At 45.6% G+C, this 265,791-nt stretch overlaps 24 protein-coding genes and 1 pseudogene across 43 annotated transcripts; 8 read left to right on the top strand and 17 right to left on the bottom strand.

The window, feature by feature from the left end:
• Window positions 1-15,642: 15,642 nt before the first annotated feature.
• Window positions 15,643-17,427, top strand: LOC133911311 (anthocyanidin 3-O-glucosyltransferase 2-like). Its single transcript, XM_062353510.1, has one exon. The coding sequence runs from the start codon at window positions 15,876-15,878 to the stop codon at window positions 17,340-17,342; it is 1,467 nt and encodes a 488-aa protein (XP_062209494.1). The 5' UTR covers window positions 15,643-15,875; the 3' UTR covers window positions 17,343-17,427.
• A 1,806-nt stretch (window positions 17,428-19,233) lies between these two features.
• Window positions 19,234-22,712, bottom strand: LOC133913828 (PGR5-like protein 1A, chloroplastic). 2 transcript variants are annotated; one of them, XM_062357094.1, is made up of 11 exons: window positions 22,400-22,709; window positions 22,169-22,293; window positions 21,944-22,040; window positions 21,760-21,860; window positions 21,539-21,595; window positions 20,914-20,990; window positions 20,717-20,765; window positions 20,069-20,179; window positions 19,890-19,987; window positions 19,730-19,806; window positions 19,234-19,543 (listed from the first exon to the last, which is right to left on the bottom strand). In XM_062357094.1, exons 1-10 carry the CDS (start codon window positions 22,593-22,595, stop codon window positions 19,737-19,739), a joined length of 981 nt encoding a protein of 326 aa, XP_062213078.1. In that variant the 5' UTR covers window positions 22,596-22,709; the 3' UTR covers window positions 19,234-19,543; window positions 19,730-19,736. The 2 variants fall into 2 exon arrangements, with proteins under 2 accessions (XP_062213078.1, XP_062213079.1); XM_062357095.1 differs by lacking the exon at window positions 19,234-19,543 and having other exon boundaries at window positions 19,729-19,806; window positions 22,400-22,712.
• A 3,844-nt stretch (window positions 22,713-26,556) lies between these two features.
• LOC133913829 (probable carbohydrate esterase At4g34215) lies at window positions 26,557-29,556 on the bottom strand. Of its 2 annotated transcripts, XM_062357098.1 has the most exons (3): window positions 28,909-29,556; window positions 28,019-28,205; window positions 26,557-26,926 (listed from the first exon to the last, which is right to left on the bottom strand). In XM_062357098.1, exons 1-3 carry the CDS (start codon window positions 29,485-29,487, stop codon window positions 26,853-26,855), a joined length of 840 nt encoding a protein of 279 aa, XP_062213082.1. In that variant the 5' UTR covers window positions 29,488-29,556; the 3' UTR covers window positions 26,557-26,852. The 2 variants fall into 2 exon arrangements, with proteins under 2 accessions (XP_062213082.1, XP_062213083.1); XM_062357099.1 differs by lacking the exon at window positions 26,557-26,926 and having other exon boundaries at window positions 27,787-28,205.
• A 5,856-nt stretch (window positions 29,557-35,412) lies between these two features.
• LOC133910844 (uncharacterized) lies at window positions 35,413-35,847 on the bottom strand (annotated as a pseudogene).
• A 5,302-nt stretch (window positions 35,848-41,149) lies between these two features.
• LOC133913830 (probable cytokinin riboside 5'-monophosphate phosphoribohydrolase LOGL5) lies at window positions 41,150-43,337 on the top strand. Of its 2 annotated transcripts, none has more exons than XM_062357101.1 (6): window positions 41,150-41,624; window positions 41,824-41,921; window positions 42,006-42,136; window positions 42,450-42,560; window positions 42,686-42,829; window positions 42,983-43,337. In XM_062357101.1, exons 1-6 carry the CDS (start codon window positions 41,490-41,492, stop codon window positions 43,000-43,002), a joined length of 639 nt encoding a protein of 212 aa, XP_062213085.1. In that variant the 5' UTR covers window positions 41,150-41,489; the 3' UTR covers window positions 43,003-43,337. The 2 variants fall into 2 exon arrangements, with proteins under 2 accessions (XP_062213085.1, XP_062213084.1); XM_062357100.1 differs by having other exon boundaries at window positions 41,155-41,624; window positions 42,490-42,560.
• A 4,867-nt stretch (window positions 43,338-48,204) lies between these two features.
• Window positions 48,205-59,081, bottom strand: LOC133913831 (protein EXPORTIN 1A-like). The gene is made up of 32 exons (XM_062357102.1): window positions 58,801-59,081; window positions 58,205-58,321; window positions 57,014-57,106; window positions 56,826-56,897; window positions 56,563-56,670; window positions 56,384-56,466; window positions 56,143-56,281; window positions 55,981-56,049; window positions 55,689-55,766; window positions 55,527-55,586; window positions 55,401-55,445; window positions 55,030-55,137; window positions 54,863-54,958; window positions 54,411-54,614; window positions 54,235-54,294; window positions 53,807-53,917; window positions 53,569-53,666; window positions 53,387-53,495; window positions 53,045-53,110; window positions 52,707-52,805; window positions 52,549-52,629; window positions 52,360-52,449; window positions 51,348-51,433; window positions 50,866-50,946; window positions 50,404-50,586; window positions 50,098-50,164; window positions 49,895-50,005; window positions 49,679-49,786; window positions 49,464-49,601; window positions 49,253-49,384; window positions 49,061-49,165; window positions 48,205-48,817 (listed from the first exon to the last, which is right to left on the bottom strand). The coding sequence occupies exons 1-32, from the start codon at window positions 58,894-58,896 to the stop codon at window positions 48,695-48,697; spliced, it is 3,216 nt and encodes a 1,071-aa protein (XP_062213086.1). The 5' UTR covers window positions 58,897-59,081; the 3' UTR covers window positions 48,205-48,694.
• Window positions 59,082-63,870: 4,789 nt separating this feature from the next.
• On the top strand, window positions 63,871-74,236 carry LOC133913833 (pseudouridine-5'-phosphate glycosidase-like). Of its 3 annotated transcripts, none has more exons than XM_062357104.1 (12): window positions 63,880-64,069; window positions 64,191-64,301; window positions 64,642-64,724; window positions 65,017-65,076; window positions 65,223-65,283; window positions 65,672-65,796; window positions 66,324-66,401; window positions 72,442-72,487; window positions 72,972-73,092; window positions 73,166-73,251; window positions 73,513-73,596; window positions 73,801-74,236. In XM_062357104.1, exons 1-12 carry the CDS (start codon window positions 63,976-63,978, stop codon window positions 73,821-73,823), a joined length of 972 nt encoding a protein of 323 aa, XP_062213088.1. In that variant the 5' UTR covers window positions 63,880-63,975; the 3' UTR covers window positions 73,824-74,236. The 3 variants fall into 3 exon arrangements, with proteins under 3 accessions (XP_062213090.1, XP_062213088.1, XP_062213089.1); XM_062357105.1 differs by having other exon boundaries at window positions 63,883-64,069; window positions 65,690-65,796; XM_062357106.1 differs by lacking the exons at window positions 72,442-72,487; window positions 72,972-73,092; window positions 73,166-73,251; window positions 73,513-73,596; window positions 73,801-74,236 and adding an exon at window positions 69,334-69,780 and having other exon boundaries at window positions 63,871-64,069.
• A 1,396-nt stretch (window positions 74,237-75,632) lies between these two features.
• Window positions 75,633-80,721, top strand: LOC133913832 (uncharacterized). The gene is made up of 10 exons (XM_062357103.1): window positions 75,633-76,133; window positions 76,554-76,659; window positions 76,915-76,975; window positions 77,062-77,357; window positions 77,794-77,933; window positions 78,228-78,302; window positions 78,399-78,489; window positions 78,910-79,113; window positions 79,782-79,826; window positions 80,248-80,721. The coding sequence occupies exons 1-10, from the start codon at window positions 75,906-75,908 to the stop codon at window positions 80,331-80,333; spliced, it is 1,332 nt and encodes a 443-aa protein (XP_062213087.1). The 5' UTR covers window positions 75,633-75,905; the 3' UTR covers window positions 80,334-80,721.
• A 13,516-nt stretch (window positions 80,722-94,237) lies between these two features.
• On the bottom strand, window positions 94,238-99,033 carry LOC133913835 (uncharacterized). The gene has a single exon (XM_062357107.1). It carries the CDS (start codon window positions 95,992-95,994, stop codon window positions 94,471-94,473), a length of 1,524 nt encoding a protein of 507 aa, XP_062213091.1. The 5' UTR covers window positions 95,995-99,033; the 3' UTR covers window positions 94,238-94,470.
• A 595-nt stretch (window positions 99,034-99,628) lies between these two features.
• LOC133913836 (uncharacterized) lies at window positions 99,629-102,662 on the bottom strand. The gene is made up of 8 exons (XM_062357108.1): window positions 102,421-102,662; window positions 102,266-102,322; window positions 101,794-101,919; window positions 100,604-100,679; window positions 100,376-100,468; window positions 100,171-100,284; window positions 99,977-100,076; window positions 99,629-99,894 (listed from the first exon to the last, which is right to left on the bottom strand). Exons 1-7 carry the CDS (start codon window positions 102,558-102,560, stop codon window positions 100,023-100,025), a joined length of 660 nt encoding a protein of 219 aa, XP_062213092.1. The 5' UTR covers window positions 102,561-102,662; the 3' UTR covers window positions 99,629-99,894; window positions 99,977-100,022.
• Window positions 102,663-103,285: 623 nt separating this feature from the next.
• On the bottom strand, window positions 103,286-105,142 carry LOC133911312 (protein DETOXIFICATION 56-like). Its single transcript, XM_062353511.1, has one exon. It carries the CDS (start codon window positions 104,975-104,977, stop codon window positions 103,490-103,492), a length of 1,488 nt encoding a protein of 495 aa, XP_062209495.1. The 5' UTR covers window positions 104,978-105,142; the 3' UTR covers window positions 103,286-103,489.
• A 16,139-nt stretch (window positions 105,143-121,281) lies between these two features.
• Window positions 121,282-126,784, bottom strand: LOC133913837 (la-related protein 1B-like). Of its 2 annotated transcripts, XR_009909095.1 has the most exons (7): window positions 126,446-126,784; window positions 125,894-126,347; window positions 125,564-125,777; window positions 125,381-125,471; window positions 122,737-122,808; window positions 121,933-122,296; window positions 121,282-121,828 (listed from the first exon to the last, which is right to left on the bottom strand). XR_009909095.1 is itself a non-coding variant. In XM_062357109.1 (6 exons), the coding sequence occupies exons 1-6, from the start codon at window positions 126,656-126,658 to the stop codon at window positions 122,036-122,038; spliced, it is 1,305 nt and encodes a 434-aa protein (XP_062213093.1). In that variant the 5' UTR covers window positions 126,659-126,784; the 3' UTR covers window positions 121,282-122,035. The 2 variants fall into 2 exon arrangements, 1 of the variants encoding a protein (XP_062213093.1); XM_062357109.1 differs by having other exon boundaries at window positions 121,282-122,296.
• A 316-nt stretch (window positions 126,785-127,100) lies between these two features.
• On the top strand, window positions 127,101-128,814 carry LOC133913838 (heavy metal-associated isoprenylated plant protein 3-like). The gene is made up of 5 exons (XM_062357111.1): window positions 127,101-127,243; window positions 127,330-127,531; window positions 127,632-127,864; window positions 127,987-128,074; window positions 128,272-128,814. The coding sequence occupies exons 1-5, from the start codon at window positions 127,235-127,237 to the stop codon at window positions 128,745-128,747; spliced, it is 1,008 nt and encodes a 335-aa protein (XP_062213095.1). The 5' UTR covers window positions 127,101-127,234; the 3' UTR covers window positions 128,748-128,814.
• A 5,846-nt stretch (window positions 128,815-134,660) lies between these two features.
• On the bottom strand, window positions 134,661-137,853 carry LOC133913840 (RNA polymerase sigma factor sigF, chloroplastic-like). Of its 3 annotated transcripts, none has more exons than XM_062357114.1 (9): window positions 137,550-137,853; window positions 137,243-137,388; window positions 136,945-137,093; window positions 136,711-136,878; window positions 136,345-136,624; window positions 136,038-136,268; window positions 135,821-135,961; window positions 135,489-135,686; window positions 134,661-135,208 (listed from the first exon to the last, which is right to left on the bottom strand). In XM_062357114.1, exons 1-9 carry the CDS (start codon window positions 137,659-137,661, stop codon window positions 134,921-134,923), a joined length of 1,713 nt encoding a protein of 570 aa, XP_062213098.1. In that variant the 5' UTR covers window positions 137,662-137,853; the 3' UTR covers window positions 134,661-134,920. The 3 variants fall into 3 exon arrangements, with proteins under 3 accessions (XP_062213098.1, XP_062213097.1, XP_062213099.1); XM_062357113.1 differs by having other exon boundaries at window positions 137,544-137,852; XM_062357115.1 differs by having other exon boundaries at window positions 136,978-137,093; window positions 137,544-137,851.
• A 632-nt stretch (window positions 137,854-138,485) lies between these two features.
• Window positions 138,486-145,315, bottom strand: LOC133913839 (ruBisCO large subunit-binding protein subunit alpha-like). Its single transcript, XM_062357112.1, has 9 exons — window positions 145,281-145,315; window positions 142,750-143,011; window positions 142,468-142,648; window positions 140,968-141,089; window positions 140,659-140,866; window positions 140,408-140,553; window positions 139,975-140,281; window positions 139,158-139,609; window positions 138,486-138,910 (listed from the first exon to the last, which is right to left on the bottom strand). Exons 1-9 carry the CDS (start codon window positions 145,298-145,300, stop codon window positions 138,641-138,643), a joined length of 1,968 nt encoding a protein of 655 aa, XP_062213096.1. The 5' UTR covers window positions 145,301-145,315; the 3' UTR covers window positions 138,486-138,640.
• A 5,317-nt stretch (window positions 145,316-150,632) lies between these two features.
• LOC133913841 (uncharacterized) lies at window positions 150,633-154,233 on the top strand. 2 transcript variants are annotated; one of them, XM_062357116.1, is made up of 10 exons: window positions 150,633-150,925; window positions 151,456-151,518; window positions 151,650-151,772; window positions 151,880-152,302; window positions 152,407-152,843; window positions 152,987-153,086; window positions 153,181-153,240; window positions 153,320-153,403; window positions 153,498-153,617; window positions 153,784-154,233. In XM_062357116.1, exons 1-10 carry the CDS (start codon window positions 150,818-150,820, stop codon window positions 154,096-154,098), a joined length of 1,833 nt encoding a protein of 610 aa, XP_062213100.1. In that variant the 5' UTR covers window positions 150,633-150,817; the 3' UTR covers window positions 154,099-154,233. The 2 variants fall into 2 exon arrangements, with proteins under 2 accessions (XP_062213100.1, XP_062213101.1); XM_062357117.1 differs by having other exon boundaries at window positions 150,635-150,929.
• A 4,274-nt stretch (window positions 154,234-158,507) lies between these two features.
• On the bottom strand, window positions 158,508-161,521 carry LOC133913843 (probable inorganic phosphate transporter 1-8). Its single transcript, XM_062357118.1, has 2 exons — window positions 161,325-161,521; window positions 158,508-160,381 (listed from the first exon to the last, which is right to left on the bottom strand). The coding sequence occupies exon 2, from the start codon at window positions 160,332-160,334 to the stop codon at window positions 158,736-158,738; it is 1,599 nt and encodes a 532-aa protein (XP_062213102.1). The 5' UTR covers window positions 160,335-160,381; window positions 161,325-161,521; the 3' UTR covers window positions 158,508-158,735.
• A 10,053-nt stretch (window positions 161,522-171,574) lies between these two features.
• Window positions 171,575-173,696, bottom strand: LOC133913844 (serine/threonine-protein phosphatase PP1 isozyme 3-like). 5 transcript variants are annotated; one of them, XM_062357123.1, is made up of 4 exons: window positions 173,567-173,696; window positions 173,247-173,382; window positions 172,878-173,147; window positions 171,575-172,583 (listed from the first exon to the last, which is right to left on the bottom strand). In XM_062357123.1, exons 3-4 carry the CDS (start codon window positions 173,068-173,070, stop codon window positions 171,763-171,765), a joined length of 1,014 nt encoding a protein of 337 aa, XP_062213107.1. In that variant the 5' UTR covers window positions 173,071-173,147; window positions 173,247-173,382; window positions 173,567-173,696; the 3' UTR covers window positions 171,575-171,762. The 5 variants fall into 5 exon arrangements, with proteins under 5 accessions (XP_062213107.1, XP_062213105.1, XP_062213103.1 ...); XM_062357121.1 differs by lacking the exon at window positions 173,567-173,696 and having other exon boundaries at window positions 172,878-173,143; window positions 173,247-173,560; XM_062357119.1 differs by lacking the exon at window positions 173,567-173,696 and having other exon boundaries at window positions 173,247-173,560.
• A 5,254-nt stretch (window positions 173,697-178,950) lies between these two features.
• On the bottom strand, window positions 178,951-180,092 carry LOC133910845 (ethylene-response factor C3-like). Its single transcript, XM_062353086.1, has one exon. The coding sequence runs from the start codon at window positions 180,090-180,092 to the stop codon at window positions 179,229-179,231; it is 864 nt and encodes a 287-aa protein (XP_062209070.1). The 3' UTR covers window positions 178,951-179,228.
• A 22,237-nt stretch (window positions 180,093-202,329) lies between these two features.
• Window positions 202,330-204,077, bottom strand: LOC133913845 (malonyl-CoA:anthocyanidin 5-O-glucoside-6''-O-malonyltransferase-like). Its single transcript, XM_062357125.1, has one exon. It carries the CDS (start codon window positions 204,009-204,011, stop codon window positions 202,632-202,634), a length of 1,380 nt encoding a protein of 459 aa, XP_062213109.1. The 5' UTR covers window positions 204,012-204,077; the 3' UTR covers window positions 202,330-202,631.
• Window positions 204,078-205,426: 1,349 nt separating this feature from the next.
• Window positions 205,427-215,481, bottom strand: LOC133913846 (DIBOA-glucoside dioxygenase BX6-like). Of its 3 annotated transcripts, none has more exons than XM_062357126.1 (3): window positions 215,339-215,481; window positions 214,644-215,261; window positions 205,427-206,170 (listed from the first exon to the last, which is right to left on the bottom strand). In XM_062357126.1, exons 2-3 carry the CDS (start codon window positions 215,186-215,188, stop codon window positions 205,573-205,575), a joined length of 1,143 nt encoding a protein of 380 aa, XP_062213110.1. In that variant the 5' UTR covers window positions 215,189-215,261; window positions 215,339-215,481; the 3' UTR covers window positions 205,427-205,572. The 3 variants fall into 3 exon arrangements, with proteins under 3 accessions (XP_062213110.1, XP_062213111.1, XP_062213112.1); XM_062357127.1 differs by having other exon boundaries at window positions 214,644-215,256; window positions 215,339-215,433; XM_062357128.1 differs by lacking the exon at window positions 215,339-215,481 and having other exon boundaries at window positions 205,427-205,947; window positions 206,041-206,170; window positions 214,644-215,298.
• Window positions 215,482-215,596: 115 nt separating this feature from the next.
• Window positions 215,597-216,937, top strand: LOC133913847 (1-aminocyclopropane-1-carboxylate oxidase homolog 1-like). Its single transcript, XM_062357129.1, has one exon. It carries the CDS (start codon window positions 215,597-215,599, stop codon window positions 216,686-216,688), a length of 1,092 nt encoding a protein of 363 aa, XP_062213113.1. The 3' UTR covers window positions 216,689-216,937.
• Window positions 216,938-220,816: 3,879 nt separating this feature from the next.
• On the bottom strand, window positions 220,817-238,469 carry LOC133913848 (myosin-6-like). Its single transcript, XM_062357130.1, has 39 exons — window positions 238,018-238,469; window positions 237,686-237,823; window positions 236,577-236,720; window positions 235,897-236,042; window positions 235,653-235,809; window positions 235,339-235,397; window positions 235,072-235,231; window positions 234,439-234,588; window positions 234,208-234,344; window positions 233,972-234,118; window positions 233,763-233,864; window positions 232,691-232,748; window positions 232,470-232,571; window positions 231,851-231,888; window positions 231,640-231,766; window positions 230,605-230,772; window positions 230,395-230,526; window positions 229,552-229,661; window positions 229,420-229,480; window positions 229,043-229,220; window positions 228,732-228,937; window positions 228,170-228,289; window positions 227,857-227,955; window positions 227,399-227,608; window positions 226,028-226,167; window positions 225,830-225,938; window positions 225,681-225,716; window positions 225,544-225,600; window positions 225,278-225,448; window positions 224,979-225,128; window positions 224,005-224,178; window positions 223,590-223,694; window positions 223,441-223,511; window positions 223,263-223,362; window positions 222,712-222,768; window positions 222,359-222,415; window positions 222,130-222,210; window positions 221,620-221,705; window positions 220,817-221,540 (listed from the first exon to the last, which is right to left on the bottom strand). Exons 1-39 carry the CDS (start codon window positions 238,018-238,020, stop codon window positions 221,426-221,428), a joined length of 4,461 nt encoding a protein of 1,486 aa, XP_062213114.1. The 5' UTR covers window positions 238,021-238,469; the 3' UTR covers window positions 220,817-221,425.
• A 2,353-nt stretch (window positions 238,470-240,822) lies between these two features.
• LOC133913851 (uncharacterized) lies at window positions 240,823-245,430 on the top strand. 5 transcript variants are annotated; one of them, XR_009909097.1, is made up of 3 exons: window positions 240,823-241,218; window positions 241,286-243,775; window positions 244,267-244,553. XR_009909097.1 is itself a non-coding variant. In XM_062357132.1 (3 exons), exons 1-3 carry the CDS (start codon window positions 241,095-241,097, stop codon window positions 244,410-244,412), a joined length of 330 nt encoding a protein of 109 aa, XP_062213116.1. In that variant the 5' UTR covers window positions 240,877-241,094; the 3' UTR covers window positions 244,413-244,553. The 5 variants fall into 5 exon arrangements, 1 of the variants encoding a protein (XP_062213116.1); XR_009909098.1 differs by having other exon boundaries at window positions 241,472-243,775; XR_009909096.1 differs by adding an exon at window positions 245,402-245,430 and having other exon boundaries at window positions 240,838-243,775; window positions 244,267-245,299.
• LOC133913850 (probable indole-3-pyruvate monooxygenase YUCCA5) lies at window positions 245,108-247,182 on the bottom strand. Its single transcript, XM_062357131.1, has 3 exons — window positions 246,448-247,182; window positions 245,904-246,275; window positions 245,108-245,329 (listed from the first exon to the last, which is right to left on the bottom strand). The coding sequence occupies exons 1-3, from the start codon at window positions 247,090-247,092 to the stop codon at window positions 245,108-245,110; spliced, it is 1,239 nt and encodes a 412-aa protein (XP_062213115.1). The 5' UTR covers window positions 247,093-247,182.
• Between the last annotated feature and the right edge of the window lie 18,609 nt (window positions 247,183-265,791).

A 265,791-nucleotide genomic window follows, 5' to 3' on the forward strand; every position in this document is an offset into this window, starting at 1 on the left:
CTTGAGAAGAAACTAAAGCAATCCTCTTTACATTTCCTCGGTTTTCCAATGCTCCCTTTTAACTATTTCCTTCCTTTTGTCTTCTCTGTCTGTCTATTCCTCCCCAATTTTCTTTTGCTATTGTTGTTCTTTGGATTATTCCTTTAATTTGGCTTTAGAAGGAATTGACATTAAAGCGGGTAGGAGTACTTGGATTGTACTAGCAGCTAGCTAGCTGCAGTCTTTTGTTGATTATATATTAAGCATGCATGATCATTGCACAACCACTAGCTACATAGGAGACCATGCATCATGCATGCATCAACCAATTTATCCTTTATATTTTGAAACGCTGATCAATGATGGATGGACCAGCGCGCTAAGCTAGTTTAAGACCCAATTGGAGGCTGGCTCTTCCGACAGACTACTGCAATTAAACAAACTAATCTGCACAAAGGTTGCTACATTTAGTAGCAGCACACACACAATTGCCGGTCCATATATATACAAACCACACATTAGCACACCTAATTAACTTTAACAACAACCCTAATTTGTTCCTCAACATACAGGTTGTCCATCTGGACATAACACATATGTAATAGCACCTAATTGTCACATCATCTCGACCTCCACTTGCTGATCAATACGATGCACACTAGCTACTAGCTAATCGATCCCCTCATCACCAATTGCATGCATGATGTGTCTATGCATGGCTCTTTCTTGAGAAACTACTCTGCCACTCTAGTATGCATGGAGAGCAAGACGACAATGCATAAGGCAAGGAGGGATACTCGACCGAAAGATCTGGTACTAGCTAGTTGTTTAGCATTGCATTTGCATATATGAGGCCTAGCTAGCTACAACTAATCAAGTTGAATTATTTGATGCATGCATAGAGTTCCGATCGATCCATCTCATCTTCTACTGGACTCTATTGGATAGATCTTCCCGGCCCTGCAAATAATTGCAAGGTGAGGAAGAATGTGACAAACAACAGATGCATTGGGATGATCTAATGTTTGGAGCACATGATGTGTGTGTTGCACATTTTGTTTTGTTCCTTCTCCACCATGTGCTTACCTGGCATATCTGGTGTGAATTAAACATCGCACTGCACATTAGGCAGTGATGGGGACTTGCAATTGCATTGGGGGCTCCCTTACGTGTTGCCTCCATGAGAGCTAGCATGGCCGGGCTTCCAATGAAATGAAAGAGAGTTCTGAAAACTAATCCCAAAAGAGGTAGATGATTTCCAAGGCAGCACTGAATTTGAGAATGCCAACAAATTTTTTTTTTTTTACTCGAGATTTTCAAACTCGGTGATGAAATGAATATCTATTTTCCCTTCAAAATTAACAGATCCATGTCAATCCCTCTGAAGATACAGGACCGAGAACGGCGATTAGATGAGATGTCTCAACAATTTCTTTTAAAATAAATGATTTTCTCCTATTTTATCACCTAACGTACCTAAAAAATGGATCACAACACAGTACAACGCAAGACACAAAAACCACAGCGGGAGAAGAATCTAGAAGCTCCGAGTTGAATCCGGAAGTTCTAACCTATTGAAAATTCCGAGCTGAACCGGAAGTTTTGAGCTGAACAAAACTGCAATTCAAAAATTCAAAATCCAAAAATGAAAATCCAATCAATGGTGGGTCTCATAATTGGAATCGAGCACTAGGTTCCACAATATATCAAGTCATGATTCATCCCAACACAAAGCTTGGATCTTGAGAAGAAACACCCAAATATAAAAAGGATGAACACCAGGTGAAGATAGTCTCCAAGTTGATAGATAAGACGCAAGAGAATTCAATATCCAATTATGTATATTTGTACATGAATTTTATGCCTCTAGCAACGAGAAAAACCACTCGAACAAGGTGAGATATTCCAGCTTAAGCACAAAAAAGAAAATCGCAACCGAAGAATGAAAAACTTGCAAGTTCGCAAGGGAACCAATAGAGAGAAACTAGAAGGAGGTGAATTCAAGCAGAAGAGTAAACATAAATTTCATTGCTTGCAGAGATCAGCCATGTTTTAGGTGAATTACAAAAAAAATTCCCTTACAAAACTCTAACCTAATACATAGGTTAAACACTACTCTTCCTCTCCTCTAAAACCATAACACAAAATTCTCATGTGAGTGGCTCAAGAGGCTCAAGTGGTTGGTTCAAAAGGCTCAACTAGAACTTCCCCTCTATTTATAGCCTAGTTTCATTGACCCTAAGTTTTCTAACTTGTTTTCAAAATACTCATCTCTTGTAGTACACTCATACCTACCACCGAAGTCATTTTGATCTATTTTCTTCTCCATCCATCGGACTACTACTACAAAAATAGGCTTATATACCGGTCCATCACTACCAGTTCCTTACGAGCTGGCAGTGATGGAGTCTCACAGCTAGTTCGTATTAAGGACCGACACTAAAAAGACATTCAAAACTGGCAGTGAAACTTGGTTATCACTACTGGCTCTAGCCACGAACCGACAATAATACTATCACTGCCGGTTAGTAATACGAATCGGCAGTGATAGTATCACTACTAGTTCATAACACGAATCGGCAGTGATAGTATCACTGCCGTTTCGGGACTAGAGCCGGCAATGATAATAGATGACAATATATTTTAAAAAATTCATAGCTTTTTCATACAAAGTTGGATAGCGATAAATTTTATATCAAAATTGTAGCCCTCGACGAGATCTATAACTTTGTAGTTCAAAACTTTTTTATTTGATCATTTAGATATACAAATAATCATTTGAAGTTTCAGACAGAAGATGTCAAAAGGATTGCATATGCTAATATTATCACTAGTACTTCTGTGGTGAGATGGTAAGGATGTATCGAGCGAGCTAAGAGGTTCCAGTTTCGAGTGCCACAAACCCCATGCACGCGTATTTCGCACGAAAAATAGTGTGACTTGTGACTTGCGACGGCGCTGGCGTGGGGGTTCCTCGGGTGCAAACAAATATTTTTTATTCAATTTTCCTAGCCCTAGAAACATCTATTCGTCGCCTTCAGCTGGCAGTGATAGTTGAGTATCACTACCGGTTGAAGCCTTTAGCCGGCAGTGATAACAGCTTCACTACCAGTTCCCGGGCCGACAGTGATAGTTGAGACAACTATCACTGCCCGTGGCCCACTGTTGGCTCCAAAACTGGCAGTAAATGTGGCTTTAGAGCTGATAGTGAAGCCATTTTTCTGTAGTAAGCTTCGCGATAATGCCATGTGCATTTTCATCCTTCCCACAGTTTTGAGATCAAACCGTGAAACCCCTTGCACACTTCTTAAAGTGTGACTCATCACCACTTGCTTGACCTCAAGAAAGTATTCTAATATCGACACGTATACTCCGTCTTGCGATCTTAACCGCCAGTAAGCCTCTCCCGCTCCCGATCGCACGAACTGCCTTGTCACTTGCACCGGCATTCCCTTCGCTTAACTTTGTTAACACATCGTCTTCACCCATATTTTCACGCTTCACTTGATTTTTCACATGTACAAATAGGATCATCTTTGACTTTGTACGACTCCCTCGATCGTTCAGCACCAAGCTCCCCGCTTAGCCCGATCTTCCCACCGTTGACCGTCAAGTTGTATCCATTACCTATATATTATGAGACAAGCAAATATGCATCTCAACAAAATATAACTTAACTTGTAGTTAGTCCAAATCGAGATCCTTAGATCAAAGCACATCTCAGAAAAATCGTGAACGCCGAATGATCCGGCACACATTCCTTCTGAGCGTTGGATCATCTGGCTTATGCAACTCAGCAGAACTCTCCGTCTGGAATCCTCTCTGCAAGAAATAGTCTGGCATGCATTCACATCCATCGTCAGACCATCTGGCGTGTTTAAATCCGCCAAAGCCAGTTTGCAACATCTATGCAAGAAATGCTCCAGCGTTCACTTCACCAAACGCCGGACCATCCGACGTGTACTTCAAATTTTGCCTCTGTCTTGAAATGCTCCGGTGTATACTCCGTCCGAACACTTGATCATCCGGCGTGTTCAACTTTCATAGCGTATTTTTTTTTTACTCAGAGACAAACACGTCAACTCAATTTTCTCTATAATTTTGGTTAGTTATGTAATAACATTACATATACATGCTTTTACAACCCCTTAAATCAACAAACTAAATTCATAACCTTATCAATCACTCATCATAAATAAACCAATACATATTTTAACTTGTTTTTCAATCAGTTGCCGATAATTTTCTACTGGTGCTGATAACTACCGATGGAAGAGTTATCAACCACTTGACGATGAGAGGTGCGACGTGCAGTTCAACACGATCTTGAACGTGTCAACCTATCGTATTTCTTGTGAGCTGTGAAGATTGGTAACCGGCCGGTTACCATCCATGGAAGAACCATCTAGTTACCGCGTCAAAAAACCGAACAAACAAGAAGCAATGCATGCAGCAAGGAGAAATAAATCGTGAAGGATCGGACAACAGATGGAATTCATGCAGTAACTACAAGCATAATTAATATAGCTTGCAAATTTTCAGCTGGTATCATTCAAAGCTCATGTGTAGTATGTTCCTACCTACCTAAGATCTGCATATCACAACCACCTGCAAATGCCAAGGGTCCCGGCTGTACACTATAGTACTATAGGGTAGCCTGAATTTCCTGCAAGAAGGATACCAAGGCAATCTGCAAATGCGTGATCTATCCGACGTCTGAATTCTGATGGTAACCACGTCTGAATGCAGCTGTACTATTGATCTGGTAGGAGGTATGAATATATCTGGTTAGAACCGGATTGATCTACGTGCATGCATCGTTGATGCTTGAATTCTATGCATCTGAAAATTGGCACGAGCAGTTTCTTGAAAATTGGCAGTTTCAGAGATAGAAAAGTCGAATCACAATAGCCAGCTAGCTACATGGCATGTGTGCAGAGCAAATTAAAACACTCAGCGTGTGTTTTCCTTAAGGTTAAATCCAACTATATGTATTGGAAATGACATTACTTACTTTCCGAAGAAACTAGTATGACATTACCTATACCTACCAGGCTATCGGAGTAGAGAGGAATTTCAGATGGTCCCAGCAACAAGTATTATGTAGATACACTCTACATCGATATGAATATATGATCTCTCATATATATATAATATCAACTTGGTGGTAGTTGGTAATGCACATATCTACACGAGTTACAGCAGTCGTACGTACTAGACACTCATCGCAAGTCACAAGTTTCTCCGCACACTAACTGTTTGGTTTGAAGCACATGCATGGATGCCAAAGTTTGCCTGCCCCTACCAAAACTTGGCAAAGCTTTGAAATTTGTTGCCGAGAATTGCCCAATATTTAGGCAACCGAATTTTGGTCCAGAGGAGCATGCAAATTTAATCACCAGCCAATGTGTAACGAAATTGCTTCGCCGACCGGTATTAATTGTGCTTCTTTTTCTCTGCAGCTAGGTTGTCCATCTGTTGTAGGTACACAACTTGCCAGTCTTTTTTTTATTCCTGTTGATATATACCTGGGCAGCTAGGTCCATCGATCAGGATGGAATAACAATATGATTCAGGAATTGACTTAACAATAACGAGGTTACATGTATGCAGGCAAGATTAGGTTCAATCTGATGCTGATGGATCGATCTCAATTGGCAAGATTCTACTCAAGAGGAACATGGACTGAAACTAGAGAGGATGAATGATGACGGATAAAGCTAGCAAGAGATCAAAGAGAATAAGAGATGCTCCAAAAAGAGAGTAAGTACTGTACAGGAAGTTGTGCCAGTTGCACTCGTTCACGAATTAAAGCAAAAGCAGACATAAACTCAGCTTAGCCTATTCTAGCTCGGTAGATGTAGATTCTGCATCCGCTCATACAAACGTTACCACTTGTCAGTATCACAAACTTATCTTTATATAAGTAATTTATCATAAACTCAACTCTTGTATCCGCTCATACAATCTCAGATTCAGTCAACCAAATAAAAACTCAGTTTAGCCTACTCAGATATATACCACCAACAAAATACTCTTGTTTTGAACAAATATAATTCTGTTTAAAGTGCTTCCCTTTAATATGCTTATACTATACAACTCTATGAAATCGCGTTCAGAAAACCAAACACATACATCTTAAACTGGTTGCATTGGTTTGAAGCACATGGATGTCAAAGTTTGTCTATCCCTACCAAAACTTGGCAAAGCATTTAAATTTCTTGACGAAAATTTCCCAATATTTAAGCAACAAAATTTTGGTCCGGTAGAGCGTGAAAATCAAATTCGGTCAGCAACCAATGTGTAACGAAATTGGGCAACTAGGTCCATCGATCAGGATGGAATAACAATATGCATGATTGAGGAACTTACTTAAGAATAACGAGGTTACATGTATGCATACAATATTAGGTTCAATCTGATGCTGATGGATCGATCTCAATTGGCAAGAGAGAGGATGTACGATGGAGGATAAAGAGATCAAAGAGATGCTCCAAAAGAGAGTAAGGACAGGAAGTTGTGCTAGCTATTGACAGAATTAGACATTTATGTATACTATTGTGGATTATTATGTATGCAGTACATTCATCTGAATCGACTAGGCTGACTAGCAGGAGCTGTCCTTACTTTGTCTTTGCCGTCATCCTTGTAATGTAAAAAAAAAGCATTTGCCGACCCAAATTGCAAATTCAGATTCCCAACGGAAGTGCGGTGTTTGATGTCGTGGTTGACTGGTCATAAAAAATCTCACCACTTAAAAAGCACGTAGTACTTTCTTTTTAATCTGCCTCTATATCATATAAACTGTTATTAAATTTCGTAAAAATTACTCATTTCATATCACTCGATAAATATTCGATTTCCTGCTCTGCTAGGTGAATCCCACAACCTCCCGTGTTTTCTATGCTGAGTCCCACGCGCTCCTGCAGCTCCATACGCCCTCTCATGTAGGTCTCGTACGCTCCCGCGCCTAACATGCAAAATGTGTGCAACCTACTAGTAGTAATACTACTACTAGAATATCATGGTAGACGATCAAGTACATGGGCCGAAATTAGTTGTGTTGGGAGGAATGAGAGGCCTGGTGTGAAGTGAAACGAGCCCAGCCAAGGCCCGCATGTGCTCCGCTCCGCTCCGTCCTTTCCCACCCGACACCCCTCCTCTCTTCTCCTGGGCTCCATCCATTCCCACCGGGCTGCTCCTTGAAAAGTGCAGGTCGAGTCCATTCAGCCCTAGGCGAAGAACCGACCAGCTCAACGGGTATAGACAACCTTGGGTTCAGGACCCAACAATAAATTAAATTAAACTGGCTTTCTGCAGTATCAAGTGTAATGGAAGCCCAGGCCCCGATGGCTTCGGGCTAGGTTTCAGTCCTCAAGCTTTTTGACAGTTTTTATAATCACCATGATGATATTCACCGAATCAACAGAGCTCATGTCGTCCTGCTGCCAAAAAGTTCCGACCCAACATCTACTGATACTATCCCCTGGAAAACATGTACATCTACTGATACTGACTGAGCATGAAAGATTTGGAGATGCAAAACATGTAGTTGCTAATGAAATTCGTTGACAAAATTCATCAACCGATACTGCCCCGCCCCCCTGGAATGAGGACCTTAATACCTATCGATCGTTGACTTCTGTTATCATCAAAGATGATGCCTCTATTTCCTTTTGGTTCGACCGTTGGATCCTCCTATCCTGCCCTTTTCTCTCATTGCATAAAAACCAATTTCTCGGTGAAGAAGTTTTTCCAAAATGATATGGAACTGCATTTGCGCCCCCGACTAACCGCGGTCGCCACCGCTGAATTGACTACCTTGCGTGAGCTTCTTTTGCAGGTAACACTCACTGAAGGCCAATCAATGCTACACGAATTTGGGCCTCACGAGTGCCCATCAAGGTGCAGATTTTTGCATGGCTATACTGCTACCATCGGTTAACCACAAGGTGCAATCTCCTACGTAAGACGATTGTTAGGGTACGCAGCAGTGTAACTCATCGGGCTATATTCATGAGGCAGCGCACTCCAGCCAAAATATCAGTAGGCCTACTATACGTATAGATATAATCAGAGTCACCACTAAGATTCTGATCTAACTCAATCTAAAAGATGAGTCTGATAGGTGAAAAACCATTCACCTTTTATATGATATTTCTTCATCATCAATTTTTAATATAGGACTAAATCCAATACTCTTTCCTATCATATTTCGGGTCCTAACAATCTTCCATGTGACTCTGCAAATATTTTGAGCTCACTTGCAATCGTACGACTTTAGAGATACTTCGGATTTACCAACTTAGACTCTGATACCAATTGTTAGAGTTTTAACGGAAGCGACAAGCTAAACACAAAATCAACACACGAGACACGATGTTCTTTAACGAGGTTTAGCTATCTTGTCTACATCCTCGGGGCATAACTACGGACACTCCCTCCATATTATGTTTCTGTAGATCTACAGTTACAACGGTGGTGACTTCTATTTAAATGCCAAAAAATAGAAATCCGATTACAACTCTATTCCTAGTCTCACTCAATTATAACTTAAGTCTGTATGTAACGACTATGTACACATATTCCAATAAACTCTACTTTAAACAAATATGCACGTCACCTTAAAGTTGTCATGTGCAAGTCTCCATGTACCTAGACTTGAGTTGTCCAGCTCCACTGCTCATGATGAACAGGCTAGGACGCCTCACCGCCATAAAAGAATTCTGCAAAATTTGCAGCTCTCACCTTTATGACTTCACCTTTCAGGTTGTACTAATGAGCTCTTGTATTCTCACCAATCATCACAGTTTTATCATCATGCATCATCTTCAAGGCCTTCTTATCTAGCACCATTTGATACAGTCAACCTTCTTCATGTAGAATTCTAAATGAGATCAAATTCATCCTAAGCCCCGACACATGCTGCACATCTTCTTATCCATCATAAATTCATTACCTTCATGTAGTACTTCTTGTCTATCATAAATCCATGTCATCTCCCAAGTAAGCAATACTAATATCATCCTCAGTGTATGAAGAGAACCACTTTTTGTTGATGTTACATAATATGAACTTATCGAATCTAACGACAATATTTCACCACAAGACTTTTCACTCAATAGTATGAGAATAAGATCACGATCTCTCTTCAAGTCATCTTGCTTGGAAATCATAACATTTGACATGCTCTTCTTCAGTTCTGAAATCTCTCTTCATATATCCCCATCCTTGCATTTATAGTATTGTGGCTCTTTCTTCTTCTTCTTTTGTCAATCTCCCTCCCTCAATTACCCCTTACCATCAAAGTGTCTCTAGATAAACTCTCACCAGCATTGTTCTTTTTTTTATGAGCAAACAATGCCAAAAGATAACATCCATTTTGATTGCATCTTTGTCATAGGTCAATGTAGTGATGACCAAGTGCTCATAAGACCTCGATAAGGAACGCAGAAGAATAATCATCTTGTCTTTATGATCAATTTTCACATCCATCTTCATAAGGTCAGCTACAACTTGATCAAAGATATTTATGTGCTCAGCAAGATCCAACCCCTCCTACATCTTCAGTCCGTATAGTTTCTGCTTCAAATACAGCTTCTGATTCAATACCTTGGACATAAACTGATCAACCAATTAACCTCAAAAAAAATTTAGATGATGATTCATCAATTTAATGTTACAAATTTGATCGGAGAAACACAACCTGATTGTCACTGCCGCTTGTGCTTGCATCTCCTTCCACTTGTCATCATCTGTCATGGCTAGCTTCGTCACCTACAGAGCCATCATGATATCTTGATGTGCCAACAGATTCATAATCATCGTCTACCAAAGCCCAAAGTTGCCAATCTCGATAAGTCTCGTCACCTCAAATTTGAACACCATCTGCCTATTGCCGCAGACCGCCAAATACCTTCGCTCACACATACCTCATGTGTGATGAACACACCTCCGCACGCTTGTCCCCACACCCCGCCTGGATGCATCGCCACACACATGCTGAATTGCACGCACCACATGCACACTATATGCCGCTCTCAAACCCTATCGACAACAACTCTGTACACACAACGAAGTCGACTGGCTCGATCACAAACAACGGTTCAAGAACCACACGATTACAATTTGTGCAATCCGGTGGACTTCTCCTTCGGTTGCTCCTCTTTTCGCGTTCTTCTCTGTTGCGTTTGCTCGGCCCCCACACCTCCTATTTATACGCCTGGCGTCACATAGTATGGTCTCCCAGCCGAACACGTCGGTCGAGTCCAAAATGGTCACGAAACGACCGACCTCAGCCGAGCACCAACCCAGCCTATTCCTGATCCAATCGAACACATTGCCAAAACTAACAAACCCAGACGAACACGACTCCAAAACTGCCGATCCACCTGACAGACCCAACCGACGCCTACACGTCTCCTGCCGCAGAATATAAAAAAATGGTGTCCAGATTCTTTCACCAGACGAAACGAATCCGCCAAACAAGCAGCTGCCTTTTTATTCTATAATCACATGCATGCACGTCACTTCACAGTAGCCGCACATCATCTAAACAACCATTTAAATAGTATTCTAATTAATTATTAAATTAATTATTTTTATAATCATAACTACCATGATTAATCATAATATTATTTTAATAGTTTCGATATGTATTTTATGTCTAAGATCACAACGCATACCTTCCTAACATAAGTTATCATAAGAAAGTTTAAGAAAGAGTGAGTAATTAAAATATATCATATTTCATTAGATCATTATATTGCCATAAATATTCATAAGACATTACGCAGCGAAAAATAAAATTTATTGACAATAAAAGGTGGTGAAACTATTGCCCTGAGGCACCACCCAAAAACTCGTCACTTGAGTAGTTTGCACTACTCATCCCTACCATCTACATCGGCCGGCATGAATTAGCCAAACACTAGCTCTTCCTTACTTGTAGAACCTGAAAAAATAGTATGAGTATTAAGATACTTACAAGACTTAATCTATAATACGTACATATAAATAACCCGACTCCAAAAATTATGTATTTGGATGATTAGCAAGGAACAACCACAATGTTAGATAGATTCACATGCGAAAGTAATTTTTGACATAAATGTGTAACAATCACTGCATATACCATTCTATTATGTAATTAGCGACATAAACAGATGTGTAACTGGAACCATCGTAAATATATCTGAGAATAGAATCATCTCAACTATATCCCAATATACCATATCATATCATCTCACATCCGTGACTCTATGATCGATGCGTATGTACAGAAGCATACTCATGATCGAGAGCGCGGTAATTTAAATTGTTTTTACACCCTGTCGAGATACATCTTTAACCACACAACTCGATGATCATTCAGCTTGCGCGACCATACAGGCCCACACAAGGGATACTCGTGTCAACCTTTCTCATACCTAGAACTACCCACTTGCATATGCCACTATGACACTAGGGTTATCGAGAGCGTGTCCTAGAATAAGAAATCAAGTGGAGAAGTGCCTTGGTTTGCATGTGATGAGGCATTGACAATAGTTGATGTGTCTTACAATAGTTGATGTGTCTTGAACTTGGTTAGCATGTGTTTGTAGATGTTTGTTCTTGTTCATACCTAACTTGAGTTGGCGGTGTTTGAAATTAGAGAATTCTTCTTTGCATGCAGAAAGATTACACACACCGGAAGTTTCGGTGTGCGCAGTATATACTCTTCGGACTATTTCTTGCAAAGAATAATTTTTTAGGTAAAATTAGAGATCAATGCATTGGAAGGTCCGGTGAGTGTGGTGACTGCACCGGAGGGTATCACCAGAGCATTTTCAGTGCTAAAGCAGAAATAAAAGCAAACACCGGATGGTTCAGTGATAGACTTTGAGAGCGTCGGAGTATTTTCTGCATATAGGAGATTTTTGGCATCAAGTTTGATTATGTATGTCGGATAGTCCGGTGTTGAGATTGTGAACACCGGAGAATGCACCGAACCTTTTATTGCAGAGAGGTTGTAGAAGGGTGGTTTGGTGGATTAGCACATACCAGATTATCTAGTGATGGATATGAGACCACAGGAAGTTTTTACTGGACCTTTTCTTGCAGAGAGCAAAATATTCTAGAACGGATAGTATTACACTCACTGGATGATCCGGTGTTCAGGAGCAGAATACACCAGAACATCCGGTGTTCATGTTTTCTGCAGGATGTGCTCTGAGTTAAAAAATTTTATTATGTGCTAACCTGAAGATGCTTTGGAGTATGGAGAAATGTGTTTGCTTGTTTCAAGGTGTGCAGGTGACGGATGCAATTTGGCAGTCGATGGCGGGTGATCGGGGCTGAGTGGGTGCTTGGTGCCAGACAATCAAGGAGTGCTGCACGGAGTCAAGGGTGATCCTGGCTGTACACATGAAGGTCAAGCAAAGCATAAAATGAAGAATAAAGATGGCGTATTGATAAAGTCAAGCGAAGAGGATGCCGGTATAAGTGACATGGCAGTCCGAGGGATCGGGAGTGAGAGAAACTTGCCGGCGGTCAAGATTACAAGGCGGAGGACACGCGTCATCATCGGAGCGCTTGCTTCAGGTGAAAACAAGTGGCGGCTAGTCACGCTTTGAAAAGCATGCTTGGTTTCACGGTTTGGCCTCAAAACCACGGGAGGACTGGAGGAGTACGTGGCACCATCGCAAAGCTTGCATCGAGATGAAGCTAATTTGTAAAGGCGTCATGGTCGTCCAATGAATAGAGAAGAAAATAGACTAATGTACACTCAGTGATAGGTAGAAGCGTACTAAAAGATTGGGGTATTTTAAAAAAAAGCTAGGAAACTTATGGGTCAAATTTTCTAAGCCTATAAATAGAGGGCTAGCTATGGGAGAGACTAAACCAGTCATTTGAGCCTCTTGTAACACCCATATGAGAGCATTGTGCTAGGGTTTAGTGGAGAGAATGATGCGTACTTAGCCTATGTAATAGGTAAAAGTTTTGAGAGAAAATTCTTGTAATCCATCTAAAATATAGCTGACATCTTTGAGTAATAAAGCTTATTTTATTTCATATGCTTGAATTCTGCTCCTTCTAGTTTTCCTCTAAAAGCTCTATTGCTTTGTGTGCAAGTTTTTCCTTTCCAGTTTTGACTTTCGTTTTTGTTTTTGGGCTGAGATTTTAGCACCTTATGAGGTCATTCTTCTGGTTGCTAGAGACATAAAATTTGTATACACACGCTTATGTGATAGGGTCTTAAATTCTATTGCCTCCAGAAAATAAACTTCTAGAGTTTCATTGCTCGGTGTTTATCTTTTCTTGTTTCTTTGCTAGTTGTAATCTTTTGAGTGCTAAGACACATGAATTGATCTTAAATGGAATATATGATTCATATACCATTCGTGGAGTCATGTTACATCGATTTTCTCTTGTTAAAACTTTTCTCGATTTTTGCTTCTGCTTGAGTTTTGAGGTGCGCTGGGTGACCCAAATAGGAGAACACCATCGATTTCGCAAGAAATCTGTTAAGGCGCCTATTCACCCCTCTTTAATCGTCAATCTCGTTCCTATAATTGGTATCAGAGCCAGTTCGATTACTTCTTGACCTGAACTGGCTTTGTGATCCGTAGGCAACATAGAGAGAAGTGGGAAGATCCCGCTATTTGATTATCATAATTTTTCGTACCAGAAGGTGCGAATGGAAGCTTATCTTCTAAGTCAAGGAAGTACAATATGGAAAGTAGTTAATTATAACTATGAGATCATTGTTGCTCGCACGACTCAGATTCAAATTGAACAGTGTGAGGCCAACAACAAGACCAGAAATATTTTGTTCACTAGCCTGAGTCAGAATGAGTTTGACAGAGTTCAGCACCTCTGTACTGCCGAGGAGATCTAGAATACCTTGGGTATCTTTCATGAAAACACTAATCAGATTAAGGTCAGACGTCAAAGCACATACAACCAAGAATATCAAATATTTGTGTAAGGACCCGGAGAGTCTTTGGATGCGATGTTTGCTCACTTTGATGGGATTGTTAGCAATCTTTGATCAACTAGTGTTCTACCCTATTCTGACCATAAGAGAGCGATCAAGTTTCTCTATACTCTTGACCATAGCATATGAGAAGTTTGTCATGCTGAATCAAAGGTTCTTGGAATCCGTTTGAGAGTTTCTGTTAAAAAAAATCGATTTAGTCGATTTTTTTTCTAATTTGACTTGAAAATTTTCTGAATTGAATGTTTTTTCCCTGGAATCCAAAGTTTTAGAACTATAATTCAATGCCTTTTTTATTGACTTGAAACTTTTTTAAAAATTATCACCTTGCACATCAGGTTGCTCTGCTGCAGCGCTCCCGCACTTGATGCATGGTTGGGAGGTAGATGATGAACAAGTATGTGCCACGTGGCACGCGAGGGAGATGACCACACGGTCTAGCCACGGAGGCCGACCTCACGATCAACAAAAGAAAGCCTCTTCCTTAGTTCTAAAGGCTTAGAAATTACCATGTTAATAAGAAAAAACTAAATATAAAGTGTCCCTATATATATTTATAGATTATCCACTACTGTCGTTGCGAAAAAAAATAAACCCAAAGTACCCTTATGCTTTCTTCTATAATACCCACATATGTTGTTACGAAAAAATAACCCAAAATACCCCTATACATACTTCTATATTACCACCACCTACGCCATTATTAAAAAATTAAGCCAAGTGTCGGTAAAAAATAGAATATTATAATTTTATTGATGCTAAGTTTGTTGTACCATGTATACTTTAAGAGTTCGAAGTTACAATTCAAATGATCTTTTTAGTGTAAAATATAATAGAAAAATAACTAAAATTTAGAAACATAGCTCAATACTAGAGTTGTAAAAAGAAAAGAAAGAGATATGACCTAATACCGAGGATGACCAGTCTATTCAAATCTTGGAAGAAATAATCTCAAACAAAAAAATTTAACATATTCACTCTTACTCCTAGACGGCATAGACATGCTAATGATTCGATTGGTCGATGTTGTTGTCCGCTCTGCAGTAGTGGAAGGAGATGAACACAGTGTCGGGCGAGAAGATTTTGACGCTAAGGGTGTCACAAGTATTGTGGTGTTAAAGTGGGAGACGAGCTCGGACCGCATATACAATGCCGAATGACCTAAGCATATAAAACGAAAAAGAGAAACCCAACGATCTATATGGCCACAGACATCAATAGAGACCAGGATTGATAGAGGAAGATGCATACGCTTCTGCATCGGGTTTGTACCCGTAGCTCAAGGTCGCAGAATCAACCAGGTAACAGAGCAAGACGTAGTCTGCATAACGTTGATGGTGGAACCGCAACGTCTAACAACGACAAGGAACGCACGAGATAGAGTGAATCGGTATAAGGGGATACGAGTTTTCTTGCACTAGGTTTTAACCGTATAGCTCAAGGTCACGACGTTAGGAAGACCACAAGGAAATAGGTAGTATGCAGATATTCTATTAAATACTGTGATTTCTAAACACGTCATGGTTCCGTGAGAACTGCAACAACAACAAAACTGTAGTATTCCTAAATTGTGATATTTCAAATATGCGTATCCAAAACTATATATGGTTTCAAAATACTGGGTTTTGTAAAGCTAAAGCAGTCAATTAACAACAGGAGTGTTTTGCTTCCCGATCTCTCAGTCGAAAGGACTATTGGAGGAATATGGACGTCGTCGTCGTCGTCTCGATCTTCGCAGGTGGAGTGGACGCTGCGGTCTTCAAGATGCGGCAGAGGCAAGTGAACAGACAGTGGATCGTCGGACGCGCGATCTTGTGTCGCGCTTGCCACATATGGACCGACTCAATTACTCGATTACTCTCTGCTCTTCTCCGGCCTGTGACCAGCTGACCAGAGAGACAGCAAGATCGCAGCGCTCATGGCGGCGCCAGCCATCATTCCTACGACGCCCACGCACGTCGTCCTCCTGCCGGACCCCAGCTCCGGTCACCTCATGCCCCTCATCCAGGCCGGCATCCGTATCCTCCGCCACGCCGAAGCAAACGCCACCGTCACCGTCCTCCTCGTCCGCCCTACCACGCCGGACTCCGCCGCCAAGGTTGCCGCCCAGGTCCAGCGCATCGCCGCCTCCGGCTCAGGCGCCGCCATTCGCTTCCACCATCTCCCGGCCATCGAGCCCCCAGCGCCCTTCCCGCCAGGCCAGGTCCCAGCCTTCAAGTCCCGCTACATGCAGCTCTACGCGCCCCACGTCAAGGCCGCCATCGCCGCGCTCCGCCCCGCACCCTCCGCGCTCCTCCTCGACTTCTTCGCCACCGCCGCGCTCGACGACTTCGACGTCCCGGCGTACGTCTACTTCACTTCCACCGCCACCATGCTCGCGCTCATGCTGCGCCTCCCGGCGCTGCAGGAGGAGCTCCCCTTCGACTTCGCCGACATGGACGGGACGGTGGACATCCCCGGCATGTCACCAGTCCCGGCGGCGTGCATGCCCGAGATCCTGGCCCGCAAGAATAGCCTCAACTACAGCTGGTTCGTGTCCCACGGCCGCCGCTTCATGGAAGCCGACGGCATCGTCGCCAACACCGTGTCCGAGCTCGAGCCGGGGATCCTTGGCGCCATCGCAGCCGGCCGGTGCGTGCCGGGGCACGCGGCCCCGCCGGTGTATCCCATCGGCCCGGTGATCGACCTGGACGGCAGATTGACGTCGGAACACAGGTGCGTGGCGTGGCTTGACGCGCAGCCGGCGGGGTCGGTGGTGTACCTGTGCTTCGGGAGCGTGGGCTGGTTTGAGGCGGCGCAGGCGCGGGAGCTCGCGGCAGGGCTGGAGCGCAGCGGGCACCGGTTCCTGTGGGTTCTGCGGGGCCCTCCAGCGGCGGGGTCGGGATCGCACCACCCGACGGACGGCGACGCGGCGACGTTGCTCCCGGAGGGGTTCCTGGAGAGGACGGAGGCGCGGGGTCTGGTGTGGCCGGCGTGGGCGCCACAGCAGGAGATCCTGGCGCACGCGGCGATGGGCGCGTTCGTGACGCACGGCGGGTGGAACTCGTGCCTGGAGAGCCTCTGGTCCGGGGTGCCCATGGTACCGTGGCCGCTGTACGCGGAGCAGCACCTGAACGCGTTCCAGATGGTGGCGGAGATGGGCGTTGCGGTGCCGCTCGAGGGCGCCGGTGGGAAGGAACGGATGCTAGTGGAGGCGGCTGCGGTGGAGCGGGCGGTGAGGAGCGTGATGGGGGAGACACAGGATGGGAGGAGGGCGCGCGAGAATGCCATGCGGATGAAGCTGCTGTGCCGCAAGGCCGTGGACGCAGGCGGCTCTTCTCACGCCGCGCTGCAGCGCCTCTGCGACGACATCCGCCGCCGCACCGGCACTACCGCTGCTGTCTAGCCTCGTTTGGTAGAGAAATGTGTTGGTCATGGCCATGTATGAGTGAACACCGCTGTTGCTTGGGATTAAAACAATAAATGGAGAATTTTTGCTTGTGAACGATACGATCTCTAGAGAACAAATGACCACTAGCCACAGTCGACCATGCAGGGATGTGATGTGACTCTCATGCTCGCAAACACAGAAACTTATCTGCCTGTATGCATAGCAGAATTTTGCAAGTATAGTTTGTTCTATTGCCTCACTCCCGAATACATAACAACACCAGGCGTCACTGCTAGGGCGACTCCGGCAGCTCCTTAAACCGTCGCGCACCGCCACCCTCCTCTCCACCTCGTCGCCGCCTAAGCATGTTACCGAAAGCCCACACAGCTGCAAAGACGGTGGCGGCGAGGCTATATCCTAGCCGTAATCCGTGTGTGGAGGCCCTGCGACCGGACCTCATCGAGAGGTGGCCACTGACACGATAGCACTAGATTTGCACAAGGTGCATGCGGATCTACGAGGTGTGTTGCTGGATTTGCTATGTGACGCTAGCCTGGAGCTGTACATTGTGCAACCCAGCAAGAGGGGCTCTAGGCAGTGGTCCAAGAAGAGGGCGACTCCATGCGGCCGGGATGGCGCCCCATTGCGCTCGCGGTCTCGGAGGTCAGCCCGTGCTGGTGGAGTTTGATGTTGTCCCATAGGCAACTACAGCTAGGACCTACGCACGATGGCGTAGATTTGGGTGGCGACGATCGCTTGGGGACGATCGGATCCAAGCGATGGCGACCGAGTCGGGCTACGGCGGCCGCCCGTGGCCATCAAACTGGCGCAGGTAGTGGCTGTGCACGCCAAACAGCACCAGAGGAGACGGCTGCACACAGTGGCCAGACGGTGCGAAGGAGGCGGATGGGCGGCGGCAACAGCCTAGATCCGCGCGTTGAGGTCTAGAGCATCCCAGAGTGAGCTGCTGGTGATGCCAATGTCTTGCGTGCATACAACACGTGTGATAGGCAGGTGCAGGGGCTTCAGGCGATGATGATGCCCTTAGGCGTCGTTTCCCTCGTTTGAGGCGTTGTCGAGGTGCCCCTGCTTGGCCCACCCTTCTGGAGGGTTTTGTGGGTGAAAACCTATATCTTGCTTGCTGGATTAGGTGGTGGCGACATCTTCGATGTCTTGTCCTCTTTGGATGCATTGCTTTGGAGTTCATATCCAATGTTGGATATCTACCAGCATTGGTGCAGATTGGTGGCAACGATAGCACCTTCTGATGAAGTTGGAGCTTCCATTTGGCTGTGATGCCATATCGGTGCCTTGGCGTATGTGGGCCTTGCAGCGGGAGAGGTGGTCCGTTCGGATCACATGGCGATGTTTTTGTCTCCTAGGTGCGCGTGAGGTGAAGCGATATCGAGGCGAAGGCTGAGGCCCGCTGTGGTGAAGTTTGAGTTATTTTGTCGTATAGCGACAAGCCTAGCAATGATAACACGCGATGAGCTTTGTCAATAATAGGGTAGTGTTATGGTGCTTAATTCAGTTTAGTGGTCCCAATGAGCCTCCTTATCTATGGTGTTGTACTTTATTTTTGCTTCCTATCGACTCTTCCCTATTTTGTTTCTTCTAATGGTAAATGAATGAGCAGCTTCTGCTCTTTGGTCAAAAAATAGAATACATGACAACACAGGCAACTAGTACTTAAAAGTTGAGATGAGCACATACGCGTAGTACGTTGACGGTTAATAGTCACTGATGCTTAGTTTAGTTTTGATGGTCCCGGCGAGCCTCTTGTCTGTGATGTTGTACTTTATTTTTCTTCCTATCGGCTCTTCCCGGTTTTATTTCTTCTAATGGTAATGAACGAACAGCTTCCTGCTCTTTGGTCAAAAAAAGAATACATGACAACACAGGCAACTAGTGCTTAAAAGTTGAGATGAGCACATACGCGTAGTACGTTGACTGTTAATAGTCACTGACTGTACAACAGCAGCTATACCTAGTAGGTTCTTCTATACACTCTCTACAATTCATCCATAACATGATACTCCGGTACAAAGGGGTTCCCCATTGTCCATTGACCCTGCTCTGGATAATCTAATCCCCCTTTGACAAACTCTTAGTTGCAGAAAACGTCTAGTCTTTGACACTAGCTGCAGGCTTCGCAGTTTATTGAGCTTACACCCACCTTATTCCACATAATTCACCAACTCTGAAGCTCCTTGTTCCTAGCAGCAAAAAGTGGCATGTCTCATATCGTTAGCACTGCCATTGTTGGCGAAAGCCGCACAGAATATATTTCATACGCGCTCAACCAAAATTTTATATCGTTACATCTTTCATCTGATATGGTGATTTATTTTTTCTTATGCTAAATTTCGTATGCTAGTGCAGTCTGGTACGCCATCTCATACCTTCGCCTTATGAGTTTGATGGTTCTGGAAGTGTGATCAGCCGAGATTTTGAGTCATATACCAACTCGGTACTGCAACTGGAAAACAGAATATTGCAACAATAATTCTTAGAGATAAGCATCTGAAGAGTCTTACATGAACAATGATAAAAGGGGCATACTTTGCACATTTCACATTGTTTCTATCACCGCCACTAGAGACCGACAGTATAGTCCCAAAGAAGGAAAGATTTTCAGTTCCACAATTCGGACATGGCCCCTAGATGCCCGGAAAATTCATCAGTTCGCTCTACACTTGAATATACCATAAAGAATGATAGATAGGGAGAAGGGAAAATACCTTCAAGATTGAAAAGTCCTTGACTACGGCATTAGTTAATGACTGTGCTAAGAACAATATGAAGGGCAAAGCAGCAAACCACGTGAAAATGAAACCGAAAGGCTCTGGCAGCTGCATCGTTCAGGAAGAATGCGAAGTTAACAAACAAATGTCAGAAAGTATATTTGAGAAATGAGAAGGACCTCGAGCAATGTTCAACCTGTAAGCATGAATATTAACTAGCACAACGTGGAATTCTCACCACTAAACTATAGCCACCGATATCTAAGCATGAATATTAACTCTGTTCTGTTGACCTCGATGGAATGGAAATGAGTTCAGGTGGGCTCCTTGCCCCCTGTTGCGTCCGAAAAAAGGTATTAACTAGCAAATTTTTGTCATTCTTCTGAATGATTTTGTCAGTGAGCATCAATATCTAAGCTTGGCAAAAGCACAGAATCTATAACAGTAAACCAAATGCAGAAATAAAGCAACTTCCTTCATTTCATTATTTAGCAGACTGTACTATAGGACCAGGGGAATATAAATTTTATGAATTTTTTTTAAAAAACAATTAACTAAGTGTTGCTGCTTTAGTTAAAAAAACTACCACAGAAATTATATGTTTCCTGGACTGAGTGAGGGATCGGATAAGAAGTAATGTCTAACCTGGAACACATTGATCTCAAAGCCAGTCAACTCATCAATGAAGAAGAACCTAAATGTTAACAAAAATGAAAGGGAGTTAACAAACATGGCTAACTCTGCTTAAAGAAATAAAAGAAGACCCAATTTGAACAGTCAGAAGTATAGTAACAGTAACATCTTTAAGTATAGTAAGGATCCAAGAAGATGGATGAACTCACAGTCCTAGAGCTACAACAGTGGCTGGAACATTTAGCAGGAACATCTTTAGGTAGTCAGTGGTCAAGTCACTATACACCTGCACCATATAGCATGCATGGTCAGAATACTTCCGCATAATTGTATTTGACAACTTGTTAAATGAAAGGTGGCTTTGCTTGTTATTTTGTCCAAGAGAGTTCATCCTGTCGGCTTGATTCAAAATTATTCTGCCTCCGGCATGCGAGTTAGAGTTTACAAAAATAATTGCAAATTGCATGCACTGACTCAACCAGTAAGACACCAATGAGGCACATCTCATCTCACCATTCTTAGTGCTGTTAGTTTAATATGAGATAGGAGGGAAGTATCTAAGTCGAATGTAAAATTCAAGTCAGTCCTTAAAGAGCAGAGAAAAAACATCATGCACTAATCATTCTATGGTACGATCCCTTGCTTTTCATTTATCTTCCTCCGGAAACAAAAATGCTTTCGTCGATTACTAGAGGTATATTGACTGTTAAAAGATAGAACGATAGACAAAAAAAAGTTAATGAACATATAAATTGCAGATGTCAATGAGTTGCAGTAGCCATCATAATAAAGAACTCGGTATTCGAATAAACAGACGCTATCGTCATTGTTTACCTTACGACTCCTCAGACTGCACCTGGGACCTTCCGTCACAATGTCACTCCCGTCTTTCTAGCAAAGGTAATCAGCGAGCAAAGAAAACTCGATTAGAAATGGCTATCAGGAAGTGTGTTTCACTTAGAGCATCATATGCTCACAGCAAAGGAAACTTTCAACTGCATTATGCGTTGCATGTGTTTTGTTTTATTCAGAACAGGATTGAAGCAGAGATGAACCTTCAATCTGAGTTTCAACTCGTCAAATTCAGCATCGGACATGATGGGATTGCCAGCCGCATAGGCCATTGAAGCTTCTAAAAGCCTTTGCTCATCAGGGCCTGGAAACAGTACAGACGGATATGTGTCAAACAATGGTTAGCAGAGACCTGGGCACGGCTGGTTGATACTGGATCAAACGTACTTAGCATGACAACACTGCTTCCCTCCCACATGAGCTCCTCCTTGAGGTTATCAAACTCCTCGTTGGACATGATGGCCTTCTGATCATAGTAGAAGGACTGGTCCACGAAGCGAATAATCAAGCAGTAGCTCGTAAGTGAGTGAGCAAAGAAAGGTGTAGTAAAGCGTGTACGGCAACAGTAACGGTAACAGGAAGCAGGAAGTAGCTACTAGCTAGACGATATACCTGGAGGGCTTGGAGGAACTCCTGCTCCATCTCTCCGAGCGTCTTCTTCCTCTTCTTGTCTATGCTGCAGTAGGGGAGGACGTTGGTGTCGACCACGTCGTCCTGATCTTGCTCTTGAACCTGGCCTGCGTGGAACCAGAGGCAGCAAGCAAACCAGTGATGCCAAGCATCGACACAAACACAAGCAAGCGCTCAACCGAACAAGTAGCGTGCATGCATCCGGGTGCGGACCTTGCTGTTCGGTGGCGCGAAGGCGCCGACGGAGGAGCACCCTGCGGCGGGGCGCGGGGAGGGCGCGGGCGCGAGGAGTGCTGGAGGAGGGAGAGATCAGGAAGGAGGCGGGCTTGGACTTGGAGGGGAAGCGGGGCGGCGGGTTGGCGATGGAGGGGAGGCGAGACGTCGGCGAGAGCCACAACTCGGACGCCATGCTGCGCTGAGTTGCGTTGCGAGGGTGCAGGGCAGTGAGGAGAAGTGGTTCGATGCAAGGGGAGGGGAGATATGGCAGCAGCTTTGGATGTGTGGAGGAGGGAAGAAGAAATCCATTCCTGTTTCGCAAAAAAGAAATCCATTCCTCAGATTTCTCGACGTCTGGCTGTCTTAATTGTGGTGCTAGGGGACTGACACTTGATATGGATGGATACATAGATGTTGGAATGTTCCTTTCGGTTTTTCTTATTGGCTCTCCACCTCGCGCAAAATTTTCCATATGTTTTTCCCTTTTTTCGTGGTGGCGAATTTGACAGGTTTGTTTCTCTCAAGAAATTTCATAGGGTGTTTCGGGTGTTGGAATTTCAACGAATTGGCGATCTTTGAATTCGAATAATTCATCAACAACGAGAAGAAGATCCTGAATAGTGTTAGGCATGAACTCCACTTCCAAATGGGCCTCATCCAAGCCCGTGTTAGGCATTGATTTCGGCCCTCGAAATACGACTACATTCAAGTTGCTCCAAGTTTGTCACAACCCTTGCCACCGACGGTGATCATCCGGATGTGAGCAGAGTACATATTTGGGCACTTTAATAACTTTAAATTAAAAAGTTATAAACTATAAAGTTGTATATCTCGCTAAGAGCTACAATTTTTATATAATGTTTGTCTTCATATGAAAAAATTATAAATTTTTGAAGATAAGGTGTTCTCTATTATCACTATCGGTACATTATTATTGACGGTTCATAACATAAACCGACAGTAAAAAAATCATTTTCATTGCCAGTTCGTATCAAGAACCGACAGTAATATTATTATTGTTGGTTCTTAACACTAATCAGCAATGATAATTGATTTAACTGTTAGTTCTTTTCGAATTACCTTTTAGTGCCAATTCTGGACAATAATCAGCGGTGTCAGTTCTAGCCGAACCCGGTAGTGATAGAGGAGGTAAGGAAGGATGTTTCTATAGTAGTGAGGTGTGAGGAACAAGACTGGTATAAGAGTCTTCTGTATTTTATTTCTGATTCAGTTCGACATACACGACTTGGTTATAAACCCCAAAGCCAAGACACTGTCCTTAGGACCCCACACACTCACATTAGCGAATAAACACGTGACAGCTGTCACTAAACCCTGAGTTCAAAAGGCTATGCCACCTGTGTTCGCACCCATGTAACATACTCCACTAATACGCTGTCGGTGTATTAGGAACCAGGGGTCCCTGAGTCCCAAGACCGGACCGGCCGTCCGCCACATATCACCATCCCGCGGGGTCCACCCTGCAGGAGAAGAAGAAACTAAGTCCCGGGGGAAGGTGCTCGGGGCCGTAGCCTCTAGGTTCCCGAGCACCCCGGTTCCCCAATGATCCGCAGAGTCCAAATACCGGGAAGGAAGTGCTCGGGAGAGAGTGCTCGGGGCTGCACGTGGCAGCCCCCGAGGACTCGGTTCCCCAAAGGTCTCATCCAAGTGCTCGGGAGAGAATGCTCGGGGCTGCACGTGGCAGCCCCCGAGGACTCGGTTCCCCGAAGGTCTCATCCAAGTGCTCGGGAGAGAGTGCTCGGGGCTGCACGTGGCAGCCCCCGAGGACTCGGTTCCCCGAAGGTCTCATCCAAGTGCTCAGGAGAGAGTGCTCGGGGCTGCACGTGGCAGCCCCCGAGGACTCAGTTCCCCGAAGATCTCACCCAAGTACTCGGGAGAGAGTGCTTGGGGCTGCACGTGGCAGCCGCCGAGGACTCGGTTCCCCGAAGGTTCGCGCAAGATCGTCCGACGACTCGAAGGGTCCCATCGTCGGGGTGTCAGCCAGTCAAAGGCCCAATGCCGCATTTAATAGGCACGCGCGGCCTGACATCCTGACATCCTGACATTCTCAGCTGCCCACGCCCCAGTGTCAGACCCTGCCATGCACTGGCAGGGGGGCGTGGGTCCATTAAATGCACGGGTCCCGTCCCGTTTCATTTGGATGCATCGGGATAACGTTGCCAGAATCGAAGCGCTCCGCCTGCCACCCTGCCCTGGCAGAAGAACAAGACAGGGTGGGCGCACCGGGCACCTCTGAGGCTGCCCGGTGGGCCCCCTTAATGGCGCCGGAGGGCATCCACAGTGGTGGGTGGTCGGATGCGCGCCGTATTTTTCCACCGCCCCTGTCACTTCGCCCAGACGGAATGATGACACCTTTCTCCGTGGCACCTTGGTATTTGCGCCCCCTCTTTCCCATTCTGGATAAGTCAAGGTCGGCGCGCCTATAAAAGGAAAGGATAGAGAGCCCTCAAAAAAGGGACGGAAAAACAAGGAGAACAAAGCAAGGAAGCCCGGATAAAAAGGCGAAGAACATCACAAAAAAGCAAAAGCCAAGCTAAACACGAGAGCCTCAAGCTCTCTGTAGGTAGCTCACCCCTGTAACAGATACATTCTTGAAGAATTCCCTTCAAGAAGAGATATAACACACACACAGGAGTAGGGTGTTACGCCTCCGTGCCTCCGTGCGGCCCGAACCTGTCTAAACCCCGGTGCACCCATCTTTCTCGCACTAGAGCGATCATCTCCCACCAGCCACTGCATTTATTTCCGTTCCCGCTTATTTCCCAAACAAACTTATCCAGGATCATCCCCCGGCCGAATCTCTAAAAAGGGGTCTTTCGGGATCCCTGCGACAGGAGTTCATCCTCCGACATACGCCTTCTCCCAAGTTTTTCCTCCATCTATCCGCCATCGCTAGAGCATATTTCGTGATATTTAGATGCGCATACATATAATTTGTAGTCAATAAAGAGTACAACCTAAAATAAGGAAAACATGTTCTAACGGCCAAGTCGCACTGGGTGCTTGAACGGTCTCGAAACACCCAAAACCATGTGTTATAAGTCACGGGGATGAGCCAAAATGAGGAAAAAACGCTTAGACAACCGAAACGTCCATGGTGTCCAAGCGGCTCCAGAACGTCCAAAAACGTGTGCTATAGCTCACAGGAACATACCAAAATGACGAAACATGATCGAATGGCCAGGTCATACTTTTGGCTATAGCTCACGTACACAAGCTGGAACGGCAAAAACACGCTCGAATGACCAATACAAACGGGATGCCCGGACGACCCTAGAACGACGGGAACTGTGTGCTGAATGACCCAAAATAAAGAACATGTGCTCTGACGACCAAGTTGCCCCACATGCCTTGGCAGCGTCCAGAAAACATGTGCTAGCTCACATGAAGAGCCAAAACGAGGAAAACACGCTGGAATGCCTAAAAACATGTACTATCACTCAAGCGAATGACCCAAAATGAGAAAAGCATGTTCAAACGAGGGATCACCCCTGTTGCCCTGGCAGCCCCGGTATGTGCCCCAATAGCCCGGCAATGCCAAAAAATGTATGCTATAGCTCCCAGAGGAACGAGCCAAAACGGGAAAAGCACTCTCGAATAGCCAAAACGTCTGGTGTGTCCAGGCGGCACCGGAACACTGAAAAATGTGTAGCTCACGGAATCAAAAGTTGAACAGGCGAAACCCGCTCGAACAGCCAATACGCACAGTGTGCAACGGCAGCCCTGAATGTGCAGAAATGACCCAAAATGCTGAAAATCATGTTCTTATAGCTCACCGAGGAATGAGCCAAAACGAGAAAACGCGCTCGGACAGGCGAAAAGCCCATGGTATCTAGACGGCCCTGGAATGCTATGATATATCTGAACCGGGTCAGGCACTCTTAATCGCAGGATATATCTGAACCGAGTCGCCACACAAGGGAAGTGTTTCAGTTATAATGCCTACAGTTCAACTGATTTTGATTCGCGGCGCAACATTGATCTTACCTTTGCAGAAACAAAAGGAAAGATCAGATGCCCACCGTATGTCAATGGAAGAGCTACGCGCATGCTGCAGCCAGTTTCTACTCACGTCTCACAGCATGAGCTTTCAAGTCCCAAGTTGGGCACTCAAACAATTTAATAATGTCTTTTAAACAGCAATTTAACAATGTTTAAGACTGTCGAGTACTCTCTGTTCCTTTACAGGCTATAATTAGTCAGATCCATGGGCGCAGAAAAAAAAAATCGTGTATAACGAATCTTCTGTATATCACCTCTTTGGGAAACAATTTGAATGTATTGCTGTGATCTTGATACAATGAGTCTTCCAGCGGCATCACATGCCTGTGTTGGTATAAGATTATGTGCAGAAAGTCATTTGGCTTTCTTCTTCACCTCACCTGTATGACACAAGAACAGGGTACATGTACTGATGTACATTCCCAATTCAAATAAAAATGAAGCAACAGACCAACATGACTTGCAGCCACCATGGTTTAGGGGTTCGAGAATGCGCATGTCCTAGCACCCCAGAAAAGAAAAGGAGAAATAAATATGATGCTAAATTTGAATGATTGATCATACAATAAATTGTAACATGTTCACTACGGGTTTCTTTAAGGAAGAGATGCTTCAATCAGAACGTGGCTAACTCTCATCAAGTAACTTTTCTAATGAAAAAAAAAAACTAAAGACCGCATCTTGTGTGCATGCACTTCTCAGTAGATTATAGACATGGACCCCATTGTCCAAACAAAGCAAGAAAGGCTACTACTAAGATCCGAAACTTCACTGCAACAAGAAGATAGGGCAGAACTTCCTCCGGCCTTGCCATCACATCTCAAGAAATGTTTCCATTACAGTGAAAACAGAATACTCAGTTCCTTATATAGTTGGTGCCCCATCTCAACATTGGACAGCTATTGAGAACTCTGGATTTATTAATCGATTTTAGTAGTGTTCCTTTATGACTTTCAAAATAAAAATGAACTATGTTTTCCACCGAACCAAGATAACTAGAAACCCAAGTTCATACAAAGATTTTTCACTTTTCTGCACCCAAGCATTCAACACAGGCCATGATATAAAAAATGGTCACTACAGAATCAAATTATCACAGATTCTTATCAGTAGTTCATTAAAAAATGAGGATTACACCTCACGACAAAATTCCACCATCATTCAAATTTCTAACCATTTAATTGTCTTCATAGTCATGGTTCACATCATTTTACCAGGCAGTGATGCCACCAATGCCTTCTTAACTTGAATGACACATTTCCCGATTCAAATCCATGAACTAGATTACTTTCCTTCGCACACCTCCTGGCTTTCCAGTGCACAATAATTATCATGATATCATTACCATTTACCAAGCACTAAAGGGGAAAAAACACTTTTCATTATGAGAAATGGAAGACAACGATGGTACTGAGTTTTGATGATGAAGAAATAGTAATGAGCTAACTTGGTGAGTTTATAGCAATCTAATACAACAATTATAAGAATGGGTACTCGATGAAGAGTTCAAACAGGAAACTGAATAAAATTGGAAACAAAAAAATTGGAGTTTCTTGGTTATTTCATTAAGAATGAACTAAAGTTGGGATGTACCATAATTCAAATAGGATTGAGCCAACATATGTCCAAGCTGGACTTGAGCTTGGGTGCTAAGATGCAGATGGCCATCTTGCAATGGCAACCCCTTTGCATCGACGAATCTCACGTTCCGAAGTTTTATCCCTTGCTGAGCTTCTCTTACAACTTCAGTATACTGTCCTAGGCCTGATGCTAATCCGACCTGAATCGTGGGAAGGCAAAGAGGAAACAGAAATTAATTAGTCTTGCGCCACTGATAGTGCCGTTTGCAAGCATCAAGGGCATGGTTCATGGATTCTAGCGAAGTAGTAGCTCCATCAGCGTTACTTCGCCTAGCTAGGCTATCTTGATGATGTTTCTCTAGACATACTACTGCCTAGACGCCCGTGCTTCTCTAGAAATACGGTCAACATTATTTCAGACTTTTATGACAAATGTAATGTAATGCAAGATCTTGGAAGGCTGCATTTGTAGGCATGCAAACAATCTATAGTAGTACTTGCAATAGCACTCCGGCAATTTTAAGCAAGACCATTAACAACGCCTGAACCAGATTGGCCTGTCATTTGACAAACCTGTCTGTCCTGTAGAGTACCCATCGCGTGTTAGTATACGCTAGGACCAGATGGGATTATCTTGAAGTGTTGTTTACCCCAATCTTAAGTCATCCGCGCGCTCCAACCAACTCTCTTGCGTACGCGCACTTCAAAAAAGACGGCTCCTTGATTTGTTCCTTCCTCAGAAAGAGAACGGGAATGACCGGAGCAACAAGCAAAGCTAATCACTCCCTCCACTAAGTAGTAATCAGAGGAACGAATTGTTCCAATCTCCAAGCAAGTGGTAGTAATTAGCAGGGCAGGTAAGCAAATAATCCACCAACCGGCCGACAAGAGCGTGAGGAAGACCTGGATGACGAGGAGGTGGGGGACGCCTAGATCGGCGCGGAGGTCGCGGACCAGCATTCCCATCCGGCGTCCGTACTCGGTGGCGTCGGACCACCTGACGGTGTCGCTCTCCCCCTGGTACCAGAGCACGGCCCCGATCCGTCCGCCCGTCTCAACGGCGACCCGCGCCCGGCGCACCATGTCGGCGTACAGCTGGGTGCCCTTGCCCCACTCCGCCATCCGCGTGCCACCCACGGCGCAGGGCACGAGGCCGATAACTGGAGAGCCCGCGCGGCCGGAGCGGAGGAGCGCGTTGGCGAAGGCTATCCCAGGGCCGATCCCGACGGCGTGGTTGGCGGCGTCGATGCCGGCGTGGAGAGGCTCGCGGGCCTGTTCCCAGCGGAGGTCCGGGGTGAGGCGGAGTACGGCGGGCGAGGGCGCGCAGTCGGCTGGCACGATGCCGTCCCAGCGGTTGGCGGCGACGCCGCCGCGGCCGGCCATGTTGGACTGGCCGGCGAGGATGAAGACCACCTTGTTGGACGGCGGCACAGCGGCGTGCAGGGCGGAGGCGAGGAGGAGGAGGAGCAGCAGCAGCAGCATTTTGTTTGGTTTGAGAGGGGAGAAGAGAAGAGAAGGATTTGCATTCGGGTGGGTTCGGTTTTGGAGAGAAGGAAGAGAAGGAAGTGGTAGTAATGGTAATGGCAATGGCGAACGCGCAATGCGGTCTGGTTGGTCGGCTCGGTTTTCGAGGCAGGCTGAGCATGCCTCCCAGACATTCATTCGCTCGCACACAGACAGATGCGTGCACACACTCCTACAGTACGTTATTCAATTCATCCGGCTCCCCCCATCGAGATCTACTGTACTTGCTTCTTCAGTGTCAGATCCCTGTAGCTCCAGCTTGCGTCTTACATTCATGTAGTCCGTAGGTTGTGTTTGGTTCCCTCCATCCAGGAGTCTCGCCAAGTAAAAGTAGACTTCCCCTCTAGCGCATGGTGCTTAAAAAATTGTCCTTAAATTTTTTTTACCTGATCTCTTGAGGTCATCAGTGTAAGCTATCTGCTAATCTGAAGTTGATCCTACAAGCTGGTAAAAAACGAAGATGGTTTTTTCTCTGCCTATACACTGAGAAATCTATAGAATACTCTCAATCGTCTTGAGCCAATCATCGACGTTCATTGGCTCGACTGCCTGTGCAAACATAGGTGGCTTGGTGCTCAGGAAGTCCTTTAGCTTGTTCTGCGGTTGCATTTGCGGTGGCGGTGGTGGTGCCTGATAAGCTGGGGGTGCATGTTGAATTCTTGCCACGACCTGTGCCAGTCCATGCAGAATCTGAGTATGCGCGGCCATCATCTGTATTAGGTCCACTGGGTTCCGGTTGGTCTGCCTGTTCCATGAGAGAAACATGTCCTAGTTGTCGTCCTAGAAGTGAGCATTGGGGTTTCCGTCTTCAGCGTTGTTCCTGTTGGTGCTAGCATTGTTCGCATTCCTCGTGTTCACCATCTGACGGTTGCCAAGACATGAGATTAGGAAACGAGAACAGGGCAAGGACAGATGAAGCATAATGAAGAACTCGTAAGCTAATATATATATATATATATATATATATATATATATATATATAGAGAGAGAGAGAGAGAGAGAGAGAGAGAGATCGAAGATGAATACAGTTGTGAAAGATAAACTTTCACATCACATCGGCACACACAAAGCAAACCTAACACACAAGTTCACAGCATCGAAAGCAAACATGTCCATGATATCATAAAACAAACTACTCTAAACAATGTTAAACTGATACTAGGGGGGAAACTGCTAGCTCAGGAACTGTTGCCACCCTCAAAAAGGTCCTACGGTGTTGTGCAACACGCAGAGCAGCGTCGAGGCAGAGCTTCTAGTGGGAGTTAGAGCGGGGCAACTCTAGCTCGGGCATCTACTCTGGTTCCTCCTCTGAGTCATCAGTCATCATAGCTTGAAGGGTGCGAATCCTCTCCTCTTCTTCAGCAAGCCTCAGGTGCACGTCGTCTAACTCGTCAAGGGCTCTGTTTAGCTCCTGAGTCAAGGTGTCAGTGAGGTGAACCTGCTCCACCAATCTGGTGTCACACTCCCTGTTGGTGGCGGCAAAGGTGACCTCCAAGCTGCCACTCCTACGTTGCGGGCAGAAGCTGTACTGCGTAGTCTGAATAGTGCCATGGTACTCTGCGCAGATGACTGAAAGTGCCTCGCGAACTGCGTCGCAGATCCCAGCTGCAAAGGTCTCTCTCGGCGCGAGGGCTGAATGGATCCTGCGCACCATGTGGCCATCGTCATCTGGGCACTTCTCAAAGATGATCACCTCCACCATCCGAGCGTAGCCATGGCCGATGAGCAGGATCCTGATTCCCTTGTAGATCGAGGTCTCCTGATAGCCTAGACCCTCGAGGATCGTCCAAAGAATGTGAGGGAACTCCCCTGCCTGAAATCCAGAATAGTGAAACTCCACGGGCGGCTGAAACGCCAAAGTAGTCTATGAGGGAGCTCTAGCAAGAACGAAGCCTCCAACCTGCTTGCGGGGCGTCTGCTTCATGCGGACCATCTAAAATTTTGAAAGAGAGAGGAGTCGGTAACTATTTTACAAATATTTTATAAACAACAGCAATATAAATGAGAACATAAATGAAACTGTTAGAGTAAAACATTTTCAGAAACTAGTTTTTTACACAGATATGTCCTTAATAACGATCATTTCTAGTTAGGCTTGCGTCCTATGGTCAACACGGCTCTGATACCACCTCTGTCACACCCAATTTTAAAAGAACAAACCAGATGCATTCCGTATGTATGCCAAGATCAAATTTCATACATACGATGACTTCATAAGTGATAACATAACAATATCATTAAATAAAGATAAGATTTATTACAAAAGGACCCGTAGGTCTTAAAGAAAACACTAAGATGATTTCCAGCGGTAGCAGGTTTTTCATCCATCCATAGGTGTTGTTCGGGGGAGTGCCAGCTTAGAACATGGTCTTCAAGTCAAAAACTTCCTTCGCCTAGAACTCAGCTCCATCGGCTAGGATGTTCTCGAAGTTCTCATCTTCTGAGCAGCATCAAGAGGTTGGGAGAATTCAAACGTGAGTGCATGGAGTACTCAGCAAGTGTGCGAAAACATGACATGAATGCTTCAGGCAAGAAAGGCTTGACTCGGATTTTCTGTATCTATGTCATTCTAATCTAGGACTCAAAAATGATTTAGCAATCTTATTTACCATGTGTGACGACACCACTATTAAAGGAATAGCTCATCGGATTCCATCCAACTACCAGACTCACCAGATACCCATATCCGGCTACCAATTCATCGGGGTACCACCACCCAACTACCCAAAACCAACCATCCAAGACCCCGACTAATCATGAAAAGTTCAAACCCGCTCTTAACCGTGAGTACGGTCGATTGATCAATTTTATACTCTACAGAGTCTGCACACTTTACCCACGAGTCGAGATAACTCTTTTGCCGATACTCGTCGGTACCTTACACACTTCCGAGATGTGCGCCGAGAGATCACTACAAGGTCTTTACAAGGTGTCTCCAAATCCGTAAACATCCACTAAGGTTTCACCATTAACAGGGGTTCCATCCACTGCAGAGGTCCCCTTTTGTGCCACTTAACCGTCCACTGGTGCGTACAGAATAAGGAGGACATACAATTAATCGGCCAGGTTGTACTATATAAGCCTCGTGGTTGCGCTATTATACCGGGTTACATGTTCATGAACCGGTCCTTAGGATCTAAAGCAGGTACTTACACATCGTTTAATGCGCACACAACAGCCATACCAACTAAACCAACCTGACTAGATCCCTATGTTCCATATTGCTACAAAAGATTACCCAAACCTGTTCATGGTGCATACACCATTAATCAAATTAACATTTATCCTACCCAACTTGACAGTACAACTAAGCGTTTCTACCCTTTACACCTAACTACAACACCGACGATAAGGATAATCATGAAAAGTACTAATAAACCCTAAACACGGGATTCATATTGACAAAAGCATGCAAATAGAAAGTAAAAGACACACTTTCCTATAATAGGATCAATGTGATCAAGGACACTTGCCTTCACCAGCGGGTTGCTCAAACTCTTCAAAGATCTGGTCCTGCAAGCCCACGTACTGCTCGTCTCCTATTGCAACCACGCACACCGAAAACATACAAGCATAAACATCTAAGAATAGTACACTAAACAAAAACAAGACGTTATGAAAGTCTAATAAAGGATAGTACTTACTGCTACGATCATGTGAGCGCAAGAATCGCCTAAAATAGAGCTATAACGGAAAAGTTATAAGGTTTAAAGCTATAGGGGCTTTTCTGAAAAAGAATAAGGGCTAATTTGTATAAACAGAAAGTTACATGGCTTATTTGTAAAAATTCAGGGACCTATATGCAATTAAATAAAACTATAGGGGCTACATGTAAAATTTCAAGTGCTAAAAAGGGTCTGTTTGTGAAGATAGAAAAGTTTAGGGGGGCTAAATGTAAAATTACATAATTTTAGAGAATAAATTATATTATTTTTGAATTGAAAATCCTAAATGTTACGTCAGCAAGCTGACTAGGCTCGGGTGGGTGACGTGGTCGACATGTGGAAGGCACGTGGCGCTAACGTGAACCATAAGTGCTGACATGGATTATGTGACACGTGGTGCGATCTTACTGGTTTGCAAAGGGGTATGGGCTAGTTTAATCGTGGCCACTCATCTACGATCGGACGACCGAGAATGAAAGGGTGGGGGGTTGGAGGATCACCGATGACGCTCGATCTATCGCTACGGGCTACCAAACATGACGAGAGGCGCAATCGAACGAGAGGACGATGAGGATTCTCACTGAGGGATTCATGGCGGCCGAAGATGACTCAGTGGTGGTTGGCAACGGAGAGAAGCAACGGCAGGGATCAGAGCTCGACGGGAACTTAGCTACGGCGATGGAGAAGCAGAATTGACAGTCGGCGAAGCTTCCTCTGGGTTCTGCGATGCCGGAGGGTCAGTCAGTGGGCCACGGGATGCGACGGAGGAAGCCAGCGACGGTGAGATAGCAGTGAGGCTTACCGGAGCTCGGCGAGATGGTGTTTCCGGCAGCGGAGAGGGAGAGCCGAGGGGTGGGGACGCACTCCTCGAAGTCCCACGGTGCTGATGGCGGCCTCGGACGCACCAAGAAAGGCTCAGACGTGATGGTCGGTGACGGCGGAGCTCCTCGCTGGCAATGGCGCTCGACAAAAGTGAGGGGCGGCGGTGCTGAGTGAGAACGGGAGAGCCGGGGGGGTTGCGAGCGGCTAAATAGGCGTGAGAGGCCGGCAGTTGCGAGGTCTTGGGCGTGGGTGCGGGTGGTGGTTGCGCGCGGCGTGGGCGTGGAGCAGGAGAAGCGAAGGGAAGGGGATGACAAGCGGGCCCAGGCTATCGGCAAGAGGGAGGAAGGAGTGGGTTAGACCGGGCTACGCTGTGCAAGGAGAAAGGTCGGGCTGTAGAGAAAAAAACGATGTCACACCATGTTCTTTTTTTTTAACGGTGAAACCTATTTTCACTGTTTTTATGGAAGGTAAGGTCTTACGAGGCTAGAAGTGCGACATCACAGGCTGTCTCCGTGTGTGGACGTCTCGGAGATGTAGCTCTATCATATGATATCTACAGGGTTTCACCACGCTGGCTCCCTAACCATTCATGGGGTTGTCTGGAACAGTTGGCAAACCATCTTATGCCCGTGGTGAATGATTCACACCATTCATGGAGCTGTCTGGAGCAAGTGGGAAAACATCCGCCCTCAGGCATAAAGCCACCTCCGGGTCGCCTTTCCTCATCATCGCCACGAACTCCGTGTAAACAAATAGTACGCCCCTACTCAACTGGCTAGATTTTTCCCTAGGACTTTGCCACCGACAATGAGCCCGTTCGCCCCCGCCATGTCCTTTGCCCACGCCGCCCTGCCTCTGGGCTCCGTCGTCGGCCTCACCCCCTGCTGTACGAGCGCATGCTGTACGTGGTTCAGAAGAACATATCTCCAACCACTGACTCCATCTAGGACAAGTCAGACCACTCTTCAACAGTGCTACAAGCTTGGTTTCCATTGTGGATGAAACAATTGGGCTTTTCTAATGAACACAACTCCAAAGACTACAAACTAACAAGTACGTACTACCTGAAAATAGCTAGGGAAGTTACCTGAGGCAATGGACGTGGTACCCTAGCTACTGTCAATGCCAACAAGGTTATCCATATCAAGATAGCCGCCTTTGCACTACCTGAAAGAGGCTCTCTCTTTTGGACAACACCATGTGAGCTCATAGCAAGACAGCTCTTTTTTACATAGCTGAACATTTCCTGACCGGCTAGTAACCATGCATTCAGCTGATACATAAAATTATTTCAGAAATCATCAGGAAACAAAGTGGATCAGTGACGCATGCAACACATGAAGCAGAGTGTATATGTTTGTGGACATGGCAATCATTCAACTGCTGATGCACAACATCAGGATGGTGCTTGATGAGCTCATTATGCATTATTTCATTCCTTTCCTTGGCATAGTGGCACACTAAAAGCATCAGCTAACACTTGACTAGACTCGGACGACACATGCCCATGTAGAAAGAAGGCAACGGTAGATGAGAGATAACCGACAGAAGAGGGCAGATAGTGATGGATGGATCCGGTAGTCTAGTTGGTGGCGTCGTCGTAGGAGAGGTGGAAGCCGGTGGTGCATCCGGGCCGGGGGCGCCGCAGCAGTCGTAGAACTTGGCGGCGTAGGGCGGCTCGCCGTCGCGGAGCTCGTAGTACCTCTTCTATCTGGTCGTCGTGTCGGCGGCAGACGAAGAAGGAAGGGTGGAACCTGCAGGAGAGAGGCGTGTTGGGCGACGGGTAGTAGCTAGCTCCCCTTGCAACGCCGGCACACCATCTCCGGCGGAGTTATGTCTTCCCCCGCCACGCCTCTTCTCTTCTCTTCTCTTGTCTTCATGGTGGTGGTGGGCCGCCCTCCAGCCCGTCATATTATGTGGGCTACAATACAAATCCGCGGCCGGGTCCATTTCCACTCCTCCATTTCTTTAGATGTTAGCAGCAAGCAGCAGCGATCTTCATCTTCAGGAGCTGATCTTGCAAATGTCTAAGTCACCTAAATTTTAATTGGATTTCACACGTTAAACAATTAAGCACGTGTACAAGGTAAGTATGTAGTAAAAGCATGCGTTACTAGTTTTTGCGTTCTCGTACCTAGAGAAAAATCTATCGGCGAGCTATGACAAATACTACTATAGAAATAATTTAATAGAACGATTATATACAGATAGTTCTATAGAGTCGTCCGTGCAAAGATTATTATAAATGATTCTAAAGAAGAATCGTCTGTGATAATAATGAGACGCTCCCCTAGGAGTGGTGGGACGTTTTTAGTATAGATGGCTCGTATTTATAGCCGTCTGTAATAAAATGAATATCACAAACAGCTCATATTTAGAGTTGTCTCTGATATTTATTTTATCACAGATGCTTTCAAACACGAGTCATCCATACAATTGATATAGATGGCTCTAAAGAAATGGCCGGGGAGGTGGGACACTTTAGTATAGATGGCTCCGTATTTGAAGCCGTTTGTAATATTACAGCAGCACATCATCTCCTACCTCCAGATCGAAACATAACCATGCCGGTCGAAACAGTGAAGAACAATGGGAGCTTTTGGAGGAAGCGGCCAACGATTTTTCAAAAAAAATGTTATATTTTGCTGAAAACTTAAAGATACATTGCCATTTGTTACTCCAAGGTAATTATTATATTCTAATTTGGTTTAGATGGTCTAGATTTGGTTTGGAGAGTTAGCTATATCTAGATCTAGATTATTTTCATAATGACGTAGTTTGTTCTATTTATTAGATGATGTAGATTTGTGTTCTAATTTAGTTTTGAAATGTCAAATATATCTACATCTAGACTTAGATTTTTTTTTCATGATGATCTAGAATATTTTAGTTGCTCTAGATATATATATGAAGCTCAAAGTATAGATCAAGATTTAATTATGTGTTACTATAAATGACTAGCTTTAATATAGTGTTTTAGATAAATTTTGTGTTTTTAGTATACAAACATAATTTTATCAATAACTATATAGTATTTAATGATATAAGTTTTGAATTAATGTTTACCCTTATTTTTAGGTATTCACGTATATAATATAATGGTAACGTTAATTTTTTGGATTAATTATCATTTGTATGGTTCATTCATGCATGCATGTTAACTCTATTTTTTCGACAAAAAGCTTGGTTGTATCTATACACATAATCAACACTGCATATATTTTAGCTCATATACTACGACCTAGAGAGGTATTCAGATCTTACAGACTTATTGACAAGGGTGTTCGCGAAGTATGTTTCTATAGGCAGGATTGTATGGAGAGATAAACCCTCGACGACCCACCAACATCAATTTTCAGTAATAATTCCTCTGTCGCACATCAATTTATCGTTATAATATGCATTCCATATAACTAAATGTACTAAGTACAAATTTCTGCAATGTCATAGGCAGCCGCAAGGCACCAAATCTATGGGTTCTATGTTGCCCAGTATATGTTGCAAATCGTTGGCTCTAGTCCACCAGTATATCTACCAGTTAGTGTAATTAAAGTATATTAAAATATATTTTTCATCGTTATATCTAACTATTTTAATTCTTCTACAGACATATAAATTTTCTATAAATAATATCGCGAATGACAGTATCATGTATATTAAAAAAAACGACTCATCCATTTCATACACGCGGAGATCATAAAGGAGAGTGATGAATTTTATGGTCCTGACAACTTTAAAAGCCAAGGTTTGTAATCTCAACAGAAGCTGGATAGTTCAATATGTTAAAAATACTTGCATCTTGCAATTTATTGATGCATTATAACTTTATGACTAATGATATAGAAAATAAAGTAAAATGAACTTATTACTTCCTGTTAATCTAGTGTGCTGAAGCTAATTTGTTGGTTTATATATTGTCAGGCACGGGGTTAACTTAAGAATGAAGAATGAAGGATGCTTCACAAATGTTGTGAGGCTTTATAATATTGACATTTTACTTCTGTTTATGTATATGACTTTGAATGATATGTGTGACATTGTGATATTGAATGAATCTCTACTGTGTGCATGAAGTTTGAGTGCAAATTATAAATTTGTTATTGTTTGAATGATATGTGTATGACATTTTACTATTATGTGTATGATCTATCAGTTACATTCAGTAATATCCTATAGCACAAATGTCTCAAATAACAAGCCATTTAAACTGTTATTATATCACAGATGATTCAAAACTCCAAATCATCTGTAATATTCTACAACAACTACGACTCATCTATATTACTACTATATTACAATCGAATCGAAGATTCAAACTGTAGTGATATTTTATAGTACACACGATTTATGATTGAAGCCAACTGAGGGAGTCAGAGCTGAGCTGAGAGGTTGGGTTCCTATCTCAACTACTTTGGACTGTCGACATGATGGATCATGAGACGTGCAGATTACTACTACTACTAGGTTTATTGTGCTAGATAAACAAACCAAGACGTGCTATGGATTGTGACTGATTGATTAGGAATAGAGAGAAGAGAAACCGCGTCGATCGGTGGGAGTCAGAGCTGAGGGAGGGATGCCCGCAGGCAGTGACGACATCACCGGCTCCCGTCCTCTCCTCATTGGGCAGACAGCAGACTGGCAGATGGATGGGACGGATGGAGTCACCAGTGACATGACACATCCATCGGTGGATGTTTGGATGAAGGTCAAATTTCGATCTCTATACCAATCATGAGTGCCTCTCCAACTGTTTATCTATATAAATATTATTTTTATTTATTTATCACTAATTTTTACTATAGTAATTTTGACCTTTCGTTTTTTTAAAAACTTATAAATACTTAAAGTTATATAGTACTAATAATGTATATTTTACAACGAATCTAGTAATATGAAAGTTTTAGATATCTATAAATGTTTTGTAGAAAAAACGTAAGATCAAAATTGCTACAACAAAAAGCTAGTGATAAGTAAAAAAACAGAGGTAGTGATACTAAAAATTATCAAAATAGAAGTTTTTTATTGCTTCAGCAGCCCACCATATAAATACTAATAATACCTTTAAAAAATTAGGAGCTCACCCTACAATCCCCAAGGTTAACCTTGATATAGAGTGAACACCAAGCTCACCCTATCCTCCTCCAAATATGGCACGCGGACATTTCAGGTTACAGCTGCCGCCGCCTGCGCCGCTCGACCATCGCCCCCGTGCCGCCAGTCGTCTCCCTCGACCACCTGTCGTCGCCCCCATAACTCATCCCGCCCTCAACATTGCCATTTCCCCGCTGAAATCGAGCCAGAGCAGCGCCTCAGCCACTCGACGCTTCTCGCCTTCGAGCCCAGCGCCATGTCCCGCTTCCACTGCCACCCATCCGGCGCCTAAAGGACCGCCGTAGCCCTCCAGAAGATCCTCGTCCCCACGACAAGCTCCTCGAGCTCCATCATGTCATCTCCTCGTGCAACTCCTGCTTTTGAGGAGCTCAACCGGCATGAGCTCCCGTGCCCCTGACACACCCTCCGCCACCCACGCAGTCGTCCCCGGCCAAAGTTGAGGTGGATGCCCGCAAGGTGTTCGTCCAAATTCCCGCAAGGTAAAAAAATCTTGGAAATTCTGATGTGCGGTGTAGTTGAATAGAATTGTGAATGGATTTTGTGCATATGAGTTCACTTGTGCAATATTTTTTTGATGACTCATCGTCGGATGATGATGACGACTTCGAGATGGTGGTTGCTGTGCTTGTTGACATTGAGTCATACAAGCATCTGAAACATGGTGGTTTTGTGTCCGGGCGTGTTTGGATTCATCGGAACAGGCAGCTAGGCCATGCCCGGCTTGTGGAGGATTAATTTGCGGGGGTCCCAGTGTACGATGATGCAATCTTCAAGCGACGATTCAGAATGTCCAAGGAGTTGTTCTTGTGTATTGCAAATACTGTGGAAGCCCATGATCCGTATTTTAAGCAGAAAGGAATGCAAATGGGGAACTTGGCACAGTGCTTTGCAGAAGATTACGGTGGCAATGCGTATGATCACATATGGTGCCCCACTTGATTATGTTGATGACTAGCTTCGGATTAGGGAGAGCACAACTATATTGAGTTTGAGAATAATGGTGAAAGCTATGATTGAGGTCTTTGTAGAGGAGTACTTGAGTGCACCAACTGCAAAGGACACTGCAAGTCTTATGGCAATTGGTACTTCAAGAGGGTTCCCGGGGATGCTTGGATGCATCGATTGCATGTATTAGAGGTGGAAGATTTGCCCTGCGGTATGGCACGGGCAATTCACTGGGCATGTCCATGATCCAATCATTATTCTTGAAGCTATTGTATCCTAGGATTTATGGATTTGGCATTCATACTTTGGGTTACCTGGATCTCACAATGACATCAATGTGCTGCAACCATATCCATTCTTTGCAAGGCTAGCTGTTGGGGGAGCTCTACCGATGAACTTTGAAGTCAATGGTCACCAATACATATATCCCGCATGTTCCACATTTGTGAAGACAATTTCAAACTATAAAGGTAACAAGAGAATTCACTTTTCCAAGGCTCAAGAAGCTACGAGGAAGGATGTTGAGCGAGCATTTGGGGTGTTGCAATCTCACTCTGCAACTGTTCGTGGACCTGCTAGATTCTGAGACCAAAAGACGTTGTGACGGATCATGACAGTATGTGTGATCATGCACAATATGATAATTGAAAATGAGCGAAGACAAGAGGAAAACTTCGAGTATGAGAATATGGGAACAAATGTGAGGACCGATAGGAATGAAGATCGATTGCAGGCGTTTCTTAAAGTGCATCGACCGATCAAAGATTGCAAGACGCATGAAAAACTACGAGATGATCTTGTGGAGCATATAGATAAGCTGCTAAAGATGCTCTCAGAAGAATATATCCAATAGCTCAACCTCCTATTCCAAATAGGCTGAGAGCCCGAGCCCCTTTCAATTTTTAGACAGAGAAAGAAGAGGATGACTAGCCCCACTACTTAGTGATCCTGATCCGTCACTAGCCACGAGCAAAACAAGCCGAGACAAAGACGGCCCCATTAAAAACGAGACAATGACGGCACCAACAAAGACGAGACGGGGGGGGGGGGGGGCAGCAGCAGCCGAATGGGGGCCATGCCATCCCCCATTCCCATCCCACGCCGTCGCCGTGGAAGGATGGATCCCACTGGTACTGTGGCTAGATAGAAACGATCCTGTACTAGGTAGAAAACCACACCTGCGCTGCGCCTCTGCTGCTCTGCACGTGTGTGTATAATACTACACCGCTACCGCCTCGAGCGAGCGCATACCTTGGCAGCCATAGCTTCCTTTGCTTGCTTCAATTCGTTGCTGCGCTCCTCCTCCTCAGCTTGTTGCAGTGCGGTGGTCCATCATCATCAATATACTGTAATAATCTTGCGAGGAGGAGGAAAAGACTCGCACCTGCGTCTGCGTCTGCCGGGCCGGCACAGATGGAGGGCAAGGCGGCGAAGAAGACCATTCCAAAGTCGGCATCACGGTTCCGGTCGGTGTGCGTGTTCTGCGGCAGCAGCCCCGGGAAGAAGGCGGCCTACCAGGTCGCCGCTATCCAGCTCGGCCACCTACTGGTACGTGCCTAATCCATCCATTCATCCATCCATCCGCGTGTTAATAATTTGTTGCTTCTTTGGCTTAGCAGCCATAGCTTCCTTTTCCCCTTCCCTTTATCTTCTTCTGATGACCCATCCGGATATCTGCCTTTGGAATCGATTAATCAGCGCAGCGCGGCGCGGCTTCCCTGTATGTATGTGTGTATGATCTCTGCAGGTGGAGCGCGGGATCGACCTGGTGTACGGCGGCGGCAGCGTGGGGCTGATGGGCCTCATCTCCCGCGCCGTCCACAATGGCGGCGGACACGTCCTCGGGTAACAAACACTCTTCTTCTGCACTTGTTCTCCATCCCCTGATCGATCTGCTAACACCTACCACCAATAATGTAATGGCTGCAGTGTGGTGCCCAAGGCGGTGCTGCCGCGGGAGGTCATCGGGGAGACGCTGGGAGAGGTGAAGGCGGTGTCGGGGATGCACCAGCGCAAGGCCGAGATGGCACGTCACTCCGACGCATTCATCGCCCTCCCAGGTACGGTCCGAGATGGCTCATTCCTGCTCCACTAGAAGAGGAGTAGAGATCCAGATCCTTCCCTTTGCGTGCTGGTGCTGGTGCTGGTGCTGGTGCTGGTGCTGGTGCTGGTCCCTGCCCAACCGCCAGTACAGAGCAGCCACTTGAGCGTCTGCCTTTGAGCCCATGCCGTGAGTGACTCACCCATGACAGCGACGACCACCCGACGGAGTCTACAGGGGCTCAGCTCAGCTCAGCAAAGCCCTGCCGTTGCCATCTCTCTCTACTCTGATGGATTATATTGTTTCTACCATGTCATCGATCGATCGTACAGTGTACTCCTCCCTCCTTGCACTCCTTACGCATGCATGTAGGTGGGTACGGGACACTGGAGGAGCTCCTCGAGGTCATCACCTGGGCCCAGCTCGGCATCCACAGCAAGCCGGTACGTAGGCAGCACCCGCAGCCTCATGGAGTACTTACTCTTCTCTCTTCCCTGCGACCACTACGCGCGTATATATCTTGTCTTGTGCTAGCTGCTGATGGAATGAATCCCCAAACGCCTTGCAGGTGGGGTTGTTGAACGTGGATGGCTACTACGACTCGTTGCTCTCCTTCATCGACAAGGCCGTCGACGAAGGCTTCATCACCCCCGCCGCGCGCCACATCATCGTCTCCGCCCACACCGCCCACGAACTGCTCGCCAAGCTCGAGGTCTTTTGCCTTTTCTTTTCTTCTCTTCTCTTCTGTTAATACTAGTATATTTCGCTTTTCAATCTGTATATGTACTAACTGTTAATAACATCGATCTAGACGCTGTGGATCGACGAACTCAATGCGTGGGTGGATTATATTTACTTATTGCAGGAGTACGTGCCGGTGCATGACGGATCGTCGGTGAAGCTGAGCTGGGAGATGGAGCAGATCGGAGGGATTTACTACTCCCCCAAGTCCGACATCTCAAGGTAGCGAGCAAATTAAACCGCCATGCCATATATATATGCCTCGACGGACTGACATGATCACAATCGCTCGCTGGCTGGGGACAGATAGATGCAGCTGCAGATTATTATATATGTCCCTCCTCCGTTGACCACCTTCGATTTCCATCGCTTCTTCTCTGTAAATACATACCTTATTATTATTCGATTTCGGCCTCCCTCTCTCATCTGTATTAATTAATTAATGGCTTGTACTAATAAGATGCACGCATGTTAACGTCCTTGTTTGCAAGCAAAGTGTAGTACTTACAGCATGCGTGTGTCGTATTAGACTGTAGTAGTATGGTTGATCCGATATGAATAGTCTCGTTCATTCGTTCAGAGCTACAGTAGGAGTAGGAGTATCTCTGTGTGTCACTCACCCGCTGGCCTGCGCTGTTTGAGTGTGACATGACATGAAAGTGTGAGCACTTGACACACGTGGAGACAGACAGACAGACAGACAGCCAGCCGCGGCGCTGCCCTGCCCTGAAAGGAAAAACAGGTCGTGGACCACATCTGTACCGACTGAATGTGTGGGCCTTCAGTGCTACAACGCACACGAAAGGTCTCGTGTATACGTGTGATGTGAGTACGAGGTGTATACATGTAATGTATATTTTTCGTACCCTCTCAAAAAAAGTCACCATGCATGCTAAAAAAAAAGAGTCACCATGCATGCGAGAGGTGATAATTAAGCTGAGATGAATCAAATATTTCAAGACCCCAAGCAGGCTTTGTATTGAAATGGACGTGCAAGGAAAGAAGAAATCGACAGAGCTTAACTGATCTTTCCGGTGCCGTGGGAAGGCTGCCTACTATGGACAACCATCTACATGTGCATCATATATACTCCAATTACTAGAGGTAGGAGTATTAGTATATATTTGTTTCCTGATATGCAGTGCATTTCGTCAATGATTCGATTCCTACACGAGGGCGCATTCACATTCCGAATCAATTGTCCTTATGTAGATCACTGTCCATAGACAATCTCCTCCCGTGGAGCTATATCATATTACTAGCATATGCATCTTCAGAATCTCCTCGACGGATCTTCCTTCCGGCGGCGGCAATTGTAATGCCTTGTTGTCAATCCCGACGTTGACGCATGCCAAGGAAATTTCCGGCCAATTCCGCTATGAGAGAGAAGTCGCATGGAAGTGTCTCCAGCAAATAAGAGGATGGGGAAGGGCTTGGGGAAGCCTTTAGGGAACTCGGGGAAGTCCTCTCCATTGTTCTCCGATTATCGAGGTGATCGAGGTGATCATCTCTCTCTCACGGTTTGGTTAAGGGGAGTGAGTGAGTGATAATGAGAGAGAGTTGATTTATGGCTTTAAGTGGAACCTTTGTACTATGACGGTCAAACCGCGGGGATTCTCGATCAGACCACAAGAAGGGCCCACATGATGAAAGCATTTGTTCTTTTCCTCATTTCTTTATTTTCTTTTTCTCATCCTCAAAGGACCTTAGGGTCTTCCTAACTATTTCTAAACATTTTTCACTCATAATGCATGTACAATGGGAACACGTATTGACCGATTACGCAACCATTTCAGAACGTGTTTAAGTACTTTAAATCAAAATCAACAACATGAAGCATGATGTGTATGCATGCTTAATGACCGAATTAGGGTTTTAGGGTGTGACAAAGGGGGAGAAATATGGGCACAAATAATGATTCTTAAGCTACCGCATAAGCAAATAAAGATATCTTCTAAATCAGTAAATGATGTTCAACCTCTTGTTGAAAGACGCGTAATGGATGCTCTACATTCAGTACCCAACACAAATTGTGCGCACAAACTTATATGATGGGACATCACTCCATTGTTGTGATAAATCACGCGGAGTTAGAAAGGTTAACTAAATATCCACAAACTATATTGATTTTCTTGAATCATACAATAGAAATACTACAATTTGTTGACATTATATTTCTCCTCGAAAATTGCCAAAGACCTTCAATTAGATCTAGACCAAAGTCCATGAACATGGTAGAGTGCCTCTAGTACTCGAATTGGATCAAATAGAAGGAAATAATTAAGGTAGAATTGCACTCATTTAACAAAAGATATGCATTTATCTCTGTAATACCAACTCTTCATTAAGGCTTCCCACTAGAAGAAAAATGGTTCTATTCATTCGAAAAAAATAAGATGGTGAGATACAAAATGAGGCATGTAGCACAAGGGTTCATGCATAGACCCGATATTGATTTTTGATGCTAACATACTCTCTAGTTGTGTAGAATTAAGTTTTGATATCTAATATTTTAGCAGCATAAATGGATTTATCCATACAATTGATGTGGTGACCGTATACTCTTACGGATCACTAGATTCGGATACCTATATGCCTCTGAATGGCTTAAAATTCTGAATCCAAAAGCAAATAGTAATATGTATTGTGTAAAACTAAAAAGTCACTTTATGACTTAAACCAGTCAGACAAGATATGGTACAACTGACCAAAATGAGCTCCTTCTACTAAAGGGTTATTCAAATCATGATTGTCTATGTGTGTTCATTATGGATTTTGTATCATCTCACTACACAAGATATAGAAGAGGGAAAAATAATTTAAAGACATAGTTTGAGATGAAACACTTGGGTAAAGCCAAATTTTTACTCAAGTCTATAACTTAAGCATATTCCATAAGGAATACAATCTAAAGCACCTATGGTCATTCAATTGTTTGGTGTGGATAAACATTCATTCAGACCTAAAGGTGATGATGAGGTAATATCAGAACCTAAAGTTCCATATCCTGGTATGATTCGAGTACTCGGATATCTTGCAAATTGCCTCAGACCTAACTTTGCATTTGTTACCGGGTTATTAGTTAGACACAGCATAGCTCCAACAAAAAGACATATGATTGGCTTATGTAATACCCTCATATATCTCCAATGTACAAAGGATCTTGATTTATTCTATCAAAATATCAAGACATATCATGGTAGGATATATCGATGTTGGCTTATTGTCCAACCGATTCTATTTTTCTACATAGTAGTATAGCCTTATGATGGAAGTCATCAAAAGCATACATGTCCAAATGGGCCTGTCGGGTCGGACCGGCTAAGGCACGACCCGATAGGCCCAATAAGGTTGACATGTGGTGCCATGCCAGCCCGTGTGCTGGAGGCGCGTTCCACAGCACGACCTGTGAGCGACCGTGCTGTGTCGAGCTTGCCCAGGCACGGCCAGCCCGATGGCATAGCGGGCATGACGCGGCGGCGTAGGGGTGGGACGGGGTAGTGGCATGGGGGCAGGGCAGGACGGGACGACGACGCGGGGAGGGGCGGGGCGATAGTGGGGCATAGCCGGGCCAGGCCGGGTCAACACAATGTGCTACAGCCTCAGCCCAGGCATAGCCCGGCACCTTGTGTCGTGCCTACAATAGCGGGCCTTGGGCCAACCCAATAGGTATGACCTAGTTGGCTAGCACTAATTAAAAGAAAACTCCAGTTGCTACTTCCACCAATTACTCTAAAATAATTACATTATATGAAGCAACACGCGAGAGTATATTGCTTTGCGGAATGATTAATCATATTCTAAGATTATGTGATATAAATTTGCACCTTTATGTGGCCAGCACTAATCATATTTATCACAATATCCTATAATTATCTATCAAGATAATACTACTTGTATTGCTTAAATGCATACATGTTATATAAAGTACAATATCACATAGCATATTACCATAAAATATCACGGATCAATCCTATATATATATATATATATATATATATATATATATATATATATATATATATATATATATATATATATATATATATTGCACTCTTTTTTAGTTTTATGAGTTTTACTCTCTAATTTCCTCATATAAGATTTTTAACGAGGCAATATCAATATAAACATATATACCATATTATTTTGTCCTAAGATTTTTCCTTATTAGATTTTTAAAAAGTTTTTCAATGGCACATTATCAATCTTTTTCTCCTCGTATTTTTCTCACGTGATTTTTAGAGAAATTCTTCATTGATCAATATAAAGATGATGAATCAAACCACTATTGACGGTTGCCGCTCTACCTGAATAGATGTCGACTCCGTTTGCACTGTAAAAATACAAATAAAATGAATGGGAATATACAAGATTTCAATCTATTCTCTGAGCTCAATCTATTGATTTCTTTCCAATTCAACAAATTTCCCAATGTGTGTCCACGTAAACAAAAGGCAGCTTTCTGTCTGGATCGCGTAAACACTGACCAATGAACACCACTTGTTGGTCCTCCGATGTGTGTCCACGCATAGAATCACGGATATTTCCTGATAAAGGATCGGCCTAATTTCCAAGGTAGGCTGGGTGGCTTTCAGTTTTGCTGTGCATGTGGGGGTTAACCTTCCTTGGGATGGGATATTTGTTGTGAGACAGTGACCGCCCACCCGACCCGACCCATCCCATCCCAACCTCATCCTAAGTTACCCTAGCTGCAGAGAATGGAGATCAGGAGATGCAACTGCACGGCATGAGTTGTATTCAACTGATCGCTGTATCAGAATCATTCGCATCCAGCGAAAAGCAGAAACAACCATCGAATCCCTCCCAGATCAACAAAATCTTAAAACACAACAGTATTTCTTCAAATCTATTTTGTTTCAGAGTCAATAACAAGATAATAAATAGTAAATGAGACGTCATTTCAGTGACAATACATTATTCCCTAACTCCACATCTGCTACACAAGATAGTGTCAATATAGAGTGAATAGCCGAATAGGACCTTCGACTGGAACTAAAGATAGAATCAGGGAGAGAAACGCCGTTAATTCAGTTTAACCTCCGCCAGCAATGAGCAAACATCCCACGTGTCTGAGAACCAAATTGTGAGTACCACTACGATTAACACTTGTGCTGTTAAATGCAATAATCCATGCGCTTAAAACATTCCATCAGAGATGTTTCCTTAAAAGAAGAGGTCAAAGCTGATCGCAGCCAATTCAGCAACCGCCACTGAGATAAAACATCAGAGGCTAAACTTGAAAGAATATAATTTCTGACTACACACAGGGCTGCCTGACCGACCTTTGGTACACCAGATGACAAAGGTCTAATCATACACACGGAATGCGCAAAAGATAAAATGGGTATGGCATTTCACAGAATAGTACACTACGAATATGGTAAAAGTTCCTATCAGCCTGAATAATTTCATGATACACAATGCGATCCACCTATAAACTACTAAACTAAAATAAGCATACAATGTCGAACCATGATCATACTATATGATGGACAAAGCACAAGCTCCAATGTTAGCAAAATACACCGAGCAAGAGCTGCCACTAACACATCAACCAGAAAACGCAACTACTGCAAACCAGTAGCAGTTCAAAACAGCTCTCACGGCAAAATTGAGTTGTCCTTTGCCGGTCTACTACCAGAAATCCTGGAATCAGCATCAAGTCGAGGTAACCAAAAAATAAAATTACAGCAGGCACCTTCTTTCACCACCCTGGAAGAAAACTTGGGGACTTGGAAGTCGAGGGCTCCAGAGGTATTTGCAGGCCGGAGCAAGAAACATGAAACTAGATTAGAAAAGCTGAATCAACAAAGCACTATGAATCTACCATCTCATCTTGCAATTCACTAGGGGCAATGAGCCCCGGGATGGCAAGCATCCGTTGGCGTTCCCTTTCTCTTTGGACAGCAGCCTCTTCGGCATATAGATCCTTGTTATCCTGAAAGCACAAAAGAAGCCACAGAAAATTATTTATGAGAAGAGACCTGTCACAAAGTTACTTCAAAACAAAGCAGCAACAGGCTCACTAATATCCTGAAATTGAGGGCCCATTCGATCCAGGGTTCATCAACCATATATGATAAGCAAGAAACACATCCACAATCCCAGGACCCTATTTGGTTTGCCTCAAACATATGATAATCAGGGTAATGTTGGTGGCAATGGAAACAGAGGAAGTTACCTGAGCTGAGAACTCCTTTGACTGCACCAGGAAGTCTCTTATATGGTTCTTGAAGCTTGGAAGATCATGTTTTGAACTAAGAAGGCCATCAACAAACTTGGTCACCTGTGCAAGGAAACTTGTTAGATTTGTGATGACCAACGACCCATGATCCAACTCAAACACAGTGTAGCTACATCAAGAGATACATACCTCAGTTGGCATCATGTTTGGAAATGATGTCCCCAAAAGTTTTATAGTGTAATCTCGAACAAACATTGCATTATCAGAATATTGAAATGGGGCCGACGAGGAATCCCAGAGAGGCTCAGTTAGACCATCAACCTAACATATTAGCAAATCTAATATTAGATGCACACATACAAACAATAGAGTACAAGGGAAAAAATGAAAATAAACATACCACACAAAACAAGTGTTGTAGCACCAAAACATGAAGCTTGAAACCAGGCTTGTGAAATGTGTCTGTGAGAACAGCAAAAATCTCTTGCTCAATTGTTACAAAGTAGGTTTTATAGAATTGATTTTGGAATCCTGAAGCCTGCAATGAAATCATACCAGATAGTAAGCTTCCAAGTAGCTATATGCTGACAACATAGGATGAAACATATTTCCTACCTGAAAGTTCTTCAAAATTTCCAATAATAGACTAAGGCCAGTCTCGGCAATATTTCTCTCTGTATGTCTAAATGCCCAATTAATCGAATCGATCACAAGCTTCAATTGCTGAAACAGATTCTCCAATAATCAGTGAGAACAGAAGAATCTCAAGCTGTCATCTTCCAGATCAACAGTTCAACATGAACAGGGTAAACAAAAGAGGTTACTCCTAACCTGACTTGAAAGCTGGATTAATGCTTGGAAGCAATGGGTGCCGATTGCACAAAGCAAAGAAAAAAATTTGAGGCGGTGCTCAGGATAGTCTTCAAAGTTTTTAGTAATCATCTGATAAGGGGAAAAACAAACAGTTAAATGCATTTTTGATATCCAATAGAACAAAATCAGTAAGAAAAGCAAATCAGTAACAGTACTCCTACCTCAAGAGTGCACTGAAAAACAGCCTCAAATATACGAGGCACATCCTCAAGCATTTCACCTTTGTACCTGCAGGAAAATTTGCAACCATTAGAAACGATGCAAATATACAAACAGAATATTAATGAGAAATAGCCGAATAAAGATAAAAGTACATAAACTATAATGGTATTTCTAGATATCCACAGTAACTAATCAAGTAATCATTTCTGAAAAAAGAGAATTCCTGGCAATCACAGGAACAGAATCGTTTTAATTTGCCAGGTGCAACTACATGACACAGAATGGATAACAAAGTGCAGCCATACTTGTTTATAATTGTTGCAAATAGCGATAGAACTTCAGATTCCCTGGCGTCAGGTACATTTCTAGCATAATCACCAAGGACAGGATCCATCATTGGAGGAACAAATTGCTTCCCCATATGTGGTAAATCTTCTGCCTTGTCCACAAAAGTCTCGATCAATTTCAGGGTTTCCCTCTTGACAGATCTGTCACAGATATAATAGAATTTAGTAAAACAACAAAATAAGATCTTCAAGTTCATGGTTAGGTTTTGGGGCCATTTGCTGCACACAGTGGTTTCAGGAAAAGATGATGACAGAACAGAAAGTTGTTTTAAGTTCACAAACTGAAGCATATTTTCAATGTCTTGTAAGACGTTTGTCCAGCAGACTAATCATTATGTACTTATGTTTTGGCTTTCCATAAAGTTGGGAGAATACCTTCTCCAAACAAAAAAAATAAGTATAGAAATCGGTAATTCATACCTCAATAGTTTTACAAATGATGTCCTTGAGGCAAAGGGTCCCCCTTCAGCAATAGTGCTTGATACCAGTTCACTGTACATTCTGATATGACAAGAATAAGAGAAACGGAAGGGTGTGTTAGCTAGTGACCCACTAAATTTGAAGAAACAGGGATATGAGTTATCAGAGCAAGAATGGGTAGGAACAATGAGTAAATGCATGGTAAAGTAGTAAGTTCTTGCCAACCTAAGACTGGACCGAAAAAGAAAGAAGTTTAGAGCCAGATTGAAGCGGGTAGAACCAGCCTCATAATCATTGGCGGCTTGACCAGTGCAGAACTATCACGTAAATACGTAATGTCATCCTAGCCTCTCAAGTGTATATATAGGGCTTGCTTAGACAAGGTAGCATCATTCCAAAGAAGGGCTCTTTTGAGACCACTCATTAACATTAGGAGATGCCAACTAATAAATAATGATGAACAATGCTAAATATATAGATACCTGTAGACCGTGAGCATGTCCAGAAAAATTAGCGAAATTTGTGGGAAAAAATGTGGTCCAAGGGAGCTCGCAACACTTGTGTTTGTCTGCAAGCACAATTGACAGCATAATGTCAGTACCCCAGGAGTAATATAAGCAACTGGTGGAAGGAAACAGAAAATTTAAACAACAGTAGCACAAATTAAGAACATGCAGCAATGGTAAAAAAATAACGGAAAAGCTATGCGTACGACTGGGTCTTACGACCCAGCACCCGGCCAGGAAAACCGCGTGGCTACAGTACCTGCGGGTACTGTAGCGATAACTGGTCGGACGGCTGGCGTGTAGCAGCACCTAAAAAATAATGGATAGCGATTGTTGATGGTGTCCAAAATGGCATTCGGTGAAAATGCCATATTAAACTCTATGGTATGCTTAGAAAACACTCCTGACTGATGAATTATGTGTTCAGGTCTCAAGCTACAACTAATTAACCAATCAAAGTCAAAATCGAACAGCAGTGAGTTTGTGGTGCATGTTGGCAAGTTCAATCCAGCACTTGGCGATCTACTCAAGGTATGGTCATACCAAATTACTTGAAGAGAAAATTCCCGATACTAGCAAAGCGAACCAGCAGAGCAGATAGTTGTTAGTCAACCATATCCGAAAACAGACAGAATTCTGCACTTTGCAGCAAGGATCAGCTGTGACGACAATGCATCCACATTCTTACACGAAACATTGTGGGGAAGCTAACTATGCGCAGATCCCAAACCCTGATAGCTTTTTACATTAAAAGATGTAGGGTTAACAACACAGAAAAGCACAATGGGATCAGATACATTTGCTGGCCTAACACCAATCTGGAAATTGCTTATTGGCCTTGGCTAGCAACACTTCATAAGCAGTTCATTGGACGACCATTGTAGGACATGAAATGCAACTTAAAGCAACATGTGCCTAGCATTATCACAGTACACAGGATAAGTAAAGCAACAGTAAAATGGAATTTCTTCGGAGTTCGTCTTATTACCTGTAAGATGTTGAGAACAGATCTGATAACATCTTGGTTCTTCAGGATATCAATACTTTGTCTAGCCTGTCCAATTATTTCAGCCCATTTCTGCAAAATCATAAAATCAAATTGTAACCAAGTCAAATTATACTCAAGAACAAGCCACACATAAAGACAAAGTGCATGCTAGAATACAAAATATGGAACCTGATTAGGAAGGCTCATCAACCTCTTGAGGTATTCATCCCTCTTAGCATTATCAGATTCAGCTTGAATCATCTGGCCAACCTAAGAAATCACCACAGAAAGTGTTAAAAATGGATATATTAAATGGACCCAAATTTCCTCATTTTGGCCTAACATACCGATTCGTAAAACGTATGAATCTGATGTGGCTCAAGGTCAGCAATTGTTGTAGCAAGGTTGGACAGAAGCTCAGAGACAAATGGTTCATTCTCGCCAACCTAAAGAAAATGCACAAACATGACAAATCAGCACATGGCTAAGAGCTATGTAGGAGATTGAACAGCAGATGCATGAATTTAGGATTTGACAAACCAACATGTAGTAATAACAAACAGTTATAGTTTTTTGCTGAGTAAATTGAATTAGCCCCATAAGCATACAGATAATAAATAGCTAGAGATCAAACAACAAGTAACTTCTAGCATATAGAATCTTAGGAAAAAATTCTTGAATTTACCTGTTGCGTCACAAACTTGCGCTTGCATTTTTGAACAATTTTCAGGAAAGTATCACATGCCATATCCTGCAACCAGCCGCGCATAACATGCATTACATATAGTGCTCATAGAAGATGTACAATCGAAAGAGGCACTGTAAATTATGTGCATATGAAAATGGGGACCAAAATGTAAAAGACCAAGAGAGAAGCATCGACCGCCAATTATGCTGAAGATACAACAAAAACACGAGAAATGACTAGTTTAGCCACATGCCAAAAGAAGGGAAGTTGACCACAAACTACATGGACAATAAAACGATGCCTTTTTACCAATCCAGACAAAGAAAAGGCACCACTGACCTGAACTCCAGGATGCATCTCATGCATGAACTCAAATAATTTGTTGACCACAGTCTTCAAAAACTTCCAATGAGCCCTGAGAAATCTTGGATACTGACCAACAACGTACCTAACAATGAAACCATAAATCAGCCAAGCCATAAATTGTCGTTACATACATAGAGGAATATTAAAATGCTTACATGATGTTACTTGCAATGACAGCTTTATTATCTTTTCCCTTTGTGATTTCACAGAGGTTTAGCAAATCACGAATAACCATAACCAAGAATCTATTCTCCTGCAAGAGGTCCAGGTAACAATTCAGAATTCTAGCAAATCACATGCAAAGGTGGCAGTTATGATAGCCTTAGTGAACGTTGATTCTTCCAAAAGCATCTAGCAAAGGCCAAGAAAGGAACAGAAGGACAGCACACAAACCTGTTCTTCTACCATAGAACCAGATATTGATCCAATAGCCCAGCAGAGGGTATTGAGGTTATTCCAGCTCCAGTCTTCTCCATTTAATTGCTTACTCAGTTTTGTTAACATCTGGAATTCAAGAAAAAGGTCGTAAATGTTGTTTCAATTCACGAAAGGCAAATATAGAAAGAGAACCGATATTTGCAATGGCCTCTACGGCTACACAGAATCGGGCCTTCTCATTATCAAAATCAATAAACATCATAAACTGCTTCAAAATTAAAAACAAACATATTTGTTATCAGCTTCATTCATGTTTCAGCCTTTAGATTATGCCATCTCAACACGTAACGAGTGCACAAGGTATCATATACCATGAACAAGCTTAGCATACTGTTATAAGTATTATGTGTTTTCTTAAATAAGTGTATGTGAGTATGGCATACCTGTTGCTCTGTATCCTCGTGGTCAAGATGAGACAAGTAGATCAGGGTTTCCCTCATTATCTGGTATTATTAAAGTATGTATGTCTCATGTCAGTTGGAAGCTTACATAGCTGATAAAGCACAGAGCTTGTGAATTGCATGGGAGGTAGGAGGCATTGGGAGATCCTGTTACTAACCTTATACTGAACAAGAACATCATTATCTTTCATTGTTTCCCGTACAATATTGCCGTTTTCATCTTCAACAATCAATACTTCCTCAGGTTTTGCCATCCGACATATCATCAGCATTCGTAGCTTTGAGAGTGGACCAGAGTAAAGCTGCCTCCTCTGCTGAACAGCAGAGCCAGTCCCATCTACTACTCCAGGAACCATCTGAGTCTGTAGTTGTATGCGATGCAGGATTTAGAAACAAAAGGATACAAATTAGGAGAGCATCAGAGCAAGAAACAACAACAGAACATTGGGCACCGAGAAAGGCAATCTACATGCCAGTGAAACTAAAAAAATTAATACCATAAGCAAAAAAATATACTGGAGGAAACGCATATGTCAGAACTGATATTAAAGCCACAGAAAATTATTATTTGGATAATGTTTCCAAAGATAACCATTTAGAAAAAAAGTACCTGAAGTCCCATCATGCTTACAGCTGCTGCAGGTTCCATCTGATTGTGTGCTTCAAATAGCTCTAAGACAAACACATTCCAGTAATCCAAGCAGACCTGTAAATTGACCAATGTTAGGTGCCTTACTTGCACCAGTTGTTATGGTGAATATAGTTCTGCATTCCTACCTTAAAAACCTCTGTGTCATCAACATATGAAATTCCAATAAGGTACTCAAGACCCAGAAGTAAAGCAGCTCTATTTTCTGGAGTTATTTCCAGAATTCGCATGTGATTCTGCATTTATCACAAAAGGGAAGGGTCAGAACAATTGGAGAAATATTTTTTATATAGCATTTTATTACACATTATCATTTCTCTATTTGCTTCTTTTTCAGTGCTTAAAATGACAAGCAAATGAAAGGTGATAAAATGTAATAGGAAACATGGCATGTTAGTTGCAGCATCTCAGAGAATAATCTGTGAATCAAAATGAAAATAAATTACCCCAAAAATCATATTGTACTGAAAGTGGTGTATAGCATGCCACGGGACCATACCTTAAAGAAGGATGTGAAAAAGAGCGCAAGATTTTGTATAAATGCCTGCACCAAGCACATAAAGAGTGTATATTAATCACCAACACCCAGAATACCACTACACTAGCTAATATATTATGAGTGCACCTGCTCTTCGCTGGAACCATTGGCATAGGCATCTGGAATTGTTTCAGGAGGAAGAATAGCCTATATACACAAGGGAAGAAACCTTCAATATGTAAAATCTTTGGACAAATGTATTATCTACATAGAAGAAAAGTGTATAATTCTTTGAAATCCATCGTGTACCTGTAATTGCATCATGAAAATCGTATACATCTTCACATATTGCATGTTATAAAAATCACCGAACTGAAGAGCAGCAACCTGCAAGATAGCTCAACATATCAGAAAAGGAAACAAAACTAGCACTGATCCAGCAAAGAAACAGATTTCTTCAACGACAAAGTGACAGATTAGTGGTACATATTATGATATTAAGCACCAAAAATAGTGGATAAAAATCTTATCTTCACCTTGCTCCATTGAAGTTATGAAATATTGCTATAGTAGACAGAGAAAGCAATTTGTTTCCTTTTACCTCTGTTAAGCACTGAAGTGTAAGATTCCGATAAGCAGCCACAGGGAAGAACTTCAGCAGTGTCTCCAGCTAAATTAAAAAAAAAAAAAGGTAAGGTCCAGAATTTTCATAAATGCAGTTGGGATAAGATCTTGTAGAAAAGTTCAGCAATCATCCACAGACCAACGGTGACTCAAAAATGAATCCAACAGGGATCCATGATAAGAAAGCATGAAGTGTCGCCAATGTAGCACAGATGAGCTCAGGTCTTTGTGTTGCAGATAGGACATATAAACATAACTCATGAACGAGCCGAAACTCACTGCCCAATAACAAAAAAAATTATGTGACAACATTAAAATAAAAGCATTCTTGTGTACAGTAAATGAATATCTATCAAGCGGAAGCTCCAAGGAAGCTAAACCTGTTAAGTGAAGACTTCAGTTCTTTAATCTTTTGCTGTGTCATTTCACCTCTTGAGAAGTCAAAAATTTCTTCACTTAGAAGCTGCATGTTGTCGCGTAGTCAATAACAGTTCCGATATGTAAATTTAACGAGAGAGAGAGAGAGAGAGAGAGAGAGAGAGAGAGAGAGAGAACTTGCCTTCAATATGGCCATGCAATTTTCACATATTGTTTCACTACTCTTTGCAGCTGCAACAAGATCAGGAATGAAAGATGACCATCTGGCAGGCCACTCATGTTTCAGGACCTATTACATTGCAAGGATGTGCCATGAAAAAAAAAGATATCAGAACACAAAGCATCATGGTTGGAAAATAGAACATTAATATTCAAAACATGAGTCAGATGACCTTGCAAACTACAAATACAGAAAATAAAAAAGGGGCTAAACGTACAGCTTACCTGCACCAATATAATATTGAGTTTATTGACATAAAGCCTCTCTTGTCGAAAGGAGATTTCATTGCTGGAAAGCTGTTAAGAGTACAAAAAGAGCAGTTAAAAGAAGGAATTATATATGGACCAGATCTATTAATAGGAAAAAAAACAGCATAATAATTATCATAGAGAACACAGATATTAATCCTTGCCTGCACAATAACATCAGATATGTAATTCTTTATGCCATCACGTTGTTCAACAGGCAATGCATTCCACCTGTACTTGATAACACTTTCAAGTACCTGCATAAATGTTTGTAACAAAATCAGCACATGCCCCGGATTAAACACGCCAGCTACAAGTGCATGTGCAGTATGCATGTCCGCGTGCATACTGTGTAGGCATGTCCTACTCAAAATATGTTGTTTAAGGTTCAAAAAAGCAGCCGCTGCAGTCACATATGTGCCCCCCAATGTTTTAAAGGCATCCTGCCCACTTTCCCACTTTGCATGTAGAGGCTGCTAACACAGATATAACTAAAGGTGGGATATCAACTAGCTAACCGTTTACTTTTGGCTCATTCTCCTACATTGGAAGGTAGAATCTTACAGAGCTCTGTATGCGACAATGGCTTAGTTTCGTTACTTACTTCACATGGCCAATCATCACCGCACATTACCTGTGTTCCCAGACAAAATAACACACAAAAGCAAGCAAGAGCTGAAAGTCGGACTAATTTGTCGTGGCTTGAAATATGCTTACCAAAAAAAAAAAAATCCCTGTACAGGAACTATAATTTTTTTGGTGTACGAAGATGAGATAGATATCCTTCTTAGATAAGATACTTGATTAAGACAAAATGCGAACCATGTTGTGACCAATGTTCTTATACTCATGTAAAGCAAAACCAATAGATTGCCTATTCAAAGGGTGAAATACTGAAATGTCTGACAAGTGATAACAAATGCTGATATCTCATATTGATACACAAAGCGTCCTAGTTTCATTTTAATCTGGACACAGTTGTAACTCCGTTATGAGATTAATGAAAACCAGGGGTGTCCGTTGTGGAAAAAAAAAGGTAGTTTCTTTTGTATCCATCACGCTAAAGAATAACCTTATCAGCTAGTGTAACCCTTAGTATATGTTCACATCATCAAATGTCAAACCTTGATACTGTTTGACCTTATAATCATTTAAAGTTGGCTATGAGTTCCAATAGAAAATGCCAAATGAGTTTCTCGTAATATGACAATACAAGCAAGTACTTAATGACTAAACTGAAATGCATGTGATGCTGGGAATCACCAATACGGACATAAACATGGCATCAGCCTTCCTTCAATCACAAGCTACACTCTTGCGTGTATAAAGACAGTCACTGGAGTGCACAAACTTACCTGCAGGGCAAAGAACTTGGTGTTCAAGTTCTGAGAATTCTGCAGAATGTGGACCACTTGCAACCACATGTCTGGATTATTTTGTAGTTCTCGCAGTATCTGATCAGCAGCATTCCTCTGAAACAAGAAGTAGCGGACATAGTTACTAACAGACGTGACATCTAGAAACAAATACGATAACCATGTTAGTGCCTTTGTGATGATAGATGGCACATAAAAACAGAAGAAAAATCACAAGTATTTCCGTTTACACTAAGGTTTCGTTGTTTTGAACACCTAGATTATCGTACACTTGCAATGAAGGATTTGCACACAAGCGGCGCCGTAGCCTCGCAACACTCAATGTGAAGGGAGCAACCAAAGCCTAGTTCACGCATAGCATAATAAACCTTATCACTGCTGTTAGTCGCCACCAGAAACCCTAACCACCCAAACCATCCTACTTCAGCAAAAACAGTAACATCAGCATTCAGCAAGCCGAACTCAGGTAGACTCTGGAGCACAGAAGCTTCAGCGAATCAAGTAAACCCTAAGTCTCGGGCGACGGCGGCCAAGCAAGCGCGGGGAATCCGCGAGTGGGCGGCAAAAGATATTACCTCGTCCTTAGATCCGGTGCCATAGAAGGCGGCGACGGTGGCGTCGAGCAGCGGCACGTCTATGGGCTGGCTCAGATCCCTCAGCTTCTCCGCCATGGCGGCGGCGGCGGGTGCAGTGAGCAGGGGCGGGAGGTTCTGGATGCGGCGGGGATCGAGGAGACTGGGGAGAGGTCCCGGAAGGTACGAGACGCCGGAACCCTAGAGGCAGCGAGGGGAGGAGGAGAGAACCGGAGAAAAGGGAGAATTTTTATTTTCGTTTTTGGGGCGGGGGGTTTAAGAGGAGAGGGAGGGAGGGAGGGTTGCTGCCAAACTACGCTATGCTTCCTTGCTGCTGTTTGGGCGCCAAATGCACACAAGTCCTTCCACAGTTTTCCTTATTACGTCTAGGTCCCCATTGTCCATTTTGAATGCTATATATAATGTTCAAAAGTGACAGCATCAGCTTTCAAATTCCATGAAGGATGTATGCGTTGCCTTCTAAGATTCCTTTACATTTTCTCTCCCACGCAAAACAATTAGCCATAAAAGGTAGATTATTTGTCCTCAAAGTTGACTAGTCTAATTACCGTAATGATTCATGTTTAAAAAAACTGCTCCCCACCCCACGCACACTCTACTCTTGTTCTCTCAAAGTATCGTTTTTGGTGCTAGTGAGGCACCATCATCAACCTCCTACCACTACCACTACAACCATATCGTCCTCCCCCATGCCACCCTTGCTCCCTTGCGCCTTTTTCATCCTCTTTGACAAGATATTATAGTATCATCCTTATCTCTTGTCTTCGAGACTGCAAGGCATATGGTCAACAAATCCGTCATGACCTCCTATCTGTTAGTTTTTATCTTTGCCACCGCCTCCAAACCCCCCATCATCCTCTGACAAATGGATAGCTTTGGTAGTGTCATTGTCATTGTTTTATGATAATAGGAAAAAAGGCATCCTTGGATCACCCAATCAGATATATTCACTACTGTAGAATGAGTCATATAAATCTCTTTTTTTACTGTCAGTTCAAAAAATAACTGACAGTGATAAAGTATCGCTGCTAGTCCACAAGCTCCAACGGTCGATCAATCAGTGAGTCGTTACGAACCGGATGTGATACACACTATCACTGTCGGTTGGTGTTATGAACCGGTAGTGATACTTCTTTTATCATTCCCGGTTTGTGTCTATAACCGATAGTGATTTGTCATTGTATACAATGTTTAAAAATTAGAAAGAGTATCACTACCAGTGATGTGGGAATGGATTTAGATAGTCCAAAGTCCAACTGGACTTTGTCTCATTGGATTCCATTGGGTTGGACTTGTTTTGGATGTGGATATCCATGTACTTAGGGTCCAAACTAAAAATAAATATTTGATGGCACATGAGCCAAGTTTTGGACTGTTCATTGGGCTTTTAACACATTCTAACAGTCTATGGTGGTGGTGGGGTCTTGTCCATCAGAATCGATGGTCCTAGGAGATAGTTGTGCTCCCGATATCAAGTTGATGGTCTTTAGAAGAAGCGGGCATCAAGCTATTCGAATGTCATGTACAAGTCTCCCGCGTGAGTGGATCACGATAAACTGCAAAGGCTGCAACGACGGGATTAGTCTTCGTCAAGTTCTACGGTGGCAGCATTGGACCAAGTTGAGCTCTACACTGATCACGCTGGGCATAGATATCTACAACAACGACATTCATGCTCTTTGGAGCAGCATGGGCCTCAGTAGCCTACTTGCTTGGATTTATCTAATGAGATAATCCTTTGCATCTTCCTCGCCTAGAGTGTATGACGTCGGCCATATCTTGGTGCTACTTACTATCTACTGCTATATGTTGTCAGGCTACCTTCCCGGTGCTTGATGACGTTGTGCGAGGTAGGAACTGACCGCGCGGGTGCCAATGAGGTCGATCTCACTGCCTCGCCTCATGCCGCATCGGCGCTCGACATCATCGTGTGTCCTAGGACCCCCCACCTTCCCTTCTCTTCCCTCTCGATTGCCTGCAGACGACAACAATGTGAGCCATTGAACAACATAATGTAGGAAGACGATAACAAAGGAATGAAGAGGGTGAAACAGAGAGATAGGATATTTGGATGGACTTTGGACTTTTCATTATTGGATTGGATTCAGATTGAACATTTGCTGTATAATTTGGATTGGACGGACAATGGCTTGATAATATTTGGATTTACTATGGATTGTATTATTTTGGATTTGGATTTCTGTCCATTCCCACCTCTAATTGCTGGTTGTAGTATAGCACCGACAACCGACAATGATATGAGGCTACAACCGGTAGTGATATCGCTGAATATAAATTCAAATGCCCCACTCGCCCTAACGCTGAGCTATATTATCATCCCGACGCCCACCATCGCCCCGCTGTCTAGACGCCCTGGCGCCGCCCCTACACCCCCGACGTCAACCCGATGGTTGTTTATGTCACGAATTTGTACTGGTGACGAAGACCAAGAAGAAGACCATCATGTCGCCACTCTCCCCAGCCGTTCATCCTTCCCTCGAACTTCCATCTCAAATCCCTATATTGAAGAGTTTCTGGTAGAGCAATTTTGCAACATATGATATATTGATCCTAATTCATGTGGATATATTTATATCAAGATGAAATGATAGCAGTTAAGTATAAGTGAACTGGAGAGGAGGCATTATGGAAGGATCGATGCCTCCCTGCTTTGGGGAAGAGACTCGAAGATAGGAAGGATCATAGTGGAAGTTGGCGATGGAGAATATATACAAGTCAATCTATCATCATGCCAATTTTGTAGATATATTTCACGTCACTACTATAGAATAACCCTTCACTGCCGGGTTCAAATTGGCTTTCACTGTCGGTTTGGGAACCAGCAATACGTAACGGGCAGTGATAGTCGGATTGTTATCACAGTCAAATATTGTCCACCGGTAGTATTGGTATTTTCAAGAAACAAATGAAAAAAATAAATGAGTTGGCTCGAAATCGAGAATGCTCGGCTGCTGCCACCACTTGCCAGCATGCTCCGCCGCCGCTACCGCGCTAGCTCAGCCTTACTCTACCTTGTATAAGAAATACGGTGACACGAAGACCGTCACCATAGAACACAACGATGAGGTCGTGCTTGCCCATTGGGGTCCAAACCGACATGGCGAAGTTGCGCTCGACCTGCTTGGTCTTCCAGTGTGCGCGGTTGGTCCTTCGTCACCATCAGCCGTCGCACCACCGGTGCCCTCATGCCGCACTCCTCCATGACACCCACCTCGCTCCCGAGGTCGTTGCGCTTGCTATGACCATACTACATCCTCGACCTTGCTCCACCCTACATAAGAAAACGAGACGGCACGAAGGCCGCCGTCACATCACACATGAAAGATCTTCGCCCCCATCGAGCGCACCACCTTAAATCCGCCCAAATTTGTCTCCTCTGGCCACATAGAGTGCGTCGTCCCCTCCTCCTCCTCCATCGCTTCCCTGCCACGGCTTGCCTGCTCCCCTATAGCCCCTCATGCCCGCCCTCCTCCACGCTGCCCTCCATCGGGTCTGCTTCGACCCTGACGGTGAGCAACTGCAACTCCTTGATGCACGTGAGAGCGGACAGCGTAGCGGTGGACGGGGACAAGACGATGACCAAGATTCACCGCTTAGCGTGGAAGGATGCGAATGGGGCCTAGGGAGGAGGAAGACCGTGGTGGCCGAGGCAAGCGTGAGGAGGAGGAGGAACAGAAGCTCGGAGGAGTGGTCAGATGAGGAAGAGAGAAGAGGGGAAGAGATAAGGTACGTGTGTACATTCCCTCGGCCGTGATGAAGAGCTCCTTCTAGTGCTTGTAGCGGAAGGGGTGGCAGAAGGTGATGCAGGCGAGTGGCTTGCCGCGGCCGAGGTCGTGCATGATGTCGGTAATGACGTCCTTGAGGTAGCCGTTGCGCTCGCTAAAGTTGAGTGCGCGGAAGCAGGCAAGACCCTTATGGTGGTGCGTGTGAGACTTGAACACCGACCCCGCCGCACCCTTGCGTTGTGCACTGATCACGCGACCCATCTCTTCATTCTTCGGCTCTCTTCTCGGCGGGGTGGCGACGACGGTTTCTTCTTCTTTCGACAGGGAGACGAAAGGGGCCAGGGTCTCCAAAGGATTTTAATTTGGGTTTGTCTATTTATCTGATGTAATATTTTCTCTTTGAAAATCATTTGAATTTTAGGTCGTACGATCTCAATCCAATGCTTTAGATCGGTCTCAGTTCACATAGAACCTCCAACCCTAAACTCACTCCCCACTCCACCCCACCCCATCCTGCCCGACTCCTGCCACCACCTCTTGACTCCGCCCACCTCTGCCACCCCTCCCTCCTCTGCCGCTGCCACTCTCATTCTTCCTCCGAGCCGGTTGTCGTTCGCCCCCGCCTCCACTATTGCCCCACCTGGCTCCAGCGACGTTACCATCGTTAGAGTCGCTAATCCCACGACCGCTCCCTCGTTAAACCCGTCGGCTATGCTCGCCCCCGCCACCATCGTAGCCCAACTTGCGATCCACCACCACCCGCGGCGGGTGGTGCCCCTACTGTCCCGCCGCCACCACCGGCTACCAACCTCCCCAGGCCTCCCTCCACCGTCGGCAACCACAAATCCATCCCCCAAAAACCCGAACCCTAAACCCAACCCCTAACCCTAGCCCTCGCCGGAGAACTGCTTTGTTGCTAGCTTTTCATTTAGTGGCGGAAAGCAATGTTCCTTCTTAGTTCACATTTTACTGATTGATTTGGTGCACTTGTCGCACCAAAACAAGATCAATTGAGCTCACCGGAGAAGTCACCAGGGAAGAAGGTCATGCGAATCTTGACGTGGATCCTAGTTAAGAAATTCAACAGATTTCTTTTTTTGGTTGACAGATAAATAACGTTTCTCTTTTGATTTATAGGCCACGCCAGGCAGTTGTTGCGGCCAGCGTGTTGGTTGACCTGGCGCTGACGGCCTAGATTGTTGCGCGGGTGGACTTCAGCTGTGGGTCGTCCGATCTGGCAAGAGATTACGCCTTCGGAGGCTAAGCACGCGAACCAACAGCGGAAACGTACTCCGGTCCGCCTTCGGTGTGGTGGCAACCTATGCCGCTTCCTTTCCATCTCCTCCGGTGTGGTCCCAACTACCAACATCCTGTTCCGGTTGCAGAGTGAACCTTGACACGGTAGCCGTAGATGTCGACGGGCGTCGCGGTGGCGCCAGAGGTCGCAGCCGCCCTCGCGCGCGGCGGCGCGGTCGTCGCCCTCGAGTCCACCATCATAAGCCACGGTAAGCCCGCTTCTACCTTGCCGTTCCCCCTTTTGCCCCTTTGGCGCGGTGCACAAGAGTCGATGCTGCGCATACAGCGTGTACAGGAGGCAGTACAGGTGCTTGACGTCGTTTCATTCAGGTATGCCCTACCCGAAGAATCTTCAGACCGCTATGGAGGTGGAGGCCATCGTAAGGGAGAATGGAGCTGTTCCTGCCACCATAGCCATCCTAGATGGAGTTCCACATGTTGGTCAGTTCTGTCTTCTGTGGTTCTTCAGTTACTTCTGGTTGTCTTATCCAATTTTGCTTATATCCGTTTAGTTACTCCCGGACTGTTGAACACGATAAGTTGCTTTTCGTTGCATTACATTAGATTAGACACCAAACATCATAATCATGATCCATAGGTAGATGTTAGTCATCTAATCATTTAATCACATATGTCGACGTTGCAGTTTGAGAGCTCTTCAATTAGAGTCATATATGTGGTTGACAACATACCCGTCTGCTATCCAAATTTCTAGCTCAAAGCCCTCCTAATGTTGTGATTAGTTTTACATTTATCCTTGACATTGTTTGCGTTATCATAGGCCTTAGCAGTGAACAATTGAGGAGATTGGCTATAAGTGGAAGACAATTTCAGAAGACAGCTAGGAGGGATATTGCACATGTGGTCAGTACCTTGCAAACTGGAAATCATTCATTCTCAGGTCACACTGTTTGTCCTTGAGTTATAATCACACTAAAGGGCACTGCAATAACTCAGATGTCTTGCGCCTCAATAATCTTCCTCCTTGTTGCCATAACAGCAATTGAGATCCTTAACGCAAAGACATCTGAGTTACAGCAGCCAAATCTGGATGACCTCATGTTGAGCATTGCACGCCTTCTGTGTTTAAGCATCTTTTAATCGGATATTCATATGTCTATCTTTGTTTCTCTCCTTTTCTCTCTCTAATTGACAGGTTGCATCTGGTGGCAACGGCGCAACAACAGTTTCTGCCACTATGTTTTTTGCTCACAAGGTCTGCTAAAAAAAACTTTTGCAAAATCATCACACTCTTCTTGTTTATCCTTGCTTGATCTGATAGCATTTTTCATGTTCATGCCTCTTATCTTTAGTCGTACCAACAATTTGTCTCTATATAAATTAAGCTGTTTCCAAATTCAGGTTGGCATACCAATTTTTGTAACCGGGGGAATCGGGGGCGTGCATAGACAGGGTGAACAAAGTAAGCATCTTCCAGTTGTGTAAGGAGTCACACTAGTGATGAAGTGTATCATTGCACCTTGACTATTTATGATCTAGTTCTTTCAATCTCATGTAGGGATGCAACTTTTACTTTTTTTGGTTCATTGGGTCGACCCAAAACTCACTTAGTTGAACTAAAGATGCACTTCCACTAACTTAAGCTAAGAAAGTAAATGAACTTAAAGTAGTAACCCAGATCTACCCACTGGGCACCCACTTGCATCTCTAGTCTCATGTCTTGCACAGTTTTCATCTGATTTGTAAAGCATCTTACCAAGAGTGCACTGTTAAATGTTAACTTCATTATCATTTTGACTCGCCCAAGTATGTTCATTTCATATTGATAGCCATGAAAAAGCTACAAACAGGTGTTCATTATTATGCAGCCATGGACATCTCCTCGGACTTAACTGAACTTGGAAATACTCCTGTTGCTGTTATTTCAGCGGGTGTGAAGTCCATTTTGGACATACCGAGGACACTTGAATACCTGGTAATCTAGTATACTTATTATTTGGGCTCTTCCATGAAATAGCTGATTGATCTATGTAAAGAAGGAACTTTCATGTGGATTGTTTTTCTCTTTAGCTGTTAAGGTTTTTAGATACTGGACAGGCTGCACATAAGGATTATTTTTAGGTTTTGTCACTTCTCTTTGCAAACTAGAGTGAAATCTAAAATGATAAGAAAACAAGATCTGAAAATGAGTTGATGCAAGAATCGGCCTTTGTCCCCCTCATCTTAATTTAGGCAAAGTTAAACAACATGAATCTTGACTTATTGGCGTTCCATATTTCCAAAGTTTCTTTTGTTCATGCTTCTACTGAATATTCTGATATCACATTTTCTAATCAAAGTCCACACAGATATGATCTTTTATTGCTTGGTACCCAAGTCATTATGCGATGAGTAACATGTGAGTTACATTAGAAAATTGGTGTGTCTTGGCAATACACTGTGCTAGGTACAATGCCATTTTGGTGTTCAGTCATGTGATCTTCCTAACTGATTGCATGGCAGGAAACTCAAGGGGTAACTGTTGCTGCTTATAAAACCAATGAATTTCCTGCTTTCTTCACAGAAAATAGTGGATCTCAGGTAAAAAAAATTCTTCTGTTACATATTCTTTTAGTTGGTATGAAATTGTTGCTCGTAGGTTTACATGACAGTTGAAAGAGCCAAATGCTTTCATCTGAATCAGCGATAGTTTAGTACGATTTATGGCACACAAAGCAATTAACTCTAGATTTCTGCACCCAAAATTGCAATTCTGGATTGTTCATCATGGCAACAAGGTTGTGGTTTTAACATGGAGTGTAGTGAGCTTTGAAAGAGCAGATTGGCAAGCTGCTTTACATTTTTTCCCCCTGTTCGACACAGTTTCGTGAGAGCACAGCCATTTAAAATAGCTAGCTTGAAGCTTTCAAGCCATAACTCATTAAGCCTTTCTCATATGTGTCTTTTCTCGTACAACTGCATTAGTAAATGCAACCCATATCATATATTCTATCAGCTAATGTCTAGGCAAGTCTGGATTCTCTTATATATTTCATCATTAGATTAATCTCAAGGACATTTTCCTCATCTCACGCCTTTTCATAGCTATGCAACATGACCTCTTGCAAACAATCCATTTAGCTTTAACACTTACAATTACCCCAAATCCTGTACCATCAAATTTCAGCAGAGTAATATCTTGTCGGCCCTGCTGTAATTTGCCACCATCCTCTGGTGACCCCCTCCCCCCCCCACCCCCCGAATACGCAAGAGAAATACGCATCTTTGTATTAACTAGAAAAGTTTGGTCGACCAACTGTTACAGCGTGATTGTGTACAAATGCCTCAACACCCCTGTACTGAAATCGATTTTACAAGAATTACTACAACCAGGATTTGAGAGAGACATCCTATGGTGAACTATTCTAATGACACAGAATGCCTGCATACACACTTAGTCCTTGTTCGGAAAGTGGGGAAATTTCCCTGATTACTGTGGTAGTTGAATTGTTCTTGTGAAATTCCTGCATTCCAAGCAGGCCTTAATGAGTTACTCCTGTTTTGACTATATATCTACGCCCATATATAATCCAGGCCCATATTGGCCCATCTCATGGCTATAGATACACACCCACCCAAATGACGTGATCACGCTCTCTAATCCCCAAGGTTAGTCACATGGTATCACAACCATGGATTAGGGTTAGGGTTAAAGCCTATTTTTTTTCCTACTCGTCGATCCACCGCCACCGTTCGCGGCCTCCTCGTCACCAGCTTGCTCGTCGTCGTGGGTCCATCTTCTTCGCCGTTGTTGCGGCTCAATCTCCTTCAAACCGCGCTGCACATCGCAGCGCTCAGCTCTCCTTGCACAGGCCCGCCGTTGTCCGCCCGCTATCATGGCTGTGGATTCGCCTCACGCAGGCCCGTCGTCCGCCTTGCGCAGGCCCGCCGCTGTCCGCCGTCGTGGATGTGGATCTGCCCCGCGCCGGCATCAGGCTGTCGCCATGGCCCGTTGCGCCTCTGCTCAACATCACAGCTCCGCCCACCGTTGTGCGCGTCCGCCGCTGCCGGCCATTGTCGATCCGTCGCGGTTCCGTACGCCGTCGTCCCAGATTCACGCGCCATCGACCCGGATTCGCGCGCTGTCGTCTCAGATTCACGCGCCATCGACCCGGATCCGTGCGCCGCTCCTCCAGGCATCGCGCACTGCCGTCGCCGGCGGTCTATCTACCGTCGCCGGTGGTCTCCTATCAGCCGGCGACTCTGGTTTGACTGTGGTCGCCCGACTCCTTGGTATTCATCTATTGGTGCTGCTAGGGAAGGTATTCATTTGCTACTATGCTGCTGTTGTACATCTATTGGTGCTTTGTCTCCAATATGTCACAATCAAGTGCAATTGCTATTCCTATTAAGCTTGATGGTCATAATTACCGTTTAGTGGGCTTTTTCCGTGAAAACTGTGTTGAGAGGTTATGCTCTGGCGTCTCACTTGACTGATGTTCCATCTGTTGATAAATCGAAAGATGGCTCTAGTGCCGCTGAAGTCAAGAATTGGCAGGATGATGATGGAAGGGTTATGAGCGCCATTGTCACTGGTATGAAGGAGTCTTTGATCATGAGTCTTGAGCATCACAAGACAACCAAGGAGATGTGGGATTATTTGCAGTGCCGATATGTTCAAAATAGCAGTGCCCTCTTGCATACTCTCATGATAGGACTTCATGGCCTTTAGTAGAATGATCTCTCCATAGATGAGTACTACACTGCATTTGATCATTTGATGTGACCGTTGCTTTCCATGGTCCCTCAGTGTACTAGAGGGTGTTCAGACTATTGTGATCAAAATAACAAGTTCATTGAGAAGTTCCTTATGTATCAGTTCTGTCATGGCCTCCGATCAGACTTTGAGTCTATTCGTATGCAGCTGTTCAACAACCATATCACTCCATCCATTGCTGATGTATTGTCTGCCTTGATTGCTGAAGAGACTCGTCTTCGTTCGCTTGCGTCTGCTCTAGTGTCAGTACCTCATAGTGTACTTGTAGCTTCTCAAAGGACCAACACAACTAGAGGCAGTTCTTCCGAGGATATTCCTTGTGAGCATTGCAAAAAGACTGGCAATCGTTCAGAAAATTGCTTTACTCGGCATCCAGAGAAATTGGCTGAGTATCGTGCATGTCATGCTCGTGGGCGTGGTACATCTTCCACTTCTAGAGGCTCCGTGTCTGTTCCTGCTGCCTCACCCGTCGGTGCTCCTCAATCGTCTTGAGTTCTTGATTCAGGGGCTTCTTTTCATGTGACATCTGATCAGTCCCAGTTGGTTGCTTGCAAGCCTGTCACTGATGGTGCTTCTGTTCAGACAACTGATGGTACATCTTGTCATATCACTCATCAGAGCTCACTTTGCAATTCTCAATTTTCTATACCCGATGTTTCTTTTGTACCTCAGTTGTTCATAAATCTTCTTTCAGTAGGTCAAGTTACTGACCATAACTGTTTTGTTGGATTTGATGACTTATCTTGTTTCATTCAGGATCGTCGAAGCGGGACTATGATTGGGACTGGCCATTGCCGTAACCTCTATGTTTTGGATACCTTGCGCCTTCCTTCCGCTGCTTCTACCGCTCATGTGTCATCTCCTGCATCGTCATTCACTTCTTCCTTTGCCACGTGGCATCATCGCCTTGGTCATCTATGTGGGCCTCGCTTGTCTATATTATAAATAAAGGTTATTTAGGTCATACATCTATCGAGTCTAGCTTTCATTGTAAGGGTTGTAAGCTTGGCAAACAAATACAACTTTCATACTCCTCTAGTACTTTTCATTCTGCTAGACCTTTTGATCTTATTCATTCAAATGTACGAGGCCCTGCACCTTTTGCTACAAAGGGCGGTCATAAGTATTATGTCATTTTTATTGATGATCATTCTCGGCCTACTTGGATTTATTTCATAAAACATCGTTCCCAGTTGCGTTCTATTTACCATTCTTTTACTCGCATGGTTCACACTCAGTTTTCTACTCCTATTAAAGTTTTTCGTTCTCACTCTGGTGGTGAGTAGTTATTTGATATTTTTCGCTAGTTCTTGATCTTTGAGGGCACTTTTGCTCAGCTCTCATGTCCTGGTGGTCATGCTCAGAATGATGTTGCTGAGCGCAAACATCGTCATCTCATAGAGACTGCTCGAACACTTCTGATTGCCTCTTTTGTTCCTTCTCATTTTTGGGACGAAGCTATTTCCACTGTTGTTTATCTCATCAACCGACAACCATCATCCAAACTTTCTGGCAAGTGCCCCGGTGAAATACTTTTTGGTACTCCTCCTAGCTATGATCATCTTCGGGTGTTTGGGTGTACGTGCTATGTTTTGCTTGCATCTAGTGAGCGAACTAAGTTGACAGCTCAATCGGTTGAGTGTGTTTTTCTGGGGTATAGTCCTGAGCATAAGGGTTATCATTGTTATGATCCTTCCTCACGTCGCATACGTATCTCTCGTGATGTGATCTTTATTGAGGACCACCCTTTCTTTTATAACCCTTCTACTTAGCCATCCTATTCTCCCACAGAGTACACATCGTTTCTATGTCTCCCTCCTATTTCCTCCAGTGATGAGCATCCACCAACCACTTCTGCTCCATCTCCACAGTCTAAACCACCCATCATACATGTACACACTCGCGGTCCCATAGATCCCACAAAGCTTTCACCCCTATCCGTTCCACTCATTTCTAATGAGCCTCCTCCACCCACTTTTGCTCCACCCCCACAATCTAAACCACCTATAATACATGTATACACTCGTCGTCCCACAGATCCCATGGAGCTTCCGCCTAGTCCTACCTCCTCGGTTAGTCCTGATGTTCCTATTTTTGATGAATCTGATAATTTTTACGAGTCACATACTATTTCTGATGAGTCATAGGTTGGTCCAAGATATAGTCTACGGGATCATACTACTATTGAGCCTCCTGACAGGTTGGATTTTCCACGTGTGAGTACTATTATTGATGAGTAATCCACTTATCAGGAAGCTTCTAGTATTTCGGAATGACAGCTTGCCATGTCTGAGGAGCTTGCTGCACTTGATCGTACATGCACTTGGGATATTGTTCCATTACCGTCACATGCAGTACCTATAGTTCTATTGAGAGGTATAAAGCTCGTCTTGTTGCTAGAGGTTTTCAGCAGACTCAGGGGTGAGATTATGATGAGACATTTGCTTCTATTGCTTACATGACTACTGTCCGTACTCTGATTGCCGTAGCTGCTACTTGTTCTTGGACTATCTCTCAGATGGATATCAAGAATGTTTTTTTTTTCATGGTGATTTGCACGAGAAAGTCTATATGCAGCCACCCCCAGGTGTTGATGCTCCTTCAGGACATGTTTGTCGTCTTCGTCGTGCTTTATATGGTCTTAAAAACAGGCTCTTCGTGCTTGGTTTGAGCATTTTGTCTCTGTGATACGAGCTACTGGTTTCTCATCTAGTGATCATGATCCTGCTTTATTTATTCATCTCTCTTCACGTGGACATATTTTACTTCTTCTGTATGTTGATGATATGTTGATCACGGGTGATGATGTGGAACATATTTCTCATGTGAAGCAACTTAGTGAGCAATTTTTGATGTCTGATTTGGATCCTCTCAGTTATTTCTTAGGGGTTGAGGTTTTACATTCCGCCAAGGGTTATTATCTTTCTCAGTCCAAATACATTCAAGATCTTATTCTCGTTCTGGCATTACTGATAACAGGACAACCGCAACACCTATGGATCTTCACTTGCAACTTCGTCCTACTGATGGTACACATCTTGAGGATCCCTTTCGATATAGGCATATTGTGGGCAGTCTTGTTTATCTTACTGTTAGCAGACCTGACATAGCTCATGCTGTCCATATTTTGAATCAGTTTGTGAGTGCTTCTACTTCGGTTCATTTTGGACATTTACTTCGTATGCTGAGATACTTAAGGGGGACATTATCTCAGTGTTTGTTTTATGCCCATGATAGTCCGTTTCAGCTTCTTGCTTACTCGGCCTCCATTTGAGCAAGTGATCTAACAGATTGTCGTTCTGTCACTGGTTATTGCATTCTTCTTGGTTCTTCGCCTCTTGCATGGAAGTCCAAGAAACAGGCAGCGGTATCTCGGTCCAGTACAGAGGCAGAACTTTGAGCACTTGCTACCACCACTTCTGAGATTGTATGGTTTTGATGGTTGTTGGCTGATTTTGGTATTTCTTGTGATGATCCCATACATCTTCTTTGTGATAATACTGGAGCCATACAGATTTTCAATAATCATGTGAAGCATGAACTTGCAAAGGATATTGGTGTTGATGCCTCCTTTACTCGGTCTCATTGTCATCAGAAAACAATTACTCTTCAGTATGTGCTATTCGAACTGCAAGTTACAAATTTCTTCACTAAAGCACAGACTCGAGAGCAACATCGACTTCATTTGCTCAAACTCAAAGCTTTAGATCCGCCTTGAGTTTGAGGGGGGGGGGGGAGGGTGTTAATAAGGCCCATATTGGCCTATCTCATGGCTATATATACACATCCACCCTAATGACGTGATCAAGCTCTCTAATCCCAAGGTTAGTCACAATCTATACATATACTTGTTACTTAATGCAGGTGCCATGTCGTGTTGATTCTCCGGAAGAATGTGCCAAAATAATACGTGAGTACCAAATTACGACATTTTTTTATATTCATTCTTGCACTTTTCATGGGCATTATTGGTCTCACACTAACTGTCGGAAATGACTAGATCCACCATGTCTGCCTATTCCCTGAGTTATCTTGATTTCTTGATCTCACAGAGATAGTGCCTGGCATTAACATAGACTCAATTTAAAGTTCAGTACCCATTTGGAAATCTACAGTCAGGGCCATAAATAGCTCCAAATTATACGCTCAATAAAATCTAAAACCAAAAGGCAGATAGAATGTTTGTGATTCTTCTAATGTGCAGAACATGGTTACATTACCTAATTCCAATAGGTGATCCACACATTTAACTGTTTAAACTTTTGTTTTTGTGCAATTCAATGTGTTTGTCGCACTGATCAGAATCTTGGTTATCAGTGGGTCTAGAGTTTTCTGCAGACTAATTGTTTATGATGATTTCTGATTTGAGTCTACTTTGGTATTCTCATGTGCAGATGCAAACAAGAATCTACATCTAGGATCTGGTATTCTCATTGCAGTGCCAATTCCCAAACAGCATGCAGCTTCAGGGAACGTTATAGAGTCTGCAATACAGAAAGCTCTAAAGGAAGCAGAGTAAAGTCATCATCTGTTCTTCTGTCGATGATATAAAAATGGTACCTAATGATTTCCACTCTCTGTTTCTCAGTGATAAAAGAATAATAGGGAATGCGATCACTCCCTTCATGCTTGAGAGAGTAAAAGAACTAACTGGAGGATCTTCCCTGGAAGCCAGTATCCTATAATTTTACGTGAATAACAGTTTTGGTCCATGCTATATCTTTTCAGGATAATCCCATAGCATCATCCATGTGTACCTAGAATTTTGAGTTTGGGGTAGTTATTCACAGATTTTAAATGTGCTGCAATTCAGCACTTGCACCGTTTCAAATTCTGATTACAAAACATCTTATCGGAGTTCTCAAATTTCATCTGAACTTTGTGCATTTTATAATTCCCTTGATCCGAAGAGAGTTTTTCCTTAGTGATGTTGAGATATTGCACTTGTTAAGAACAATGCTGTTCTTGGTGCGAAAATTGCCGTTGCTCTTTCTAATCTTGAGCAGAGAAAGACAAACAGTAAGCTACCATCACCTTTGTTACCAAAATTACTTTGTGTGCCACCATTTGTGGAATTAAATGCACCCTCTATGATTAAACCATATAAAGTGCATGCGTTGCTATTTTTGCATAATCACATATTGAGCCAATTCATTTAGGAGGCATCCTCTGTTTGGGGTATTTGTCTGAGGAAATCTGAGTGTCTTCAACCTGCTATAACAGGGCTTGGGAGGAGTGCACTATAGAGCTTCACTTCGCTTGCAGATATGGAAGCTGTGGTAAACGGACACATGACTAAGTGGTGATTCAGTGCAAACATCCACCAGAATTTGGCATCCCGTCCGACACGGCATGAGACATGATGTTTTTGCGACTAGTGATCTCCTGTTGGAGTGTTGGTTCTCCCTCAGATGCATATCCTGTTGCGTCGGGATGTTGATAACTCGAAGTTATGGCACAGAACAATAATAATAGTATTCGTCTTGCTATGGCTCTATCTGTGTGTATGGACCATGGACGAGCTGAGGTGGCAGTGTGGAGTTGAGACAATTCTTCTTCTCTGTTGGGTATCTTTGTTTCCATCTGGATTTGGTGGTTTAATAATGGGGTGGATTTGTCGTTCTCTACTATATAAAACACAAATTTGGTTTTCACGCTATATCTTCTTCTACTTTTTTGCCATCTAATAAAAATCCTTAAAATTTGAATAATTTATCCACTTTTGTAATTCACACTCGTCCCTGTTTTAATAATACAAATAAATAAAGAAATTAGGAGATAAATTAACGGATAACGTTATCTTTTTTTTATCCCATCTAAAATCAAACAATAGTATCACTTTCGACATATTCGTTCGTTTAACAATATTTTTATAGTATATCTATGTTTTTATACTTGAGTTTGTGCTTAGTTTTATTATGGCTAATGTTTATGGGCTCGTTGTAGGGCACTGCAAGTGAGTTGAGGATTGCTCGTGGTTCTTTTCCCCGACACATTTTAGCATTGGGGAGCAACCAAGGTTTATGTTACCGAGCTCCGGCGGTAACCGAAAAATCGTGATTACTGCGGTAACCGTTCAAATTTTTAAAAAATTTCGGACAAAATTTATTTGAATAAATTTGAAATTTGTGGAAAAATCGCGATTTTAGCCGCTCGGTAACCGGTCGAATTGGACCAGTTACCGAGCGGTTTTTGCGATTTATTGACTGTTTTTCTCGAATTTTTCGTATTGTCGGTAACCACTCGATTTTGTCAGTAACCGCTCAGTTTTCTCGATTTATCAAGCGGTTTTATCAATTTTTAGTGAAGTTCAACAAAAAAAATCTAAAAATTATCTCAATCTTGTAAAATCAATAACTAATTCATCTGAGCTTCAAATCAAATGAAACAAATTTTTTTCCCTTGTAACATAATCTACATGATAAAAGTATTTATACTCATAAAAAAGTTCAAAATTTCCTATGAGAAAATGTATTTGTTAAATCAAGTTAAATGCATAGTTTACTCTTTGCTAATCCGAAAAATCATGAAACTAATTTTGTTAGTCTTCTTACATGATCCTATATCTTTTAAAAATACATTTAACTCATGAATTAGTTATTGTAACATGCAAGATTGTGTAAATATGTTGCGACTAGATTAATTCATAACTGACCCATCACACCTAAAAAATTAGTGAAACCACTTCTATTAGTTTATTTATACTATGATTTACATAGGAAAAATAATAATAGACATGAAAAAGTTAATTACAATGCTGTTTCTTAACATATTCACTTTATGCTTGTGAAATTTGTAAAAATTATAGAGAAATTAATAAAACTCTAAATAAAGTGAAATCAATTTTAAAGATCCTCTTAAGATACGTTCTATACAAGAAAAATATGTGTTTGTATGTTAAACTTTTCCTAACATGAGTTAATAACTGAGCCGCACGTTTCAATTTTTTTATTTTTTTCATACTTCCTCCCTATAAAATATGATGCAAACGATATTATTTTGAAATTTTTTTTCATAGAAGGTCTTAGAATTAAATCTATTTTTTTTTAATTTTTTTTAAAATTTTTAATTTAAATTCGGTTACCGTTCGATTTCTGAAACTGAGCCGGACAGAGATAGCCGGTTATCGCGATTTTTCTCGGTAACTGTCGAATTTTCGAACCCGGAGCAACTAAGGCCATTAGGCCTATTCTATTACTGTGTTGGGCTGGGCCGGGCCGGGCTGGGCTGGGCCACAGGGCCCGAGCGGGACTACAAGCAAGGCAGGGCGGAAGACGAGGCGAGGGAAGCAGCCGCAGCGACCCGATCTACACCAGCAACAGAAGAAGATGGCGGCGGCCTCACTTGTGTCATCGCTCACCGTGCCCCTCGTCTCCGCCGCCCTCGGCGCCGCCATCGCCCTCGTCTTCCTCGCCGGCTACCTCCGCCGCAAGCGCGGCGCCATCGCCCACATCCCTCCCACCGCCGCCCCCGACCAGCCCAAGCACGTACGCCCCTCCAGCCAGGCCCAGCACAAGAAGGGACACCTCCGCCCGCACCACCACACCGCCGATAAGGTGATCTCCCCCCTTTCCCCCTGTCTCGCAGTACGTGCCTTGCAGTTATACTCGCTCGGTCGCTCAAATCGCCGCATCCATGAGGTCATTTTGGACCGGTGTAACTGTAAACTATCAATTACCCGAGTGTAATGCTCATCCCTAACAGACTATTTAGCGAATACAAGAATCTGCCCCTAAAATTATCTGTGCTCATCAATGACCGAAACAAAATGAAATACTGCTTTGCTTATGGGGTTACAATTATCATGGGATTGAGTACTCATGACTCATAATTGCATATTTCAAACGGTTATTCGTTCTGTTTGCTGCACAACATTCAGATGCATAACATCGTCTTATTAGCTGTATAATTATCTAAGTTATTCCTAGTTCCACGAAGATGAATATATGATTCATCTCAATAAGCTTTTCTTCTAGGATGCTGCGAAGAAGCACCACCATCTTGATGTCAACACCTTGAGGGGGCATACTGACTCAGTCACTGCACTTCACTTCTCCGATGATGGCCATGACCTAGTCACCGGTGAGCTTATTCCAGTTCTCTGGTCCCCATGTTAGCAAGAGCTTTCGTGTTTCATGTGCTGCCTTTTTCACTGTGTACTTTGAAAGCCACATGTTTTGTGTGTAATTTTATTTGACTTGCTTGTATAGCATTACTGATATCTTAGGATTTCTGCCATGGCATCATAGTTCCAGTTTACGAATTTGCCACCTGATCAATCAAGTGTAACTGTTACACCAAATTTGAATACTTACATCTTCGCTGCTTCTTTCGCAGTATGTGCGGATGGAGCTGCGAGAGTATTCAGGATTGATGATACTTCAAGCAAGAGCTTTAAGTAAGATATCTCATTCCATAAAAGTTATATTCTTATTAATAATATTTTAGTGCTGCAAATTTATGGCCCTGTGGGGATGTTTGCAGGATTCTTAGGATAAACTTGCCTGCTGGGGCTCATCCTACCGCTGTTGCTTTCTCAGAGGGTTCATCATCTGTTGTTGTGGCAGCACAGGCTCTTCTGGGCTCATCTCTCTATATGTATGCGGACGTCAGTGCTCCTCCAACTGCAGAAAAGAAGCAGCAGGGCAAGCTTTCTCCGCCTGAAATCAAGTGGAAACACCACAAGATTCATGGCAAGGAGTCAGTTCTGAACCTTGCAGCGGCCCGTGCAACTTATGGGTCCGGTGATGGGAGTACTATACTTATTTCGTGCTCAGAAGGTCTGGTTTGTTCTATTGCTCTTTAGAATGCTTAATAGCTAATAAGATTGTACACTTGCCAGATGTGTTATTCCATAATTGAATTTAGAACGGTCTGCCAGCATAAGCAGCTAAATATGTCATTAAGTATGTGTTTAAACTCTTATTTATACATTCAGAGAGCATATAATTAATTTGACGAAACACACATTTCTTCATCAGTCAGCATGTGGGCACTAGCCACTAGGTCAAGCCCCCCTTGAGTTTTTGTCCCTATTGTATATGCTATTTTCCTTTTTTTCATTTGAATGCAGCCACTGCCATTTCACAAAAGAAAAGTAATGTAATAACGTTGTGGGATTCATTCCAGCTCATAAGGTTTCTTACTTCCCCCCTTTTTGGGAAGTCACGAGGTTCTTAATTCATATTAAGGTTAATTATCCTAAACTATCTGCAGCAACTGATATCAAAGTTTGGCATGGGAAGAGTGGAAAGGAGTTAGGAACAGTTGACACCAATCAGTTAAAAAATAATATGGTTGACATATCCCCAAATGGCCGCTTCATAGCTGCTGCAGCGTTTACTGCTGATGTCAAGGTTAGTTGTGTTGCTAGTCTTTCTTTCCCCTTCTATTTTGGAGAATCAACCTTTTGGATTGAAGACCCTTTGATGATTATATTTTTTAGTTAATTTTCTTCTTTCTTTGAGTTGTCAATGCACTGAAATTGCTCTCCTTTGGAAGACCATTCTTAGCTTTTCTTGTGATATTAGTTGCAAAGTTTGTTGAGATGCAAATTAGATGAACTCCAGTAACTTTTGTACTGCAGAGACTTGTCATTTTGCTCACTTATTGCTTCTTCAGTTATGGTGATATATTTACTTGTTTTTCAGGTGTGGGAGATAGTTTATTGGAAGGATAGCTCTGTGAAGGAGGTTAACAGAGTCATGCAACTCAAGGGTCATAAGGTGATAGTGCCTTCCTGTGTACCTTTTTCTTAGGGGGATGAGTTCCGTTTCCATGGACTGAATCTTACGAGAAACTTATGAGTTCCTTTTATTCAGAGTGCTGTTACCTGCTTGTGCTTTGCTCCGAATTCTGAGCAGATTATTACTGCATCCAAAGATGGTTCCATTCGAGTGTGGAACATTAATGGTATGCTATATCTACTTACCTCCACATCCTTGATGCATTGAAGGCATGTGTTTGTTTTTGGGCTCGTTGCGTCTAATATAATTTTTCTTCAACTTGGCAAATGCTTCACACCAAAGGATAATACATGCATTATTTTTGTTGTGCTTTTGTTCACAAAGATTGAAAGGTCCTTCCGTCCTTTCAGAAGAAACCTAATGATTAGTCAGATATTCCAGTACAAAACGTCCAATTATGGGCTATTCATACCTACTGGCCAAAGTTGTGATTTCCCTGGTTTCTATTTTGTCTTATCTGAAGTTCAGGCTACTCTAGACATTGCCGTTGTACAAGTTGATATGCCCGTCTTATAGTTTTGTAGAACATAATGCTCATCTACTCTTTGCTTATGATCTAATATACATATTCCCCTTCCTTTTTTAGTAAGGTATCACCTTGACGAGGATCCAAAAACCTTGAAAGTTTTCTCAATTCCACTGCATGACTCGAAAGGTTCTGTTTGCCTCTATGATCACATGAGCATCTCTCCTGATGGTAAAGTTCTGGCTGTAACTAGTGGATCAACATTGCAATGGTTATGTGCGGAAACTGTTGCTGTTTTAGATACAGCTGAGAAGGCACACGAAGGTTTGTAATATCCCTATTTGCTAGGCTGAACCCTCAGTTTTTCTATTATTCTTTTTAATTGATACTACTAAGAGTCAGAGGTCCTTTTCCCGACCTGTGATGTATTGCTTGTTCTGTTAAAATATTTAGAGACACTTTTTGGTTAGCCTTGGCACTATGTTCGTCGCACAAAATAAATTATCAGTGAGGTGTCAGGGTGGCAGCAGTTAAGCCAGATGGTGAGTGTTAAGTCTTGGATACTTGAAAGACCTAAATTAGCTCACAGTATCCATGGAATTGTGGGATCTTTTGTCTTTGAGTAGCGACTTATTCTTTCGGCAAAGATACTTATTGTTGGGGATTAACCTGTGAATGAATTCAACACATCGTACTGTAATGGGTCAAAGTCTACATATTATATTCTGACCATCAGGTCCTCCAGCCTAATTGCAGTCTTGTAAAACATGACTATGAAATTCGAGGATTATAACCAAAACTAGCAGAATATGTCTAGGCTTCAGAAGATTGATCATATTTCCTTAGCGAAATTTTAACCTGTTTACTATTGATACAGTTGTTCAATGTAGATATATTGTGCAATAGCTTGCACCTTGTGTTGATTATGATTTGAATTGCCATGTGCAAATCTGTAGCTTGGAATGACATGTTTATTTTTACCATGTACTCAGGTGATATAACTGGCATTGCTTGGGCTCCGCAGACAGTTCCCAATGGTAAGGAGAACTCTCTAAAGTCTAAACTCTTACAATTGTTGCTTAGGAATTACAAATGGTGTGAGTCTTTGTTTGTTTTTTTATTTATAAAATGCTGTATGCTGTATACTGGATGGCTGGATCTGCAGAGTATGCCAATCCTAGTCATGGTAGTGTGCAGTGCAGTTGTGGTCTGATAAACAAACATTTTGCGTCTCTTCATCATTGGCTGTTCTTGGAAGCCATGTTGCGAATGCAATTTCTGTTTCGAGCTAATGCACATGCATTTCACGTAGTGTGTTGTCTGATTCTTGTCACCTTCTATACCTCAAAGTTCTATTTCATCTATCCTTTAGCTTCAAGAATTCCTATCTTGAAAATACCATCCTTCTGAGGAAACATGTGTCTGATTTCTAAATTCCATTACTGCTGATTTCTTCAGGAGGCGTGCCTGGGTTTATTTTAGCGACTGCTGGTGTGGACAAAAAGGTGAAACTTTGGTTAGCTCCAGAGGTTCGTTCAACATGAGTGATATGTTGAATTCTGGCCATTATCTGTAAGACAGCTTACCCAAGGGCACAGAAAGAAAGAAAGAAGAAGGGGAAAGATTCAGGCTTAGCTTAAAACATGGGAAGCTTTTACTTGATATGCACTGAAGCATAGTTCTGTTGCTTTCAGCTTGTGAGGGATAGTTTTTGAGGCCTGACTGATGACAGTCGTGGAACATGGAGAGAGTGTCTGTGCGCACGTGCAGACGATCATCCATCATGGTACTGTAGTTTCTCTATAGATTCTGCTAACCTTTTGAAATAAGCTGAATGTTGTATGTGCTTTTTTATTTAACTGGGATTTGTTGTGTAATCGTACCAATTTGCGTGGTTGCTGCTGCTTCGAATGCTCGAGCCCCATCATGTTTTTTTGGGTGCCACAATGGTCTTGCTATTATGCCAACTTGTTTAAACAATTTTACGGGACAAGGCTGGTGAACTGCCCGTGCAGGCAAGATGACTGTCAGGAGTTGCCGGCGGTCGCTATTCTTCCCACAATACCATGGGATTGCCCGTTGCGAGGAAGAATCTGGCAGCCAAAACTGCATGCGTCTCCGAATGGAATCGGATGGTGAACAAACAAACAAACAAGCCACACCCACATTGTTTGATAGTATTGAACAGAGATTACATCATAAACTAAGCAAAATATTAGTTTATGGGCCCCAAAGCATCATATGGCACATACATTGAGCCGCCATTGAGCGAACAATGCACGGTAAACAACGCGCTTGGAGATCGGATGTTTGAGAATGTCGAATAAAGGGCACACCAAGCCTTGAGACGTACGTTTTCCACCATATATGCCACTATAGATTATTAGTATGAAGTGCGCATACACGGGCATAATTCTTTATCTTGCGTATCTACGAAATGAACTAAACTATCAGCCGATACTATGTCCTCTACGTATAACTTTTCCTGACAAAAAAAAAAAAAACTTGCCACTTATAGTTTTGAAAAATCATTACAGTAGAAAGAGGATGGCTACAATCATTTTATCACTAATATGAATTCTGAGTAAGGAAGGCAATGTAGTAGTACCGATAAGCTCTCTGAAGTAGCTAGTGATTTTCTCTTTCAGCAAAACCTATCCGATCCTAACTTTGCGGTCAGTTTACCACCTGGATAGGAACATATGGAATCCACATTCTTGTGGAGTATGGTCATGTTCCTACCATGAACTAGTTATCAGTCTCCTCCAAATCCTGATAACTTATATTAAATATAGCTTTTTTAAGGGATTATATAAGATATAGTGGATACCCTGCTTGCAAATAATGTTGCTTGCCATCAGCACAGCCATGGAGCTATAGATGCATATCCATGCATTCATCTCCTCTGGATAGCTTTGTTGGCATCTTTACTTTCAGGGATGGCCTAGCTCTTAAGTAGAATGTAGAGCACTGTTCTAGACTTTATCTTCCTTTGCTTCCCATTTTCACAGAAAAAGAAAACACTCCAGGATCCAAATCTTTTCTAAAAACAAAAGATCCAGATCTAATCTATGCTTCTCTTTTGAGAAAGAAAATCTGCTAGCTCGCTTTTGGAATTTGGAGGTCCCTCCAATGTTCTCGAGCTCATCTCGCAAGTTGAATGTTTTTTTGTTTTGTTTTAAGAACCGGTCCCCTTCCTGAAGCCTTCACAGAGGCTATTTGATGGGACTTGTGCGGAACGGGGGCTCGAGCCCCATCGGACCGGCTCCTCCCACGGAGCTCTACCATGGCGCTACGCGCACGTCTGCCAAGTTGAACGTTTTCAAGCCAAAGGTTCCGCTGACCAATCATGAATGATTATATTTTGTTTGTAATCTATTGCTACTTGTGCCTTCTCTTTATTTTAGTTAGAACAACACTTGTATACGGCTATAGAGGAAGATAGTTTGGTACTGATTGAGATAACGAAAAAGCAGAAGCAATATTAGTTACCTATTAGCCCACAGTTTTTTTTCCCGAGCAATTCGAGGGGAGAGGATCCCCACCTACCTTAATATTATTGATCGAAAGAGTTCAGCACAAGCCCACAGTTTTGCAGTCTCTAATTTCTGGCACCTGCTTCTGCAGTATTTTGCGCTATATATTCCGAATAAGAACATGCGTGAAGTTTAGAGCAACAATGGATGTACATTGAAGCAACCAAGACTGGGAATTAAATAATTTTGGTTGATCTTTGTTCTCATATAATATCCACAATGTTTTGTTTCAATATAGCTTATTTCTTTTATAACACACAGTCATACTAGCATGCTGTATGTTGTAAGATCGCTTCATGTAGGAAGATGCATGATATTCAAGGTGCATGAATGAGAATCGAACGATAGCTCAGTTGTTAGAGCCTCTAATTGAAAGGCCATCCACTCGGGTTTAAACCTCCTCAAAGGTTATGTGAGTACTTTACTAAAGTGTTCGGTACTCCATTCTCTTAAAACAAAGACATGTGACGTCGAGTTTTTTTTTCTTTCAAAGTGCATGGATTAGCAAGTCTCTACACTTGTATTCTAAAACTGGAGAAGTGACTACTGTTAGCAATATTGTGGTTGAGGTAACCACGGCTGCCACTATGCTTGTGTGCCGCTTATTATGATACTCTATGATTAAAGTAGCTTCGTTTTCTAAAGCTAGACCCATATGGTTTCTTTTCTTTTTTCTTTATTTTTTTTCTAAAGAGGTGAGCTTTCTCTCTTATGTGTGCTTGGATGCACTTTTCAGCAAGTTAAGATAGTGTTTTCAATCACTTAAACAATGACATGGCGTTAAAAGGGAAAGGTTCCTGTTGAGCTCTTAAAGTCACAAACTGCTTCAGAGACACAACACATGTGATAATTTTCAGTAGCTTTTTAGTCGCCCCTGGCCTCTATCAGGGACACAATGTTTCTCACCTCACCTGACACTCCTAGAAGGAAAGAGAAAGATGGGAACGGGATTATTGGTAGCAGTTTGAGAATAATTTTTTTTTTCTCGAACGCATAGAAGAACTGCTCATCATTATATTAAGAAGAAAAAATATTCCAAAACGAACGAGAGAAAAAAAACAAAACAAAAGCAAAGCAAAAACACAACGCCCCTGAAGGCCTGAAGACGCTAACCTAAAACTTATCTGGACAGGCTAGATTCTGAAACCAAGTCCCGATGATGACTGGCAGATAGTTGTTGTAAGAACCAGCTATAGGTTTGGCTGGTACTGATCCAAGAATGAAATTAAAGGATTGATCTTTGTAATACAAATGAACAGAGGGAGGGCAGGGTTGTTTGTTTATATAATATATATACTGTCGTCGGCTGCATATGGTTGGGTTGTTAAGATGCATCAAGTTTAATTGAAACAGTGATCTCACATCGATGGAGAGAAGAGCAAAGTCATTCATTCAGGGGAGGAGGAGGAGCATGTGATGAATGGAATCCTGATGATTGAGTCAACCAACCCTCCCCATGTGTCCCTCCCTTGTGGTTGACCAGACCACTCGCCAATTCGATATGCTTCCTGCCTTCTACTGCACAGATTAGACAAGTGCCCAAGTTGTTCAGGAGATGGAAAGGGTGAATGCTTGAGTGCATGAGCATCAAGCAACAAATCTACAGCACGATTTACAGTTGCCTCCCCCGGAGTGAACAGATCCATATGCTTTCTACCATCGCTTACGGATGCAGATGGTGTTCCTTCATCATTATCGCGACCGGGTGGGATGGATGGACAATTGGACATGCAGAAAGGCATTGGGAGATGCAGATGCAAACACTCTCCATCATCTTGCTCACAACTCATGGGATGCACGCAGGCAGCTTCTCTGCAGCTGCCGCTTTCTGCTGTCGTATGTGACACTCAAGTTTACTTCCAAAAGATCCAAAAATATGAGAGCCAGGTGCATGGACAATCTTCAAAATCTTTTTTAAATAATATTGGCGATTAAACAAGGTGAATAGATATCTTAACAAATATTTTACGAAATCGATGATTTTCTTCTATTTAAATCACCTAACGTACCTCAAAACTCAAGTGAAAGCAAGAATTAAAAGATATTTTAACAAGAGAAAATCGAGGCAACACGACTCCACGGATAGTTTATGATCCATATGTTATATTTAAGATCAAACCATGTGTCTTAATACTCTAAAGATCACAACTAGTAAAGACGAAAAAAGATAAACACCGAGCAATAAAACTCTCTAAATTGATTGTCTAGAGGCAAGAGAATTTAAGATCCTATCATATAAACGTGTGTATATGAATTTTATATCTCTAACAACAAGAAGAATGATCTCAGAAGGTGCTAAAATTTTAGCTCAAAACAAAAATAAAAATCAAAACTAGAAAAAAAACTTACACACAAAGTAAGAGAACCAAGAGAGTGAAACTAGAAGTAGGGGAATTCAAGCATATAAAACAAAATAAACTTTATTATTCAAAGAGTTCAACTCTATTTTAGACGGATTACAAAGATTTTTCTCTTAAAATTCTCACCTATTATACATGCTAAGCATTCATCATCATCTCCACTAAAACCTTAGCATAATGCTCTTATATAGGTGTTACAAGAGGCTCACTGGTTTATCCTCTCTTATAGCCCTACACCTCTATCTATAGGTCTAGAAAATTTGATCTCTAAGTTTCTTAATTTTTTCCCAAAATACCCCTATCTTATAATACACTTCTACCTACCACCAAGCACATTTTAGTCCATTTTCTTCTCCATTCATCGAACAACTATGACGCCTTTACTACTTAGCTTCGTCTCAATACAAGCTTCGCTATGGTGCCACATACTACTCCAGTCCTCCCATAGTTTTGATGCCAAACCACAAAACTCTAACACGCTTCTTAAAGCATAACTAGTCGCCACTTATTTTCACTTGAAGCAAGCGCTCCGATGATGATGCGTGTCTTCCATCTTGCGATCTTGATCGCCGACAAGTTTCTCCCACTCCTGATCCCTCGGACCGCCTTGTCACTTGCACCGACATCCCCTTCGCTTGACTTCATCAACACGCCATCTTCATCCTCTATTTTATATTTTGCTTGACCTTCATGTGTACATCTAAGATTACTCTTGACTCCACTTAGCCCTCCTTGATCGTCCAGCACTAAACACCCACTTAGCCTCGATTATCTGCTATCTACTGCAAAGTTGCATCCATCACTTACACACTATGAAACAAGCAAGCACAATTTTCACACTTCAAAACATCTCCAGGTTAGCACAAAATCAAAAACTTCAAATCAGATTACATTTTGCAGAAAACGTGAACACCGAATGTTCCGGTGTGTTCTGCTCCTGAACACCGGACCATCCGGTGAGTGTAACATTATCTGTTTTAGATTTTTTTGCTCTATGCAAGAAAAGGTCCGGTGAAAGTTTCCGGTGACCTCATATCCATCACCGGATAATTTGGTGTGTGCCAATCCACCGAACCACCCTCCTGTGCTCTCTCTGTAACAAAAGGTCTGGTGCTTTCTTCAGTGTTACAACACCAGACTATCCGGCATACATAATCAGACTTGGTGCATTGATCTCTAATTTCACCCGAAAAATTACTCTTTACAAGAAATAGTCCGGCGAGTATACACTGCCCACACCGGAACTTCCGATGTGTGTAATTTTTCTACGTATAGAGAATAATTTGCCAATTTCAAATGCCGCCAACTCGAGTTAGACATGAATAAGAATAAGCATCCACAAGCTAACCAAGTTCAAGATGCATCAACTGTTGTCAATACCTCATATATGAAAACTAAGACACTTCTCCACTTGGTTTCACAATCTCTCTCTTGATGAGTGCATTAATAACCCTCAAAGCACAAAGATTTAGGATAGAAGAAGTGAACATCCAAGTGACAAAAAAACTTGAGAAAGAGTAAACACAAATTACTTAGCATAAGACAGATTGCAAAACGCCGAAGAAAGGCAAAGATAAGCCAAAACCACAAAAGATAAAGAAAAGCTCAAAAACTTAAAAACAAATGCTTCCCCTCGATGAATGCACATTTTTCATTTTTCTTGGAGATTTTTTTGCAAATTTTTCTCATTTATCCTCCTTTGTAGCATATTCTCTTCTTTATATGCTCTCTCCCTTTGGCAATGCAAACATCAAAGATAAAATATTATACAATGCATGAATATGCAAACCTAATGAGTTTTCACAAGTATACAACAAAGTATTGGCAAAAGCTAGAAACATCAAAGAGCTCTGGAAAGTAGAAATTAGAGCTCACAATCGCATAGAGGCTAAAAAAGGGACAGTGACACAAGAACATGAAGCTTTATAAGCTAAACCCAAAGAATTGGTTGGCACATTGAAGTTCACATAGCCAAATCATGTTAAAAATGACTACCACATAAGCATCCACTCGTGCCGAGGCAATACAAAGCATTAAGAACTAGCTAACTTCAATCTTAAACTGGGCAAACAAGCATTCATGACAATAAGCTTTGCAAACACACACATATGAAATCAAGACTTAGATTGATCAAGTGATTAAAAAAATTAAACAATTAGGTATATTTCTTTGAATTTCATTTTATCCTCAAATTGCCTCTTATCCAAGTAAAATATCGCGCGACTGGGTACAACAAACACCTTGAGACTTCAAGACAACCATATTGGATCATATTTTAGCACAAGAGACTTGATTTTTAGTCTTAACACAAGCATTGACTAAACCTAAGTAATTACGAACATGATGACCAAGAATGTAACATTTTATAGCCTACATGATTCATAAAATTGCTAAATTTCATCTTAAGGAAAGCAAGCTTGCTTGAAATGTATCATGCCAAAGCATCAAAAAGATGCCTAAGATTAAAATATTGCTGTGCATAACTGCTCAACTTAGTTCAAATTCAAGTCTAGCAATCAAAAATACTAAACACATACAAGTCAAAGCTCAACAACTATAATTATATTACATAATGAAATATAATGCAAATACAACAAAAATAAGATAGAGTATATATAAAGGACAACTTTCCCTCACACAATGTCACATGGATGGCACCTACCAAGCTCTCCTCTCAAATAGGCAAATTTTATAGCATCTAGAGGCTTGGTGAATATATTGGGTAGCTGGTGTTGGGTATCTGTGTAGATCAACTCAATATCTCTCTTCTCATTGTGGTATCTTAGAAAGTGAAATCTCACATCTATGTGTTTAGTTCTAAAATGTTGAACTGGGTTATTGACTAAGCTTATGGCACTGGTGTTATCACTCAAAAGTGATACACTCCTGAAATTCAACCCAAAATCTCTGAAAGTAGAAACCATCCATAAAATCTATGAGCAACAGATATATATTTAGCTTTAGTAGTAGACTGCGCAACGTTAGACTATTTGCGAGAAGACCAACACATAAGAAAAGTACCTAAGAAGTGACAAGTACCAAAGGTACTTTTCCTGTTAATTTTACAACCAGCAAAATCCGCATCCAAAAAACCTCGAAGAGAAAGTGAAGATGAAGCAGAAAACCAAAGCTCATACTCGAGAGTGTGCTTGAGGTAACTCAGAATGTGTTTCACCGCTTGACGGTGAGACATCCTCAGTGAAGCCTAGAAGCGAGCACACAAGCAAACTACGAAGTGGATGTTAGGTCTTATCGCTATCAAGTACAGGAGAGAGCCAATCATGCTCTTGTACTTCTGCTGGTCGACCTACTCGTCATCTTCATCTGGATCAAGCACGGTCGAGGTAGCCATCGATGTTTCTAAGAGCTTCGCATCACTCATGTCGAACTTCTTTAGCAAATCCTTAGTGTATTTTGTCTGGTGGACGAATGTGCCTTGCTTTCATTGCTTGATTTGCAGCCCAAGAAAGAAGTTGAGATTGTCCATCATCGATATCTCGAACTCCCTACTTATAGTTTCTGCAAACTTAGCCACAAGTGCATGATAAGAGCTACTAAAAATGATATCATCCATATATATCTGAACAAATAAGAAATTATTGCCATGCCTGAGAGTGAATAAAGTTTTATCAACTGACCCCATCACATATCCATGCTCTAGCAAGAAAGACCTAAGCCTATCATATCGAGCTCTAGGTGCCTGCTTAAACCCATACAAAATATTTCTAAGCTTGTAAACTCTATGTAGGTATTTGGGGTGCTCAAAGCTTAGGTGTTGCCTAACATAGACCTCTTCCTAAACGAAACTATTTAGAAAAGTACTTTTGATATACATTTGATATAACTTGAAATCCTTAGATGCCGCGAATGCAAGAAAGATTCTAATTGCTTCTAGCCTAGCTACGAGTGCAAAGGTCTTTCCAAAGTCTATCCCCTTAACCTGAGTGAAACCCTGAGCCACTAGTCTAGCCTTCTTTCTCACTACAGACCTATCCTCCCTTATTTATTTTTGAAAACCTATTTATGCATATAATGTGAACATTAGGGGTGGCTCTACAAGGATCTAAGCTTGATTTCTCTCAAAATTTCAAGCTCTTCATGTATGTCATTGACCCAACTTGAATCAGATAAAGCATATCCAACATCATGGGGCTAAAAAGAAGTGACGAATGTAGAATCGGTAAAATGAGCATGAGAAGCAGTCTTGGACCCCATTACCCTCTCATCAAGATCTCCGATCATCATGTGTGGAGGGTGTCACTGCTAAATGTGTTGAGGAGCCTCACACCTAGAGGTGGACTCCCCCTCAACCTGTGCTAGTGCAGGCTCAAGATCAGCTAAAGTGGAAGTAGATGCTGCAGGACCCTTTGGTGAAGTAGAAGAAGCAAGAGCCAGCTCTAGAGTAAGTGTGGTAGAGGAAAGTAGTGGATCATCCTCGTCAACACTAAGAGCTAGAAGGTCGCTATCTACAAAGATGCTCTCGCTCATCTCTTGATTATCTGCACACTCAAAAATTGAACTAGCATAGGGGGTTGACTCATCAAAAGTCACATCACAAGATTCTACGATAGTGTTAGTGTCAAGATTGTAAAACATGTAAGAATGACTATGAAGAGAATACCCTAAGAAAATGCCATCGGAAGATCGCGACTCGAACTTGTCAAGATCGCCACACTTTAGGATGAAGCACGGACACCAAAAAACTCTCAAATGTGAAATCTTCAGGTTCCTCCCAAAGCACAACTCATAACAAGTCAAATTCAAGATCGAGCGCAAGAAAATCCGATTTGAGATGTAGCACATTGTGCTAATAACCTTAGCCCAAAACTTTCTAGAGTCCTATGTTCGTCGAACATCGCCCTAGCCATCTCAACCAAAGTCTTGTTCTTTCTCTCAACCATGCCATTCTACTAAGAAACGTGTGGGGCAGAAACTAATGCTCAATGCCATTCTCAAGATAGAAAGCATCAAATAGATAGTTCTTGAACTCGGTGCCATTATCACTGCGAATTGCTTTCAATGTACCAAGGAGTTCCTTAAACAATCTCAAAGCTAAGCTCTAAAAGTGTGAGAATACTTCATCCTTTCTCACAAGAAAGAAGATTCAAGAATAGCGAGAGAAATCATCAACAATGACAAGAACATACCGCTTTTCTCCCGCTGAACGAACTCGAGAAGGACCAACAGTGTCCATATGGAGAAGTTCTCCCAGTCGTTCAGTCATCCCCAGATTGACTAGTGGGCGTGAGGCAACAACTATATTTCCATACCGACAAGGAGCACAAACAAAATTCTTCTCAAACTTGAGCTTGAGCAATCCTCAGATCAAGCCTATGGCACTCAAACGAGTAAGCAAATTAAAGCTCATGCACCCTAGTCTCCTATGCCACATCCAAAGCTCAGAAGAAAGTTGATCAATCAAGCAACGAGAAGAACCAAAAGACTCAGAAAAAATCAACTCTAAAAACTCTCCTAACTTGAGAAATCTTGCAAATCAAAGCGCCAGAAGAATTGAGAACACTCTAGAAGTATCGCGTTTGAAACGTACTTCCAAGTCCTCATTCAACAACTGAGATAAAGATAGAAGGTTGTATCCCAGATGCTCCACCAAAGCTACATCCTTGAGAGTGAAAGTCTCATTCACTTTTATCATATCTTTGGCTTTCACCCTTCCTTTCTGATCATCCCCGAATGTGATATACTCGTGTGGCTTCACGGAGTGAGGCTGGAGAACCATGATGAATCTCCGGTCATGTGGCATGAACAACCGAAATCAATGAGCCACTTGTTCTCATGGCCTCTGCCTGCCACATCGGAAGGATCCAGCTTGGGGTCGTTGTCGTCATTTTTGTCATCTGCTATGAAACAGAGTCCAGTGAAGTCCTTGGCCTTTTTCTTGTTTTTTTGCTTGCGGTTCATCCTCCTTTGAGCTCTCCTCATCGTTGGAAGAAGTGTCGATGTCGCTAAGAGCCGCCACGAACACCCAAGAAGCCGTCTTGGCCGCCTTCTTGGCCATCTTGTCATGATTCTTCTTGAAGAAGTGCTTCTTATTCTTATTCTTATTCTTATGCTTGTTGTAGTCGTGGTCGTCGTCCTCCCTCTTTTTGAACTTAGGGTAGTCCTCCTTGAAGTGTGTAGTGTCACCGCACTCAAAGCATGCACGAGAACCAACCATCTCTGATCTCGACGATTGTTGTAGAAGCGGGTGAACTTCTTCACGATCAGCGTAAGGTCCTCACCATTCAGCGTGTTCACCTGCTCCTCTGTGACAAAAACCAAGGAAGACAAAACAAATCCACTCGATGAAGTGTTAGCACAAGAAAAGCCAGCTGCAGACTGATTGCCACCACCAAGTCTGGAAACCAACGCCATGTTCTGAGACAGAGAATTTCCGAAACCGATCCAAGCCACCCTGACTATCTCGATGGATTTGAGCTTGCTGAAGAGCTCATCACAAGTCAACGTGTTATAACTTAAAGATTCTTCAATACTTAAGATCTTCACTTCCCATATGCTACGGTCAAGAGCATAGAGAAGCTTGATCGCTCTCTTGTAGTCAGAATAGGGCAAAACACCAGTTGATTGAAGATTGCTAATAATTTCATCAAAGCAAGCAAACATTGCATCCAAGGACTCTCCGGGGCCTTGCACAAATACTTGGTATTCTTGGTTGTATGTGCTTTGACGTCTGGCCTTAATCTAATTAGTGCCTTCATGAAAGACACTCAGAGTATTCTAGATCTTCTAGGCAGTACAGAGGTGTTGGACCCTGTCAAACTCATTCCGACTCAGGCTAGTTAACAAAATATTTCTGGCCTTATTGTTAGCCTCATACTGTCCGATTTGAATCTGAGTCGTGCAAGCATTAGGGATCTTGTAGTTGGAATCAACTACTTCCGCATATTATATTTCCTTGGCTTAGAAGATAAGCCTTCATGCACACCTTCCAGTACGAAAATTATGACCATCAAACAGCGGAATCTTTCCACTTCTCTCCATATCGCCTACGGATCACAAAGCCAGTTAAGGTCAATAAGTGATCAAACCGTCTCTGATACCAATTGTAGAAATGAGATTGGCGACAGAGGGGGTGTTGAATAGGCGTCTTAACAAATTTCTTACGAAATTGATGACCTTCTCCTATTTGGATCACCCAACGTATCTCAAAACTCAAGCGGAAGTAAAAATCAAGAGAATTTTTAACAATAGAAAATCGAGCCAACATGACTCCACAGATGATATATAAATCATAAGTTTCATTTAAGATCAAACTATGTGTCTTAGCACTCGAAAGATCACAACTAGCAAAGAAACAAGGAAAGATGAACACCGAGCAATGAAACTCTCCAAACTGATTGTCTAGAGTCAAGGAAATTCAAGATCCCATCACATAAGTGTGTGTATATGAATTTTATGTTTCTAGCAACAAGAAAAATGATCTCATAAGGTGCTGAAATTTTAGTCCAAAAACAAAAACGAAAATCAAAACCGGAAAAGAAAAACTTGCACACAAGGCAAGTGAACCAAGAGAGTGAAACTAGAAGGAGAAGAATTCAAGCACATAAAACAAAATAAACTTCATTACTCGAAGAAGTCAGCTCTATTTTAAGTGGATTATAAAGATTTTTCTCTTAAAACTCTCACATATTACATATGCTAAGCATTCATCTTCCTCTCCACTAAAACCCTAGCATAATGCTCTCATATAAGTAGCACAAGGGGTTCAAATGGCTGGTGCCCCCACCCCTCTATTTATAGGCATAGGAAAGTTGATCCCTAAATTTTCTAGTTTTTTCTCAAAATACACATCTTTTGTATTACACTTCTACATACCACTGAGGACATTTTAGTCCATTTTTTCTCCATTCATCGAACTGCTGCGGCACCTTTATAACTTAGCTTCATCTCGGCGCAAGCTTCGCGATAGTACCACGTATTCCTCTAGTCCTCCTATGGCTTTGAGGCCAAACCGTGAAACCCTAACACGTTTCTCAAAGCGTGACTAGCCACCACTTGCTTCCACCTGAAACAAGCGCTCTGATGATAATACGTGTCATCCATCTTGCAATCTTGATCGTCAGCAAGTCTCTCCCGCTCCTGATCCCTCGGACCGTCTTGTCACTTGCACCGACATCCCCTTCGATTGACTTTGTCAACATGCCATCTTCATCCTCTGTTTCATATTTTGCTTGACCTTCATGTGTACAACTAAGATCACCCTTGACTCCGCCTAGCCCTCCTTAATCGTCTGGCACCAAGCACCTGCTTAGTCTCGATCACCTGCCGTCGACCGCCAAATTGTATCTATCACCTACACACTATGAAACAAGCTAACACATTTCTCCACACTCCAAAACATCTTCAGGTTAGTACAGAATAAAAAAACTTCAACTCAGAGCACATTTTGCAGAAAACGTGAACACCGAATGTTCTGGTGTGTTTTGCTTCTGAACACCGGATCTCATGTCCATCACCAGAAAAGGTCCGGTGAAAGCTACCAGTGATCTCATGTCCATCACCAGATAATCCGGTGTGTACCAATCCACCAAACCACCCTCCTGCACCCTCTCTGTAACAAAAAGTCCGATGCTTTCTTTGGTGTTCATACTTACAGCACCAGACTATCCGGCGTACATAATCAGATTTGATGCTAAAAATCTCCCCCCTGTAGAAAATACTCTGGCACCCTCAAAATCTATCACCGGATCATTCAGTGTTTGCTTTCATTTCTATTTTAGCACTAAAAATGGTCCGGTGATATCCTCCGGTATAGCCACCACACTCACCGGACCTTCCGGTGCATTGATTTCCAATTTCGTCCGAAAAAATTGCTCTCTATAAAAAATAGTCCGGCGAGTATACACTGCTCACACCGGAACATACGATGTTCACACCGAGACTTTTGGTGTGTGTAATTTTTCTACATACAAAGAAGAATTCACCAATTTCAAACACCGTCAACTCGAGTTAGACATGAACAAGAACAAGTATACACAAGCTAACCAAGTTCAAGATATATCAATTATTGTCAATACCTCATTATATAAAAATCAAAACACTTCTCCACTTGATTTCTCACTTTTCTACTTCCCTTCTTTTATAGCGTTAGTCGCATGTTTGTGTACTGACTTATGAAGAATTTTATGATCCATGAGTAAGGATCTGTCTGTCTGTTTGGCTTTCAGCTTCAGATTCTTCTAGGGATAAAAGGCACAGGCATCCTTTTGTTACAAAGGATCGATCGCGAGAATTCAGAGCATCCTGAGATCTCAATGGTAGAGCCCACAGTCGACTTGTGACACCACCAAATATGGATGATCCTTGCCCATACCATTTCAGTTGCCATTTCCTACAAGTAAAGTTGCAAATTGCCCATCAAAGTTTGAGAACGGGGACAGCACTTGGTATACGGTTGCTCTCAGATCAGATGCCTGCCGACAGCAGAAGCCGGCAAGGAGCTGAGACACAAACGTTGCTTTCGGCTGCCACACACCCCCAAGCAACATCCATCATGGACAAGAATAAAGCAGGCACTACATATTTGCAAGAGAATTCTAGGACTAGGAGTCATCTGTTTCTTACTACTGGAGTTGATCACTACCAGGAGTCATCTTTCTTTAATTTGTACATCAAGATTCCATCCCTCCCCAATTAATTACCACAAAATACATGGAGATCAACTAGCAAAAAGAAACAAATAAAAAACTTGAAACAGCGCAGCCCAAATCTGTCGCTCTATCGATCAACATCTTGCCCTCGTCGTAGTTGATTTCTGATCGGACGGTCTACGCGCATGAGCTTACTGTTCCATTGCCATTGCCTTGGCAGCTGCCGTCGGCCGCGCCGGCGGTGTCCTCCACGCCGTTCAAGTTGCCCTCCATCAGCTGCCGGTGGACGGCGAAGAGCGCGCGGCAGCTCATCTCCTTCTCGAAACGCCACACGTAGTTCAGCCCCACGAGGAGCTCGACGACCGCAGCATCCACCTTGTCACGGTCGGCCAAGTGCAGCGTCTGCAGCAGCAGCACGTTGCCCCCGCCGCCGCACCTCGCCGTCACGTCCGCCGACTTATTCCTCTGCTCGAAGCTGCGCTCCGCCTGCCACCGCATCGTCGCGTGCGCCATCGGGGCCAACCACTCCAGGATCCCCGCCAGCGCAGCGCGCCACTGCCCGGCCAGCCCCGGGTCGGCGGCGGGCACCGTGCCGCGCAGACGCGCGCGAAGCTGCGCGCGCACGCTCGCTGTGAGCATGCCGTACAGCTCGTCCCGCTCGTCGGGTCCCACTAGCCGCGGCGACCGTGCCATCCGCTCGATCGAGATCACCAGCCCGGCGTATCGCGGCGCCAGCGCGGCCGCGCCCAGCGTCCCCGGCGGGGGCGATAGCGCCGCCGCGCTGTTCTCGAAGAAACCGTCCCGTTTCGAAGCGAGGCTCTGGTCGAACAGCAGCCCCTCCATTGACATGGACTTCCGCGCCAGCGGCAGCGGGGACTGCGCGTCGGCGGACGGGTGTACAGCCGAGGAGAGTGTCAGGCTGCGGTACAGCGGTGGGTGGCGCTGTTCGTGGCCGGCGCCGAAGACGAGCTTGATGCGCGCGAGGGTGGTGAATGCCGAACGCGCCAGCGATGCGACGACGGCGTCGAAGGTGCAGCCCCAGAGGGATGTCTGCTTGAGGTGCTTCACCTCCTGCTTCTTGGAGAATATCAGCTGCTGCTGCTCGGCCGCCACAGAGATCTTACTCGCCGACAGGCTGCTGCGATGGCATCCGCCGCCGTTGCCGCTATGGAGGAGCTTGCGGAGGCCGTGCTCGGCCTCGGCCAGCTCCTCCATGGTTCTGCGGAGCGCGGAAGTGCTGGCCACCTGCTTGTCCATCTTGTGCGCCCTCGTCTCCATCTCCTTCCAGCTGGCCGCCGCCCACCGTTGCCGGTCGCGGCCGGTGTCGGCGAACTCCAAAAATGCGCTCCTGAACTCGCGGAGGCTGGGGTCGGCGCAGCGCGCGGCGAGCGCGGCGACGGAGTCGGACGCAGCGCGGAGCGCGTCGACGAGCTCGGCGCAGGCGAGACCGAGGAGGAAGTCATCGTCGTCGGAGACGACCTTGCGAACGCCGTCTAAGTTGATGGTCTCGTGGCGGAGGCGCGCGAGCGCGGCGTCCCCGATGGCGCGCCACATGTGGAGGAGCTTGGACATGAGGCTGGCGACCTCGAAGGCGAGGATGCCGACGCTGCTCTTCTTGGGGCCCGGCAGCGCTGCCGAGGACTTTGCAGAGGACATGGCTGAGCGGACCTTGGTGAGCCATGACTCCAGAGCCATGGGCATCCCCTCTCGCTGTCTCTGCTGCTATGGATATGATATCAATGGAAGCGAGAACCAGCTAGCACCACCACCAAGATGAAGAAGAGGAGGAGGAGGAAGAAGAAAGCAAGAGGCAACTACTTGCAATGATTTATGCTGCAAGTGCTAATAAGCTCCGAGCTCGCAGTTGCTAGGAAGAAAGTAGACGCTCAGAATGGAAGGTGTTTGAGGTAAATAGTTGGACAGAAATGGGCCTTGCTAAGTCAAATGTGATATAGTTCCTAGTTCCTACTAAAACAGTAACTAGATATATAGTGGGCATGAAAAGAAAAGGAGACAATGAAGACCATATATCAGAGTAGTCTTGAAAGTAAACAAATGGTTTAAACTAGCTTAGAATTTTTTGACACTCTATAAATGTTGTTGAGATGAAGATCTGGACTCGTAGAAGAAGGTGACGTGCTAGAGTGGGGAATGGGACCATGTTTTTTTTGTCATGTGGAGCTTCAGTACGTTTCCAAGCGAGTTGAATTTATAAACTCAACCTTTTCTCGAGAGGAATCAAACTCAACATTTATAAGCAAGGCGCCCTATACGGACGTAATTCAGTTGCATTATATGGTTGAGTGGCTATTTGAGAGTGAAAGAAACGGGTGATGATATCCGCCTGAAAAATGAGGGGGTTTTCAGTTGACGAAGGACAACCGTTGGATTTGGATCGTGTGCTCCTCCTCTCTTTTGTTTCCTCGTGTTTGTTTCTTCTCCTTGTGCGCTGATGTGAAGAGCTCCCTTGCATGCCCGCCTGCTGTGTCTTCAGCACCTCTCTCACCACCGGATCCGCTCTCGCCGCCCACCACCATCCTAACCAATCCATTTTTACATGCTCATGTGGCTAAATGTTCACCACGTGCCAATTGTCTTTCACCATCCGTGCCGCCCTGGTCACCTCACCACTCCGCTCGCCGCACACCTCCTCTACTGTGCCTACCAGGACCATCTTTCTAAGCTCGACAACCAATCGGTGAAAACGCCCAGAAGCAAACCCTGCCGCTAACCCTAACCAGTCGACGGTGAAGATGACCGGCGACCGAGAGAGTTCCCATTTGCGGGCGTCTGAATATTAAGAAGCATGGAAAGAAAAAGAGGGGTTTGCAAGGTGTGGTCATGAATGCATACTGATCGAGGTGAGGTTAACAGCTGGTGGCTGGGCTGATTACGAAGCATTTTGGAGTATAATTGAAGGTGGTGACGGTGCATCCATCTATGTTTGTCCGTCGATCCATCCATCTGCATCATCTTTCGATTTGACCTCAGCTGGTCTCATCACCTATCTATCAACATGCGCACCTGAAAAGGCCACGCCACACCACACCACACCACACATGGTTGCTGCCTGCCCAGCTCCACCTGCGATCTGGCTATATATCTGCGTCAGTGCGTGTTATTGTTCCTCCGATTTTAAAAGACATCTGAATCCATCCGAGATTTTCTTTCAGTCACCAACAGGGATTAAATGTACGGTGACAGTGAGAGACGGATCGGTTAGCGAATCGGTTTGTATCTATAAAGATGCACGAAACTCAGGTCAACCATGCATACATCCAGAAACAAGAAAATGAATGAAACTAGACTAGATGGAGTAGAGCACTAGAGCCTCATTCATTTGTCAATTAGATGGTCTAGCCACGGTTCCGTTCCGTATTGTATCGTATGATACCATCACAAGGACCGATCGATCGTTGCCATGTAAAGAAGATGGGAATTATTAAGGTCTCTTCAATTTGTCAACCATAGCATGGTATACTATGATGCAATCCACTTACTAGTTGTAGTCGTGCTGCTTTCTTGGCTTGCACTCCTTGATATATATGCTACCCGGCCTTTTGACCCCATTCTTTCTTCTTCCCTGGTGCGCCAACAGCAAGGCCATGATGATGACGATAGCTAGCAAGCACAGAGGACGACAGACAATATACTGTTGCCAACATCCAAGCTGGTTAGGAAATTCTTGGTTTTGCGAGCGATATCAAGCTCATATAATATAGCACAAAATAAATAGGATATTGTTGCCAGTGTATTACAATCTTACTCATCCAATATATCTTTTCGGCCGTAACTAATTGGCCCAAAATTGATAGCATGGAACGGATTGCTTCCTTGCCTTATCAACATCACTCTAACACAACAACCGGATGAATTTCACTGGAATTTGAATAAAGATGGAAAGTTCTCAGTGAATTCACTCTATCGAGTGATGCACCTAACATGAACAAAACTATGAAAATTAAAAGTACCTGTAAAAATTAAAGTGTTTCTATGGTACCTACGAAAGTGCGTACTACTAACAAAAGATAATCTAATCAAAAGATAATATCAAGATAGTCAAAAGTATTACTTTGTTATAAAAATGAGACAATTAAGCATATTTTTTATTGTTGATGTCAAGATAGTCAAAAGTGTTACTTCTGTTACAAAAATAAGAAAATAAGCATATTTTTTATTGTTGATTTGCAAGATCTGTATGTTTTATCATTCAAGTGGCATCGACCCTTTTCCCACCGTGTAGTATTTCAATTATCTTTAGAAATTGGCTTGGTGATCTTAGTAAACACTTAGAAAGTTATTATAATGGTAGCGACGACAACTTTGTGTTGATCGTTATGGCTATACAGAAATAATATTGTCTTTAATAAGAGAAAAAATAGCTCTACTATATAGGTTATTTATACATTTATACACTGACTTCGTACATAGGTTGTGCTGCAGCAGCAAGAGCATCGTCATATCATTGCATTGGCATGTAATACATTGGAGCCGGCGGGCAGTCAAGAACTTCTTTATCCAATTTTATTTATACATTTATACGCTGGCTCCATACATAGGTTGTGCTGCAGCAGCAAGAGCATTGGCATGCAATACACTGGAGCCGGCGGGCAGTCAAGAACTTCTTTATGCAATTTGGATGACAATCTAGGCTTTAGATTGATGCTACTCAGGCTGCAAGCTGGGTATGGTCTTATGTTATTGCTACTTTTGTTGTTTCTTTTTCTTTCTTTGACTATGTGTTGCATTGGCATGCTTCTTTATTGAGTTTGTATTATCTTAATATGACGATAAGAATCAATAAAGCTTCAAACAGAGGATAACAGACGGCTGCAATGCAATAGCAATGGAGGTGGCCAATGAATCGACAAATAATGAAGTGGAAAAAAAGTTATTTTCGTTGACATTTTGATTTAGTTGTTGTATGCATGCATAACGTAGCTCTCATGCCCTGCGTTTTGCTTTGACAACCTGGTGGTGAGCTACGTAGCTCTCATCACCATTCACCGCTGCATGTGTTGTGCTCAGCTCGTCCACCACTCTACTCTACTGTTGCGAAATAAGGCACCCCGCACAAGCGCTGACCGAAGGAGAATCAGAAGATGCTTCTTCCATTTCTTTCTTACCGCAGCAGCAGCAGCTCCCACTTTGCGTGGCCAGCACCCAAAGTTGCAAGAAGAATGGGCCAGAGGCAGGCAGACAGCTTCAGATCGATGACAGGCACCTCCAATGGATGTGCAGTGCATACCTCACAAGTCTGTCTTGTGGTACACCACCATCACCCTGCTATGCTGCTGCTGCTACTACTAATAAAGCTAAGTATTGTATGCGTGCATTGATCTTTTCATGCAAACCCAACTCGGCTATATATGTTGTGTGATTGTGTCCTTGTGCCATGCCAACATTTTTTATTGAGGACATGCTTGCAGTAACACATAATAGCATCGCACCCTGCATGTTGTTTCATCTCATCTCACGTCGCACGTTCAAAACAAGACAAGTCAAGGCTTGGGAGATCATTAGATTAGGCCACACACTGCTATTCCAATCTATCTCATTCTCAATGTGCTAGTTGCTTCCTCTCATGATCCTCCTTTTTGCCTGACCACAAAAAACCAGCATGCCGACATGACCCAAACTTCACAAGATGACTGTGTTTGGTGAAAGAGGGAGAGTACCATACCAAGCAATATCATCCAGTTAATTTGTAGCGACGCTACTTCCGTCCTTCAGAAGTTGCTTTCGGAAGCCCAACCCTTCTTCTCCAATGCTAATCTCAGCTCCTGACATGGAACATGGATGAGAGGCATCGTCTCATGAACTAGGGGTATTTCATCCAGAAAAGCTAAACGACAGAAATGATAGGCACAAGCTTACCTTTACTCTCTTCTTATTGGCATTAAAATCAATGAATCCTGATCGAGATGCCGATCGATACTGAACGATCGGTTTGTTGCCAGGAGGGAACCAGAACTCAACATCATCAACAAACTGCAAGGTACAAACATTAATTAATAAGTGGCCATGCAACTTACACAAACGCAAGCACTTAGATTAGCTTACAAGGGAAAGAAGGTGATACCCCGAATACAGGACTCTCATATTCAACTTGAATATAATCGTCTGTTTTCTCTACTATGCGAGGAGTGAAGTTGTCTGGCTTTGTTTTCGTGACCTGCCAATCAATCAACATCATCTAACTTCTAAAAAATCCAACCAAACACAAGATGCTGCAGAAATTATCAAATGCCAACAGCAGAAAGAAGATCATCATTTTTCCTTTTTTGTGTGTGCCATCATATTTACTTACCACTTCAATGAGCTCTTTCATCGCCTCATCTTTGCTTATGGGTTTTCCCCTGCCGCCGTCTTTGGGATTGTAGTTCCTGAACCAAAATCATGTTAATGTACCCTACCCCCAACACTATGAATGCATCTCTGACAGTTGGTACCAGGACTACATAAAACTCTTTGTTGGAGTGCTTTCTGGCAAATGGATATATATTAGGCGCAGCAGAAATCATAAGAAGATCCCAGAGTAAATATTCCCTTGGCAATGAAAGAGTGCAATGTTATGATCCTAGGATCAAAAGAGGGATAAACATCCGCCGGGAGGATAGCCGGACGGCGTCGGCTGCTAGGGACGAGAGATTAGACTATAGATGAGGGAGATTTAGAATATCGGAAGAGACTTAGATTAATTCTTCTCTTACTTGGTTACAATGATGCATGGCTGTCCCTTTATATAGAAAAGAGAAATTACAATCCTAAATCAATTCCAACTCCTAATTTATCTCCTCCCAAACTTATCCCTAAACAAATCACTTCAAATCCTGATATACCAAACTTATCTCCTAATTAAATCCAACTCTTACTAAACTTATCTCCTCGCTTGATCTCCTGCCGTGGTGCTCCTTGGGCCTGTACGAGCGGCCGGCTGACTGCCATGACATGCAAACGGGAGACACAATTGGGAAAGACCACACACGGCAGGGATACTGCGGTGTTCCATATATATTGGCTCATGAGAGCAATCAAAGAGATTACAACAATATCCGCATCACTAACACGCAAGAAGAAAGATATTTGCTCGCATGTTACACTATGAGGTGTTGTTGCTGGAAGTTTGACACATGCATTTCAGCGTTGCCAGGCCAGGTTTGCTTTTAGAAAGGTGCTTCAGTTATATCAACAAGAATGTAGAACTAAAAAAACCTGTAAATGCAGAGCCAATTCGAATGAATTGGCACAGTGCACACACCAACTCGTTGACCAGTAATCATTCTGGTTCATGGAGAATTTTTATGATATTCGAGTCAAACTTCAATCTACCAACTGCTGCACAAAGAGGTAACTTTCGATGTACTACTACCGAACTAAAAGTTCACAATAAACTTATTGCTTGATTCTGTTCCAGATTTGTCAAATTCTTCCATAACTGTATGTCACTGATTAATGCCACAAGCAGCAGTATAGAAAGTTGCGAAATAAAATGCTTACCACGGGGGAGCATAGTGGTTTGAATCGCTTATCTCCTCCGATGTCGACACACAATTGTTGGTTGCTGGGCACAACGCAAGGGATGGAGGATTATTCTGCACACCGAGATAGCTTGGTTTGGTTCCACTGGAGCAAGGGGATGAAGAGGCAGAGATGCAATTGTGAGATAATAACAAACATGTCATCATTTGCAATCCTATGATTAGTATTGTTTTGATCAATTAAGAAGACATGAATGCCGGTACACAGACAGAACTATTTTGAAGCCCCATGTTTCTTACATGAAATTAAGGGTTGATTATTCTGTTATCTTAATAATGTGGCGGTAGTCAACTGCATCCAGGTGTGAGTAAGCTTCAGCAATGGGGTCAGATCGAAATCGGTCATTTCCGAATTAGGTAAGGTCGTCGCCGCTGTTGAGGAAACGAGCCATGAATCAAGAGAAAGAAGGCAGGGGCAGCGGTTAGTTTACCTGAAGTGGAAGATAGCCGCGAGCGTGGCGAACTCACTGCTTCTGAGCACAAAGTCTCTTCCCTCCGGGGAACCAACCGAGAGGGAACAGTTAGTCACAATAAATCGACACAGGGTAGCAACGCCAAGAGGCAGAAAGTGGAGAATGGGAGATACCTTCGGCCGATTCTTGGGTGGCCCTTGTTCGTGGCAGTGGCCAAGTTGGGCGGCGAGGAAGAGGAGGTGGCGGCGGCCTTGGCGCGAGAGGAGGAGGCTCCGGGGAGGCAGCAGCAGGCCACCACATAGGTACTGGCCATCTGGAGGGGGGCAATGACCGAGCAAGCGAGCGCCGAGCAGTGAGAGACCGAGAGGAGGGGGGAAGAAGACGAATCGCACTCGCACTCACACTATCGTATCGTATCGTATCGTATCGTATCCAAGGACGTGGGATCAGTTGGCTAGCGGGTGGACTGTGCTATTTCGAATTTTTTTTAAATTTTTTTCCAAAAAAGCTATGTTTTGAGACAAATTATCAATCTAAGTTTTTTGGATAAATTTTGAAAAAATTAACGAGAAAAGTTGCTCAGTAAAGTTACGTTCAGATATTGCGGTTGAAAACAAGTAGAAGGATTCGTGAATATAACCAAATCTCGGCCGGCCCAGCCCATTATAGCCTTTCCTGAACAATTTTGGGCCGGCTGAATTTGTGGAGTTGGGCCCAAGAATCCATGACTCCCAACATGGTTCCTTTCTGTCATCATCTCGTTTCACCTCAAGAATAACAAACCGAACTCACAAGCGTGAGGCTGCCTGCCACTATAACACTACCCTGTAGGGGGTAGGGTTTGTCTTTCAAAAGTGTATTATTTTCTAGACACTAGATGTCTCCTGCTTATACTTGAGGCATTTAAAACTAGCTCCGACGAAATAGAGACTGCTAAGCAAAGCAAATTCATGCCCATATTTGTGTACCACCAAATGAACAAACTCATTTCCACAAGCACAAATTGATCACACGGCCTGTCCTGTCCTGTCCCATATGGAATACGTACGGACGATTCATTCATAGAATGATTTTTTCAGCATGCAAAGAGAACATTCTACAGTCCAATCAGATTCTGATCGAGAAGAAGAGAATATACAGTGCGTCTTCTGTAAACTACTAATCAAGACTCACTGGTCGTCTCTTGTGGGACCCAAGTCAAGTCAAAGCGCGCCGCGCCAAAATCCTAACGACGCAATGCCATCAGCAAGCCTCCGCGGCCACCTCCTTGGCGGGCTCATCATCGGCGCCGCCGGCCCGCCTCCGCGCCTTGTCTGCCTCGGCCGTCCAGTCCATGCACACGATCACCGTCACGAGCACCGCCAGGCTCGCCGCCGCGCCAACCAGGAACCCAACCAGGAGACCCTCCAGCCCCAGCCGTGCCTTGAACCCCAGCGCCACGCCCACCGGCAGCGCCACAACGTAGAACCCGCCCACCACCGCGTACATGCCCACCAACGGCCGCGCCGTGCCCCGCACGATGCCGCCGCACACGTTCAGCGGGAAGTTCACCACCTCCAGCAGCGCCATCACCCTCATCGCCCTGCCCACGCCGTCCCGCACCTCCGCGCTGCGTGTATACATGCGAGCCCAAGGTCGCCGCGACGCCAGCATCAGAAGGCCGCCCGCGACGCCGGCCAGCGCGCCGCCCACGATAGACACCCTGGCGGCCCGGCGCGCCAGGGACGCATCCCCTGCGCCGAGCTCGTTTGACACGCGAACGGACGCGCTCACAGACAGCGACAGCATGCCCGCGAAGAGGAGGTAGTCGAAGTTGAGCGTCACAGCGATCACGGCCACCATGCGCCGCGCGTTGGGGAGGCGGCCGGTGAGGAGGACTAGGATCTCGTAGCACCACCACTCCAGGCACGTGTTCAGGCAGCACGGGAACGCCAGACGTAGGAGCTCCAGCCAGTCGCCCGGCGTTTGTTTCAGCCAGACGCACGTCTTTGCCGGGTCGTTTGCGCTGCTGGCCGCCTTCCGCCGGCGTTCGTACGCGAGTACGTAGGCGGCAAGCATGATCGCCACGGCCAGGTCGCTCAGCCAGAGGGCCGCGGCCACGCCCTGTATGCCCATCCTTGCGGAGAGCGACATGGTGAGCGGGATGTGGAGGGCGAGCGCTACGGCAGTGGTAAAGAGCGTGGGGAGCGCCACCTCCTGCGAGCTCAGGTAGGCCTTGAGCGGGTTCAGGAGGGAGGTGACGGCGAGGTCTGGGAGGAGGCACACGACGTACTTCCTGGCGGTGGAGGCGATGTCGGGCTGCTGGCCGAAGCGCAGGAGGACGGCGTCGACGCGCAGCCAGAGGAGGGCGATGGGGATGGAGGCGGCGAGGAGCAGGATGGAGGCCATGACCAGCGTCCTGCGCAGGAGGCTGACGTTCTTGGCGCCGTGCGCCTGGCCGCAGATGGGTTCCATGGCGCCGCAGAGGCCGGTGAGGACGGCGAAGCCTGTGACATTGGCGAAGCTGAAGCCGAGCGTGCCGGCGGCAAGCTCCAGCTCGCCGAGGCGGCTGAGGAAGGCCGTCGTGACGGCCGTTTTGGCGAACCATGTGAGGTTCATGCCGATGAGAGGGAGCGCGATGCCGCGCTGCGCGCGCACCTCGGCGGCCACCGCGCGCGCCGCTGGCTCTGCCCACGCGGGGAGCGCGCGCCGCCCATGCTGCTGCTGCTGCTGCTGTGGTGGTGGCATCATGGCAAACTCGGCTGCCTACGCCTGATTTGGAATGAAATGTGCGCGTGAATGCGTGATGTGTCTGTGTCTCTGAATGAGTGTGCAGAGTGTGGTGGTGGTGGTGGTCGGGCAGATCGATGATGTGGTGCTTGTGGAACACTAGGGAGATGGTAGAGCAGAGGTAATGGCCTGGGGTGTCTTGCACGCATGCATTGGACATTCATTTGATCCCTGCCTGCCTGCTGACACCGTGGCGTCGCATGCAACCTCTCTCGACGTGGAATAGCTAGGACCCAACACACCACAGTTTGTTTACAAATTTTGTTTTGCCTCATTTCAACAGCAAGAAAAAAAAAACTGCAACATATGGAAAAGCTCTGCTCTTTGGTATTTGTCTGATGTGGATGACAAAAAGGCTGATAAAGATTTGGCGTCAACTTAATATACTGGGGACTCGAAACCACTATCTGAAAAACTAATGGAGGACAGGATACACGCTAAACTTGATCTGCAAATGAACTAGTGGATTCTTACTTGATGATTCGTATATCAGGTGGAGGACCGGATGAAGATTACCCCGATTTGCATGACGATCCTAGTGAGCTAGCTACTACCATCAACCTAGCTACAATCGTAAAAGGAGGTTAATTTCTTTTCTGCGTCGTCATTAAACAAAGAGAGGTAGGAACTAGGATGCGAATGGTACGATAATTGGAGGGATTTTTGGAATGTACTAGCAGTAACACTTTGGGAGCTCCAATTTATTCGGTAGGGTCTCCCAGTCCAATCGGTCCTATCCTAGACAAGGCTATGCATGCATAGCATTATGCATATTTGATAGTGTGGCATCAGATTCACACGATCATATTGTACCTCGGCAGTTACAATGGTGAGTGGTGACATATCTTTCAGTCTCCCTCGGAGTATGCTATGCTGTCTGACTGGCTGATACTATCTGTCAGATATTGCAATAATCAACACAAGCATATATATAAATATCATGATCTGTGGAATGAATTCATGGGACTTCCATGCAAGCCACTCAATCAGGTGCAAAGAAAAGGGTAGTGGATCCATCAACTGATACACACATATTATACATATAGTAGGCAGTCGTTACTGCAACTGCACGAGCAGACATGCGGAGTTATCTGAGCGCATCTCCAACAACGATGTGATGAGCCACGAGAAATTCAGCATCTCCAATTGGGAGTAACGACACAACTCTGGATTCAGTTCAGTCACCTTCGTTCTTTTTTGTGTGCGTGACGAGCAGAAATAGTCTGATCGATCAGGGGCCGGAAAAGCAGGGTGTGTGATTCAGAGCCAGCGAAGCGAGCTTGATTGGTGCGGCAGCCATGGCCAGATGTCGAGTGGAATGGCCCTCCCCGCTGACACTGAGAGAGAGAGGCCGAGCGAAATAATTGGGAAAAGCAAAGTACGTAACCTCCCCTCCTCCTCTTTTGACAAATTTATTGATTTTAGGTGCACTAGAATAAATATACATCGTCTATTTTGTTTATCTAACGATTTAGTTTTATAATATGATATTGTTTTTCTCGCTAGCATCATTAGTATTATTTAAGAGTAACATTAGTAGCATAGAATTGGAAAATAAAAAAAGACATATTAGTAATCAATTGTATCTCTTATACCCAAGTTATACACTCTAACCTTTTTTTTTTCTGATTTTTTGATCCACTCCGCCAGGGTTCGTTTTCTTCTACCTTCGATTTGTTACCATCATTTGCGAGCCCCACCATCTCGTGTACCTGACCCGTGGCGCCGGCCTCATCTCTCTAACATGTGCTGCTGGGCTGTTCTTCCGCCTCATCCTGGTGGGACGCGCTTCCTGCCCTCTCTCATCGGTCGATATGGGTGGAGCGAGTCGGTGGCCTCCTCTCCCCGATCGATCCGGATGAAGCTCGATGCTAGCCTCTTGCCCTGACGCAGGGTGGTAGCCTCCTATCCCCGTCCGATCCGTGTGAAGCGTGGCATCGGTCGACCTCCTCTCCCCGTCGGATGAGACCGCCTCCCTCTCCCCGTCCCTCTCCCAGCGGCCAAAGCGTGTGGTAGGGTGGATCGAGGTGGGCAATTCCACCACCTCGACATTGTCAAGCTCTGTCCCGGTGGCATGGTTGTGGTGTGCACGAGGTCCTTCCCTTCGTTCGTGCGCGGGAAAGGCTGCTATGTCATCGATGCACCATTCTCGCGCGTTGAAATTCATGGTCGGAATGTCACCATAGCCATCTTGCCGGTGGAGACGAGGGTGCACGGTGGATTGAGGCGAGGACGTGGAGTGACAGGCTCCCTCTCCTCTTCCCGCTCCCCGCACGATGGAGGACCTTGCAAAGGCACTGCATGGAGGTCGGTTGGAATGAACACCGGCACGGATGCTGGCCGCCGTCCTCGCTCAGGCTGGTCATGCAGCATTGAGAAAACCAAGTTAGAGATCGTCATCATCGTTATGTCCATTGCCAACGTGTGATGACGTCCACAGCAGCAGAGCGATGCAGAGTGAATGGGCATCGTGCGGAGGTGGCAGTGGCAGTGATCGTGTTCGAGTCTCCGGTATCTGCAGGATACATCGCTAATGTCACTAACTAGCAGTTTTTGTATCACTAATGTCACCAAACGAACAAAATAAACTAGCAGTTTTTGCATTGCTCCTAAATTGTACTCTACAACTGTAAAGTATGATCACATAGCCAAATTGCTAAACTGAACATAAATATTTTTTTTACACTAAACAAGTTCTCAAGTAATTGTACATGCTTCTACACTTGATCGACAAAATTGGACTAAATACACTAACCGGCATTTCATCGAATAGCTTTAGTGCACCACACTAACTACCATTTTTTCCTCAATATCTTCCACAAATGGATGCAAATCCTAAGAACAAATGATCCTAATTGGTGATCATGACCATAATGATGCGAGTTGTACCTGCATAAATGCATGCAAATCCTAACAACAAGACGTCGCTTGGCCTTAGCTTCCACCCGTCGTGGCCAACAACACTTGGCACTCGTCTCGGCCAGCGATTTCGTGACTCCATGAGCCTTCAAATGACCCTAATGCCTCACGCAACCATTCGTTGTCACCGCACGATGGCCTGGCGATGTAAGGGCTGGGACTCCAGTCGTGCATATAACGACGATGCCATTCCAGGACTTGGTCTTCTCTGTGATGCGTGCGACAGAGAACTTAGGCACGGACTTATCGATGAAGAAGGAAACCTCAGTGCTAGCCTTGTTCAGCTACACGTGGCATCACATCTGGGTCGCAATCAGGTCGATCGCGTGGATAGACATCCTCACGATGACCTGGAAGGGAGGGGTTGGAGGTGGCTGGAGAGTGGTGATGCACTGTGGGCTTGGCAGGCTGGCACGGAGGGGGTGGAGGAGCCTGGACACCGGCGACACGTGGGGCCGGTAGCGGCGGCGGCAGATCACACGAATGCTTTCACACGTGAGACAAACATGGCACACACATGATGAAATGTTAATAATGAAAGATGTAATTACCCTCAGGGTACATGTGGCTTATTTCCACTATTACAGAAATGATTTAGTGGGACATCCTTATACAAACGTCTATTTGGAGCCGTCTGTACAAATGATATCACAGATGGTTCCAAACTAGAATTGTCTGAAAAAATAATAACAGTAGTTTCTGCGAGTGGAATGCTTTAGTACAGATGATTCTAATTTGAAAACTGTCTGTACTAATAATACTGACGGTTCTCAAATAAGATAGTATGTACTAAAACGTTCAGTACAGATGGTTCCAATTAACTGGAGCGTCCGTTACCACTGAAATGGATCCGAAGCTTTGTTTTACTTAACTTTTTAGCTCACATACATGTCAGCTCGGCTGATATTTTGGAGTTGATCTGCTCCACCTCTCTCATCCACTTATCCTTATCTGCTCCACCTCCTCTCTCTCGATATGCTCTCAAGTCTCTCTCGATCATCTCTCGATCTGCTCTTGTGCCACTAGATCCTCCTCTCCACCTCCTCTGCGTGGCACACCGTGCAGCAAGGCGGCTATGCAACCAGTCGGTAGGAGGGCGACGCGCCATGCAGCAAGGTGGCCATCCATCGCCTCCACTTTGCCAGCTCTGATGCCTACTGGAACCGGGGCTCTCCGCTCGAAGCTGTCGGCATCGTCGTCGTCCTCCTTCTCCCGCCGCCTCCTGCAACGATGTCAGGTGGAGATCCATTCGGACTCGTCGGTAAGATTTCCCTACCTTGCTTGGGTCGTTCGAGACCAAAACCAAATCTCTAATCTCTCTCTCTCTCTCTCTCTCTCTAGTCTTCTATCCTCGCGCTTAGCCCTAGGTGGATTTGTTTGCTAATCTTGCGGAGTACCCACCCAATCCTTGAGTGGTTCGATTCGATTCGGTTCTGTTCTTTTATTCTCTAGATCAAGATCGCACTCAGTGGATCCTGTTACCCTAAACTAGTAGGAGCACTAGAAATATCAGCCAGTTTATTTTACAAATTCTTCTTGGTTTTATTAGCCCGCAGGTGAACGACGGCTTGATTTGAGATGCTCAAGTATATTGGTTAGTCAATGCCTTGCATTTGTAATGTTGCTAAAGATGCTCTTGTCTCATACCCGCAGGTGATCCAGAAGGGGGTGGCAACCATGCCCAAGGTCAAGAATCCCCATGTTTTCTTAGACATATCGATTGGCGGACAAAGCATCGAGAGGATCACGTTTGAGGTTGTAAAGCTTGCGGCAGCATGCTTGGTCTTACATTCTTTACCATTTGATGAATAATGGTTGTTTCTTCCCTTAAGGACATGAGTGACATGCACCTGATTAATGTTTGGCTTTGGTTTGTAGCTCTTCGCTAATGTAGTCTCGAAGACTGCGGAAAACTTCTAAGCTCTTTGTACTAGTAATTCTGATTCCTTGCTGTGAGATAGAGTGCGTGATGTTGGAGTTGTTGCTACAACATATATTTGCAATATGCGAGCTCTCAATCTTAGTAAGGGATAGTCTGTGATGTCAAAGAGTTGGATTATTTTTACCATGTTGTTCTTGTCATGGTAGATTAGATCATTGGTATTGCTTAATTAGCCCAAGCTTCTTCTTTCAACTGACTTCTTGATGTAGTGTACTTTATAAACTCAACGTTGCATGCTATTAATGACTACTATTACGCTTTTGCTAAAGTTTTATTGAAGTTTTATCAAACTATTGCAGCACTATTATGTCACACCCGGTTTTAAAGGAAACAACCAGATGTATTCCACATGTATGCCAGGATCAAGTTTACATACATGCAGCGACGTCATTAGTGATAACATAAACGGTGTCTTAAATAACGTAAACAATCCTTACAAAAGGACCCGTAGGTCTGAAAGAAAATACTAATAAATCTTCAATTGGCAGCGGAACACCCATCCATCCACAGGCGTTGTCCGGGGGAAACACCAGCCTAGGACATGGTCTTCAATCAACGCCTTCTTCCTTCTAGAAATCAGCGTCCTCGCCCGGGACTTCCTCGAAGACTTCACCTTCTGAGCAGCATCCGAGGGTAGGGAAAAAGGCAAGCGTGAGTACATAAAGTACCCAGCAAGTGGAGGAAAAATATGACATGCAGGCTATTGACAAGGAAAGTTCAACTTGGGAATTTACTGCGACTATGCTCAGCTAAAACAGACTCAAACAACCTAGCAATCCTATTTACTAGATTTTATTCCAACAATATAAGAACATAACTCATCGGATTCCATCCGACTACCAGACTCACCAGATATCCCATATCCGGCTACCGACTCATCGGGAGTACCACCACCCGACTACCCAAACCAACCCTTAAAGTTCCCATCTAATCCTGAAGAAGTCCAAGCCGCTCTTGACCGTGAGCACGGCTGATCGATCAGTTATTTACTCTGCAGAGTTTGCACACTTTACCCACGAGTCGTGATTCCCTTTTTGCCTTACACTTCCGGGGTGTATGGCCGGGGTCTCACTACAAGGCTGTTACAAAGTATCTTCACATCTATAAGCACCCACTAAGGTTTCACCGCTAACAGGGATCCCATCCACTGCAGAGGCCCCCTCTTGTGCCACCGAACCAACCATTGGTGCGTACAGAATGCGAAAAACACTAATTACTTAGCCAGGCCGTACCCATATAGGCCCCATGGTTGTGCTGTTTTGCCAGGTTACAGGCTCCAAGAACCGGTCCTTAGGATCCCACACAAGAACATACACAAACCCTGCTGTATAGCTCCACCACATACTAGCCATCCAGTTGGGATCCCTAAATTCAAGTTACTACAAGATTATCAATTCTCCCAAGTACTTGTTCCATAGTTATTAATCAAAGTTCATAATGATTCTAATCCATGACTGCACTAGCATGACTACCCTTTTACAGGACCCAAAACCCCAAAAAGGCTACAAGGAATGGCCATACAAATTCTAGTAAACCCTATTCATGGGATTCAAAATTAGACAAGCATGCAACTAAGGAAAAGTAAACTATAATGATCTATGGTTAAATCAAGGTGATCAAGGACACTTGCCTTCGTAAGCTGGCTGCTCAGAATCTTCGAAAACTTGGTCTTGGATGCTGGCACTCTGCTCTCCTCCTAAGCCGAAGAACACACCGGAAAGAAATAACCAAAACAGCTAAGTACAACACACTAAACAGGAGAAACTAACTCTAAAAAGGCTAAGAACGGAAAGTACACGCTGCTACGATCTCGGGGGTGCGAAAATCACCTAAATCGGAGGTCGTATGGAAAAGTTACACTAATTCTACTCTACAGGGGCTTTTCTGAAAGTTTGCAGGGACTGAATTGTAAAACAGATAGTTCTAGGGGCTTAAGTGCAAAGTTCAGGGACCTAAACATAATTACCCTAAAATCCAGGGGCCTAATTGCAATTATCCTATAGTCCAGGGGCCAAATTGCAATTATCCAGAACTATCTAAGGGCCTATATGCAGAAACAGTGAAGCCTAGGGGTTTCCTTGCAAATCTCCCTATTTTCCGAGAATAGGTGGAATTATTTTCATACTGAAAATCCTAATTAATGCGCAATGCTGACGTCACAGGCTGACTGGGCTGCTGACTGGGCATCCACTGCTGACTGGGCTTTGCCACGTAGGACAGGGGCATCCACGTGGCGCACTGACGTGTCTCTGCTGCTGACTGGGTTTAAGAGGGACACGTGGCGCAATCTGGACGGCTAGCGAAGGGGTATCTTGCGATCTAATCAGGAACGTTCAAAGGGGATCCGACGGCTGAGATTGATTGGGGGAAAAACAGACCGGCGGCGATCGGAACACGGCGGCGCCGCCTCGGATCTCGCCGGAGGATCGCCGGAGACACGCTAAACTACGCTACGGGCTACCAAACTCTACGGGGAAAGGCGCAAACGAACGGGGAGCGCACGGGGAAGCTCACCGGGGGCTTGTCGACGGCCGGGGAGGTCTTGACGGCGACGGGCGATGACAATGGCGGGCGGCGGCGCTCGGAAGTCAACGGGGATCCGGCTGCGACGGCGGAGAGGCGAATCCGACGGGCGGGGAAGCTTCCTGGGGGGCATGCAGTGCCGGAGGGGGGGTTAGCTGACCGCGGGGACCATCGGGCGATGCTAGCGACGATGAAGGGCGGCGGCGCTTACCGGCGAGCGGAGAGAACTCGGTTCCGACGGCGGAGAGACTTCGGCGAGCAGCAAAACGAGTTCCTCCCGCTACTGCGAAGCTGGCGGCGAGCTCGGACGCGGCGGGGAGGACTTGGCGCGGCGGATGGCTCGGCGACGGCGGCTATGGCGCTCGGCTTCCTCGGGTTTTTGCGCGTGTGCAGGGAGAAAAGGCGGCGCTGCTGGGTTATATAGGCGAGGCAGGCGCGGGTTGTTGCGGGGCGCAGCGCGTAGGGCGGACGGCGCGACGAAATCGGACTCGGCGCGCGGCAGCTGCGGGTTCGGTTCGGATACGGCGCGCGGGGCTGCGGGGCGCGGCGGAGACGATAGAGCTGACGGGCGGGTCCCACTGGGCAGCGGCGCGCGGACGGGGTGGGCTGGGCTGGAAGCGGGCGACTGCTGGGCTGGGCCGCGACAAGGAAAACGGGCGTCACATATTAGCAACTGAGACTGAGACATTCTCTTTGAAGATGCAAATCCTCTCCCTGGTTGTCGGTGTATCAGGAACCGGGGATCCCTGAGTCCCGAGGCCCAGTCAGCCATCCGCCACATGGCGCCATTCCACGAGGTCCCTCCTAAAGGATGAGAAAAGCTCAAGTCCCGGGAGAAGGTGCTCGGGGTCATAGTCAGTGGTTCCCGAGCACCCCAGTTCCCCGATGATCCACAGAGTCTAAGTACCGGGAAGAAAGTGCTCAGAGAGGTGCCCGGTCACCCCCAAGCACCCTAGTCCCCTGAGGATCAGAAGAGCTAAGTTCCGGGAGAGAGTGCTCGGGACTGCGTGCGGCAGCTCCCGAGCGCTCGATTCCCCGAGGATCCGTGTAAGAGTGCTCGGGGCTACACGTGGCAGCCCCCGAGCACTCGGTTCCCCGAAGGATCGTGCAAGAGTGCTCGGGAGAGAGTGCTCGGGGAGGTGAACAGTACCCCCGAGCACCCGGTACCCCGAGGACAAGGATAGGCATTCTCGGGAGAGAGTGCTCGGGGAGGTGAACAGTACCCCCGAGCACTCGGTGCCCCGACGACCCAGAAAGGCCCCCGAGGGGCCCGCCGATGAGGTGCCCACCGGTCAGAGGTCCGAGGCCACATTTAATGAGCGTGCGTGGCCTGACACATCCAACTGCTCCCGCCGCAGCGTCAGTTCCTGCCATGTTTTGGCAGAGAGGCGTGGGATCATTAATTGCACGGGTCCTGTCCCGCGTCATCCGGCTTGTCTCGGGATAACATCGCGAGGATCAAGGCGTTCCATCTGCCGCCCTGCTGTGGCAGAGGAACGAGACAGGGCGGGCACGCCGGGTTGCTCTGCGGCTGCCCGGTGGGCCCTCTCCACGGCGCCCGTTGCCAGGGCGTTTATGGTGACAGGTGACCGGGCGTGCGACGCATTTTCCACCCCCGGTCACTTCACCTAGAAGAAATGATGACGCCTTTCACAGTCATGGCGTCTTGGAACTTGTGCCCCCCTCCTTCCCGTTCGGGACATGTCGCAGCCGGCGAGTATTTAAAAGAGCCGGCGGCACAAAGGAGAAGAGGAATCGAAGATATAGATCCAGAGCCAGAGAACACAGAACAAAAAACCAACACAGGCAATAGGCAACGGACTCACACACATACGAACTCGAGCTCTCTCGAAGAAGACCAAGCACAGCCCCAACTGAAGAACAAGGAGCCTTAAGCTCTTAGTTAGGCCAATATTCTTGTAACCATCAACATCCTTGAGGGACTTCCTCAGGACAGTTATTGCATCCATACATGAGTAGGGTATTACGCCCCCGTGCGGCCCGAACCCGTCTAAATTCCAGTGCATTTACTTCTTTCTGCACTAGGTCATCACCCCCCCCCCCCACCGGCCGTTGTATTCATTCCATTTATTTCTCCGACGAACTTATTCAGGATCATTCCCCCGGCCGAATCTCTAAAAAGGGGTCTCTCGGGATCCCTGCGACAGGAGTTAATCCTCCGATACTGGTGGTGATGCAAACGGAGAAGGAAGAAGACCCACATGAGTTGATTGTAATTTTACTTTTATTTGAGGATTTTTTTTTTTTTTGTAAAAGTGGTTGTACCAATTTCTATAAATATCAGTTAATGAACTGCGAGTTCTTGCCCCTTCCAGGGCGTTCTGCCTTTAAAAAATATGGATCATAATTTTATTTTTGATATTTTTTTTAGTACAGACGATTTTAAGCTAGAACTGTCTATACTAATTATTTGTATAAACGGTTAGTACAGATAGTTCAAAAACCGTACATAAAAGTCTAATTTGTACAGACTTTTTTTCACAGACGGTTCGAAAAAGCGTTCCAGATAAGGTTTTTGAACCGTCTGTATAAATGATTTCTCTAGTAAAATTCACAATTATCAAGATAATTATGCAGCAAATGGATGGTTAGAGAAAATCTACGATACCTCCTATCAACTGATATCATAGTGCACCATAAAAACCCATAATTTATTTTGGCACATTGCTTTCAGTCACTACTAGGAGCTTCCTTTCCTTTAGTTTCCTTTCTCTTTCTGTTTGCATCGATCGAGCTACTAGCCTATTATACGCATTTTAATTTGGTGAGTGGTGAGTCCCCGTCAATAACCATACCGGCAAGTCTAACGTTCACCTTCACAATCCATATGATACAGTACTCATCTTTTTCAGGCTGTGACATGCAGTCAAGGCGTCTCTGTGGTGAACTGACAAGCGATCATCCCCTGATTGCATGGCTCCATCACTGCACATGGTTTACTACAATTAAAGAGCTAAGCAGGATGGTTTAGCCTTTGAGTTGAGGTGATATATATGATCACCAGGATGGCTGACTCTGACTGGATAAGCAGCTAAGTCATCGTTAGTGGCTGCCAACTTTGATTAGCGAAAAAGGGTGAAGTAGTGCTAATAATTATCTATCTATCTATCTGTTGTTGTGACATCCAACATAAACAGCACTCCCAACTAAAAGCTAGCTATTTCTTTCTTTCTATCTGTCTTTCTTTCTTTTAAAAAGCAGAGATCGATCAGTTGTTATTGCACGGCTGGACTCTATGATCCGGCCTGGAATTCGCATGATGCATGCTTACAGCCACTGAGAGGTGGACCCATGCATGCAGCAGTCATGTCATCGTCCCGTACGGTTCCGGGGTACCTGGCTTTCTGTTATCTAAATCATTTGCACTACCAGATAAGATGGAATCGAATCGAATATATACGGTACACGCCACTGGTGCCGAAAGGTGCAAGTTAACCCTAGGATTATTGCTGCATCCTCTTGTGTTGGTGCTAAGCTAGTTTATCATAGAAGATTAACCCTAGGATTATTAGAGCATGTGTGATGGCTACATGGTAGATAGCAAAAACTTGTGTAATAAGTTTCGGCTAAGTACATCGTATGATGTGAAGGTCAGGCTATTTTCATATCTCAATGAAATAACTCTCTTTATCTCTATTACTTTCAAAAATGCATAGTTGTTCTCGCACCTTCCTATGTCTTGTCTCCACGTCATGCCCTCTCCCATATTCTGCCCCCATAGTTAGATATTATTTATCTGTAAATGCCACCAACTTACCTCCTCCACCCATTCGTCCCTCTCCCGAGCCGCCCTTCAGTCGTTCCTCCCCGCGCATCGCCCCTCACTACATCGCCCACACCTCGAACCTCTCCTTCTCCCCTCTGCCCACCTCCTCATCCTTGTCGGCGTCCTTCCTCCTCCGATCATCGTCCCCATCCAGCCCCAGAGGTAGGCTCCCCCCGCCCCCGCCCCCGCCCCCGCCTCTGCGCTCATATGGCGGCGATGACAGATCTAGTGACACCACAGAGTCTTCCGTGACGTCGTCGCAGTCTCCTCCATCCGTCGCACGCGTCATCCTGGTGCTACCCAGGACTCGAGGCTTAGAGATCCCGAGTTGCCCACGACGTCGTACCACCAATCGGCTTCCGCCTAGGTCCTCGTTCCTCTACGCTGGAGTCACGGGCGCGGATGAGACGAGATCGCTAGTGGCCTAGGCAACATGGACGATGCTAACGAGGAACTCTTCCATGGGGATGCCGTCATGCTGCCATCGCACGAGATGGTAGTGCGTGCGTTCGAGGGCGGCTGCCACGACACACTTTGAATGTCGTCCTCGATGTTGAAGGGCGTCGGCCGCAACATGTGGCGTGTGCGTGATATCGTGCTTCAGCATACCATCTTTCTTGACTGAATTCGTTGAAAAGTTGGTAACTATCCTTTTGCCCTTGAGCTCAATAGTGCTGCATGATTTCAGTTGTAGTTTTGGTCATGGATCATGCCATAAGTCTAGAAACTTTTATGTGTTGTGTGCAAGGACGGGTGAAACAAGAAATTATAGTTAAATCAAACCAAAAAAGACAATTTTTACTCCAGATTGCTTGCTATTTTTGTATTCTTGGAGGTGTGCGAGATCATTTCCTTGCCCTATCCAGTGAGGATATGTAGTGGGGGAGAGGGGATCAAATTTTGTTATGTTTGGTGATTTTGCCATTCCAAATGTCCAAACTCTAAACCAATGCACTTTTTGCTATTGAAATTTTTCCTTGTGAAACCTTGTGATAAAACTTGAGTCTTTATGGTATCCTACTACTGTTTGTTGTTCCATGGTAGCAAGGCGTAATAAGCAAACACAATACTCTCCGATACAACAAGACGACGTATGCCTGTTGTGTCGATATGATATATCATGTGGTAATTTGTGTTGTTCTCCTTATTTGTAAGATCTTATGTACGAGAAAGAATTGTGATTGTCAATGTGTGAGCTGCTCATTGTAATCATTTTCAAATGAATTGATATGTTGTGTGTTTAGTCTGCTTCAAAATGCATGCCTCATGTTATGCTTCACTTTTATGCATGTATGGTATGTTCCTTTTATGTTGCAATTTATTTCTAAACCTTCATTTTCAGGGGTTGCTTTGAGATTATTTTTGCTACCATGATAGAACACATTGTCTTAACAAATGATTTTTGTAAGACGTACAAACACATTGTCTGATTAAATGTTTTTTGTTATACATCTAAATGTAGCTATTGAACACATTCCTTGCCAGCAACCTCGCATTTTGAAACTGAACCCATGAGAAACATCCAACCAAACCTTCTCTTGTATAAACCTGACCAGTTTTAGTGTTAGCTTTTCCTGCCTTTTTTGTACAATTTTACCTGCCACTTGCATAAACATCGAGTCTCATCAGTCATGATTCCGTTGGGCTTGCATAGTCTGCATTTGTAACTTTATAGATAGGTTGTTTGAGTTCAAATTTTAAGTAGCTAACAATAATTAGTATGGCCACCCTACTTCATATCAATTGTGAAAAAATTATACTACTGGAACACATGCAGAGTTTGATTTTTGAATTAAGTACCTAACTACGTGTATAGTTGCAGGACAATAAGGGATGCGGGAGCAGCTGCTTGAACTAAGAAGAACTAAATTGTGGCTGGTAGGTAGTAAGCATTTTCATCTTGCAATATTGAAAGTGCAGAGCTACTAGCTGGTGGAGGAGCTACTACCGTGTTTGTATGTATCAATGGATATTTCAATCTTGCACACATGACCTTACCGTGCATGCTAGTTTTTCTATTAGCTCCAATGCTCCATGCCTCCGTCACATGATTTCTTTTGAAACAAGTAGCACATGATGTTCTGACTTGACTGCATGGTCTTTGATAGAGTTAACAGTAATTTGTGGTTAAGTATTTATTTCAAAGATGTAACTTTTTTTATTCTGAATGAATTTAGTGCTTGATCCAGCTTGCGATATTCTAGGAAGTATTGCTTAGGTTTAGGGCTTGTTTATTTCATAAGTGCGGTGTCGCAACCCACTTGCATAATTGCCTACGCACGTGACTTAGAAACCGTTGCAACACACGATCACTCAATTATTTAGATCAAAATCTTGTGTGTCACAAGTGTAGTATCACAACCCACTTGCACAATTGTCTACATATTAATTAATAATATGTGTTGCCATCGTCTAAAAAGACAATCTGTTCGGAGAGATGAAAATATTCAGAAGTCAAAATAGCTAATCAGAAGTTGAATTTAATCTGAGATGGATTAAATGCAAATGATAGAAAGATGTGTTTTTCTCACTTAAATTAATTCTCCACTTTGTCCTGAATTACATTGTGCTCAGCTATTTTTCAATAATATGGTGAATATATCCTTGATTCTATAATCCAGTACTTTTCTTTGATGAAATGCACCATAATCGCAAGCCTCTAATTTGGCACCAGCTTTTGCAAATTTATTCAGAACTAGAGCTTTGTAGGGAACACACAAACACTGTTTTGTTGGCCATTGAATATTATTGTTATAATATAGGCATGGTAGATTTTTTTCAGAATATTTTTGTTCATTGCCCATGTTTATTAATTAATGCTCTTAAGTTAATTCATAGTTGTGGTAGATTATTTTCAGAATATTCTTGTTCATTGCCTATGTTTATTAATTAATGCTCTTAAGTTAATTCATAGTTGTTTATCGAAATTTTGCGTCTAAATTTCTAACTATCGTCACTATTAAGACGATTTCAACACATATTACCACGTGAAAATATTCAACTCCCGTTGCAACGTATGGACACATAATTAGTCTGAAAAAACCTAGTTTATCATTTCTTTCTTGAGACTCACTCAGCTCATAATCCCAGTGCTGTGCTCACTTGTTATGCTCATCGATCTATAGAGGAGAGCACAGTTTTCACATTTCTTTTCCTTACCATCATATGAGAATGGGCTATCCTATCAGCACTAGCTCCACCGAGTTGGCCCAACATCATCTGGCCTGGGCTGCTGTCATGTGCAGTACAGTACAGGTACAACAAACCCATCATCCGATCCGATCCGATCATTACACCCACACCTTGATAATTAATTCATAAATACCCATCCCAAAAATGGAGTACAGTACAGTACAGTAAATAAATAAATAAATATAGGGAGCGTCTATTTATCTTTGACAGATTTAATAGGAAAAAAATCGTGTACCTTGGATCTAGATTGGACGTCCCAATTAGTCTTAGTTTCATTTAAGTTTTCTAATCTTAATCCTTCTCACCCTATTCAGCACCTGTCACTGTCGTCCCTCTTCCGACCCCACTGCCATTTGCCCCTCACGCCACCCCCCTTCGCCTCACCGTCGCCCTCTCTGACGCTGGTGGGCAAGCACTCCCTCCCCCTCCTCATGTCGTCCTCCATCTAGACGGCCCTCGTGCCATGCTCTTCTTCTCCAAGCTCCCTCACTGCCGCTACCATCCCTCTTGGCTCCGACAACGCCATGGCCGCTGGAGACGCCACCCACGACTACCGTCGACGCTAACATCTTCAATCACGGTGCCCCTACCACCATCACAGGCCAACCAACTGTTTCCCACCACCACAGCAAACGGCGCCCCCGCCTCCTAGCCATCCTGCCAACCGCCCACCACCACCATCGGGCCAACAGCATCCCCAGGCCCCTCTCTAAGCCTGCAGCCACCAAGTCCTAACCCCCACAGCCCCAAATTCTAACCCTAACCTCACAGTCACCAAAGTTCATGCAGAGATGATGGCTAGAGCACGAATCTCTTGCGGATCCTAAGGCCAAAAATACGACAGATTCAAAAAAAATCTGTTACCAGATAAGTAACATTTCTCATAAATATATAAGAGTACGTAGGGTATCCATCAACATCAACATCGCTCAACAATACATAATAAATAAACAAACAATAAATAAATAATTATAGGTCGTTGACCTTGACACACATTGCATGCATCCATTGACACCTCCATCCAGATGATGGAGCAAAGGCAGGCACAACTGCACATGAACATGATAGGAATCAACTATATATGTATATTGTAGGTTATTGGGTGAAGATTTGTATAACTACTATGTGGCGACTGTTAACTCTACTTTTGGTTTGTAACCCATGAAACAATGCACTTGGGCTAATTATTAGTTATCACTCTTATTTTGGTATACAATGTGGTTTGTTTATGTGTGCAATGCATAAACGTGGTTTAGTTATATATGAGTACTTGCTTTGTTTGTTTTATGTACTATAAATGCATGATGTCTCTTAATTGATTGGATTATAGCTGCATGATCAAATAAAGAAGAATGAAAGAGGGAGGTGACGGAAGGTAACCATACCCTACACTCACCAACTCTAGGAAGAGGTAATTATAACTAGCTTTTTTATCCCCATCCCTCCATCCAAATAAAAAAATATGATCATCCTATCTACCATTTATCCTTCTAACCAAACAAGAAATAACTTATAATATTCCTTCAACCAAACAAAAACTAAGCTCTGCCTCTTCCACGGACAGCAACACCCAGCTGCATCTCTTCATTTCTTGGCACTGCAAGTTCCCGGCCCCTCTACGACGCCCATAGTAATACAATACTCTACTACTCCCGTCCCGTGCTGTCCACTAGTCGAGGAACGGGATCTTAAAAAATAATCCAACTCCAAACTCCGAATCCAGCAGCCACTTGTTTGGATTAACAAAAACGAATCTAAAAAGGACGAATAAGTATCATCTTACCGATAAACTAACCCATCCTTAATGTAGCATGAGTGGGTGGGTACTAAGCGCATGGATCCCACGAAACATGGGCGTCAGAGGCCCAAAACAGGCAGACCGCTATAGCGCACACAGAAAAGTAGCAAACATCCCGTTGGCCTTTTCCTGAAACAGTCATCAACAACAGACTCAACTTACAGAAACATGAGAGGAAGACTACGAAACAGCAAATGATGCACTAGCCTGATCAAGGAGCCCCTAATCCACCGCAACACGAGAGCCACATAAACCAAAAGCAATGACAACAGGTATCCATGTACTTCAGTTTACCGATACCACAGGGGGGGCGGGGGCACACAATTATCCCCTACACAGGTTGGATAGGCCCAAGTCAACTCCGTGACTCTGAGTGAGAGAGTTCAGATCCTCCCTAAAAAATTGGAGGTTTTACATCCTAATGGGGAAGACTCAGCGATTAGTTCCAACCAATACAACCCCCCAATAAACAAGGACAGTCAGGAACCGCACATCAAGCAGGCAGCCCACAAGGGCCGGGGCTAATAACTTAGCACTCTGTCATTTTTCGTTTTCTTCTTTGTTTCATGGTTTTCCCCCCTCATCATCTTTGATGCCTCCACATACCACCTTTGTCTGTCTGTCTTCTGTTTCAGCTTTTACACCAACTACCTGAAACCTTGCACGCCACAGCTCAATAACAAGGTAAAGCAAAATCTTACCTGACCCCAAGAAACCCATTGACTTGTCAGTCTAATGCGCCCCCACAAGCATACCTCCGAAACAAATGCAAAAAAGTTCACTTGTACTCTGTCACTCGCGCTCGGACAAAACCCTTGCAGTCATGGTGTGAATCGGAGCCAATGTGTCTTATCGCAACTACTGGAGACCAGAATTGTCTTCAACTACTGGTGCTTGTTCATTACCAGAATGTGATCCATTCTGGAGGACCTCATGATGGTTTTGGTCCACTGTGCTACTAGAGCTAGCAGATTCGTGCAGAAACATGCCTCCAAGATGTGCTGTCAGATTATTGACAACAGGGCTTCGAACAGACGCTGAGCTTGACCGAATATCAGGATTGCTCTCTCGAGGGATCACCCACTTGTCCCAATCATTCTGGCACCTAATTTTGTTATCCTGCATTAACAGACACACAGTGGTCTAAATAAGTACTAGAATCATTTTGACTTGAGAAGATTAAAGTCTCAAAGCTCTAAACCGTTCTGCCATTACAAATAAAATAGAAATTTATAATTTATTTTACCTAGAATTTAACCTTGAGGGTGGCACAAATTTTAAAGCACAAACCAAAGTTTTAGCATATATTTACCCTTGAAGATGGCAAAAATTTGAAAGCAAAAACCAAGGTTTTAGCATAGATTTACCCTTGAGGGTGGCACAAATTTGAAAGCACAAACCAGGAGTCGATTCCAATCAATTATACCCCAAAGTGATTCGAATTTGTGCAACTCTCGTTGAGGGGGTAAAGCATGGAAGCATTACTTGTAAAACAATTATCTGTGCGCATCAATGGAACTCCACATTTTGCTGAAACTAAAGCCAAATGAGAGAAATACCTGCATTTCCAGAATAGATGAAGATTGAACTGTTTCTTTTACATATTGCAGCTCATTAGTCAGCTCCTGGACCTGCAAAAACAATATTTCAGCGCATTTAACACACCATGAATATAGCACCCTAAGTTTGCTTCATTGCTTTGCACAAAAGGTGGTGGCAAGGTGGGGATGATGTCTGTGGATAAGGCGCATGAAAACAGTATTGAGCAGCATGGGAAGAAGCAGATCCAGTGGCAAGGTGAGGGATCATGATGTTCACCCACAGCTAACTGGATGCCCAGGCAATGCTGTGAAACTATGCCACATAAATCAGCTTTTTTAAATCAGTTGTAGCACTGTAATATCCAAATAGCAAGCACTTATCCAAGAATGCAAGTAGCAACAATTCCCACTGTCAATTGTCAAATGGAATAATCTAAAATAATAGACTTCCCGATCTATCATAGTAGGAATGCAAGAAAACTAAATTATGGCACAAGGTCAACCTACACACACTAGATTCAAGGCTATTATGGCCTTTGACTGGCAATGAGCAGAAATGCACTAATACTTCTTTAAAAAAGCTGGTCAGGTTGCTTGCTTAGCCTAAAATTAATCATTTTATATAGAGATAATTCCCAATGTGCCATTGAATATTAACGAGATTCTCAATTTGCCACTAAAAAAATCATGGTTCCTTCCATGCCGTCACTTAATTTTTTCCTTTCCTTGTGTGCCATCGCCGTCATAATTGAGGTGACAGCAGTGGCACACAGGGGTTGGGTGACCACTGCTGTCACCTCCGTTATGACAGCAATGGCACTTAGGGGATGGAAAAACTAAATTGGTGGCATCGAAGGGAGCATGATTTTTTCAGTGGCAAATCTAGTTTAACTAATTAAGTAATAATTATCTGTACAAATAATTCATAATAACAATATACGTAAGTTGCGCAAAACATGTTTAAAGATCAGGGTGAAAAGGCCCTTCAGCACATACTCTCTACCAAACTATAAACCCACACCAAAAACTCAATTTTTCAGTAGTCATTAGTTTCAACTTCTAAGAAACAAGAAAACCTCAAAGCCCATACCTATTGCCACTACATTAGGGAGTAAATGCCACTCCCATTATATATTTAGTTGCTTACACCAGTAACTATAAACTCAAGCAAGAGATTGCTGCTATATGCAAAGACATCAAATGGATGAACAAAATTTAAAACACAACATTTTCTGTATGCAATCATTTCCTGCACCTTCACGTATTCATAATAAGTTTGCAATGATAGCATGGTTATGCACTTTCTAACAGGTGTTACATTAAATCAGCAAAAACCATGTGTTCACTAAGAAAAGTTAATACAGGCCATGTACGCTCGTGCATATAAAATGCCAAATACATAATATGAATACTTCAGCCAATACAAATCAATCTCATGATTCTCTCATTTTATGCCTATACTCCAACTCCAACTCCAACCAGCTAACTGTTGTCTCCATTTATAGAAAGAAGTAACAATCAGTATCCTAGCATGCAAAGAGAGAGTGGTCAACCAAAGCTAAGTTGTGTGCTTAGGCTACAGTACCTCATAAATTGTACTACATGACCATAAGAAGAAATCTGCAGTTCAGCACACAATCGACAGTAAGCCATAGTATGCGAGCATTTCTCGTCATCCAACTCAAAATAACACCCCCACCCCACCCCAAATTTTTTTTTAAAAAGGAAGGGAAATGCTACACATATTTGGGAGACATCCAAATATAGGTTGCACCAAAAGTAGAGTCTTCATGCACGAAAGATTAAAGCTACTTCACATTATTGGAAGACATCCAAGTCGGTGGAAAATACAATGCATAATATAATGATTTTAACAAAGGGAAGCACCTATTGCAGACCCATCTTTGAGTGAGAAGATGTAAACTCTCGGCACAGACCTTATGATGAGGTTTGGATCATTCAATTTAAGAGAGATACAGGTCTCATATGGATGGATATGTTTTGAATCACTTGCTCACTGATTGAGAAATCATATGCAATATCCATTCTCTTCAAGTAACTCTAAATCCGAACCGTCCAGATTACATCTAGCAGACCAGATCAAAGCATACATGCTAACACCCAAAAGATAAGTTTACACCGATGATTTTCCTATTACTTCATAAATAAGTTCATATGATGAACTAACCTGCTACCAATAGTACATTTGGAGTCATAATAAATTTTTCGTAATGGAGTTTAGGCCACTATAATATAGGAAACCAGATATTAACAGTTTAACATTAACGCATGAATAGTAAAATTGCTGGTCCAAACATTTGAAAAAATGATCCATGACATGCAATGCACTTGGGTTATAATATAACAGAAATAACAAAGCTGCAGCGTTCAATGACGAACCGTTATATTCAACGGTAAACTGTTATTAATTTCGTAACAAAAGTTAGTGCGCAGAATTAGTTTTACATAGCTTGGAGATGGAGCGAGTAGGAACACACTAAAAATGCATGACCAAAAGATGCAAATGTGTCTCTGCAAATGTGTTAAATAGATAGCCATTACCGATAGATAGTACTAATATAGACAATGAATCAGCAACCCAAAAGTTTAATGTTTGATAACATAGCAAACTGTGAACAAAAAACAAAGCAGTTACGATTACCTTCTTAAAGCCAGCTATAAGAGTTATATCAACCCAGCCCTGGTCATCCATCTGTTGCCTCAAAAATACATCTCCACACAAGTTATCCTTGCTGCGGATCAAAGAACATGATCATGATCAACGGAAGTACACTCATAACCAATTGATGAATTCAATACTGCAAAAAGAACTCAGTGTAGCCACCTGAAGTAGAACTCTATCTGGTTCAATAGCATGGCACGTTTCTTTTCAGGATCAGCCTCAAGCTCAGTCTCAGGCTCATGCGGGGCTTGAAAGTAAGGGTAAGCAGGTGGACCAACCATAGGAGGTGCAAGAGCCAGTCCCCTGAGAGCCTCTGGAGGTGGGGGAGGAGCAAAATAGTACATTGGGGATACAGGAGATACCGGAGATGTCATCTCTGAACATAAAAAATGATCGTGACAATCGATCAATATAGTATCTTGAACCGAATAAGCAGCAGCCATAGCAGTAACGTGATATCTGCAAAACCTTTGAATGCAAGGATAACCTTACCATGGAACACCATTGGTGCAGCAAATGCCCTCATGGGTGAGACTGACGGCGGTGGAGGGCCCATGAACTGTGAAGGCACCGCCATGGGCGGAGGCGGGGGCGGGGCACCCCGCATGTACGGGCCCATGCCCATTGGAGGAGGGCCCCGATAGAAGCCGTCGTATCCCCCTCTTCGCCGGCCACCAAAGCCGCCGCCGCCGCCACCACCATGGTGAGAAACCCCACCGGCAGAGGTACTGCTGCCATTTCCCCTCCTACCGCCGCCATTATTGTGGTTTCTCTGACCACCCCTCCCCCCGCCAGCAGCACTGCCGTGGTCCCACCCACCGGTGCTCCGGTCAGGATGGTCTCGCGGTGAGTGCTCCCCGCCGCCGCCGCCGCGCCTGGCCGGCTTCTGGCGACCGTGATGGGTCCCGGAGCCGTGCTTTTGCGAATTCGATGAACTCGCGATGGCCTAAGAATACCCAGAAATGGCACCATAAAGCGGTCGTCAATCGCGCGACGAAGCAGTAGATACCGGATAGACAACGGGGGAGCAACAAGAGATCTGACCGATGAGGCGACGGGCGCGGGCGCAGGAGACGAGTCCGGAGCGGGAGCGGGCTTTGTATTCTTGGCCGTCTCGGAGAGCGCTGGCCAGTGGTTGGCGTCCATGACGCCGGGCGCCGGCGCGTCGACGATGCCGTTGGGGGCTGGGTGCTTCCAGACGGAGCGCTTGGCCGGGGAGCACTCCTGAGGCGAGGCGGCGTCGGCGGGCGGTTCCATAGCCGCGGGAGGTAGGGTTTGGAAAGGATGTGAGGATTGCGGCGGCGGCGGCGGCGGCGGTGATCCGAGGGATGGGGATGGGGAAACGCTCGCTCTCTCTGTTCGATCTCGTCTTCAATGGGCCGAGGCGAGGGAGGAGAGGACCTCTCTGGTCCTGGGCCTGGTCCAGGGAGAAGGGCAAAGTTTGGGTTCAGGCCCATGTCACTTCCAAAAATGATTCAAACGTCATCGTTATTTCTTCTCATTTTTATGAGGAATTACAATAGTCGTATATAGTTCATTTCTAAAAGAAGCTAGGGATTCGATCCTAGAATGGGCTTCTGCATAGATAGATAACCTTGACTGGTATGTTTTGGGCTTTCAAATTAATTAATGGTCTCCTAATAAAGCTCACCTTGCACTACAAAGGGGGAAGAAGCGGAGTGGAGGCCACTCTTCTCTCGCTCTCTCTCTCTCTCTCTCTCTCTCGGTTCCCTTCCGGCCGCTGCCTTCTTCTCCCTCCCTCCCTCTCCAAATTAAACCACCGCACCGCACCGCACCGCGCAGCACAGCACAGAGGCCGCCCAAAGTAGGGTCATGGCAGAGGTGACTCTTTCACTTGCATTGTTACGCGCTCATGAATTGTGACTTGTTTTGCACTCTTAATCTGCCACCGCATGCCTGCATTGTAGAGTAAGAAAGAGACGCCGGCGCCGGCCAAGGAGGATCCCGCTGGTGGAGAAGAAGGTGATGATGGTAACCACAAGGGGATGGGGAAGAAGAAGAAGAAACACAAGGACGGCGGCCAAGGGCCGTCTGCCGTGGTGCTCAGGGTGGACCTGCACTGCGACGGCTGCGCCCTCAAGGTCAAGAAAGCTATCAAAGCCGCACAAGGTTGCCATCCCTCTCCTAACATTAATTAATTTGCACTTCAATTGGAGCTTGGGGCCGGCCGGATTCATATATATAATCAATCACCACGCACATGATGCAGGTGTGGAGAGCGTTACGACGGACGTGGCGGCGAGCACGGTGACGGTGGGTGGCAAGCCCGACCCCTGGGACCTCAAGGACCGCATCGAGTCCAGGGCGCACAAGGCCGTGGCCTTCGTCTCCCCCGCCAATCCCCCCAAGAAGAAGAACAAGGATGATGGTGGTGGCAGCGGCAACAAACCAGCCGCCACCGACAATGGCAACAAGGCCAACGACGACAAGAAGAACAAGGAGGTGGGTCATCCATGAATTTCTCCTCCACATGCATTATTTGCTCCAATGCAATGATCGATCCATCCATCCATCCATCCATCCATCCATCTGTAACTAACTGACACCGGATGCATGCGATGCAGCCCCCGGAATCGACGGTGGTGCTCAAGATCCGGCTGCACTGCAACGGCTGCACTGACCGGATCAAACGCACCGCCCAAAAGATCAAAGGTCTCCTCCATCAAGCTCTATCTAATTTTAGCCCAAGTGACCGACAAGCAGTGTACCCCGTACAGTCGTCCGTACCTCAGTAGTAACTCTAGTACGTGCGTGCGTATGTATGTACATGCGTGGGTACTGTTGTGTCTGAAATTAATATGGCGTTTTAATTTGCTCCTGTCCTGATGATTCAATGGGTTGCAATGCAGGGGTGGAGCTGGTGACGGTGGACACGGGCAAGGAGCAGGTGACCGTGAAGGGTACCATGGACGCCAAGGCCCTCCCGGACGTGCTCAGAGACAAGCTCAAGCGGGAGGTCGCGGTGGTCCCGACCAAGAAGGAGAACAACGGCGGCGGCGACAGGAAGGACAAGAAAGCCGCCGGCGCCGACGCCGCCGCTGGAGACGAGAAAGGCGGCGGCGGCGGGGATAAGCACGAGGATGCCAGCAGCACTAGCGGCGGCAAGAAGAAGAAGAAGAAGAAGCAGCAGCAGCAGCAGCAGCAAGTAGACCAGCTGGCTGACGACGAGAAGCAGATGGCCAGCACGCCGATGCCTGCGGCGATGGAGCCGCAGTACGACCCGATGATGTTCCCGACGTACGGAGGAGGAGGGTACCGCGTGGAGATGCTGCACGCGCCGCAGCTGTTCAGCGACGAGAACCCCAACGCCTGCTCCGTCATGTAAAAGACATCCATGCATATTCGTACGCACAGTACACTTCACTTGAGTTCAGTTGATGCATGCAGCCATGGTTAACTCGATCGGACTGAGCAGCCAGATCAATTAAGTTCGTTGCTGATAGATTTGGCATTGCATTTGGTTGTCTCCGCCCTCGCGCATTGAATAAGATGCATGGTCTCGTACCAGTGGTAGTTGCGGCCTGGTCTCTGCAACGGCAGCTAATGTGCCTGCTGCCTCGTGGTGAGCGCCGGCGCGCGTTAAATTGCAAATGGCTGCTGCAGCAGCACCATTAGATTAGATGCCCTCGCTCCTCGTCCTCGTCCTCGTCTTCGTCCTCGGGAACGCGGCCAGGGCAGCCAGCCAGCCATTGCTAGTACACGTACACATGGAGGCATCAGTTAGCCAAGGAGGTCCTCTCGAGTTAATTGCAGCAGGACGTATGTGACGCGCGAGGTGCCGCCCGGCCGGCCGCTGATTGATTGATTGATAGATCGGTCGCATTTTTGGCTGCTCGTATTGTATTGTACTGGTATCTGCTACCGTGCCTGCGCACTGCGGACGCGCGCGTGACCAGTTTCAGCATAGACCTTGGTTCGATCGATGGAAAGGATTGATGAGACCCGGGCGACGTGACCTGAATTTTCTTGGTGCATGCTCCACGAGCCCTGCCCTGGTACCAAATGCTTATGTAGTAGTACTCCTTTCGATCAATGATATGAATGTAAATGTAGTTCTCCGACCCGTGGAGTGCCAGTAGGGCTCGGTCCTATCGTGTCTCATGTCGTTACGTTCATTAGTTATAATTAGTTTACCGTGTTATACTGTATCGATACGAGTTAATTTTAAAAGGTCGACACCTCTACAGTGCCATCGCGTATCGTGTTAACCTAGGTATTATCTTACTCTATTACTAACAATGTTTACATTATATATTTATCTTTTAGTATTATTTTATATTTGTATTTCGCATATTCATATATGCTCATATCACCCAACAATACTTATATATTTATCTTTTAACATCTTATATTTATATCTTTTATATTTATATATCTCTCTTGGTACTCACGTTTTCTATCAGAGCGATTAAAAAATAAATATGAAAAAAAAATCATACAAATTGTGTCATACTCTTTTCATACCGTGGCATACGTGTACCACCCAAGTCATAATGTCGTGTCGACACGTCCACGTGGGGAAGACCTAAGCACGGTACGACCGACCCTCGATCGTGATGGCTTGATTTAAAATATTTCGTACCATACTTTAGATCATACCGAAACGCATACCATGAATGGCCAAGAAATAGCACCGACCAAGTCCCAGCTCTAAGCGCGGTCTCTCTCTCACGGACATGTTAGTAAGCATGCATGCACGTACGATACTTAGCTTCCCTGCATGGTACGGACAACAATATATTATGCATGCATGATCTGCAAGTTAGTACAACAAATATTTAGCTCATGCAATAGTCATGCAGCGCCCCACTTAAGATCTATTTATTTTAGATTATGATCGCTTAAGGTCTGTTTATTTTAAAAACTAAAGTTAAAATAAACTTTTAGATTGTATAATTTGGTTTTTAAAATCTAGCCAGTTTTAGTACAATCTAAAGACAGTCTCCCATTAGCTTTTTACTAATTGTGATTATAAAAAAATAAAAATGCTGACACAAATCTAAAATAATTTCTTACCTGTATCATTACTATTCTCGAACGTTTTTTTCCTCGACATCCTTCTATTCTATTCGGCCCCTCCCCACCCCCTTCCCGCAGCGCCGCAGTCCTTCATCGGCATCAACTACGGCGACGTGGCCGACAACCTCCTGCCACCGTCGGCCACCGTGCGCCTCTTCCAGTCCTCATCTCCGCCCGCTTTCACCGGCACGGACATCTCCCTCTTCCTCAGCGCCGCCAACAACGACATTGCCAACCTCGCTTCCTCGCCCACCGTGGCGACCGCCTGGGTCGTTGCGCCCTCCCGTCCAGCCCCTCGTCTCCGTCCATCTCCATCGGCACCAAGGCCCTCTTCGTCGACGCCACGCTGGCCTCGTAGCTCGTCCCGTCCATGTAGAACCTCTACGACGTGCTGCTGCCCAACTCCAGCATCAAGGTCTCCACCGCCGTGAACGCCGTGGACGTGCTTGCGCCGTCCGAGCTTCCATCCTTCGGCGCGTTCAAGCCAGAGCTAGATGCGGCGCTCGACCCGCTCCTGGCCTTCTTGAGCAAGTTGGGCTCACCATTCCTGATCAACCTGTACCCCTACTTCGCATACCTCAGCGACCCACGGCCAGAGACACTGGCCTTCTGTCTGTTCCGGAACGATTTGAGTTCTGATGGAGCTCTTGCTTCCGTTTGATGTAGGTGACTCTGGCACAACCGGGCTCAACGGTGGTAGCAGGGCCTTCCCGTATGTGCACGCCGGGCACGGGGACAACGAGGGGGGCTGCAGTGCTTGCTGTCAAATCCCTGTGTTTTCTTCCCCTTCTTCTCTCTCTTTCTCTCTCTTCATCCTCTCTCTTCCGTCTCTCCCGTCCCCTCCCCGTGACCCCGCCGCCTGCCACGCCGCGCCGTCGCACCGGCAGACCTCGCGCCCCGCGCGCCCGCCCGTCGTCGGCCTTATAAAAGGAGATGAAAAGTGCAGACTCCCCTCCCCCATCCTCACCTCCATCTCTCTCCCTCCGAGCCCTCCGCCACCGGTGAGCCCCCCGGCCCTTCTCTCTCTCTCTCTCTCTCTCTCTCTCTCTCTCTCTCTCTCTCTCTCTCTCTCTCTCTCTCTCTCTCTCTCTCTCTCTCTCTCTCTCTCTCTCTCCCCTATAGACATACCCGGGTCCCCCGCTGTCGCCGACCGCCACTCTTTCACCCCGGCCAAAGAGCCCCCGCCGGCCTGATCCAGGCCGCTACCACCTTGGTCCGCCGACCAGCGAGGCCCACCGCCGCTCGTCGCCCCTCCCTCTCTCTCGCCCTCTCGTTCTCTCCGCAGTTGAGCCAGCCGACTCCTCTCTCTTCTCTCCCTTTTATCTCTCTCTCCCCTGTGACTAACAGGTGGGCCCGAGCTCAGGCTGAGCCGTTGCAGCCGAGCCGCAAAAATCGAGTCGAGCCGCATACACTGAACCGAGTCATTGAGCCGTGAAACCGAGCCGAGCCGAGAGCCGAGTTGAGCACTGAGCCGCTGAGCCGAGCCGAGCCGAGCTCAGCCCTGAGCCGACTCAACAGAATATTCCAGGAATATTCTCCTCTTTTTCTTTTTCTGAATTTCTCTCCCGGCAAAACTTCCTAAGCTCGTTTTTCCTCCGTCCTAACTCCGTTTTCAACGATTCTTCCACCGATATTCATCTAAATTTGAGATCTACCCAATCATGTCAATTTCATTATTTTTGAAAATTGTTTAGTCAATTATTTAACCGTTTGATTGATCGTGTGCACCTTATCGTTGTTGCGATTAATAGAGGAATGAGCATTTCAGGAAGACCCCGAGGATCCGGAGTTTGAAGAAGGAGCAGACGAGGACTTCAACGAAGGCAAGCCCTACAATCGTTGATCATATTGATCATATGTTTTCAAATACAACCCATAGAGCCGTTGTTTCAAATAATAGGCTTATGCATGATTAAGTTAATAGTTGTGATTTTAAAGAAATGCTATAATTATGACCTAGTTTGTTTATGCCATGTCTTGTCATTGTTACCTTTATTCTGTCGAAATCCTAGAAGGTTTCCAACATCAACTATAATGATTATTTGGATAAATGCTTGTTTACTAGTATACTTAGGATTACGTTACTCAAAATAAAGAACTAGATTATTTACATATGTTAATAATGCTTTTCAAAAATATGAATTGATGTGTGCTTGGTGTGTGCACGTGTAAAACTTGTGTTCTTGGAAAAACTCTAGAGTGGTGTTGACAAGGGTGAGTAAGGTACCCCACAAGGGTGGGAGCTATCTTGGAGCAAGGTTCGCCTTTATGGTGTTCTTACTGGGAGGCTCTTGCATCGGTCGTATAAGGACTAGTTCGCTGTGATATCTCACCTAGTATCCACTCGTACAGCCACATAGGCTGAATGGGCAGGACTTGACTTAACCCCTCCGACTTAGTTCGGTACCCACTCGGAGGCCGGTAGTGGCAATGGGACCAGGAGAAGACTTGGGTGGTGCGTAGCCCAATGTCCGACTGGTGATATTGTTAAGTCTATGTCAAAACCTTGTGATTGCTAAGTGGTCCTTCCCGTGGATCTTCTAAGACCCCTGGTATCTTAGTGTCCCATGGGTGGATATTGTGACTTCGTTGTGAGGTCGTTGCGTCTCGTTATGGCAGCTCCATCAGTTGATAAAGTGGGAGTCTACACATATCTTGTGGGTAAAGTGTACAACCTCTACAGAATATTAAACCTATCCGAATAGCCGTGTCCTCAGTTAAGGACATGCTATGGTTTGATCACAATGATTAGCTTTTCGGCGTGAATTCTTCCTTGGTGTGTGAGTGGGCAGTGTGCCCGTGTTTTCGAAAAGAAGGGTTTTGACTTTATGCCCTAAGCTTCTTGGACTGTGTATCTGTCAGCAAAAGACTTGTGGGAATTGACGGGATGGAAGTATCTCCCCCAGGACCGTCAACCCCCCATAAGCTCAATTTACATGTTCTGTTCAGAAATGTTTTATTAAAAGTAGTCTTTGCAAAATAAAGTTTGCATCAACAAAACTAGCTTTCTGTAAAATCTAAAAGACTGTACAGCTTTATCCTTGATCTACCCATAAACATCTAATATTCTCCCTTGAGGTAGGGCTTGTTGAGTACTTTATGTACTCACACTTGCTAATTGTAGATCCAGATAATCCAGAGGCCGACTTCGTCGAAAGAGATGATAAAGATTAGAGAAGCTGGTTTCGTTTACACTTAAGTTGCTTGTAGTGCATGAGTCGTTTTTGTGTCGTTTCCGCTGTGCTGTGTGGTTTTATTAATTTGTGCATATGGATCTTTATTGTAATAAACTCTATGTTGTATCTATTATCGTACTTAATCGATGTATGTCTAAATGTCTATTTCTATTAAAATTTATGCATAACAGCTACTAATTCAGGAAATGTTATGAGCTACATGTGAACTCAGAGGAGGGTTCCGACACTTGCTCTCATCCTAATGCTGCTGAATCGTCTCGCACTTCCGCAGTGCTCCCAATTATCGCTGGTTTCTGGTTCATAGCTTTGCGGATGTTAGTATGACCTTTTTCTTTAGATCTTTTCGCCAATGTATCGAGGCACCTGTCGTATTTCTGGTGCGTGCTTTTGCAATGAAGTACCCGTCAAGATTACAAGATGCAGCAATGAGCACTCTGCAGTATCCGCCTGCGTCCGTCCGGCCAGGACGCGCCGCTAACGCCCGAAAACGGGCGTCACAGCCGCCGCCGGCTGCGGGGAAGAAAGGTACTCCTGCCTCTGCTGTGTGGAACCAAGAGTGAAAGAGGCGACCACCACTTCTCTCTGCTGCACTAGTTAAAAGATTAAAAATTGCTCTTGGTTCTCAAATCAAATCAAATCAAAATTGCTCTTGGTTCTCAAATCAAATCAAATCAAATCAAATATGATGTTGGAGCTATGATCATGCACTACTTCTTACATCATTTGGTACTCTTCCTACTGTAAAGCAATCTTCCTATTTACATCGCTATGGCCCGGTTCCAGCTCCACATATGATGTTGCATCCAGTCTTGCAGCCAATCAGATACTCATACACGAGTACAACACTAGAGATAAAAAAGAAGCTAAAGGCAAGCAGCATATGTCAACACTAGAGATAAAAAAGAAGCTAAAGGCAAGCAGCATATGTCCCTACATCATGCCAGTCGAATCAGTGATCGGTTGAGACCCACAGTACCTTCTGATCAATGGGGAAAAAAGCATGCAAAATATATACTTCACGGTTGTTAAAAATAAGTACATATATTAGTCACAAGGAATTGCAGTATCAATATGTACCAACAGTTTCCTGGGAAAATTTATTTACATCAACCAAAAAGATGACACTGAATGAATCTGCTGTATACTGCATTCTTGCTTCGGTTCTATACCTGTCATTCCCTGGCTGGGGGATGTATACAAGTCTAAATTGCTAGAGATCGTTTCTTCCTCACATTTTTGTTTGAACAAGCGAATCAAAACCAAGTGTGCAAACTTGGCCTGTTCAAGTTAGCAGATCAAAGTAAACATCAAACCCCTGTGTCGATATGTTCTTTTTAAGCTTGTCCAATGCTCGATTCTGGACCTGCCGGATCCTCTCCTTTGACAGGCCATACATGTCGCCGATCACATGAAGGGTTTTGGGCTCCCCGTCGTGGATTCCAAAACGGTGCTCGATGATTTCCTTCTCCCTGGGGCTCAGGATCCCCAGGAAATCGCGGACCTGCTGCCTCATCATCAGCCTGTCTACGCTGAGCTCAGGAGGCTCAACATTTGGGTCTTCCGTGATCTCCTGCAGCGTTAAATCACAGCTCAGTGGATGGTAGGTACCACTAAATTTTTCAGCATTCTGATCCTGATGGTAACTGAAGACTCTGTAGCTGCCCTGCCCTCTACTTTTTTTGAAGCGGCTTTTAGCGTATCAACTGATTAGGTACAGCATATTTGGTTATGTGAATGGAAGCCTTTTCTAGTATAATTACAGTGAACAAACTTCATGTGCTACTGCTACTAAGGCACTACCACTTGTTTCTTCACATAGCTGCTATGCAGATTGCAGAAAATGGAAGTACCTGGAATGTGACTCCGTCATCCGACCAAACTCGATCTTGCATGGACCGTGGTTTTCTGATTTTTGCTCTGAGTCTGGCCAGCTTCTCAATTGTGATGCCAGCACGTCTTGCTACATTCACATTTGTGGGCTGCTCCCCTTCCATTATGCATTCCATCCTTGCTTTGGCGACTTTTCTCTGAAGCGCAAAGACACTCTCCTGCAGGCAACAGGAAAAACAAGAGCACGCCATCAAGGGTATATACAGCCTTGGGAAATAGTTCTGAAAAACTGAATAAAACCTGCCCTATTTCAACTGAGATGTAGCACTAGGCATGGTAAATGTGTTCATACCGGCAATCGGATTAGTCTTGAATACTTGAAGATGGACTTTTTAATTGACTGGCGTATCCACCAATAAGCGTAGGTTGGGAATCTGCATCCCTTGCTCGGATTGAATTTCTCAAAGGTCTTCATCAACCCACAGCATCCATCCTGGCATTACAGGTAAGAACATTTACAACAAGAAACATGATGAACTTGCCTTTAGAGTGATGTAAAAGGGTGGAACCTGAACTAGGTCCTGAATGTCAAGACCATATCCCTCGTATTTTCTAGCTACGTGTATCACAAGGCGGAAGTTAGAGCGAGCCATCTTCTCCCGGCACCGTCTTCCAGTGCGTATAGAGGACTGCAACTCCCTGCAGCTCATTCCTACAGCTTGAGCCCACTCTGCAACTGTCGGCTCACGACCACATTGAACTTCTAATTTACGCTGAGCCTCCTCTAACTTCATAAGATTCTGCGGAAATTACCATATTTTTGAATTAGTAACCTGAAAGTGCGTCGAGTCATTGAGGACATAAAATTAGACATGCCTGTATTTGACTGAACAAATGTTTCTCTTCTTTTGCTGTCAAGAATTCTGTGGTCTCACGATCTCGTAGAAATAACTTAAAAGGCTCATCTGGATCAAGAACTCTGCCAATCTTCTTTGACCTCTCTTTCTTCTTTGAGTTGACAACACTGCACAGAACGTCATTACTTGATGATCTGGGAGCATTCCGTTTCTTCGATCTCCTCTCAAGTAACCTTTTGGATCTAATGAACACTTGTCCTTTGCTCAGCAGTTGCTCATATGAGTGGTTTAGATCCACGCTGGTTAAGAGTTAGTATAAGGAGCGTGACACTTGCTGCAAGCCTACACTAATCACAACAGCGTTTCAAGCATGAAGGAAACAAACCAGTGAAGATGCTGCACATCCAACTGGGTGGCTGAAGTGTCCGGTTCGTCTGCTGGCAATACCACCTCCTTTGTCCGGTTCGTCTTTGAAGGTGTGGCAAGGTCCAAAGTTTCACCTAGTTCTGCAGTCGATGCTGATGTGCTCGCGGAAGTAGCATTACCTTCTTCACTGCCAATAGCGACTCTGTTTAGATCAGAATAACCGCAAAAGCAATTTGCATATTACCATTAATACCGGTCATTAACATCAGAATAGAAACCGCCGTACACGAATGCTGGCTGGTAAAGCACTCGGCTTGTCGCGTCTCTTAAAAAGCTCTCGAGATCACTATCTTCCGTCTCTTGACTAATGAGCTCCGTCCCATGGACGTGCTGATCCAGAGCCTGGGAGAAGCCAGCAACACAAAATTAACACTAGCACAAAGACATAGAAAGTAGAACCATTGAAATCGAATGGATTAATTCACTTTTAGCCATCATGATGTCATGAACATATGGAGTAGTAATCAAGTATATAAGCCTGTGTAACGCACCATATCTAGCAGCAACTCAAGCAAAGCCTTTTCGCCCTTCAAGGTTAAGGTATCTTTGGAACCATGAAGCTGCTCTTCTGCGACAAGCGATGGCGAGTAGTGGCACGCAGTGGATGCTCTGCCGGTGCTGTCATGTATCATTGGAACTGCCAAACCAGAACAGTTTTAGGATCAGCAAGCTACTCACAACTAGTTACATATCATGAAGAAGAAGAAGAAGAAGAAGAAGAAGAAGAAGAAGAAGAAGAAGAAGAAGAAGAAGAAGAAGAAGAAGAAAGAGAGGCTAATGGCAGAGTACTACCTCTACCTGTGGTGCGCGATGATGGCGACGGGGAGGAAGAGATAGAAGCGGTGCTCCTGAAGTTTGGAGATGAGCTAGCAAAGAGGGGCGACGAGAGGAGGCTCCGGCTGGAATTCATGGAGGGAGGAAATCCTTGGCAAGGTGGGAGGAAGAGGCAGAACCACCCACAGACGCACAGGTAGAGGTAGCAGCACAGTTTGTTTGGTTCAGTGTCCTTGCTGCACCTATCCGTATTCCTTAGTTTGGCGGGGGAGGGGAGGCAGATCACACGCAGATCAGCGTTGGCGTTGCCACCTCCCTCCGTGACTGATTTTTTTTCAGGAGCAGCAGGTAGCTGCTTGCCAACAGACAGGGTGGGGGGTGGCGAGTGAGTGAGAGGATAAGGCGCGCAAGCAGCACCATGAATTTGCTGCCAGGTGGGGCCCGCCGCTGAATCATGATGCAACAGCAGCGTGGCTTGGCTTGATGACTGTACATCGGAGGATCGGAGACGAGCAACAGCATGCTCGTTCCCAAGTTGAAGTCGGCGACCAAATGCTTCACGGACGACCAAGAGGGCTCTCTCGCCATTGACGGGGAAGCTCAGAGACAACTATAGATCAGAGGTTCCTCCTCTCCGCCCCAGCAGGTGACCGTCCCTCTCGCTTCCAAGTACTAGTAGTAGTAGTAGTAGTAGTAGGCTAGTAGCACATTAGCACAAGCTTGTCGCGAATGCCAATCGCTCACAAGTGAAGTGATCCACAACAAAAATAAAAATTCTCTTGTGAATCGATTGGAGTTCTCATATACAGCATGATCTAGCCCCAGATAGAGAATTTCGAGAATGAGCAAGCCCCGCATCAATCAAGAAATCCCAGAATTCAGATCGATCTTGAAAGAGCAACCACAATCGAAAAGGCACAGGCATCTTAACTTTGAACCTGGGCCAAATACAAGAGACAATAACGAGCACAAGAACCAGATGGATCTCACTTTGATTAAATTTGTTCTTCACCACTCGTCTAAACGAATTCAAGATGACAAAATGTATCCGCTTCATGAGACTTCAGTTCGCTCTGCGCTGGTGAAACCAACGCCAGATTTGTAAAATTATAGTATTACATGGCAGCTGCAGGAGCCTTCTTCTTTGGCTTCTCCACAACAATTGCCTGGGTAGTCAACACCATTCCAGCCACAGAGGCAGCATTCTGCAGGGCACATCTTGTCACTTTTGCAGGGTCGATGACACCGGCTTCCACCAAGTTCTCGTGCTTGTCAACCATGGCATTGTAACCAAACTCCCATTCACTCTCCTTGATTTTATCTACAATCACTTCACCTTCAACGCCGGCATTATGGGCTATCAGTGCTGCAGGTGCCACTAGTGCCTGAAAATAACCAATAACACATATCAAGAATGAATGAACACTAAAAACCCCAAGTTACAGGGTCGATGCAAACCATCAGATGAAAGCAATATGCCAGTAACTAATATAATCGAGTCATCAACACTGTTCTACACAAATAATTTTACAGGACCACATCGCTTTTATAGTCAGACATCTACCATTCTACTGTGATATTTTTGAAATGGTTTCTTCATTAGATAGCAGTTCAGTTAAAGTAGAATAATACCTTCTGAATGATGTCGGCGCCAAGGCGCTCCTCAGGGTCGTCCAACTTCTCCTTGATGGCTGGTACAATTTTTGATAGGTGAACATAGGCTGCACCACCTCCAGGCACAATACCTTCCTCTATGGCTGCAAAAGTTGCATTCTTTGCATCCTCAATACGGAGCTTGCGGTCCTCGAGCTCTGCCTCTGTTGAAGCTCCAACCTTTATCACAGCAACTCCACCAGAAAGCTTTGCAATTCTCTCTGCCAACTTCTCAGAATCATATGTCGAGTCTGTCTGAGAAAGCTCTCTCTTCAGCTGTGCAATTCTCGCCTGGATATCATCTTTGCTGGCAGCATCTGCTATGATGGTGGTGGAGGAACTGGAGATTGTGACTTTTCGGGCTATGCCTAGCTGCTCCACTGTTGTATTCTCAACTAGTAATCCAAGATCTTTGGATTGATATTCAGCACCTGAAACAAAAGACACGGAAAGACAGACAGAAAAAGATTACACAGCCAAGACGATTAGACATAAACTTCCAAGTTCAAGCAAAACAATTTTGCACGTGCACTTTACTAGCCACAATCAATTAAATTTACGCACAAAAAATAAAAGCTAATAACAAGCACGACACACACACACACACAAAAAGAAAAAGAAAAAAACTAAAGTAATCTAGAAGTGCATCAACATGGAAAGTAAAACAATGTCATAACAATAGTAGTAAGATAGTAATCAACAGATAGCACAGAGCTTTTGGTTAACAAAGACAAACAACATGAGAATACTAACCAGAGTCTAAATAAACTTAGCAGAAAGTAGTAAGCAGTTTCACCTGTAACAATGGCAATGTCCTGAAGAAGAGCTTTACGTCTCTCGCCAAAACCAGGAGCTTTGATTGCAGCTACATTCAGGATTCCTCTAAGCTTGTTGACAACTAAAGTTGCCAAAGCCTCGCCACTTACATCCTCGGCAATTATGAGAAGCGGTGCTCTTAACTGGGTTGTTTGCTCCAACAAAGGAATGATTTCTTTTATTGATGATATCTTCTGATCAGTGACGAGAATTCGAGCATTTTCAAACTCAACGGTTGACTTCTCAGGATTGGTGACAAACTGAGGAGAGATATACCCTCTATCGATCTGCAGGAGTGGGCAGAACAAATCATTAATTCAGCATGAAGAAAAGGTACTTTACTTTTACCCAACCACAAAAAACAAAATGGCATCAACAGGAGAGCAATCCTAGCTAGGCGTTAGGCTAATTACCTCCATTCCTTCTTCAACTTCAACTGTGGTCTCAAATGATGATGATGACTCAATTGAGAGAACACCATCAGGGCCAACTTTGTCAATAGCATCCGCAATCATGGTACCGATAAATTCGTCATTTCCAGCTGATATAGTAGCAACAGCTGAAATCAAAAGGAAAAATTGTTTTACAACACATGTCCTTCCAGAGATAGCAAGCTCAGCTATTAGACCTATTACAAAGAGAAGAGTGCAGATGCAGGTCAGACCTTTAATATCCCCGCTACCCTTCACACGCCTGGACTTCTTTTCAAGTTCCTCCACTAATTTTTGAACAGTCTTATCGATGCCCTTCTTAATAGACACTGGATTTGCCCCTGAAGTAACACTCAACATACCCAATTTGATGATCTCCCTAGCAAGAACGGATGCAGTTGTGGTCCCATCACCAGCCGAGTCATTTGTCTTGCTAGCAACCTTTCATTTGACAGATAAATTCATGTATAGTAAAGAATTATGTAATGAACTAATTACCCCCATTAGGAAGACATATGATAGCTAGAGAGCACAATGCTTACTTCACGAATTAATGAAGCACCAGCATTCTCCATCGGATCAGCGAGCTCGATAGCGCGAGCAATGGTAACTCCATCGTTCACCACTTTGGGGGTTCCAAACTCATCCAAAACAACATTCCTTCCTATGGATACAAAACAATGAAAACCAGGTTGAATTCAGCATAGTGCAGGAGAGATCATAAATAGAAAACAAAACAAGTTACTAAAACGTAAGTAAGACATATCCAAAAATGCGAACATCATAGCATGCAAACAGAAGGGCTAGTGTGACGTCAGTGGGTTGTGGTTGAATCTGATAGTTGGTCAAACTCAAAACACAGAAAGCTAGCACTAGACAACCTGCTCTTCACCATTTAATCCTTTTTTCATTTGTAACTAAACTAGTAGGTGCCGTTTGGATGAATGGTGGGATAGGGACAGGGAAATGAGAAGGGTTATGAAGCTGTGGGTTTGGAAGAAGGATACCAAATTATAATACTATTCCCATGTTTGGGTATGTTGGGTTTGGGTTTGAGATTGAAACTCGAAAGGACCAAAATGCCCATGCATCTCTGCCGAACAAATCAGAAACGGAAAACTCGATCACTTTTATGGAATCGAGCAACATTGCCATGGGCCACGATAACATCTTGTAGCTTCTGTTGGACCTTTACCATGACACAGGGCAAGAATTACAGACAAGATAAGCTACAAGTAAAAAAAAAGGAGCAAATCTAGGCATAAGTAGCATGCTGCATAGCATCAGGGGTTGACGGCTGACCACATCCTCGATAACCCACACTGCGCCCCTTCGTCAACACCCACGGAGCTCCGCGCTAGCAGCTCAGGTGTGCCTCCCCAACCGTATTACCGGTGATGGGGATCGAAGCGAGGTGTTGTCCCAGCATGCTAAATGCTTGGATGAGCGACTGGACAAGGCTATGTTGCTATGGGAAGGTACGCCCTCTCATCCTCTGCACAACGTGCGCTTGCCCATTGCTTTCCACATCAGACAACGGCGGATTCAGGCGATGAATGTGGCGAGGGCTCGGAAAAGATGAGGAACGGGGTTAATTTGGTCCACCACTTATTTCCAGTCCATAACCCACAACTTAAATCGGTGGGATAAGAGATCTCAATATCCCACTCCCGGACCTTCTTCTTTTCCCAAACCCTTCAACCAAACATTAGATTAAACTCATCCCACCCGCCATTTCCCATTCCCACCCCTCATTTCCCATAATTCAAACGGCACCGTAGGAGTAGATTATGTTAACATGGGTGAGTGAAGCACCATATGATCTCCATGCTTAAGCATCAAATCAAACATTTACCCGACCGTGAAATTAGAATTCATGGGTCATAGTGCAAACTAAGCGGTAGTCACATTTCCTAACTTCCACTGCGCAAGAAAACTGCTATCCGTATCATCTTATATGGTAGCAAATCATCGCATATAGTAAAATCTAGATCGAAAACGGCAGCACAAGTGCACAAAACAGAAGAGATCGCAGAACAAACCTCTGGGGCCGAGGGTGACGCCGACGGCGGCGGCGAGCTTCTCGACGCCGGCCTGGAGGGAGGCTCTGGAGGCCTGGTCAAAGGCGATCTCCTTAGCGGACGCGCGCACCACCGCCTGCGGGCGACGGCGCCCGCCTCCGGGCAGCCTCGCCGCCGACGGCCTCCTGGTCCTGGCGCCCCTCTGGAGCCAGACATGAAAAGTTAGCAGCGGTCGATCGCGAGGAAGTAATTGATCAGAGAGAAAACGAAGAAGAGTTAGGGTTTAGGGGTGGGTTTAGGTACGTGGAGGGCGGATGAACCGAGGAGGAGGGCGGAGTCCGTGGTGGGGATGGTAGCCATGGCCAAGTCTGGGTCTAGGGTTTGGCGGCGGCGGCGGCGACTGTGAGTAACCAGCACGAGCTGAAGGCAGGAAAGAAGGGTTGGCTGCTTGCTTGCTTGCTTTAGGGAAGGGGGCGAGGCTTCCAGAGACACTCTTGTGAGGATTCTAGAACGTTCCAGCGCTTCTCGTCTTCTGTTCAGTTTACAATAAAATAATGTTGGGACCCTGCTAATAAGAAAAATGTTGAGCAAAAAGATTTGCCAAAAAAAATTTTGGCACAAAATTCAAACGAAAAGATTTCCAAAAAAAGTTGTGATAAATTTTTTTTTGACAGAAGGTTCTGAACCAACAACTTCGAATAAAAAAAGAGGAGTAATGGCCATACTGTTCTTGCTATGTTCATATTGAGCAAAAATGTTTCGAATCAGAAAAAAATTTGGCATAAAACTTTCAAACCTCATATGACTGTACCAATAAGGATGATCTACAACATGCTGCTTCACTGCCGACAACTATCATCCTACCAGATGCCATAGTCCCGTCATCATCAGCTTCATCGGAGGTCATGAACAAAGCTTCTCAACGACCACCAGCAGATGAACAATCCTGCAACATCACCTACACGTCGAACATCGGCGTTCCCTCTACGCGGATCTTCCACCTTATCTCGACGCTAGACGGTGCTGCCCATGTCTCCCTAGGTTTGCCCAACAACGACTCTTCCGTCGGCATCGACGTTATCCCCCACGACATCTTCTCCGACACGCACAACGTTGTCTCATCCGCTTCTCCAGAATCTATGGAGGATTTGACCGGAGACTTCATTTCCACAGAACCTATTATTATGATAGCCCTTAGTGTTCAGGAGGAACACACGACCGCTGTTATCAGTGACATGGTAACCAGGGGTCCCTGAGTCCCGAGGCCAGGTCAGCAGGATGCCACGTGGCGCCATCCCTCGGGGACTACCTCCTCGAGGCCCAAGAATACCCGAGAAAAGACGTATCCGGGAGAGGATGCTCGGGGTTACGAACAGTAGTCCCCGAGGACCTGAGAAGCCCCTTGCAGGTGGACCCCGCAAGGGCTCAGCGGTGAGATGTCAATTGGTGATAGGCCCAATGCTGCATTTAAGAGGGAGCGTGGCCTATCACTTCCAACCGCTCCCCCCCCACCTGCTGTCAGTCCCTACCACCGCCTGGCAGGGAAGCGTGGGGACATTTAATGCGACGGGTCCCATCGCGCATCATCTGGCGCGCCTTGAGGATATCGTTGCTAGGCTCGAGGCATATCTCCTGTCGCCCTGCTGTGTCAGGCCTGCTCTGACCGGGCGGGCACACAGGGTTGCTCGGTGGTTGCCCGGTGGGCCCCCTGCTGCATCCGCTAAAAGGTGGCATGATGACGACAGGACTGGTCGGGGACGCATTTTCAACCCCTCATAACATCGAACTGCAGCCCCATGATGGTTGCTTTCCATTTATGGTTCATAGGGACTCGTGCCCTCTTTTTTGGCACGACAAGCCTCCCCGACGGGATATAAAAGGGGGAGCATACCCCGGAGAAGAGGAGAGACGCAAAGAAGCTCGACAGTCAACAAGCCGGGACTCGGACAAGGAGACAAGCTAACAAGTTCAATAGTTAACAAGTCTGAGAATCAGGATACACGAAGGACGAAGCCGAGCAGAGGTTCACCCAGACCGAAAGCTCTAGACTTAGACAGAAATTCTTGTAACACAAGAGATCTAAAGAAAGGTATTCTCAGAGCATTTATAGCATACACACAGGAGTAGGGTATTACGCTCTGTGCAGCCCGAACCTGTCTAAAAAACCCTCGAGCATTTACTCTCACTAGCATCCGATCATCCGTCCCGCCTGCATCCCACATACTCTCATTTAATTCACGTACGAGGTAGATTCAGAATCATCCCCCCGGCCGAATTTTAAAGGGGTCCCTCAGGATCCCCGCTTGAGGAGTTCATCCTCCGACAGCTGCATAGGATTTTGCGGTGTCCGTGGTCACAGAGACCCTCACCGAGGCTTATGACACTTCAGCAGCCGTGGACTCTCGTTTGCCACCTGCGACCGACTTGGAGATCACGCCTGGACAAGAGGCCCTAGAGCATCTCCAAATACCGACCCCAAAGGTCCAACCGCAACAGTGTACAATGTTATGACGATAGGAGCTACCAATTCCTTCAGCAACCATGACTTCATCAACACCAAGCCGTGCATCGCTACTCTAACATCCACCCCAAGTTGCGAGAATTACTTTGTTGTAACCTGCTGCATTCCTGCATACACTGGTGACCAAACCATTGCACGGCCGATTGATCCTGGTGGACCGAATGATGTAGCGGTCACCAAAGACTTCATTAGGACCGAGGCTTCTGACACTTCAACAACCGCGGACTCTCGTTCGCCTTCTCCACTTAGAAACCATTCAAAATGTACAAACTATTGCATTTTCAGCCACACTCACGAGGAAGTGACTACTTACAGGAACAGGAACCATGTCATTCAATCTTTTCCCAACTTCGCCATTTAGGATGAGAAGTCATCCATAAGCTCTATCAAGCACGCCTGACCATGTTGGGCATTATTATCTCCAGGGCTTGAGCATGTGCTAAAAGGTTCCCTGTTCTCAGCCTCTTGAGAAGCTGGAGCTGTACCTTCAAATGTACAAGCAGTCAAAATAAGGGTCTGTTTATTTCAGCTAGAGATTCTGAAAAGCAGTTTATACAAGCTGGATTGTGAAAAGCTGGATTATGAAAAGCTTTTAGACTATAGATTCTAAAAAAAATTAATGGACAGTTTAGTAAAATGGACTTTCACAATCTATCAAAAGCTGAGGAAAACCAGCTTCTCAGATTCTCACAATCCAACCAGCAGATTTTAAAAAGCTATAACCAAAAACTGCCTGTTTATTTCAGCTTCGGATTATAAAAGCTGAAAACCAGAATCCGAAGCTGAAACAAATAGGGCCTAAAAGTTGATGATCTGAATCTGTATTGTGCTGCAATAAATAATTTTGAAAACAAAAAACCTGGTGGTACATGGACGATGTGCGGGCGAAACCATTCTTGTGTGAGAACAGCAGAATGGTGGTCGTCGGCAAGGGCGATCTGGGACGGAGCTCCTTCTGAAGGGCTTGGGCGATGATCTCAGCAGAGGTATCCCCGTTGCGGTCAGGATCAGGAACAGGCTGCTAGTAGCCGGTGCAATTTGTAGCGGTGGTCGTTTGGGCATGATGATGAATGAGCAGAGTAATGAGGAGCAGCAGCACCGGGGAGGAGATGGTGAAGGCCCCATCGGATGATATCCGGGTCTTGGTCGCACAAAACCATGGCCACTGCTCAAGTTGACCAGCAGACCATCAATCTCTGCAAATGGTTTGCAAAAACATTGACGTCACCTTGGAATCATTGAGCCAGAATAACAACAGAAAGAACATGGCTAAAAGAGGTTCCACTCGTGTTGTGGAATCGCTTCGTCATTTAGCAATTTCGGGGAGACCAAACCGAAATCGAATCCAATCAAATCGACAGGCAGGAACGCGCTGGAATTGCGGAATCAATCTTGTGGAGGGAGGGAGGGAGGGAGGGAGGAAGGATCCGATCCGCAGTGGACGTCGCTTTGAATCAAACTGACAGTTGCCTCCTGTCCCTCTCCCTCCCTCCCAGAGACGAGAGAGACAGACACACAGGAACAAGCATGGCCGACTTTCTTGAACCGCCCGCCCGCCCATTTCTTGAATCCGATAGCTTTCATGGGGAAAAAAATATTGGAGGCGTCTTCTCCCAAATAGTAGATACATATCTACAGTCTATTTTTTAAGTGTGATTGGTTATCTGTAGGGATATATACTCGTTTTATATATACGTATAATCTTAAGAAGATATATATATATATATAGTTATTTATATGTATTATTCTAGTTCAGCTCTTTAAATACAAATATACGCTTATAATCTAATTCGGAAGGGAAGCTCAATTCAGCCGATCACACCCTTTAGCGTTTGTGCTTAGGCCGTAACCTTCAGCTGGGCCAGGCCGACGCTGTTCCACCATTGCAAATCATAAGTAGCAGCAGCAGTTTTGTGTAAGTTCTGTTCCCGGCTGCCACAAATTAAATTAAATTTGGGTCCAAGTGTCCTCGCCTGGTCCAAATTAAAGAAATTGTGTTTTGACTTTGATCAGGCCGGCCAATTGTACTACTGCTCATTCCTTTTAGGTAGTGATTGGTTCAATCTCTGTGATCGTAAACGATAACGGAATCGAATGAAACCGTTAAGGAGTTTGTTTGGTTCGACCATGATAACAAAGCTTGTAACAGAGTTAGGTTCGTCCATGGCAGCTGACGCCATGAACCCTTTGCAAACTCACCAGGGCAGAGTTAGGCTCAGCATCCTATTCTTGTGTACAATGTTGCCTCCTTGGAATTCGAGCAAGCCGCCACTTTTCTTGGTGAGGAGGGCGTGGATTTCACACCCTTCATCTCCGACGACAGCACAAAATCATTCACCTCATCATCACCTAGAAATTGGAGCACATCTGGAGTTACCGGAAGCTAGGTAGGCCATCCCTTGGCTTCAATAGGAAGTTTGTCGTCGCAGCGGCGATTAGGAAACCACTGGCTACCTTATCGACAACGGGGACGAGGAATCGCCATATGCGAACATTGGACGGAGAAGAGGACGAGTTGGCATCGATTGGAGGCGTGTGGCCGGCATGCGCAGGTGAGCTCGCTCAGGCGTCCATTGGTCGCAGCTCAATCGCTCGATGGAGGAAATCGCGAGAGATGGATAGGGAGTCCAGAGTGGGAGGCGAGATACAACGGGAGGTAATGGGATCTGTTTCACCTTTGGTGGAACGTTATGGGCTTTTAACTTGCCTGGGGTCCGATTACATCATATATATTTACAGTTCAGTCCAACCAAATGTAAAGCAATGAAATAGGGTTTTTTTTAAAAAGATCACAGTGAGCTAGAGCTCCAACCCAGCATATATATATATATATATATATATACATATATATATACATATATACATATATATATATAAAGAAGAAGAGAATTGATCCCACACCGCTACAACTCGATCAGTGAAGCCTTGCTCCCGCACAGTCACAACACAACTCGGTCACCAGAGCCTTGCTCCAACGTTGCACCACTCTGTCACATAAGTCAGCAGCGCTTTACTTTGGAGGAGCGCGCACTGGAACAAAACGTTGTCGAGAAGCGCCAATCAAAAATGGAGAGTTATCACGAAACGAGGACGTAGGGGTAAACCTAAAGAAGAAGCCAGCGGTTCAAACCGAACATGACCACGCCGCCACTAAGCCGACAACTACCGTGGCACGAGAACTGAACTTCTAGACCGACACCTCCAAGGAGGATGTGGTGTCGAGTCGCCGCCGTCGCCCGTCCGATTGCCCAAACTAGGTTTTAACCCAAAAGCCCTAGGGGAGTGGAGTAGGGAGACGCCTTAACAATACCTCCAAGGAGGAGAACGACGCCCGAGGGCGTCGCCGTCATCAATACTAACCAAAAATCAGGTGAAACTTTCACCAGCGGCTCCCACCTCCCGCCCCTCGCGCATGGCCAGCCCGCACAAGGGCCATGACAAAAGCAGCAGCATTGCCGCCACCTCGCAGTCGCACCGTCCCATGGCCAACCTAGCGCCACGAAGTTCCCTACGGGCCCATCCTACAGCAGAGGAGGAGGCCGGACAAGGGAGAGCAACGCAAACACCAGGAGTCAGGACCGACACCGGCATGGTACCGGCGCCACCGAACGCCAGCGAAGCAATGGAAGGAGAGGCGGCCACCGTCGATGACGCCACGCAGATGGTCCCTGCCAAAGGCAACAGGCCGGTGCCCACCGATGCCGGAGGGGACCAGAGGTCCCGCGCCACCAGGCGTGTGGAACAAGCCTTTGCGCCACCCTCGAACGCCGAGAATACCGCCACGATGGCGTCAGCCGCCAGCAGGAACCGGAACGGCAAGCGCCGGAGCGCAATACTGAGCTCATACTGAGAATAAAAAAGTTCCTTCACTAGCTCATACTGAGCTCTCTCTCGGGTTCTCACTAGAACAGAGTTGGATTTAGGTGTTCACACTCTGCAAACTAGAAACAACCACTCAAAATCATTTTAGCCTTCTCTGATCTGCTTGATCAACATGGCCATGAAGTCCCCATCTCATAACTCAGCCGAACCAACCAACATTTCAAACAAGAACAGAAACTTATTTGGTCAAATGTTCTGACCATGGATAATCAAGTGGTTCAATCATGATAAACCAGTGCAGTGCTGAACTAATAGAAGTGCGCACTAAACCACATTCTTTTGTTAGCTTCCCAAAAGAATGTGGTAATAGAAGTGCGCACTAAATCAGGTGAAGTGGATCTACCAAATTTTAACCAGAGCTTAACCATAACATGCTTGTAGAACCAACAATCTAGTAATCTTTGAGCTTAAACCCAAAAGCTACCAATGAGAAGGTACTGCTTGAACCTGATTTTTCTCAAATCCCGAATTGCTGGTCTTCCTCCTGATGGAAGCAGCCACGTCTTGAATTGGGGATTAATTGAATCAATGGCTCATCCAATCCTAACTTAACCACTGAGCCATGCGAGAGAGCAGCACTGCATACCAGCTGCAGCATGTGCGAAAGGCAGAAGCACAGAGCTGAGCTACTCACCGGACAAGGAAGAGGGTACCCGGCCGAAGGCGGCTGGCGGCGCAGGCCGAGCAGCAGCGACCGATGGCGACGACTCCTGGTGTGGCTGACCAGGCGGGGCGGCGCGGCGCGACTGCACTGGACGATGGGCGACAACGATGGCACAATGCGACACAGAAGGGCAATGGCACAACACTAGGGTTTGGGTAGCTCGGACTCTGACGTGGGCTCCAGGCCCGGCTATATTGTGGCAGCCTTGAGGCCGAGTCAGTTTCATGATTGGCTCGGTCTTGATCTCTTTTTTTGTTAGGATATTACAGAGAGGGCATGCAATGACGATGTGTAGACAGGGCGCTCGTTAGGCTGCGAAGGAGGGGCCATGTTGATGAGCATAACGTGGACGCTACGGTGCCATCTGAGGAGAGAAGGCGTTGAAGAGGTCGAAGTCGAGGCAGAGGAGTCTGTAGCAGACGAGTGTTGACAGATCGACATGGCGACCCAAACCGATCTATGATCGAAAAAATTGATCTTGTGATTAAGAGAAAACCCGATCTAAAGATGCTCGAAAAAAACTCTAATTGTAATTGATCAACGACATGACTAAATTACATGTTGCATAATCCAAAAAGATCATGAAGATTGGATCATCTCCTATGGATGACACAGCGGAAGCTGTGGAGCGGCAGCCCAGGAACAATACTGGCTTGATACTATATAAAATGCAATTCATGATTTGTATTGAACATTGTGGACATATGTATATAAAGTACATACGCTATATGTATAGATCCCCATCCATGTCGTGGTGTGGAGCAGCAGTGCAATCTTTTAATTGTCTAGATTACAAGGCAAGACAAATTAAAGGCAAAAGCTAGCAGGTAAGCAGCAACTCGTAGCACTGCACTGGCAGTGGTAGTAGGCGAACGGGACCCATGCGTATATAGCCAGCCGCCTTTCTGAAGCAAACTTAGCTGCCTGCCTCGATCGATCGATCAGATCCTTTCGTGCGTAACCGTTACTCGATCGATCTCTACTGATCACCATCGCTATCCATCCATCGATGGCACTTAACTTGCACCACAACGACGTCGGTTACCACCTGCAGGCAGCCGGCCGGGCCTACCACGCCACCACCACCCGCAACACCAACATCGGCGACAGCTCCCTTCCAACCTGATTCTCCATCATATTCTTCTTCATCTTTCCTTCCACGCGTGCCTTCCTCCTCCATGGGCCATGACCTTGGCGGCCTCCTTCAACAACCGACCGTACCGTACCCCTCCTCTTCATCTTCTTCTCCCTCGGTTAAATTGTAGGGGTGACCGGCGGCGGCTACTTGCTAAGCAGCGAGATAGATGGAGTACGTCGTCGCGCGGGTGCAGGGCCGCACTTACAATGCCGTGCCTCAGGCTCAGGCTCAGGCTCAGGGTCAGGCCGTCGCCGACCACCGTCCTCCGCCTGTGGTGAGTACGTACGTACGTACTTTCTTGATGAATTAAGATTATGCATTCATTCATTTTGAGATAGACGACATTGTTATATCATATGTATGTATCGATCACTGATGACTTGTTAGTGAATATTATATATGTATATTAGACGTTTCCGTTTTGTATTCGCCACTGTTTTCTGATGTTTTTATCGTTACAAATCGATTAAAAGTCTTTCAACCTGGATTAGTAGAACACCCTGCCGATCGATTACTTGTGCAATCGTACTTCTTTTCCTTTTCCATGCAGATCAAGACATTGCAATTAATACTTGTACGTATATACCTAGTCTGGTTTTATCTGTAGCATGCATGGCAGTTTGCCATGCTGAAACGTGGCGTAGCAACTTAGTTTTATTTGCCTTGAAGCGCACGCGCACGTGTGTTGGTGCTTGCCACCAACTTCTGCACTGCCTGTCCTAGCGCGCGCGCGCACACACACAAAAGGAATAGAGTAGCCCAATCTTGCGATGCTGATGTGTTGTGGTTCCTTTAATTTTACAGTCGCAGAGGACGAGGGGCAGCGCCATAATGCAACAACACAGACGGCTGGCTCTTGAACAAGAGGTCCTACTTTCTTCTTATTCTTCCATTCAAGTGAATGGAATTGCATACATCCTACTGAAGCAGGCATGCATTGGATTGGAGGACTGAACCAAGAGGCATTCTCAGTTAAACTGTGCTGCATGCCTGTGCAGGTAGAGGAGCTGAAGCAGCTGTTGTCCAACGAGCAGACGGTGCATGACATCCTGGAGCGTGCTCTGCAGCCCAGCTCCGCGAGATCCGCCGTACTCAGCATCCCGGCCTTCATCCCCAAGAAGGTGCAATCCTAATTCTTGAGGCCCTTGTCGACCAAGTTTGTATTTGGGCACTTCACTCATCAAGTTAATTAATTGTGACCCGTGATGGAGTACATATATGGATGCAGGCAAAGGAACTGCTTGCAGAGCTGGTGCTTGTGGAAGAAGAGATCGCACGCCTCGAGAGCCAGATCGACAAGATGAAGGGAGGCCTAAGCGCCATGCAACAAGAACGTGTGGCAACTTACTCGTTGCAGTCGCATTCGCAGGGCACCAATGGCAATGGAGCTGCTACTACACCCACTCCCGCTGACGCCAACAATCGTCATTCCTCCAACGACGTCCAGGCCCAGCCGCGGAATGTGGCGCCTGAGATCAAGTCCATGTTCTTCATCAGCCAGGCCATGGACGGGGAGTACCTCAAGCGTCACCTCTCAGCTGCCGACGACAAGGTCAAGAGCCCCAAAGAGAGGACAACCGCCGCCGCCGCTGCCATGAGCCCAAAGCACAGAGACATATTTGGCTTGCCGCCCAGGCATTCCCTTGACAAGGTAGCCAAACATATATACTACGGAGTAGTATACTTTGCCTGCATAGTTCTGAACTAATCAATCTACCAAAAGAAATCCGACAGAACAACTGATATCTTTTTCAGGTGTTTCATCAGTCGGAGAGAAACGTGGAGAAACCACCCAAGATCCTCCATGAACTGCCCATAATCAATAGCCCCACAAAGAGGGACGATCACAAGATCCAGCCCAACAAGCTGTCAGAGAGGATCGTGAAATGCCTCGTGTGCATCTTCATCAGACTGCTCAGGTCGTCACGAGTAGCCGAGCTGGAGAAGTCCGGCAACCTCGCGAGGTCCGGCAACCTGCAGGGGAGCTTCAGCTTCAGGATTGACACCGGGCTGAACGTGGCAGCGAGCGGCGCAAAGGAGAAGGAGAGGGGGCAGCAAGATCACTACGGCATCTTCGGAATCCAGGACGCGATCGTAAGAGACATTGGCCCGTACAAGAATCTCGTCAGGTTCACCTCGAGCTCGTTTGACCTCAGAGGATTCTCCAGCTCTCCCCTGCTCACCAAGTTGAGGTGAGCTCCGCTCGTTACTTTCACTGGCACTGCTTGTACAGTCACTTGTACTGAAACTGCAGGACATCTATGCTGCCTGTACCGAATAACATTTAGCATTAGAGGATGATTTTTGGTTGGTACTGCTTTCGAATGCATGTCAGGGAGATGCTGGAGGCGCTACAGCAAGTGGATTTAAGGTTTCTGAATCACCAGCAGAAGCTAGCGTTCTGGCTCAACGTATACAACACCTGTATCATGCACGTGCGTATAATTCATCTGCAGTGCAGTTCTTTAATCACAGAGATTTTGATATCCATCTACTAATGACAGTCGAATGTCCTGAACATAATAACAGGGGATTTTGCAGCATGGTTTGCCCTCAAACTCCGAAAAGTTACTTGCACTGAAGTATAAGGTACAATGAACAATTTATCTGAACAGGTTTTCAGCCATTTGGTCTGAAGAAGGCCTAATATGTACAAGCTTTTCTGCAGGCAACAATCAATGTTTCAGGGCAAAAGTTCAATGCTTTGGTGATTGAAAATTTTATCTTGAGGCAACCATCCAGCGTGAAAGAAGTGAGTCTATGTCAGACAGGATTTTGTTAGCCATGTAATCTTACATTTGCACTTGCACGCCATAAAGATTATTTTTCGTCAAATAACTAAACAGGAATTCTGGAAATACGATGTGGACGTTGAAGAACAGGAAGTAAGGGAACTTTATGGACTGAAGATTTCAGAACCTAACATCCTATTTGCATTGTGCTGTGGCATCAGATCATCTCCAGCAGTAAGTACCCGCAATCTTAAACTCGTACTGAAAATACTGAAGAAGTACAAGTTCACATACTTATCTGATGGAGAATCTGATCTGTGTGTCAATTCTTGTGACTGCAAAGTACAAATATTTTGAGAAATTTACCATCACTGAATCTGCATGCGTTTTGGCCTTGCAGCTACGGATATACAAACCAGATCGTGTGATCATGGATCTGGAGAAGGCAAAATTGGAGTATCTGCAGGCTTCGCTGGTGGTGACCTCGACGAGGAGGCTGATGATCCCAAGCCTGACACACTCAAACATGCATGACTTTGCAAAGGACATGGAGTCGCTGGTTCGATGGATCTGTGACCAGCTCCCGACATCTTGGTCCCTGAGAAAATCCATGGTTGACTGCCTGAGGGGGCACATCAATTTGAAGTCGACGATCGAAGAGGTGGTGGATGTGATTCCGTTTGACTACGAGTTTCAGTACCTGCTGCCCATGTGAACGATTAACTACATTGTTTTTTTCTCCCCAAGCTGCACGCCTGCCATCTAAGTTACAGTGTTGATCATGTACTATATCGTTTGACAAGGAAGAAAAGGTTAATGATATATACGTATGTATATTTGATCATGTTAATCTGTATTGTTTTGTCATGACATGAAGCAGTGCTACTGTACTGCATACACCAAAGAGGCTTGTTATGCTATTTACACGCAAGGTACTAATATTGAATTACCAGAGCAGAATCCTTGGGTGAATACTGAATAACTCTTGTAAGTAGATGCTAAAGTTGGCATAAGGGCAAGCGAGCGTGTGGCTCACTGGTAGGATAAAGGGTACTCCTTACCAGTTCAGTGTTCGAACTCTAGATTTGCATCCCATTAAAAGATCTCTAATGAAGGTCTCGGAGAAGGGGATCCGGTGTTAAAAAAAGTTGGGATAAATAGAACTAGAAAAATTTCATATTGCACAATCGTGTTTTCATTTCAGACGCCTCAATATATCTATCTCCCTTATAAATGTGGGAATTGATCAACTCACCCTCCACTTGGTCCATTCTACGCAAAAGTGCAGTACTCCTACTTAGGATTCGTGTGGCTGCTTTCGTACTGTCGTGGGGGACGATGGCCTGGACTTGGAAGGACCAAACCTGTGACCTTTCGGAAGGGTATCGGCCCGTCGTCCCTTCGTCGGCCATTCCAAGTTCTTTGCTTCATAGCGGTGACCTGGCAAGAAGATAATCAAAAATCCAAAATTTCTTTTCTTTGAAGAAAGAGTGTTAGCCGTCGTCGCGATGAGACAGCTGCCATGATGAGTGTTGGCTTCGGCTTCAAGACCACGGTGCCCGGCACGCAATTCTGTTCTCTCCTGCTCCTTCACCAACAGGACCTCCCTGCGTCGATCGCATGGTTCCTTCCTCTGCCGTCGTCACCAGCGTGGCGAACGCGCAGCTCCCCAACAAGGTTCCTCTTGTCTTGGCCTTGCGATGTTGTAGTACCTTCACTGGCAGAGGTGGAGAAGGCGGTAAAGCTTTAATTTTGAGCCCCATGATCTGCAAGGTGCACGGCATGGTCTGTCGGCAATAATAGCATGGATGTCCTTCCATTCCTCTGCATGCATGACGGATGATGTACTGTCAAGGCTCTCAACTCTGGACTAGCTTAATACTCTAATTTGTACGAATGAATGGAATCGCCCCTTCTTTGAAGAAAAATCAATTGAAGGGTTGGTCAATGATTGTGGGCTGACTTGGTTGTCCGGGAGATAGATACAGGTTGTACGTAGCCCCATTTCCCTGACCGAGATGCTCCTAGGAGGACCTATCTGTCTTGCAGCACATGGACCATCTTGCTGTGGCCTTTGTTTAATTATGCACTATTAAGCAGATCGATCATCTTGCTGATCGTCCATCACCATGTCCATGCATCTAGTGCTCCGATACATAGTGACACTAGTGCTTTATTCCAAAGACTGTTTGTTTGTCTGTCAAATTCCTTTTAGCGACTAGAGTGAGATGAATAACCATCTTATCAAATTTTTTATAAAATCGATGACTTTCTACCATTTAGATTACCCAAAGCATCTCAAAACTCAATCGGAAGCAAAAATAGAGATAAGTTTTAACCAAAGAAAATCGAGTCAACATGACTCCACAAATGGTATATGAATCATATGTTCTATTTAAGATCAATTCATGTGTCCTAACACTTGAAAAAACACAACTTGCAAAGAAATAAAAAAAAATGAATATCAAGCAAAAAAATTCATCAAGTTGATTATCTAGAGACAGGAGAATTTAAGACCCTATCACATAGCGTGTGTATGAGAATTTTATAACTCTAACAACAAGAAAAATGACCTCATAAGGTACTAAAATTTTAGCCCAAAAATCAGAACAAAAATTAAATCTGAAAACCGAAAAACTTACAAACTTACAAGAAAAACAATAGAGGGAAACTAGAAGAGCGTGAGTACAATAATATAAAGAAAAATAAACTTCATTGTAGTGGAGATCAACCATATTTAAGCTATATTATAAAGATTTTTTTTCTCACAAAGCTCTCATCTAATGCATAGGCTACGCACTACTTTTCCTCTCCTCTAAAATTCTAGTACAAGGTTCTCATATGGATGGCATAAGAGGCTTAAAATAGCTGATTCATCTTCTCCCATAGCCCTACCCCTCTATATTTATAAGTCTAAAAAACTTGACCTCTAAATTTACAAGCTTTTTCCCAAAATACCCCTCTTGTATTACATTCCTACCGACCACCGAGGGTATTTTAATCCATTTTCTTCTTGATTCATCGGATAGCTGCGACGCCTTCACGACTTAGCTTCGCCTCAACATAAGCTTCATGATGGTGCCACATAATTCTCTAGTCCTCCTACGGTTTTAAGGTCAAACCGTGAAACCCTAGCATACTTCTCAAAGCGTGACTCACCACTTACTTACACCTTAAGCAAACGCTCTGATATCGATGTGTGTACTCTGTCTTGCGATCCTAACTGTCGGTAAGTCTCTCTCGTTCCTGATCCCTCGAACTGTCTTGTCATTTGCACCGGTATCCCCTTCGCTTGACTTTGTCAACACACCATCTCCATCCTCCTTTCATGCTTTGCTTGACCTTCACATGTTCAGTCAGAATTATCCTTGATTCTGTCCGACCTCCTTGATCGTTCGGCACCAAGCACTCCATTTGGTCCCGATCATCCCGCCGTCAATCAACAAGTTGCATCCATTAGCTGCACACCATGAGATAAGAAAACACATATCTCTAACTCTAATTTCAATTAATCCATAATCAATATGCTCAAATAAAATCTCAAATCAATTCAAATCACATCAAATCTCAAGCAAAACCAAAGATCGTCAAATCAAAGAAATATTAATGTCAATCACTCATCACAAGTAAACCAAGACATATTTTAACTTGATTTCTCACTTGCAAAGTACCCTATATATGAGATTTTGACGCACTATTTCTGCTTAAGCTAGAACCCAACTAGCTCAAAGCTTTCATAGATATGGCCTTTGCTAGCTTCCATTCCATCCCAGGTGTCACCATCAAAGCTAATCTATCCATCGATAGCACAAAAAGTTTGTGGTTGATATCAAAGAAGAAGCAACACCACGAGCGCGGCGCTTTGCTTCGAGTTCAAAAGGATGGGGCCCGCCCCCTTCTTGTTATTGTGTGTGCATCCCTCTCTACAGCAGCACATAGAAGTCTCCACTAGTTGTTGACCAACCACTTGTTAGTTGTTACTAATGAAGTTGTATACTTTTCTACACTGTTGCGGACCATTATCTGTCCACATTTCCTCGACTTCAAATTGCCAAGATTTCTAGTCGACGGTTGCCAGCAAGGTTAGTGGTGGTGGGGTTTAGTGCCACCCTCCCCCTCTTATAGGGAAGACTTTAGGAGGCCGGCCAACCCGGTGATGGTGGTGTGCAGGGTGTCACTAGTTGTGGGGACAGAGGACCGTTGGTGGGTTAGTGCTAGCAACGAGGGAGAGAAATCAACAACCTACAACCTATAGGTTAGGGCGATGGCAAGCTCATCCGATGATGAGGACACGGCTAGAGACGGGAAAAGGGCGGAACCATTTGGTTGGAGGTAGATGAATGGAGGACTGAATTTCCAGTGGACTGCTAAAATTTCGACTGCATCTCCTTTGTAACTATATGTATAACTGACCAAACCACATAGGTTGGGTCTCAGGAGAGTAGCCATTCCCCCCCCCCCTCCTCCGACCACCGTGAGCTCCATGGGGACACAGTCTCAAGATCGAGGCAACACAGCAATGGCGGACCGAGGCATGGTGATTTGGCGTGTCCTAGACGACAAGGAGGTCGTCGCGGAGGGGGGGGGGGGCGGCCACGAGGTCATGGTGGACATGGGTGGCGGCGTGTCCTCGAGAGATCGCAGGTGCGACTTGGCGGCGAGCAGGTTAGGGGCATCCAGGGCAACGGAGGGCGGCGGCGATGAGGAGTGAGCAGTGCGCTAAGGGATAGCTGTCACCTGGGACAGGGCAATGGTGGCGATCTAAATTAGCTTGCTTGATTGTTGCTCTCTGATTAATTTGGATTGAATGAGGAAGGAAATACAATCTGGATGCGGTTTGAGGGTGGTCGGACAACGCAATCTCAGCCTTTGGATGCAATGACAAGGGCGGAATGAAATTTGGGTTTACAGATCTGAAGTTGCTGGTTCTGCCGTGTGTATTTTTTAGGATGGTCATAAGATTGTTTGCTTTGGCTCTTTATAGTGTAGATTTACTATATACAAGCAGTTGAATGCAGGAAGGAGAATGGAATGGGCCGGACAGGCAAAGGCGGCAAAGTTAAACGGGAGATTAAAAACCTCAAAAAAAAAAAAAAATCATTGCAATCTGAGGAGCGGAGCATAGATGGGTACGTAGCAGCATTATATTGTACTACTACACATTGCTACTGCTGCTGCTGCGTTTCGGTAACAACAGCTCTAGCTTGTAATCAATTTATTTATCACGATTCCATTCTTTTTTTACTCTAGGATTGAGCATGCATGCCATACCAACGCGACTCAATTAATCACTCACTCGACTTGACTGACACAATCGTCATCCCAGCCTCCCAGGTACGTTCATCGATCGATCTACACCGGCACGGTTCTGGCGTGTGCGGCCGGGACGTCGTCGTCGTTCTCGCCGGACAGCTCCTCCAGCGACTTCCCCTTGGACTCTGGCACCAACAAGGTGAAGCACAGGCCCAGCAGGTTGCACACCGCCAGCACGAAGAGCGAGTTGCGCACGCCGATGCCCGCGGGGTACCCGTGGTCCGCCTTCGCCTTGTCCTTGTTCTGCGCCGCGTACAGGAACCCGAAGGAGCCGATGATGGCGCCCGCCTTCCCCGCCGCCGCCGAGATGCCGTGGCACGTGGACCGCAGCCGCGCCGGGAATATCTCGGCGGGCACGATGAAGGTGGTGGAGTTGGGCCCAAAGTTGGCGAAGAAGAAGGTGAAGCCGTACATCACCACGAACCCGATGTGGTTCCCCGGCGTGGTCCAGTGGTGGTACGGGATCGCCAGCCCCAGCATGAACACCAACATCATCGCGAACCCTATCATCTGGATCTTGAACCGCCCCAGCACGTCGATCAGCGCCACCGTGAACCAGTACCCCGGCACCGTCCCGCACAGCGCGATCAGCGTCTGCGCGCGCGCGATGCGGTACACCTCCTCCATGGCGCTCATCGTCTGCGCCTTGGGAATCCAGTGGATCGCGGTGAAGATGTCCTTCTGGAACAGGTTCTGCGAGTAGAAGGCGATGTCCAGCAGGAACCAGCACGTCGCCGTGCCCAGCAGGTGAAGCCCGTGGCGGCGCAGGAACTCCCCCGAGAAGAGGCCGAAGTCTCTTCTTCTCTCGTAGTCCTGGACGACAGCGGCCTGATCGTCGGCCTCGATCTCCACCTGGAGGACCTTGGACATGTCGCTGGCCGCCTGCTTGGCGTTCTTGGCGACCAGCGCCGTGTAGCGCGCCGTCTCGGGCATCTTCATCCGCCAGTAGTAGGTGAGCAGCGCCGGGATGGCGCCGAACATGAGGATGGCGCGCCACACGTAGTCCGCCTGCGCCGGCGTGGAGGCCAGAGCCCCGTCCTGGTACGCCGGCGCATCGAAGCGCGCGCGGAAGGCGGCGGAGACGATGAGCGTGACGACGCCGCCGGTGAGGATGCCGAAGCCCTGCATGGCGAAGACGGCGGCGATGAAGGCCCCCCTTGTCTTCTTGTTGGCGTACTCGGACATGATGGTGGCGGAGAGCGGGTAGTCGCCGCCGATGCCGAAGCCGAGCCAGAAGCGGAAGAAGCAGAGCGTGGCCATGACCCCCGTGGGGGTGTGGCCAAAGGAGAGGCCCGAGGCGAAGGAGCAGAGGACCATGCACATGAGCGTCATGCCGTAGACGCGCTTGCGGCCCATCTTGTCGCCGAGCCATCCGAAGAAGAGCTGGCCGGAGAGGGTGCCGCAGAAGGCGACGCCGTTGACTGCGGCAGCGATGTTGGGCGGGAGGGAGCCCGGGTCGGGGGCGCCTTGGCGGTAGTAGTAGATGCGGCCGAGGAGCTTGGTGACGAGGGAGATGCAGAAGAGGTCGTAGGCGTCGGTGAAGAAGCCCATGCCGGCGATGACGATGGCGGTGAAGTGGTACCACTGCGTCTTGGCCGCGTCAAGAGCATTGAGGACGTGAAGCTGCTCGCGCGCCATGGCGGCCCTGTGCGCTCGTCTTGGGTTTCTTTCTTCTGTCTTGTCTGCTGAGATTGAAGAAGAGAGCAGAGCAGAGGATCTTATTCTGATTGTTGTCAAGTTTTAATTTTTTTGTTCAAAGCAAAGCAGCGACGACGAATAAAAATAATAATAGAAATAGAAATTGATGGATGCATGCTGTGGATCGTCAACAGCTGCTCCACTTTTTGCGTGCCGTTTTGTTTGGTACGACGAAACGGAAAATCTTGGATTTTATTTGTTGTTGCAGTTTACTCGGGGAGGGGAGTTACTTAACCCAACACAACGGCCTGGCCTGGGAGTCTTATTATTTCATTTCTTTTTTTCTTTTCTTTTTATTAGTAAAAGAAAAGAAAAGAAATCTATTTTATTTACCGGATGGATATTCTCTCATTCTAATTTCAGATTCTGCCCTGCTACTACCCACTGAATGTGGAACCGAAATAGATTTAGAGGTGAAATTAACTGTATACTAGGTACTTAATTTGTACGCAGTGTGGAAACAAATGAAGGTGTCACAATCGATGAATACAGTCCTTGTGAATGAATTGTCGTCGGCAGACTTATTGACATCACTAAAATCAAGGTTGTCACAAATCAATGACGCGAAATTGATATTGAAACTAAAATGGACTCTTGCTTTGGTCATGGATTATTATTTATTTGTACAGCTGAGGAAGGCAAGAAGAAGGAGACGAGGAGGGGATGGCTGGGATGGCCGCGCGCACCCGGAGAGCTGGGGGCACCGCGGCAGAGATGATGAATAATAACATACTCCAGCTAACAAGATGCACCGCGCAGACGATCTACTAGTAAGTTTAAGGTTGGTGAGAAAGAAGAAGAAGAAGAAGACGACGACGACGACGACGACGGACAGGATAGGCAAGAAATCCAATCAAATTACGAAGATTATTACTGGTTACTGCTATCTCCAGTAGTACGTAAAACGAACAAAAAAATCGGAACACTCACCTCAGCTGCCTGCTTGCTCGATCGGTTGTTGCCCTCCCTTCTTCTGAAGAGGAGGAGGAGGAAGAAAAAGTTGCTATGTGAGAGAGAGAGACTGAGAGAGAGAGATTAATGGTCTGATGCGAGCGAGGAGAAGAGGCGGGGTGTGAAGGCGTATTTATGGTAGCGGACGGGTGAGGAGGGCCTGCTCCCTGCTCTCCTCTGCTCTCCTCCGCTGCTGACTGCTGTTGCTGCTTAGTACTCCTACTTAGCAAGAGTAGCAGACTCCAGCTGCTAGCTAACTGAGAGGAGGGCTGCCGTCTCATTTCTTAGACCAAGAAATTACAACTTTCAGAAACAAGAATATCTATAGTCATTTTATAAGTATAAGTATTTATACCGAGTCTAAAACTTAAATTTGGATAGTCAGATTTTATAATAAGAATCCTAATCAAGTGAGCGATACTCGAGTCAATGCAAATCAACGACGACTTGCCTCATTGCGGTGCCTGCCTGGAATGTGCCCACAAGAAGAAGATGACAGGACAAGAGTCAGCTAGACCTGGGCCCGTGGGTCAGTCAATCCACGGATCCACGCCCACGGAGCTACATTGGTTGATTGTTTTGCAGAGGTAGAGTCGTAGAGATGCATGCATTTTACGAGTACGTACTTGTAACAGGATCGGAGTAGCATCTCTCTCTCTCGTCGTCTGTCTGGTCAAGCACGCGGCGGGTGTGGCGAAAGGTTTTCTTTCCCATCGATCACAACGCAATTGCAACTCATCTCTCCCTCTCTCTCCCCATTTTCCCTTCCTATACATTAATTCTCAAGTCCAGTCAACACTAAATCCCGGTAGTTACGCACATCCAAGGGTACTACGTCTCTATATATACTGAACAATATAATCGTCAACAGTTAATGAAATATCGACCAGGATCGATCGGGGTAATTATATTAATCTGACACCAGCAAGGATATGCATGTTACCTGCCCGCCATACCTAGCCTAATTCACCTTATTTCGTATGAATGCTTTTGCGGTCTTGAGAGGTACCATTGCATTATATTTTTGGAGTACCAAAAATTGCTACCTAAGTACCAAAATTTGGGACCTCCTTAAATATAATTCTTGGTATCTCTCAAAAGGGTAAAAATACTCATTTCCTATTTTTAATTACGTCGTCGCTATATTAAACATATGCATGCGATGCGTATCCAGTTATTATTAAGTTCATTGTTCCCTTCAAAAACAATGTTAACGTTCCTTGTCAGTGTACTAAATCCGCAGATTACTATAGAAACAGTAAAAACAGATGTAGTGATATAGACAGTTTATTATGATCTGTCACAAATAAAATATACTCAGAGACGGTTGTTACACAGATGTGTCTGTAACATAACTGGTCGTTTAGGTGTGTTAGAACTCGCAGACGATTTTTACAAATCCGTTTGTTTTTATCATATAGATATGGATAAAGTTTAGAAAAACTTGTATGTAATATTGTTATAGATAATTTCTTATAAGATCCTCTCTGTATGTACGACAGACACAGATAGAGTTTATGAAAAATCATACGTTGTTAAAGACTTAGATACTGTTTTAAATTTGACCCATCGCTTTCTGCTTCCTACTACCCCTTAGACACAAATTGCTCATCTATCTCACTAAAGAAACGGGAAGTTCATCTCCCTCGCATTCCTCGTTGTCATTAGATCCCCTTCCGCAATGGTTTTAGTTTTTTTTTTGCATGAGGTTCAAGAATTGGGCTCTAAATCCCCATCCTACACTGAGATGAGTAGGGTTTGCATTACAATTTTGTTAGAATTTGATTTGATCTGTGCATTGAGTGTAATTTGATTTGATCTGTGCATTGAGTGTAATGTTATTGTTGTGCATCCCAGATCTACATAGAATATGTCTTTGTTCACTGCTATCAAGTGCTGGGAGGATATGACTGCTTACATGGTCCAAATGCTTGATGTCGATTTTGGTCCTGTGGAATATGTGTTATTTGCTGCTTTGAAGGGCACCACCGTAGACCCTGTATATGCTGTGAATCACACTGTTATCTTTTATTCCTGATGAAAATTTCTTTATTACTGCTCGTCACAATTGATATATTTTCGTGAATTGCAAGACTGATTTGAATTGTCATCTTTTACATAACAAGGGCAAGAGATTTAGAAGCAATATTATTTTGTTCTAGCGCGTGCCTGAATTGGTTAGGATAGAGAATGATTCGAATAATAGCAGGGTATTGTATGAAGGTAATACTTTTGCTAAGATTGTAGTGAAACATAGGCGTGCTATTGAAGCTATCCTAGAAGATTGGACGATATAATTAGAGAATGTGTATAGGTTCATGTTCTAAATAATATGTGCTACTAAGATTTGTGTATAGGATAGTACCTTCTTATATGTTATATATCTATGCGATGTTCTTATGTATATATTTATGATGTTTTTATTTGAATGATGTATATTAATATTATAGTATGATGTATGTCATATCATGAGCGCGGACATAAAGTAAAATGGTTTTTTAGGGAGAAATGGTCACATAGACGGATAGACAGGTTTTAACAAATCTATCTATCTATGTGTATGTGATCATTAATGCACACATACGGTTTTTCAGAAAAATCTATCTATGTGTATTACAAAATCAACATGTGTGTAGCTATATTATAGACTTAGGTCTCATTTAGATCATAGCATCTAGGACCCTATGTAAGTGGTAATTGTTTCGGTGATTAATGACAACCGTATTATTGTGACTAACGCGTATATACGCTTTGAACGGAGTCAAAAACTTAGTTCACAATGATTGTATGGGTTTTTCCCCCTCATTAGTTTCTATTGGACAATCAAAAGACATTTGCGTCAAAATTAAGAATCTTCTAGTTCTAAGTGTTACAAGCTGATGAAGAAGAGTAGATATAGGTTCATTTCTAGTCTTTTGATCGTACTATAAAGGGGAGCTAAATGTTATAGTTTGATCTAATTGAGTATAGACTTAGTTAGATGCACACATGCGAAAATCTAGCACTATATATCTCAAAGAAGCCTATGGGTGAGAAGTCAAGTAGTGCTCAAAGTCGATTGAATTGAATAAGCCTAAGAGTTTTTGTTTTCACCGGATTATCTAGTGCTAAAGGACTTGTACTCATCAGACCTTATTTATGTTCTGAGCAGAAGCTGAATGACATCACTGGATTGTTCGGTGATGGTAAATATGTGCACCGGAGTATTTATAGAAGGAACATTTTTTTGAGAAAAATTGAAGTTAAGTACATCAGATTTTCTGGTGTTCAGAGAAAATGACTACCGAAGCATTTAACACAAAGTTAATGACTATCGAAGCATTTAACACAAAGTTAGAATTTTTAGAGTAATTAGAATTCAAAGCAATGGATGGTCCGGTGTTGAGATGTGCAACACACCGAAGTAACTTATCGGATTGTCCGGTAATGTGGTATGAAGAAGGTTACTCACCGGATTATCCGGTGTGTATAATGGTGTGTGTGCACCGGATTATCTGATATTCACAGAAAGTGTGGGTGGTTAGGCAACGACTAGATTTGAACCTCTAGTCTATATATATCTCCTCACTAGGTTTCTTTCGTCTCTCTTGCAACCTAGAGGAGTTCATATAATGTGTATGTCATCAAGAAGTAAGAGAGAGCACTTGAGTTGATTTTTAAGTCTCTAATTGAAGATTAAGGATTTCATTAGTGCTTCAATAGTAGCAAGTGTGCATCCAACAATTGTTTAGGCATGATAGGGATCAAGTGAACCAGTTAGCTTATTACTCTTAATGGTTGACAATACCTAGCCAGTCGTGGTGATTGGATGTGTTCTCGGTAAGCTCTTGAAGTTCTTGTGGGAGCCTCGGAAAGAGCTTATACTTGGTTTGATGCTCGTCAATTCGGAGATAGAGAAGTGACAATTACTAGTGAGTACTTGAGTCTTGGTGACTCAAGAAGGAGCGATATTCTTGTGTGGATGCTCCAATGAGGATTAGGGGAGAGTGCCGACTCTTCGATACTTTGAAAAAAAATTGAAGTCCTCTTTCCCTACTCTTTTTTCTATTCCGCAATTTACTTCTAGCATCTACTTTCATGTAAGTTTCAATTTCATAATTTACTCTTAAGTTATATGCTTGCATGTTTGTTCTCTATGCTCTAGCTTGCTTGCTCGAGTAGTTATATTTTCTTCTTCTAGACTAAGACTACTTCTTATTCTAGAAATTGATAGTTGTTTTAAGGTTTGATTAGAGCCCTATTTACCCATCTCTAAGACCATTAGATTCTTTCATAGACCTGTATGTGTGTAGCTCTATTACAAACAGAGTTGTAATCATCTGTAATAAGTTTGATATCACAAATACTTTTTAGAGACGGAACTCATAACTGTCTATAATAGTATTTAAAGTCTATCTGTGATAACCTGTTTTGAGGTAGTGACATATTTGTTTTGTATGAGTGTGTCCAAACAACGACAAATGTGATAGTGTTAGACCATCTCCAATGGCTTCTCTTCGCAAGTCATGTCCTCTTCGTGAAGAGATTCTCATTCACTTCAACGCTCCAACGGTTTGTATTCACGGTTTACTTTATGGTTCCCTTCACGAATAGATTCTCTCTCATTCACTCAACTCGGGATTATATCTCATTTTCTCCTATAAATCTCTTTGAAGAAAAACTGTTAGAGATGAGAAAAAAATAAAAAGTATAGAAACAGAGAGAGAAATTAAGAATGGAACGAAATGGAGGAAATATGACTGATGATCGTCTTAATTGTTGGGTTTTTAATTTCTGACAATATGACAATAGCTGCATGTATATGCTACTAGTAGTACTAAATTACCGGAGTAACACGTATTCCATAGTTCCAGCAGTGTTTCTAAAGTCCCCAGATGATGTCAGGCTACCATATGCACGAGGTCAACATGCAAGCAAGAGCTTGAGAGCCCGGTTTTGTTTTATCTTAATCTTTTTGAAAAAAAAAAGGAAGGGAAAAAACTGCAGTTTAATGTATCGAACGAAATACACAAGTCACACATTCAAAAGGTGCATCAAAATGTCAAGTTAAGTTGCGCAGGTCGTGAAGGGGCCAACGTGGACTAGTATAACTAGCAACACGTCAATCCTACGTCATGCTCTGCTTGATAAACAGCGACACGCATGCTTGATATACAGTTTATTTTAGCTTCGGATCTGAAATCTAGCTTTTTTATAATTTTAAACTGAAATAGACAGAAAGTTTTTATCATAGATTATAACAATTTGCTTCTTGGATTGTTGCAATCTAACAATTTGATCTTCTTTACCTTTTTCATAGATTATCCATCAAAATTACCCGTTCCTATCCGATTGCTGCCGCTCCCAGTCGCCTCCCTGCCGGCCCGCTATCTTCAGTTGATGTCACCCACGTCGCAGTCGTATCGCCGCCGCCCCTATGCGGCCCGCCACCAACCGGCGTTGCTTGTAGCATCGCCCTCCCCACTCGCTATCGGATGTTGGAGATCATCCCTGAAGTCATGTCTCTCTATGGCCAATGAGTACCACCAAGGCTGATGAGTGCCGCGGCTCCTTTGTGCTCCTCGACGATCGCACCCGCCTCGTCCCGAACCGCTAGCACGTCGATGAGAGAGGTGCGCGTGAGTTGCTTTGCTGTTCTATGCTTGGGAGAGAGGAGCAAGGAGGAAGAAAGGAGCCGCTGCTCCTTGCAGCCGAGACAGAAAAAAGAAGAGAGCAGGGGCTAAGGGGAGGAGATAAGATGGAGGTGCTAAATAATCCCTCTCGAATCTAAGTTATCAAATAACTATTAACTTTTTAATACTTAACTTTTAAGAATCTATCTTTTTACAATTCATAATCTATAAGCTATTTTTTATCATCCTTAACTTAGACTTAGTATTATAGTACAAATAAAGCTAGAACTCTCTACAAAGAAAAAAATAAACAATATAGAAAATAATATTATAGAATATAGAAAATAATATTATATATATATATATATATATATATATATATATATATATATATATATATATATATATATATCACACACAATTTGTAGATATAGGTACACTTATACTAGCATACACACTCATATATTACCTACTAAATATTGGAGATATAGAACTTAAAGATTGATAAAGTTACTATAAATATCTTGCTATCGACGGGTATGACATTTATCAAATTTTTTTTTTTTTGATAAAACACACAAGTAGCAAATTTGGGGGTTTTATCCTATGGGCTCAACCACCTCCAAGCTTGGATCTTGACATTCAAACCAACATATATATTTATGTATAGGGTTGTCGATAAGCTAAGCTCGAGTGAGTCTATCACCTTAAGCTCGAGCTCAACACCATCTTGAGTCGAGCTCGAGCAAGCCTGACGTGGCAGCTGAGCCTGCAGTAAGGCTCAGACTCGGCTCAATCAAAGCTCAAGCTCGGCTTGAAATGCTCATTTAAAGTTCTTTAAGGAAAAAAATCATGTAAACAATACCATCGAAATTCAAATAAAGGAGGGTGAGGGAGCTCGAGCTCGGCTCGATCAAAGCTCGAGCTCAGTTTGATAGAGCTCACGAGCTTTGAACAAGGCTCGAGCTCAGCTTGATTTCTAATCGAATCGAGCTTCAGTAGCTTGTGAGTCTCTAATTTTTTTTACAGTCTTATTTATATGGATCAATCGGATTTGTACAAAAGAACCATGAGTACATGGTGTACAATGTTAGGGTAGAGGTGGGTGGAAGATCGGAGAAGGAGCGTGGCAGAGAAGTTCATCCAGAGAAGAAGAGAGGAGATGGGAAGAACAGCTGCATCTTCCCATTCAGAGTTCTATTCTCAGTTGCCTTCTTTCTTGCCCCTTCCGCAAGTTCTATCTCCCCTTTTATACATGGTGCTCCTGGGCCAAGCCCAAACTCACGCACTCACCCAGTCGTCACCCGTTACATGCTTGTTTGGAGTCGCCCTGCGTCCAGAGCGCCGTATGTCACGCGTCTGTCGTCGTGCTGCTTCAGAGCTGCCGGGTCGCGCCGCTGGTGGTGTTGGTGTTGTAACATACAAGCTCTCCCAAGGTACTCGAGCTTTTTTTACAGCCTTATTTATGTGAGTCAGCCAAAAGGATTTGTACAAAAGAACTATAAACACATGGTGTACAAGCTCTCCAAGACGCTTTACGGACTCCATCAAGCACCAAGAGCGTGGAACATCCGGTTGGATCGTAGTATGAAGGAGCTTGGTTTTCTGAAATGCCCTCAAGAACAACCTTTGTCCAGGAGGTGCAATGGTTTTGAAACACTAGTGGTTGGAGAATATGTGGACGATTTGATTGTCATTGGCACTAGTGCAAAGGAGTATATGTACTCTGGGTGTACAAACTAGTTTTCGTTGAATACTTTATTTATACGATTGCACGTACAAACACATTGTTCCTTGTCTCGTCTAAGGAATATATTGGGGTGGTTAATAGTAATTGGCATACTGTACAAAATTCGTCTGGAGTAGGTAGTTGTGTTAAAGGTCATGTGTTCTTTGCACGTATAATAAAAATCTGGGCTTGGGTTAATATGCTTGTGTGTAACGTAGAGGAAGAAAGTCGGTATTATCTGCAAGGAAGAAACAGCAATAATTAAGCTGCAAATGAGCACACGATTGACTAAATTAGTTTTAATTAATTATTTTTGCTTGATCATCGGTCGTCTTGTACTAGCTAGTCTGATTGATTAAACAGAGAGGCCAATGCAATTAACCGTGACAGGAGTAGAGCAGAGGCCAAAGGTAGCTCAACCAATAATTGGTTCGGGTCAAGTACTAGTCCCTCGATTTCCGTGTCTCGTGGTGTACTAAAATTTTAGAAAATTATACTTTAACCATTAATTTCTTTTATAATATATTATTGATTGTTACGAAATCAATATTTTATTAAAAGATATATGAAATACGAATCTATCAATATAGTATTTGTATACTAGATATGTGTATAATTTGATTAATTATTAATCAAAATTTATAGAGTTTAACATTTTTAATCCTCATACGTCTAGTATTTTGAGACGGGTGGAGCATTATTCTATTGGTCCAGAATGGCCATATGCTGGGCCGAAATGGCTGTGCTCCGTGTCTGGAATCCGTTGGTATTATGTCACGCTATTATACTACTAGTACTTTTTGTTGAGATAACCATTTCGATTCTAAAAGGACAGTATTGGATTATTCCGTGACACGACGCCATACGCTGTATACGTTGTGCGTAAAAGTGTTATTGCTATAGCTAGGTTCAGTCAGCCGTTGGGCTCGGGGACGAAAGGAATCGACGGAACACAACTCAAAAGTCCGGCCGGGACATCATCACAAGTGAAAGGTTTGCCAAGGTTTAGGAATCTTGCATGCTTTTCTCACTTAGCGGCTTCCTCCCATTGTTGACATTTGCCCAGGCGGCTTGGATCGGTTAAGTTGGCCCTAGTGAAAAGCGATATATGCCGTTGATTTCCGCGTCCATTCTTGGCTCCTTTTGGATTTCCGCATGCTCAATAGTAGCGTCCAAGCAAGCAGTTTTCAGACTAGTCTATAGATAGCAACAGATACGTCAACCACAGTGCAGTCGCTCGCTGTTGTAGAACAAGTGGTCAGAATTACATAGCATCTCCTCGCGCGTCTGCGTCTCCAAGTAAAAATAATAATAATAAACGGCATCCCTGCAGTAACCAGTGATCTTGCTACTCTCTCGTTATAAATACCGTACCTGATGTATGTTTTGGATAAGATCCAATTAAACTTTAAAAACTTTTACTATTAATAAATTTTAAAATATTTAATTTTAAAACATGAAAATCATATTTATAGACTAGTTTTGAAAAATACTTTTATAATCTCATACTTTTTTGAATTTTATAAATATAGTTAGTAGAAAGTAGTGGCGTTGACTTGAGCGAGACAAAAAATAAAAAAAGGAATGAAGCGCCCTGGCAATCCTCCTTCCTTCCATATTGGAAGGTTCAAAGTTCATCGATCGGCTGGTGAGAGCGCAGTCGCCGATTATTTGGAGCATATATGTTCTAACTAACCTGCCGACTTGATGCCTGCCTATCATAATCAGGAAGAATTTCCAATTTCACTAGCTAGCTAGCTACTTCATGGATCTGGATCATTCGGCAATCGACTAGCTTCCGGTATTCCCCAACACTGTTAGGCACGGAGCACGAGCGAACTGATCGATGAACGTTCGAGCTCGATTCGAAGGTCGCCATCAACGTGCGTGCGACTTCTCAATACTGGAACAGATAGGTCCTCTTCTTCCAGAGATATAATACTACAGTGGTAATGTTCCTCCGGCCAAACGGCGACACGCAGGTAGATTCTTCATCATATCTGGGAGATAAGATGCAATATACGGCTCAGGATTAGACTTGTTTGTTTTTTCCCGAACACGCAAAGGGCTTGCGAGTGTGTTTATACAGTAGAGAAAAGCATGCAGGATTAGACGAGTGTAAGAAGCAGACTTGAAGGTTAATTTCTGTTTAAGGTGGGGGTCAACTCGATCGATCGCCCTTTTCTGTGGTGGCTGCATGGACTAGGTTTATTATATTGTAACACAGCAACATTAAATATAGTAACAGAAACCCTCGATGTATTGTAACCAGAACACAGTAGAACAGAAGAGGAGGAGGAGGAGGAGGTGTCTAGAAAAAAAAGGTAAACCCAACGGACCAAAAGAACGCAGCATAGTTTGTGCTGTGCACCCACTAGATGGGCCTGGGCTCATTTTCTGGCCACACGGTCATACTCAGTTAAGCCCATGGTTCCCGTTGCAGTCGGCAACTATATAGCCTGCCTAGGGGCCTGTAAGACTTTGCTTTGGGAGCTCGTTAGCCCCAGGTCTTCCGCGCCATAACATTGATGCTCTCCTACACCACCCGCAGTGATCCCTCTTAAGCCCAACGATCACCCAACTTGATACCCTGACCCCAGCAACCCTAAAACCCAAACCTTAATTCATTTGCGGGTTTGGGGACGGCGGATGGGGTGTGCAAACGGAGCCCCTATACCAAGTATAGTATTCCCGTCCTACAACTGCTGCTATACATATCTTACTATTACTAATTGGAGGCTTTTTTTAAGCCTCCATGTTAATCCTCCATGATAAGGGGCATATACTTATACAGTACCTCTCAACAAATATAGTTCAAGCTAGCTTCTTGTTTTTTTTTCCCCGAGAAATTCGGAGTCCACACCTACATCGATTTTTTGGAGCAAATATAGAAAGTAGAAGCATATTCAAGCTACCTTGTTGATTTATCCAAAGAAATCGACAACACAGGTAAGTAAATCCGTATCCAAACAAATGTCATGCATGCTTAAATTGAATCAAGCTGCTTATTACTCGATCGTTGACAGTCAGGTTCCTCGGTGAGTCGACGGAGCTGGATTATTCACCCTGCAGCTACCTACCAGTAGCGCATTAGCCCCTTCTTTCTATTATATGCAGAGGAAGAAGAAGCAGCAGCAGAGGTAGTCGATGAGCCAGAGAAGGAGAAGCGCCTGCTCTTGTTGTCGGCCGGTTTGATGGTCTGGAAAGAGCAGACGAGGTTTGCGTCTATGCTCATCATGGCGCCGGCGTTGTCGAACTCGCCGCAGTAGTTGGGCGCCGAGAAGATGGTCACCAGCTGCCGATCCGCGAAGAACTCGTACCCGTCCTCCACCACCTGATGAGCTCTGCAGACGAGGTCCAGGTCGTGCTTGCGGAGGAAGTCGGACAGCACGTCGGGCCCGAAGGTGCAGGAGACGCCCCTGTCGTCGTTGGGCGCCCATCCCCTGACGGCGGCGCTGGGGTCGGACCAGAGGAGGTCGCAGAGCAGGCCGGCTTCGGGCACGTCGGTGGGCCTGGGCAGGTCCCTGATCTGATCGAGGCTGCGGAGGTGCGGGGAGATGCCGCCGTGCACGCAGAGGATGCGGTCGTCCACGAGCGCAGCGACGGGCAGGCAGTTGAAGCAGTCGGTGAAGAGCCTCCACAAGCGGACGCTGTAGCGGCGCTTGCACTCGTCGTAGAAGCCGTAGATGCGGTTGATGGAGGCGCACTCGTGGTTCCCGCGGAGGAGGAAGAAGTGCTCGGGGTACCGGAGCTTGTAGGCGAGCAGCAGGCAGATGGTCTCGATGCTGTGCTCGCCGCGGTCCACGTAGTCGCCCAGGAACAGGTACTTGCTCCGCGGCGGGAAACCACCGCACTCGAAAATCCTCAACAGGTCACGGTACTGACCGTGCACGTCACCTGTACCATCCCCATCATCACTATTATGTATACATCAGTGGTCATACTATCTACTGCAGCTGATACATAGATGCGCTACTCCATAACCGAGCAGGCAACAGATGACGCTTTGCTTTGCTTTGCTTTGCTTCATCTCTCTCTCTCTCTCTCTCTCTCTCTCTCTCTCTCTCTCTCATCAGTGAGTTCATGAGTGAGTTCATGAGTGAGTGAGTGAAAACAAGTACAGAAATATCATAGCATGCATCAGCAGATTGAAAGATTTGATAGATAGATTAATGAGGTGGAGGCAGTTACCGCAGACGTTGATGGGCGCGTCGAGCTGGAGGAGGTTTGGCTGGCGCATGAACACGTCCTTGGCCGCGGCGCAGAGCTGCCGGATCTCCTCCTCTGCCAGCTGCACCAGTTGCTGCTGCTTCCCCGGACGGCACCGCCGCGCATCCAGAAGCCGCCGGATCACATCGTCGAGAGCCGCGCGGGTCATCTCCATGCCTACCGATGGAGGTGCTGGATCTGTCTCTTCCTTTGTGAATTGATGAAGACAGGCCGGGCCGGTCTGCAGACTGACTGAAGCAGATCATTCAGTGGAACTGCAGATAAAAAGGGACAGCGACGACACACAGAGAACAAGAAAGAGGGAACGCATGAAAATATACTTATGATCACCTCAGTCACCAAAGATCAATCAGCAGTAAAACAAGTCTCGTGGCGCTGAAGAATTAGACTTGGACGAGGCGAGCGAGGAGAGGATGCTTTATTTGCCCAATCTATTTCTGCAGTGGTGATACCTCGGCAGCTCGGCCTAAAGACAATGGCGACATGGAGGGACGCATCAGAAAGACATTCAAACAAGTTGATGAGAGAGTTGACCTTGAACCAGCTCCCTCCTACTGTAGTAGTTAGTAGTAGGGTAGGAGATATATAGGGAGGACCCTAGGCTAGGCTAGGCTAGGCTAGTGGAGGAAGGAGGAGAACACCGCACTCACAGTTGGATGAGCTGAGAGCAGAGCACCAGCAAATTAAACAAGAGATGGACCTTTTCCTTTTTGCAGCTATTCTCCTCCTCCTCACCACCACCACCACCACTGATAAATGATCTGATAAATTATTCTGCCCGAGAAGGAATCAAAGAAGAAGCAAAAAGAAAATTGGATTGAAGACAGCCACTATTTAGGATCTTCCTTTTTGCCCTGGACTGGATAAAAAAAGAAAAGTTGCAAGATTCGAAAGGAGTGACAGAGAAAGATGTGAAGTAAGCATCTACTGTATATCATCTAGGTAGGCCGGCCTGGAAGATTGAAGGACAAGACAACCACTGATGAATAACTAGAGCCTGTGGGCATGGCAACTGGAGGTGGAAGAAGGAACCAACCATTAATTGATGGACTCCAACTCGACCTCGATGGATGCATGGGTCAAGTGGAAGAGCAGCAGGTAATATTCAGGTGAGACTGCTGAGGAGAACCTGCTGGTGCTGCTACGTACGTACTTCTCTTCTGCCTTCTCCGCCAAAAGCCCATCATCACCTATTGGGTTGGGTAGGGCTGGGCTGGGATGGGTTGGGTTGGGCTGGGTCGGGTCGGGTTCGGGTTCGGGTTCGGGTTAGGTCTCAAGAAGTTGTTTGCTGTGAGAGGGGTCTTTCACCCGTTCAAGGTCCACTACCAGTCAAGTTTCCTCTTCCGGATCCAAGAGACCCTTTCTCCTTGAAGCCAGGATCTCTTGCGTTTGATTCTTCCAAATCTGCGGTACAAATGTTACTGCAGCGATAGCCAGGGGCTCGAGCTGCAGCTACTCAATTTTCAAGGAAGGACCATAATGGTGCCACTAGTAGTGAAACTGGTATCCGAGAGCAATCTAGGGGAAACCGCACTGGCAGCAGTTCAGGTAATGGCAATCTGTCACCCATTGTCCAGAGCAGTCCATCCTATATGCAAAACCAGAGTGAGCCATCCATTGTAATTTGTACAGACAAGTCCAGCCTACTCGCAAACCCAGAGCCTGCCATGCATTGTCCAGAGCAGCCCAACCTATCTATTTGCCAAATCAGAATCAGCCTTCCATTGCCGAGAGGGGACTCCAGCCTACTTGCCAAACCCAAATACTGCAAAGTGGAGCTTCCTGTAGGGCGAGTATTCATATCTACTTTTGTTGATTTTTTTCCGTTACGTTCTTTCGTTAGTCTATGGTGAGTATTTTTTTTTTTAGACCTTTTAATAAAGGTGTAAGCCCGGATTCGAATCTTGGACCGACAAGAACACATTCTTACACCTTACGCGTGAGCCACACGTTCGCTTGCAGTCTATAGTGAGTATGATACACATAAGTGACAATATGTGACCTTTACTTTCCTGGCTACTGATATAATGTCCTGTGTACCCTCAACTATATTTGTTTACAGCATGCCCATTTTATGCTACTAGGTTGCCGCTGTATAGAGAATCTTTGGTTACCCTACGCAACTAAGTTAGTGTTGGAGATGCACTTTAAACTTTGTAGAGTACACACAAAAAGCTTATTGCAACCAAATGAGTGGTAAATTTTAGTGACATGCATGATGGTGTGTGTAGGTGGGGTTGGCACTTCAACGTGAAATTTCCTAAAACACCATGCACGAACAGCTTAGGCTGATAACTTGCATAAGCAAGCATGTTTCTGAGTGATGCCTAACCTTTCTTTTTTTTGGTCATTTTCGCTGGGTATGCAAACTAATATGTGCTTGATTAGCTTGTTACAGTGGCACTGAGGGAACTGAAGCAATTAAGCGTCAGTGAGAGAGGAGGGCAATCAGTGCCCTAAAAGCTGACCGGATTAATTTGGTGAGTATTCATATATCATCACTTCTCTGTGCAAGCGCAGTAGTATCTATCAGCTCCTTGTATAGTACGTAGCATCCGGTTGTATGCTTCTGATAAGCCTGATTGATGCTAGCGTGACTGTAATAGTTTGGAAGGAATAGCTGATGAGTAAGTAACTTTACAGTTTTAATTAAGGAAATGGGTGTCTAGCCACCTGATTAACTGGCAAAGTCAAATGGCTCCTTATCGTCTTCTGAGAGGGTGGTTAGGGGGCGGGCACAGGGGAAGCCTCTACTTGCCTTCTGATAAGGCGGTTAGGTCTCTTGCCGCTCTCTTAGAGGGCGGTTAGGCCACCTGCCCTCTCAGGGAACGGTTAGGATTCTTTACCGTTCTTTGAAAGAGCTGCAGCCCTCTCAGGGGTAGCAGGCGTTTATTTTTGCAAATACTGCCCCGAGGAATCTATTTATTTATTTATTAATCAAAAAATATAAAAATAAAAAAATTCAGCAATGCAGGTTGAGTTGAGACTTGAGAATGGAAGGGCCATTTGCAGTGTTTTTTTCTTTTCGAAAGGACAACAAGAGAGCTGCTAAATATATTAAATAATAGGAAAAAAGGAAATATAAAGAGTTCGACTAACCCTTATACGGGCGTTAATATAAAAGGAGGGAAGACAACAAGGCTCCACAAACAACAAGAGGGCCTAAACCTCCAGGGAGAAGGAACAACGGTACAGCCTAATACTGAGTGAAAGAAACTCGGACTAAAACAGTTGCCACATCCGATTTCTTGGTCGATGTCCTCCTTTATTTTCGAAGCAATTGAGGCCTCCTCCATACTTTGACGCTAGAAAACACGACGATTTCTCTCATTACAAATATTCCACAAATAATATATAACTCCTCCATTGAAATCCCTGTAGTTCTCCTTGTTGATTTTGCTTCTTGCTTTCCGTCACCATGATCGGATATTGGAGAACTCATTTAGGCTCGGCACGTTATCCCACCCGCACCATTGCGTAACTTGTTGCCATACTTGACGTGTAAAAGTACAGTCCTTAAAAAGATGCGTAGAGTTTTCATATGACGTGGCACACAGTTTGCAATAGCGGTTGTATTGATCGGCTATCCATCCCCTTTTCTACAAATTCCCCCCTGTAAGGATCTTCCCCTGTACTACCAACAAAGCAAATGTTTTACACTTTGGCTCGGTCTTGGCCATCCAAATGGACTTTGTTTGTAGTCTGTTAACTGCTCCTATGAATTGAATTTTATAAGCACTTTTTGTGGTGTACACCTTGTCCGGTGTCCATTTCTAACTGATGTGATCCTCCCATGCTTGATCACGCTCCACCCGCTGCAACGCACTCCATAAGTCGATGAATTGTGCAAGTTCCTCGTGAGTTGTTAGGTTGTACAAACTCTGAATCCAATTATCATCATGCAATTCTTTCCTCACTGACCTATACTTTCTCTTTGCAAGCTTGAAAAAATCCAGCGCAATTACTTTTGGTGCCAATCCATCCACCTAACTGTCATGCCAAAACTTAACCTTCTCGCCATTTCCAATAGTGACCACTGTGCACACCATGAATAGGTCCCTGTTAGTTTTGTCACACTTCAGCTGAAGCCGTGCCCATGGTCGATGCGCGTATGTCCATTGGTACCACAACCATCTAACTCTCAAAGCCCTTGCGAATTTTACAGCTCCAAAATACCTAGACCTCCTAGCTCTTTTGGCCTCGCTGTGGTGCTCCAATTTACCAAAGAATGTGCTCCGGTGACCTTTTCTGGAGCTTCCCTTTCCAAAGGAAGGCTCTCCTAATGGATAAATCCTCTTGGCAAGCCATTTCTGTAGTGGGAACACCGTAAGATGATAGGTCAGTGTCGGTTGTGTCGAAAGAACAGTTTTGACTAAACTATCTCTTTCCGCCAAGGAAAATAATTTGTCTTTCTAGTCCTGTAAGTCTACCACCAAGCTTATCAACCAACGGTTGAATGTCAACATTCCTCAATTTCCTACCCAAGTACTTACATGGGAAGGATTTGACCTGTCCTGGGAAAACCAAGCGGAAGTCGTCAACATTGACGTCATGGCATCTAATTGGAAAAAGTTCCGTCTTTAATAAGTTTGTAATCAGGCCGGAACATGTCCTAAAAGCTATTAGAACCTCGTTTAAGATCTTCAACCCCAAAAGCCATTTGCAGTTTTAATTAAGGAAATGGGTGTCTAGTGATCTAATGGCCGTTTGACTTTGCCAGGTAATCAGGTGGCTATTTCCTTTGACAAGTGCAGTTTCAAATTTGATGTGGAATTGTTCCAAATGTAATGTTTGAGAAATGAGATCCTCCTCTGGTGTGGTTCCCAGCCCAGGACTACTGGGGTGCATTCCAGAGTGACTTACTGTGCAGGCTGACGGGTGTGCTGAGAGACGAACCTGTGGGTGTGTGAATTGTGAGACACTGCCACCGCATTGCTGATGACAGTCTCTTGTCGTTGTGTTTATGAGATGGGAACGTCTCTGTCTGGACCATTGGCTGCTTCCAGGAAGCAAGCAAATTGAGCACCTCTTACTGGTTTGTTTGGTTCCTTTTGGTCAGCCCACCCCAAGTGTAACCCTTGTACGTGCAGTGCAGCAGTATATATCCGTTCCATCCAGTAGGCAGTAGGAAAGAGCGAGTCTGGAAATGAACAAATTGGATGCCATGGAATGGAAGCTTCTGAGATGGAAGGAAACGAAGAAGAATGCAGCAGAGCGGGGCAGGCAGGTAAGGTTCATGAATCCGAGCAAGGTAGGCAAGCTAAAGGCCGGGCCGGGACGGGACGGGACGGGAGCACTTGAATATAATATAATAGGGAGCACGTGTTGAGGCGTAGGGATGCATGCTTCTTACAAGTTCGGGATGGATGTTTCCACGTTGCAAGTTCGGGGAGTCCAGCTCAGAATGCACCCCCATCAGAGTTGAAAAACTGATCCGATAGTTATCATTTAGTCCTAGCAATATATATGTCAGGCAAGATGAGCCTACCACTCACTATTGCAGGAGGAGGAGGAGGAGGAGGAGGAGAAGGAGGATTAGAACAAGCTACATAAGGTACATCCATACATAGAGTCGCCTTAATTTGTGTTGAAAAAGCTATGGAAATTGATCCAGACTAGACTAGATAAAGAAATTCCCAGCAGCGCAGCGCAACGCAACCTGATTCATTGCACCTAGCTTGATCGGATGGTCGTGCAGGTCAGGTAGATGCCATTCATCAGCAACCAAGACTCCAAGACAGAGAGAGAATGAGAGATGGTGACACAACATTGCTATATACTTTTTGTATTATTTGTGTCGTTGCTTGCACGCACGTTTTGCTTGACGACTTGACCTGGTCAATTCCTGCCTTCCCTCCTTTGCATGCTCTTCCTTTCCCACGTCACCCAAGTCGTGGCAAGATCACAGATAATTCGAATATCAGCAGCTGTAGCCCGCCTTTCTCTCTCTCTCTCCCTCTCTCAAGAAAAAGGAATTGCATAAATTAAATTACAGAAAAGAAAAAGAAAAGTGGGGTATTTACAGGAAACAAAGTCAAACACAAGCCCTTTGGCGCCTCAAAGCTTGTCTCAAACTCGGCTCTTGATTTCTCAAATCGATTTCTTCAATTCAAAGAAAATTAAGCTAAGTACTCTACTCCTAAGATACCGATTCGAATGCTAAGAGGAGATTGATCAAAACAAGACGAAAGAAAAACAAAATCATATTGGTCCATCGATCGTCTTGAAGCTATCACCAACTCTGTTAAGTTGTTGTGAAGCCCGCCAAGAGTGACTGCGAGCATGATGGTGATGGAGAGAGAGTTCAACTCATCACACGGAGTGGTGGCTCAAACACCAGGAGGAGGAGGACTTGCTGGTACTCTGCTCCTCGGAGGCGCCCAGCAGCGCCTCCAGGTACTCTGCCCCGAGATCCTCCAGCTCCATCACGCCTTCCGGCCGCCCCTCGCTCCTCGCCGCCTTCGCCTTCCGGCTCGCTGGCCGCCTCCGCATTGAATGCCGCCGCTTCAGCGCCACCACGGGTGACCCCGCGCCGCCGCACACGTCCATGCCCTCCAGGGACTGCCGGACCCGTTCCACAGGGAAGTTGAGCACGGCCGCCGCGCCCCGCATCGCGAACGCCGCCTGGTCGTACGCCAGCGCCGCCGCCTCCGGGCTGTCGAACGTGCCCAGCCACACGCGCACGCCGTTGCGCGTCGAGTCCCGGATCTCCGCCGCGTACTTGCCCCACGGCCGCTTGCGCACCCCGCGGTACGGCCGCCCACCAGGCCCATCTGCTGGCTCGCCCAGTTGGTGGGTGGCCTCCTCTGCTTCTCCTCTGGGGTCCTGCTTCACCGCCGCCCCCACGGCAGAGGGGTCCTCCTGGGCGATCATGTCGAGCAGGAGCATTTCGTCGGTGTCGTTGGTGTCGAATGGGAGCAGAGGGGCGGGCGGGGCGCGGTGCTGGTGCATGGTGCTCCACGGCGCCGGGTCGATGGAGCCGGTGGAGGATCCCGGCGAGTCGAGGGGCGCGCGGGGCTGGTGGAATTTTCGGTGCGTGGTCATGGCACGGCGAGCGAGGAAGCTGACGATGCCGGTGGTGAGGTGCGGCGCTGGAGAGACAGAGGAGGAGGAGTCTCCGACGGCTGTGTTTGGAGGCTGGGTGGTGCCGGTGCTGCTGCTGCTGCTGGTCACCATGCGTGGTTGAAACGGTTGCAAGCGCGCCTCCTTTTATACTGCTCGCGGGAAACGGGTGAGGCCTGATCCGGAAGGAATCCGGATCCTCTGAGTTCAAACTCGTGAAGTCATATGAAAATAGTAATTTGTGAGAGCACGAACGATAGTACCAAATCATATCCATCTATCTGTGATCCAACGGCGTACAGTGAAATGAAGTCAATGTAATTTCATTGCACCATAAAATCAGATAATCTGAATTCGCCCCGAAGGTGGTGAGAAGCAAGCAAATTCAAACACATAAAAAAAACAGGGGAGAGGTAGGCTTGGAACTCCTATTCTCTCCTCTCCTGTTCCATTTAACTTGCTATTTTTCACCATTATCAGCACCCAATTACTTTTCTTTTGTAAAAGAAGGTGAAATTGTTTTTTTTCCTTATGAACATGAGATGGGGCTTTCATTAAAAAGTATATACCGAACACTTTTGCACTTTATTTTTTGGTGATTTCCGCAGAGAATTTGATGCAGACATGGTGTCCATGGTTCCGCAGTTGCAAGATTGACGGATGTGCGCGCTGGAATGGAATTGCACTTTGGCGCCTCTCTTGGTCTAATTCTGGTTGCCAAAGTTTGGCTATCTAGCATATTAGTACTGCAGATTAATTTTAAAAGATTACTCACAACAATTTTAGATATTCTCAATGAGTGCTATCATGCCACGTAGGGTTTTTGCTGACTTGGCGAGAAATTACTCAAAAGAGAGAAGAAAGCGATGTCTAGGTAAAATGAAGCTAGGCGGAGGTGTGACTATGATATGATATGGCATAGTAAGTCCAAGTAAAGGAGATGGAGCATTGTGCTTTGCATGCTTGATGTTTTTGACGTACTGTATGCTTTATTAGTACTACTAGTGTTGATTCATCATTCACACGGACCGTTGAGCTGCAGGGGAATGTAATTAACCTCGTGCCACGTATCCACTGAATCTAACAATTGTTGAAAAAAAGACTCTGATCGTTTTGATCTGGCTGCTGCATCCAGCCAAAACAAATTACTACTCTGAAGCTGGAGTATGCATCATAATCTTTTATTGTGATCCAACCAATCGCAAGAATTATACCTGCTCTTACATGAAGTGCATGTGTTGCTTAACCTACCTAGCTAGTTGAGATGGAAATCCTATCACTTATATTTGTTTGTTTGTTTGTTTCTCTCGTACTAATTTTACATGCATTATATTCATCAGATGATTAGGAAAAACGTCAATCCCGTCGTAGGTCATTCCCGTGGCACATGATTTTGGGCGTTCAAGGGTTTTGAGTCGTTCCCATGAGATGCACATGTTTCTAAGCGCTCCGGGGCGACTCGGTGGTTCAAGCGCATTTTCCCCTTTGGGGTAATTTCCATCAGCTAGTGCACGTCTCTAGGCTGACATGGCCATTCAAGTGCGTTTCGAGGCCACTCAAGGTGACTCCATGTTCCAGCGGAGGAGAGGGGATTGGAGGGGGATGCCACAACCGACTAAGGAGCGGGAGGTATGGCGCTAGGGTTTGGAAGCAAACGTGCGATGCGGGCGGGCATGCGGACGTGCGATGCAGATGATCGTGCGTGCGAGTGGAGGAGTAGGGGGATCGGTGGATGGAAATTCTGGAAGTGATTCGTGGAGGCAGAACGCGAGGGATGTCATGGGAGGGCAGAAGGCAGAGGACCCATACGTAGAGGACATGATATCCTATCCGGTTGATGATTGATCACTACATATTTTTTTAAGTAGTTAAGATGTGTTATTGTCGGTGTATTAGGAACCAGGGGTCCCTGAATCCCGAGACCGGGCCGGCCATCCGCCACATGTCACCATCCCGCGAGGTCCACCCTGCAGGATAAGAAAAAACTAAGTCCCGGGGGAAGGTGCTCGGGGCCATAGCCTCTAGGTTCCCGAGCACCCCAGTTCCCCGATGATCCGCAGAGTCCAAGTACCGGGAAGGAAGTGCTCGGGAGGTTTCTCACTTATCCCCGAGTACTGTAGTCCCCCGATGATCCAAACACCGAAGTGCTCGGGAGAGAGTGCTCGGGGCTGCACTTGGCAGCCCCCGAGGACTCGGTTCCCCGAAGGTCTCACCCAAGTACTCGGGAGATAGTGCTCGGGGCTGCACGTGGCAGCCTCCGAGGACTCGGTTCCCCGAAGGTCCCACCGAAGTGCTCGGGAGAGAGTGCTCGGGGCTGCACGTGGCAGCCCCCGAGGACTCGGTTCCCCGAAGGTCTCACCCAAGTGCTCGGGAGAGAGTGCTCGGGGCTGCACGTGGCAGCCCCCGAGGACTCGGTTCCCCGAAGGTCCCACCGAAGTGCTCGGGAGAGAGTGCTCGGGGCTGCACGTGGCAGCCCCCGAGGACTCGGTTCCCCGAAGGTCTCACCGAAGTGCTCGGGAGAGAGGGCTCGGGGCTGCACGTGGCAGCCCCCGAGGACTCGGTTCCCCGAAGGTTCACGCAAGATCGTCCGACGACCCGAAGGGTCCCATCGTCGGGGTGTCAGCCAGTCAAAGGCCCAATGCCGCATTTAATAGGCACGCGCGGCCTGACATCCTGACATTCTCAGCTGCCCACGCCCCAGTGTCAGACCCTGCCATGCACTGGCAGGGGGGCGTGGGTCCATTAAATGCACGGGTCCCGTCCCGTTTCATCCGGGTGCCTCAGGATAACATTGCCAGAATCGAAGCGCTCCGCCTGCCACCCTACCCTGGCAGAAGAACAAGACAGGGTGGGCGCACCGGGCACCTCTGAGGCTGCCCGGTGGGCCCCCTTAATGGCGCCCGAGGGCATCCACAGTGGCGGGTGGTCGGATGCGCGCCGCATTTTTCCACCGCCCCTGTCACTTCGCCAAGACGGAATGATGACCCCTTTCTCCGTGACACCTTGGCACTGGCACCCCCTCTTTCCCATTCAGGATATGTCGAGGTCGGCGCGCCTATAAAAGGAAAGGATGGAGAACACGTAAAAAGAGAGACCGTAAGAAGAAAAAGAAAGAGGACGCAGACGCTCGAACCAGCTCAAGCCAAGCTAGAACACGAGAGCCTCAAGCCCTCAGTAAGTGGCTCTCTCTTGTAACCAGATACATCCTTGAAGAATTCCCTTCAAGGATAGATATAGCACTCACACAGGAGTAGGGTGTTACGCCCCCGTGCGGCCCGAACCTGTCTAAACCCCGGTGCACCCATCTTTCTCGCACTAGGACGATCATCTCCCACCAGCCACTGCATTTATTTCCGTTTCCCGCTTATTTCCCAAAACAAGCTCGTTCAGGATCATCCCCCGGCCGAATATCTAAAAAGGGTATCTCGGGATCCCTGCGATAGGAGTTCACCCTCCGACAGTTATGTTTAGATATTTAGAAATAGTATTGATAGATTTGTCTGAAAATATAGTTTTATAATAGTATAAGTTTACTATATCTTATAAATATATTAAAAAATAACAATCAAAGATGATGTATTTTAGGAACCGTATTGATATAAAAATAATATTTATTTGTGACGGAGGGACACTAGTTTAATTTAGATGAAGCGACGGCAGGGAACGTATGTTACATTGCATCTGCCTGCATCTTAAATTGCCTCGTGCGCGTGCGTCGGGTCCAAATTAAGAAACGCCCATGAAAGAAATAAATAAAGCAAAACTAGGAGTTGCGGATTGAATCACATGCACATGCAATGCATGCAAACTCGAGAATCTATAGTGAATTAGTAATTTAGTGCTCCATCGTCAGAAGCAAATTGACAAGAAGATTTTTTGAAAGGCGGTTAGGCAGTCCAGCTATTGCCTTCTTTTTGGTCAACGACCAACGGTCCAAGTCTAGGTAGCAAGACCCGGGCGCTGGAACCACCATCTCAGACAGCAGCTGGGTGGGATGGGGATGCATGCACGCAGATGCAGCCCGGCCAGTATTCGAGTCGATTCGATCACAAAACAAGCTGGAGCAGTAAGTTATTAAGGCAACTTGTTCATTGTGGCACGAGCTCAAATACGACGAAACGATGATGGTGGGGTGGGATCGGATCGATCGGCAGAGAGATAGCGATGCATGCAGTCTGCATTCAGAGCACCCTATCACTATCAAACCTGTCGCCATTTCAGCTAGCTCCAGCCGCCCCTGCCCCGCCGGGTTCAGTGAGAGCGAGGAGCCTCAGGCTCTTTCTTCCTCACTCCTCATTCCTCAAGCAGCAGCAGAGCAACCAAAGACCAACCAGACCCAGACAGAGCACTGCACTCAAGGAAGTGAAGGCGGCGACGGTGCCACGTGGTGCCTGGGATTATTTGTCTGAACACTAATTTTACAGGAAACGATCAGATCGATCTTTTTCTTCAAAAAATTAACGAATCTTCGAATAATTAAATTGTCTGAATATATATTTGGGTTTGCACTGACAACGTAGGCCTTAGCTAGCACCCAGCATGCTTCATCAACAGTACAGTATAGATATGCATGTTGATCAGATAGATATCCCCGGAATAGAATTAATGGATCAGATGAGACGCTTGACCAAATCGTCGGTCCTTTTCTTGCGGAAGCAACCTCCGAACTTCCATTACTGGACATGACGTAAGACCCACGGAACAGAAGCACCCTCCTGACTTCCTTCCTAATACAGCAGAAATGTAAGGTGAGGTGAGGTCATCCATGAATCTCTCTCTCTCTCTCTCTCTCTGACACACACACAGATATATATATATATATATATATACACATATATATGGTCCTTGCTCAACTGTTGGAACTGCAGGGCCATTCTGACCGCGAGCGCGCCAGAGAAGAAAGAGAATAAAATGTCTAATCACTAAATAAGGTTCGATCAAACAAGCACCCAGAGCGCATGCAAAATGCTACTGTAGTGTATATATCTATAACAAAGATAGATGTGCAAACTCCCAACTTTGAAGTTTGACTTGCACCTGAGACTGAATAGGGTTTGACCCAACTTAATTGCTAGAGGAATTGAACTACCTAATTCTGCATCTGACCGCACTTTGATATTGATACAATTGCATTGGTTCAACATACAGATCCATCACCAAGAGAGACTGCAGTTGGTCCGTTTCGATTCTCTCCTTTTTTTTAATTCTTTTCTTTTCTGACACTGGCCCAAAGAAAGACTAAGCTGTAGCTTCAACCTTGCCAACCAAAAAGAGAAGCCTAGCTTATTCTTCGACAGTATGCCACTGCATAGTCTCTCTTACTTTGGCGCGCTGATCTAAAAGTAATATATTATCCACTACCACCTAATGTATAGAACCGAGAACACCTACTAAAGTAAATTAAATAGTCGTTTTATATATTTGTTACCAAATAGTTGATCTACTTTTGTTCATTTAACCCTTAAAAACTCACAAATAAAAGTATAAACTTTAGAGAGACAAAAAGAGAAAGAAATTTCTAAGACAACATAACTCCACAGATAAACTATAAACCATATGCTTTATTCAAAACTATTCTACGTGTCTTTGAGCACAAAAGCTTAAAACTTGAACAAAACAAAAAGACAATCATCGAAAGAAGCAACTATCAAGTTAATAGTCTAGAGACAATGGGATTCAAAACCCTCTTAAATATATGAGTATATGAACATTTATGTCTCTAACAGTAAGAAGAACAATTTTTCAAGTTCAAAAAATCGTAGCTCAAAGGTAACAAAGAAAAAAGAAAATCACAACCGAAAAAGAAAAACTTGCAAACTTAGAAGGAAACTAATAGAGAGACTAGAAATAGGGGAATTCAAACATATGTAAAAACATAAACTTCATTACTCAAATATGTCAGCCCTATTTTAAACGGATTATAAGGATTTTTCTCTTAAAAAACTCTTGCCTATTACATAGGCTAAGCACTCATCCTCTTCTTCTCAAAAACGCTATCACTAGACTCTCAAATGGGTGGCACAAGGAGCTCAAGTGGCTGGTTCGAGTCTTTTCATAGCCCAACCTCTTTATTTATAGGTCTAAAAATTTGACCCCTAAATTTTCTAACTTTTTGCCAAAATACTCATCTCTTATAGCACACTACTACCTACTATTAAAGCATTTTGTTTTATTTTCTTCTTCATTCGTTAGACGACCGTGACACCTTCACAACTTAGCTTCGTCTCGACATAAGCTTCGCGATGGTACCACGTACTCCTCCAATCCTCCCACGATTTTAAGGCCAAACCGCGAAACCCTAGCACGCTTCTGAAAGCATGACTAGTCGCCACTTGTTTCCACCTGAAGCGAGCGCTCTGATGATGATGCGTGTCTTTTGTCTTGCGATCTTGACCGTCGTCAAGTCTCTCCTACTCTCAATCCCTCATGCTGCATTGTCACTTGCACCGGCATCCCCTTCGCTTGACTTTGTCAATACGTCATTTTCATCCTCTGTTTTATGCTTTGCTTGATCTCCACGTGTACAGATAGGATCACGCTTGACTCCGTCCGACCTCCTTAATCGTCAGGCACCAAGCCTCCCGATTGGCCCTGATCATCCCGTTATCGACCACCAAGTTGCATCCATCACGTGCACACCATAAGACAAGCAAACATGTTTCTCCAACTCCAAACCAAGTTAGTTCAAAACCAAAATCACAAATCCTCAGTTCAAAATATATTGTACTGAAAACGTGAACACCGGATGATCCGGCGTTGTCGGAGGATGAACTCCTGTCGCAGGGATCCCGAGAGACCCCTTTTTAAAGATTCGGCCGGGGGGATGATCCTGAACGAGCTTGTCCGGGAAATAAATGGAAACGGAAATAAATGCAACGGCTGGTGGTGGGGGATGATCGATCTAGTGCAAAAAAAGAGATAGATGCACCGGGGTTTAGACAGGTTCGGGCCGCACGGGGGCGTAACACCCTACTGCTGTGTGAGCGCTATATTTTTCCTTGAAGGGAATTCTTCAAGGATGTATCTGGTTACAAGGGCGTGTTGCCTATAGAGAGCTTGAGGCTCCCGTGTTCTAGCTCTATTCGAGCTTGTTTGAGATGTTCTTGTTCTATCGTGTTCGTCGCGCTTCTTCTAGGTCTCTTGTTTGTGCTGTCTCGTCTCATCTGGACTCGACTTCATGTGTTCTCCATCCTTTCCTTTTATAGGCGCGCCGACCTCGACTTATCCTGAATAGGAAAGAGGGGGCGCGAGTGCCAAGGTGCCACGGAGAAAGGCGCCATCATTCCGTCTTGACGAAGTGACAGGGGCGGTGGAAAAATGCGGCGTGCATCCGACCACCCGCCACTGTGGATGTCCTTCGGCGCCATTAAGAGGGCCCACCGGGCAGCCATAGAGGCGCCCGGTGCGCCCACCCTGTCTTGTTCTTCTGCCAGGGCAGGGTGGCAGGCGAAGCGTTTCGATCCTGGCAACGTTATCCCGAGGCACCCGGATAAAACGGGACGGGACCCGTGCATTTAATGGACCCACGCCCCCCTGCCAAAGCTTGGCAGGGTCTGACACTAGGGCGTGGGCAGCTGAGAATGTCAGGATGTAAGGCCGCGCGTGCCTATTAAATGCGGCATTGGACCTTTGACTGGCTGACACCCCGCCGGTGGGACCCCTTGGGTCGTCGGGCGATCTTGTGCGAACCTTCGGGGAACCAGGCGCTCGGGGGCGGCCACGTGTAGCCCCGAGCACTCTCTCCCGAGCACTTTGGTGAGACCTTCGGGGCACCGAGTCCTCGGGGGCTGCCACGTGCAGCCCCGAGCACTCTCTCCCGAGCACTTCGGTAAGACCTTCGGGGAACCGAGTCCTCAGGGGCTGCCACGTGCAGCCCCGAGCACTCTCTCCCGAGCACTTGGCTGTTTGGATCATCGGGGGACTACAGTACTTGGGGGTAAGTGAGAACCCTTCCGAGCACTTTCTTCCCGGAACTTGGTTTCTTCTCATCCTGCAGGGTGGACCTCGCGGGATGGTGACACGTGGTGGATGGTCGGCCCGGTCTCGGGACTCAAGGACCCCTGGTTCCTGATACACCGACAGTAGCCTCCGAGCCCATTGGTAGGCGACGGGATGGAGACTGCGGATGGGCCCTTCGTCGCGGCTGAGGCCGAGGCTGGTGTAGACGCCATGTGGCAGGCTTTCGAGAGGTGGCCCGCGGACCCAGATCTCAAGTACGCCCCAACGGGAAAGCGAGTGGACGCGTGCCCACACAACTTCCGAAGGGTATGACGACCGTACGGGCGGCACGCGCGGCCGCCGCGCAGATCGAGGAAACTACGCCTGGCAGCCGCTGACACCGCACGATCGGCGGGAGATTAGCCTGGCGGTTGCGTCGATCGAGGCGACGCTTCGCCAAGTGAACCGTTTGGACGACAATTTTTGAACTTTGAGATATAAAAAAGGGGGAAAGGATCGGTCCGTCCCCCTCTTTACACCTTCTTGCACTTCTGCTCTTGCTTTCTTCGTGCTCTGAAGCCCTTAGGAAATTTTCGGGCGACCGGAGCACTCTTCCTTCTCTTCCTCTACCACCAAAACACCTTCCATTCTTGCTGAGATGACGAGGGTCGGAGGAGGTCGCCGGGACAAGGCTTCGGACATCATCTTGCCGGAGTCTCGTCTGAGGAACGAGGAGGCGGCGGACAAGATAAGGAAGTTGCTGGTGCCCGAGGGGCAAGAGGGAGCTGTGGTGGTGACGCCGGCGAGCCTGACGCCGGCGACGACCGTCCCCGGGCGGATCGTCCTCTTCACATCTTTCGTGGCGGCGGGGTTGGTGCCGCCGTTCTCCACCTTCTCCTTGCAAGTGCTGGAGACCTACGGCATTCAATTGGTGCATCTAAGCCCCAACTCCGTGGTGGTGTTGGCGATCTTCGCACACCTCTGCGAGATGTTCGTGGGGGTGGCGCCGTCGGCGACGTTGCTTCGCCATTTCTTCGTCCTTCGGTCGGTGGGGAAGAAGAGGGGGCACTCCACGGCGGACGTCGCGGGGTGCTGCAACCTTCGGCTTCGGGACGGCCTGGGGGATCATTACATTCCCCAGGTACTGCGCAGCAAGTGGGAGGAGTGGCGACGGGACTGGTTCTTCGTCGACGTCGACCCCCACGAGCGCCTCGAACTGCCAGAGACGGCGGCGGAACCTCGGAGGTCGACGTGGGAGGCGCCGCCGCCAGAAGACGCGAGGCTGAAGCCGGTGCTGGAGCGCATCCGGGATCTGCGCGAGTCCGGGCTGACTTCCGTCATGGTGGTGGTGGATTTTCTGCGCCGTCGGCTGGCGCCTCTGCGAGAGCGGGCCCGGCCGAGTTGGTTCTACACCGGGTCGGAGGACATCACCCGGACCCAGATCGGCGCAAGCTGGGATCTGGGCCCGGGGGAGTTGAGGGGTATGACGCGGGTGATTACCGGAACGGAGGACATGGGCCGGGCGGAACTCCCGTGGCCGGAGATGGCACTCTGCGCCAACCCCGACCAGGTGGCAATCATGGCGCAGCTGCCGGAGTTCGACGCCCAGGGGCCTGTGGACCAGCCGAGGAGCCGAAGCCCCGAGGCCTCCGAGCTCCCCGGTTTGGACGAGCTGCTCGGCGAGGAGGCCACAGGCAGCTCGGCGCGGGCTGGCGATGGGGCCGCTGCAGGCAGCAGCCGCTGCGCCAGAGAGGAGGGCGTCTCCGATACCGCCGTGGAGGTGGCGCCGGGGGACCGGGGGAAGCGTCCCCGAGCCCTTATTCTAGTGCCGGATTCTCCGCCGTCACCGCCGGCAGCGGTAGCATTCCCGGTGCTGGAGCCGCGGCTTGTGCGGATGGGGCCTGCGCCGGCGCCTGAGACCCGCGCAGCGGCCCCGTCGAGCCCCCAGCGGAAGAGGCGGCGGGAGGAATCCGGGCCGGCGCCGCCGGACCCAGACTTCAGGCTCCCAGCGGCCAAGTGGCAGTACCGGTGAGTCTCTTTCCTTGCTCTTTCCTGGTCGTTTCTTGCCCGAACTGAGTTTTGACATTCTTCATCTATCTCCCGTAGGCCGGCTGCTGGCGCCACTGCGACGGAAAAAGCGCGGGCGCCAAGGCCAGAGCCGAGCCTGCCGGCCGCGTCGATGGAGGTGGGCGCAGGAACGGCGGAGGCGCCAATAGTCGTGGCGGCCACTGGGAGAGAGGCGGAGGCGGCGGCCGAGAGGAGGACGGAGCAGCCGTCCGAATCCTCGACGCCGGCGGAACCTACCCCGGGCGCGGAGAGCCCAGGGCGGACGATGGTGGAGGTGGAAGTTTTGCCGGGGCCGGCGGACGTGGCGGCCGATGCAGGAATATAGCCGCCGTCCGAGTCTTCGGCGCCGGTGGAGCCTACCCCGGGCAGGCAGAGCCCGGGGCGGATGGTGGTGCGGGGCCCTGCGGAGAGCTCGAACTCCCTGGAACCAATCTGCGGGGAGGCCTGGGCCCCACCGGCGCCCAGCCAGCCCGCCGACCCCTTCCTGGCCGCCATCGAAGGCGTCCAGGTGGCGGTTGGACGGCTGGGCGCGGCGGTGAACGCCAAGGAGGAGGAGCTCGAGGTCGAGCACGCCCGCCTGGCGTCGGAGAAGGCGTAGCTGGCGGGCGCCCAGGAGGAGGCCCGTGTGGCGGCCGCGCGGGAGCAGAAACTCCTAGAAGACACCCGCGCGGAAGTCGCGCGGGAACAAGAAATTTTGAAGCCCGCGCGGGCAGAAGCCGCTCGGGAATGAGAAGACGCCGCCCGCCTGGCTGAGGCGTCGAGGCAGCAAGCTGCCGAGGCCCTTGCTAGGATGGGGCAGGCGCAGGAGAGAGAGGTGACAGTCGCAGCTCGCGAGCAGGCGGCGGAGGAGCTGCGAGCCGAGCTGACCCGCCGGGAGGGCGCGGCCGAGAAGACGCGCGCCGACCTCCAGCATTGGGAAGACGACCTCCGAAAAATCAGAGAGCACATCTGCCGCTGGGAGGGGGACGTCTCCCTTCGGGAGGTGGATAATGAGTTGTCGGCGGCAGACCTCGGCGCTCGGGAGGATTCGGTGGCCCAGCAGGAGGACGTGTTGAACCGGCGGGAGGGCGAGCTAAGTCGCCGAGAAGGCGAACTGAGTCGTCGAGAGGGAGGGCGGAAGAGAACGCGAAGAACGAGGCGGAACTGACCGCCCGTGAACGCGCCTTATCCGAGATGGTGGCCAAGACGAAGCAGGCTGCCGGCCCCGCTACCGTTGGCGGTTCTTCTGGTCCGGCCGGGGACCAGGGACTTGAGGCGCAGCTACGGGCCGCCAAGGAGAAGCTTGAGATCGCTTTTGTCTCGCGGGTCAACCTGCAGCATATGCTGGAGGATATACTCCAGCGGATGCGGCGGGCCGTAGAGAAGGGCGGTCTCGGACGGCTCGTCGAAGACCAGAAGGGCGACGGCCCCGCACGACAAGTGCTGGGGCTCCAGCAGGTCTGCGAGTGCCTTGAGGCCCTGCCTTGGGCGGTCCAAGAACTTACCGCCCGGGAGGGACGTGGCTTGGCACATGCAGTGGCCGAGCACGTCCTGGCCTGCTACCGAAGCAGGGACCCGAACTTCACGCTGGAGCCGGCGCGGGAGGGAGTGGTCGAAGCTGAGGGAGAGGCCGCCCGGGAAGCGGTCCGGAGTACCGCCGCCATGGTGGCGGCCGGCTTCAGGCGTGAGGTGCCGCCACCGCCAGCCCCCGGGGACGACTCAGAGGACTCAGCTGACGCCTCCGCCGCCGACTAGATCTTTTGTAGTTGTTTCTTTCTTTTGTTGTCTTGATGAATGTAAATATAGGAGTGATCCCTTAGAAAACGCTTTGTATATGCCTTGTGAATATAATGGCAGCTTTTCCTTGGGCTCGCAACTCCAATTTCTCTGAGTGTTTGAAGTCCCTTCTGTTGTTTTGCCTTGAAGTCCCAGGGAGTACTCAGTCGGGCCGTTCCGGACCTTCCCATCCCCGAGAACGAAGTTGTCCCGATTGCTGTTTGTTTGGCGCAGTCAGCCCCCGAGCTCTTGCGAGTCAGCATTGTCTAAGTTAAGAAACAAAGACACAAACTTCCTTGCCCGGGAGATAGATCGATCCAGCACGGAACACGCCGTGCCCGGTGAACACTTTTTCACTCCGCGACCACTCAGTTAGTAGACGGGAGACGCGTGCGGGCGAGAATGTGACCAAGAGTCCTCGTGGTCCGGTGGTGCCCGGGCTTAAGACGGACCGGACCAAGCACTGACAGCCCGCCCCCGAGGCCTGAGCTCCGGACTACTCGAGCAGCTCGAGTGATAGGATTACCCAGGGCACCCAAGGACTCGGTAGTGCTTGGGGTCCTTAAAAGTGGACCGAACACCACGACCACTACGAAGGGCTTCGGTCAGACATTACTGTACGCACGGTACTCCTTTCTACAAACCGCTCTGTCGTTCCAGGAAAAAGTAGACACGCGGCAGGGTTTTGCGCGTGAGGAGATCACCTCGCCGAACAGATTAAAGCGCGAGAGCCCCCGAGAATGACTCGGGAACATAAATTTACTGAAAGCGGACTTGTCTGAATATAACCACTCACCGGACAGCTGTCGGCCTTCCGGCCAACCGATCCAGGAGGGGTGTGCTTCCGAGCTCGGGGTGCCCGGGGACTTGGTTCTTTCAGCGGAGCGCCCGAGCGCCCAGAGGCATACGAGGCTCCCGGGGTCGGGTGATCTCGACAACTCATGCCTAAGTGGTAGGACCGCCCGAGGACCCTTGGGGCCGACCAGAGACCGGGGCATTTAAGCCCTCGCAGTCGAACTGCTCTTGATTGCCGGCCTGTGACTTAAGAGAGAATATAGAATTTCTTTGTCTGGTGTGCTCTGTTAGTGCGGTACTTGTTATAGACTGCTCTCGTTTTCGACCCGAGACCTCTCGAATACCCAAACCGGCGGACAAGAGAGGACAGAGGCATAACCCAGAGGTCCTATGGTTCGGTGGCGCCTGGGTATGACAGACCAGACCGAGCACCGACAGCCCGCTCCGGGGGCCTGAGCTCCGGACTACTCGAGCAGCTCGAGCGATAGGATTACCCAGAGCACCCCGAAACTCGGTAGTGCCTGGGAGCCGGCCACGACACCGAACACCACAGCCTACCATGACGGACGTAAGTCAGCGGCGACTGCTCGCATGCAAACCGATTGTGATTCTTTTATCAGCGGGGAAAATGAGAGAGCGAACTTTTTCTCGCACAACCGAGCACCTCACCAGACAGATTAAACATACGGAATCCAGAAAAATATTTTGACATAGCGATTGCCTATTGAAATACTGAATGTGCAATGTTTACAAGGTTGGGCGATGGCGACTTACCCAAGGGGTGGAGCCCTCGGACTGCTTGGGCGGGGGGAAGCCCCCGGCCTGGTTGTCCTGAGCCGCGAGCACGACCATCTACGGGTAGAATCTTCGAAGATGCTCGATGTTCCACGGGTTCGGGAGTGGCTGTCCTTCCTCTGTCGCCAACCTGAAAGAACCTGCCCGCGGGACTGCGATCACGGTGAAAGGACCTTCCCACATAGGGGACAGCTTATTCATTCCTTCACGCGACTGGACGCGTCGGAGAACTAGGTCCCCCACCTCGAGAGATCGGGCCCGGACATGGCGTAGATGATAACGCCACAGACTCTGCTGGTACCGAGCTGCCCGGACGGCAGCACGCCGCCGGTGCTCCTCCAGGTAGTCCACGTCGTCGCGCCTTTGCTGCTCCTGCTCACCCTTAGAATACGCATACACTCGAGGGGAGCCCAGAGTGAGCTCGGAGGGGAGGACTGCCTCGGCGCCGTAGACGAGGAAAAACGGAGTCTCCCCAGTGGCGCGGCTTGGCGTAGTCCGATTAGCCCACAGCACGGCTGGCAGCTCGTCCACCCATCCCTTCCCGTGCTTAGCGAGCACGTTATAGGTCCGGGTTTTGAGGCCCTTCAGTATCTCCGCGTTGGCACGCTCGACCTGCCCGTTACTCCGAGGATGAGCGACGGAGGCAAAGCAGAGCTTGATGCCGAGGTCTTCGCAATAGTCCCCGAACAGGGCACTCGTGAACTGGGTGCCGTTGTCGGTGATGATCCGGTTCGGGACGCCAAAGCGGCTGGTGATACCGCGGATAAACTGGAGCGCCGTGTTTTTGGTCACCTTGATGACTGGGACCGCCTCCGGCCACTTGGTGAACTTGTCGATGGCGACATATAGGTATGTATAGCCCCCAATTGCTCGGGGGAATGGACCCAGAATGTCCAAACCCCAGACCGCGAAAGGCCATGACAGGGGAATGGTATGAAGAGCCTGAGCTGGCTGGTGAATCTGCTTTGCGTGGAACTAGCACGCCCTGCAGCGCCGAACCAGCTCGAAAACATCCTGGAGAGCTGTAGGCCAGTAGAAACCTTGCCGAAAGGCCTTCCCGACCAGCGTGCGGAACGATGAATGGCCACCGCACTCGCCCTCGTGGACCTCAGCGAGAAGATCGCCGCCTTCTGCCCGGGTGATGCATTTCAGGAGGACACCTCCCGCGCTACGCCGGTAGAGATCCCCATCTACTATGGCATAGCGTCTGGACTGCCGAGCAACTCTTTCGGCAAACGCCTCATCCCCGGGTAGGAACTTTTCTTTCAAGTACCCTCGGATGTCAGACATCCACGAGGCATCTTGAGAACATTCGGCGAGCACAGCGCACTCGCCGGACGGCGGTGCCCTTACGGGGCTTCCCACTGAGGGCACCGCCGGGGTCCTCTGAATTGAGTTCGAGCTTTCCCCTTCATCCTGTTCGGCAGGCAGGACGGAAGGCCGTGTGAGTCTTTCTTCAAAGACTCCGGCAGGGACGCGCGCACGTGAGGAGGCTAGGCGGGAGAGCTCATCGTCCAGAGTGTTGTCGCGGCGAGGGATGTGCCGCAACTCTAGGCCATCGAAGCGCCTCTCGAGCTTCCTGACCGTAGCCACATACGCCGCTATTTGAGGATCCGTGATCTGGTACTCCTTTGATACCTGGTTGACGACCAGTTGGGAGTCCCCTTTGACCAGGAGGCGACGAATCCCGAGCCCCACCCCAGCCCGGAGGCCAGCGATGAGACCTTCATACTCTGCCATGTTGTTGGATGCGCGGAACTGCAACTGCACGACGTACCGGAGCTCTTCACCTGTTGGGGAGGTGAGAACCACTCCGGCCCCTGCACCTTTCAGCGAGAGGGAGCCGTCGAAGTGCATGACCCAGTACCCGGGCGCGTCGTGCCCGGGATAGGCAGAGATCTCTTCTGGGACGATGTAGGGGACTGGTGTCCACTTTGCCACGAAGTCGGGGAGCGCCTGGCTTTTGATCGCCTGGCGACTGATGAAGTGCAGGTCGAACTCCGCCAGCTCTACTGCCCATTTGACAATGCACTCGGTGCCTTCCCGATTCTGGAGAATGGGTCCCAGTGGATACGTGGTAACCACCGAGACTTTGTGCGTCTGGAAGTAGTGGCGCAGCTTCCGGGAAGCGACGAGCACGGCATAGAGCAGCTTCTGAGCCTGGGGATATCTTGTCTTGGCTTCCCGGAGGACTTCACTGACGAAGTACACCGGTCGCTGCACCCGGCGGGCCCGGACGGTGGCTCCACCCGGGGGGCTGCTGCAGCCCCCAGGCTCGGCGGCATGGTCGGGGCTGGCCGGGCACTCGGGCTCGACTCCCCGAGCTTGGAGATGAAGCACCCGAGGGCTGTCATGCAGCCGGCGAGATGCTGGACCTCCTTGAGTCGAGCCGGGGGTAGCATCTGCTCGATGTCCCGGATCTTCTCTGGGTTGACCTCGATTCCTCGGCCAGAGACCAAGAAACCAAGGAGCTTGCCCGCTGGTACCCCGAAGACACACTTCTCCGGGTTGAGCTTGAGGCGGGTAGAGCGGAGACTGCTGAAAGTCTCGGCAAGGTCCTCGAGCAGGGTGACCCGGTCTCGGGTTTTGACCACGAGATCGTCGATGTAAGCTTCGACGTTGCGGCCAACCTGCGAGTCAAGGGTAATACGAATAGCGCGCTAGAAGGAAGATCCAGCGTTGCGCAAGAGCCCGACCGCTTCATTCTTTTCTTCTTTTCCCGCTTGTCGGAGCGGGAAGAACTTGGCTGGTCGGAGGCGGGGCGAGGAGCATGCCACGCCCTGGCCTGCGCAGCCCTGGCGCACTTATCGGCCAGTGCGAAGAGTTCCGCAGTGGTCTCGATCTCGTGCGTACCTAGCTTTTCGAGCATCCGCTCGTCGCGGACGCCCTGCCGGAAAGCAACAATAATAGCATGGGGGGCCATTCGCGGAATAGTGTTGCGAACCTGGCTGAAGCGCTGTATAAAGCGCCGCAGCGTCTCCCCTTCCTGCTGTTGGACGGCGTGGAGGTCGCACTCCAAGCCGGGGCGCGTAAATGTGCCCTGAAAGTTGGCCACAAACTGGTGGCAAAGGTCATCCCAGGAGCTAATAGACCCTGGGGGTAAGTTCATAAGCCAAGAGCGGGCGGAGCCCCTCAAGGCAATATGAAAATAGTTTGCCATCATCTTTTCGCTGCCTCCGGCCGCTTGGACGGCCGTTGTGTAGATCTGGAGGAACTCGACGGGGTCGATAGACCCGTCGTACTTCTCCGGCAGCTCGGGGCGGAACTTGGAAGGCCACCTGACCCGGCGGAGCTCGGTGGTGAAGGCACGGCAGCCGGTGTCGTACCCTGCAGCACGAGCGGGGGTCCTTGGTGGCGAGTGGCGGCGAGCCGGGGATTCCCGGTGGCCTTGGGCCGGGAGAGAGGAAGCCTGGTCCTCTGGCCCGACCCCCTGCCGGGTCTCCCGCTGCCACTCGAGAGTAACTCGGGCATCTTCGTGGCCCCTCCACTCGTCAAGGCGCAAGCGGAGGTCCCGGGCTTCAGACACGGCCAGGGGGACGGCACTCGGCCTGGAGGCCCCTCGGCCCGTGCGGACATTGCCCGTTGAGGAGCCAGCTCTGGCGGCACCTGGCGGCAAGCAGTGCCAACCAAAGCGACGACATCTTGGATCCACCGGCCTTCCGGAGTGTTCGGCGTGGCCTGAACGGGCGGGTGCCTGAGGAGAGCATGCGCTGCAAGCAGCGCGCTCCCTGGGCCGGCCTCGCTGAATGCGAGCCTGCGCCGAGGTGGCACCCGACGCGTTCCAGAGGCAGACCTAGTGGCCAGGGTCCCGACCTCCTGCTGGGGGTCGGAAAGTGCATCGGCAGCGGCGGCGGCGGCCCTGCTGGGCCCAACGCCTTGATCCCCTTGAGCGGGAAAAACCGCGCACGTGGATAGCGGCTGCTGCTGGAACGCAGCAGCGACCGGGCTCTCCCGGGCGTCGTGCAGCACTCTGTCACTGGAAGTGGAGCCGGAACGCTGGAGACGGTGCCCACCAGCCATCTTTTCCTGTGGAAAAAAGCAAACAAACAAATCCAGGGATAGTCCCCCCTACCTGGCGCGCCAGCTGTCGGAGGATGAACTCCTGTCGCAGGGATCCCGAGAGACCCCTTTTTAAAGATTCGGCCGGGGGGATGATCCTGAACGAGCTTGTCCGGGAAATAAATGGAAACGGAAATAAATGCAACGGCTGGTGGTGGGGGATGATCGATCTAGTGCAAAAAAAGAGATAGATGCACCGGGGTTTAGACATGTTCGGGCCGCACGGGGGCGTAACACCCTACTCCTGTGTGAGCGCTATATTTTTCCTTGAAGGGAATTCTTCAAGGATGTATCTGGTTACAAGGGCGTGTTACCTACAGAGAGCTTGAGGCTCCCGTGTTCTAGCTCTGTTCGAGCTTGTTTGAGATGTTCTTGTTCTATCGTGTTCGTCGCGCTTCTTCTAGGTCTCTTGTTTATGCTGTCTCGTCTCATCTGGACTTGACTTCATGTGTTCTCCATCCTTTCCTTTTATAGGCGCACCGACCTCGACTTATCCTGAATGGGAAAGGGGGGCGCGAGTGCCAAGGTGCCACGGAGAAAGGCGCCATCATTCCGTCTTGGCGAAGTGACAGGGGCGGTGGAAAAATGCGGCGTGCATCCAACCACCCGCCACTGTGGATGTCCTTCGGCGCCATTAAGAGGGCCCACCGAGCAGCCATAGAGGTGCCCGGTGCGCCCACCCTGTCTTGTTCTTCTGCCAGGGCAGGGTGGCAGGCAGAGCGTTTCGATCCTGGCAACGTTATCCCGAGGCACCCGGATAAAACGGGACGGGACCCGTGCATTTAATGGACCCACGCCCCCCTGCCAAAGCTTGGCAGGGTCTGACACTAGGGCGTGGGCAGCTGAGAATGTCAGGATGTAAGGCCGCGCGTGCCTATTAAATGCGGCATTGGACCTTTGACTGGCTGACACCCCGCCGGTGGGACCCCTTGGGTCATCTGGCGATCTTGTGCGAACCTTCGGGGAACCAGGCGCTCGGGGGCGACCACGTGCAGCCCCGAGCACTCTCTCCCGAGCACTTTGGTGAGACCTTCGGGGCACCGAGTCCTCGGGGGCTGCCACGTGCAGCCTCGAGCACTCTCTCCCGAGCACTTCGGTAAGACCTTCGGGGAACCGAGTCCTCGGGGGCTGCCACGTGCAGCCCCGAGCACTCTCTCCCGAGCACTTCGGTAAGACCTTCGGGGAACCGAGTTCTCGAGGAATGCCACGTGCAGCCCCGAGCACTCTCTCCTGAGCACTTCGGTAAGACCTTCGGGGAACCGAGTCCTCGGGGGGCTGCCACGTGCAGCCCCGAGCACTCTCTAACGAGCACTTGGCTGTTTGGATCATCGGGGGACTACAGTACTCGGGGGTAAGTGAGAACCCTTCCGAGCACTTTCTTCCCGGAACAAAAAACTGAAGAAAGACAAAGACAAGTCAAAATCTCAAAAGAGCAAGAAAAGCTGAAAAAACACAAAAACAAAAGCTCTCCCTTGATGAATGCATATTTTCTATTTTCTTTGAGGTTTGTTGCAATTTTCTCATTTCTCCCCCTTTAAAGCACATTTATGCATATTCTCATCTTTGTGCATATGCTCTCCCCTTTGGTAATGCAAACATCAAGGATAAAAACATTATACAATGCATAAACATGCAAACCTAATGAGTTTTCATAAGTATACCACAAAGTATTTGCAAAAGCTAGAAACGTCAAAGGGCTATGGGAAGTAAAATGTGGAGCTCACAAGGGCACAAAAGCTCAAAAATATACAGTGTCATAAGAACATGAAGCTATACATGTTAAACTGAAGAATTATTGGCGCATTTAAATTCACATAACCGAATCATATTAGAAGTGACCACCATATAAGTATCCACTCGTGTCAAGGGAAAAAACGTAAAATTTAGAGAGACAAAGCGAGAAACAAAAAGTTCCAAGACAGCATGACTCTACGGATGAAATATAAACCATATGCTCTATTCAAGACCATTCCATATGTCTTTGAGCATAAAAGCTTGAAATTTGAACGAAGAACAAAGCAAAAAGACAATCACCGAAAGAAGCAACTCTCCAATTTAATGGTCTAGATACAAAAGGATTCAAGACTCTCTCAAATACATGAGTATATGAACGTTTATGTCACCAGCAGCAAGAATAACAACTTCAAGGTCGAAAAATCATAGCTCAAAGATAAAAACGAAAATCAACAAGCAAATCACAACCGAAAAAGGAAAACTTGCAAACTTGCAAGGAAACCAATAGAGAATCTAGAAGGAGGGGAATTCAAGCATATGAAAAATATAAACTTCATTACTTAAAGAGATCAGCCCTATTTTGGAGTATTATAAGGATTTCTCTCTCAAAAGACTCTCACATATCACAAAAGTTAAGCACTCATCCTCTTCTCCTCTAAAACGCTAGCACTAGGCTCCTAAATGGGTGGCACAATGGGACTCAGGTGGCTAGTTTGAGTCTTCCCGTAGCCCTACCCCTCTTTTTATAGGCCTAAAAAATTTGACCCTTAAGTTTCTTAGTTTTTTTTTCCAAAATACCTCTATCTTATAGTACTCCTACCTATCATTGAGGGTATTTTAGTCCATTTTCTTCTTCATTCATCGGATGATTGTGGCACCTTCATGACTTAGTTTCGCCTCGATGCAAGCTTCGCAATGGTGCCACATACTCATCCAGTCCTCACACGGTTTCGAGGCCAAACCGTGAAACCAAAGCACGCTTTTCAAAGCGTGACTAGCCGCCACTTGCTTCCACCTGAAGCGATCACTCCGATAATGACGTGTGTCCTCCGTCTTACGATCTTGATCGCCGGCAAGTCTCTCCCTCTCTTGATCCATCAGGCCATCTTGTCACTTGCATTAACACCCACTTCCCTTGACTGTGTCAACATGTCATCTTCATCCTTCATTTTATGTTTTGTTTAATCTCCATGTGTACAGCTAGAACCATCATTGACTCTGTCCGGTCTCCTTGATCATCTGGCACCAAGCTGCGGCTTGGCTCCGATCATCCTATCGTCGACCGCCAAGTTGCATCTATCACCTGCACACTATGATATGATACAAGCAAATATGTTTCTCCAACTTCAAACCAAGTTAGTTCAAAACCAACATAAAAAGTTCTCATTTCAAAATACATTGTACTGAAAACGTGAACACGGATGATCTGGCATGTTTTGCCTCTGAACACCGGATCATCTGGTGAGTGTAGCACTATTTGTTCCAGGAAATTTTTGCTCTCTGCAAGAAAAGGTCCGGTGATCTCATGCTCATCACTGGATAATCCGGCGTGTGCAAATCCACTGAACCACCCTTCTGCAACCTCTCTGCAACAAAAGGCCTGGCGATGTCCTTCGGTGCTCACACTGAAATGTCGGACTATCCGGTGTTTGCTTCTATTTCTACTGCAGCATTGAAAATTTTTCAGTGTTTGCTTCACCGTACCACCAGACTATCTGGTGTGGTCAAGAACTCATACACCATATGTTCCGGTAAGACATTTTTTTATACTATGAAATAGTCTGCTCCAATATAAACTTTAGTTAGCCATAAATAAGAACACATATAAACAAGCTCATACAACTAAAATCATCACAAATCCAACAATATTAATAATCATCATACGTAAATTAAAGCATATTTTAACTTGATATCTCACAATGCAAGCCATATATTGCCATCAGGTAATTTACTTGCAGGCCTCAAATGATTGGAACATGAAATAAAAGCTACATATACCTTTCCCCCCTTACAATGTATCTGGCTAGCTAGAACATTTAGGGAGATGATCCTGGCCCTCTCTATTGACAGACTCGTCCATGCTACTTAACCCCTTAGTTTGGTTTCACAGGTGGTTTTCGCCTCGCTGACATCCACACTGACATTGGTGGTACTTGTTGAAGATCGTGCTAGTTGAACTCAAGCCGTCATCTCCTTCTTTAGATCTAGCGGAAAGCGCCGCCGCCGCGTGCTCATCCTCGTAGCTCGGTGAGTAACTCGGTGCCTCCTTCTGCCCTGAGCTCCTCCTCTATCTCCCTCACGTTTTGCCTCTCTTTACAGACTCATCCATGCTACAACAGCTTACATAAATAAACTACTACTCCATTCATTCGTGGAGGGAGCTGCCTATCAGAATATAATCCTGATTACGCACGTGGCAAAAATCCAGCACTAGCTCAATTCTGATTCAGCATAATAAAGTAGTACACCACGGTATCAACCTATGCATCCAACTATGTATACAGAGTACGCACACATTCACGCCGCAAACACACCCGTGTGGGGGCACATCCCATACACACGTTGGGGAAGGATCGAAGAAACCTAAGCCTCTGGTCTACTAAATGTGTCTGTGTGTACCTATAACATGTTTAAGATATAATCCTAGCAGCAAATGCACTAGAATAAATCTAAGGTGGTAGATGATGAATACAAATCCATCTTAGGGATTGAACATAGACGGGTTAAGTGAAACCTATTGCTCAAACCATCGGAGTCCAATTCGGTCCTAGAAAAGGGCGTTGCTAAAATTGAATCACACGTTTTCTTCTATATTTTCAGGCGACGACTATGATAATCTTTCTTCAACCTCCAGTCAAAGCAAACTTGTCCCGTCGTTCCACACCGACACGCTCGCTCCCCCTTGGCCTGCCTCTATCTCCGACGGTGTCCCCGTCGTCGGATCCACCACCACCGGGCACTCCTGTGCCAACCCAACGGTGTCATCGTCTCCGGTCCTATCCGGTTTTCCTCCACCGCCTCGCCCTCATGACCACCTCCGCCATCAGGTCAGCCTGCTGCACCAGATCTGCTTCTAAGCCTGAGGTGCAGAGAAATCCCGCCGGAAAACCCCTGCCCCTAACCCAAAAACTCGAAGAAGCCATCGTGTTCACACACCGTCACCTGAAAATCACGTGATTTTTAAGGCGTACGGAGCATAGGAAACATGAAAAAAATGCAGTTGTGCTATCTCCTTTTCTTTCTTTCAAGAAGTAGAAAGTCCAGGCCCATTTAGTTTGAAAGCCCAAATTCACATCGATTGACTGTAGAATATTTCCTTTCATAGGCTAAAGCCCTTAGGCCCACAAAACCTTTTATCATTAACAAGCAAAAGTGGAGGAAATTCCAGTTCAATTGAGGCCCTCAGGTAAGAAAGAAAAATCCCCTAAAACAATTTAGGGAATATAACCTCCTCTTTCTTAACCAACCAACGAACGAAGGGCTCCTGTTGCACCCGGCCGGAAATCTTAACTACGGAGCACGCAGGGGTGAGAGCGAGGCGATGGCGTCGGCAAAGCACCTCCGGAACCTGTCCATGGCATCCGCCGGCATAGAGATGCCCACCTCCATACCACCTGACCCTCCACGGCCCTCCGTCACCGATATCGCGCCTGTATTCGCCACCGATACGATGTCCACCTTCACTGGCCGCCCGAAACCAAAGTCGACGTCGTACACTCGGAACCTCGGCGACCCGGCCACTGACAGAGTCCCGTTCGCCACCGCCTCTTTCACCCGAGCCACGCTTCCGTCCCACCTGCCCTGCGCCCCCTCGCCCACCTCATCCTCGACTGCCGCCGCCGCTGCCGCGCACGCCGCGAACAGTCCGCCCGCACCAGCGGCTGCGACCTCGTCCTCGGCCGCAATGGCGATGGCCGGGCAGAGGCAGTTGCCCAGGTACTTTTCCGGGACGGCCGGCCTCAGCCGCGCTCGCTGATCGACCGAGAACAAAAAGTAACTTTTCCTTTTCTCCCCCCTCGGCGTCGGTTCTCTCGCTCGGCAGTAGCAAGACCAGATGAAGCTGTAGGTGGCGAGCAGCGATGAGCACCGGGGCGGCGGCAAACAGCGCCTCGACGCCTCGCGGGCGACCGCGCCCTTGATGCTCTCCAGGAGTTGTTGGGGTAGCGTGAACGTGGCAAGGAGCTTGTCGTCGACGACGGGCTTCTTGCTGGCGAACTCGAACTCGTCGCCGTTGGAGATCATCGGCGGCAGGCTTTTCATGTAGATGTCGTAGAGGCCCCCGGGGTCAGGGATGAGGGCGCGGTCGATGACCGGGGGCGGTGGAGGTGGCTCTGCTCCGGCGCAGGCCGCCGCCCAGGTGTGGAGGAAGTGCGTGGAGCTGGTACCGTCGCAGGCGGAGTGGTGGACGGTGACACCGAGAGCGAGGCCCCGGTGCCCCGGCAGTAAGAGCGTGGCCTGCACGGCTAGCACCGCGCGGCCCTTGGGCAGATCCGGCACAAGTGATGCGATCTTGGCCACCTTGACAGGGTCGTCGGAGGCGAGGTCGTCGATGTCAACGTCGTACTCGGCAGCAGTGAAGGGGACAGCATCGCCAGGCTGGTAGAAGAGGTCGTAGCGGTTGTGCGTAGTGCCGGGGGTGAGGCGGACGTGGCCGGCCAGCGGGTAAAAGGCGCCAAGAGCGCGGGAAAGAGAGTCCTTGAGCGCAGATAGGATGGCGGGGACGTCGGCGTCCGGGGCGAGGCGGTAGAGGAAGAGGCGCTCGACGGGCGGGAGGTGGAGCCACTTGACGTCGAAGAAGGTGAGCGGGAGGGAGCGGGGCGGCAGTGCGGGAGAAGCTGGCGAGGGCGTGAGGAGGGCGGTGTGGAGCACGCGGAGCTGCGGGAGCGCCATGTGGATCGGATGTGCCTGCCAATCCCTAATAATAATGTGGATCGACGAAGGGAGGGAGGGTGATGAACTCATCTGTTTTATTTGTGTGTGTATATATATAGCGGAGACAAGCTAGAAGTGTCAAACTATCGGTCGAACGGCAGAGGCAGCTAACCGCACGTGCTGCCCAGCCCTACCCTACCCTACCCTCTTTTTCAAGCCTCTTGACACTGGAGTATGAACATACGTATTCCACCTATGAAGATTGACGAAATCACACAGACTTTGTAGATAACAAAAACGTTACGATCTCATTGTGGCTCCACACGTATGGAAGAGATTGAATTCAGATGGCTGGGGTGAGCACCATGGCACCCAACCACCTAGCTACAAGAGGAGTAGGGTATGGGCTGTTGATAAGCAAACACGATGACTTCAAAGCTACGAGAGAGGTAGGGCATGCGCTATTGTTGATAAGTCATTATTCTTCTGCAAACATTCATGTTTCTTCTTTGCATCAGAATATACGTTTTTATAAGTTACAACATATTGTTGGCAAAAAAAAATAGCACACAGATGGTTTTCAACACATAGACCTCCAACAGATAAAAGTCGCAAGTTTACATGGAAGCACACAGATGGTTTTCAAGCAAACCAACAAAGAGTACAAGCCTCGATTACGGCGAGGTGACCGGCTGTTTTACAAGCAAGAACAACAAATGATAACTACTCTAATTTCGTAGGAGCACTTGACTAATTTGCAAGCAAAACAGCAAAGAGGATATGCCTCAATTTCGGTAAGGGTGTCGGCTAATTTACAGGTAAATTAGCAAAGCATAGATCTATTCTACATTCTACTCCTAGAACGTGAAAAGTAGAGAATAGAAAAAGAACAATACTGGTGGATTGGAGTTGATTGTGTTTCTTTGAATCAACCATCCCCTTTTTATAGGGCGCAAGTCTTTGCCAATAATCGCCTAGGACTCCCCCTTAATGCAAACCCAATACAACTCCCTTTTCAACTCGGCCGTAACTATAGAATAACTTAATTCTATTTCTATCCTTCTCCAGCCTAAAAGATTTTCTTCTATTCGATCACGTATGTTCCTAAATATATTTCTAAACTATAAAATGAACACATAACCGAACAACCTTTCACATGTTGCACAATTCGATCTGTGTATTCTTTGAATATGGAAAGCCCACGTTTGTAAACCGAAAAAGCATCACTTTTATTCGGTCATATGTATTTCCAAAGTACCCTGAAAATCCAAAAAATAATACATCACTAACCAGAAAATATTGTACAATTAACTAAAAAAGTCGATTTAGTAATAAAACCGAAAAATATTACATAACTAACCGGAAAACAATGAGCTAAGTTACGAAACTAAAAAATATTGCACAATTAACAGAAAAAAACATTGAACTACCCATGAAACCGGAAAATATTACAGATTTAATCTGAAAACTAATCATTCAAGAATATAGTCATGTCCCAATCAACATAGATATCAATTTTTATTACCAAGACATATATTGTTGATAAAGAGGGGAATGATATGGACGGCCAAATTAAGATTTATTTGGGTAGTTGGAAGTAGTGGAGCGTAGGGCGACCATCGAGGCCTTTCTTGTCATAATGCGCCAGGAACTCCGGCACCGTAACGCTCCTGTACACCGGCGGGTCATCCGATGCGATGGGGCCATACAGCCGTGTGGATCTTGCTATGTCCGCGTTGCAGAAGCATGCCACCGACACCCTGGGTGTGTCCCTGCTCTTGTTGGCGACAACCCTGTGCTCCACGCTCTTGAATCGGCCGTTGCTGACAAGCTGGAGAAGGTCGCCGATGTTGATGAGGAGAGCGCCGGGCAGAGGAGGGACGTCCACCCACCTGGCACCAGCAGCAGGATGATCAAGAAGCACCTGCAGGCCGCCCATGGCGTGGTCGTCGTCCTGGAGGAGCACGGTGAGGAAGCTGGGGTCGGAGTGGCTGCTGCAGCCGAGGGTGAGGTGCGGCTCCGGGCACGGCGGGTAGTAGTTACTCACCACGCTCAGGCCCTCCACGCAGCCCATCTCCCTGAGGTGATCCCGGGCCAGCCCAAGGGCCTCTGAGAGCAGCTCCAGCACCCGCACCGCCAGCGTCCGCGCGGCAGCACCGTACTCCAACAGCGCGTGCCTGTCCGGCCATCGAATTGAATCAGCTACCAATCAATTGTTAGCTGTTGACAACACAGTATTTTTGGTCCCTAACTGGAGTTTATGGGCCAGTCAGACGAGAAAAGACAGTTTTCCCTCAAGAACTCGCCTCACTCAAACCTAATATAGTATGAAGAATGAATGGCTTATTATTGGCGATTTCAATCTGATTTATTAAGCTCAAGACAAGAACAATAATAGACTAAATCAAGATGAGCTCCAAGGCTAACATGGATTCGCAAGTCGGACACAAACACAAAGTTCTTCTCGATCAAAGCAAATTCAAGAAGAAGAAAACATATTATCCAAGCCGTGCACAAGAACAAAAGGAAGCTGAGGTGCACAGGCACTTTGTCGAACAACTGGGGACATGTAAACGAAGATAATTAGCAATAAATTGGGACTCCCTAGGATACCAACCGGTGGATCTGTCGGAGTTAGAAGAACCTTTTGGGGAACAAGAGATTCAAGACGCAATAACATACATGCCCTCAGAAAAATCACCTGGCCCACATGGTTTCATCAGCCTCTTTTTCAAGAAATGCTAGAACATTACAAAGGGAGATCTATTAGCAGCGATAAAAGACTTCTACAATCTAAAAGCTGACAAACTGAGCCTTGTTAATTGTGCAAACATCCTGCTGATACCAAATAATCCGGAGGCATCAAGGGTTGGTGATTACAGACCAATCAGCCTGATTAGTAGCTTAGCGAAGATCCTTGCAAAACTCTTGGCCAACCACCTGCCTTCGTGACTCAATGAATTAGTGTCAAAGAGCTAAAGTGCCTTCATAAAGAAAAGATGTATACATGATAATTTTATATATGTTCAAAATGTAATAGGGAACTAGACAGGACCAAACAGCCGACACTGTTCATCAATTTTGATATATCGAAGGCTTTTGACTTGGTGAATTGGGCATATGTGATGGAAGTCCTGGAAGCGTTGGGATTCGGACAAAGGTGGAGAAACTATATTGCGAACCTCATCGCCACAGCGACATCACGAGTGTACTTAAATGGAAAGCCGGGAAGATCAATTAGACATGCAAGGGGTCTTAGATAGGGGACCCCCTCTCACCGATGCTATTCATTCTAGCAATCAACCCTCTTCATCGAATCATATCACTCGCAGCCCAACAACGTATCATAAACCCAATCCTGCAACGAGCTGCACAACTGAGATGCTCCCTCTACGCGGATGACGTGACAATTTTCGCGAACCCAAATCAAGCTGAACTGAGAGCCCTCAATGACATCCTCATGGCTTTTGGAAAATGTTCATGCTTAGTTACAAATCTGAACAAAACAGAAATCTTCCCTATCCGCTGCCAGGACCTCTCCTTGGAACAGGTTCTGTAGGGATTCCCTAGAATGATCAAGGATTTTCCAGCCAAGTACTTAGGACTGCCCCTCCATACCAACATAACCCCAATTTGTAAGGCGAAAGCGGATCCCAAATGCAAGTTCTTCATGTGGATGCTCATGCAAAATAAGATTCTAACAGCAGACAACCTTGCAAAAAGAGGGTGGCCTCACGATCAAATATGTAAGCTTTGCACAGCTCAAGACGAACCACCAACACACTTATGTAAAGACTGATCCTTCACAAAACAGATGTGGACGAAATCACATGCTGGTATGGAATCTCAGGGCTTCCAGAGCTACACAAATGCTCCACGATCAGGGGATGGTAGAAGAAAGCACGATTTGGAGTTGAGAAACATCTCACAATGGAGTTTGACGGAGCTATGATCTATTTTTGGTGGAGTATTTGGAAGGAGCAAAATAGGAGTCTTCCAAGGAGATCAATCAAATGCAATGCAAGTGGCAGCAAGGATAAAGGTTGTTGTAATATGTGTCGAATATGTGTACATGGTAGGTTACAGATAGACTTGAGTTGTAATTGGGTGGGACTAGGATTAGAGTTGTAGTCGAACTCTAATTCCGGGCTTTTAAATAGAAGGCATCACCGTTGTAACCATGACAAGACGAAACAGTTGGGGAGGAGCGCCCGTAGTCATGCCCCGAGGATGTAGGCAACTTGGCCGAACCTCGTTAAAAAATATCGTGTCTTGTGTGTTGATCTTGTGCTTGGCTTGATGATCTTGATGATGCTTCCGCTAAATTCCTAACAAGTGGTACCAGAGCTATAAAGAAAGATCAAGAGAATGCACGAGGATATGTTCCACACCGCGCAAGGCTTGCACGGGTCTGGAGAAGGACGGCGCAAGGTGGAGCATGGCGGCGATCGACAATTCGGTCGGTGGATTCGGACACTTCGAGCGCAGCGGCTTAAACTGTCCGATGGGTTGCATCAACGGGGATCTGTCCAAACGTGGAGATCGGGTTGATGGCGGCTGGTGGTTGCTGCTCGATAGGGGTCGTGTCGGACCCCTCCTTTGGGATCACCTCGTGTAGCTCATACCAGTCCCTGGATCAGTAGCTGGTACGTACGAACTCCAACAGAAGTAGACATCACAGACATACATCGAATAAATACGATAATAGAGTACAACACAGAGTTCATTACAACAGGAACCCGTAAGCATAAATTAACAAACCCTCAAAGCACAGCGGAAACACATAAAAGCGACCCAAGCCCTACAGGCAGCTTGAGTGCAGACGAAACCGGCTTCTCTAATCTTCATCTTCTCTTTCGACGAAGTCAGCCTCTGGATCATCTAGATCCATAATTAGCAAGTGTGAGTACATAAGATACTCAGCAAGTCCTACCTCAAGGGGAAAAAATTAGATGCTTAAAGGTAGATCAAGGATAAGGCTGTAGAGTCTTTTAGGTTTTGCGGAAAGCTAGTTTTATTGATGCAGGGTTCATTTTGCAAAGACTAACTTTAATAAAAACGCTTTCGAAGAGAAATACATAAGTTGAGCTTAAGGGGGGGTTGACAGCCCTGGGGGAGATACATCCGTCCCGCCAGTTCCCACAAGTCTTTTGCCAGCGGACACACAGTCCAGGAGGCTTAGGGCACAAAGCCAAAACCCTTCTTTTCGAGAACACAGGTACACAGCTCACTCACACACCAAGGAGATACTCACGCTGAAAAGCTAATCATTATGACCAAACCATAGCATATCCTTGATCGAGGACACGGCTATCCGGATAGGTTTAACACTCTGCAGAGGTTGTACATTTTACCCACAAGATATGCACAGGCTCCCACCTTAGCAACTGGTGAAGCTGTCATAACGAGACGCAACGACCTCACAACGAAGCCACAATATCCACCCATGGGGCACTAAGATACCAGGGGCCTTAGAAGATTCACGGGAAAGATCACTTAGCAATCCCAAGGCTTTGACTTAGCCTCAACAATATCACCAACCGAACCTTGGGCTACACACTACCCAAGTCTTCTCCTGGTCCCCATTACCACTACCGGCCTCCGGGTGGGTACCGCACTAAGTCAAAGGGGTTAGGTCAAGTCCTGCCCATACAGGCCATGTGGTTGTACGAGTGGATACTAGGTGAGATGTCACAGCGAACCGGTCCTTATATGACTGAGGTAAGAGTCTCCCAGCAAGAACACCACAAAGGCGAACCTTGCTCCAAGGTAGTTCCCACCTTTGTGGAGCGCCTTACTCACCCTCGTTAACACTACTCTAGAGTTTTCCCAAGAACACAAGCTTTACACGCGCACGCACCAAGCACACATCACTTCACATTGAAAGGCATGATTATCACATGTAAATAATCTAGTTCTTTCTTTTGAGCAAGGCAATCCTAAGCATACTAGTAAACAAGCATTCATCCAAATAATCATTATAGTTGATGTTAGGATCCTTCTAGGGTTTTAACGGAATAAAGGTAACAATGACAAGGCATGGGATAAACAAACTAGGTCATAACTATTCTAGCATTTCTTAAAAATCACAACTATTAATTTAATCATGCATACTCCTATTGTTTGAAACAACGGCTCTACGGGTTGTATTTAAAAACGGGTTGTATTTAAAAACATAGGATCAACATGATCAACGGTTGTAGAACTTGCCTTCGTTGAAGTCCTCGTCTGCTCCTTCTTCAAACTCCGGGTCCTCGGGGTCTTCCTCGAATGCTCCCTCCTCTAACAATCGCAACAACGACAAAGGCACACAATCAATCAAACGATAAAAACAAGGACTAAACAATTTACAAAAATTATGAAATTGACATGATTGGGTAGATCTCGAATTTAGATGAATATCGGTGGAAGAATCGACGAAAACGGAGTTAGGACGGAGGAGAAACGGGCTTCGAAAGTTTTGCCGGGAGAGAAATTCAGAAAAAAGAAAAGAGGAGAATATTCCAGGAATATTCTGTTTGGGTAGGCTCACGGCTCGGCTCGGCTCGGTTTCACGGCTCGGCTCGAGGCTCAGCGGAATCGGCTCGGCTCAGCTGTCGGTGGGCTCGGCGGCTTGGCTCGGTCTGTTGGCTCGGCTCTGGAGGATATAAAAGAGAGAGAGAAGAGGGGACCGGCCGGCTCAGCTGCGGAGAGCACGAGCGGGTGAGAGAGAGGGAGGGGCGTCGGGCGGCGGCGTCGCGCCGGTGGAGGGCGGCGACGGGGCGCCGGCGGCGGAGAAGTGGCTTCGGCACGGCGCGGAGGGGCGGCGGCGGCCCGACGACGAGAAAGCGGCGGCGGACCGAGGAACGGCTTCGGTCGGCGCCGAGAAGCGGCGGCTGACAGCGGGGAGGACGGCGGCAGCCCGGCGACGGGAGGGTGGCCCAGGTATGTCTACGGGGAAGGGAAAGGAGGGAGAAGGAAGAGGAGAAGGGGGCCGGGTTGCTCACCGGTGGCGAGGGCGCTCGGAGTGAGGCGGCGAGGCGACGGAGGGGCTCAGGGAGAGATAGAGAGTGTGTGTGAGGAAGGGGATGGGGGAGCTTGCACTGTTCATCTTCTTATATAGCTCAACGACCGGGCGACGCGGGGCGCGAGGCGGCACGGGGCGCAAGGACTGCCGACGCGGCGCGGCGCGGCAGGCGGCAGTGGCAGATGGGTCACGGGGAGGGGATGGAGGAGAGAGGAAGAGAGAGAAAGAAGAGAGAGAAGGGGATAAATTTAGGGATTTGACAGGTCAATCAGACGTGAAGGCCAGGTTCGACGGTGCGGCTGGAAGACGTCGCGGTCAAGGCGGCGGCTTCGACTCACGGTCTGATTGACGGGCAGTCAATCCAGATCGGAGCGGCTGTTGTTTGTTCAAGGTGGAGCAGCGACAGCGATGACGAAAGTTATGATGAACTTCGGAGGAGGTTGATGAAGACGTTCGAGGGTTGCGACAAGGCGATGGCGTACGAGCGGCTTCAGACGCGGCGCGCTTGGCATATTGCATAGTACGCAGCTCGGGCGAGTTCTCTGGTGGACACACGGCTCGCGGAACGTGGGCGCCAGTTGCATGCGAATCCGACTCGGTGACGGGCACATGCATGACGAGCAGTCAAGACTCGAGTGCCAGGCAGCTTGACCCAGCGCGGCGCACAGAAGGACCAGAGTCAAACTCGGCTGGGCGGATCGGTCCGAGCGGCAGGGGGTGTGTGGTGCGCTGGGGCTAGGTGGGCATGCAGGCGCGCGGTCCACACGGGATTCGGCGAGCTGCTTGGCTACTCTCTGGAGGCCAGTGCTCATTGATTTGGCACAGAGCAGGCGGGCGGCTCGGTTGCGTCCAGCAGGGACGCGCGGCGGGCGTAAGTGACGTGGACAGCCCGTGCAGATCTGGCGCGTGGAAACGCGATGGAGGCAGGGCGACGCGTGGTGACGGGGGTCGGTGGTGGTCCAGCACAGCGACGTGGCGGACGGAGACAGCCCGTGGAGATCATGCGCACAGGACTGTGCGGCTGGGTAGGAGGCGCTCGACCTGTGGCTGGCTCGGTACGGAAGGCCCAGGTGGGCTCTGCCACGCAGCATGCATGGCTGAGGCAACCGGTCCAGGTGGCCGAATTGGTACCGCGCGACAGTCAGCGTTGATCGGCTCGGTTCCAGAGGCCTAGGAAGCTCGGCTGTGGCATTAAAAAAGAGGCGGGCTCGTGATGCTGGAGTTCGTGTTTGGATCGGTTTCAGCAGGCGTGTTCAACTCGGTGGCTTGGACATGCACTCATGAGAGTTGGGCGGGCGTGTCGGTCGTGTCCGATTGGGTTATCGGTTGGAGTTGAGACCATGTCGGAGTGCTGGCCTGGGAAATAAATAGAACCGAGCAAGGGATGCCGTACAGACGCAACAATAGCAGAAACGCAAGGCAACCAGAGAAGGAAGTCCACGAGATTGCGAAAATTGCAATCAGACTGTTCGTGAACCGTTGCTTGTGGCGGTTGACGCGAACAGCGGACGGCGATCGAGCGGGTCGGCTTCGTCGTGAGCAAGCGGCGTGGCAGTCGACGGGGCTTGAGAGCGGCGGATCGTGCACAAGCGGTGTACGAGGCGGGCGTACGCTCGGTTCGGCGTGTGCGTGGCGGTGCGTCCACGCGGGGCGCAGGTACAAGCGTGCAGAGGCGCGTTCAGCACACGTGAGGTACACGTGAGCGGGATTCGGCGGTCTGCGGCAACAGGCAGATGGCGTCGATGGTGTTCAAATTCGAGGTGATGAGATTTGACGGGACTAGCAACTTCGGGCTTTGGCAGACAAGGGTCAAGGACTTGCTGGCGCAACAGAGGATCCTGAAGGCTCTTAGCGACAAGAAGCTAGTGACGGTAGATGATGATAAGTGGGAAGAGATGCAAGCACAAGCGGCGGCAACAATAAGGTTGTGTCTCTCCGATCAGATCATGTACCATATCATCGATGAAACATCACCTAAGAAGATTTGGGATAAATTAGATGATCAATTCATGTCCAAGATATTGACTCGGAAGCTGTATCTGAAGCAAAAACTGTATGGGATGAAGATGCAGGAGGGGTCAGATCTTGCTGAGCACGTAAATGTCTTTAATCAAGTTGTCACTGATCTTATGAAGGTGGAGGTGACAATTGATGATGAAGACAAGGCGATTATTCTTCTGTGTTCCTTGCCAAGGTCTTATGAGCACTTGGTCACAACACTGACGTATGGTAAAGAGGCAGTCAAAGTGGATGATATTCTTGCGGCGTTGTTTGCTCATGAACAAAGGAGGAAGAACAATGTTGGTGAGAGTTCATCTGGAGATGCTTTTTTCGTCAAAGGTGATCGAGGCAGGGAGACTAATAAGAAAAAGAAGAAGGGGCCACAGTGCTATAAATGCAAGGATTGGGGTCATGTAAGGAAAGATTGTCCAGAACTGAAGAAGGGCATGGCAAATATTGTGGTTTCCAAGAAAGATGACTCGGATAGCGATGGTGATCTTCTTGTGTTATCAAGTGAAAAGTCTTGTGGTGAAGCGTGGCTGTTAGATTCGGCGAGTTCATATCATGCAACATCAAACAAGGAGTGGTTCTCTTCATACTCTGAAGGTGGTTTTGGTCTTGCTCACTTGGGAGATGACACAGGTTACCGTATTATGGGAGTCGACAATATCAAACTGAAGATGTATGATGGACAAGAAGTGCTACTTGAGGGTGTGCGGCATGTGCCAGGACTTAAGAAGAATCTAATATCACTTGGATTTTTGCATGGAGAAGGTTGGCTATATCAGTCGATGTCAGATAAGAAGACCTTGAATGTGATGCAGGATGGCAAGACTGTGATGATAGGTGAGAAGATGGGAGGTCATCAATACAAGTTGAAAGGTGAAGTCATGAAGGTGGGAGCTGCAAATTTTGCGGAATACGTTCCTAGCGGCGAGGCATCCTCGTCGGACTGTTCAGGATGAGCAGCAGAGATAGACGGCTCAAGTCTAGGTACACGGAGGTTCACATATGGCAGACTCAAGTTGGCGTGCATATTCGTCAAGGTGGAGTTTGTTGGAATATCTGTTGAATATGTGTACATGGTAGGTTACAGATAGACTTGAGTTGTAATTGAGTGGGACTAGGATTAGAGTTGTAGTCGAACTCTAATTTCAGGCTTCAAATAGAAGGCATCACCGTTGTAACCATGACAAGACGAAACAGTTGGGGAGGAGCGCCCGTAGTCATATCCCGAGGATGTAGACAATTTAACCGAACCTCGTTAAAAAATATCGTATCTTGTGTGTTGATCTTGTGCTTAACTTGATGATCTTGATAATACTTTCGTTAAATTCCTAACAAAGATGAATATCGGCCAAAGAAGAAGTACCTTCACCCAAGGGCGAACCTAGCAACTTTTACTCTATTTTGTCTCATTATTAGTGTAGTAAGTCGCTGCGGCGATTAAGCTGTAAAATGCGTTAATCCCTCGGTCTTTTTTGCGGCAGTCGTGCCCCTCTCGATGGGGCAGGTTTCTGAAAGATAGGCGCGTCAGTCCTATGCTTCAACTTTTGTTTTTTCTTTACTCCTTGTAATATAAAATAAAATGGGCAATCCTCAATTCGTCTTTTCGGAAAAAAAAAATGCACTTGAATTGTTACCTGACTGCGACGGGCAGCTCCTCCAGGCGCGGCGGCTCCGGCGCCGCCTCGCAGAAGAGGGTGTCGCGCCAGTTAGCCGCCGGCGACTGGAACAGGTCGAAGTTGGAGTTGAACCTGACCTTGCGGCCTGTGTCCCGCGTGTAGTAGGGCCGCTTCTCTTCCGCAGCCTCCTCGTTGAACCTCTTGACCGACGCAAGCATCTCGGACAGGAGGTCGCCGGGCACGCCGTGGTTCACCACCTGGAAGAACCCCGCCGTCTCCGAGGCCGCCTTCACCTGGGCGACCACCTCCTGTCGGCCCCGTGGTTCGTCCGCCACCGAGAGATCTATCACCGGGATGCTGCAGCTAAGCACGGAGGATGGGGAGGATATTGAGGTGGTCACCTGCTGCTGCTGCTGCTGATGTCGGAAGATGGCGGGGACGGCCGTGATGCCAGCGTCGACGAGGCCCTTGACGCCGGCCTTGGTGTCGTCGAACGCCTGCAGCTCTCGGCGGCGGTCGTAACCATCTGAGGCCAAGCCGGGGGCTTTCGTGGTGGTTGACATGGCTGGCTGGCTGGCTGCGACTGATGGTGATGGGAGGATGGGGCTGGGCTAAAGAGATGAGGACTCAACTGCTCTGCTCAATCGTCGCGTCAGCATGAGTGAACGAATGAATTTAATTTAATTTAATTTAGCTAGGACAGAAATACGTACATGTCTAGACGAGTACATGGCTTGGGAACGGCAAATAATGCTAGCCATGTACTCCGTATATGTCCAGTATTTTGGATGTAGCTGTACTGTACATGGCTTGGTTTTGTGGACGCAAACCGCAACAGCAGCAGCAAGGACAGCACAGGTAGCTGCGGTGCAGGCAGCCACGCCTCAAGTGAAGAAGCCCAGAGTAGCAGGTGCTTCCATCGATCCGCCGCTCGCTCGCTCCCAATCAGAAAAAAATCTCCAACTCCAATAATGGCCTCCGCCCCCGCCGGCTACGACCGCCTCAGCAAGCTCAAGGCCTTCGACGACACCAAGGCCGGCGTCAAGGGTCTCGTCGACGCCGGCGTCACCGCCGTCCCCCGCATCTTCCACCACCTTGCCCCTGCACTTCCTCATCAGGTCCACCACGACAAAACCACCACCAGCATCCCGGTCATCGACCTCGCTGCTGCAGGCGTCGGAACAGCCGACCTGGTCGCCCAGGTCAAGGCGGCCGCCGAGACCGTCGGCTTCTTCCAGGTGCTCAACCACGGCGTGCCGGAGGCCTCCATGTCCGAGATGCTCGCGTCGATCAAGAGCTTCAACGAGGAGCCCGCGGAGGCCAAGAGGCCCTACTACACCAGGGACCCCAAGAGGCGCGTCAGGTACCAGAGCAACTTCGACCTCTTCCAGTCGCCCGCGGCCAACTGGCGCGACACCCTCTTCCTGGAGATGGCTCCCACGGGGCCGGCGCCGGACGACATCCCGCCGGCGTGCAGGGCCATCGTGTCGGAGTACACGAGGCAGGTGCAGAGTCTGGGGCGCGCGCTGCTGGAGCTGCTGTCGGAGGCCCTGGGCCTCCACGGGGGGTACCTGGAGCACGTCGCCGGTTGCCTGGACGGGATCGTCGTGGCCAGCCACTACTACCCGCCGTGCCCGGAGCCGCACCTGACGCTGGGGACCACCAGGCACTCGGACCCCAGCTTCCTGACGGTGCTCCTCCAGGACGGCGTCGGCGGCCTGCAGGTGCTCCTAGGCGAGCGATGGGTGGACGTGGCTCCCGTGGCCGGCGCGCTTGTCGTCAACATCGGCGACCTCCTTCAGCTCATGTCCAACGACAGGTTCAAGAGCGTGGAGCACCGGGTGGTGGCCACGACCGCCGGCCCGCGAGTGTCGGTGGCCTGCTTCTTTAGGACGAACGGCCCTGCGGCATCCAGCAGGGTGTACGGCCCGATCATCAGCAAGGAACAGGACCCTCCTGGCCCTGGGTACAGGAGCGTCGCGGTGGAGGAGTTCCTCGGCTACTACAAACACAAGGGCCTCGACGGCCGATCTGCACTAGACCACTTCAGGCTACCTCCATAGGAGAGATCTCTCCTTGATTTGGGACAGTACCACCCATGACAAGGGACTCCATCGTCTTGTTACGCACACAGATCCACATTTATGTCAGTATTTGACTACTATTTCTATTTGTGTGTCGATTAAATGGAAAATAAGTAGCAGCCACTTGTTGATCACTACAAACTGACTGAATAAGTAGCGCCACTTGCTGATCGCTGCACAGTCAACAAGTTATATGGTATATATATTATGTGCATAGTCTTAATTTTAGTTATTGTTACGTCATCATCAGTTACAATTAAAAAATAGTAGAGTTATAATTCGTAAGACAGTAAGTTACAACCATATGTAAATAAAAAAAATAAATTGTAATTGCGTTATGGATAAACGTAAATTTTAAAGAATTTCTTGTAAAATGATGTACAAGCTAAAGAACATGATTGTAATTATAGCATAACCTAAAACATAACTCGTCAGTTTTTCGTGTTGTAATTACATACTTCTGGACGCGTAATTGTAACTGGTCTATCTAGCGGATTGTAACTAATAGTTGTTTGACTTGTAACTAGAGAGTGGCGTAACAGTAAACTACAATACGTCTAGATATAAAATAAACTCGTCGTGTGTATATATATATAGGAAAACTAGTATGTACTCCCGAAAGTACATATTCTCTACTATGACATACCACATAAATAAACCGGATATACTCCTTTATCACTATAAGTATATTTATATACTTATTCTAAGATACTCCAATATGAATTATATGAAAAACTTGAAAAGAAGTCCATCATTTTTAATAGATTTTAATAATACCTTCATATTTATACATAAAATGCAATATACTCAAAAAAATATATACAAATCACCTAAAAAAGTATACATATCACTTGGATGATCTTATATACTCACATGCTATATGTACATACCATTTATCACATGAGATACTTCCTATGTTATAAGATACATATGTGAGAGTATGTACTCTGAAAGTACCAAATATACTTTATACACACATGTACAGAGAAACATAGCATGTATAGCTAGATGAGGAGCATTAGCTAGTCTAGGGCTCTTCATTAGTCATGATGATCTCATCGCTGCAGCTGTAGCCACCGGCATCATAACTCGTCGTCGCTCGGCTCCTCCTCACCTGTTGCTACATCTTCAGGCTTAGTGTATCTTTCGCAATTCTGAAAAAACTAGTCGTTTCTGATTCCAACTCAAATCTATCGGAAATTATTCGATCCATTTTCACCTCTAATTGTATGTTATGTGGATGAAGCACCTACTGATATCTTGATATATCTATCTTGGTTAAAAGAAAAAAAGGAAATCTTCACTTCGGTAATCCATCTGGATGTGCTTCAACCATTAATTTGGTTGGACGGACACCACATGGAATGTACCTACCTAATGTGGTGCTGTTTTCTTTTGGAAAAAGTAAGTGTTTTGGTCACTAAATTAATCCTTAAGCTTTTATAGAATAATGTTAGAGACAACGCTTCTTTTCTTCCTTCCTTCCTTTCAAAGAAGAAAAGATAAGATACATAAAACTAGACCACTCCGCGTTGCCCGCTCTAGCGACTCAGGGGGCGACCCAGTCCTAAGCCCAACACCCACCCAAAGCGAGCTTGCTCTGGCTGCTGCCGCCGGTGGCGGCTCCAAAGCCGGGCCACCGTGGCCTTGCTCCTCTCTTTCCTCGAGCTCCCTCCTCTCCCCCTCCCCCCTCTAGCTTTTCGTTGTCAGTCGCGTCGACTCCCGATCGTCCTAGGGCCCGATCCATCCTCGACGGAGGCGGATCTGCCTTCGGGGGTCTAGATCCCAGCTTCGCCTCTCCTCTTTGGCCAGGGACTCCGGGCTCTGTTGTCATTGGGTTCTGCAAGCTTCTTGCCACCGCAGTGTAGTACCAGGGTGGTCGGCTGCTCTCCTGTGGCTACAAGGCCGCCGCTCTCCAGGTGAGCTGCTCCAATGCGTCTGCGATTGCCGTCTGTTGCCGTCGATTTGTGGTTCAACCCGTGCATCGCTATTGGCCGGGCTACGCCCGGGTCGTCCCTTACTGTTGGAGGTGTCCTTGTGCTCCTATGATGCCCTTGTGCCTAGCGCTGCACATTGTAATGGTAGTCTCTTGCCAGGGCCTCGTGCCCTGGTGCTTCTGGTGTGTACTCTGGTTGACCCATGGAACCTCTGTTTTCGTTGGGTTATGCTGTGGTTCGGGGACTTATGGGCGAAAACCCGGTCTGGCTTTATGTCACTGTTGACAACGATAGCGATGTCGAGCGTCATTACCTCCCTAGAGGCGTCGTCTCGTAGTTGCCCCACTGGGATCTCTCCGGGTGAAAACCCTATTAGAAATTTGGACGAGCGACGATGTTTCTTTACTGCTTCCTTCCTGAAGGCGTCGCTTTAGAGAATCTCTCAGTGTCTTGATATTACAGCTAGCAGCACTATTTGCAGTATGCACCTCTCTCCGTTGCTGCTCGACCCGTTCGTTCTCCTGTTCAGCCGATGTTCTCTTCACCTTGCGGCGCATCTCGTCAGTGGCTGTGCTCCATCGTCCTAGGACCCCGTCCTGCTTGTGGTTGGACGTGGGAACCACCGAGCGTTTGGATTGTCAGGCGTGTGAGTGGAGCTTCACCTGTTATGTTGTCCGGGTGTTCTGGTCGAGGTGCTACCTAGGTGCAGTTCTTAATGTCTTTGCTTGTTTGTTTTGTTGTCTTCTCCTAGTTTTTTTTAAGTCACATTTTCTTTCTTCTAGACTAAGATTGCTATTTATTTTAGATTTCGGTAGAAGTTTTTAATTGCCCGATTCACCCCCCCCCCCCCGCCACATCTTAGTCCATTCGATTCTTTCAGTGTGGTTGTTTGCTGGTTACCTTAGGGGTGATCTAATGTTTTGTAGTTAGGCGTCGATCAAAGCTTTGTGCTTTTGGTTTGATCTATAAGCTGAAGTTCCCAGTGGTGACTTGTTCTCCCTTTATTTCGGTTATGGTTGTCTGTTAGTGATCTTTTATTGGCTTTCAATAAAAGCCAAGTACTCTTTTCTAAAAAAAATTAAAGCAATTAATTGAGGCAGAAATCAATCAAACAGATCCAGGGGGGTGGGGACCGGAGTATGCTGCTTGCTGAAATGAGAAGAGGAACTCACAGCTCCATGAGATCCATTTCCCTTCTCTTGCTTGGGGAAGACATGGCCGCTTGCTTGCTGCTTTCTTTGGGCTTCTTCTTTCTCCGGCTTCTAGGGTCTCGAATAAAAGTTCAGAGAACAGTTGAGATAAGTTAATCTGTGAAATAATTAATGGAGGAGTATTTCTCTGGTATAGCAAAAGATAAGGGTATGGTTATATGCACCGCACCATACAATTAAGTAGGTCCAAGATCGATCGATCATTTCCTTGTGAGAATAATTATGCAACTTGTTCCTCAACGTACAGGAGGAAAAGGATGAAGTGTGGCACGACAAAGACGGAACCTTTTGTATGTATGTACGCATGCGCATGCATTTGAGCAGACCAACCATACAATTAAGTTGGTTGATATTCGTACCTAGCAGTTGATGGCGACAAAGGAGATTTCGTATTTTTTTCATTTTCAAGTCAAACGTAAATCTGTTCTACAACTAAATGAACGTAGAATAAACGGTTAGAAAAGCTTATCTTCTTCTTCCACCGGTAGCCCCTCTCCTCCCTCTCATTTTTCTCCCTCCTATCTCTCTTCTATAGGGAACTTAGGCACGATCTCTCTTATATATCCTCAACATATACGATCAAACGTAATATTATTCCCGTGAGTGGTCGGAATTAGACCTTTCTAAACAGGAACCAACTCAAACTAGATCACATGTGAGAGATGCACCATTCATTACCCATAAGTTTAGCCTGAAATAATTGCAATTTCCTCCAGCTTGCCAAAACAAATGGCAGCTGCTCTCCACGGGAACATTAATTCCAACACATGAATCAGCAATTTGTAGTGGCAGGAAAAATTTAGCTACACATGAATCAGCCACAATGTTATATTTTGTAACGAGAAAAAAAACATACTTCTTAAAACAAAGATACGTAACTCTTATGAGTATTTTAGAAGAAAAAAATCACAGGTAAGGTTTTACCGTGATAGTTGCAGAAAATCTAGATTTCTGGCTGGTCCTACTTAACCTCATGTTTTATTATCACAGCGTTTCACAAATCTCCAGAGAGATTATTTTATCTGACAATTCAATACAACAAATGGAGTGGATGTCTTGAACAAAATGATTTCCTTCAACAAATGTATTCACATGATTCTCGAGCTCTGGACAATAACAGTGCTCTCTACATACCTTTGCCTACAATGAACGAATGGTATTCTACCTATCATGTGGACATGGAGTTTCGGGAGGGCACAAAAAATGTTCTTCCCAACCCAGCTCGGCAGCCGGAAAGGGGAAAAAATAAATTACACCAACCTAGAGCTATAAAATGAAATAATTGATTTACAAGGACCAGCTGGGGAAGTGTAAAGATCAGAAAAAGGAGAACGCAAACCTATATCTGAATTTACAACAGCCAAGGGTGCAAGGATACAACATTCTAGAACTGCGCGTAGCACAGATGGCCAGAGTTGTGTTGTTACGCCCAGGCCGCCCGCGCTTGAGCCCTGCTCGATGCAGGTTTTCTCACCTTTGTGCAGGATCTCCTCCTGTATTTCTTTCAAAAAAATAGGATACAACATTCTATCTTCTGGAGGCTAGCGTTTTCTTCTCTCGGAGAGAATTCAGCTTTTCAAGAACTGGAAAGCGGCATTGTCAAGGAGTTCTTGCGGTGGAGTGACATTCTGAAATTCCTTGGCCTCCATAGAATTGGCTATCTCCTCCAGCGATAAAGGCATGCTGTGGCAGGAAACAAGGGAATTTCAAATACAAGATCTTACGATGTATTCAAGCATGATGTTCACCTCCACACGTTTACCTTGCTTCTTCATCTAGTAAAAAGGTACTGTCTGAAGTGGCCTGGCCAGATCCCACATTCATCATTTTTCTCATCTCATCAAGGACCTACAGTCAAGGAAGAATGAGTTAATTTTGCACCCTGATTCTCCGTATGAAGTCATCTCAACCATTCAATATTTTAGACTGAATGGCCTCTCTCATAGAGCAGGGAACTATAAATTCAGACCACAATGTAAAGCATCCAACCATGTGGAAGGGAACAATGTGTTGCATATACAACATATAAAAAAGTCATAATCTTGCTTTGGTATCACAAAAGGATGTTATTTTGTCAGCCAAACCAACACATATGTCTGAAATTAAAATTTCCGTCTTTTGGGGTGGTGTTGTAATTGGTGGTTCACCTGTCTGGGCTTATTCTCTCCTTTTTAATACAATAGGCAGCTCTCCTGCCGGTTCATAAAAAAAAGAAATTAAAATTTCCCAGACAGGGAATACATGAATCTAAAATAAGACATCTGGTAGTTACCTCTTCAGACACACTTTCAGTATTATATTTGTCATCCCAGTATTGTGTGCATATTTTGTAAAGCTGTTGAACACTCAATACCTGCATATGTAAATCAACATACTTTAGGTAAGATGCATGCAAGTTTTTTTATTCGTATGTGTGCTGTCGATTATCTTTTTTTGGGAGTGCTTGTCATTGTTTTCTTTTCTTTTCCCTTGTTTGGGGGGTGGGGCGGGGGTTATCTTACCGGGCAGAGATCGTTGATTATTTCATCATATGAAATCCTGAACTTTTTGAAAATGACCTGAGAAGCAACACAAAAGGATAGTATTAAACCCCAAGTAAGATGGTGATGCCTAAAACTGGTGCAATTTTCATCTAGGTTTCACTTATGAAAGGTACCATAATAAAGAGCAAAGCAACACAGCCTTTAACTGCAAGTTCAGTCAAGCACACAACTTTTCCCCAGTTTGTAATTTAACATTAAGCCAGATGGTCTGTCAATTTTGTTGTATACAATTGAGAGCTTAAAGAACAAACCAATGTAGTTAAGATCATAAGAATACATATAAATAAAAGGGGTGTATTGAAGTTACATACCAAGAAACCAACAGCCTGGCATAAGTGTTTAAGTTCATCCAATGCAGATCCTGCATACTGTTAGTGTTTGACAGTAAGTAAAAGGAAAATAAAGGGAGGATATTAATACTGGAACTACACTATAATTCTAATGGAATATCTTTCTTTTGTTCGAGTTTTTAGACGTAAGACTATTGTCTGGCTTTATTATGGAAGCCCAAAACAATTAAAGACCCAATGAAAAGAAAATAAATCTGGGGTACCAGATAACCATGTGTCCCCTTACAAAAGTTCAAACAGACAACCGACATAAAGTCTTTCTACTGTTTTAGTTTAAACAAGAGATGTAGTAAACCAATGAAATCACACATTTCCTTCGAAGAAAAATTAATCATAGCGACATACAAGATGGTCATCTATCATCTTTTGCTAAGAGAAGGGTTTGACGTAATTTTGGGTAGAATAGACTTTCCGATATGAATATAAATTTCAAACTATTTCATAAAGTACACGAGAGGAAGATCTTACAATTGAGCACCTGTCTATAGATTATAGAAAGAATTTTTAGTTACCTCTGGTTTGGCTTGTGTGCACCATGCCTCAAGTTCGTCCAACCCTTGTTTCACGTATTCTCCATTGCTAAAAGAACAGCACTCACGGCGCACGAGAAGACTAGAACATAGTTACAGGAGAAGAAAAACTTGTTAGAGGAAAACTGTTGCATGCTGAAGTATAGACACAAAAAGTTACCTATTGAAGAGTAGAGCGTTAATAAATGAGAAAATCTGTGTAAAGATCTTCTGAGCAAATATTGTTGGGACCTAGAATTTCAGCATAATGATCAGACGTCAGGACACCATGTAACCAAATGCAATGCAGGTACACAAACTAACACTTACACAATTTTCTTGCAAAATTTTCAAGAGATCATTCAAATGGTTGACTATCATCTGCCAATTGCTACCTTGATCTATCATCAAACCAGATTTTGCATTTCTTGGTGCCTGGAGGATCAATAAGGACATAAGAATGACATTAGACTACCTTGATCTGTCCAATTTCTTCAAGGTGCGCTCAGAGTGTTCAGTACTTAAGTGGTAATGACAAGTTGTCGACTATAAGATAGTAGCTAAAATCGGTCATCTAAGTTAAAATCAGCTTAGTATTCCAATTTTGCTACTTTCAATCCTAGCTTGGTGAACCTAGATTGCTGATATGTCGTGCTTATTTTGAAACTTGCACTAATCCTGCAAGAATCATCTAAAATATGAAATAAAATTTAACCTGGAGATGACTCGTAATAGATGGGGTAACCTGAATAACAAGTGAGAGTACTGAAGATATTTCTTTCTTAACATTGTCTCGGATCATTCCATATAAGCCTTCCACAAAAGCTGTAAGTTGCTGCTTAAAAAGAAGAGCAGGATACTTGGCCTCAACTTGGCGCACAAGATCCATATCAACAGTAATATTCGAAGCGCGAAACACCTGAGGACCATATAACACCAAGGAAAACATAAATCAGGATAACCTTTTGTAATAACCCATCCAAGATTTTGACAAATTACAATTGCTAGCCTCAGGGAACACTAATTTCTTCTTATTGTAAATTAAACTAGAACATATAGTTACAAGATGATATCTACATTTCTTTTTTCTTGTACAATTTAACCCTCCCCCCCCCCCCCCCCGCCCCAAAAAAAAGCTTCTGCCCCTGGTGACAAATTATTTTACAACGTTATTATACTCATATAGCTTTCACAAAAAAAGTGTTAGAAACTAGTGGCCAAAGATGCATATTGGAGACCGTGAAAAGTTCAAAACATCAAGAAGTATTGACTGGATGAATTAATCCCCAAGGATTTTCTTCAATCTAACAACAGGCAGATCATAGGTGCAGCATGTATAGATCATACAACACAATGTAGGAGGATGAGCCTAAATTTTCTTATTGCCTTATTCATATGTTTCTTTTTACCAACTCCACTCCCTTAGAGCTACCCTGTCATACAAAAGTATTCTTATGTTCCAGACGTAATGAAGAGATCTGCATGATCCACAAATTCTGCTTCTAACCGCAAGCTTATTAGATTGTGGTAACAGCATGTTATATTCAATATTTTCAGACTCAAGTTCAATGGATTAGAGCCTAGGAATGGTACTTTTAGAACTACTAGTATATATCCACACTAGAGTAGACATTACCAATTTCATCTTGAAAACAGCTTAACGGTTTGCTCAGCTAAAATGCAAAATATATCATCCAATGACAGAGTTCCGTGGCATACCATCCTCCCAAGGAATGATGTCTGAGTCTGTGGTCTTTTCAATGGAGTTCTTCCAGATGAGCCAGGAGGTTTGAGACTCTTTTGTAGTATAATCAATAAAGATGATGAATTTGACAACCAGTATGCAAGATCAGCATTGCTCTCTTGTTTCTGACAAACACATCATGTAACATTTTTTTAAGGTAACATAAATTGAGTATTAAAGAAAGAGGACAGAATCACTCTATGATTTAGGTAACTAAGTATATCACAAAATCAGAACATGAAGCATTCAGGCTTGGAACACTAGAAAGAAATACCTGCATCGCATAACTAAAAATCTGAATAAGTCGATCGAAAACATTTGTTTTGTCTGTCTCAAAAATCCTCCAATGAAGAAGGCATTTGTATATGGTTATTGCAGCAACTGGCTTTCCTTCACTAAATCCAACATTTTCAACAATGCAATTTATCAGTGCTTCGACACTCTCCTGGAAGGAAAGTAGAAAAAAAATCATAATTTGATTATTTCACTAAATATTTATTAAATGCTTCTAGATATTGAGTATCAGCCAAGTAAATATACATTATGTCTCTCAATGTAGGATCTCCTCCCGAATTCCATAGGAGTGCCATGAGGTGTCTGGAGAGATAATTCCATTAGGTTTAAAAACGAGAAAAGATTGAATTTTCTACACCAAATATAAGATCGATGCTCCAGACCTGTTCGTCAACATGTAGGCTTCCGTTAGCCAAATTCTGCAAAGTTGCAAACACTCAGAAGCATAAGGATATGTATAGATCAAAGCTCCATCTTGTTACTAAAATATGAGCTCCATCTTGAAAGAGAGAGAGAGAGAGAGAGAGATTACTGATTTCCGATGCATGTTAAGCAAAGGCATATTATCGGGTCTTGTTTTCATAGCCTGCTGCCGGAGAACATGGTTTTCTGCTTCCGTACTAGTCAGCTTTTCTTGAAGGCTAGTCATGGCAACAATTAAAACATGTAACGTCAGATAACTCGACAGATAACATCCACATATTTATATTAAGCAACATGAAATAAGAACCTTTGCATTGTGTTCTTCAGTTCATTTATCTTGGACTCGGCATTCATGGCTTTATTGAGCAACTCTTCCCTGACTTTCTCTCTTTCTTCAAACTTCTGATGTGTTTCCTGAACTTTTGCCTCAAAGGAGGACACCAGTGTCTGTAAGTTAAAAGAGAACCATATCATTTCCTTTGTTGAGGCCACAAACATTAAATGGATAGCACGTGGATTCCTGATATTTACTTCTCTTTTTTCCTGAACGAGAACTGTGGGGGAGTTCCTCACAGCAGATAGTATATTAATAGTATAGGCAGGAGTACAAGGTCAACAAGACTAGAAAAAATGTACAGTTGTCAACAAGACCTGAAAGGTGTAATGAGAGTCCAAAAGGACCAATGTAAAGAGAAACTAAAAAGAACATCCATATTCAGGTTATACTAACGGTATGGATAGGCCATAAACAGCTAACATTTTTTATTTAGAAAACTGAAGCTACTAGACTGATTTACATCTAAGATATGCACATACTATATCCGTTTCAAATTGTCCAGTTTAATGAGGTGCATTATTTCAAAATTGTCAATCATTTAGAAAATCAACACTGTAGTTATTGCAGTTTTTCCATGTGGACTTGTTTAAATACATCAGTCGGTAGGGGTAAGCATAGTCCAATTTCATTAACTTCTTTGATTTTGTGCCTCCTTGGTCTGTGCTTATAAGGTAATTGGACAACTATTTCTGAAACGGAGTAACATTATATTATTTGTTTGGTGCTATGGTGTATCCCAGTGGTGTTTCTAGGTGTGTTGTTGCTCTGAGATGTTGAGGTGGCCTCTCCATCAGTATGTCCTACCGGGATTCGTGTTGATGTTTCTAATTCATCTTATGGTGTGTCCCCCTCAGTACGGTGTATTCTCTTCTACTTGAAATGAATGGCAGAGCTCCTGTCCATTAGTTTCAAGAAAAAACATTACATTATTTGCAGATTGTAAAAGAAAATGACAGTGATATTCATCTCTATTTATGGTTCACTTGATATCGAAAACTACTATTATTGCTACTAGTACTATATTACTATTTTTTTCTTTCTTTCTCTTTGGTTTGTGTGGATCGTGTCGGGTTTCATCTCTAGTCTACACCAACCTTGTTGGGACTAAAGGCTTTGTTTTTGTTGGATAGGATTAAGTATTCGTTAGTACCTAGCAAGCTTTAAGAGTTTACAAGCTAGATTAGTATTCTTCTATGACACTTTCATTTGCATTTGTTCATATTTTAATGCTGATAGGATTAAGGATTCATTAATACCTAGAAAGCTTTAAGAGTTTATAAGCTAATTTTGTGTTCTTTTATGACACTCCATTTGAATCTGTTTATCCTTTTATGTTGATACCTTGAGCCTCTCATTTTCAGTAGTAAGCTCATTAACTAGACTTGTATCGACATGGATCTCTGGCACTAAAGCAGCTTTCTCCGATGCTGCTTTGGAAGCTTCTTGTTCCCTTTTTAACAGATCTTTTGTGTCCTTGAGTTGCAATTGCAATTCCTGCAATTGCAATTGGACCTTTTTATTTTCTTGTGTCTTGGCTTCTTCCATATCAGCCTGCAAATACAAAACATGCATAACAAATTAACTGATGATCGAAATTCAAAAGTTTTCCTTTTGAAATGTAATGAGATGCATGAATGCATGATATCCTACTACTCTACTAGCATTAGAAACCTTGCAAATGCGCCAACTGTTCACACTGGTACTACGTGTAAGGTTTACATCCCTCCTCAAGGCATTCACACCAAACATAAACAAAAGTGTTGTTAAACACAGTGACAATAGGTACTATGCCAGTTTACCCTGATGCGTTTCTCCAGCTGTAGCCGCCAAGTAAGTTCCTCAACTTCCTTCTCTAGTTTACTCTTGGCAGCTTGTAGAGCACCAGTTTCTTTTGCAGCCTGAAAGTAGTGAAGAAGTGACCACGAGAAAAGAAACCAAAAGGGGGAACCAGAAACGTATACAACTGAAGAAATTGGTATTCTTAACTACTGAAAACCCGCAATTGAGGTCCAGGACAATAAAAGAATCCAACAACTCTGCAGCTAGACACCAAGGGGTAAAGGGACAAGGAACAACAAGAGAACGGACATGTTTGCAACCAGGTTCTCTTACCATTTTGAGTTTTCGGAGTTCCCTTCTGGCCATTCTTCCTCTCCAAGCACACTGAGTCGTGATTGTGGCCTTCATCAGTCTCACATACTGTGAGTGCACTAAATAACGGCGGCAGTGACTCTACAAGGAACGAAAACATCAAAAGGTAGGGTAATGAACAAGCATGGATATAGAAGCACACATGCAAGATATTGCCATAGCTGGAGCCAGACATCATCTTATCAGAATAACGCCTTAAAGAGTTTGTTTTATGGCCACCTGTCAGTGCAGAGCGCCTATGGAAATACTGAATGCCATGCATAAAAATAATTTCTAGTGTACTACAGAAAATGCTGCATTAACTCAATAGTTCTACGGTACCTATAAGGGTTTATGGTTCCTACTGTCCACATAAGAAACCATTCCAGGCAACAAAAAAGAGAGCACGAAAATGGCATTTCTCCAAAGAACAGAAATATTAACAACTTCAAACCTTATTTCATAAATGTTTATTCCCTAAATCTTTGGTGGATTACTCAAAATTAGCTACTTCGATGGAACAAAAATAAATCCTTGGAAGTACCTGAATAATCACTGCAGCTTTTGTTTGCCGGCTAAACCGGAGTTTGATGCGAGCACCCATACCACGTAGACCAGATTGGATAGTAGTTGATGCCGTACAGAGATCTACATAATTTTTCCTTGCACAATGCATACGGTAGCAGGTCTGAATTTTCAGTGAAGCTGCCTCTCTACGAAGATTTTCATAACACCTTCTTGCATTTGTTCCTTTGAAATCACAGAAGTCACTCTCACCGCTGGAAGAATGTTTCATGGGCAAAAATAGTACAAGAACAGAAGTTCTCATTTATATTTTCAAACAAGAATATGTACCCCTGCATACTGCCTGGAGTTGTGTAGCACATATTTGCAGCTGGAGGTATTTCCTGTGAGCCAGAAATGACCGAACTTTGCTTTGTATCTTTTTAGCAGAATGTCCCAAAATTTCAGTTCTTAGAGCATCTAACTCGGCCATTTGACCAGCACGGAGAAACACTTTTGTTTTTCCTATCTGTACATTTGATGTCACAAAGTGAGGCACATAAAAGGAGTAATTACAGGAATGTCTGTAAATAAACAATTTATGAGGGGATATACTTCTCATCTGTCAAATGTTAACTGCTCTTTTTAGGGGCATGGAAATAATTTATGAATGGTTCAAGAAATGGAATAAGATAACAGCATCAAAGCATTGCTCTTCTAATAATTACCTGATAGCCTGTAAGATTGGCTTTCTCAAGAAGCATCTTCGTAGCAATAACTTCATCATGACTGCCAAGGGAATTTTTTTTTTTAACACATTGGGAAGAAAAGTATAATCAGTTAGATAAATCACAGTTTACCTTCGACCCAGAACTTTGGGTTGCAGAATGCCAAATCGATTAACAAATTCATAAAATGTTCTCCTAGTAGGGTATCCCAGACAGCTAATCCTTATAGCCTCTAAAACTCCCTGTTTAAAAAGATAGCTGACATCTCACAATTCAAACAGCTAGTTCTTGTAAGATAACGGATTAAAATAATTCGTAAAATGGAGATAACTTTCAAAAGAAATTCTAAAATTCCATTAAAAAATATGTCATAAAGCAGTGGAAATGGCTGGAGCAACATCCAAATGTAGGTTATTTATATTCATTTTCGGATTCACACATGAATTAGTAACTCCTTAACAATAGTTTACTTAGAATACACTATCCTTGTAGGCTTTAGGCCAAACATAGTTATGACCTAAAATAAAACTGGTGGAATATAAACTTTTGCTGCATTTAAACCAGTAAAAAAATTCTGGAGAATATTAAACTAGTCAAAAAATTCTGGAGAATATTAAACCAGTAAAACTTGATCAAAAGGTTTGCTTAGGAACAACATTAGAAGCTTTGTATGAATAAAAGTGGTATATAGGTTACAAGTTTGGTTTCCAGCAATTTTCTCATTCCTATATATGCATACATAAAAGAATGATGGTGTTTCAATTGGTCCTGTGTTCACATGAAGATGTATTTCCAATTAAAATAAGTAAATGGTCCACTCTGTTATCCGTGCTAATATTAAGCATAGTTCCGACAGAGTGAAAATATAGACAAAGAGATTAGTTTACTGCAGTTGCCACCAGACATCTTTTGGACAGCATGTTCATATCTGCATGTTTAATTAATACAAAGAACGTGAAATTGCACACATCTTACCCCACAACGAAGCTGCTGGAGAACATTACTGTTCTCAAATATTGCTGGCTTCAGAACATTATTAGGTTTTATGCACCGGATGTAGTGTGGTTCTGTTGCACTCAGAGTTTCTAGTAGAGACTGTAATTGTTGCTGCAATATCATGCAAAAATTAAGAGTCAATACAAAAAAGAAATGAATGGAATAGAGTAAAAGAAACCATGTTTTTACCTTGAAGTTTGATCCAATCGAAGTAAACTTTGTGGATTTTGTTGATTCTTCACATGGTGGAAAAAGACTTGAAACAAATGAACATTTTGAGGCATTTAACAAGGCTTGATGTTCATTTACAGCATAATCTATGTTTTTATCTAAGAAAAGGTCTGTTTGATACGTGACCTGAAAAATAAGATATGCATTAAGTTGCACTCGTTAACTATGTAAATAATCAGTTCGAGTGAAGCACCAACAAACAAACATGAACAATAAACTAATGGCTCTCCTGACCAGAATACAAAATTGGTGGAGCATTTGTTCCATGTTGTTAGAATTAAGTTTCATGCACAGAACAATTTACCCAAAAGCTTAAGCGATTGCAGAAAAGTGGGCAATAAAATTCTGCACTCCTCACGTCTAGGCTCCACAAGGCCTACAACACGGACTATTATGATTTTTTTTTTTTAAAAAAATAACTGTGCTAGCCAAACTCACAACATCTTGGCCCTAATACCATATTAAGTTTCATGTCCCAACCAGTTCACACAAAAGCTTAAGGTTTTTGTGATCGGCTAAATACTTACCCCTATATGCAACATTTTAATTGATTTGCAGTTGTAGATTATTGAAAAAGGACAAAGTTTTAGTTAGAACAAACAACGTCTACTAGTGTACAGAATTCTACTGGTATTCACATACTAATAAAAAGTTGGGAATTACAAAGTAGCTAAATATTATTGACCCTGACGTACACGAGCATATTAAGGTGAAGCTATCCATACACATCGAAGATGATCCTAGTATTTTATTAACAAATTCCTTCGCAAAAGAAGAAGAAGAGAGTATCGTATCAACAAATGCAGTGAGTAAGCAAATTTGTATCACAGCTACATATGTTTTCATTAGTGTTCATGTATAACCGCAAATCCCTAGATATGCCACACTGAGAGTTAAAATTTCCAGTATAGGCAGACCACATTTTTACTATCTTGAAAATAAAGCCCAAAAGAACCTTAATACTTAAATGTAAATCAAGAACATGTTACCTACATTGCCAGCATAGTGATGAATAGTGAAATTGGACCGTGAAAATTTGGGTTTACTGAAGTGTGGGTTGTCTTTAAATTTTTGATATAGCTTCTCAGCAAATGTCTCATGGGTTGAATTTCGCAACATGCTGAAGCATATGAGAAAGATATTGTTAGAAGACCTCGGATTCTGATGAAATAAAAGGACACATCTACAATTTATTCGCATATACCATGTCTCATCCAAAAGAGAAATTATTCCCCCAGGTTTCTGCATCAAACAAATTAGAACAATAAATAAGTTTTCATTGCATGACCAAACCACAGAATGGGCTGAACGTTGCAATGCTATCTATGGCTAAACAATGGCTATTAAGAATGCAGGAAACAAAATCAAGTAGGCAGCAGGTATACAAACATATTATCCAAGAATAAATTTCTGATTCAATATTCAAATGGAGACAAAAGGAGGGAAGGAATAAAAGATGGGCCGTTAAAGTGAAATGTAAATACGGCATGGAAAGATATTGTGATTGATACTGTTAGCATCCCAGTATACAAGAGATTATTCAAAAGTAGTTGGCAATTAGCTCAGTTTGCATGTACTAGATCCCCCTTTATGGATAAATCCACGATATGCCACTGAATCCCTAATATGCTATCCATTGTGAGGATGACATGTGGGACCTAAATCCACATGTCATTGACATAACGATGACATATAAAGAACATGACAAGTTATTCGGTAGCAAATCGTGGAATCTCCCCTGCTTTATAGCTGCCTACATTTTTTAACATGTGCCAAAGTGGTAAAAAAATCAGACTTTGCAACAGAAATCTTAATTTCTTCACCTTCTCAATCAGATCAAGAATTTCTTGGTTGTCCACAAATTGGATGTAACTCCAGTCAATTTCTTCTTTCGTGTACTCTTCCTGCTCCATCTTAAATACATGCTGCTCATGGGAGTTTGGGACATATATTGGTTAGAAAAGGACTTAAAGCTAAACTGGTAGAATAACCTTAAAAAACCAGATTGAAACTAGTCTGCAAAGGAGGATTTCCATTTTGTAACCTGATTAAAGTGCTGCTGGAGCTTCTCATTAGTTAGATTGATGCAAAATTGCTCAAAGCTGCAGAATATCAAAATGTCAACATGGAAGAATTACCTTCTTTCAAACGTAATATGTAAGAATCAAGGACATCAATCAACAAGAAGGTTAGCAAAACGCACATATCAGTATAATATTAATTCTTTTAAGCAACAAGTTGTTTCCCTTCTTATTCCTGAAATGGTTTCTTTTTAGTGCTGATGAAACAATTGTAATACCCGGTCCAACTTTGGCCCAGGGAGACCTGCTATTTGTGCAGATTGATGAGTGTTTGTGCTTGTGGAATCATCTTTATCAAATTGATTAACATTTTTTAGACAAAGCAAAGAAAAAAGCTTTAGAACTGGTTTGTTTGTGCAGTTTGGACATATCTAATTGTTACAAGTTACAACAATCCTCATAACACCAAAATCACATGTCACTACGAAACACACAATTTACATTCTCATCTGGAAAACAACTACATTAGTTCTATGTAAAAGGTAAATATGATGATCAACTCTTGTATTGTGCATTACATGTCTACAATTGATAAAGGTCAACAGGTATGGAGGATTGCATACACTTGTACATGTGATCCTCTAGTATTCGGTAACCTCAATCATTAATCAAGATTTCGTCTTGAAAAAGGGGATAACCCAAAGCACCATTGCACTACTTGATTTCTATGATAGTCCTTGATCAAAATTGAATCTTTCATGAGTGATCAGCCTTGCGCTGAGACTATGTAATAATGAACTCGGGTATGTGCATCGCGTGATGCAGCGCCCGGAATTGATTTTCCATTATCTTAAACAAAAATCAAATTTGAGTATAGGTTGCATATATTTTGCTCCCAGATGTAGAAAACCCTTGATTTCTACCCTAAAATCTGATTAGTTTCCACGTGATCATGCCTGATGACCAGAGCTTATGCTCCCAAAGCATAATCAGTTAAGTGCATCATACATGAATGGTAAAGTCCATCTCCCAAGACTCCTATAAGAATGTGAACATAAGTAACAGATTAAATGCAAAAGCATACCAGTTAAGCACCTGTTTGTCAAGAAACTTTCGAAACCATAAATGTCCAGCACACCAATCAAAATCTTTGAATCAGGATCTTGACCAATTGAACTATTGATTTTATTTACAAGCCTGTAAAAGTGAAAGGTGCAATTTTCATAAGTGATTTTTCTACACCAGGTAATACAAAATATAGCAGCATAAGAAAGATATTTCAAAATGATGGCTATCAAACTTACCAATCAAACAAACGCGAGTAAACTATCCTAGCCAATGCATCTCTGCTCAGAGCTGCAGCTCGTGGATCCAAATTTTTCGTAATACTCTCCCCACGAGTTGCCATAACACGCTTGCACAAAGATTCCTCGAGACCCGTTTCATCACACCTGCAGAATGTTGCCGGTACATCGTATAAGGGATGGAAAAAGGAACTTTTGGTAAATTTACTAAACCAAAGGACTATGTAAATAAATACATGAAAAGCTCAGCTGCTGTCCTAAGATGGAACTGGGATTTCCCATCTTTGGGTATAGAAGAATCTGCTTCACTTCCTTCTGCAAATTCCACATTACCCAAATGAAGAATAGCAGCTACAACTCTAAATATCGCATCCTGAAAGACATGCCAACGAAATTATGTAAAAGACTGTTCCTCTGCTAGCAGAACCTTGATCTTTTCTTGATTGCTTGCAAAACCTGACCCTTACCTGTTCATCAGAACTGATACCTACAATACCCATAGCTCTTCTGGTTTCTATGTATTCTTTGGAGTCATCCAGTCCATCAAGTGTAATACAATTAGATTGGTTGAGATAGTGAAATGATCTGGCTTCTTCCAATTTATATTTCTTGCAATCCTGATAGGCATACTCACATTTCAAAGCTATAAACAAAAGAGCTACATATAATGTAAAGAGAAATAAAAAAAAATCTAAGAAACATTCAATCCAGAAAAGGCACATCAGAGGATACAGAAAAATAATGATAAGCAAATTACACTTGAAAGATTTAGATTTGCTAATCTACACTTTCTCAGCAGCTAGCTAACCATTTCCTGCAGAACAACTGATACAGTAATCTGGCATCTCAAATAGACAAATTTACTTCCAAGGAATAATGGAATATATCACACTATCTTTTTTCTTGAACTGGTTTAAGCTTACTTTACAGTTTCTTGACAGTTTACGCAAATTTCTTCAGTTTTTACAATGTGGAAGAGAATCAGTGCCAGACTTTCGTTATAAAACCGGCTGTAAAAATCTAATCAAACAAAAACAATAGTTCTAAAATGATATTACAACAAAATTTCATAAAAGTAGTCATAGAGAGCATGCTCTTACTTCTGGTGGTGCAGCACATAGCATGTAAAAGCAGTGATAGTTTCTTTCGGGATCAGATATTTGACACACGCGTGATCTTTCCAGAAGATAGGTCCTTATAGCAGCTCCTGATATCTTCCCGTTCTCGTCAAATTGAATCTCAACAAATTTTCCAAAACGACTGTAAAATCAAGGAAGGTAAGTTGTAAAACCGAGATCAGAAAGTTATATAAGCGATTTAATAACAACCCAAAAATGTGAAGGAAGGATGATGCATTATTTCATTACCTTGAATTATTATTCCTGACAGTTTTTGCATTGCCAAATGCCTCAAGAACCGGGTTGGACTGTGTCAGACAAGTAGGCAAATTAGAAATATATGTAAATGATGTACTAGTACTTCTTAAGGCTAAGAAGAAAATTCATTGGATAATTCGACACACAAATATTCCTGATAAATGAGGTGCCTGAATTGACTCCAATCAAAATGTTTTCATTACAACCCAGACACACCACCTTTTCTGGTTCTTAGGTAGCCTATAATACTTCTGCTACCACCAAACGAAAAGAACACCAATGTAAAGTGCCTGTGAAAAACACACCTCCAGGATCTGTTGTTGCACTGACCTTCCTTCAGCTTGAGCTTTACCACCCATAAAAGCAAGATATTGCATAAGCATTTTAGTGCTTTCTGTCTTTCCAGCTCCACTCTCTCCACTCACTAATATTGCTTGGCTTATACGATCATTGATCATAAGTCTGGACAGAGGGAACATAGGGTACTTAACTATGATTCATATGTGAGAATGTGACATCTTTAAAGATCTTTGTGTGAGGAAAACACACCTATACGAACGGTCAGCGATCGCAAATGGATGGGGACTCAGCTCACCAAACTCTGCTCCTTTGTAAATTCCCATCATGTGGTTGTTATAGAGATGAGGAAGTCTTTGGAATGGATTAACAGCTATTAAAATATTCCCAGTATAAGTCTGGAAGAACAATTTAATCCATTAGAGAATCTGCAAAAGCATGGATAAGGTCGCAAAATTGCAAACTCCTATAAAATACAGAAATACTAAAAGAACTAGTATTTCTTGGAAACTGATGATCACCCCCCCCCCCTATATACTACATTGGACTGGTGTCAAGAGTCACCACCTCCCCACAATCTATTAAGACTCATGTTTCGAGCCATTGTTAAAAAAAAAGACTAGTCACACCTTTGTTCAAAATAAAAGGTAGACAATTGAGATCTGCATGTGGTAATTAGGATCCCTGAGAAGGGTATAGTGAGCACAGCATAGTCAATTGAGGAGGTATAAAATGAGCATGTACTGGTGGCATCAGCTCACAAAAGAAAATTGTGTACGTAATGAAAGTCTCTAGAATGTAAACATCATATGACCTATTTATTCACAAATAAACACAACACGATCAAATGCCACAATAAGATTGAGACAGCATAAAGAGGTACCAATTAAAATGCTCTGTGCATTTGGATGATGTATCGTGACTCAACTTACGTATATTTCATTTAGCGCGTATCTAGACTTTAGGTTCTGAAGCACTCCTGGTTCATGTAAATACGCTAGCCTTGTCATATCCTCTACACCACCGCGTGGAGATTCTGTATCCTTGGGATAGGCACTTGACACATTAGCAGTTACCTGCAGGAGAATTGCGTCATCAAACATACTGCAGGAGAATTCTAGAGTAGGAATTTTGTTTGCACAACACAAATGGATCGGAGGTTGTAACTCTACAGCCGTTGTTTATCGATCAGGAGTAAATTATTGCCTACGTATCACCGATATTTCAGGAAGGTCGGCGTACCCGTATCCGATACGGCGGGTATCAGGAAGTATCGAAGAATTTTGATTTAAAATCAAATAATTTAATTAGCGATACGCTTCGTGTACCTCTGCCTGATACGTTTCTTCCCGTCCACCTCGAGCAGGCATGCGGCACAGTCCTCACCTGTGCTGCTGCCTGCACCTCGCGCAGCCGGCAGGAGCCCATGCCGCCGCCTAGAGCAAAAAGGCGCCAAGGAAAGTTTAATCGACGTGGGAAATGGGATGTGTAGCATCGTGGCAAGACAGGGGTTGCATTTTTGGTGTCCGGCGACGGCATGGTTGTGTACTTGTGTTGGCAGATAGAGAGACAGAGAAGGAGCAATCTCGCAGGGAAGAGGAAGAGGAGGAACCCGTGGCTGCTGTGCTGTGCTACTGCGGTCATTTTTGGTTCCACCTCTTAGAATTCCTATTGTTTATGGCTTTTTTTTACTGTTGACTGTATATTTTTTTTCTCAAATATGTAGTAAAGCTGCATATCTTTTTATTAATAAAGGTAAATAAAAACATATCTTTTACAACAACCATATCACGATCGGTAACCTAACGAAAGCATGCTAATACAAATATTAAAATAGCCTAGAGGACAGACGATCGCTAGACTGCGTAATTTAGAATTGCATATTTGTAGGCATGCTATATAGTACATTTTTATATCCATCATGCTCCTAGCCCATTTATATTTTGGTGAAATTTAAATATACATTTGTCATATCCTGAAATTTAAATATATATTTTGGTGAAGCATACTGTAGATTATTATTGCATATGTTATAACTGACCTTGTTTCCAGAGGTGCCGGTTATGACGACAAGCTGATCCCCATCGATGTCCTCCACCAAGCCATCCATCCAGGCCTCATCTGGGTCCTCAACCCACACATGAGACCCCACCACGAAGCGGCTTCTCGATGCCTTTGCCTGCAACGGAACGGAACATTCATCATTTCCTTCCTGATGCATTTGCCTGCAACCGAATGTTGCTGTTCCGCATTTGCAGGAAGATGCAGATGCAATGCAACCAAAAACGAGAGAGAGAGAGAGAGAGAGAGAGGAGATTTTCATGCATGTCTAAGAAACAAGAATTAAACCGCTATGTATTTAGGACTACAAACCATTGTTGCGATGCAAGAATCAGAATCAAATGGAGACCGGCGGCATCAAGCGCACGATGCAGCAGCAGCATCACCCCGCAGGAGGTTGAGAGATAGACCCGAGAGGGGAAATCTTCCCTCGATCGAGAGTTGCGTTGCTTTTGATGTTCCTTAATTTACTATATTTAGTACTAGACAACAGAACAAAGGAGATGACATGACTGGCTACAAATAGGAGAAAAGATCGAGACCACGTGTGAGGTGAATGCCCACACATGAATGGCATGGCATGGCATGGGCTCCTTGCCTATCACCTACCTGCTCCACAGAATGAATGGCCACACGAACCGAGTTTCCTTCATTGCTTTGCTCAGTCCTGCTCTTACTCGTGAGCGCTGGTGCCCGCGAGCCCGATGAAGAGCGAGGTCGGCGGATCAGATGTTGCTCAAGGTGTCCTTGTGCAGCTTCCCGGGACGAAGGACGTTGTGCGCCGCCGCCGAGGTTGCCCCACCTGCCGTGAAGAACCGAATAACAAGGTATGAGCAACGGAGTTGATGATGGACAGCCCCTGCCCGCTAGGGCGCGACCTGCTCACACTCCAAGCCCATGGCGACACGCGCCAAAATCGCGTCCATGGGGCACGTCGGTTCCGTCTACAGAGCAAGCAAAGAAAGGGATGGAGAATGATGGGAGTCGCAAACAGCTTGTTGAGGATATTTTGGTGTACTTGCAATGATAGGTGGGCTAGAGCTAGTCGGCTTTGGCCGGTGTTGTGTATTTGTTATCAGGCGTCCGCGGATGTACACCGACGAAAAACATGTGTACATTCATATGTGTGTTAAGGGTATCAAGTTGAATAGGTATTTTTAAAAGGCACTACAATCAATTTCAAAATAGTCTCTGCATTAAGATGGATCATATGTATTAGTTGAGATTTTTGTGGTTCTTTATGTGGAGATTTAAAATTAAATATCTCTCAATTTCAAATGTACTCGTAGATTCTATTAAGCACAAATCCAAATTCGAGTTCGAATCCTTTGATTCAAATAATCTTAGAAGGTCTCACAATCCAAGTTCAAATATTCCAAATAAAGTTGATCTGAATTCAAAATCGAAATCAAATTCAAATTCTCCAATTTGAATTATTCCAAAATCTTTTTCTTTCTCTCTTTCTTTTTCTCCTTTTATTTTTTTCTCCAAGGCCGGTTTTCTTTTCTCCTCTCTATTTCTTGGCCCGGCTCCTTTCCCTTTCTTCCTCCCACACAGCCCAGCCATGCAGGCCATCTAGTTGTCCCCTCTCTCCAGCGTGTCGCACCCGGCCCGTAACTGCGCTGGACGGCTCGCATGCGCCCGCGCACCCTCAGCCGTCCACACGTCGCTGATCCGGCCTCCGTCCCGTACGTCTTCCTCTCCGTTCTTCCTCCTCCACCTCACGTTGCATCGACTGTCGTTTCCCTCCGAGAAAATCTCCTGATCGGCTCCCCGCTTCTCCGCTCTCTCTCTTCTCTCTCGCGCGCTCTCTCTCCTCCCATACCCTGCACGCGCGACTTCCTCGCCCCACCCGCGCATAGATGGCGTAGAGCATACCCCATACTTCAGGAAACAAGGTGGGTACCGGCCGCCACCTCACCACTGACGTCCCATGACGCCAGCAACCCGCATCGCCTCTCTCCAGCTCTCCCTACCCTCTATAAATAGAGCTCGGCCGCTACCTCTCTCTTTCTCCATCTCACCTCACCCCGCGCTCTCGCCGTCACCATTGCCGCTGCTACATCCTCGCCGTCGTCGTCATGCCGTCGACTTGCTGCCGAGGATCCCTAGGAGCTCGACACCATCCTTGTGCCGCCACCCGTCCGCCGGAAGCCAACGTGAGCTGCCCGTGCAACGGAGCTGAGCCGTCCGCCGCTGCCTCTTCGACAAACCGCCAGTCACTGCGACCAACCCACCGCCGTTCGTCCTCCCATGAGCATTCTCGGCCCCTTCGTGCCCTCTTAGATAGCGTGTGGATGTGCCCGAGCCCTTTGTTGGCTAATAGTTGTGCGCCGTCGTGTGAATTGTTTCCACCACCGCGTAATCCTTGTCGCCAGCGTGCGTATGTGCCCGTGTTGCCATCGGCCATCGTGTCGTGTGCTCTAGGGTGCCCTGGGCCCCTTTCTCTTGCAGGTTGGCACCTCCTCGTGTAGGGAAGGTGTTGTTCAAATTTGCGTCGCGCTGCTGCCTTCCCTCCGGCCACCATCTGGTGCTTCCTCCACCGATGACCGCCATCGAGGAGTCCCCAGCCAAGTCCGCGTTATTCCGTAGAAGCTCGGCATGCATTTCCTATCACGAAGCTATGGTCGCGCGTGCTTCTCTGGTGAGCGGCATGCATTTCCTGTCACTCGAAGATCGTAGCTAGAGACCATATTTACGCATTCGAACAGCCTCAACAATATCCTATTAAATCTATCATCACTGTCATAACCACTATAGATATCAAATCTTGTCATTAACACATATCCTCCTATTTTTGGTAAACATGCATGTTTGCCATAAAACAATATCCTCAGTTGTACTTAAGAACAATAATAAGCAACGCATCGGCTATGCTTTATCTAAGTATTTTACCGCACACTAGGATAATATTTTTCAAGTATTGTCCGTTAATAACTTTATACAATTTCCCTCGTTACAAGATTTCTAACAAATATGAATTTTTGAGAACTATAATTATAGCTCTGTATGCACCTTTTCAGCTCGAAGATTACTCACCAAACTTATTATGGACCTTTTCAGCTCGAAGATTACTCACCAAACTTATTATGGACCTTTTCAGCTCGAAGATTACTCACCAAACTTATTATCCTTTGAGCTAATCAATAAAATAGTCTTATATATGAAATCTTTAATTCGAAATGACTTTGCTCAAACCTGCAAGAACGACGCACACTCGAGACATATTGGTAAATGGGGAAGGGGAAGAGGCGAGGGAGGTCTGGAGCCTGAGGGAGACCAACCGCACCGCTCCGCATGGCGCAGCGGCGGATGTTGTCGCATCCCGGATGGCCGCCCCGCCCGGCCTCCACTGAGTCCAACTCCAACATCCGCCTTCCCCTCCCTCCATGGCATATTGGCATTTGCAGAAGCAGATCATGCTTTGCCTGCCCACCACCTGTTCGACCAAATGCCGTCCTCTGAGTCCTACCGACGGCGGGCGCTCTCTAGCTACCGCGCCGCACGCTATCGGTATACCCCTTGCTCTTGCTTTTCAAAAGTTTATCCTTTCTCCTACATTATTGTTGCTACAAACTAGGCCGGCAGGATGATCTCGATGCAATGGGGGATGCGTGTGGACAACAAAAGGGCTACTACTTAATTTGTAACTCAATTCTCGCTGGTTTATTCGTCCTGACACTTTGCTACCTTGCACAAGCTTGACTGTTTATTACGATTCTGCCACCTGCTATTCCTGATGCACCTACGTAATCTCTTTATACAGGAGCCGCCCACCATGATGCTAGAGCAGCCCGCACCCATCCCTTCTCCTTCTACACACCCCGTAAGTTCTCCTCAAACTTATTGTCAACACGAAATGATAATGAAGATAGCTTGCTGCATGATTCGGGAAAAAGAAAAAAGTGAGAACAACGAAGCCTGCTTGATACGTACCTGCACAAGCATGTCCTTTGTTTGTCACAGACTTAATTATGTTCTTCCCTACTATTTCTGTTTCTATCACAGACTTAATTATGTAAGAATGTGTGATTGCAAACGATTTCCATCCATTCAAGGTCATAGATTCTGTTCAGACACTCTTCAACCAACTAACCAAATATTATTTGACTACTATGCTTTCTTCTTTGTTCTGGCAAGGGCAACATATTTCACAATCATTCTGTCACAACCAATTTCTGCTGGAGAAAATACTGCCATAGTCTGGCGTTTATCACTTGTTTCCATTATCAATACATAATTAGCACCCCAGCACAAATCAAATGTGCTTTATCTGATATACGGAAACAAGGTATGTGATCTATCAAACTGATCTCTTACCATACCGGATTACCGACTTTTATGGAATGCGGAGGTCTTGTTCTCATCTTTTATTGCTCTAGAAATCAGTTTACTAATCAGTATTTAAACTTTTTTTCACGTAACTTGAGGACCAAATATCCATCTGAGTATTCTTTACCTCGAGAAAACTGTCAGACTATCACCATACACACATATGTTAGTTTGTCTATGCAGCATAAGCATGCCCATGAATAGTTCCTTTTGGGCCACGTGCTAGTCATGGTTAAGATACTTAGCATCTATTCTGTCGGATATGTTCTTTTTTGAAGAAAGCTGAGGATTCGTGCAACATTTCCATCATATCATGATGAGCAATTATATTCACATTTGTGATGAATAATGCAAGTTCTCATCACCTGTTGTCACTTGTCAGCTTTAGTTGTTTGCTTATGCTTATTACTTTGTTATCACAATCTTGTGGAGAAGTTCCTGCATCCTTCTTGCTCTATCATGAAATTGAGGTAGGCTGTCGAAAGACTGAACAGTTCCCTGATGTTGGTTAGGGTCTCACAATCGCATGTGTGGAAAAAGATTGCCATATCAGAATCAACCAAGCACTTGACTGAAACAACTTAAGGAGCTTTATAGCCCTTTGTCTGTGAGCTGTTGCTAGACCTTGTCATAATTACTCCAGTCTAAATATGCTCCACGGCGCCCTTTGTATTCTGTTTGTCTTTGAGGATAGAAGTATACATTCTACCGCATATGTAAATTGTTTCCTTTTTAAAAATAGCTTAGCACTAAGAATTGCTTGAATAAATTAACATGGTTATACACTCCACTGTCCAAATATAAATTTATCTACTTGCAAGTTTGCTTCAGCTTCAAGAAGGCTGGTAGAACCTACCTTTTAGGTTCCTTGTTTCTTCTCATATAACAAATTTGTCAGAAAAGTGCAGTTGGAAATATTTGTTGGTCTTAGGGCCTGTTTTGCAGAGCTCCAGCTGCAAGAAAGAATTCTTGGAGCTGGTCATCCCTAGCTCTAGAAATTCTTAGAGCTGGAGTTATAGGCAGATTGAGGGTCTTTGGTTTAGGCATCTTTTTTTTATATATATGTTGGACTAAAAACGGATATTCAAACCACTTTATTTTATCCTACAAACTCAAAATCCTACATGAATCTCGAATCTAGAGTTTTGCCAAACAGTGTCTTATGTTATCAGTTCTGGACTACACTGCTGCTGAGACCAGAAGTGTCATTCTCGTACTATTTGTGGAGCATTCTGTTGTTAAGGCTGTTGATTCTTGTAGCTTGTCTATCAAATACGAGCTTTACGGCCTTTGTTCATATCCACATTGATTTTTTTCTCCTCAGCCTCCAAGGTAGTTTACTTGCACTTAACGGTTAGGATATGGGATTGCAAGATATTTCCATGCTATTTATGCAAATATTCGGGAGCATCTACAACATGAAAAGGGCTATAAGCAAGCAACTCGCTTTAGTTCGAGAATAAAAGGGTGAAACTTTTTTTTATTTTGTGTGTCAATGTTCTAGTCTCTTGAGTTGCTATCGTAAAGTAATTGCGATGAGAGGTGCAATAGGGTATTAATGGCCAGCTAATGATGCGGTTGTACAATGTGCTATTGAACTTCCTCCGGATCCTGCCCATGTAGAACTCACATGGAGGGTAGTGGGTTGCCATGGTTTTGGGATAGTTCAACTGCTGGACCACGAGTATATTTGTTTGGACGGCCTATTGCGTAGGCCGGGACTCATCTCCATTGAAACGTAAGTTTGTATTCTAACCACAGTATGTTTTACACTTTGAAGCTGTTCTCTGATACAGCTTGATTAATTTTGGTTAAACCTCAACGTGTAATGATAATCTTAGACGCGGAGTTTATCTGGTGTTTGTCAGCACCTTCATTCACTGGAGAATAACAGAGAGAGTGGTCCACTGCTGGATTTATTCGTGCCTGGTCCTGGAATGATCTCTTTAAGTTTTGGGAGGTCACTCTCATGGTATCATAGCGCTAGCTAGGGTGGTCACTCTGTAGTCTATACATGGAAGGGTTAGATTCACAGCATTGACCGACAAAGCCATATAATCATAAAAATAACACGCTTATGATCATTATGGCTGTTATGGGTACTTTGATCTGCTTCTTATCTATCTTAATAGACTGCATGTTCATACATGGTTGGCGTTGTTGCGTATGGAGTGCAAGAACTTGAACTCTGTTCTTTCTAATCTCTTGTTGGGATTCTGATTTTGACAGGTCGGAGGAGCGTGCAGTGCAGTTGGTCGCTGGGGAACCGTAATGGATCCAAGTTGGTGGTACCGCTGAGGGGTTATGAGCGATCGATGGATCGTATGGCATTCCTTGCTCGACGGACTCAACTCCATCACGCGCTTGCTTGTTGAGTCATCAGTCGGCAAGGAATGGAATGGGCACAAGTGCAGCTTTAATTTGAAGTGTTGCAGTGCAGTGTTGGATGACGATTAGCATTGAAGGGCATGCATGCATATATTGATACGGTATTGCACGGTGGCCTGGCCCATGGTTTGTTTTGTTACCAAGGAATCACTCGATCACTGTGCATATGACGTGATGAATTAAGCTTGCGGTACATACATGTCCGACCCTGAGCTTGCCTACTATATACAGCAGCTGGTTGTTCTGGGCCCTCCCTGGGAGAGGAGGAGGAGGAGAAGAAGAAGAAGATGGCGACGACGCACATCTGGGAGAGGAGCACATGTATGTATGTACCTGAAGGCTGAAGCAGATCTGGTATGTCCGTCGCCATTACTGATTGAGTTCGTACTCACCAGCCGCCTACCTGCACTGCACATCAATCATTCTTTCTACTCTGTCCTGCCAAGCGCTAATGTCGGTTAAGGCCAGGTTAGATATCGTACGGTACCCAGGCTTATTTATTACTGTACATGCTCCTCTACTAGAATTACCCTCAACTGTACATTACAACAACGACTACAACAAGGGGAGAAAGAGAGCCCATACAACACAGCAAAATTTGGGCTCTGTTTAGCTTTGGTTGCCGATCCTTCTGTCGCGGATCTTGTTTGGTCGGCCGCCAGCCATCGCCATGCCTAACTGCCTATCTCATAAGAAAGTCTGTTGCGTTTTGTGTGTGCAGCAGCGGCGCAGTGGCAGATGAGTTCCATGAGGCGGCGATGTCCTGAGCGACCCTGACGGCGTCCAGGGAGACGCCGGAGAGGCCCCGCCGGGTGAAGCCGACAGAGTAGAGGCCCGACGCCCCTTTCCAGCCCTCCGGGAACGCCACCTTCGGGTACCCTTCCCTCGTGAACAGCTCGCCTCCCTGTAAACAAACAAAGCAACAACAATTCATTACTCTAAGCTTGCCTGCAACTCTTACGATCACACCTCTTAGCGTGGGGTTGAGGATGCTGTCGGGCTTAGCATGGTGGTGCGAACGTCGCCGGAGACGAGAGCACTAGGACGGGGGAGATTGTCTGGCCAAACAAGAACAGCCAGTCGACAGAGGAAGAAGAAAGTAGAAACACTGTCCGATCGTGATCCGATAATCCTGCTTTGTCGACCGTAAAGGAGCCTATTTTCAGGCAACTGTAAATTAGCAACACCCACTATACCGATCTCTATCTCTAATTTGTTCTGTTCGACGAAAGGATCAATGCAATCTTTATCAGGCCTTAATTCTAAAATCAACTTGTGCTGCTTCATTCCTATTTGCCGGGCATAAGTGCAGTGCACCATGCCCGGTCTTTAGATACAGGTCGCTTTCAGTTCTGTAGAGTTTATGACGACTCACTCGGCATCATGACCACTCCACGTATTTATTTTTACTCATCATGCATACAGTATACTGAATTGCTAGCCAGTAGAGCAGAGCAGAGTTGGAGTTGGATATATACCTCGAGCCACTGGGGGACGTTGCTGTGGTATCCGGTGGCGAGTATGACGGCGTCTGCCACGACGAAGCTCCCGTCGACGAGCTCCACCCCGCCGGCTCGGAGGCGCCTGATCCCGGGCACGACCCTGATGTCGCCGGAGCGGACCCTGGCGAGCGTACCGAAGTCGAGCACGGGCGTCCTGCCCTTGGTGTTCTTGAGCTCGAGGGGGCCCTTGGACGGCCGCCTCAGCCCCAGCCTGTCCAGGTCGCCGAGGAAGACGCCGGCGAGGACGACGAGGATCCTGTCCACTAGCCACAGCGGCAGGAAGCGCAGCAGGAACACGGCCACGGAGAAGGTCGCCACGCCCAGCATCTCACGCGGCAGCACATGCACCTGGTGATTAGTCGATCGATCGTTCATTCACAGCAAGATCGAATTAAGGAACTAGCTAGAGAAGAAACAACAACATCAGCTAGCTGCTTTATGTAGACACGCATGCAAGGACGAACTGCATGCTTTAATTTCGACGGAAGAGAAGAGAATTAGATCGAACATATATGCATACCGAGTCCCGCACGACCATGGATGGGGAGGCATTGTGCTCGCAGAGGTCGAGGCAGACCTCCATGCCGGAGTTGCCGCAGCCTACCACCAGCACGCTCTTCCCGCGGTACGCCTCGCCGGACTTGTATTCGGAGACGTGGGTCACCGGACCCACGAAGGCCTCAGCACCGTCCAGCTCCGGGAGGACGCACTCCGCGTTCTCGCCCGTGGCCACCACGAGCCACCGCCCGATGTACTCGGTGGTCTCGACGCCATGGCCATGCTGATGCTGGGCTTGCACCCGCCAGAGGCCGGCTGCGCTGTCGAAGCGCGCAGAGACGACGGACTGGTTGAAGCGTGGGCAGACGTGGAAGTGGGCGGCGTAGGCCTGGAGGTAGGCGACGAACTGGTCCTTGGTGGGGTACTCGGGGTAGTGGTCGGGGAACGGCATGCCGGGGAGCTCGCAGAACTTCTTGGGAAGGTGGAGGCGGAGGCGGTCGTAGGTGCGGCGCTGCCAGAGCGAGGCGATGCAGTCGGCGCGGTCGAGCACAACGGAGGGCACGCCGCGGGAGCGCAGGCAGGCCGCCACCGAGAGGCCCGCGGGGCCAGCGCCCACGATGATGGGGCCGTTCACCCACATGACGCGCGCCGGCATCATATCATGCATGCGACGGTACGGTCGAGCTCGCTCGCTCGTGCCTACGTAGTCGAAGAGGAGAGGAGATGGATCGATCGATGTAGTTGTAGCCTAGCAAGCAAGGAGATGGAGGAGGAAGAAGATGGCTAGGCCGGGGAGCTTTAAATAGAGACGTCCGTCCGGGTTGGCGCAGCTCAGCGAAGAAGAAAATTAAAAAGAAAAGAAAAGAAAAGAAATAATGGCAGTTAAAAGAAAAGGAAAGATACGGTTTCCACGCCTTCCTTCCCTCGCGCGCCCACCCGCCTGGACCCTGCTAATCCGCGCTAGCAGGCGTCAGCATGTATGACTTGCGATGGAGGCGATGCACGATATATATTTTAAAGCTACTTTTATCAGTGATTCAATATATTTGCTAATATACTAATGCTGCACATATATAATCAGCACCAGGCACCAGCTCGCTTGCTAGCTCCATCGGTAGTGCTCGACCCAATTCAACTGACATGCATGCGGGCGATGCATGGATAATGGATGGAAACCGCTTCAACCCACAATTCGTCGTCCTTGAGCTCCACCATATATGCGTCAATTATATTGCATCCGGGTCCTTGGGAATCACACAAAACCTTGCAATCGGGTCCTCCGCCCGCAACCCCCAAGTCTTCGTCTTGCCTTTTTGCAGCGTATGATCCAGCCATGAGTTCCATTGCTTGGACTCCGATCCAGCCATACATACGAGCTAGATTATTTGGTGGTTCACAAGCGCGGCAAGGCAGTGTCGATATATCCATGCATGCATTTGATTCGATCGAGGCGTACCCTTCATGGATCAGAATTCACAAGTTAGACGACTGATCTCATCATCAGATCCATGCATCAAGAGCATCCGCGCGCATGCACGCCAGCCGTTAGAATTCTGCCGTGCGCGATTCAATTCAATTGGATTTCTCGATCACACTGCGTCTGCATGCATGCCCACCATTCATGCATCATCACTCCCTGACCTCCCCTCTCAAACGAAGAACGAAAGAAACTGCCAACCTTTTGTGTTTTCTCTCTCTCTCTCTCTCTCTCTCTCTCTCTCTCTCTCTCTCTCTCTGAATTGAAACGAAAGAAAGAGCTCAAGAAAGAAAGAAAGTGGCGGCCAATCTTTTGTAGGTTCCATGCATTTGCATCTGCAGCCACTTGTTGTCAGATATATATTGTCCGTTTATATATAATACAAATTAAATTATGCTTCGCTGAGTAGTAATCACGTACGCGCAATGCTGCAAATTGGAGGTGGAGGGTGGGCCTAGCTTGCATGATGTATAGTTAGTTGCTCGTGTGCATATGATATGGGGCAGGCAGGGCAACAGATGATCCATCTTGACAAGTGGAGTAGATGGTCTAGTGGCCTCAAGAGCAGTATCTATCTGCTTTTTTTTGAAAAAAAATGTATATATCTGCTGCTTTATTCAGAATATATAATTTGATTTGGGAGTACAAACAAATTAAAAGGAGAGATCGATCGATAAAAGGGGAAATAATAATTTAATTTATAGAAACTGCAGGAAGAGATGGAGATAAAGTTGAAAACTCAACCAATCAGTGCCCACGTTCGAATGCAAGTTGCAAATAGCCCTTGATTCTGGCCCTATCTAGGTATCGATCGATATAGTACGTGGTGCGCAGCTTATAATCCGACGATGAATCAATATATGCTGCTGCTACTGCTGAATGGCTGATATATATATTGATACATATATGGCAGAAGAATGCAGCAGCGGCAACAGCGCTGAAACAGTACAGTACAGTCCTGCATGCTCCTGCAGTGCAGAATGGATGAATTGAAGAGCTGGCAGCGAGCGTGAAGGGAGGAACAAAACAAGCAAACATATATGGTTCACGCCCGCCTGTTTTAATCCTTAAACTTGTACCTTAAAATCTAAAAGGGCAGATCTAGGTTCCTAATCTTTTTAAGTAGTTCACTCGCGATCCATAACCCGCCAAATAACCTTCCAACGCCGGAGTGGTGTGCCAGCGTGAACCGAGAGAGGCACGTGAGCTAGGGGTGGGTGGTGCAAATAAGCTGCACCACCCTTCCCTTCCACCACCACCAGCAGCCCGTCTCCGGCAGCCACCTCCAAGCTCGTCTGCGGCTGCCCCTCGAGTCCTCGACCCTTGGCATCAAGCAGGCCGTCTCACTCGACGGCACAATGAGAATGGGGGAAAGCTCAGGGGCCTTGCAGCTTATTTGCACCACACAACCCCATCTCACGTTCTGCGCATGTGATTCCGCTATGTCGGCTCTGGAAGGCTGCTAGGCGGGCTATGGATCTTGGGTGAATTACTTAAAAAGATTGATGACTTGGATATGCACTTTCACATTTTATGGACCTAAGTAGTTTAAGGACTGCCAATATATTTTTTCTAAGATGGATATACTATTTTTTAACATATATATACTCTTTTCTAAACACTCATTAGAGGAAGGGTTTGTACACCATGAGAGTACAGAAAGGTTTCCTGTATACGAGTGATGCTATTTATTAGATGCCTGTTTGTTTTCTTGAGATGATCTATCTCAGTCATCCGATGATTATCCTTTTTTTTTCTTCCTCCTCCCGATGACTTCATCCCCTCTCACCGCTCACTGTGCAACAGCTCCCGCTCCCTCAGTGCTCTCCCACCCGCTTTGCCTGCCTCTGGTCGTTTCCGATGGCTCTTCCACCGCCGCGCTAACCCAACTCCATTGAGCCACATCCTTGCCTCCTCCACCGTTGGCACCACTCACTGCGTATCACTACTACAAAGCATGCCTTATATATCAGCTTATCACTACCGGTTCAACAAAATTCGGCACTGATACAATTAACACTGTCGGTCTATAAAAAAATAACATCACTGTCGGTTTTAGAAATCAACAGGCACTGATGATTGATATTCACTGCCAGTTCATAGCATCAATTGGCAGTGACAGTATCACTACCAGTTGATCCTACCAACCGACAGTGAACAAAGTTTCAGACCCGATTTTTCCATTGTATCCATTTAATCACCACTACGTCCGCTCCTTCCGCCGCCCAGCTTAAAAAATCCAAGTCCACCGCCTTATCTGCTCACGATCCACCCGAGAGAGAGGGAGGAGAAGGTGACAAAGGAGAGAGAGTGTCGCTGGCCCTCCTCCTCCAATGACCTCTGGTCGAGTGCCGCTCCGGCCGAGATCCTCCTCCGGCCCGCGCGTGACTCCTCTGGTCGCGCCCTCCTCCTGCAACAGTCGGACGCCTCTTCCAACCGAGTGCCTTAGGTCGAGCACCTCCTTCGGCCAAGCGTGCGCCTCCTCCTCTGGCCGAGCTCCTCCTCCGGTCGAGCTGGCGCCTCCTCCTCCAGCCACATGCCTCGTCCTCCAACGGCCAAGCCCCTCCTCTCTGGCCGAGCACCTCCTCCAGCCGCACCCTCCTCCTTCGATTCGACCGTCACACAGAAAAGCTAGATCCGATGACGAAGGCTCCGTTGTGATGTGCTGTGGCGGTGGCCTTCGTGCCACCGTGTGCTGTGCTGTGATGTGGCAGTGGCCTTCGTGCCACTGCGTGTTGTGTTGTGTTGTGGTGCCACGGTGACGGGATTGGAGCGGCACGGCGAGGTTCGGTGACGGCAAGGCGGGATGATTTTTTCTTTTTCTTTTTTTTTCGGGGAAAAAGGCTTCACTGTCGGTTTTAAAACACCGGCAGTGATGTTATTCCACCTTTCACTGCCCGATACTTACTGCCGGTTGAAAAACCAGCACTATAACTAGTTTATCAGCCGACAATGATGGATCATTCTGTAGTAGTGCACCGACCGTCCTACGCTGCTCGTGGCCGGTGGCGTCCCGGTCGCCTTGCCCATGTGCCCTTCTCCTCTGCCTACCCTACCTTCCTCCCTCAAAGCCTCTTCTTAGTCCGGCAGCCATAGAAGACTCCATAAATCCCGAAACCCCTAATCATAACCCCGTCGGCGGCTGCCGTCCTTCATCGCCTGATTTCACCTCCTAAATTTCAGATTGGCACGTGTGTGTATAGGAAAACTAGTCTATACTTCCGGAGTACATACCCTTGGTTCAATCCATAGGTTGATCAAATTATAACTGAAGTATATACTACTTTCGGGGATATATATACATATTTTCTGATATATGTATACTTTTTTATAAGTAAAGTATATATTTTTCTGAGATGTACATATTCATTTATTAACACCTATTAAAGAGACCGTATATACTATTTTTTAAGATGTATATATCTCATTGTTTCAAGTAATAAGCATGCACCACTTGCTAAAGCTTTTGACGTAGTAGATTGCTTGCAGCAATATAATGTAGCAACAACTAATTAATTTGAGTGGCAGTTGCAATATAACGATGATAAGCAGCTTGACAGTTGTACCGCGACTCGTCATCTAGAATATCATATGGTAGCGGCCGATACATGTGGTATGGAAAATGTAGTGATATAATTATGATGGCTTTGAAGTAACTAATTTTGATGCACAATCTACTACTATAATTTTCACGACAAATATAAATACTTTATAACGTTCAAAATTTTGGATCCAGTATAGTACGTAGTTTTATGGTCGATACTTTTTTGTTTTTCCCATATAGATCAAGTACGTGGATAAACCGAGCTATGGTAGCTATAAAAATGAATAAGGCACAGCTAGGGAAAAGCATTGCCTTTTTTGTTTGAGAGAGGACATTGCCAAAATATTTGCATAAGATACTACAGAAATGATCATATTTACTGGCTCATCACTGTCGGTTCGGCTAGAACCGGCGGTGATAAGTTCGTAAGAAAATGGGCATCACTACTGGTTCGTAAGAAAATGGATATCACTACCGGTTGTTAATAAGAACCGACATTGCTGGCTCTAGCCATGAGCCGGCAGTGATACTATCAATGCCAGTTTTTAATTTAAACCGACAGTAATACCTGTGTCGGATCCAAAAATTTTATGCATTTTGCTTTTTAGTCTCACGTCGGCTTAGGTCTGCACCAAAAAATCGTGAAGTACTGACCACTCTCTCTCGCACCCGGTCGTCCTTATCCACACCCCCTCCACTCATCTCTCTCGTTCTCCACCCATGATCCACTCCTCTTTGCTCTTTCTCTCCATTTCTCACCCACCGAGAGCAGCAGCAGCTCGTCCATGCCTTGGTGCCACTGGATCCGGTGGAGGAGACCACAACAAGCTCCTCCTCCGTCTGCCCCAAGCTACAGCCACCTTCCCCACCGAAGAACCGAGCTGCACCACCATCTTCCCCAATGCTAGTGGACCGACACGAGCCCTTTGTGCCGCCGTCAGGCCACGTTGGAGCTTGAAGGGCTCCACATAGGCCTGTTGTGCCACATCCCTGCCACCAGACGCCGTCATCAGGAGGGAAGCCCGCGCGCGAAGGGCAGATAAGGACACCATGGCGGCCGCCGACCTCACCTGGGTGCCCTCGAGTTCGACCCGACGGGAGCTCTGTGGCGGCGAGCTCCACGGTGATAAGGGGCACGTCCTCATCCATGGAGGTTGCTGACCTCACCTACGCACCCACGAGCTCAACCCAGTTGGAGCTCCATGGGGGCAAGAGCGCGGCCTGCCCGAACGCCTCCTGCATCAGTGTATTTTGCTTTGTGTTTTCTCTCTCTATGATGACGAAAGACAGACTCAATAGATTATTCTGTTCTTTGAATGCCATGCTTGGGATTGTTTGGGAGGATTGTATTCTGCTTCTAGTCCATGGAGGAGTGGAGGGGAGCGGGGGGGGGGGGCGTGGAGGGCTTCCGCTGTTGACCTGGTCGGAGCAGCGTTGGCAGATGGATGTCTGACTCTAGTCGTTTTTTCTCTCTCGAAAATATCATTACTGCTGGTCAGAAAAACCCAACAGTGATAGCAATCTGGCTATCACTGCCGCTTGCGTACTTTTGGTTTCAAAATCGACAGTGAAAATCAATTTGGAACCGACAGTTAACCCATATTCTGCAATAGTGAGACCAAACGAACTCCAAATTTTGGCAATGTAAATTTTGCTTCTCATGGGCAACAACATAAAAAAGTGCATTTGATCGGATTGAAATTCGCCAACCAACCTGGGAATCAGATACTCTTTGAGAAGGGCAGCATTAAAGGGAGGTTGTATTAGATTTTTGTCGATTGGGCTTGAACGGGGTGTCATAGAATATGGGCTAGAATCTTATGTTTAGTTGGGCCTTGCTTTTTTTAGATTACTGTTGGGCCTCGCTTCAATCAATTTGCGGCGCATAGACAGCAGAAAACCTATGTCAAAGATTTAGTTTATATTTTTTAATTTCCAAATTTAACAAAAATATGCATCCGTTTGAATTTTTTTGCAAGAATAGTCTTTTGTCGCCCATTGGATGCCCTTCTAACTGGCGACAGGTGATGGACCTCATGTTGGAACAGTTAAAAAAATTAAAAGGAGGTCCACGATAGCAGCCATGTCCTCCTATCGCCCATTGAAAGGATGAACAGGCACTTTGCGCCTGACTGTCCCACTAGAAAAGATGTCGTCCTTTTAACGGGTAACAACTTTTCCATATATAAGGGCACGCGTCCGGCCTCCACTCAGTGCACCATCATTTGTTCTCACCAGCCAGCAGAGAGAGGAAGAGAGAGAGGGAAAGGAGAAGGAGAAGGAGAAGGAGAGGAGAGGAGTGATGGGAGGGAGAAGAAAGCGGCGAAGCCCTGTCGGAATCCATCTCTGGCGAAGATAAATATTCTGATCTTTGTATTTTTTATAAATCAGTTAGGTTAGATCTATGTTTATACATATGTTTGTAATTAGATATATGATTTAGTGATATTTGACCTAATGCTATTAGATCAAGTTTTTTAAACAATACCGAGTAATAGTTAGGCCTAGGTTTTTAGTGATAGTTACAATGTTATTACATCTAGTACTTTTAAGCAACTGTTAGACCTAGGTTTTTAGAGTAGCATAAGATATTTATTTAATTATGTTATGTCATTGTAGACCTAGCAAATATAGTTGTTGTTAGCCAAATGTATGCCAGATAAGTGGTAGTTTAGGATTTTTATGGGGAAAAGAACATTATTTATGGTCGAAAAGGGGTAGATCTGTTGGTGTTTGACTCAATTGATAGGAGTATAGCTAGACCAATGCAGAAGACTATTGGTCATTTGTACAAATGGTTAATATGGGGTTTCAAAATAGATCCCGAGTAACCAGAGATGACTATTAGCATTGTGGACAATCGTATAACTCATGGCGTTTATTGGGAAGTGTACCCGCTTAGTGGAACCCATGTCTGGAGGAGGTACCAAGATGATATAATTGATAGAGATTGACCACCTATGTTACTTGTGCAATAGAGGTATAGAATGAGAGTTGGGGAGTTGCAGGGCGGATGTGATGTGGAGGAGGAGGGTGGTGCAATAGTGAAACACGAGGTTGGAGAACCAGATGTTAGGTAGTCCTCGCAAATTCCGATGGAACCATGGTGAGGCAAATGAGGGGGAACTCATCCCTGGTTTAATTATGACATCTCGAACGATTAGGACGATGTTCCTGTCCATGTGGACCGGAACAATCCTGATTTTTCCAACCTAGTGGTGAATGAAGGGAATCAAGTATTGTGGGAGTACACTCGGAATGGTTCGAGGCCATTGTCCAGAAGGATGGCCTCCCCCAGTTGAGGATGTTACCCGGGTTAGAGAAGCATGAACCTACAAAGACTTTTCTACTGTAGTTCATGGTACGTTACTCGTCTAATGTTCCTTCACATGCTTAATGTTCCTCAACTATGAGAGTATTGTTTATCATTTTGTAATTGACATGCGGAGAGCATCCACCCAACGGCGGACGATGATGAAGTTTTTAGACACTTGGAGGCTTACTTATTGTGGTCGTTCAGGTTGATAATGTTCACTAAGACGCACGACAACTCAGTGTCGAAGAGCGTGTTCCTGTATACAATGGAGATTGCTCACACTGTACCAGGGGAGGCCCCTAGTATAGTTGGGCTTTCGCTATGGTGGCCGCGACCTACAGAGGTCTGTGAGCTGGCTGCGTGAAGTCAAATTTGGGGGCTATCTTCACTGGCTACCCGCTTCTCCTGCAGTTTTGGTCATGCGATCGGTTCGCCATTGGCCAACCGGTATCGGACCACACACCGTACCCCTTTGCACCTGATGAAATGGACGGACCCACCATGGGTTCATTGTGGTATCGACGGAGGTTAAGATCTATTAAGATGTCACGTATTCCTTACATTGATTCATTAATTTGTTTGTCCAATGCTTCTTCTCTCACAATCAACATGGTTCAGTGTCCAGACACATAGGGCGTATTCAGACTTCACAGCCCAGTTCAATGACCTCATGGTCGATGACGCGAGGTGGACACCATACTCCAACGAGGCAGTACAAGTATGTGCCCCCTTCAGACTGTCTTTACGAGCTGACGATGATGCCTATCATCTTTGACATATTTGTCGAGGGCTACACCCTGCATCAAGTGATGTGTCAGTTTGGGTGGTACCAACAATTCCCCTACCACCCACCTGGAGCATGCCTGCCAAGGTGCACAAGTTACTTTTTTTTATTAATTGTTCTCAATTTTCATTGTCGCACCATACCCTTTGTACTAACTTCTCTTGCAGGATGACCTGTAAGGGTTCATCATCAACTAGCACTTGGGTGTCACGTTTGCAGTAGTTGTTGGCAAGATGGGAGCAGGCACTAACAACGTCGTTGATGAGGACTGGCTGCACTATGATGAGGCATACACAATGTATCTGACTTGGTTTCTGCCTCAGACACAGACCCAGGTCACGTACACACAGTTCGAGGTGCTAGTTCACGCAACGCACGAGTAAGACGCTTACCCGGTACACAGAGACCAAGCACAATCATTGATGATACATTTTTGCAACACCAACAATAGTTTTATACTAAATTTAACTTACAAATCACTTGTCTTATCCTACATAACATTTGTTCATAGAATGACCTACTGCACCAAATAGGGGTGGAGGCTAGGTCTAATCGCAAGTGGCTAGACAGTGGGATGCAGATCCCCCCATCGTATTATGTAGGGTGTTCGATAAGATCTACTAGAAGATGAAGAAGATCATGAGGATGGTCACTTGCAGGTCCTCGTTGGACATTGCTATGCCAGCTCAGGCACCTCCTGTTCGGCCTCCTCACCCCTTAGCGGTGTTCATGGCTCCGTCGCACCCACCACTACGTCCGACGTACACCGGTGAGCACTACGGCGACACCTCCTACAAGCCTTCTTTTACTAGTGTCGACGAGTACTATGGCGGAAGCTCCTCTAGGCCGTCTTTCACCGGCATCGGTGAGCACTACGAACAGCTCCTCTAGGCCGTCTTTCATCGACATTAATGACCACTACTACGGCGGCAAATCCTTCAGGCCTTATTTCACTGGTGTTGGTCTGCACTACTACGGCAGCAGCTCCTCCGAGCCTTCATTCATAGATGCAAGTGCTCCTCAACTCACGCCCCTACCAGAGTTCTAGGTACCGTAATCAATAATGCATTATGTACTACATAAATTCTCATCCGCAATTGGTGGTAACATATTTTGCTCCATAAACCAAATGCAAAGATCCATGATCTTGAAGACGTACAGGCATTGACGAAATATCTGGAACATGTAATTAGGGAGAGTGCTAGTGTGCCTGGGTATGAGTAAATCTTTAGCCTTGAGGAGATCGGTCCTTCCCAGTTAGGCGGTGCACCTAATGTAGGCACACAACAGAGCAGGAGGACTACGCGATGCCAACTCCCACGGTCAACCTTCCGGCACAGTTGTCCCATCGAACCCGCTCACATACTCAGCGGAACACGTAAGAGCATGGGGCCGCAGGGTGCCGAGGCTTTTTGAGTACATGGGGGTCATCCCGAAACAGGGACGCTCTTAGGGTTTATGGAATAGTTTAGTTACTATATTGCTAGTATGCTATGTTCCTACTATCGTTACCACTATCTTATGTTACTACTATCTTATTCTATTATGTTAGTATTGTACATCCGGTTTATTTTTCCAATGTCTATCATCCGTCAGCATCACAACAGATCACAACCAACCATTTCGTTGGCGTTATGGGGCTCCTTATTTACTTACTAATTGTTCACAAATATCACATCTTACCAGGGCGCCATGGATTTTTGGAGGAACCGCCCTATGGGAGTGCCACACTAGCACAAGCGTCCGTTGTGCAGGTGTGACAACCAAGCTCGGATGTCAACATCTTTAGATTTAGAAACTTTTGGTAGGAGGCTCTTCATGTATCCAGACCTTGATCCAGATTTCATGGTATATTTCTCTTTTCCACTCTTTTTGCATGGACCAAACTATATCGTGAACAACAGTCATAACGCCATGTTTATCATCCACAGCTTTGTCGCTTCAAGGAATGGATCGATATGGTGATACCACCTTTCAATGGGGGATGGGTCATAGAGGCGGAAACCAAACGGGAGTACGAAATTAGGATGAAGGAAGCATGCCAATGACTGGAGGCATGTCATGAGTGCCAACAGGAAAGTTAGCGGCGAGAACAGGAACACAAATGACAGGCTAAGGATCTTCAAAGGTGGGAGGAGGGCTGCTATTTTTGGGAGGACATTTTAAGGAGGCTAGAGGACGAACTTCAGAGGCGTGAGTAGGTACTTCAGAAGCATCAAGCTCGAAGGGGGGAAAATCCCCGATCCACGCAGTAGAATCCATTTTAATCCCCATAATTATAATATTACCGTAAATTTTGTATTAATCATAGACATTTAACTTTATGAATAAAATTGATGGCTTCTACTCTTGTCTGATTAATCCACTTTTCGTCAGAGGGGGGGGGGGGGTTCTTTAATTCTAAATTTTGAACAAATAACAAAAATATTATTTAGTAACTTACCACTTAATTTTTTCGAAACGTCAGCCTTTTTAGACATAGACTTTTCAGATATAGTCTTTTTAATATAATCTTTTCAGACATAGGGTTTTCAAACATAGACTTTTTAGATATAGGCTTTTTAAATGTAGACTTTTAAGATATAGCCTTTTCGGATACATACTTTTTAGACGTAGCTTTTTCAGATAATATGACCACTTCGGACAGAGGAATCAATTACTTTCCCCAACTATTTTCCGTAGACTTAGTCCATGAACCACCACAAATTGTGTGTATAAATAGGAGTGTAGGAGGCCACTTGTAGAATGAAACCAATCGCCTCAAGCTCTTCTACTCCCCTTAAAATGGCATCCAATCCTCTTCTAAAGAAATATATGCCAGTTCCTACGCCTGCTAGGGTGGAAGTGCCTATGTGTTGGTGTCAAGACATTTGTAGGCTGAAGAAGACCAATGACTTCTCAGACACCTTTGGAAGGAGGTTCTACATGTGTCCGAACTACGAGTATGACCCACTGGAGGGCAGCATCCCTAGTGGTTACTGCCAGGTAAACACTTGTGGCCAAACTATATTACACTAATTTGTCATTTACCACTGATCATTCTTGTCTCCGTTGGTAATCTCCGCCACCTCTCAGTGAGTTCGTTCAGTTCATGGATATTGAGTAGTCAGTAATAGACGTGTTCCTCTTACACAATGAGCATCAAACGGCATGGAGATGATTCAAACAAATGAAAAAGGACAAAAGGAGGGAGGCTGAGCACAAACACATGCAGGCGAAGCAGCAGAAGCTGAGAGAGGAGCACGCCCACCGAAATGAGGAGGTCCGTGAGGCGGAGAGGGAGAGGAAGCACGAGAGAGCGCGTCTGGTACATGAAGTAGGACCAGATGCTACAAGGAAGGGAAAGTACCCACAATGCACTTAGTAGAGTAAATGTTGTAATCTGGTTATTTACATTCCCTAAGGCATGTTAGGTTTAGAGGCAATACATGGCTTGGTCATTAGAAACGTGTACCGTACATGCCATCGTATCTATTGGTTGTGCGAATAAAATTATTTTCATCTACTCTTCTTGTTCGATTATTCCACTTTTTAAATTATCTCCAAAATAATTTATTCAAAAAATCATAAATTTCTAAAAACAAAGAATTTAAATGGACGACACGAACATATTACTGCAATTGCCCAAAACCCTAATCTTATACAGAAACTTGTCACCCAATGAAAGGGCGACAACAACCTGTCGCCTGTTGGATGGGTGACAGGAAGCTGTCATCCTTTCATTGGGCGACATGTCTTGTGATCCTTCCAACGAGCGATAGGAAAGGCGCCATGTCAATCTAGAGAGACGCTGGCATGCCATGCCAACATGTCGCCGTTATAGTGGGTGACAGAAACCTATTCTTGCATTTTTTTTTGAACAGATACCTATTTTTTAAAGTTGGGAAATTGGAAATGTAAAAATAAAAAATTCCATCACATGCTCGAAAAGTGCCACCAAATCAGGCTGCTTCAAGGTATGTGCAGGCGTGATCGATAGCTATGATTTGAGCGAGCGGGAGAGAGTGGTGGGCTGGTTTTAGAACGGGCTAGACAAATGTGTGCATTGGTTGACCTAGTTGTGAGGACTTTTTATTTTATATCAAAAATGGCAAATATATACATCTGTTATGAAAAATTGCAGATTTAGATTCTTGTTAGCGTTGGAAGTGTGACAGGCTACCTATCGCACGTTGGAAGTGTGACAGGCTAACTATCGCACGTTGCATTCTAGTGCTCTCGTAATTCAAAACACTATTGAAATAGTTATGAAGGGTGACTTGTCAACGTGGCCTTCCAGCGTGGATAGGCTGTGCTACTTGTCGCCCGTTCGATGGGCAACAGGGCCCGTCGCCCTTCAAACGGGTGGCATTTTCTTTTTTTTAAAAAAATAAAATAAGAACTGATTTTAAATTAGAATTATTATGGATTATTTGGATTCCAAAAATTTGATTTGCACTATTAAACATCTATGACAAATACAAAGTTTGCGGTACCTGATTGTAAATTTCACAATGCAAGTGATAAAACATGGGTATTTTTGTGTGGACTAGGATTTTTTGCCTTCTCTAACGTAATGCTTCCGGCTCCTCGCCTTCCTGAAGACGCAGGAGAGCTTGATGCCTCTGAAATAGTTCCTCATGCCAGTGAAGTTTGGCCTCCTGCCCCCATGAAATGTCTTCTAGAGGTGGCGTTCCTCCTCTCACATTTGAAGGTCCTCAGTCTGCCTCTTGAGTTCCTGTTCTCGCCGCTGACGTTCTTGTTGTCACGCGCAATGTTCCACCTGCCTTTGTCGTTGTTCCTCCATCCTGGTCTTGTACCCCTTTTTCATTTTGGCCTCTATGATCTAGCCCCATTGAATGACGACCTAACCACGTCGATGCATTCCTTGAAGAGCAAGACTATTTGACAAGTAAATGTTGTGTTACGAGTGTAGTTCGCAATATGGAATTGGCAGGTGTGGAAGAATGACAAAGTGGACCATACCATGAAATCAGGGTCCAATTCGAGACACATGAAGAACCTCCTACCAAAGGTCTCCACCTCAAAGGACATCAACATTCGTGCTCGTTCACCACTTAGGCACAACGGATGCTCATGCCAATGTGGCACTCCAAAGTGATGGGTCCTTCAGGAATCTATGGCACCATGGTAAGATGTAACACTAGTAAATAATTAAACGGAAATGAATATTATAATAAGTCAATAACAAGTATACATCGTAACAGTAACTTAAAATAGCACAAAATTACAATAACAACACAATTCATTACATAGTAAGTCAATACAACATGAAAATAATAAGTCTGACAACACAAATTAAACATAGCAATGTTCATTACAAATTATTTGTTACAATATGACCATAATCAGCCACAAAAATCCATAATGCATGGATGAAGAAGTTGAACGGCGAGGCTGTTGACGTCTCTCATCAGAACCTGAGCCAGAATGACCAGCTTCACCATCGTTTCCACCTGCTGGCACTTGGGTGCACTTCTTGAATGTGTGTCCAGTTCCATTACACTTTTTGCACTATTTCACACGATGCCTGGCTTCGGATTCGTCCATGTAATTATGAATCCTTTTGGTCTTGCAACATCCCATCTTCTATTTCATGTGGTCAAGATCTGGGACATACAATTTGTTCGGTCCAGGGTTTGTTGTGAACGAACCCACAATCCCGAACCCATATAGCTCGTGGTTGCATGTCTGAATATAGCTTCTTTCATGAAGTAATTGAGATATACCTTCGAGTCCTCAAGCCATACTCAGCACAAGCATCAATGACATGGGAGCACAACTTCTGCAATAGCCTTGGCTTCTGGAAGGTGCAGTTGCAAGTTTCATTAGTGAGCACACACTCATGAATAACTGTTTCATAGATGCCCCTCTCTGACCTTTGTCCCTATACATAATTTTATATCGGTGCTACGTAGTACCCATGGACTTCACCCGGTGCATCTGTGCCATCTTCATCTTATCAGCCATGTACTGAGTCAACTTGGTCCCATAGATCAACCAACTATCATTCATTGCCACTGGTATTGTTGCATACGGGTCCATGAAATATTTGCAAGTCTTTTGCAAAATGAATTCCACAATTCCAACTAGTGGCAGTCCCCTGACACCTTTCATGACCCAGTTGTATACCTTAGCTATGTTTGTGATCATAATGTTGTACCTTGCACCGTTGGTGTTATAGAGCAGAGCTCATTTCTCCTTCGGCTCATTTTCAATCCACTTGGACAACATCCTTATAGATGATCTGATCCTCCTCGTCATTTCTGGAAGATCTAAAGGGGTGCACCAAGAGCAACAGGGGATGTCCTCATGTCCCCTCACTGGCCTCCATGCATGTTTTGTTGTTTGCTTCATGGTAAGCTCATCAAGAGTTTTTCACAAGGAGTTGAACTTCCACCGCTAATTCTGACTACACAATATCTTGAAAAGGTTTATCATGTTCTTGTTCTTGAATTGCTTGAAGAAGGTGGCAACCAAATGCTTCATGCACCACTTGCTCTGCAAATCTTGTCAGATGGGTCCCATTCTGCATTCAGCTGAACCATTCTACAGGTCCATGATTGCCTTTAGAATCCCTGCATGATGGTCATGAATAAGTAAACATTTGGTTGATCCCCCATAGCAAATACCCTGATGCGATACATGAACCAATACCAGTTATTTGTGTTCTCACTCTCGACAAAAGTGAAGGCCACTGGAAGTACTTGGTAGTTAGTATCTGACCCTTGTACTTGCTAGTAAAGAAGGTCTCGTTGATGCAAAGGACGGGGTGACAATACTGAAAAGCTTGAATACATGCTCTGAAGGCAAATCATGCGTGTTTTAGGACAAGCTTACCATGTTCGTCCAGCTGACAAGTGTGGTCCTCCCCTATCGAGGCCTCCCAATACTCAACCAACTTTCCCTTGAAGGCATGCACCCGCCACATGCAACCCTCATTCAAGCATTTCACATCATAATCCTTGTTGGATTTGATGACCCTGAACTACCTCCGAACAGATGCAGCCCATTGAATAACATCATCCTTGAGAGCCTAGCTACTAGGGTTTTTAGCCTCCTGTCACACATCATTCTCATTTCACTCCCACGGCACATGATAGCCTTCACTAACCACTAAGTTTACAAAATCTGGATCGTTCAAGTCCCCAGGGATAGGAACATTGTCCTCATCATCCGAGATGTCATCCACAAGAGGTTCCTCATCCTCCTGATCCTTCTGCTCCACTTGCTCAATTAAACTAGGAATTAGCTCCCACTCATCTGCCTCACCAATTGGTTCCATCAGATTGGTGGAGGACTGTCCAACATCCTATGCTTCCACCTCGTCATTCTCCTCCACATCACCTCCGCCCTACAACTGTAACACCGTTTAGATTTCAATTGTGTTCTTTCGAGTCACTGTTGCGGAGAGGAAAGGAATAAGGAAAATGAATAAATGATTAAATGAATGGAATGAATAAATAATATTAATAAAGAAAAAAAACTCAAGTTGGGGAGGTCAATTGGGCCGGCCCATCCAAGGCCCAGCCACCCCCAATTTTCCCTAACCCTAAGGGCCCCCTGTGGCCACCCCTAATGGTGGTGTGCTACAGTAACCGCGCTACAGTACCAAACAGGGAGAGAAGGAGAAGGGAAGAGAGGAGGAACCGTCTCGGGGATCGTCGTCGAAGTTGTTGCCCTTGCTGTTTTTGAAGTAAATCTCTAGGTAAGGCTTGGCCCTGCCGTAGAACGACTTTCTACCATATTTTAGGCACTGTAGCACATGGTGGTTGTCGAGTAGAGACGAGCATTCGGTGGAATTCGTTGAATCGATTGTTTTCTGCATGGTCTGAAATTGCAGATTATGTTGTCTCTGCTCGTCGCGCAATTAGAGTGCCTTAGTGGCTGAATTAAATTTTCCAATAGATTAGAAAGTTGTAGAGGATTCTCATAGCTTTCTTTGGGCGTATGGATGGCAATTTTTGGCCATACGGTTTAGGAGATATCGCCTTCACAATTTGACTGTTCTTGGAGTGATGATGTCTTGAATATTATCATCTAGAATACATATCACCCTAGAATTACCTGTCGTTATCTATATTAATATCGGACGACGCCATGATATCTATCATGCTTAGGATTGAATACGTCTTCTCGGAGACGTTGCTTTTAAAACACCTCTCCTCGGAGATAAGATTTACTGTTATCAATGATAACTCATATACCATGAATTCTTGATGGTTGTGAATTCTGTGATGGTTGTGGAATCTTTGATGTCGTGTGGGATATGGAGTGTGATGTGTAAAAATGGGTGAAAACTATTTTAGCGCGGGCAGGTAGAGTAGTCTTCCAGGGAAAATGCTCTTAGGGCCTTGAGTTACCTGAGGGTATTTATTGCTAATAAAGATGCCTGGTCCGACCGCTTAAGTACCGAGTCTTGTGCATCATGCTTAGCCACCCCCTGTGCAACCATGCGTCTTGTATGGGTATGACTTGACTTCACTTCACCGGATTGAGTTAGGCATCATACCAGGAGGCTAAGAGCAGCGAGTAGCCAAGAGTCCATTTGTCCCGCTATTTGGAGGTTTCAGGGACTGGCTTAGCCTTAAAAAGGGATGCTGGTCTTCGGAACATGCAGCTCTGGTACTTCGCGTGTCTCGTGGAAAAACCCGATAGGAAAGGTGTTTGGAGAGTCTCAGTATGATTCGTTCCTTTGCCTACAACGGATGGAGGCTTATCGCATGGGTAAAGCTATAAACCTCTGCAGAGTGTCAATCTATTCGAATAGCCGTGTCCACGGTCATGGACGTGCGAAGGTATGGTCACGCTTGAATAGACTCCGGGTGCTTGCGTCTTGATGAGTGAGTGTGTGGACTAGATGTCCGTGTGATGAGGTTCCTGGCTCAATCCGCCAGAAGCTGTGTGGTACTACAGGTTCACCAGATATGATAAAAGGGATTGTGGAGTGAAGTGTAGTCCCTCCCAGGACCAAAAACCCCAGATATAACTTGTTACCCTGGTTCTGGTTTTAAAACTGTTTCGACAGCTTTGTTACCAAGTCACCTTCTAATACGTTGGGGGACTTGAGGTGATACTCAGTACCAACAGAAGATGCCTGCATTTGTTACTTTTAAAACTGTTTTCAAAAACTTTGTTACATTTATTTCAAAAGGTTAACAGTGGAGAATATATCTAGATACTTGCATAAAACCTGCATTACTCTTAAAACTATGCCGTGAAGCCTTATCCTTTAAATATCCATTATGCATCTATCAACCTCTTGAAGTAGTATAAGATTTATTGAGTACCTTTCGTACTCAGTTTTCTTGCTTTCAGATTGTTGAGATGGAGATTAACCTCAACCTAGATGAAGTCAAAGAGAAGAAGTCTAAGGTCGCGTTCGCACCCGAGTTGCCTGTGGCATTAGGTTGCATTGTTGTTTCGCTCTGCTATGTTGTAGGCTCTTCTGTCTGGCTGGTCTGCTGTGGATCTTTGTCCACCAGGCCATCTTCTGCCCTTTTCAGGTTATTATTATTATTATTATTATTATTATTATTATTTGTTTTATTCGAAGTATGTATTTGATATCATTCTGTTGAATTCTGTGTGTATCAGCTACTTGATTCAGGCACTGATACAGGAGGCACAGGGGAACCCGGGTTCGGGGTCCTGACAGGTGGATATATGTAGATGAAGGTGGCTTATATGAATTATCTAGAAAATGCTTTTATATTAATGTATGTTCACGGTTGTGAACTATACTATTTATATTTTGGTATTTGAAGTATATCATGTGCATTGCCTTTCATATGCATTGGAAGCTATGTCGTAAAAATCACGATTGTATTGGTACACATTGTACGTTGCCCGAGGAGGGGTGCCATGTAAAAGAAAGCATGCCGTTGCATTCATATGTATTGTTGTATGGAATGGATTGTTGGATATGTTGAAGTTGCATTGAAGGTCATTATGAGAAGCGACACTTCTCCATAGATATATTCATTGTGGAATGACATATGGATTTATGAAGGTATTGAAGTCCTACGTGAACTTGCTTTGCGTAGTATCCATATGCATCATATTGTGTTACAGTAATATTCCATATACAATTTGGTTGTGACAAATGGTATGCAGACATTTAAGTAATCTTACTAATTGTAAAAGGTATATGGTTAATAGTGGGTTATTCTTAAAGCTGTCATTTATTATTAATATGACTTGAACTCTATTCATGATGTCTTGGATGATAATTTTTTCTTACAA

Source organism: Phragmites australis, chromosome 3 (genome assembly GCF_958298935.1).
Source record: "Phragmites australis chromosome 3, lpPhrAust1.1, whole genome shotgun sequence".
Classification (NCBI taxonomy): domain Eukaryota; kingdom Viridiplantae; phylum Streptophyta; class Magnoliopsida; order Poales; family Poaceae; genus Phragmites; species Phragmites australis.

What these genes read in the sequence shown, in the direction of transcription:
- LOC133913832 (XM_062357103.1), top strand. Translation starts at nt 75,906, where the DNA reads ATGGCGGCGGCCTCACTTGTGTCATCGCTCACCGTGCCCCTCGTCTCC. An exon ending in ACTTCAAGCAAGAGCTTTAA is followed by an intron (nt 76,976 to 77,061) that starts GTAAGATATCTC and finishes GGATGTTTGCAG; the next exon opens with GATTCTTAGGATAAACTTGC. An exon ending in TCCGCAGACAGTTCCCAATG is followed by an intron (nt 79,827 to 80,247) that starts GTAAGGAGAACT and finishes TGATTTCTTCAG; the next exon opens with GAGGCGTGCCTGGGTTTATT.
- LOC133913837 (XM_062357109.1), bottom strand. Translation starts at nt 126,658, where the DNA reads ATGGAACCGCCCGCCGACGCCGCCTCGCCTCAGGAGTGCTCCCCGGCC. An exon ending in TGCACCAATGGTGTTCCATG is followed by an intron (nt 125,778 to 125,893) that starts GTAAGGTTATCC and finishes TTTTATGTTCAG; the next exon opens with AGATGACATCTCCGGTATCT. An exon ending in TTATAGCTGGCTTTAAGAAG is followed by an intron (nt 122,809 to 125,380) that starts GTAATCGTAACT and finishes TTGTTTTTGCAG; the next exon opens with GTCCAGGAGCTGACTAATGA.
- LOC133913835 (XM_062357107.1), bottom strand. Translation starts at nt 95,994, where the DNA reads ATGCCCATGGCTCTGGAGTCATGGCTCACCAAGGTCCGCTCAGCCATG.
- LOC133911311 (XM_062353510.1), top strand. Translation starts at nt 15,876, where the DNA reads ATGGCGGCGCCAGCCATCATTCCTACGACGCCCACGCACGTCGTCCTC.
- LOC133913839 (XM_062357112.1), bottom strand. Translation starts at nt 145,300, where the DNA reads ATGACATGGTTCCTGTTCCT. An exon ending in GGGTAGCGGGGATATTAAAG is followed by an intron (nt 140,554 to 140,658) that starts GTCTGACCTGCA and finishes TTTTGATTTCAG; the next exon opens with CTGTTGCTACTATATCAGCT. An exon ending in GGACATTGCCATTGTTACAG is followed by an intron (nt 139,610 to 139,974) that starts GTGAAACTGCTT and finishes CTTTTGTTTCAG; the next exon opens with GTGCTGAATATCAATCCAAA.
- LOC133910845 (XM_062353086.1), bottom strand. Translation starts at nt 180,092, where the DNA reads ATGGTGACCAGCAGCAGCAGCAGCACCGGCACCACCCAGCCTCCAAAC.
- LOC133913846 (XM_062357126.1), bottom strand. Translation starts at nt 215,188, where the DNA reads ATGTCAACCACCACGAAAGCCCCCGGCTTGGCCTCAGATGGTTACGAC. An exon ending in GAGCTGCCCGTCGCAGTCAG is followed by an intron (nt 206,171 to 214,643) that starts GTAACAATTCAA and finishes ATGGCCGGACAG; the next exon opens with GCACGCGCTGTTGGAGTACG.
- LOC133913828 (XM_062357094.1), bottom strand. Translation starts at nt 22,595, where the DNA reads ATGGCGTCCGAGTTGTGGCTCTCGCCGACGTCTCGCCTCCCCTCCATC. An exon ending in TCGCGCCACCGAACAGCAAG is followed by an intron (nt 22,294 to 22,399) that starts GTCCGCACCCGG and finishes GGTTCCACGCAG; the next exon opens with GCCAGGTTCAAGAGCAAGAT. An exon ending in TTGAGATCAATGTGTTCCAG is followed by an intron (nt 20,180 to 20,716) that starts GTTAGACATTAC and finishes TGAACGATGCAG; the next exon opens with CTGCCAGAGCCTTTCGGTTT.
- LOC133913838 (XM_062357111.1), top strand. An exon ending in AGCTATCAAAGCCGCACAAG is followed by an intron (nt 127,532 to 127,631) that starts GTTGCCATCCCT and finishes CACATGATGCAG; the next exon opens with GTGTGGAGAGCGTTACGACG. An exon ending in ACGACAAGAAGAACAAGGAG is followed by an intron (nt 127,865 to 127,986) that starts GTGGGTCATCCA and finishes CATGCGATGCAG; the next exon opens with CCCCCGGAATCGACGGTGGT.
- LOC133913833 (XM_062357104.1), top strand. Translation starts at nt 63,976, where the DNA reads ATGTCGACGGGCGTCGCGGTGGCGCCAGAGGTCGCAGCCGCCCTCGCG. An exon ending in AGATGGAGTTCCACATGTTG is followed by an intron (nt 64,302 to 64,641) that starts GTCAGTTCTGTC and finishes GCGTTATCATAG; the next exon opens with GCCTTAGCAGTGAACAATTG. An exon ending in CGAGGACACTTGAATACCTG is followed by an intron (nt 65,797 to 66,323) that starts GTAATCTAGTAT and finishes ATTGCATGGCAG; the next exon opens with GAAACTCAAGGGGTAACTGT.
- LOC133913851 (XM_062357132.1), top strand. Translation starts at nt 241,095, where the DNA reads ATGGCATATTGGCATTTGCAGAAGCAGATCATGCTTTGCCTGCCCACC. An exon ending in TACCGCGCCGCACGCTATCG is followed by an intron (nt 241,219 to 241,471) that starts GTATACCCCTTG and finishes CTCTTTATACAG; the next exon opens with GAGCCGCCCACCATGATGCT. An exon ending in CTTCTCCTTCTACACACCCC is followed by an intron (nt 241,532 to 244,266) that starts GTAAGTTCTCCT and finishes TGATTTTGACAG; the next exon opens with GTCGGAGGAGCGTGCAGTGC.
- LOC133913845 (XM_062357125.1), bottom strand. Translation starts at nt 204,011, where the DNA reads ATGGCGCTCCCGCAGCTCCGCGTGCTCCACACCGCCCTCCTCACGCCC.
- LOC133913841 (XM_062357116.1), top strand. Translation starts at nt 150,818, where the DNA reads ATGGAGTACGTCGTCGCGCGGGTGCAGGGCCGCACTTACAATGCCGTG. An exon ending in CGGCCTTCATCCCCAAGAAG is followed by an intron (nt 151,773 to 151,879) that starts GTGCAATCCTAA and finishes ATATGGATGCAG; the next exon opens with GCAAAGGAACTGCTTGCAGA. An exon ending in CCCCTGCTCACCAAGTTGAG is followed by an intron (nt 152,844 to 152,986) that starts GTGAGCTCCGCT and finishes AATGCATGTCAG; the next exon opens with GGAGATGCTGGAGGCGCTAC.
- LOC133913829 (XM_062357098.1), bottom strand. Translation starts at nt 29,487, where the DNA reads ATGCTGCTGCTGCTGCTCCTCCTCCTCCTCGCCTCCGCCCTGCACGCC. An exon ending in CCCACCTCCTCGTCATCCAG is followed by an intron (nt 28,206 to 28,908) that starts GTCTTCCTCACG and finishes CCCACGATTCAG; the next exon opens with GTCGGATTAGCATCAGGCCT. An exon ending in TCAATCCTATTTGAATTATG is followed by an intron (nt 26,927 to 28,018) that starts GTACATCCCAAC and finishes CTGGGGTGCTAG; the next exon opens with GACATGCGCATTCTCGAACC.
- LOC133913850 (XM_062357131.1), bottom strand. Translation starts at nt 247,092, where the DNA reads ATGCATGATATGATGCCGGCGCGCGTCATGTGGGTGAACGGCCCCATC. An exon ending in CCATGGTCGTGCGGGACTCG is followed by an intron (nt 246,276 to 246,447) that starts GTATGCATATAT and finishes ACTAATCACCAG; the next exon opens with GTGCATGTGCTGCCGCGTGA. An exon ending in ACGTCCCCCAGTGGCTCGAG is followed by an intron (nt 245,330 to 245,903) that starts GTATATATCCAA and finishes GTTTGTTTACAG; the next exon opens with GGAGGCGAGCTGTTCACGAG.
- LOC133913830 (XM_062357100.1), top strand. Translation starts at nt 41,490, where the DNA reads ATGGAGGGCAAGGCGGCGAAGAAGACCATTCCAAAGTCGGCATCACGG. An exon ending in TCCAGCTCGGCCACCTACTG is followed by an intron (nt 41,625 to 41,823) that starts GTACGTGCCTAA and finishes TGATCTCTGCAG; the next exon opens with GTGGAGCGCGGGATCGACCT. An exon ending in AACTGCTCGCCAAGCTCGAG is followed by an intron (nt 42,830 to 42,982) that starts GTCTTTTGCCTT and finishes TACTTATTGCAG; the next exon opens with GAGTACGTGCCGGTGCATGA.
- LOC133913836 (XM_062357108.1), bottom strand. Translation starts at nt 102,560, where the DNA reads ATGGCCAGTACCTATGTGGTGGCCTGCTGCTGCCTCCCCGGAGCCTCC. An exon ending in CACCCAAGAATCGGCCGAAG is followed by an intron (nt 102,323 to 102,420) that starts GTATCTCCCATT and finishes CCCGGAGGGAAG; the next exon opens with AGACTTTGTGCTCAGAAGCA. An exon ending in TGAAAGAGCTCATTGAAGTG is followed by an intron (nt 100,469 to 100,603) that starts GTAAGTAAATAT and finishes ATTGATTGGCAG; the next exon opens with GTCACGAAAACAAAGCCAGA.
- LOC133913831 (XM_062357102.1), bottom strand. Translation starts at nt 58,896, where the DNA reads ATGGCGGAGAAGCTGAGGGATCTGAGCCAGCCCATAGACGTGCCGCTG. An exon ending in GTCATTGCAAGTAACATCAT is followed by an intron (nt 53,496 to 53,568) that starts GTAAGCATTTTA and finishes TTTCATTGTTAG; the next exon opens with GTACGTTGTTGGTCAGTATC. An exon ending in CTGTTCTCAACATCTTACAG is followed by an intron (nt 51,434 to 52,359) that starts GTAATAAGACGA and finishes TTGTGCTTGCAG; the next exon opens with ACAAACACAAGTGTTGCGAG.
- LOC133913844 (XM_062357123.1), bottom strand. Translation starts at nt 173,070, where the DNA reads ATGGAGATGACCCGCGCGGCTCTCGACGATGTGATCCGGCGGCTTCTG. An exon ending in CGCGCCCATCAACGTCTGCG is followed by an intron (nt 172,584 to 172,877) that starts GTAACTGCCTCC and finishes GGGATGGTACAG; the next exon opens with GTGACGTGCACGGTCAGTAC.
- LOC133913848 (XM_062357130.1), bottom strand. An exon ending in CGATTGGATCAAACTTCAAG is followed by an intron (nt 230,527 to 230,604) that starts GTAAAAACATGG and finishes ATGATATTGCAG; the next exon opens with CAACAATTACAGTCTCTACT. An exon ending in TCCAGCAGCTTCGTTGTGGG is followed by an intron (nt 229,662 to 230,394) that starts GTAAGATGTGTG and finishes CTTTTTAAACAG; the next exon opens with GGAGTTTTAGAGGCTATAAG.
- LOC133911312 (XM_062353511.1), bottom strand. Translation starts at nt 104,977, where the DNA reads ATGATGCCACCACCACAGCAGCAGCAGCAGCAGCATGGGCGGCGCGCG.
- LOC133913843 (XM_062357118.1), bottom strand. Translation starts at nt 160,334, where the DNA reads ATGGCGCGCGAGCAGCTTCACGTCCTCAATGCTCTTGACGCGGCCAAG.
- LOC133913847 (XM_062357129.1), top strand. Translation starts at nt 215,597, where the DNA reads ATGGCCTCCGCCCCCGCCGGCTACGACCGCCTCAGCAAGCTCAAGGCC.
- LOC133913840 (XM_062357113.1), bottom strand. Translation starts at nt 137,661, where the DNA reads ATGAATTCCAGCCGGAGCCTCCTCTCGTCGCCCCTCTTTGCTAGCTCA. An exon ending in TTGAGTTGCTGCTAGATATG is followed by an intron (nt 137,094 to 137,242) that starts GTGCGTTACACA and finishes GGCTTCTCCCAG; the next exon opens with GCTCTGGATCAGCACGTCCA. An exon ending in CAAGACTAATCCGATTGCCG is followed by an intron (nt 135,687 to 135,820) that starts GTATGAACACAT and finishes TGTTGCCTGCAG; the next exon opens with GAGAGTGTCTTTGCGCTTCA.